This window comes from Bos taurus, chromosome 9 (assembly GCF_002263795.3).
Source record: "Bos taurus isolate L1 Dominette 01449 registration number 42190680 breed Hereford chromosome 9, ARS-UCD2.0, whole genome shotgun sequence".
In the NCBI taxonomy this organism is placed as follows: Eukaryota; Metazoa; Chordata; class Mammalia; order Artiodactyla; family Bovidae; genus Bos; species Bos taurus.
In genome coordinates, this window is record NC_037336.1 from 84503503 (window position 1) to 84791860 (window position 288358).

General features: G+C 40.2%; 2 protein-coding genes and 3 pseudogenes across 8 annotated transcripts; 4 read left to right on the top strand and 1 right to left on the bottom strand.

The window, feature by feature from the left end:
• Positions 1-2594: 2594 nt before the first annotated feature.
• Positions 2595-160521, top strand: STXBP5 (syntaxin binding protein 5). Of its 6 annotated transcripts, none has more exons than XM_024996769.2 (28): positions 2595-3568; positions 4810-4907; positions 24073-24154; positions 28391-28491; positions 52519-52653; positions 53002-53065; positions 59158-59241; positions 63474-63597; positions 75315-75393; positions 95380-95534; positions 96723-96795; positions 98493-98640; positions 98844-98911; positions 99186-99226; positions 100073-100293; positions 100783-100961; positions 107696-107821; positions 110149-110300; positions 116245-116307; positions 125187-125246; positions 125344-125391; positions 136114-136164; positions 140995-141234; positions 142342-142711; positions 143016-143181; positions 150790-150901; positions 154831-155051; positions 157108-160521. In XM_024996769.2, exons 1-28 carry the CDS (start codon positions 3416-3418, stop codon positions 157147-157149), a joined length of 3456 nt encoding a protein of 1151 aa, XP_024852537.1. In that variant the 5' UTR covers positions 2595-3415; the 3' UTR covers positions 157150-160521. The 6 variants fall into 6 exon arrangements, with proteins under 6 accessions (XP_024852537.1, XP_015328383.1, XP_005211084.1 ...); NM_001191540.1 differs by having other exon boundaries at positions 3416-3568; positions 116242-116307; positions 157108-157759; XM_015472897.3 differs by lacking the exon at positions 125344-125391 and having other exon boundaries at positions 116242-116307.
• A 44993-nt stretch (positions 160522-205514) lies between these two features.
• On the top strand, positions 205515-250157 carry LOC101906979 (tyrosine-protein kinase RYK-like; annotated as a pseudogene).
• LOC100850276 (UL16-binding protein 3) lies at positions 218146-230608 on the bottom strand. 2 transcript variants are annotated; one of them, XM_010808670.4, is made up of 5 exons: positions 230396-230608; positions 221824-222087; positions 221310-221585; positions 220571-220706; positions 218146-219392 (listed from the first exon to the last, which is right to left on the bottom strand). In XM_010808670.4, the coding sequence occupies exons 1-5, from the start codon at positions 230466-230468 to the stop codon at positions 219248-219250; spliced, it is 894 nt and encodes a 297-aa protein (XP_010806972.1). In that variant the 5' UTR covers positions 230469-230608; the 3' UTR covers positions 218146-219247. The 2 variants fall into 2 exon arrangements, with proteins under 2 accessions (XP_010806972.1, XP_005211086.1); XM_005211029.5 differs by having other exon boundaries at positions 221310-221594.
• Positions 250158-250671: 514 nt separating the features above from the next.
• LOC101907062 (UL16-binding protein 3-like) lies at positions 250672-254393 on the top strand (annotated as a pseudogene).
• LOC512881 (nuclear transcription factor Y beta pseudogene) lies at positions 282057-283232 on the top strand (annotated as a pseudogene).

Sequence of the window (288358 nt, forward strand, 5' to 3'; positions counted from 1 at the left end):
ATTTTTTAGTCATTTTTATTGTAAAATTTAAATTTCTAATTAATTTTAATTTTAAAATAAAGTCCTAATTTAAAACCAATTGACTAGTTGAAACTGATACAAAATGAGTTTGAGGATCTCATATTTTATCTTTGCCATCACAAAAGTAGATATTTGGGAGTGTTGTTGCTTTTTACCTAACAGAATTCTAGATATGTCTCTGAAACAGGAGAAGATGGATTGCAAGTGTACAAAGCTAACCTACAGTAGCAGATATGCTCAATATTCACCCTAAATTGTTTAAAGTTTACATGTCCTCTAGGAACCAAAGTTTTGAGAATGTCAGGATGAGCTCATAATCTGATGAGAGAGATGAAGTGTAAAAATCAACACAAAAGTTGATTTTTCCAAAAGTCCTCGCCCCTTAAATTGGTGGGGTACTGGCCTAACCTGGTGATTTGTTGAAGTCCCTTTCTCCCCAAGGACCCTGATAGTAGTTTTTCCATTTTACTGTGTGTACCTAATTAGTGCAAACTTTACATTTTTCTTCCCCAGTTTATCCTCCAAAACCCAAGGAAGAAGGTAGTATTAATCTCATTTTACACATGAGGAATCTGACCCTTAGGAAGAGTAAGGAATTTGTCCAGGGTTGCCCATATTACCAAGGTCCGGATTGAAATCTATGTCTGGCAGACAACGGAGTCTAGGATTTTTCCACTATACCACAAAGCCTCTCGGCAAGACATTGTCCCTTCTCCAAAGAGTTTCATAATCCAGTGATGACAAATCATCCAACAGATATAATTTTCAAACTAGGTGAAAAGGTGGATCATAAAATTCTGTGGGGAAGTGATCTCTCTGTTTTGCAATTTACTCCTATGGAGATATACCTATTTTTTAAAAGCTCTCCAGGTAATTCTGACCATCTCCCAGCTGGCTTCTAATGCTTTTCTCCCTCCTCTTCACCTAGCCAACTCCTTCTCACCTGGACTCAACTATGATGAGTTCCCCATCTTGGAGGCCTTCTGCTGCCTTCTCTTAACCCTCTTCAGTCCTTCTCTTGCATGATTCCCTCAATGAACTCATCACATTGTTTCACAATTATTTATTTACTTGAGGTTTGCTCCCATTTGACTGGGGAGCTCGTTGAAAGCTTTGAGTCTTCAATACCTAGCAAAGTGTTTGACACTCAAACAATGTGTTTCACAGAACTAAATCAGTAAACAAAATTTTCAGAGCCACTTAGAAATGGCCTGAAAAAAATCTTAAAACTTGTTTTTATCGCTGGTTACGCCTAGTGAATTAACTAGGTAATTCAATAAATATTCAATAAATATTAAATTCAATACATATTAAAACAAATTTATAGGTTTCCAGTGAGAGCGTTCTTGGATGCGGAAGCTCCAGAGTACTACATTTCCCGAAATTCCTGAGGCTCAGCCGCCACTGGTTTGTTGACTGTTCTTGACTGCCTGTCATTTCAACCAATACACTGATGAGAATTTCCCTGCACCGGGCGGGAGGCGACCAATCATAAGGAAGAGGGCGGGCACTTCTGATTTGGGCTCAGAAAACCCTCTGTAACTCAGAAGCGTCAGGGGCTGGGAGTTGCTAGCTTTGGAAGAGTGTGCTTCTTCCCACTCCCACCTCACGAATTAGAATTCGTCTTTATGGGTTTCCAACCTTTTCTTTACGTTTTTCCTAGTTTCCACTCCTTCCTAATCAGTACCTCTGCTTCCCATCCACCTTTCCGTGTTAAACTCACTCTCCGGAAAAGGTAACAGCAGCATGAATCTATCTTTTCAAACTTGAGCTAGACATCTGTCTGTGAGCATCCAAGTGAGATTGTGACCGTGAAGCAATGGAAAGATTCGAGCGAAAACTTCCTTCTTTCCCCTTTTCTCCTTGCAAGAGTGAAGAAGCTACTGGAGATTGCTTAGTGGACAACAGGATTACAGGACGGACCGAAGATTTCTGAAATGAGTGCCCGCGCTGTTTACTTCCCTCCCTCATCTCCACCACCTTAGCGTGCGGACTGAATCCAGGGCTGGTGTGTCACTGGTTGGGGCAGACACCCAGCCCTGGAGCCGGTTCCCTTTGGCAGCCTATCCCATTCTAGCAGCTACCTGCCAGGTCCACGCTTTCATCCTACCAATAGTAAGAGCTTCAGGAAAGAATTCAACTCCTTTCCTAGTACCTTTCTAAGTCTGTCATACTCTTGCCACAGAAATAACCGTTGTCTAGACGCTCTTTTTCCAAAATTCAAATCCAAATCAATCCAAAACAAAGACCATCAATAAAGCAGCAACAATCATTGTGCAGCCAGCAGCCGGGAGTGTGTGCCTCGTTAAAGGGTGAGAATATAAACCCTCGCTTTAATGACCAATTTTGAAATAAAGGTTTCCTGCTGCTTGGTACTCATCAACATTTTTACTACCCCAGCTGCAGGAGAAGCAGCTGCATCCACTGGCAGGGCGATTGAGATGGGAGAAATTTAGCCACGGTCTGGGATTTTCGCAGAGGATAATTTGAGCCCCAGCTCCACTCCGACGGCGGAGGGAGGGGGGCGGGTACGCGCGGTGCGCATGCTCAGCAGCCCGGCTCCGCCGAGGCCCAGCTGCCGCCACCGCCGCGGCCAGCGCTGTAACCGCGGCTGCCGCTGCTGCTTGGAGCGGGCGTTGGTGCCCTGTGCCGAGGCGCCCTGTCAGGCGGGAGGGAGCGGCCGGGCGGGACCGCGGACGGCGGCGACGGCGGTGCCTGAGGAGGGCGGCCGGGGCTTTGAAGGAGCGAGGGCGGGCCGAACCAGCCGCGGAGAAGCGAGGCAGAGGGCGCGGGGACCCACCCCGGCGTCCTGCGTGCGATGCCCGGCGGGCAGCGGCGCTGAGCGGCAAGGAGGCCGAGCGGCGAGCGCGGACGGAGAGCCGGCGACCCCCGGGAGAAAGAGGAGGAGGAGGAAGCTGATCCGGAGCGGGAGGAAGCGCTGAGGGACTGCGGGGGCTCGGGCGGGCGACGAGCGGCGGGGCCGCGGGCCATGGACGCGGCGGCGGCGGGGGCGAGCCGGGGCGGCGGCGCGGCGCAGAGTCAGCCCGCCGCCAGGTGAGGCTGGGCGGCGCGGGCTCGGGGCGCCGCCGCCACTGCTGTGCCGCCGGGCCGCGGAGCGAGGCGGCGGCGGCGGCGGCGGCTGAAGCGGCGGCCTCGGAGCGAGAGGGGTCGCCGGCGGGGCTTCTGGTCGCCGCTGCTCTCTCTCGTCGTCGCAGCATTTCCTGTTCGGATTATCTCTCGCTTCTCCCCAGCTGCCTCCTTCCCCTCACACTCCCACTCGCGCCAGCTCCTCTGCGTCCTCGGTCGAAGCTGCTCTCGGCCCGGGCCGGTTCCCCCCCGCCTGGGGACGCCCCTTACCTCGGCTCCCGGGGTGCGAGGGAGCCCCGCCGCGACCATGAGGAAATTCAACATCAGGAAGGTGCTGGACGGCCTGACCGCCGGCTCGTCCTCGGCCTCGCAGCAGCAGCAGCAGCAGCAGCACCCACCTGGGAACCGGGAGCCCGAGATCCAGGAAACGCTCCAGTCCGAGCACTTTCAGCTCTGCAAGGTGAACGGAGCGCGCAGCCCCGCGAAAATTGGGGTCGTTCTAGGGGCACCTCGGGCTTTAAGCCCGAGTGCCAGGGTTAGAACGCCAATAATACTCAGTACCGCGAATAAAGGGCTTGCTCCCACAGCACACATTTGCTTGGTGGGCTATTTTGGAGATTGACATCATCTTACTCCTCTTTTCGTTGATTTTCACATGCGGCAATCATTTCAGGATTGCTTCCAACATACTGACCTTTAATTCGTATTCTTAATCAACAACTTTTATATTCAAGCATTCTGATAGATCTTTCACCGACTTCCAAGTTTCCTTTGGGAACAGTGTCTAACGAATATTGTTTATGAAAAAGCTAGACGTGTTCAACTGGATGTTGGCTCATTTTCACCTTAAAATGTGGTAGGAGACTTCACATATGAAATCACAGGGTCTTGTTAGCCTTGTGTTTGGTGGAAAAGTTAGAAGTGGAATTTTTGCCTATTAATGGTACGGCAATTGCCATAGTGATGTGTAATTCAGAAAGAATGATGCAGCGAATTAATTCACCAGCTGCTCAGTGAGAAATACAAACTTGTGTCTGTATTAATACCTGGCTTCTTCATAAATACCAGGCGTTCGTAAGTCAGAGTTTAAGTGTGTATTATACTTTTTGCTTCAGTATCCTAAAATTAAGGATTTAATACCAAGATGCAAAAATAGATGCTGTATTTATTTTCATTCTGTTACGGTTGCAACATGATGAAATAGATTTTTGCTAATTCCTTTGCTGAATCCTTAATTAAGACAGCATTTTCGTAAACGTACTTGCATTTAACATAGAAATAAAGTAAGGATGAAGTTATCACACTTGAAATAAGCATGAATTGCATTTTTAAATGAATTTATAGAATTTTTTTTACCACTGCCAACTTTAATAATTTGTTCTCAGACATAATAGTAAAAAGAACGTTAAATTTTTTTCTAAAGAGTACCTCTGTGATGAGAAAGTAGAAATGTAACACTGGGATCGATTTTCTTTTTTTTTTTTTTGGTTTCAGTTTTTACTTGCATAAGTTTTTATGTGATGTAGAATTCATAGTTTTCATAGTGTTTTTTTTTTTTAAATAGCAGTGCATGTATGTGTGTTTTGTTTCAGTTATAATAGGTTCTTAATTGGTTCTAGGTTCTAATGTCTCTGTTGACTTTTCTGTTTTAAAACTTTGCTTCCTGCCCTGGTTGCTGTGATGTCACTTGCCTATGCCTAGACTGTTCGCCATGGATTTCCCTATCAACCCTCAGCCCTGGCCTTTGATCCTGTACAGAAGATCCTGGCAGTGGGAACACAGACTGGTGCTTTAAGGCTGTATCCTTTCATTTAAGTGAACTTTTCCCCAGTCATTCTCTATTGCTGATTAGTTGCTTTTCCTGTGTAATTCCAAAGAAATGGTATGATCAGGTATTAACGTGAAATCCTGTGGTTGTGTTTTTCCCCGGGATTATACACACGAAAGGTTGTGTGTTGCCTTGTTGTGTCTTGACTCTCAATTTATACATCGCTAAAAACATGTAAAAAGAGTTCTAAAGGTTTGCGATAATAATTACTGTCTTTGCGAGGAGGTAGAAGTTTCTAAAGGGAAATATATCTGCTTATGGTAGTGGTCTATTGAACAGACTGTTGAGGATGAAGCTGAAGGACAATTGTACAAGGCATATTTTATTTGCTTTTTAAAAATATTGTTCATAGTAGATGTTCCAGTTATGACCTATTTATTATTCTATTGAATTAGAAATTGAATTTGAATTTGTTTCTGACCTGATCATCTAGAAAAATTAGAAAACAACTGTAAATTTTATATAGTTACGAAGTGTTGCTGTTTTCTTAGTATAATGCAAATAGAGAAGTATACTATCTTGATATGTTTTCCTGTCATGATCTACATTTGTGATGTATATGTAAATACTGTGAGGTTAACTGTACTCTTAAGTATTATAGAGAAATTTTTCCTGGTTATGCATGAACTATAATTTTATCATAGCATGTTTTTCCAAATATCTATTCATTCTTCAAGATCATTTTTTCAGCCTGAACAATGGAGAATATTTAACAATTCCTCTCAAACTATTTAAACTTGAAGTAAAATTGTGTTTACACTTACTGTGGCATTCACCTACATTGCCCTTATTTTTAAACTTAAGATTTTAAAAAGAAAATGCTTTGTTATAGGAAGCAGGGTATCTGCTTCCTATATATTAGTGAAGTAATGTGTTGGTAATAAATAGCAAAAAAACACCAGATAATAAACAGAGACACAAGGAACTGTGCTCTCCACATTTTAGATTTATCTGCCTCCTGAGAAGAGGGAGGGGGTGGGAAGCTTGCCTTTGATTTAACATGTATCTTGCATTTCCTTACCTTTCAAAGTCTTCATTTCAAGGTAGGGCTATATATGGTATCAGGATATGCCTCGTTTCCTTTGTGATTAATGTGCTATGTTCCAAATGCTTATAAAAGTTTTCCTTGAATTGTGTTACTAAGTTAAGACTATCACTCATAGTAAATATCAATAGTACTCTCATACCTAGTAAAATGGTAATATCTGACCAGGCTAGATCTCAGTTTGTGAGTTTCTAAGACAGTATGTCTAAATGGTTCTTGCCCAAATATCTAGTTGATACTGAAGTATTTTTTACTTCATTTGTTTAGATATTCCTATATCCAGTGATCAATACCTTTCTAGTCTAGGATTCTTGTTTTAGTCTTGTGCAGATGGGACTTAAATTTTGGCAGTGTGGGTACTAGTTGTCCAGCACAGCTCTGTGTAGTGACAAAAGTAGTGTGTTGTTGGATCTAGATGGACTGTTTAGAATGAAAAGCAATTTTTTTTGTTCCCAAAAAGAGTATCACCTGGACTCAAAGGGGGAAAAATGTGGAACTACATTAGTTATTTTTAGATTATTTTGGTTTTCTTTTCAGTGGGTTTAATTTTTACTATTTTCCCAATTGAGACCCAATGTGTTCTCAATTTTTTTATGTACATAACTGTTTTAACAGCCAGTCTGCTCCTTTTATTACTTAATATAATAAGTACTGCAAGCAAGGCTGACTTTATAAAACCAAGTATTTTTCTTAAACAAGACTTTTTATCCCTAATGCATTTGAGTAATTAGCATATTAATACACAAAGGGAGAGGTTAAAGAGTCAGGCCTAATGTTAATTGCCAAATGACAGCAGGGATCAGGTGTACAAAATCATCACTTATATCAGTCTTTTGCTTTTGTACATGTTTAAATAGTTAAATACTATATGAAAAGTAAACCTATAATTTACATTTACACCTAATTTTTTAGAACTTTTCTTACTATATTTAGAATGAAATTAAGAAAGGAATTTATCAAATATATTTCTGCTTTCTCTTTTATGAGATTTACATGAACATTCCAGAGTGATAAATTGGTTTGCCTACCAGTAATAACACCTAGTCATTCCTCCTGTTAAGTTTAGGTAGAAGATAAACTCATGAGCTTTATTATGGCTTTGATTTGTAGAAAGTGACTAAGATCTTTTTATTCTTATATAATTTCTACCATATGTGGTTTAAAATTTGTTCATTTCTCCATTCTTTGTTTTGAAAACTGGGCAGCTATAGTTTATTTCCAAGCTCCATATTGATTTAATGTGCAGACTTATTCTAAGTCTGTTCTTTTGCTCTAGCTCTTTTATGTTTTTCACTATTTTATTCAGCTTCTTTTAGTCCTTTGTTTTCTTCTCATATTAGACTCTTATAGCCTATAATACATTTGTTCTAAAAGATGTCTTTAGGACAGAAATATACTTGTAAATCAAAGTCTTTTCTTTCATTTAACTGTGGAGCAGAGTAGGGGATTTTTAAAAGTGGGATTGGGCTATTAGAATTTGGATTGCGTATCTAATTTAACTAATAGAATATCTTCCTAAATGTTGAAGGACTATGTTAAGTTCTGTTTTGAGATTAGGAAAAAAATATGGAATTTATATCTGATATCGAATGTTTGTAGATAAGAACTGTAGAAATCTGAATCCTTAAATAATATCTAACCAATAATGATGCAAGATAAATTGAATGTATTTGCAGCATTAATGTATAGCAAATGACTGATCTAATTATATAAACATGCTTTATGTTCAGCCTTCTTGGCTTCTGGAGTGAATATGAGGTTGGAGTGAACTTACTGATAGGAAGCAGGAGAGCATAATTTTATATGCCAAGTCATATAGTAGTGATTTAATTATCTTAATTCTCTTGCCATGTAGAAATGGGTGCAGTTTGATTCTTCCAAGTAATCTAGGCATCAGAACTATTGGGATAAAATAATCATTTGTCCCCAAATGGAATACATAAAAGGGAGAAAAATGGTTCTAACTGAAGAATGAAGGCATTGCTAGGAATGCTGCTGTTGTCCTTATCTAGACTCAGGGTTTACTAGTATAATTTTGAATTGCATCATAGTCTGTTGTAACCATGGTCTACCCTGATCTTATTTTTAAGGTAATTTTTTCTAAACACAATGAGGTCATTTTACATATGAATATTTCAAGGACCGTGCCAAAAAATGGAATTTCAAATTTACTGAAGTTTTGTAAAAATTCATGAGTTTTTTAAGTATCAGAATTATCAAAGAACCTCATTTTTGTCTTTCTGACTTGTGGAAAACATGATCGGCAGTCTCTGCTTTGATAAGGTGTAGACCTGTCTTTCAAATTTCGGTGTAAGGTTATTGAATGCAGAGTTATAAAAGGCTTTCTGTACATTGGAGTTCATTTAACAAGCACTTATTAAATGTTAACATTTGATTATGAATTGTGCCCTTATCTCTTGTTCATGTCTTGCCACTAAAGAATTATGTGTCCTTGAGTTAGGTTTTTTCCTTACTTTTAAAATGAAGATGCTGTATTAGATGATTTCTTCAAGAAACAACTTTTTGATTCTAAGTAGCTATATATTGTCCTGAATGGGGAAAAGAAGTGAAAATGTTTCTTACTTTCAAGGGTTAAAACTACACATAGTTGAAGCTAGAATTATTTAGGGGTCTACTTCCCAGGTGGTGCTAGTGAAAGAACATCCTTGCCAATGTAGAAGACATAAGAGATGCAGGTTCGTCCCCTGGGTGGGGAATATCCCCTGGAGGAGGACATGGCAACCCACTCCAGTATCCTTACCTGGAGAATCCCATGGACGGAGGAGCCTGGTGGGCCATGTTCCATAGGGTTGCAAAGACACGACTGAAGCGTTTTAGCTGCAGCAGCAGCTACTGACATAACACAAAGTGAAACTACAGTTGAATTTATTGCATTTGCTGACATTTCTGCACATTAGTAGGTGAGGATCCAGAATGGTAGAAAAGAAGAAATTGGAAAATTATTCTAGGCTAACTGAGGTCAAAAGTAGAGAAAAGAGAGTTATGGTACTTTGGAGGGATACTAAAGAGACTGGTTGAAATTGTGATCCTAATTGAGTTGGGAGAAATAAGGAACCAGTTGGTGGAAAAACTTGAGTGTCAACCTGAGTTACCTGGGCGTTATTCAGTAAGGAATCATTGTAGCTATGTGAGAGATATGCTGTCCGGTAGACTGTGACCTTTCGGATTTTTAACAGGGCAGTGTGTCATGGATGAAAAGAATAGAACCAAGGCAACCTTTGTATGTAACTATTAATCCCTATGGGTAGTAAAGTGGATCTAAAGCAGGGGAAGTAGAATGGGAACTGGGGAAGGACTTGAGGACTTGTTTGTATCAGGTTTTAGAGGGAGTCACTGCAGATAAAATTCTCAAATACTGCCCTGAGGCAATTACAAGACAGAAATGGAAAACTTGGTAAAGAAGGTGGCAGAGTAGTATTGAGTTTGGAATTACGTCATCTTTTAGTTTACTCCTCTTGCCATTTTGAGAAGGTAGCCTAGACGTATTTTAGCTTAAGAAGTTGATACAGTTTTATATTTGATTGCCTTTGAGTTGCTCCCCAGTGATTTCTTGGATTTTGTTATTGAGCTAGTGTAAAGTCACTGTTAGCTGTTTGGCTTTGCCCGTTTATTCTTGGTCAGCATCTCTCAGTAATGCTAGCGTTTGGGGCCGGATAATTCTGTGGGTTTGTCCAGCATGTTGTAGTCTGTTTGGTATCCATGGTTCCTACTTACTAAATGCCAGGTTACCTCTGCTGTCAGTGTGCAACCCAGATGCCCTCGTACTTCCAGATGCCCTCGCACTTCCAGATGCTTCTGGTTGAGAACGACTACACTCTGTCTTAGGTCTTCTACCAGCTAAGTTGGAATAACCCTCCTAGCTCATGAAGTGAGAATCAGAATTTAATGCAATAATGTAAAAGTATAGTTTTTAAGAGCATGCCAGGACTGTTTCAGTGACTGTTCAATATAATATTATTATAAACACGAGTTTTTCCCGTGGTTTTAATTCTCACTTCTTTCATTTATTTCAGCAAAATGCTTACTGAGAGGCAACTCGGTGCCAGGCACTGTGTAGGAAGGCCTTAATTTCATTTACTTTTATAGCTGACACAGTCTTTGAAGAAAAGATCTTAAAGTACTATTTTTGTTTTTTTTTAAGTGGTTGTGTTTCTTTCAACCACAGGTTTGCAAAATTGTTACTTAGATGTGATAAGATAATATGTGAAGATTTGTTACACACAGTGGTTGATAAATGACTGCTTAAAGATTTTGTACTATAAGTTAGCATTGCAATGTTTGACTTGCTGCTTATTTATTTTACAGAACATAATCACAATGTTGGAAAAATTTGGAAATAGATTTTTGTTCAAGTAGTTAAAAGTGAAACAGTTTAGCTAGAAACTGTTTTTTAAAAACCACATTTTTATTACTCTTCTTCCCCACCATCCTTTTTGTTCATAGAGGAATTCTAGTCATTTGAAATTCTAGCTGTAGAGGAGAAACAAGGACTTTGAAACACTTTTATTCCTCAACTCTTAACTCATTAAAGAGGACTTTGTATAAAAGGAAGAATGAGTACTGTGTCAGCTATAGGTTGTGATTCTCAGCATGGATTATGGCAGCAGGAGAAAAAGACACATTGACTTTAGAAACTACCAGAAAAGCTGTCTGCCTGAAAGCAGTTATTTTACAATGAATTTCTTGTGGAGGGGAAAAAAGTATGATAGAATGTGAATGGAACTGAAAAGGGATATGTTAGTTACTGGTGAATCAAATTTGTGGTTGGTAAGCACTTTTGGCTTAAAGTAAGATAGGTGTTTTATTTTTCTGTTAGGTATTCTCTTTGTTTTCCTTTTTTTTTTTTTAGTATAATTTGCTTTTAAAATTATAACCTGACTTTGCCATTCTGGCAGAGAAAGGTAAAGGAATATTGGAGGAATTACCTTATTAAAAGTTTATGTTCTGGTCTTCAGACTAATTTTGGATAAACCAACTAAAATCTCTAGGCTTTTAGTTTCCTTTTTTGTAAAACTAGAAAATAGGGATCTGTGATTTCTAATAGTCCTTTCAGCTCTATGATTTTGAATTTCTGCTGAGGATTTGGGAATGCTGTGGACCACCTCTGTCTAGAGTATCTTCTGATTGGTTGTCCTGAGTACCTGTTACAGAGGGTGAAGTATTGGACTCACTTCCATTGTGGGTTCCTTTACTTTGTACCCATTGACTGCATTCATAACTCAGCAGATACAGAGTTGTAATCTTTTGTTTACAAAAGGGGGCAAGGAATAACATGTGAAGAACATTTTTTTGTTGTTGTTGAAACAACAGCTCACTTTGAGTAAGATGGTGAATTGTTGCTTTTCCTTGTATAATCAGTAAGTCCTCAATATGACATAGGAAAGTTGCTGCTGCTGCTAAGTCGCTTCAGTCATGTCTCACTCTGTGTGACCCCATAGACGGCAGCCCATGAGGCTCCCCCGTCGCTGGGATTCTCCAGGCAGGAACACTGGAGTGGGTTGCCATTTCCTTCTCCAATGCATGAAAGTGACAAGTAAAAGTCAAGTCTCTCAGTCGTGTCCGACTCTTAGCGACCCCATGGACTACAGCCCACCAGGCCCTCCGTCCATGGGATTTTCCAGGCAAGAGTACTGGAGTGGGGTGCCATTGCCTTCTCCGATAGGAAAGTTAGGGAATTTTTAATATTGTTAACAAAGTTTACTTTCCTTTCTTGAGTGTTAGTGGTCAGGTTGTAAAATTAAAATGAGATTACTTAAAAATAATGCTGGGTTCCTAATTATATGATTTAATTAAATTTTATATAAGAAATTTAAGAGAGACTAATTTCATTGACTTGCTAGCATGTAATTTGAGTAGCAAATCTGGTAATTGTATAGTACTTGGAATAGTAATAACTAGCAATGTACATGTAAATAAGTGAACTATAGGGGTGATTATCCTTAAAAAGATAAGCTTTGGTTGTCTTTCTTTGACTTTTAACTTCATGCACTGGAAGCAACACCTTATTTACAAGGAGGAAATTAATAATCAGAGTGTCAGCATTGATTTGTAATGTTAAATTGAGAATATCCTGTCCTGATTTGGTGCATTATCATCATTAGAAGGTATATTTGGTATTTTAAGATTGCAGATCAATGAAATGTCTTTGGTTTGAACTAAACAGATGTCTGTTTAAGGATATAGCAAAATGATACAGAGAAAAGGACCTTTGCCTATATGATATCTTTTAAATTTGGGGCTTCCCTGGTAACTCAGCTAGTAAAGAATCCACCTACAATGCCGGAAACCCTGGTTTGATTACTGAGTCAGGAAGGTCCCCTAGAGAAGGGATTGGCTACCCACTCCAGTATTCCCGGGCTTCCCTGTGGCTCAGACAGTAAAGAATCCACCTGCAGTGCGGGAGACCTGGGTTCTACCCCTGGGTTGGGAAGATCCTCTGGAGGAAGGCATGGCAACCCACTCCAGTCAGTATTCTTGGCCTGGAGAATCCCCATGGACAAAGGAGCCTGGGGGACAAAAGTTCATGGGGTCCCAAAGAGTGAGACACGACTGAGCAACTAAGCATACCTTTAATATTTGAATGCCTTTTGTTAGACATAGTATAGTACTATATAACTATGGAGGAAGTAGAACAGAGTAGCTGACTTGATTTCTATTAAATAAACAAAGAATACATAAAACTGTCATTGTCAAAGACTACCAAAAGGTACTTGATATATCTATCTCCCTTGCCTTAATCACTTGTGAGATAAATCACTCTAAGAAGAAAATAGTACCTTCAGATTTAAATACTCAAGACTTCTTACCATGAAGATGTTCAGGCTTCCATATAATGTCTTGTACTTTTAATTTGAACCCATTTCTGATTTTTATTTGTAACATCAAAGAAGAAAGATAAGTTAGTTATCTTCCATATATCATTATTACAACTTTTAACATTTTTGAAGAATTTAAAGACTAGTCATCTACTTCTGGATTTGGTGATCCCAGTTGCTGTAATCTCTCACTGTTTTGCATTCATTTTAAAGAAATATTGAATTCTGTTAATCGCTCCATTCAATGTGTTACTTTTGTTTTTTGGGTTTTTTTGGGCAGGAGAGTGCTTGAGTAGAAGGAGGGTTAGGGGAAAGAATCATTGACACAGTGACTCCTTACTACTTGTGCTCCACAGTGGGCCATGTGTTAATGATTCCTTAAGTCTAGAATCCTTTTTTTTTTTCCCCCATTAAATAATTCTTTAAAGCTGAATGCTTTTGTCTTTGTGATGTATTTTTCGTTTTAATTTCATCCCTATTTCCATTCATGGAGCCATCTTTTTCTTAATTCACTATTGAAAATCTAAATTTCTATATTATCATCCTTTTATATGTAATATGATATAGTCATTAAGTATCTAAAAATAGACCTTTAGGAATTTATTAACTGTCAGAAATGTTATGAGAAGATGCAGTAGAGTCCGAAGCAGTGCAAATTAGAATCAACCAGTATCCTCTGCCTTATATAAAGTTCAGAAATTTGGACAGAAGTCAGTATACAATTATAAAATCAAAACAGAAGGAACATGCAGATTCTTAAATGATTAGCTTAGTATGGTCTCTACTAAAGATCATATAAAAGATGAGTGTATGTGTGCATCAAATGAGGTAATGAAGACCTAAATCTTTAATTCAGGAGTCAGCAATTTTTTTTTTTTGGTAAAGTGCTAGGTAGTAAACATTTTGGCTTTATCATCTCTGACCCAGCAACTCAACTCTGCTAGTGTAGCACAAAAGCAGCATAGACTGTGTGTGCAGGAAAGAATGTAGATTCTCCAGTATATAACTTTATTTATAAAATCAGGCAGTGGGGTAGATTCAGCCCACAAGCTGAAGTTTGCCAATCCTTGCTCTAGTTTATTAGGCTTCCTTGCTCTTAAATTAGGGAGGAATGCTCAGGAAGGAATTATTGGGCTTCCCGAGTGGCTCAGACAGTAAAGAATCTGTCTGCAATGCAGGAGATCCAAGTTCAGTCCCTGGGTTGGGAAGATCCTCTGGAGAAGGAAATAAACCCACTCCAGTTTATTCAGCTTCCTTGCTTTTAAATTATGGAGGAATGTTCAGGAAGGAATGACTACAGAGATTTTTATAGTTTGATAAATTACACTTCCACACTCAATTTAAATTTAATCTTTTAGCCATAAATAGAAAAATATAGAAAAATACTGTAAAGAACCAATGATACATGGTACCATTATATACCAAGTTAATTTATTTTCATAAGTTTTTTTTGACCCTGTGAAAGATGAATTATTTTTCTGGTGAATTATAATTACTATGATAATGAATATGACTTATCAGGCATCCTTTGGGGACAGTTCAGTCATCAGTTGTATTATTGAAGTATTCAGCTTGTTTGAGACCTTTTCTTCCTAATTTTAATTTAAAATATATTGATTGATATTTGTATTTTTTTCTTAATATTTTCATTAATGTTATATTGAGATAAGTAGGAGCATTTAGATACTTCTAAATATAAAAATGAATGTAAACATTTTGTTAAAGTATTGTGATTTCTTAGATGTCTGCAAATTTTGATGAAAAATCATTTTCATTTGTGGAAAAAAACCTGCAAAAATGTATTAACAACAACAAAAACTGATAAAGCTCTTAGAAGTAAATTTATGTGCATGATAGGTGCATGATAGGTCAGATAGGTTGCTCACCCTTTCTTGGAATGAATATACATGGTACTTAAATTGAAAAATTATATCTACTTTGAAAAAAAATTTTTTTTAGGTTAATTTCCTTCATATGATAATAGGTATCTAAAATCTATATCATACATTATATTTAATGAAAAATAAAATTTAAAAAAATGAAAAATTTTTATCATTGTTCACTGTCTATATAACTTTTCACTAGCAGTAACTACAAACTTTATTCAGTAAATAAAGCTAATTTCCACTTAGTTTCACTTTTCCAACTGGTGTTAATCCTTCTAAAGGTTATTATATAAAGACAAATGAAATGATGACATACTGAACATATGTATTTTTGCTGGTGCTATGATTTAAAAATGAACATTGATCTAAAATAACATTCCCTTAATCTGGGCGTGAATACAAAGAAAAAAAAAATTAGCTAATGCTTTTGACTTTAGTACAGTCTTCATTGGGAAATTAGAATTTGCTAAGCACATGATGCTATTTGCAAAATAATGTAGACTTAGAAATTATACAGTAGTTACTATTGAATAATGTTTTATTTTTTTAATTAGGGATATTTTTATAACACCTTTTGGTTGTGTTTCCCTTTCAATAAGGGCTATCTAGAACTTTCGAAGCTTTTCCTGGTGAGGTTGTCTGTTGAAGAGTGATTAAACTTACCCTTTCTTGAAAGTACATAATCTTTTGTGGTAATAGCCGCTACCTCGGCTTTTTTACAGCAGTACTCTGCCAAACGTGACTAAATCTAGTGGTATCAACTATTGCAGTACTTTCTGCCAAATTGCTTTCCTTTTGTGTGTGTGTGTGTGTGTATAATATGTATATATTAATATATATATAATATGTATATATATTTTATCTTTTGAAAGGGACAAAAAATATTGAAACAGATTTTCCATATTTGTAGTCTCTGTACTATATTTTTTATAATGTGTTTTATTTTTCTTCTAAAATTCACTTGGCCATACATACTTAAGAACTTAGCCATTAAGCATCTGAGAATGGATGCTGGGATAAAAGATTGTTACTTGATACGTGAGAATGTATGTTCCTTCTTGTTTCTTTAACCCAGACCACGATTATTTATGACTGTATTTTACAGATGACTGAACAAGTGGTTCATTTGAAAGTATATTTATGTATCAAAAGCCATTCTAAAGAACTGCCTGTGATAGTAAATATAATTCATTTTGACCCCTTTAGAGATAGTCCTAACTCCAAAGCAGTAAATAATAAGTGAATATTTTTCAACCACTCTATTCAAAAACAATAAATTCTTACTCAAAACAATAGTGGACGATGTAGCTCGAGACCTATTTCAACCAGTTAATGCTATAATTGGGGCTGCCCAGGTGGCACTAGTGGAAAAGAATCCACCTGCCAATGTGGGAGATGCAAAACATAGGTTAAATCCCTGGGTCAGGAAGATCCCTTGAAGTAGGAAATGGTAACCCACTCCAGTATTCTTGTCTGGAAAACTCCATGGTTAGTGGAGCCTGGCGGACTGCAGTCCATGGGGTCGCAAAGAGTCTGATGTGACCAAGCACGAGCACTATGCTGTGATTATACTGTAGTCTAGACGCTGCAGTCAGTTTGAGTTGATGTGTCACTCACAAGAAAAGCAGCCAAACACATTGGACATTCACTGTAAATTACTAAAAATTGTGTTAAGAAAGTTTTAAATGTTGACCTGTGCATCTTAAGTGGTTAATTTTAGCATTTTGTTTTACTGTAGAAATAGTCCACAATATAGTTTTGCTTAGGTAGCAGACTAGCAGAATGTTAGGATTGTGAATAAGAAGTAAAAATTACGTCCACCTTTATGACAGTGTGGCTAGTTTCACTTCTTAACGTATAAATTTTTTTGGTAGACCTTACTCTTCAGAGCAGTTTTGGCTTCACAGCAAATTTGAACAGACAGTACAGAGATTTCCTATACATCCCTATTTCCACTTGGCACAGACTCCCCCATTATCAGCATTCCCCCCAGAGCGATACATTTGTTACAGTTGATGAACCTACACTGACACGCCATCACTTAAAGTCCATAGTTATGGAAGGGTTCCTTCTTGGTCTTATACATACAGTGGGTTTTGACAACTGGATATTGACACGTATCCACCTTTATAGTATCATACAGAATAGTTTCACTGCCCTAAACATTTTCTGTGCTTTACCTATTCATCTCTTCCCTTCCCCTACCTCTTGGTAACCAGTGATCTTTTTCCTGTTTCCATAATTTTGCCTTTTTTTCAGAATGTTATATAGTTGGAGTCATATAGTCAGCAGCCTTTTTAGATCGTCTTTCATTCAGTAATATACGTTTGAGTTTTCCTTATCTCTTAATAGTTGATAATTCATTTCTTTTTTGTGTTAAATATTATTCCATTGGCCGAATATACTGCGGTTTGTTTATCCATTCACCTACTGAAGGACATCTTTAGTTGCTTCCAAGTTTTGAAAAAGTAGAAATACACATCCATGCATGGTTTTATGTGTGGATATAAATTTTCACCTCCTTTGGGTAAATACCAAGGAATAGGACTACTAGATTGTATGAGTATGTTTAGTTTTATAAGAAACTGCCAAATTGTCTTCCACAGTGGCTGTACATTTTGTATTCCCACCCAGCAGTGAACAAGAGCTATTTGGCCACATGTCATCATCATCATTCGGTGTTGTCGGTTCTGAATTTTGGCTCTTCTAATACATTTGTAGTGATATCTCCTTGTACTAATTTGCATTCCTCCAGTGACCTATGTGGGGCATCTTTTCATACGCTTATATGCCGTCTGTATATCTTCTTTGGTGAAGTGTCTATTAAGGTCTTTGGCTCATTTTTAATTGGGTTGGTTGTTTGCTTATTGTTGAATTTTAGGAGTTCTTTATATATTTTGGATAATGGTCCTTTATCAGTTGTCTTTTGCAATTTTTTTCTTCAAGTCTGTGGTTTGTCTTGTTATTCTCTGATACTGTGTTTCACAGAGCAGAAGTTTTAAATTAAGTCCTGTTTATCTTTTTTTTTTCTCTTTCATGAATGGTGCCTTTGATGTATCTAAAGAGTCATTGCCAAATGACTAGGTTTTCTCCTATGTTATAAGAATTTGATAGTTTGGCATTTTACATTTAGGTCTGCCATCCATTTTGAGTTCATTTTTATGAAGGATGTAAGGTCTGTGTCTAGATTAATTTTGGGTGGTAAGGGGAGAGGAAGCATTCTGTAGGCCTGTGTGTAGGTCGTAGTCTTTTTTCGAGCCTGTGCTTCAGGACTGTGAACTTCTCAACTGTTCTCAATTCCCTGCTCCTCCCATCTTTGCCAAAGGAGTTAGGGTGGCTGGAGAGGGTTGAAGTTGATTTCCCTTCCTTCAGGCCAGTTAGGCTCTGATAAACCCCCAGCAGTTTAGGCTCTGTTTATTGCTCCCGAGGGTAGACCTTGTTATGAACAGAACACTCCAGTAAATTTAAAAATGGTTGCTTTTCCCTTTCCAAGAGGGCATTTTCCTCGGATAGAACATGGTAGAGAGCTCTTGGAGGTAAAACTCACAGAAGTGTGGGAAATCCCCCCTCTGGGGTTTCTTACAAACTTGTCTACATTAAGCCTCCAGCAGTTCATCATCAAGTGTAATCTAGGTTTTCATGCCCCAGCACTGATTGCTGCAAATGTGTCTGCTCGTTGGTTCATTTTGGTATGTTGTCATTCTCTGTATTGGCCTGTCTCTGCAGTTTTGGGAGCAGTCATTTGCCCTGTGAATTCTTTTAAATCTAAGATAAGTTGTTGATCTTTAGTTTGTTCAGCTTTTTATTTGTTGTTAGGATGAAATGACAACTTGCAAGTGTCTTATGTGCTGGACCAGAAATCAGAAGTCTGTATTAATTTTTATAGGTGAAAAATACATGATCTTTAATTTTTAAAAAGGTGTTTAAATTGATGTTTGTCAAGTCGATGAAACTATAAAGTTAGGGGTGCTATGCTAAGTCACTTCAGTTGTGTCCGACTCTGTGCGACCCCAGAGACGGCAGCCCACCAGGCTCCCCCGTCTCTGGGATTCTCCAGGCAAGAACATTGGAGTGGGTTGCCATTTCCTTCTCCAATGCATGAAAGTGAAACGTGAAAGTAAAGTCGCTCAGTCGTGTCCGACTCTTTGCGACCCCATGGACTGCAGCCCACCAGGCTCTTCCGTCCATGGGATTTTCCAGGCAAGAGTGCTGGAGTGGGGTGCCATTGCCTTCTCCAAAGTTAGGGGTATTATACTATAAAAGTGCAAATAATTGCTATTTGACAAAAATTTTAGTATTGTAAATACATTCAAAGTTCATAAAATATGGAATGTTCTTCACTATCTTAAACCTATCAAGTTGATTAGAACTAGTTCAGATGGAAGTAGCAAATTTTTAGAAGTATGAAAAGTAAGACCTAAGATGAGATTAAGGGGATTCATAATTTTTCAGATTTTTTTTCTTCAAATGAAACAGTTTAATTTGTTGTTCTTTAATCACTAAGTCGTGTCTCACTCTTTGTGACCCTGTGGACTGCAGCAGGTCAGGCTCCTCTGTCCTCCACTGTTTCCTGGGGTTTGCTCAGATTCATGTCTATTGAATTGGTGATGCTAACCATCTCATCCAGCATGAGGGTCTTTTCCAGTGAGTCAGCTCTTCACATCAGATGGCCAGAGTAATTATTCATATATAAATAAACACCTTGTGTCTGTGTGCGTGCGTTTCATAGAAGATAATGCTTAATTATGCTTTTGCCACAAGGTTTCCCAGTTTTTCTCAGCCATGGCTACACATTGGAATGATTTGTGGAACTAGGGGGAAAAAAATGAAATAAAGCAATGCCCAAACATGTGCTTAGATTTCCACTCTAGATAGAAAATTCTGATTTAGTGAGTCTGGCATGGAGTTTGACATTTGTAATTTCTTTTTTGTTGTAATTGTTCATGGCTGCTTCTGATGTAGAGCCAGAATTAAGAAAGACTAGTTAAATGTTTGGTAGACAGGGTAGTAGTGTTCTTAGTGAGGCAAACGATAGATCAGAAACACATTCAATATAGTATATGTAGAGAGGATGTCATTTTAAAGCAGTCATAACATCTTGAGATTTATGGTATAACCGTGAGGAAACAAGCTGACACTTTGTTCTGTCATTGCCTTTGGAGACATCGCTGTGAAACTGATGTACGAAGTATTTATAAAGATGAAAAGGAACTGAAATTCTGGGGGTGCCTTACTCATCTTCCTAGCAGTGTATTACTGGACATGAGAAACAGTAGTGAAAGGCCATGGAGTCTGATTAAGAGGTTGAAAAGTCTAGTCTTAGGTTTGCAGGTGATCCTTAAACCGATGAGGTAAGGGAGGCAGGGGCACAGTTCACAGGTGGGAATGCTGCAGCCCACATAGGTTGTCTTCGTTATCACAGTTCAGTTTGCGTATTTCCCATTTTTTTTCTGGTTATCTGCTACCTCTAGAACTTTCTTTGAGAACAGATTGTATGTATTGTTTGCCCTTTTATTTGTTGCCCCATTTATTCCTCATAACAGTACAGAATAACAGAATTGAAAGCTTTCACGTGCAATGTGATTTGTTTATGTTCACACAGAATAAATGGTAGACTAAAGCTCATTCTCTTTTCATTTTCAGAATCCTTTTGTCAATATTCTTTGACCACACTATGGCGGTATTTGGAATTTATCTTTGTTACTGAGAAATAATCACATTACAGTTTAAGACTTAGGCCATTGAAAGTAAAAATCATCCACCGACCTTTTATTCACAGAATAGTATGCTGGCTCAGAGTAGACACCTTGAAGTCTTACTGGAACACTTGAAGAGGTATGAATTACCCTGTTTGCTGAAAGTCTAAGGATGTACTAAAAGAAGTGGTAACAGAAGTTAGTGGAAATCTTCCGGCTTTCTGATGGATTCAAATGCTGTGCCTGGGCTTACTGTTTTTAACGATGTCAGGGAAGAACAGTTTACTCTTAAAAGTCTTTCTTGGTTTGTTGGCAGAATGTCTGCTCAAAGTTACATTCACAGAATGTGACATAATTAAACATGGGATAATTTATTAGTTACTAATTTATGAGTTCATGAAAAATATGGTTATCCACATCCTTGTTTTAAACTTTGCAGCATATAAATGTATTTTCAGATACTGCACAGGATATCAAAGTCCTCCAGTTGCTTTCCACTGTATTAATACTCCAGTCTTCTGTTTCTGGTTGCAAAATTGAATATGTCACTTCTGTTGCTGTTCGAACAATACTGATACTTTCTTTGACTTTTTCTTTGTTGACAGGAATTGATGAACAGATTCTCTAAGAAGATATATAATTTAAAAGATCTTAATAGTTTATTAAGTACAGTATGTAGCACTAATCATTACCACATTATTCATAAAAAGTAGAGGTTGTCCAAATATGTGTATAGTGCATAGTGGCAATGACAGCAGTGAAGTTTGCTGAGGAATTATTCTTTCAGAACGTGTGATTGGCTGAGGTCCCATTGCCTGCTTCTTTTACTGTTTTTTATTCTATTTTGCTGACAGTACAGTGGAAAAATCCCAGAAGAAAGAAGAAGCAATATGAGGAGCTGTTGCTATGATTGTAATACCGACCTAACAAATGAGTGGAAGGTCAAATGAATAGGCTGGAAATATAGATTTCCTGGAATTTTGAGAGCTATAATTGACCCTAAAGACAATTTAGTCTAGTCTCCTGATAGAAATAAGAACTTTGAACGTGTTTCTAGTATCCTGTACTTTTGGTTGACTTTCTGAAAAATGAGCTTAATTTTACCTAAGAAGATATGACAGGACATAAACAGGTTTCTTAGATTTTATAAAGTCATTCATTCATAGATATTTATTAAATGCCTGCTATGTGCCAAACACTATTGCAGGTTCTGGGAGTGAAGAGATAAGATCACCATATTCCTGTTACCTGAAACTCTTAAAAGTCTAGGTAGGCTGTAAGGAAGGCTTTCAAAATTTTATTGGTTTTATGGTATTTACTTGCAACTAAAAGTTACATTTGGTCTGGTTTTATTGTTTCAGACTAGTCTGACTTTGTAGTCTCAACTATAAGTGTTTCCTCTGTATTTTCAGTTTTAAAATGACTTGAAATAAGTCAGGTGATGTTTAGATGTGAAAATTGGTCCTTTCTTTTGGGGAAGTGAGGTTTGATGATGGTGTGTTCGTGTTTGTGTCTCTGTGATGTCCTGGAATTATTAATAGACTGCATGAGTTCAAACCCCAGCTTCCTTACTAACTAGCTATATGGCTTTGGGTAACTTATTTAACCTTGTGTATAAGTTTCCTCATTTGTAAAAATGTTGCTTATAATAGAGGGTGCTGTTTGTGAGGTGATACATGTATAGTACTTGACACATTGTTTTCAACAAATATTAGCTGCTATGATGATGATGATGATGATCCACTTACTTCTTTACTCCCTCCATTTCCAACCAAATATATATGTGTGTATGTGTGTGTGTGTATAAAACCATTTAGGCGACTGAATGAATGCTTATTTTGAATTTAAATTTGGTATGGTAGTATAAAAGATTCTACTAGATCTAGATCTAGTAGATCTTTGTTTCTGCTTATGTGTCCTCTGTCCTTACATATATCTTCCTGATTATTCTTCATTAATAGCTAGTTTTATTATATTACTTATTCCTGTAAATATTTCCCTCTCCCCCTCCTCCCCCCCTCCCCCCCACCCCCATTGCTTTCTTAGAGGATTTCCTGCAGGACATCTGGGCCTATCTAAAACATTCATAAGATATTTGGTCCATGCCAAAAGCTTCTTGAATTTGGTCCTGTCTAAAATGTCTATGAGCATACTTGATCTATGCAAAATGGCTTTGGACAGGACCCAATTTCAGGAACCTTATGGTGTGAACCCAATGTCTTAATGGTCATTTGAGACAGGATTCCATGTCTGTTCACCTTGAGGGTCATGTCTAAATTGGGAGATCATGTCTGTATTCAGAGACTCTGCTCCCAGTCAAACAGCCTTATCTTCTGCAGTTCCTCTTCAGGAGTCTTGCTGGTTGGTGCTTGTCTGGACAAGAACCATGAGTGTAGCTGTGCAGGAAGTGTCTGGTGTATGTCATGGGTCAGGTATATTGTTGGTTTACTCCAGAAACAAAGATGACTGGTAGGATTAGGTAGATATTAAAGCCTTTGATAGATAAGCTGTAGACAAATTGAGACTAAAGGTATCTAAGGTAGGAAGATTGCAACATTTTGAAAAGAATACATTGGAATTCAGAATTAGAAGGTAAGATAAATTGACACAAAGAAATATCAGTGTAGCATTATCTCAGCTATACTTCCTAGTTGTGTGACTTGAGAGAAGCCATTTTCTCTGTGCTTCAGTTTCCTTGTCTGCTTGTGTGTGTGCATGCTGTCGCTTCAGTTGTGTCTGACTGTGTGAGACACAACTGGACTCTCACCTATGGACTCTGGCCCGCCAGGCTCCTCTGTCCATGGGATTCTCCAGGCAAGAATACTGGATTAAGTTGCCATGCCCTCCTCCAGGGGATCTTCCAATCCAGGGATCAAACCCACATCTCATGTCTCTTGCATTGGCAGGCGGGTTCTTTACCACTAGCATCACCTGGGAAGCCCCCTTATATGTTTATATGTGGGATATTTTATATTCTTTATGGTTGTGAGGATTGAATGAATTAATATGTATACTAAGTTTAATATAATGCCCAACATACAGAAAATGCTGTCTGTTTCCTGTTATTATATGGAAATTAATATTTACATCTTAATCTGTATTCTAGTATATTGTAAGAGACTGATAACATTCATTGGTATTATAACTTGCCACAGTTACAAACATATATATGTGGTTCTTTGTTATATTTTTAGCCTATGGTATTTAAAAATGACACTACAGGAATAAATACTAGTGAAAAGATAGTTGTTTCTAAAAGCAGTATTGCAGAATGACATATGTCTACTTTTCAGACTTGTTTACTGACTTGGGAAAAATTGGGTGCTCTATAGATCAACTACCTTTTCTTTTACTTTAAATGAAAGAAAAAGACTAGGGCTGGAATGAAGTATATTCAATATATGTAGCTTGGTTCTGTATATTGCTGTTTTTAACTTTTTTTTCTAGAAGAGATAGCTGTCTTATTTCTTTTAGATATAAAATCTCTGAGATTTCTGACTATCAACAGAAAGTAGCTGATTAGATCGATGCATAATCTAATTCTAAATCTCAGCCTTAGTAAATAGCCTGTATTGAATATGAGGCCATGGAAATATTTGTCTGTTATATAACTTTATCAATTGCTATAAAAAGCCCACACATACCATAAACTCCTTAATGAAATTCATGACAGCTTTGGTCGTCCAGGAGTAGAATGTTACTGCCAACATGACAGTGGAGCTGCGGTAATTCAGCTTCAGTTCCTGATAAATGAGGTTAGTGAGTTGCTTTACTCTCTCTTTGCTTACCTATGAAATAGGGCCATATCCCATCTTTCAGAATTCTTGCATGCAATTATATTTCAATATTTGAGCAAAACCAAATTTCTTGTAGGCCAGCGCTAATAGTAATTCACTTTAAGGCATCATCATGGACAGTTACATAAATAATGTAAGATGTTTCTCAAAACAGTGTTGAAAATAGAATGACATAAGGTAAGATCTTTCTGGTACAATGTGCTGCATTTAAATTTTATTCCACGGATATTGAAAGTTATGTAACATATAAAAATCTGCATTAATTTTTTTCAAAGATTGATCTTACTATAAATAACAAAATGCACTTCTTGCCAATGAGTTGTTTTGAAATACAACCAGGAAACCAAAATCCATTAGACACTGGTTATTGTCCAGAGTTCTTGCTGTATCACTTATTGGGTGAAGTAATTGATACCTTTCTTTCCACTACAGTGTAAAGTTGGGAGGGAATTAGAGATACATCATTTTATTAGTAGAATAAACAATGTGTTTGCAGGTTTTAAACAAGTTTGAGCAGCTCTGACAATAGATGTTTTCAGATGTAGGGACAGGCAGGAAAAGTTGGTCATAGAACAAAAGCAAATTACTCCAGAAAAGATTCTGCTGTACTTGGATGTGAGGGTAGTTTATGGGCATTCTTTTTGCCCCTGGGTCCTTGGGTTCCATGGAATGAATTTTTAGATGTAAATAAGAGAAAGAAAATATTTTCTTCATATCAGAGGATTTAAGTGAGGCAGTAGAGATATACAGAGCTAAAGAGAGTAATATAAACATTTTAGTAAAACTGTGATCCAAATGATACACAGTTGTGTAGGTTTTTCAAGGTCAGAGGGAAAAACTTCAGTATTCAATTCAGTATTCTGTGTAAGATTGAGCAATAGGCCTTGTAAAATGTTAAGATACACATAAAAAATCACTATGTAGAAAGTTGTTGAATCCATATGTGAGGTTTTTTTCCTTTTTAAAAAAAATTATGAAATAATTAGAATGGCCACTAGCTTCAAGATAGAGACCCTATGTACCCTCTCCCCTTTCCCCCATAGTAATGTTTTACATAACAATAGTAAAATATTAAGCCAGGAGAAAGACATCAATGCTATTTACTAGACTACAAGCTGTATTTTGAGTTCACCACCAGTTTCTACACTCTATTGTGTGTATGTGTGTATAGTTTCATGCAATTTTATTGCATACATACGTTTCATGTAATGACCAACAGGAACAAGGTACAGGTCAGTACCAGCACGTAAAGGAATGCCCTCAGGCTACCTCTTTATACTTGCAGCCCTTTCTGCTCTCAGACCCTAATATGTGGCAACCGCTAACCTAGTCTCTGTCTTTATGTTTCTGTTAAGATCATTTTCTTAAAAGCAATGTAAATAACATTGCAAATTGATTAACTATGCACCTAAATTTGGTCTACCCTGGTAGCTCAGGTAAAGAATCCACCTGCAATGCAGGAGACCCCGGTTCAATTCCTGAATCAGGAAGATCCCCTGGAAAAGGGACAGGCTACCCACTCCCGTATTCTTGGGCTTCCCTTGTGACTCAGCTGGTAAAGAATCTGCCTGCAATGCAGGAGACCTGGGTTTGATCCCTGGATTAAGAAGATCCCCTGGAGGAGGGCATGGCAACCCACTCCAGTATTCTTGCCAGGGAAATTCCTGTGGACAGATGAGCCTGGTGGGCTACAGTCTGTGGGGTCGCAAACAGTCAGACACGAGTGAGCAACTAAACACAGCACACCTAAATTTTTGAAATCTTAACTAGTCGATTAAAAATCTTATAATCTTATTAGTTGATTGGTGGCTCAGACTGTAAAGTGTCTGCGTACAACATGGGAGACCCGGGTTCAGTTCCTGGGTCAGGAAGATCCTCTGGAGAAAGAAATGGCAACCCACTCCAATACTCTTACCTGGAAAATCCCATGGACAGAGGAGCCGGATAGTCGATAACCCATGGGGTCGCAAAGAGTCAGACACGACTGAGTGACTTCACTTTGACCTTTGACTCTCATGCATTGGAGAAGGAAATGGCAACCCACTCCAGTGTTCTTGCCTGGAGAATCCCAGGGACAGAGGAGCCTGGTGGGCTGCCGTCTCTGGGGTCACACAGAGTCGGACACGACTGATGCGACTTAGCAGCGGCAGCAGTCATTATTCATAATGCAGGATTGTTTTCTGTAGAATTTATCATAAAGTTCTTTGATATTTTACATGTTTAAATGTTACACTTTAAGTACTTCAAAATGACAGTTTTAAAACATGCTTAACAAAATATGACTGTTTAAATGGGAATGGCTATGGAAATGTGAAAATTGAGAGTAGCTATTTGCTTTCAGTTTTGGAAAAGCATTATGTAGGTAAATGAGCCACCATAGGCAGTCAGCTGTATTTTGGCTCTACATCTTCTCTTCTTCCTTGAGATACTAAGATGGGACAAACATCTTGAGAAAGAAGATGACCTGGTCTGAAACTATGGTGGAAGTAAGAAGGAAGAGTACAAATTTGGATACTCTGAATCCTTTGAGTTTTCTGCTTCAGAGTGATGAAGATGTCTTCTAGTGAAAAGGAGAGTATGTGGACTTTAAGTATTTCTGGTTTCCAATTAGTCATATTGGGGCAATAGGAGTAGAGTACTTTACCCAGTAGAGTACTGGGTACTCTACTTTACCCAGTAGAGTAGCCCTCATCGAATTTCAAAGGTGGAAAGGACTTGGTGAGATCATTGAATGTAAATCGTCTTCAGAGCTGTTTTAGTTCTCTTGGATAAATGATAAACTCTTCCTATTTTAAAAGAGAGATTTTAAGATTTCTCATCATAACCTGAAGGATTGGAATTGCAAATCTTTTTTGAAATTAAAATAAGTTCTTCATGTTGCATTTATTATCTTATTCTCTGTTAGATGAAGAGTATCTTCTTCCTCTTTTGAGGAAAAACATTGATATGTCTTAATAAATCAGCCTTAGTCTATAGATTTTTAATCCAATTCACACATCAAAATCACTCCTGGCAATTAAAAAAAATAAATCTGCAATGGTTCTTGATCTAAAAATTCTGATTTGTCATGTTGGAGGTGAGACTGAGTCCCCTACGTGATTGTCACACGGTGCCAAAGGTTTTCTTTTTCAGACCTGATAGTGTTTAATAGTTTTGGCTATTCTAACTTTCTAAATTAGTCAGATTCTTCAACGCTTTGGAATGTGAAATTGTAGAGAGCTGAATGCTATCTTTGTTTTCCATATCATTATAGTAGTAGAATTATGATCTAAGCAAAGTACGTTAATTTGTCTTAAGCCAAATCAAAGTTACTTCATACCATATATTTTAGTCAAGGGAGTATGTATGATAAGGACAAAGTAACTTATGGTCTGACTTCTAATTTTATATAACTAGTTGTTGATAGCTATATCCAACTAGATCCTAGTATCAGTTCTGAATTCAGTTGCTCAGTCATGTCTGATTCTTTGTTACCCCATGGACTTTAGCATGCCAGGCTTCCTTGTCCATCACCAACTTCCAGAACTTGCTCCAATTCATGTCCATCGAGTCAGTGATCCCATCCAACCATCTCATCCTCTGTCATCCCCTTCTCCTCCTGCTTTCAGTCTTTCCCAGTATCACGGTCTTTTCTAATGAGTCAGCCATTTGCATCAGTGGCCAAAGTATTGGAGCTTCAGCTTCAGCATCAGTCCATCCCAATGAGTATTCAGGACTGATTTCCTTTAGGATTGACTGATCCTTGATTGATCCTAGGATTGATCTCCTTGCAGTCCAGGGAACTCTCAAGGGTCTTCTCCAGCACCACAGTTCAAAAGCATCAATTCTTCGGGGCTCAGCCTTCTTCACAGTCCAACTCTCACATCCATCCATGACCACTGGAAAAACCATAGCTTTGACTAGACGGACCTTTGTCAGTAAAGATCCTAGTATACTTTTAGTTTATAAGATATTAAATTGTACTTTAATTAAATTGTTTAAGTTTAAACATAATTTTTATACATCCATATACACATAATACACTCTTCTATGTCTGCTGCTTAGAATTTGGGTGAGGCAAATGTTTCTCAGAACTAAAGCTAATATTGGCAAAAAGCTTTGAAATTTGAGAAGGAGATTTTTTGGCAGCCCTTTTAGTAGCATTAATGTTTGTAAATATATTCTATATAAAGTATATTACACTTTATTTTTAAGGGAGCTCTTGTGAGTGCCTTGGCTGATGACACCTTACATTTATGGAATTTACGTCAAAAGAGACCTGCCATACTACATTCACTTAAATTTTGCAGGGAAAGGTAAGAATTTCCTCAGTTATTTTATGTATATGCTATTTTATACTTCTTGAAATTTTTTGAATATTATTCTTTAATTTTTTGTGCATGTGATGGATTTTGTGTGCAATCTAAAAAATAATTCAAAAACTTAAGCTGCTATACAATAAAAAGCAAGTTTCCTTCCTTTTCATACCTGTCTTCCTCTGTAGAGGTACCCACAGAAATTTCTTTTGTGTCCCTCTAGAACTATGTAAATATATAAACAAAAATCTCTGTATATAGCTTTTTTATTTGCATAAAGGTAAGGCATTACATATTCTCTGTGAAACTTGTGTTCATTTAATAAAGCTGATCGATTTTTTTCATATTGCTATATTTAAATCTTCTTTAGTCATTTTTATAACTGCATAATACTTCACTGTATGGAATTGCCATAATTTATTCAGACTGTCTTCATGAATTAACTGGAAGTTTGATATATCTAAGACTGGGTTTAATATGAATGAACATTTCTGTCATTTTCAGTTTATTGTTCATTATTCTTTGTGATGTTACATATTTCTGTGCCCACTTAGGCAAGTATATCTATAATATAAATTTGTAGAAGTGAAATGACTTGGTTATAAAAATCTCACATGACTTGTGAATTTTGTGGGTGATTAGAAAGGGCTTTTTCACTCCAATTTTGTTAAACATTCTCCCATATTTTTTTAAAGTGCTCTGAAAGCTGCATTTTTGTGCTTAAACTTTGATTCATGTGGAACTTCTTTTGGCATGAACTATGCATAAGGAATACAGTCTCTCCTCCCCATTGTTACGAGGTGTATTTTTTTGGTGTGTATATGTGTATTTGCTATGCTCTGCTTAGTCACTCAGTTGTGTCATACTCTTTATGACCCATGGACTATAGCCCACCAGGCTCCTCTGTCCATGGGGATTCTCCAGGCAAGAATACTGGAGTGGGGTGCCATGCCCTACTCCGGGGACCTTCCCAACCCAGGGATCAAACCCAGGTCTCCCACATTGCAGGAGGATTCTTTACCATCTGAGCCACCAGGGAAGCCCAGGAATACGGGAGTGGGTAGCCTGCCCCTTCTCCAGGGGATCTTCCTGACCCAGGAATCGAATTGGGGTCTCCTACATTGCAGGAGGATTCTTTACCACTTGAGCTACCAGGGAAGCCCATATATGTGTGTGTATATATATATGTATATCTGTGTGTATGTATATATGTGCATGTGTGTTAAGGTTAAGAAATCTGAATCTAGCTAGCATCTGAATGCAGTGGAGTTAGTGTCAGGCCATGTCTGTAAGAAGGTAGGCATTAGACTGCCCAATCCGTGTCCAAGAATCAGGCCATGTCCCTGCCTTGATAAATATCAATCCATTCAGATTATATAAACTGATCAGTCTGTTTGTGAATTTGGGCTTCTGCCCACAGTGGCCTTCCAAAGTAGACAAGCTAAAGAGGCTGCTGGGAATATAGCATAGCCTTTCCTAGCCAACACCAGAGCATGTCTGCATTGTATGCCAGACCAGAGCTGGCAGGTGGTCAGTAGCATAGTTAGCTATTGGGCTACATCTTGTCTGGGAAGATAAATCCCTGAATGGGTTGGAATCATGGTTCTACTACTAGGAAAGGGGCAAACATGGTAGAGGAGTTTATGGAAGGAGGGAGCAACGAGATAAGGGAGAAAGGGCAAGGAAAAAGTCAAGGTTCAGTTCTTCTCCACCCAATGGGAGTAGAGCCAGCCTATCAACTTGCTGGGCAGAGTTTCTTAGTCTGTTTGCCAGTGGGATGTCAGAAGAGGCTCTCCATCAGCCTCAAATGCCATTGGACTGGTGAAAGTAGTGGTGAGCATCTTAGTACTCATCTTCTTGGTGTTGGTCTCCAAGCATCTACTGACAGTGGAAGTGTAGGTATAGCAGAGTTGTTGTCAACCTGGTGTATTTTTACCCTCCAGAAGGCATTTAACACTGTTTGGAGACATTTTTTGTGCACTTGAATTGGGTTGGGTGAGCAGTGGTACTGTTATCTAGTGGATAAAACCACAGTTCCTGTCAAACACATTAAAATGCATAAGACAGTCCCCCATAACAGAGAATTATCTGGTCCAAAGCATCAGTCGTGTCAAAGTTCACAAAAGCCTGCTAGTTTCACTAGCCTGCTAGTTCACTAGCACATCAGAGTGAAATCATTTGATCACTGTGGGGTGCTGTGCAAATTCTCTTAATCCACCACCCACTGAAGGGATTCTTCCAGGATGTAGAATTCTAGTAGAAGAATACCTCTGATAATTCATTTCCCAGTGGCATACCCATATTGCTCGCTGGGACACAGGAATGCGGCAGTATGTCATCCAAGTTCACATACATACACTGCAGGTTATCATGGCAATCTTCATGCAGGAGGGATCAGGCCTTAAGGAGTCCCACAGTGGTCAGAGTCCCATGATTGTCTGGTATGTAGTAAAGTCTCCTCTGTGGTACCCCTAAGGTTGGTTTCCAAAAAATTCTAATAAATGTGGATAAGGAACCATAAGCTAGTCAATAAGGTGCCTATAGGCACATATATTGGCAAACGGATGGCATCTTTGTGTGAAATATGAAAAAGTAGCCCTTTTTGGTGGATACAACTTCAGAGTCCACCATTCTCCTCCTTAGTGGGGCACCATTGTGCAGGGTGCAGCGGATACAATTGTATGAAGTGATCCTAAAAGTTACAAATCAAATCAACTGATGGAGTTCCCCATTTTCAGTTTTGTAATATACTCTACCCACCTCACCAGTAGAAACTAGTTGGTTCTGATCAAAGTTCAGCTTCCCTTCAGCCTTTATTGTGCTGTGCTTAGTCACTCAGTCATGTCTGACTCTTTGCAACCCCGTGGACTGTATCCGGCCAGGCTCCTCTGTCCATGGGGATTCTCCAGGCAAGAATACTGGAGTGGGTCGCCATGCCCTTCTCCAGGGGATCTTCCCGACCCAGGGCCTTTATTAGGACAACAAAGAGCAAGACACTGTAGCATGGGTAACTTGGTTCTTGAATATTCTCTTTGGATGAAATCCTCTAGGATGGCCACAGACTTCTATAGCAGCTGTTGTACCTCAGTGCTGAGAAATGGGCCCGATGCCTCATGGTAGAACTTAAGTTCAGATTTCCTCAAAAGGTAGGGAGGGGCCAGGTGCCGTTTGGGAGTCTACTATTATGCAGCATCTGGTTCCAGGTGGGGAGGGGAAGGCATACTACTATGCCTACTACAGCTCTAGGAACCTGCCCATGGTGGTAAGACTTATTCTGCCCCTCATCCTGAACTCTTGTCATTTATGACTTTTGACTTTTCATAATGTCCTGTAATCTCTGCTCTGGTGGAAGCCTTCTGTAGGAGCAGCTGACCCAGGCAGGAGGAGGGATGGAATCCTATCATTTCCTGCCCATCCTTCCGTCTCCCTCATTTGCAGGTATCTGTTTTTTTTCTTTATGCAACTGCTTTGCGTTCCGTTTTTATATCCATATCAGTCAGAATAGTCTGGTATTATAAAATACTCTAAAAAATCTTAGAGTTAAAGGAACAACAGTTTATTTTTACTTATGCTATATGTTCTTTGTGGATTTGCTGGAACACTCTTTATTATCATTATCATTTTTATTCCAGAATCTTGGCTGAGGAACAGCCAGTCTTTACAGCATTACCAGTCAGTGTAGTGAAGAGAAAAAGAGTATGGAGAAACACGCTTGGCTGTTAAAACTTCTGCCTGGACATGATATATATCTCTTCCATTCTCATTTCTTGGGCCAGAGCAAGGCACATGGCCATCCCTAGTTTTACTCAACTAGAAGAAAAAGAGCTGGAATATTTATGAATACTTACAACTACCATGCTGCTGATTTTTATTATTGACATTGAAGTACAATAAGCAGTAACCTAGTTAATTTTCCCCTCATTCCACGATGGATTTGGGCTAACTTAATAGTTAAGTTACTCTATTTCATCTTTATGCTATGTGTTTTTATTCTGAAACTAGGAAAGGCAGCAAAAGTATGAAAATTTTATAAATCTATCTTATTACATTCTGAACAATTGTTAAATGCATCAAAGTTTTTATTGTAATATAGTCTTATTTTTTATTATAATATAGTCTTATTTTCCAGAGAATGCAATGGCACCCCACTCCAGTACTCTTGCCTGGAAAATCCCATGGATGGAGGAGCCTGGTAGTCTGCAGTCCATGGGGTCACTAAGAGTCAGACATGACTGAGTGACTTCACTTTTCACTTTTCACTTTCATGCATTAGAGAAGGAAATGGCAACCCACTCCAGTATTCTTGCCTGGAAAATCCCAGGGACAGAGGAGCCTGGTAGGAGGCTGTCTATGGGGTCACACAGGGTTGGACACGACTGAAGCGACTTAGCAGCAGCAGCAGCAGTCTTATTTTCGGAGAAGGCAATGGCACCCCACTCCAGTACTCTTGCCTGGAAAATCCCATGGACGGAGGAGCCTGGTAGGCTGCAGTCCATGGGGTTGCTAAGAGTCGGACACAACTGAGTGATTTCACTTTAACTTTTCACTTTCATGCGTTGGAGAAGGAAATGACAACCCACTCCAGTGTTCTTGCCTGGAGAATCCCAGGGACAGGGGAGCCTGGTGGGCTGCTGTCTCTGAGGTCTCACAGAGTGGGACACAGCTGAAGTGACTTAGCAGCAGTCTTATTTTAATAAATAGTTAAAATTTCTTATTTTAGTAGAAATTTATATAGGAATTACAATGATTTAATTGTAATTTTTCATAATGTGGATTTTTTTCTGGTTTTAACTTTTTGAAATTATGCTATAATATGTTTGGCCACTAAGTTGTGTCTGGCTCTTTTGTGACCCCATGGACTGTGCTACAATATATATAACATAAAATTTACTATCTTAACCATTTCTAGATGCACAGTTCAGTTGTGTTAAGCAACCATACAATGTGGATATTTTGATAAGATTTCACTTCTATAATTAAGAAAAAAAATGTAGAAATTGAAGTCTCAAATTTTGGTTTAACTATATGAATTTAGATATTACATCAATGCTTTGTTGGTTTTGGTAGAAACTTTGAATTTGACAAGTAAAATTCTATCTGGCAGTTGCCTTATCAGAATATGTTCAATTTAGCTTCTGTATTTCTTTTTTTCCTTTAAAGAAAGTTTAATTGGGAGAAAGTTGTGGTTTTATAATTAACTACAACTGTCTGCTAATCTTTTTTCATCACCTTGAACTATCACGGGTAGGATTCTTTTTAAAAAAAGTTTTTATTAGAGTATAATTGATTTACAATGTTGTGTTAGTTTCTGCTGTACAACAAAGTAAATAGCCTGTATGTCTACACATATCCCTCCTTCTAAAACCTCCCTCCCATTTATCACTCCTCTAGGTCATCACAGAGCACCAAGTTGAGTTCCCTGTGCTATAGAGCAGGTTCCCACTGTCTGTTTTACACATAATAGTGTATATATGCGCATGACCAATATTCTTAACTACATTACATTTTTCCTAATGGTTTTGAAGTAACAGTATATGAAACATTTCAAGATTAAAGAATAAATTTATATATCTATGCTTTCTTATGTAGGATCTGTTATTCTTTTAATGAAATTTCAAAGGCTAGAATTTTTCTCCATAAATATATTAGACACCTCAATAGCCAAGTCTTTATATTGAAACTAAAATATTTGTCTTAAAGATATGTTTTCTTTTATTCTAACACTCTGATTTACAGTTTACTCTCTGATTTAAAGCTTTTCATTTGATGATATGTATATTTAGAGAATAAAATAAGCATGCATTCTAAACTAATGGTTAGGAAAATATATGGATTGATAATCCATTAATAATCAAAATTTCATCTTAGCAATCATCAATGGAGCATCAGTGACCAAAGTCCTCTAAAGAAAAAAAAAAGTAATCAATAATAAAGTAACCAATTCAGATACCAACATAGCAGTAGAGAGTTGATGCCTGTAATACTTTAGGAATTGACCGCTGCCATAGTGTCGGATTTTCTTAGTAGCATCAATAAAATAATGTAGGGACAAAAACTAATTTGTCTCATTATATTCTTATTATAGTATTACCTAAATACTATTCTTTGCATATTTATGAGGCTTAAAATTTGCTTAGTTTTCACAAGAACAAGGCATAGCTATAAAAGAAAATTTGGCTGGGTATCAGCCCTCAAAGTTTCTAGAGGTCTTGGAAATACTTTAATTCATTGCACATATTTAATGAGAAAAATATCATAATATTGGAACAGATTCTATACCTGGAATTACAGTTTTTGTGGTAATTGCAAAATATTTTTCTATGAAAGCAGCTTAATGAAAAGTATACATGCATTAGATTTGAGAGCAATTTGGTGAGAGGAAATTCAGAACTAGAACAAAGGAATGGAATGAAAGCCAGACCTGTTAGGAAGGCAGGCAGAGAGATCTTCCACTCTGGACCTAATTCTAGTCCACAGAGAGAATTGCTTGCTCATATGGAAATGATGAGTCACCTTGGGAATTCTCAGTGTAGAGAACCACACGCTGAGACAAAATTTAAAAAGGGAACAGACATTCTCAGTGTTCAGAGAAAAAACAGTTGTGGACTGGTGACCTTGAGACTATAAAAGTCAGGAAGGGTTGGATAACTTCCTAGAGTAAACTTATAACTAAGGAATTCTGACAAGGAAATTGAGGCAGCCGGAGAGACTGATATACTTGCACCAGGGGTTTATAATATACTCAAGTGACAGTGGTACTCAGTGCAGAAGACACAAGAGACTCAGGTTCAATCCTTGGGTCAGGAAGATCCCCTGGAGAAGGAAATATCGACCCTCTCTAGTATTCTTGCCTGGGAAATGCCATGGACAGAGATGCCTGGCGGATTGCAGTCCATGGGGTCACAAAAAAGTCAGACACGACTGAGCATGCTTGCACGCAGGTGCAAAAAAGATGTAGAAGGAGAGGATCCCTGTAACAAATACCTAAAAATGTAGAAATCACTTTGGAATCAAGCAGTAGGTAGAGGTTGGAAGAATTTGGGGAAATATGATAGAAAAGCCTAAACTGCTTTGACTGGCTGTTTGTAGGACTTTGGACTCAGAGACTGCTGCCAGAGAGAGCTCAGAAAGAAGAGAGGAACATGACTTTGGAAACTGAAGGAAGAAGTTCCTTGTGCTATAGCAGCAGAAAGCTTAACAGAAGTGTCTCTTTGTACCATGTTTAAATGTTAACTTGTATATTTAGCTGAAGAGATTTCCAAGGAAAGGCTTAGAGGTGTGATCTGACTTTTTCTTGCTGCTTTATAATAAAATGCAAGAGGAGAGGAATAAATTGAGAGAAAGAATTTTTAAATGAACTAGGACTTGATTTGGGAAATTCTTACCCCTGATCTATTTGGCACAAGACAGCTTCTGAAAGTGTGGCATAGGGAAAAACCTGAGGATGTGGCTGAACAACTTTTCAGTAAAAATCTTTGGCAGAACAAAAGGTCATAGTATTTAATTACATAAAGAACTCTTTTAAGAGATTGAAAGTATGCCTTGTAGACCTTCTCAACCAAACTAGACAACCTGTAGGAAGTTTGAATATCATTCTTGGGCCCTCTCAGCAGGAGCCTAGATAGAAAAGGTATTGCCTCCAAAAGATTTGTGGGTATGACTTTTTCTAATGCAGAAAACCCAGTGAAAGGTATTCAAGTCCACAACTCAGCTTGGACTTAAAGAGAGTACAGAATGAAAGGAGGCTACAGCAAAAGTACTTGGCTGTGAAAGTGAAGTTGCTCAGTTGTGTCCGACTCTTTGCGACCCCATGGACTGTAGCCCACCAGGCTCTTCCATCCATGGGATTCTCCAGGCAAGAATACTGGAGTGGGTTGCCATTCCCTTCTCCAGGGGATCTTCCCAACCCAGGGATCAAACCCAGGTCTCCTGCATTGTGGGCAGAGGCTTTAACCTCTGAGCCACCAGGGAAGCCCTTTCATGAGAAAGGATGGTTAAGAGGGCAGAACTGGGGTACATGGAGGCTTATTCCCAGGCCTTGAAGCCTTATTAAGAAAAATCCAACATTTGGCCAGTTGGACTTCAGAAATTTTATGGACTCATTTTCACCTTCCCTTTCCCCCCATTTTGGACAAGAATTCCCACAATTGTTATGCCATGCCTGTTCAGCCTGAATCCTTGAGGAGCTGGGAGCAGATAATCGGTCTCTTCAGTTTCAGATGTGGAATTGTGCCCAAGATCAAGACTGAATAGTTCTCAGGACCCTCATCTGCTACAAATTTAGATGGTGAGATTTGAATTTTTGAGCTGATGTTTGGATGAGATTTTGAAGTTGAATTAATGCAATAATTGGTTGAGACTTTGGGAATATTGAGATGGGTGAATGTATTGCATTTTGAAAGGATGAATCTTTGGAGGTTGAAGGACAGACGATTAGAGGCAGAATTCTAAGATGGCCTCCAAGATTTTCACTCTTTGGTAAACACACACCTTCTCCTAATTATTCAGTTCTAATCTAAGTATACTGCCATGAAGGAATTTTGCAAATGTAGTTGAGATCCCAAATCAGTTGCCCTTCATACAGGAAATTTATCTGATTGGCTTGGATTATCTGACTTAAAATGGCAATAAGTGAGTGGAATTACCCACATTGATTTGGCCTATCTCTGGAATTCAGTTTGGTTTAAGTGTCTCCCAGAGTATGTGGGTAACTTGAGGAAGATATGGGCACACTGATGAACCTCTGACTAGTGTTAGAAAGGAATGTACTGAAGAGTAGATGGTAGATAGGTAAACAACCGTGTCCACGATACTTTCCACTGTCTTCAAAATGAAGTTGAAACTTCTACTCAGCATGCCCTAAAAGGTCTTGTAAGATCTGCAACCCTTCTTTTTACTCACTGTAGTTTCTTTTCACTACATTTCTCCCTCTCTGTATGCATTATAATCCAGCCACCCTGGTTTTTCAGCTTTTTAATAAATTATCCTCTCTTATGCTTATTTGTATGAGCTGACCTCCCTGCTCAAAAATCACCTACGATTATCTTTCCATGGCTCACCAATGCCTTTTCATCTTTAAAGTCTTGTCATTTCCTTTACAGGTTTTTCTGTAAGTTCCCAAGTCTGGGTTTTGTATTACCACATAGTATGGTGCTCTTTCCCTAAAACAGCACAAACCATTGTTGTTGTCTAGTCATTCAGTCATGTTCAACTCTTTGTGACTCCATGGACAGTAGCCCACCAGTCTCCTCTGTCCATTCTTCAGGCAAGAATACTGGAGTATTTTGCCCTTTCCTTCTCCAGGGGTATTCCCGACCCAGGGGTTGAACCCACGTCTCCTGTGTCTCCTGCATGGGCAGGCTGATTCTTTATGGTGAGCCACCAGGGAACTCTAGACTTACTCTTATGGCCTTGGTTTCTTAATTGTCTTCTCAATTAGAAAATAAATTGTATGTATTTTCCTTATTTTTTTCTCAGCAGCAGTCTCAATGCCTGATATTCAGTAAATACTCTAAAAAAGTTTGATTCTTACCTGATTGCCTTTGCAGAAACAGAGGAATCTCTTTTCTCTTGAAGGCATGACCCTCCACACACTGTTACTGTGTGGGAAATAGGTTCCAACAGGCAGAGTCTTCAAATGAAAAAAACAGGAGTGTTTGCTCCAGGCTATTTTGATATAATCTTTATATACCTCCCACTAATCCAAAACTTGCTAGGTTGTTTGATTATCCTTCAAGTGCTCTTTGGTCCATAGGTCCATAGCAAAGCTTTTACATTTTTTCCTTTTTTTGTAAAAAGAGTGAAATGGGAGAATAGAGCTTTGAGCAGTGTATTTCTTTTTCCTAAACCAGCATGCCTGGGAGTTAAAGCACACTTCAATCTGTAATAATCTGGCAGTGATTTTCAAAATGAAGATGGTTTTATTTTTCATTTTTCTGCCTTATTAGCAAGAATTTTCAGGACAAGGTTCAATGATATTGTTGATAGCAAGTAGCTTTTTCTTTTTAATAATTATAATAGTACTGCTTCTAGAGTTTTATTGTTAGCATAATATAGGTTTTTGATTTAAGATAAGAGTTTTTCCCCTTAAGAATTGGTTGTCAATTATGGAAGTTAACGAATCCACCTGCAATGCAGGAGACATGGGTTTAATCCATGGATCGGGAAGATCCTCTGGAGAAGGGAATGGCAACCCACTCCAGTATTCTTGCCTGGAAAATCCCCTGGACAGAGAAGCCTGGTAGGCTACAGTCCATGGGATCACAAAGAGTTGGACACAACTGAGCAACTAACACTTTTATGGAAGTTGTATTTTATTTTAATGCCTTTATAACATATTTTTAGATGACCGTGTGATTTTTCACCTCCCTTCTCCCTGAGGATTTAATCTGTGACATTAATAGATTTCCTAACACTAAGTTTTGGAGTTTTATGGTTTAGAAGACAGGAGAAAACAGAACAATGGGAAGAGGAGTAGTGACCGGAGGTGTAAGTGAAGGAAATTTTGTGGAATTAGAGTATCTGTGTCAGGAGTTAGCCCTTTCAGCCTAACCAGTAGAATTAGAAATACCTTAGTGAGCTGTATTGTAACACTCTCAGCTCGGAAAGAACTCAGAAAATTTAATGCTTATCTGACACTAAGCCCCCACAAATACTCAATCTTTTAGACTTTGTTGGAAAGCTATGAAGTTAAATGTGTCTTAGATGTGGAGTTACTGCTAAAATAGAAAATATATAGTATTAAAACCATTAGAGAAGGAAATGAAGAAAATAAATAGGGGTTAGGAAAAGAGATAAAACATTAGAAAAACAGATGTTTAAGGAAAAAAAATTGGTTCAACTAAATCAGTAATCAGAATCATTTAGTATTCAACTAAATCAACTACTAAAATCAACTACTGAAATTTGGGGGTTTTGAGACTGGATTTAAAAACAATAAAATATAGCTGTTAAACTGTTTATAAAAGATATACCTAAAACATAATTACACAAAGTTAGAAAGTAAATGGAAGGAAAAAGGGAAGAAAAGCACAGATCATGCAACAAAGGTTACAGTGTTTATAGAAATACCACTAGCAAAAATAAAAACTTCATTTCAGGAATAAAAGAAAGGTTTAGCAAATGGAAAGTTTCACACTAAGGAATACTCAAGTTTTAAAATGTCACTCATCTCCATGTCTATAAATTCAGTACTGTTTGAATCAGAATTTTAGCAGCATTGCTCATTGAACTTAATAAGGTGATCTGCAGTACATTTGGAAAAAAGAAAGTCTCAGAGCAACCAAGACAGTTTTGAAAAAGAAATACGAGACAATAGGGCTTATTTATTAAATATCAAAAATCATAAAAGTATAGATTAAAAGGGTTCAGTAATTATAAGGGAAAGACAGATGAATCAAAACACAGTAAGTGGACTCTAGAAATTTGTATATGAAGAGAAAGAAAGATACACACACGCTTGATATATGACAAAGGTGTCATTGCAAAAAAAAAGGATGCTGCAGTAAACAAAAGATGCTGTGACGGCTTTTATCCAAATGGGGAAAAGTGGTCCCTACTCCGTGACTAAAATAAATTGCATGCCAGTTAAAAACCTAAATGCAAAATGAACAAAGAAAATGTAAAACTTGAAAGGAAATGACAGGGAGTATCTGTAAGACCTGAGCAAGGTGTGCTTAAATAGCATAAATAAAAAACACAAGCTAAAAATGAAAGGATTAAAAGTTCTGTACAGTACACTTACCATAAAGTTAAAAGGCAAACCTCATTCACCAGGTACTGATAGATAAGAACAGGAAATTCAGAACAATTTGTACAGTACTCTTTTTAAAACAATGACTCCCTCCGCACTCCAAATTCATGTTGTCTTATGTGTATGTTATGAACATGGAGCAAAAATATGGAAGAATATGCTGCTGCTGCTGCTGCTGCTGCTGCTGCTAAGTCGCTTCAGTCGTGTCCAACTCTGTGCGACCCCATAGAAGGCAGCCCACCAGGCTCCCCCGTCCCTGGGATTCTCCAGGCAAGAACACTGGAGTGGGTTGCAATGTCCTTCTCCAGGAAGAATATGCAGTTCCAGGCTATTACTATGACTTACAGGGAGAGTAAATTTTAGAGAAGATGAACATAATAAAAAACTATTAAATGATTTCAGTTCAGTTCAGTCACTCAGTCGTCTCCGACTCTTTGCGACCCTATGAATTGCAACATGCCAGGCCTCCCTGTCCATCACCAATTCCCGGAGTTCACTCAAACTCAGTCCATCGAGTCGGTGATGCCAACTAACCATCTCATCCTCTGTTGTCCCCTTCTCCTCCTGCCCCCAATCCCTCCCAGCATCAGAGTCTTTTCCAATGAGTCAAGTCTTTGCATGAGGTAGCCAAAGTACTGGAGTTTCAGCTTTAGCATCATTCCTTCCAGAGAACACCCAGGACTCATCTCCTTCAGAATGGACTGGTTGGATCTCCTTGCAGTCCAAAGGACTCTCAAGAGTCTTCTCCAACACCACAGTTCAAAAGCATCAATTCTTCGGCGTTCAGCTTTCTTCACAGTCGAACTCTCACATCCATACATGACACCTGGAAAAACCATAGCCTTGACTAGACGGACCTTTGTTGGCAAATGATTTAAGTCTGTATAAATGTACAAATAGAATAATATTAATGCATTTGTGTATGCATATATATATATATCTGTATAATATTTATGCACTTTCGTGTGTGTATATATATAGAGAGAGAGAAAGAAACTTCTTCAGTAGTCAAGCCATAGACTCAAGATATTTAGAGTATGCCCTTTACTCTTTAAGTAATCTAATATATAAATGGAAAAGTATAGTTAACAACTCAGTTGCACATGAGTTGTTCATTAACTAAATTGTGTCCGACTTTTTGCTACCCCAAGGACTGGAGCATGCCGTGCTTTCCTGTCCTTCACTATCTCCCAGAGTTTCCTAAAAGTCTTGGCCATTGAGTTGGTGATGTCATCCAGCCATCTCATCCTCTGTCACCTCGTTTTCCTCCTGCCCCCAATCTTTTCCCAGCATCAAGGTCTTTTCCAATGAGCCAGTTCTTCTCATGGGTACCAGATAGCTTTTGTTTATCGTACCATTTGTTATATAATAATACTTTGACACCTTTATTTGCAAAGGTGAGTAATACTATTAAAAACAGAACTGTAAGAAACCCAGAAATCCTCCATACAACAAGCAACAGTGTTTTTCCGATGTTGTTGGTTATTTCTGTAGTTGACATACACTGTTTTCATATATGATAGTCACTGTTTTACTTACTGATGCTCAGTTTTTTGACATCCATTGATGATGTTAAGGTCTCATTTCACAGGAAGGGTTATTAATAGCATGATTTATTCGGACATATTTCCAAGTTCTTAACTGTTTTGTAAAAATTGAGATGTAATTGATAATATAGTAAATCAATACAAATGTAAAATGACCTTCAAAGATCTCTGAGGCTTATTTTTTGAAACTTTTATTACATTTTACTTCTGTGTTATAGATATGATGAAGATTTTTCTAAAGTAGCTGTGACAGTTTATCAGAAAAGATATGTGGGACTACAAATAGAAAAGTCCTTTGGACAGATTTATAAATTGCTTTCAGCTGACTCTGCTGTTTTGAGAATATTTGAACATTTCCATGTCATTAATGCAAACTTAAGTTTTCATCTAATAACAGGACAGTATAAGGTACAATTGATTTAAGAAAAATACCAAATAACATTTTGCCGGGGACCAGCCCCGGCTGATCCAGGGTATTCGAAGGGGAGACGGCGTCGGCGACTATTTATATGCTAATTAGAGATATAGAGAACAATAGAATGAGGATAGCTCAGTAGGAAATTTCAGTGGAGAAAAGAAGCTGAGTAGCTTGGTTTACGCGGGAGACCAATAAAACTTCAAGACAAGAAGTTTGCACCACTTACGTAGGCCGCAGGCGCCCTCTCGAATAGCGGAAGGTGTCTCACCCTAGACACCTTCTCGAGTGGGTCTTAGAAGCCCAGGCATGATTAGTAAGCGTGGTGGGTTCCGCGCTCCAGATGGAGACTCAGCTGGAAGTTAAAAGAAAGAATGACATGGGGAGACCAAGCGTTGGTGAGCAAGGCCCGTAGCTTTATTTTTAACAGGGGCTTTTATACCCTAAGTTACACATAGAGGATAATAGGGGATGCAAAGTCAGCAGTCTTTGGTTCTTATCAAAAACCAAGGTTTCTTTCCTGCAAATGTATCGTATACAAATGGTTTAGGTGATTTACATCATCTTCTGGCCAGAAGGCCTACTAACATTTTATGACTCTTGACAAGGACTTATCAACAAAGACTTACTTTCTCTAAGAGTAATTATTTCAAGGTTTGGCACCATCTTCCAAAGATAAAATTGCATTCCTATAGGGCAGATGTGTAATGGGTTTACAACAAAGAAAGAATTTATTACCTTAAGGGTCTAAAGTTACTAACACCAAGGCCACTACTTATTTTTTCTACATACCCACTATTAATTGATACATATTCAAGGATACAATTCAGGGGATGTGAAAACTTGGCAACAAGCATTGACTCATCAATGAAATCCTTTACTAGTTTATTCTGACAGTTTTTAACTCTCTGAGAGGCTCTAAGCTATTTGAATATCTTAAGCTTCCCATGCCTCTCGAGGCTGGGAGACTGTAAACAATCGTATGCATAGCTGCAGGAGTCCGGGTAAACTTGTCAGGCGAGTTAGAGAGCCATCAGAGGGGTTTGGATTTAAACACTCCTAATTGCCCAGGAACTTTATTAATTGGAGCTGTAAGTTAACTCTTTGACACAGAGAGAGAGAGATGGTGGTAGGGGACAGCCCCCAGTAAAGTCAGAGGTGAGAGCACAAAGCAATAAAGTAGGCAGACTGGTTTTTTGGGGGAAAATGCTCGAGAATATCCGGGGGGACTCCTGAGGCTCGATCCCGCCTTTGCGTATGCCGAGCCTCCTTCCTCATGACCTTTGTCATGAGTGGAATGCCTCACCGGCTCCCCGCAACATTTGCTTTTTTATTTTCTTCTGCATTAATTCACTTGATAAACAATGATTAAGATCCTGACTCATGCAAATACTATAATAAATTCTGGAGAGACATGGAAGTTATAATTGTCTAAGGGAGATGGAATAGCTAATTACAGTGCAATGGAAAATGTGATATAAATGTAGTGAAATTTTCTTATGAAATTATAAAGATTAAAATTAACCAGAAAAAGGGTGTATCACCATGTTTGGGGAATTTTAGATAAAGCATTACAAAGGAGCCCATATGAACAGATTTGTAGGGTTAGTAGGAATTTTCTACAATGGCACAGGGGAAAGGGAATTTCCATAATTTTCAGATGTTCTGATTTATAAAGCAATCTCACATGTTTCAGGAACTATATTTTGTTAGACATTGTTAGCTGTATAATCCATAGAGGATAATTTTGGAAAGATGAACAGGGTCTACTCCTGAAAAGCTGTATGCAATTATAAGAAAGTTATTTTCAGCCTTTTTCCAACTTTTAAATCATTAAATGAATAATGTTGTCTGAACAAGACATGTTAGTAAGTAGGTGTTTTTTGATCACTTTATACTATCATATAGATAAGTAGCTGATGAGGTACATCTCTTTGCTGCGTTAGCCAGGGTTCAACATAGGAACAGAAAGCCCTGTAGATATTTTTAGCATAAAGGAATTTAATTTAAGGATACTACTGTTTATAATATGTTTGGAAGTGTGCCGGAACTGTTAAGTTTTAGACTTACTATTACTGCCGTACAACTGCCTCTTGCCATGTAAACCTCAGGAGCAGATCTTGGAATGCTGTGTTCGGTTTCCACTGCTCTTAGACCTCAGGTTTCCATGAACATTCTTGTCAGCAGAAACAGCATCAGAAAAAAGGTCTTCACCTCACTTCTGCCTACAAATCTTAAGCACATTCAGTTAGTAGAAACATAATAGCATCTAGAATTCCAGTTGTAGGAGGGTTTGGCAAATACAAGTTTTAGCTTTCTAGCATCTCAAAGACGAGAAGGCCTATAGGAGGATATGAAGAGAATACTGAGTAGCAGTTGACCAAATCCAGACTATAACCTCCTTTCTCAGACATTTATACCACAAAGTGTCAGTAAATATTGCCTAAGAAGCATCATGGTAGAAGATAGGAAGCCGTTAGAATCTTTCAAGCAAGATAATGGTGTCTGTGACCTCTCTTTGCTTTGAAAAGATAACTCTTGGGGCAGCTTGGAATTGATTTAACAATCAGTGGTAATGGTTTAAATTAGACCCAGGCCACAGGGCTAGAGAGAGATTAAGTCAAGAATATCTGATTGTTTTGTTAACTAACTTAATAAATTCTCACAACTTTTTATAGTTCATTTGTCCATTTAATGAATATTTGTTGAGTATTAGGTGCATGATAGTGTAATATTTGCAAAGACTGTAAAAGTGATGACGTATTTCTTGTCATGTTGGGCTGATCGAATGGTAGTCTAAGCATGTAGAGGAGTTTATTGGCTCATATTTCTTTCTATGGATTAAATTGTAAAGTTGTAATCATCTGTGTATTATGCCCTTCTTTATGGGTGGTTAATTTCAATATAGGAGGCTGTTTGTGTTCTCCTGTTAAAGAAAATTGGTAATAGTAAATCTTCCTTACAGTGCTTATTGACTACATAGTATTTGACAGATTGCTGCTAAGGATAGTGAATAGAATATTTGTATCACTCCCTAACAGTTAACATATTGCACATTTTTTTAAAGTTCTTCAAGCAAATATAAAAATTGTTGTGTTCCCAGTAATACTTTGTGTACATTAAATACATTTATGTGTAAGTTCAGTATAGGGAGTTAGAATACAGCTCCATTTAGTGTCACACTGAAGGAATTCAACTTTATTATCTGTGTATTTCTAATGTATTAGTTTCATTCACACTTTTTATTTTTTTGGCTCAACTTGTTCATTTTAAAGTTTCTTTTCAGCCTCAAGTTAATATTCCATTCTTATTTAACCTTATAGTGTTTACTGGGTTTTAATGTTTTCCATGTGGTCTCAACTATATGTAGTATTATAAATTATTTTTAGTATAACCTTTTCCCTTAATAATGTCAGCACATAAACTTAACTTGGTTTCCTGGTATTAGTAAAAATTGAAGTCACTGTCATTTATTATGATGTTTATCACCTGAAAATTAAAAAATCTTTATGATAAAAGTACATGAAAAAAATAGTTATGAATTTGATTTTAATCACAGGTAATGTTTTAGCTTCATGATAAATACACTTACATTCCTAAAAAGTTTTCCTGAGGCCTTTTTAACATAACTCTAGAGCTTTAAGAATTGGTTTGCCTATGTTTCATGACTTCATTTTCAACTAAAAATTTTAGTTGAATAGATTATATTATGTAATAGATCAATTATCTATTCCTGAATATCAAAACATCCCAAAATTTAAGAGGCTAAAATAATGATTATTTTGTTTGCTTACCATTCTCTGCATCAGCCACTTGAGTTGGGCTTCGCAGGAGTCGTTTTCTCCTGTAGTCAATGTACCACACTCATGTGGTTGCTCTACTGACTTGGGTGATCTAGGCTTGCCTTCTCATTTGTCTGATGGTTGATGCTTGCTATGGACTGGGCCATTGTCTCCAGAAGTTTCTTCTGGGTTTCATCACATGGCATCTGGGTCCCAAAAGTATAAGGAAGAGGGAAGCCATAACGTGCAAGTTCTTTTCAGTCTCCGCTTGTGGCACAACTAAAGTTCCGTTGCTCAGTAAAGTCACATTACCAATCCTAGCATTAGCGTTGGGGAGATGGTGCAGGAGAGAGCGTACGGTGGGTGGAGATGAGATCTTCTGGAGCTATCACTGTAGTATTTTCCATATGTGATATTTGGTTCATTGTAGAAACCTTATTTCCAGTATTTTTCACATCTTTTGATCTGAACTCTTTTTGAAATGATAGTTCAGTCCCCTTTGTTTCATGACTACTTTTACTGAAAAAAATTAGATTTCCATCATGGATTGCTTTCTTCAGTCCAGTCACTCAGTTGTGTCCAACTCTTTGCAACCCCATGGACTGCAGCATGCCATGCTTCCCTGTCTGTCACCAACTGCCAACAGTTGCTCAAACTCATGTCTATCGAGTTGGTGATGCCATCCAACGATCTCATCCTCTGTCATCCCCTTCTCCTCCCATCTTCGATCTTTCCCAGTCAGTTCTTCGTATCAGGTGGCCAAAATATAGGAGATTCAGCATCAGTCCTTCCAGTGAATATTCAGGACTGATTTCCTTTAGGATGGACTGGTTGGATCTCCTTGCAGTCCTGGGGACTCTTCAAGAGTCTTCTCCAACACCACAGTTAAAAAGCATCAGTTCTTCAGCACTCAACTTTCTTCATGGTCCAACACTCACATCCCTGTTTGACTACTGGAAAAGCCATAGCTTTGACTAGATGGACCTTTGTTGGCAAAGTAATGTCTCTGCTTTTGAATATGCTGTCTAGGTTGGTCATAGCTTTTCTTCCAAGGAGTGAGTGTCTTTTAATTTCATGGCTGCAGTCACCATCTGCAGTGATTTTGGAGCCCAGGAAAATAAAGTCTGTCACTGTTTCCATTGTTTCCCCATCTGTTTGCCATAAAGTGATGGGACCAGATGCCATGATCTTAGTTTTTGAATGTTGATTTTTGAGCTAGCTTTTTCACTCTCCTCTTTCACTTTCATCAAGAGGCTCTTCAGTTCCTCTTCACTTTCTGCCATAAGGGTGGTGTCATCTGTGTATCTCAGGTTATTGATATTTCTCCTGGCAATATTGATTCCAGCTTGTGCTTCATCCAGCCCAGAATTTTGCATGATGTACTCAGCATATAAGTTAAATAAGCAGGGTGACAATAAACAGCATTGATGTACTCCTTTCCCAGTTTGGAACCAGTCTGTTGTTCCATTTCCAGTTCTAACTGTTGCTTCTTGACCTGCATACAAATTTCTAGGAGGCAGGTAAGGTGGTCTGGTATTCCCATCTCTTGAAAAATTTTCTGCAGTTTGTTGTGACCTACCCAGTCAAAGGCTTTTGCATAATCAATAAAGCAAAAGTAGATGTTTTTCTGGAATTTTCTTGCTTTTCGATGATCCAGCAGGTGTTGGCAGTTTGATCTCTTGTTCCTCTGCCTTTTCTAAATCCAGCTTGAACATCTGAAAGTTCATGGTTCACAGACTGTTGAAGCCTGGCTTGGAAAATTTTGAGCTTTACTTTGCTAGTTTGTGAAATGAGTGCAATTGTGTGTTAGTTTGAACATTCTTTGGCATTGCCCTTCTTTGGGATTGGAATGAAAACTGACGTTTTTCATTGCTTTCTTAGATTCATTAAATAACAAAATGTGCATATAGTTTTTAGTATGCCAATACATGTTATTCTTTTTAAGTAACCAATTAATATAAATTTTCACCAATTTAATTATTTAATAAAAAGCTTCCTTAGTTATATATCTTAATTTCCAACAGAGAAGACTAAGATTCTTATTTTGTAACAAGGAAATAAGGTCATGTTTGTATAACAAATTTAAAGGACACTAACTCATTATAGTAAGTCAAGTCCAGTTTGTGTTAACCACCAGCTTCATATTTTGGTAACTGACTAATTAAATTGCCCCAAATTTTAGAATCTTGTATTTCTTTGTAAAGCATGTTGATTGACTTGCTTCATTTTAGTAGTGCATTTCGAGGAACCATATTTTCTTATTGGCCTTTCCCTAAGGCACTGGCATGGTATTGTTTTATTTGATTGCAACATGGAATTTTATTTTTCTCATTATATTCCTAATCCAATATGTTCATGAAAATTTGCTAGTTAAGAAATTATCAAGTTAATTGTGATAAAAAAAAAAAAAAAACATTTGACTTTCCCCCTCCTCAATTGACTTAAATAATCAAGGTAGTTTTGGAACTGAGTAAGTTTTAAATTTGGTGGGGCATTGTACAAATATACCCCTATGGTTCGTATTGTTTTTAAGTGTACAAGACTCATTCTAGGGATAATATTAAAGTCTTTGTGCCAGATCAGTAAGTAAACATTTTAAGTTCCTTCTTAAAATGTTAAACATTAAATAGGATAAAGATTAAAAGATAAAGATGCTTAAAATTTCCCAGCAATGTAAGTTGGTTTTATAGTTGACTGGAGGGAAAAAAAAACCTTACTATGGTAACTAATATTGAAAAGTGAGTCTAGGGAAAAACTCTAGATTTCTTTCTGAACAGTAAAGAATTTGTTCTGACTTCACTTTAAATATTTGAGAAACAGCTGTAGTGTGGTGTTGCTGTGCTAAGAACAGAAAATATTGTTAGATATATCCAAAATCTCTACCATTAAGGAGGTAAGTTTAAACTTTGTAAACATATGACTTAAATAATGTTAGTATTAAAATCAAAGGTGGATCATGTAATTGTATTAAGCCAGTAACTACTGCTTTTTTGAAGAATAATGGATAATTGCAAAAAAGCAGTACAGATCAGGAAGATGGATATTTCTGGGGGTTTTTTTGTTTTTTTTTTTTAGGTCCAACTCATGATTTTGGCTTATTTTGAAATTATTTTTGAATTTTCAGAATGTTTCAGCTATACTCATGTTTCACTTTAGGGCACATTTCAAATGAGATAGTTTATGATATTTATCGCATTGTTCATTTTGTACCTGGCATGCTATTAGTGTAATTTATTTTCTTCATGTTGTTAAAATTTGCCTATAACTTAATTGGTAGAGTAGCGTTTAGTTTTTTATAATAATTAGCTAACACTTATTGAGCACTTACATATGTCAAGGCCCCATTTTAAGCATCTACCATGCTTTGTCTATTTGATCCTTTCACTGAGGCTCTGCTGCTTAGACACTAAAGCTCTAAGAGATTGAGTGGGTTCCTGAGGGTCATGCTAGTGAGTGTTGGAGCTGGAAGTTACACCAAGGCAGTTGTATTAGAGTCACAATCTTTTTTTCATAATTCCTAAAACCACACAGCTCTGAAAAATTTATTTTAAAAAGCTTGATTTAGGTATAATGGACATACAGTAAACTGCACAAATTTAAAAGTGTGCAGTTTGATAAGTTTTGACACATACGTACACTCATGAAACTGTCACCATAATCAAAATAATGAACCTGCCCGTCATCCCAGAATGTTTCCTGTGGTAATCCCTCCTGTCTTCTGTTGCTGGTCCCTACCCCACAATTCCAGGCAAGCACTGACTTGTTTTCTGTTACAATAGATTAGTTTACATTTTTCTATTGCATATAAAGGGATTCCATGGTGGCTCAGAGGTTAAAGCATCTCCCTACAATGCGGGAGACCTGGGTTCTATCACTGGGTCGGGAAGATCCCCTGGAGAAGGAAATGGCAACCCACTCCAGTATTCTTGCCTGGAGAATCCCATAAACGGGGTCGCAAAGAGTCAGACACGACTGAGCGAATAGTCTAGTCTTATTGCATATAAATTGTACATGGAACCATGTAGTATATCTTTTTTGTCTGGTTTTCCCTCATCTTCAGTACTTTGAGATTAATTGGTATTGTTGCATGTATGGTTTATTTTTATTTACTACTGAATAATATTCTAAGTATATAACACTTAAAATAATATTCTAAATATATAAGTTTGTTCATTTACCTGTTGAAGGACCTTTGGTTTATTTCCACTTTAGGGCTCTTGCAAAGTTTCTATGAACATTTGTGTACAGGTCTTGTGTAGACCTGTACATACACTTTCCTTCTTCTGGTTAAATACCTAGGAATAGCATGGGTGGTTCATATGGTAGGTGTACATTTAGCTTTTTAAGAAACCACCAGTAATTATAGGTAATAACACAGTGTTACATATTTCAACTTTTCTGAGAGAGTAGGTATTAAACGTCCTCATCATAGAAAAAAAATTCTTACTATACCTGTATCTATGGAGGATAACTAGATTTATTGTGGTGATCATTGCATAATATATACATATGTCGAAGTGTTATGTTGTACACCCAAAACTACTGTTATATGATGATTATGTCTCAAGTAAACGCAATTGCCAGAAATTATTCCTCAAAAATAATCAGTGCATTCACCAGATGTTACCACGTAAAGAAGCCACCTGCCAGAGCAGGATATGTAAGAGACATGGGTTCAGTCCCTCGGTCAGGAAGATCCCCTGGAGAAGGGCATGGCAACCCACTCCAGTGTTCTTTTCTGGAGAATCCCGTGAACAGAGAAGCCTGGCAGGCTACAGTCTATGGGGTTGCAAAGGAACAGACACGACTAAATGACTTAGCACCCATGTACTTACATACTCAGGAAGATCCTCTGGAGAAGGAAATGGCAACCCACTCCAGTAATCTTGCCTGGAAAATCCCTTGGACAGAGGAGACTGGTGGGCTACACCCTATGGGGTCACAAAGAGTCGGATACAACTGAGCAACTAACACACCACTGTACTAGGTAATACACAAAATACTCATTTGTACCTTTCTAAAATGTGGAAAATTCTGAAACCTATATAGGCCTAAGTTTTTGTAAAAGTACTGTGGACTTACTGCCTTGTGGAGTAATGTGTGTTTGCTTAGTTGCTCAGTCATGTCCTACTCTTTGAAACACCATGGACTGGAATCCACCAGGGTCCTCTGTTCATGGTATTCTCCAGGTAAGAATACTGGAGTGGGTTGCTATACCCTCCTCCAGGGGATCTTTCCAACCCAGGGATCGAACCCAGGTCTCCCACATTGCAGGCAGATTGTTTACTGTCTGAGCCACCAAGGAAGCCCAAAAAGTAGTAAGATACTATAAGATGTTTTTTTGATTCAGTAATCATTTCTTTGCTTTGTTCAATTTACACATAAATCCTTTGGAAAGATGACATGCTGTCATATAAACCACTTAACAAAAAATATAGATGATGAACCTTAAGTAATTATCTATTTTATTACCTTTGGGAAATAGTGAGACCATGAGTTGCATGTATTTGAAGTGTTTTCATCTTGAAATTTCTCTGTGATGAAATTATGTTAATAGGAATAACAAATGTTCGGTATGTTGTATCTTGTCTAATGCTTAGTGTCATTTAAAGAGTTCAGCAGTGATTATCTTCATTGTATATTATTTGAAGGGCTATTCCATTAAAATCTTAAATAGTATATTTTGAAAGACACACACGTCTGAAAAAAATGAGTTTATATGGTTTCATAACATACAATGTTTTACTAAAAATGAGTTCTACGAAAAGGACAAGGTAGGTTCCATTCTTTACCTTGTAATCAATTGAGCTTATTTAGAAAATGTTTGAAATTGTTTGAATGATTATAAACTTTAATTCATGCCTGTAAATTTTTATAATGTGTCAACAAATATCTCTTACATCATTGGAAAGAGATCATTTGAGTATATTCCAATATCATTACCTAAGCCTGAGTACAGAGGATCTTTGCCCTCCAGAGGCGTAGAAGTTGGTGAGAAAGGTAGACTGTTTTATAAGGCAAGCCAGATAGAGATACAAAAGTATTGGGATATTGATTTGAATGAAGGTGGTATTTTAACTAGATCTTGAGCAAAAGAAAATTGTGAGCAGGAGGAGTATTTTGCATGGAAGGAATAGTCAGCACAGGTATTGAGATGGATTAGTGTGTTCAGTAACTTCTGAGAAATATGGTAGTGCCTAGGAGTGATGAGTGTTAGCTCAGTTTGTGGCTTTACAGATTCAGTTTGTGATGTGCCTGAAGTGACACAATGGATTTGAAATAGCCAGATATGAAACACATACTAATGTCAAAACTCGTCTTTTCTCTGTTTTGCTATTTATTTTTGTAATGACTTATATTTGACATTAAAGTAGAATTAGCATAATTGAATATTAACTGCAGTGAGGTAAATATGATGGTTGTATCTTTTTTGTTTCCTAAATTGTATATATCAGTATTACTCCTCTAATACTGTTAATAAAATTTGCCAAGTATTTTTCTAATTTCCTTTGGATATATTTTGTTTTGCAGGGTTACATTTTGCCATCTGCCTTTCCAGAGTAAGTGGCTCTATGTGGGCACTGAACGAGGTAACATACACATTGTCAATGTGGAGTCCTTCACACTCTCAGGCTACGTCATTATGTGGAATAAAGCCATTGAACTGTGAGTTTGAGCAAATGTTGCATATGTGTTTCTACTCTGTGGGCCTCAGTTTAGCTGAATGACTAAACTGTATGACTTCTTTTTCTCTGAGTAAATATTAGTAGAACTTTTTTTTTTTTTTAAGCATAATGCTACTTTTCTTATTTTTGATATGAGCTATAGAATTGAATGGCATACCCCAGTTGGAGGCTAGAATTCAGTAAAATAAAAATAGCAATCATTTACTGAAATGTTTTCAACCCTTGTAAATATATCTTTATTTTCCAGTTGTTATTTCTGTTGTAATAAATGTGTAGTTGTATTGCCATTTTTGGTTGAGAAAAAAAATCTTAACTTTTTTTCTTTCAGGTCATCTAAATCTCACCCAGGGCCTGTTGTCCATATAAGTGATAATCCAATGGATGAAGGAAAGGTAGATTGTTTCAAATAAATATATTTGTTATTTAAATGCATGAATTCCAGTATTTTTTACATATGCAAACTCTTCTGGAATCATGCTTACTCTGCAAATTTGAGATTGCTAACAAAGGTTGTATATCATATAAACAATTGCTTATTTATAGATTATAAGGAACAAGTGAAAGAATTAAAATCACTTACATTTTAAAGAAGAAAACTCTAAAACAAATAAAATTTAATAAATACAATTAAAGCTTATTAACTTGTTTTTTGCTTATTTGTAGTAATTCCCCCAATTCTCTGATAATCCTGACAAAACCCATTTTCTTCTAGTTTTGAATTCTTTTTTATACTTTTTGTAGTTATTCAATTTTTATTATACTTACCACATAACACCTCTCTCGCCTAAATTTTTCTTCATAAAAATCTCAGGTTAATCAGTTCAGTTCAGTCACTTAGTCGTGTCCGACTCTTTGCAACCCCATGGACTGTAGCACGCCAGACTTCTCTGTCCATCACCAACTCTTGGCGCTTGCTCAAACTCATGTCCATCGAGTCAGTGATAACATCCAACCATCTCATCTTCTGTCCTCCCCTTCTCCTCCTGCCTTCAATCTTTCCCAGCATCAGGGTCTTTTCCAATAAGTCAGTTCTTTGCATCAGATGGCCAAAAGCATTGGAGCTTCAGCTTCAGCATCAATCCTTCCAATGAATACTCAGGACTGATCTCCTTTAGGATAGACTGGTTGGATCTCCTTGCAGTCCAGGGACTCTCAAGAGTCTTCTCCAATACCACAGTTCAAAAGCATCAATTCTTCAGCACTCAACTTTCTCTATGGTCCAACTGTCATATCCATACATTACTACTGAAAAACCATAGCTTTGACTAGACGGACCTTTGTTGACAAAGTAATGTCTCTGCTTTTTAATATGCTGTCTAGGTTTGTCATAGCTTTTCTTCCAAGGAGCAAGCATCATTTAATTTCATGGTTGTAGTCACCATCTGTAGTGATTTTGGAGCCCCCCAAAATAGTCTCTCACTGTTTCCCCATCTGTTTGCCGTGAAGTGATGGGACCAGATGCCATGATCTTAGTCTTTTGAATGTTGAGGTTTTTTTTTTTTTTTGAATGTTGAGTTTTAAGCCAGCTTTTTCACTCTCCTCTTTCACTTTCATCAAGAGGCTCTTCAGTTCCTCTTTGCTTTCTGCTATAAGGGTGGTGTCATCTGTGTATCTGAGGTTATTGCTATTTCTCCCAGTAATCTTGATTCCAGCTTGTGCTTTATCCAGCCAGGCATTTTGCATGATATATTCTGCATATAAGTTAAATAAGCAGGGTGACAATATACAACCTTGATGTACTCCTTTCCTGATTTGAAACCAGTCTGTTGTTCCGTGTCCAGTTCTAATTGTTGCTTCTTGACCTGCATACAGATTTCTCAGGAGGCAGGTAAGGTCTGCTATTCTCTTTAAGAATTTTCCACAGTTTGTTGTGGTCCACACAGTCAAAGGCTTTGGCATTTTTATTTTATTAGCCAAAGTTAATATTAATCAAAGGCTCATGTTAATAGGTATTTTTGAAAATAATACTTTTTTTATACTCAAAACCAGTTCCATGCAGTCATTACCTAGCTGTTGTTAATTTAGGTTCCTTAATACCCTGAAAAGCAATAAAATTTAGTTTAGTTTCTTTAGTACACTAAAAAAAAGTAAAATTTTCTTTTCGTGAATCTGTTTCATAATTTAAACCAGTCTCAGTTCTTTTTAATTACGTTTTTTCTACTTATAAAGTTTCATGATAATTAGTCTGCATAAATACCAGGAAGTTAATCACTATCAGAAATCAGTGAAATGAACCTTCTGGATTTTGTGATGCAGTTTACTCAGGTTTTTCCTTTCTTTAATTACTGGGAGTAGTGATGCCTCTATGTTGTGTTAACACCGTTCTCTTATTTGACACAGAAAACAAAAGGATGGCTGTACTGTACTGTTGGGAGCTGACTTTATCATGCCATTGTATGTTTTGAGAGAAACTTTCCATGAAGCAAGTTATAGTAACCTGTATCTTCACTTATTTATTTTTGGTATAAGATAATTGTCTAAAAGCCAGCCTTTAGGTAGGGGACCTGGTAGAAGAGCTGAAAACTTCCCTTTCTTTTACGCTGAATCCGTCACTGAATCATTTCAGTCCTTCCACTGCAGTGTCACTTTGCTATTCAGTCTCCTTCCCCTACTGCAGTTCAAGGCATTCCAACCCATTCTTGAGTCGTCTCCAGATCAGTCTTCCTCAAGTGCCATTTTAATCTTCTTGTTCTCCTGTTCCAAAGCTTTCAGTGGTTCTGTATTATCAAACAAACAAAGCAGTGTTTCTGTACAACATAACCCTAGGTTTCATTATCTTTGAGAACATCCTTACCTGAACACTGTGCTGAAGCAAATAGTTACTGTTTCCCAAATGTGAGCTGCTCTTTACTATCTCCGTGACTTATTTATGTAAGACCTTTTGTTCAGAATTCCTTCTCACCGTTCTTTCTCTACTGAATTCCTACTCACATCTTAAGGCTCAGATTAAAATATTGTATCTTTCATGATACCTTTCTTGATAATCCTGACATAAAATGCTTTATCACTTCCAAATTTATTAGCACCTTAGTTGTGCAAGTTTTACAGTATTTACCACATATTGCCTTGAATTAGAAATGTGTTATCTCAACTCCCCTGAACTTGAAGGACTCCTTGAGCACAAAGATAGTATTTATGCAAGTTTATATTTTCTATAGCACTCAACATGCAGTAAAATAATAACTGTTCAATATGTTTGTGCTAAGTCACTTCAGTCATATATGATTCTTTACAACTCTCTGAACTGTAACCTGCCGGCTCCTCTGTCCATGGGATTCTCCAGGCAGGAAATCTGGAATGGGTTGCCATTTCCTTCTTTGGGGCATCTTCTCAACCCAGGGATCAGACCCATGTCTCTTATGTCTCTTGCGTTCACAGGCAGTTCTTTACCACTAGCATGACCTGGGAATCCTGGTTCAATATGTACTTAATTGAAAAAATTTGTATCATCCTCATTTTTTGAAACGTGGCATTTTATTATCCTCCTTAATTCCCAGATTTAATCTCTTTCAAACACGTTTACGTATTAGGGTACTAGAACAGATGATATTATCTAACTTTTGGTTTCTAATAGAAAATTTTACTTCATGCTACTGACTTCTATTTCTAAAGATCTCTTTGACATTGTGTCACTGAAAAAAGAGGTAAGGTGATAGGATATGTCCTTTCAAAGCTAACCTTATGGTGGATGACGCTGCCACATTAAGCACAGGTCCTGGCCAAAGAAAGTTAAGTGTTCGTGTCAAACCCCTTACTTAACAGTAATAACTACCATTTATTAACCCCTACTTTGTCGGGCACTGCTTTCCACTTTATGTGCACTAATTTTATTTGATCCTGCCAACAAATCTTAAGTGAGCTGTTTTCCCTGTTTTATAAATAATCAGGCAGAGACTTGATCCAGTTATGTATTCCAGAGGTACAAAGCTAGATATTGATGGAGCTGGGATTTTGAATAGTGATTTCTCTGATTTCAACCTCAGAGTACTCTCCATTATGCTACATGTCTTCTGTAAGATGTAGATCACGTATTAATGTGAAGAGCTGTATCAGTATACCTGATGAATGCTTTTTATGAGAGAAAAATTCAAAGAAAATTCATCAATAGTACTGTTAAAAAATTAACATTTCTATGAGTTATAGAAGATTCTAGTGGGAATAAGCTTTGAATTTTCTGTTTATAAGTACCACATCCTTCAGTTCTTCTATTTTTTACTGTTTAGGAGATTATAGGGGTTAAAGTCTAACTTGTTGGCACAGATTTCTGATACTTGTAGGAAGGTAAAGCTGGCTGGAGGGGTTAAAGTTTACTATAATCCTCTTATGTTGTTAATGTCTGGATGGGTAAAATATTTAAGTTGAATAGTTACTATTGGTAGATCTGGGCCTAGACTGTAAGTTACCTGTGTCCTGAACAATCCAGTATTGTTTTACACTGTACATAAAATATACACTATACATTGATTCTTAAATGTTATCTTTTTCCATCTCTTTTCTTACTCCTGAAGTTTCTCTCTTACTTCCCCCATCAGAAAATGCCATATACATGTCCAGGATGCTTAGAAGGACTAAAAAGGGTAAAGGAAACAAATACCAGTTTTTTTCCCAGAAGGAGTATGTATTACAGATGGTCAAGGAAAGAAGAGTTTATGTTAGGAAAATTAGCTCTACTTCGTACCAAGATGTAAATTTGTTTTATTAGTTTCAGTGACTGGGTCTTCTGAGTGCCCCTATACACTGAAAATACACTAAGTTACTATTTAGTGAAAATTACTGGGCCTGCCTCCAAATTTGTTCATATCTCCAGATTACGTGAATGATTATTGACTAGTTGCTGGTTATTCATGTACTTATTAAACAAATATTTATCGAATATCTACTATGTGTTAGTATATTAGATTCTAGAGACATCTATGGAGACTAGAGGTGAAAATGCATGTATTAATATGGAGAAGGAGCATCTTTGTCCAGAGGAACTGGTTAGACTTACCAAGGAAGCAACACGAAAAGTGAAGAAAAAGGGAGGAGCTTACAAGCAGACAAAACACAATTATTTATAAAATGCCAGTGTAAACAGTAGGCAGTTTCTGAGGCAAGAACATGGATTTCATTCTAGAACTTATTTATTCACAAAAAATGGATTAAGGACCTATATTAGACTGTATGTCTTATGTTAAAAGTATAGTAGTAAACAAGATAAAACCAAATCTTGCTTAAATAAACCAATTTTATAGTCTGCAAGAGAATTCAGATAAGGAAAAGGACATTATTAAATTGTATAGTGACCTTTCAGGCTAAAAAATGTACAAGTTGCTGTTGGAGCATATAAGAAGGCACTGACTTAATTTGGTAGGTCAAGGAAGGCTTCCAGGAGGAAGTGATAGCTAAAATGACCTGAAGGATTAGTAGGATTAGTCAGGCAAAAAGGATGACTTAGACGAAGTGGTCCAGTTAGGATGACAGCATGTGCAGAGGCGTAAAGGTAAGAGAGAACATGACCTGAAAGATATACTGAAATGTATTGGGTAATAGGAATGTGGAACAGCATGAAGCTGAGGGGTTAAGCAGAGGTCAGACCATGATATATCTTGTAGGTCAGATTATTCAGTTTGGACTTGATCCTAAAAATAAGCATAAAGCATTAAATTTTTTAAATAAAAGAATACATTACATGATCAGACTAGCTACGATATGGAGTGAAGTAAATAAGGAACAAGACTAGCGAGTCAGAGAGACCAGAAACTAGAAAAGAGATCTTTGTGTATTGAACCAGGAGAGATGTATTGAAAGTGGAAAAATAATAAATTATATATGAGTGTAATTTTTAAATTACTTGAGGATTTTACCTAGTGGGAGAGACATTAGGACTAAGGATGACGCCAAAGTTTTTACTTGAGCTTCTTAAAGAATATTTTTAAAAATAGTGAGAAAGCCTCTGTAACAGGAAATACCAGGAAAAGACAGTAGGGAAAAAAATAATGAATTCAGTTGTGGATACATTTGCTTTGAGGTTCTTGTGGAATAATATGTGAACATGTGACCATTAGAATTATAAGTCTGAATCTCACAAGAGAGGTCTAGGCTAGATATAATTTGGAACTAATCAGTAGATGAATAAATGATATTGCCTGATAGTGTGTTAAATTAGAGAAGTTTGTAAACTTTAAAGCACATGTAAATTTTTATTAGTAAGTTAATGAATGGAAATGTACATTCTGGACTTCAAAATGGTACTGTTTTCATTTTCAATGATCAGTTGTATGATGTATGTTGAAATCCTAATGATCAAAGGTGTATGAATATGCAATGCAGTATTCCCATATGTCATCCATGTGATTAGCGATTAGCAATGCAGATGTTTAATGATGCTATAATTTTGTAGCCAAAGCATATGAATGATAATAGTTATCTGTATTGTCAGCAAGTAAATGTTTCACATGACTAATGTCAATCCTAGGTAATGTGGCATTTTCTTTTATTACAGCTTTTGATTGGCTTTGAATCTGGAACAGTAGTGTTATGGGACCTCAAGTCAAAGAAAGCAGACTATAGATACACCTACGATGAGGTAATAACATTGCTTTTGTCATTTCTCCACTTCACAATGGCTTCTCTCAGAACTTCTTTAATTAATGACTTTAGGCAATCTTTGTGGTTACTGTAACACACAAATTTTTGCATATGTATCATATAATATATTTACATAGCTCAAAAGACACAAAAATGATCTCTCCAGCTCCTGGCATTTGACTATCCAATTCCCTTACCTCATCCCAATGTTACTTTCTCATGTATTCTTCCAGAGGTATTTTCTGCATTTACAAGCAAATTAATAAATGTGTGCTAGCTTTTTATTTTATACAAATGATAGTGTACTGGAAATATTTATAGCTTGCTTGCTTTAGAATCCAAATAAAGATTGTGATTAATAAAAAAAAAGACTTTTATTGCCTTCAGATTTCCTATAAATTGGATGGTTTATTGAGACGACCAAATTTAGGTTCATTTTTTTGTTTTGTTTTTAGCAGGACTATTTCTTAGATGATGCTGATGCTCTTCACCCAGATTGAACAGTAGTGTCTGTGATAATAGCTGTCAGTTATGTTCAAGGCCTAAATCCATTACCATGCAGTTGTTGCAAAGTAGAGAGGTTCTAATTTTATGATTCCTTCTCTATCGATTATCTGGGATACTTCTGTAAAGAGAAGCTTCTCACCTGCTCTTTTGATTATATAGTTGTACAATTTGGATAGGAAAGGCAGGATAAATGCTTGTTTCTTTTATTTCAGTAAAAGGGGCTGTTCTCTAACAACATTAATGATAAGCAATTTGATTTTGTTTCCCATTTCACTATGTACTAAAAGATTTAAACATTATTTCATATGCCTCAGTACACTACCGTTATTAGCCTTACCGATTTTCAAATTGTCCCGTCTTTCATCAGTGAATCTCTTCCATTTGTTTCCTGAGTCCTTTGATAATAGTCTTGGATAGCTTCCTTGCCATCTGTTAGAACAAAGCATACCTATTAAACTTGAATATTTCTGTCCCAAATTTAGAGTATCTTTTTCCATGAAACTGGGTTCTTTCGGTGAGAAATGGTGTTTGGTGACCATAATTTGGTTACCAGGAGTGTTCATAATTTCTAATTCAGAGAATAGATCTAGGAAATGTGTGGGGTTTTTTTGTTTATTTTTAAGAAATGTCATGTGTTCATATTGATGCTCTCAGTTAGTCAAACAGATTACATTGAGTAACTATAGCAAAACTAGGAATACTTTGTAAATGTCTGCATATTATCTTTATAAGCCTGACCGAAAGAGAATTTTGTTTTCATAACTGTATACTTTTTTTTTGTATTTTAAAGCCTTTTAGTTAATAAATATTCTGTTGTTTACCAGTCAAGATCTTGAGTTTATTTTAAAAGAGTATTTTTAATAAAGAGTTCTTGTCATTTCTCTGGAAGCTTTGGCCTGTAGAGCTGTTTGTTGTGTCAAAATGAAAGCATATTGTAAGCATATTTGACTTTTTTCTGTTTGCTTTTGTAATTTAAATAGTTATCTTGGCTTTAGCCACTATTGAATCACAGGGAATTTACCCTCTCAGTTTAAACAAACACACTGGGAAAATACATGTAAGAACAGTTTATAGAAATTAACAGATAGTATAGAACAGGGATTCCTTAGGGGATAAAGGTGAGCTTTTCAGTTGCATTAGCTTATGGTCTGGAGGTGCTTCCCTGCTGGCTCAGACAGTAAAGTGTCTGCCTGCAATGCGGGAGACCCAGGTTCGATCCCTGGGTTGGGAAGATCCTCTGGAGAAGGAAATGGCAATCCACTCCAATACTATTGCCTGGAAAATCCCATGGACAGAGGAGCTTAGTAGGCTACAGTCCATGGAATCACAAAGAGTTGGACACGACTGAGCGACTTCCAGGTCTCAATCCATGAAGGAAGGTGGGCAAGGGGGAACCTGCATTAAACCCAGCAGTCTCCCTAAATTGAGGAAACAGAGTTGGGAAATGGGGAAAGTTATCCATAATTTATAAAACAAGGTAACAGAATGTAGGGACCTGCCTTGTGAGAGAGTTTTAAAAATCCACAAGGAGCCCTTTACCTTGGTCTTAAGTTGAACTGAATAATGATTAGTGTGAGGTTTAGAATAGATTCATTGGAAAGGAGTAGGTAAAGCAATTCTCATAGCACACACAGGGCTAAGAATAGGTCACATTCCCAACAGAACAGAGAATGCTTGTAGTGGTCAGGGCATCAGAAGAATACTCACAAAGGTATTGCCTTGTCATTGGGATAGACTAGCCCTGCATTAAAAACTGGCTTAGCTAGCCTAACAGAGCTTAAGCAAGCCTGTTTCCAGGCTGTTTCCAAGTAGTATTTTCAACTACATACCAGAAGAAAAGGTGAAAAGTATTTAAAAGAGTATAATTGGGCTTCCCTTGTGGCTCAGTGGTAAAGAATCTGCCTGCCAATACAGGAGACACGGGTTTGGTCCCTGATCTGGGAAGATTCACACATGAGTGAAGCAATTAAGCCCTTGCCCCACAACTTCTGAGCTTGTGCTCTAGATCCTGGGAGCTGCAACCACTGAAAGCTGCACACCCTAGGAGCTCATGCTCTGCCATAAGAGAAGCCACTGCAATGAGAAGGCTGCGCACTGCAACTAGAGAAAAGCCTGCACAGCAACAAAGACCCAGCACAACCAAAAATAAATAATTTTTTTAAGCTAATGTCATGATTTATGAGACTGTTCTCCTATAATGAAACATTTGCTAAAAATTAAGAGTATAATTTATATATACCTACATATCTGCCATTCTGGTATTTTTCATTCTTTTGAGTAGATCCAGATTTCCATCTCATATCATTTACCTTCTGCATGAAGGACTGCTTGTAACATGTTTTATAGTGAAAATCTGCAAATTATCTATTCTTTGAGTTCTTTATGTGTGTAAATGTGTTTATTTTACCTTTGTTTTTGAGAAGATATTTGTGATGGATATAATCCTAGGTTGACAGTTTTTTCTTTCAGAACTGTTAAGGTATTACTCAACTGTGTTCTTGCGTTGTTTCTAAGGAAATATATGCTGTCATCTTTATCTCTGCTTTTCTATATTTAATGTGTTCCCCTCGTTTCCACCCTCTGGTTGCTTTTAAGGATTTCTTATCACTAAAGTTCCAGTTTTAAGCAATTGAAATATGTACTTTTATGTAGTTTTTTCCAAGTTTCTTTTGCTTTGAGTTCACTGCATTTCTAAGATATGTATGTATTCTAGAAGTTTATAGAGTTTAAAGTTTTCATCAGATTTAGGAAATTTTGGGTCATTATTTCTTCCAATATATTTTCTGTCCATAGGCTCCCTTCTGAGACTCCTATGACACACATATTAGTCTTCTTGAAGTTGTACCACAGTTTACTGATGTTCTGCTTATTCTTTGCCCATCTTCCACATTGAGCAGTTTCTGCTGCTGTGTGTCTTCAAGTTAATCAGGCTTTCTTTCTCCTGTATCAAATCTGTTGGCAAACCCATTTGGAAACAATTTTTCATCTTAGACATTTTCATCTCTAGAAATCCACTTGTGTTTTTGAAGGCCTGCATGTCTTCCCTCAACATTTTTATGTTTTCACTTACCTTTTAGAGCATGTGGAGTCTGTTCAAAATATTTGTTTTAATATCCTTGTCTGCTAATTCTCCCATCAGTATCATTTCTGAGTCTGTTTCTATTGACTACATTTTCTTCTCATTTTGCATCGTATTTCCTGGTTTATTTGCATGCCTTATAGATTTTTGTCACCTGTCTTGAAGTTCAATATGAGGTATTTTCAATCAATCTTAATTCTAAATCTGCATTCTTGTCTCCTAGAACTTTAGTTAATTTATAAAAATTTTTCTGAACAGTCAATGCAACTAGTTTTTCCAGTGGGATATTGATTATAATTACTTGGTAATTTATGTTTAGTTATTGTTTATTCTAAGAAACTACAAGAATGCATTTTGTTTTCTTGAACTTGTCAATAATACATAATCACTATTATATTATTATCATCCTCCCTTAAGGAGTAAATAAAATTTTGAAAGTTAAAAGAGTGTTAGAACCAAATTAAATCTCATTTTTTTGGCAGGACAATTAAGTTATGGGAATTTAATATTAACATATGGACTTCAGCTTGGGAAATAAGAAAAAGGTTAATATGAAAAATTACTTCCAGTTTCAATTATGAATAACTTGGTGTTTAAATAAGTTTTTGTTTTTAAAGGTGGAATTCTTTACCCCTCTTTTATAGGCTATCCACTCTGTTGCTTGGCATCATGAAGGAAAACAATTTATTTGCAGTCATTCGGATGGCACCTTGACTATATGGAATGTGAGATCCCCTGCGAAGCCTGTGCAGACCATAACTCCACATGGTAAGAATGGATCCCTTTTAAACACTACCTAAATTGTGACGGACAGAAAACTGTTTTGAGTTTGCATTTGGGTTTGTTTTTGATGACAAGGATGGGTTCTATTTTGAATTTTAAATTTTAATTTAATTTAAAATTTCTGTATTTACACATATAGAAATAATTTGTAGCAACTGAGTAAATGAAATCTCGAATAACTATATTTGCAGTTGAGATTGCAAATTTGAGCTTTCAGAAAATTAAAGTTACAAAATATTCTGAGTAATTTTTCTCCAATAGTCCAGAAAGTTGATAATTTTGTGAGTGATGTAGGACTTATTTTGAATTTTTGTCATCTTAATATTATCAACTGCAGGTTGCTAGTCTACATATAATATGTATTGAAACACTTGGCACCCTATAGAAGGTAATTGTATACCTTAAAATATTGTCTTCAGAAACCCCCAAATGACCCCAAGTTTGACTCACTAGGAACACTCATGTTGCTGCTGCTGCTAAGTCGCTTCAGTCGTGTGTGACTCTGTGCGACCCCAGAGACGGCAGACCACCAGGCTCCCCCATCCCTGGGATTCTCCAGGCAAGAACACTGGCGTGGGTTGCCATTTCCTTCTCCAATGCATGAAAGTGAAAAGTGAAAGGGAAGTCGCTCAGTCATGTCCGACTCCTAGCGACCCATGGACTGCAGCCTACCAGTCTCCTCCGTCCATGGGATTTTCCAGGCAAGAGTACTGGAGTGGGGTGCCATTGCCTTCTCCGAGGAACACTCATAGGACTCAGCAAAAGGATGCAAAGTGAAATCAGCAAAGGGAAAAGGCACAAGGGATGGAGTCTAGAGGAATCCAGGCTCAAGCTTCCAGCAGCCTTCTTCCAGTGGAGCCACACAGGATATGCTTGTTTCCTCTTGCAATGAGTTATTACCACATGTATGAAATGTCCTGTACTAGGACAGCTCACCTGAACCTGATGTCCAGGGTTTGTATTGATGTCAGTCTATATGCACCCTCTGCTTTAGTTAGCTGGAGAAGGCGATGGCACCCCACTCCAGTACTCTTGCCTGGAAAACCCCATGGACAGAGGAGCCTGGTAGGCTGCAGTCCATGGGGTCACAAAGAGTCAGACACGACTGAGCGACTTCACTTTCACTTTTCACTTTCATGCATTGGAGAAGGAAATGGCAACCCACTCCAGTGTTCTTGCCTGGAGAATCCCAGGGACGGCGGAGCCTGGTGGGCTGCTGTCTATGGGGTCGCACAGAGTCGGACACAACTGAAGCGACTTAGCAGCAGCAGCAGCAGCAGCTTTAGTTAGCATGTACCAAAATTTCAGCTGCTTAGAAGGAAAACAGAGATTGGTTGTAAACCGTATTTTTTGTACAAGTAGTACAGACATCGTGTGCCACCCTTTTCAGTCTAGGAGTGGTGGAAGCTGTCTTGAAAGTCAGGTTACCAGTTGTTAAGCAAGAGAGCTAATCCTGAAAGCTGCCATTTTTCTAGGGATGGTGATCTCAAGCTGGTGTGTTAACGCTTAGTCTACAAGTAATGTATATAAAACCTCCATGAAAGTTTTATTAGAGTGGCTTACTTGGTGGATCAGATGATAAAGAATCTGCCCTGCAATGTGGGAGACCCATGTTTGATTGATCCCTGCGTCTGGAAGATCCCCTGGAGAAGGGAATGGATATTCCAGTATTCTTGCCTGGAGAATCCCATGGACTGAGGAGCCTGGCGGGATACAGTTCATGGGTTTGCAAAGAGTGGGGTACAACTGAGTAACTAACAGTTTCACTTTTTATGAATAGATTATGAAGGACTTTGAATTCTGGATTAGCCCTGGAAATTTGCATTCCTTTATTAATCTGCATTCTCATGATTCTACGCTAAGTAATTCTTAACCAGCAAATTTAGGGAAATGAAAGGAACTGTTGTTTGCATTAGTAGCATACGAAAAGAGTATTTTTATAATTGTATTTCATTGTTCACTTTAAAATATGACTGCCCATTTTCTTTAAAAATTGGTACATTCTGAATTATTGCAATGTAAAAAATAAAGTCAAATTAAAAATTTACTTTGTCTGTCATAGTATGAGTTTTTAGACTTGCTTGTTTCCTGGTAAAAATAACAGTTCTTTTAGCCACATATTGTAATATATTTTACCACTGTTTTTTGGTTGCAGTCAGAGACTCTTCTGGAAAAGCACTTATTTTAAATTTGCTACAGTTCTGTTTATGTGTGCCTCCAGAAGATAACCCTTTTCATAATAGGTTCCAGTTTTCCCTAATATATTTTTGTTCTTCCTTCTCTTAGTGCCTACGTCCCTAATCTTTTTGGTATTCCTGAGTATTTCATACATTTTAGAATCTCCTATCCCCACTGGAATCTAGGAATTCAGAAAATCAAAAAAGTTGAAGATTAGTTTAGAAACCTTTAATTTCAAACCCAGAAGGAAGTATGAATAATATTGAAGTTAGTAGAAATATGTATATTGGTTTTAAAGTTTTAAGTTTATCTAAATTTTCATCTTTTTTTGTAAGTATAGTTCAAAGAGGTTTTTTTAACCAGTTGAGAGTAAGTTGTCAGCATATTGCTTAATCACCCCAAAATAGGTCAGTATTAGTCTCTTACAGAGACATTCTCCTATATCACCAGGTTTTGCCTTTTGTCGAAAGGGTCTATATGCAGATTAGGTTTAGTTACCATGTTTCCTCAGTCTCTTTCAAACTAGAACTCTTCTTGAGCCTTTACTTGACTTTCCTTACAGATAAATTTTGAATGTTGCAGGTCAGTTATTTTATAGAATGTGCTTCCATTTGGTTTTGTCTGATGTTGTTTTCATGATTAGATTCATGTTGCACATCTTCAGCAGGACCATCCCAAAAGGATTGCTGTCTTCTTTTAACAGCCTCAAGTGGAGCTTGTGTTTGATTTGTCATGGTGATGTCTCATACCCTGATTCCTTGATTAAGCTTCTGTCTACTAGGTCTCTCCATTATAGCGTTATTTTTTCCTTTTGAAGTTAATAATTTTTTTGATTTTTTATTGTAATCAATAAGTGTTTTGATTTGAAGGAAATAGTTGAGACTTTATAAACATACTGTTCCTCATCAAAATTTATACCCCCTGGTTGTAGCATCTGTTGATGTTTCTTTGAAGGATTACTTATTACCATAATGGTTGCCAAATGATGATTTTTCTATTTTAATCTTGATTCTCTTTTAATACTAAAAACGTAAATTCTTGAGAGCAGGCTTTTAGAAGTAGCAAAATTAGATTTCTTCAGAATTTGTAGTATCTTAGTAAAAAAGGCAACCATACACATATTTGTGGTATGTAGTTTTTAGTATACTAAATATCTACTTTGATGGATTAAAATTTAGGGATTTCTTTTCATTACTATCTGTGTTGTGGGCTCTTGCTCTTCCTTTCCTACAGGAAGGAAGGAAGGATTTATGGTAAATCGTGGATTTTTTTCATATCTAAATCCATGTAATGTAATGGTTAAGTATCCTATTCTTAAAAACATTTATAAGCATTACCTTGGTAATTGATTGGAACTGATTGTACTTTTATTCATTCAACAAATATTGGTTCTACCATGAGATAAGCACCATTCTATACATTGGATCAAGTAAGCAAAATTTAAGTAAAAGTACTTGAAAATTATGACATGCTATATACATATGTGATTATAATAAATGTAAATTTGGATATCTTATTTACTTGGTAGGATAGCACAAAATATACTTAGATAGGTTTTCCCCAAAATATATTTTATAATGCTAATGTTTCCTATGTTAGTGAGTTATTTGGTGAAAAAGCATGTTATGATCAAAGAAGTTCTAGAAATGCTGAAATAAAGTTGAACATTTTCTTCACTGAAAGACGTCTTAGTTTTCAATGTACACTGAATTTATAAAGCGAAAATATGTATAAACATACATACATATATACAATTGACTCTTGAAAGAGCAGAAGGTTAGGGGCACTCATTGCTGCATATTAGAAAATCTGCATATAACATCAAGTCAGCCCCCAGTATCTGTGGATACAAATCTGTGGATTCAACCAACCACAGACTGTGTAGTCATCTAGTATTTACTACTGAAAAAATTTTGCCCTTAAAGTGAACCCATGCAGCTCAAACTCCTGTTGTCCAGGGGTCAACAGGATATTAATTATTTGTGCCAGTTTATATATTTTATGTGGCTTTTCCTAAATTTACTTGACTTTAGCATCTTTTATTCACAGAACATCTTACAGTACTCTAGTGTTCCTCAAAATAGCACTTTGAGAAATGATGGCCTGGTGCTTGAACTATAATTGAATTATAGCTTCAATATTCAGTTTGCCCTCAAATGGAATCATTCATTGCCAAAGTTGTTAGATAGTAGATTCTTATGAGGGTCGTGACAGTTATCTAGACAATGATGATAAAATGGCCAGTAAAGGAAAATAATTTGAATTCACTTAAGATAATTTCCTGATATAATGTTGGATAATTTTATGTGTATCAAGAGGGTTGACAGTCATATTTTTTCAGAAATTTTCTATTTGAGTGTCTGAAATATATCAACTGGTGATTTTTTGACTAAAATAAAAAATGATACTTCCCTTTAATCTAGTTTTTATGATTATCAAAGAACACTTTCCCAGTAATCAGACAATCTGGTATGTAATTCTAGCACTGCTGTTTGTAAGTACTTTGTAGAAATAATTACTATTTTCTTGGACTTAGTTTCATCATATGTAAAATGGAAGGATTGAATGGGTGATTTTTAAGGTATAAGTTTTTTGATTATGTGGAAATTAAAGAACCAGGATTAGAGAACTTTTATTAAGGGTTGCTAAAAGGAAAAATAAATTCATACTTCACATAAATAAAAGTGAATTTATAGTATTTTAAGGATGTGACATATTAAAATTATATGAATCTACTTTTAAGATTTACCTGAAGCCTAAAACACTCAGTGAATCATAAATCCATACTGCAATTCTTTAATGTATTAATAGTTCATTACAAAAGTTTTTTCCCTAGTTCTTCTATTTGGAAGAACTTACCAGACTCCACAGAATATACTCAAATAAGGCTTTTGTTTAAAGGCAAAGGATACTAAGCAGCAAGAGAAAAAGAATGTGTGTAAGCATTCTAAGAGATAGCCCATATGAGTCTCCCACTCTGTACTTTTGCTCACAAGGACTGTACTGAGTCACCAGCTCCAGCCCCCAAACTCTGGCTTCTGAGAAACTCTCAAAGTGATCCTTTAAATGAATAAGCCGGTATTGCCAGTTAGGCCAGTTGCCGGCCATCCAAAACTACTACTCCAAGAGTCACCAAGGGGAGTTTGGGGAGTTTTGGATCTTGAAGAAACACATCATAAATCCCACTACTCTTGGCCATGATCCAAAAACCAGATATCCCATTGGTCATCAGTCCAGCTATAAATCAGCTCTGTCCACACTCATCAAGGAAAGAACACCTTCCCCATTTCAGACTAATGTTATTAACAATGTGATTCTCCAATTTAATTGTCTTATTTTCTAGAGCATCATTGTTCAATAGAAATACGAGATCTGCATGTGTAATCTTAAATTTACTAGTAACCATATTAATAACAGTAAAAAAAATTAAAATTAATTTTAGTAACAAATATGATTTACCCCAAATATGCAAAATATTACTACTTTAGCATGTAATCAGCATATAGAATCGAAGTATTTTGCATTCTTTCTCTGTACTCTTTGAAATCTAGTGTATATTACAGCACATCTGAACGTGGAGTAGCTACATTTCAAGGGCTCAATAGCCATGTGTGAGTGGTGGCTGTCGTACTACGTAGCCCACTCTTGAGTGAGTCCATGGCTGCTGTGTAGCAACAAATGTGTTCTCCATTCTAAGTGGCATTCTACTTCCCCAATTAGAAACTAGGGAAGCACTTGTTTTCTGACAGTGATCCTCATTTATTTGTTAATGCATCTCATTCATTCATTCATTTATTCTTTCAATAGACATTTATTGAGCACCTCCTCAGTACCGGAGATTAAATACTAGAAATATATTGCTCTTGGAGAACTCATAGTCCAGTGAGTGAAAATGATGTATAAACTAAACTACATACGATGAGTGCTGATAAAGGCCTGCATAGTATGATGTAGAAACAGAAGTAATGAGTATGTTTTAGGTGAAGGCTGTAGGAAGATTTCACAAATTTAGGCTGGATGAACTTGGTCTTAAAGGATCAGTGGGGAGTTATAAGAACAGACCAAGGTTATTTTAGTCAAAAGGTACAAAGACATAATCAAAAGCAGGGTATTTTTGGAAAACCGCTAGTTTAATATGAACAGTATTTAAAATTCCTTTGAGCGAGTAGCCAGAAACTAATAACTGCATACAGAGGCAAAAATATACATCATAGTATGCTAAAGAGTTTGGACTTCATGAAGGGAGACCTAGGAAATGATTTCACAGTGAGAAACATAAAATTTATATTTGGAAATACCCCTTTGATGATAGTGCGTCAGATGAGCCAGGAGTAGAAAAGAGAAGCCAATTAGGATGCTAATGTCAACAATAAATAAGGAGGACTTCAAATATGATTGTAAATGGAAGAAAGTGGACATGAATAAAATTCTGGAGTTAGAATCAACAGGGCTTTGTGTCTGAGTAGTTTTAGGGATGTGAGAAATAGGGAAGACATAAGAGACATGAAATCACATGTTACATGGAGGTTTGTATGATTTATTAAGTCAAGTTTTATATTTAACCAGATCTTTTCAGTGATTTTTCAAAGTAGTTCACAGGTAGTTGAAAGGGTAAGTACAAGTTTTTCTACTGAGGTGACTTAGCAGTTAAGAAGTCAGATGACAGTGGTGAAATCCAGTGATCCTCTAATTTAATCCTAAACTAAACTAATCCTTTAGTTATATGAGCTTTGTAAAATCTTAGCTAGTGCCTTATTACTTGATTTGACTTAGAAAATGGTTAGTCTAGGATTATCATTTCAGTCGTTCAGTCGTGTCCGACTCTTTGCGATCCTGTGGACTGCAGCACACCAGGCTTCCCTGTCCATCACCAGCTCCTGGAGCTTGCTCAAACTCATGTCCATCAAGTGGGTGATGCTATCCAACCATCTCATCCTCTGTTGTCCCCTTCTCCTCCTGCCTTCAGTCTTTCCCAGCATCAGGATTATAGATGAATAATCTAGAACATGAGCAACAATCAGTGACATAATTTTAAAAATCTGAGTTAAAAAAAGATCAGAGTATGCAAATCAAAAGGACTCACTAATTTCCAAGCAAGATTAATGAAGAAAGATCACTATAAAAACAGCAGCATTTTTACTTTACAAAGATAATGAAACTACTCTTAACATCCATGCAGGGGGTGGACAGAAAGTATATAAAGAATTAAAAATCAGACTGGCTTTACATTTTATTGTAAGTATAAATATTGGACACAATAAAGCAGTAACAAAAGACTATATTGAGCAAGACGAAAGTCAAGAATTTCGTACCTGGCTAGGTTTTATGCAAGATATATAAGCTCAAAATTAAGAAGGCTCACTAATTATTCCACCCAACACCTGCCCTTTTTCAAGATTGTTCCAGCCACCGAAAGATTGGTGGTGAATATTGAAATAGATTAAATTGAGTGATATCTGAATAATTGTTTTGCTTCATAAAATAAAATGCATACAAAGTAATTTTTTTAATGTAAAAATTTTACCTATAATCTCAAATTATATTTATCTGCCACTCCTATTAGAACTTTGAGTGGTAGAGGAAGGCTGAAGTTCTGATGGTAGTCTTCTTCAGAACAGACTTTTAAATTCTTCACTGAAAGGTCATATCTGAACAGATTGAAATCGAGGTTGAAATTCTTAGTTTGTTCCTTGTACAGCATGAGGGACTAGTTTTCAGATTTAAGACTCCTTTTTCCCACACCTTTTTTATTTCCTCATTCTCTCTCCCACCTCAAAAATCCAGTCTTCTTCCCTGGCAGTCCTTTCCAGCCTCTTGATCTGATGTTCTCTGCTTAACTCTCTCAGTAGTCACTCTCTGGTTCTAATAAATTAGGATGCAAGAGGCTCAAGGTTCCATTGCAACATTATTTTCTGCATAAAGAGGGGAAGAGATGTTTCCCTAGGATCTTAAGGCAGGAGCATATGCTCTAATACCAGTTGACCGGTGTATATTTATGAAAACTTAATGTAATAAAGGTGAATTTCACATTAGTGGGGAAAGCTCTGGTGGTTCAGTGAGAATGCTGGCAGTTGTTTTTGTTGTTTGGTTGCTAAGTTGTACCTGACTCTTCTGTAACCCCATAGACTGTAGTCCTCCGGGTTTCTCTGTCCATGCCATTTCCCAGGTAAGAATGCTGGAGTGGGTTGGGATGTGTCCATCTTCCCGACTCAGGGATTGAACCCACATCTCCTGCATTGCAGATGGTTTCTTTACCACTGAGCCACCTGGGACACCAGTGCTGGCAGACACATAACTATATCACAGCTCATCACATTATACACTTTAAACACTTGGTCTTTATTGTCTGGCAATTATAGGTCAATAGAACTACACAAATAGTGATGAAACTATTAGAGAAAAAAATCTTACCTATACCAAAGTATACCTCAGAAAATTAATGTAATAAATGAAACTATAAAGCATTTGCAAGAAAATGCTTCCCAAAGTTGTAATGGTATTTGTGTGGGAAGAACTTCCTAACCATGAAACCACAGAAGTAGTGACCAAAAAAAAAAGTTTTTTGTACACATATACATACATACATATGTCATTGTAGATAAAAAGGATCATATAATACCAGCCTCTTCTCCATAAACCTTCCTCTATATTAGCATCCCCTTCCCTTTTCCTGCCTCACCGGATAAGCTATGTCAAAAATCTTGCAGATGTTCTTCCAAAATACATGTATTTCTAAAATCATACATATTTATAGACACATATAAGAGCATATGAGATTTTTTGGTCGTTGTTTTACATAAAAATAGAATTATATTATTCTTTCTTGCATCTTTTCTTAATCCTCTGTACTTGAGGAAAATCCCTCCTTTCATCTGGCATAGCTCTTAATTCCTTTATTTTAATGCTTGTGTATCAACCAGTTGTTTGTCTCACAATTCTTCATAATTTATTCAGCCATGCCTAATTGATGGATCACTACAAATTATGCTGTAGTGATAAATTTGAAACTTTCAAATAAAAGTTTCAAATTTGAAACTGTATTTTCAGTTTCTGATCACTACAAATTATGCTGCCTTTACCTTTCTTGTACATATTCAATAGGAATTGATCCTTTTATTCCTATGGAATAAATGCTTAACAGAATTGCTGCTCCTCAAAATGGACTCGTTTTATATATTTCTATTTTTCATAAATGCTCTCAGCCTGCTTTTCAAAAAAACTGTACCCTTCGCATTTTTACTAGCCATTTTCTCTGTTCCATTGTTCTTGCCAGCGGTGGTATTATAACTCATTTACTTCCTCCACTGATAGTACAGTTCATTTTACTTTTCTTACTTTTTTTTTTAAAGAATTTTGAGTTTGCTCAGGGTCTCAGAGTTGGCCAGAGGTGAATGACAGGGACCTTGTCCTTTCCCAGGTCTTCCCTGGGCATGTACACTGCCTTAAGTACAGCCTGGAGTATGTCTACTTCTTAAGGACTTTTTTTTAATTCCTGCCCAGCCTCTTATTTGCCTCAACTAAAACCACAGCCTTAGGCAGGCACCATATTGCCAGCGGATTACTGTTATTTCTGTGATGTCTGGAGGTAGGGTTTTTGGTCTCCCTGAGCTGATGTCTGTTGTGTCAAATGAAATTGCCACAACATCTTGGGATTAGAGTTTTTCAGGAAGCTGCAGTTGGGGATAATATACTGATTGGGCTCTAGGGAAACTGGTTTTAATGGAACTGCAAATAAACTTGAGTCCTATCTCTTGGCTGATGCTATTGCCTTTTTAATGGCACCATGCCACAGAGCTGAGGCGCGTAGGGGATGGAAATAGCCCTTCATCAGAACATCCAGGCCCGCCCCCACCCAGGTTTTAACAAGCTTCGGTCATTTCCACTGAGTAGACTGTGTTGTGTTCATTTTGTGGCTTCAGTTAGTTGGCAGAGTTCTGAAGTGATTACCCTTAGTTATCTTGCTAGTATTTCAATTTTACTAAGTGAGTGAGTTCACAGAGGTCTCACTTAGTCACTCCGGAAATCATCTCCTTTTGAGTTTCTTTAGCAGTTCATAGGCATTGAACTTTAAGGCCATTTTGTCAAAATTCAAACTTTTGAATAAACTGTTTGGAATAAACAAAGCTGTTGGAATTCTAATTCCATTAAATTTATAACGTAGTTTTGGAAGAAGTGCCATTTTAGGATCTTAAGTTTTCTTAAATGGAAGCGTGATTAGGACTGATAGACTCAATTATTTAAATGCACACTTCTATGCAATTTTTTTAAAAGGTCTTAGAATTCACAAGTGACACTAGGAAAAGTGGTTGCAACATATGGACACAGTGTTAATGAATTTGGAATGTTAAATTTATTTTTAAATATAAAGAAGATAACGTATAACCATGGGTAAAAGATATAAGCTATTTTTAAAGAAGAAATACAGATGACTAGAAAGCCAAAGAATTTTCAGAGATTAAACAATACACTTAGCAAATCAGAAAAAAATAATAGCCTTGTTCAGGAAAGGTGGGACAAAGTACTCACATACTTTCTTCATCCTTTCTGGAATACAGTTCTACCTAAATATCTCTTTTCTTGGAATTAATCCTAAAGAAAAACATTAATTTATTCACTTATTAAATTGTTATTGAGTGTCCACCCTGTGCCAAACAATGTCACCATGGATACATAAACAAAAAACATATACACCCTTAAAAAGCTTTGCTTTCATGGAGTTTACATTCTTGTTGGTGAGGCAAACAGCAAACAAAAGAACATTAAAAATACGTTAGAACGAGCTAGTTCCTGGGAGGAAAAAGCTGGGAAAGAGGATAAGAAGTGTTGGGTTAGCAGTGTGTGCTTGGGGCCTTCACTAATAACATAATGGTGACACTGATTAATCTCTAAGAAACAGGAATTAGTATATCTTATTTTCTTTTAACTTTTTCTGAATTATTAATACAGTGAACGTGTAAAACTTGATAATAGAAATCAACCTTTTTAAAAATAATCAAAATTCTTTAACAGTATGAGTTTGACACATTTTACAGAGATTGGTTTATTTTAGCAGTTTCTTTGACATTACAATGGATGGATTTTACTTTAACAGAGTAAATATAATTGACTTTATTAGCAGAAGGATTAATTTTGCAGCCTGTCTCTTTGGGTGAAAATATGATTTAGACTTATTTTCCTCAAATAAGCTATATTACAACTTGAATTCATTTAGCAAATAGAAATCCTATTTTCCGTATCTTTAAAACACTGCAAAGAATGAATTTCTCATACTAGAATGTTGTCACAAATGTTGTTGACAAGTTATTCATTTTATTTACTTTTTAGCACTAAAAAGTAAACACTTCACTGGATTTCAAACACTAAATTGATCATTTAAAATATCTTATTTTGTATTAAATACTTTCAAAATTACTTTAAAATATTTCATGGTGGATTTCATTATATTTCATTTTATAAACTATCAATGTATAAGAATTTAGAGTAACTTAGAATTTTAGAATTTAATGCAGAAAACTATATTTTAGGAAAACAGTTAAAGGATGGGAAGAAGCCAGAACCATGCAAACCTATCCTCAAGGTGGAATTCAAAACGACTAGATCTGGGTAAGATTTTATTTCATTGACAATATTCACTGTATACAATGACTAAAATAGCACTGAAGACTGTCATTACTTTTAAAAACCTACTTTACAATGGTCCAGTGAGTTTTTAAATTTTACTCTTGCTTTATTTAACAAAATAACTAAAATTGGTAATTTCAGGATAAACTATTTCACGTATTCTCTGTCTTTAGTAGTTTTACAATATATCTTGGAAAGCTTGAATTACTTTTCTTGTCAAACTTCATATGTTCTCTTAGTCTTCAATAACTGTTTATTCACTAGTGAAAATTGTGGAATAAGCAATGAAGACAAAAACTGAAAATTTAACCTGTTAATATGTGTTATGTGTTAACATATATGCAATATGTGTTAATTATGAAAGTTATATGTATTCTTCACAAATTAAATCTTATTTTAAGAATATTTGGCAATTTCAATAACAAGTACAGCTGGATACTAAAGGAAGAGTGTCAGTTGTATTTGAATAGATTAATTGACACTGTGACTCGGGTAAGATTTATATGGTTTTTACAGTTTACATATCTTACAGATAGTTTTTTGTATATCTGTGTATGTGCATGCTCAGTCTGTCTGACTGTGACCCCATGGACTGTAGCCCTACAGACTCATCTGTCCATGGAATTTTCCAGGATACTGGAGTGAAATACTGCCACTTTTACAGGGTACTGCCAGGGAATTGTCCTCCAGGGATCTTCCCAACTCAGGGATCAAACCTGCCAAATGTTATATTTTAAAATATAATAATGAAAACAAATAAACATTTCTTTGAAAATTCTAACCTCTAAAGGAGACCCTTTATGTTCAAGTTTTCTAGGAAAAGTGTATGGTTTTATTTACTAGAACTGTGTAAGAGAGTGAATTTAGGCAGTGTATATAGTGCAGTGGTTCTCAAACTGTGACCCCTGGAGCAATAGGGAGCCGTAGTATTGGATGCTAAGTCACGTCAGTCGTGTCCGACTCTGTGTGACCCCATAGATGGCAGCCCACCAGGTTCCCCCGTCCCTGAGATTTTCCAGGCAAGAACGGTGGAGTGGGTTGCCATTGCCTTCTCCAGTCGTGGATGAGAACTCATTAGAAATGTACATTCTCGCAGTTCACCCCAGATCTCTGAATCACAAAGTCTGTGTTGTATGGGTGGAGCCCCGCAGTGCTGTGGGTGGAGCCCGGCAGTTGGTTCTCACTAGACCTGCAGGATACACACTTAAATTTAGAACCACTGGGACATTTTTTTCATATGCCAGTTTAGAACCACTGGTTATTATAACTGGCTTGCTTTTCTTTTTAATCTCTTCTTTTCTCAGTCTAATTCTAGTCAACCTTTTTTATCGAGAGTTCAGTTCAGTCACTCAGTCGTGTCCGACTCTTAGCGACCCCATGGACTGCAGCACGTGAGGCTTCCCCTGTCCATCACCAACGCCCAGAGTTTACTCAGACTCATATCCGTCTAGTCGTTGATGCCATCCAACCATCTCATCCTGTCACCCCCTTCTCCTCCTGCCCTCAATCTTTCCCAGCAACAAGGACGTTTCAAATGAGTCAGTTCTTTGCATCAGGTGGCCAGAGTATTGAAATTTCAGCTTCAACATCTGTCCTTCCAATGAATATTCAGGACTGATCTCCTTTAGGATGGACTGGTTGGATCTCCTTGCAGTCCAAGGGACTCTCAAGAGTCTTCTCCAACACCACAGTTCAAAAGCGTCAATTCTTCAGTGCTCAGTTTTCTTTATAGTACAACTCTAACATCCATACATGACTACTGGAAAAACCATAGCTTTGACTAGATGGACCTTTGTCGACAAAATGTCTCTGCTTTTTAATATGCTGTCTAGGTTGGTCATAGCTTTCCTTCCAAGGAGCAAGCGTCTTTTAATTTCATAGCTGCAGTCACCATCTGCGGTGATTTTGGAGCCCAAAAAAGTAAAGTCTGTCACTGTTTCCATTGTTTCCCCATCTATTTGCCATGAAGTGATGGGACTAGTTGCCATGATCTTAGTTTTCTGAACATTGAGTTTTAAGCCAGCTTTTTCACTCTCCTCTTTTGCTTTCATCGAGAGGCTCTTTAGTTCTTCTTTGCTTTCTGCCATAAGGGTGTTGTCATGTGCATATCTGAGGTTATTGATATTTCTCCCGGCAATCTTGATTCCATCTTGTGCTTCTTCCAGCCTAGCATTTCTCATGATGTACTCTGCATATAAGTTAAATAAGCAGGGCGACAATATACAGCCTTGACATACTCCTTTCCCAATTTGAAACAAGTTTGTTCTTCCATGTCCGGTTCTAACTGTGGCTTCTTGACCTGCATACAGATTTCTAGGAGGCAGGTCAGGTGATCTGGTATTCCCGTCTCTTGAAGAATGTTCCACAGTTGGTTGTGATCCACACAGTCAAAGGCTTTGGCGTAGTCAATAAAGCAGAAATAGATGCTTTTCTGGAACTCTTGCTTTTTTGATGATCCAACAGATGTTGGCAATTTGATCTCTGGTTCCTCTGCCTTTTCTAAATCCAGCTTGAACATCTGGAAGTTCACGGTTAACGTACTGTAGAAGCCTGGCTTAGAAAATTTTGAGTATTACTTTGCTAGTGTGTGAGATGAGTGCAATTGTGTGGTAGTTTGAGCATTCTTTGACATTGCCTCTCTTTGGGATTGGAATGAAAACTGACCTTTTCCAGTCCTGTGACCCCTGCTGAGTTTTCCAAATTTGCTGGCATATTGAGTGCAGCACTTTCACAGCATTATCTTTTAGAATTTGAAATAGCTCAACTGGAATTCCATCACCTCCACTAGCTTCATTCATAGTGATGCTTCCTCAGGCCCACTTGACTTCGCATTCTAGGATGCCTGGCTCTAGGTCAGTGATCACACCATCGTGGTTATCCCGGTCATGAAGATCTTTTTTGGATAGTTCTCCTATGTATTCTTGCCACCTCTTCTTAATATCTACTTCTTATGTTAGGTCCATACCATTCCTGTCCTTTATTGTGCCCATCTTTGCATGAAATGTTCCTTTGGTATCTCTCATTTTCTTGAACAGATCTCTAGTCTTTCCCATTCTATTGTTTTCCTCTTTTTCTTTGCATTTTCCAGAGTAGGATGAAGAATCTTAAGATTGCTGTTATTTCTCCTTGATCCTCTTCAGCCTTCCTCTGGGACCCAGAACATGTATTGTGCTCAGACAAAAGGTTGAGTGACCTCCAAGAGGAATAGCATCTGTTTCATTAACTCTGGCATCCCTTACTGTTTGACCTTTGGCACTGAGTTCTTTGACTTCTTTATGCTGGTTTCTTCATTTAAGACATAGGTGAGATAATAGGTAAAAAGTTTGTTGTAATGAATTGAGTGAGATGATCATGTTTTCAAAACAGTGCCTGGTACATTATAAACTTTCTATGAGGGGTTGCCCTTATATTTTTGGGAAACCTCCTACTACCAGCTGCCTTTTTTTTTTTTTTGCTGTGTTTGTCTTGTGGCAAAAGTACATGAGTAGATAACATGACAGCAAAGGAGGGTGGGGTGGGTGGGGAACCAGGAAAAAAAAAAACAACCCTGGGCTTGTAATACAACGTAAAATAAATTGTCTAAACATTTAAACTAACAGTGCTGCTTGTTCTCTGAATTATCTAATCATGTTAACAACTGTGGTTTGGCAACAGAGGCAGACATCCTGGGAAGATTTTTCTCTTTGTGTGTTCTACCTGTTCCCGTGTTCATTCCTATATATTGGGAATATTTGTAAGTTGCTGATTTCTTCAGGGTGGCAGGGATAATTCTCCTTTCTTCGGATCAGAAACGTAAAGCAGTCTGACTCTTTTATATGCATTCATGGTGGTGGTTTTGTCGCTAAGTCATGTCTAACTCTTTGCAACCCCATGGATTTTACCTCTTTAACCTCCTCTGTCCATGGGATTTCCCAGGCATGAATACAGGAGTGGTTGCCCTTTCCTTCTCCGAGGAATCTTCCCAACCCAGGGATCAAGCTCAGGTCTCAGGCATTACAGGTGCCACCAGTGTGCATTTGTAGGTGCTGTTAATACAAGATAAATGAATAGGCTAGCCATCTGGTAACAGTTCTCTCCAGCTTTCCAGTGTCTTTTTCCACCTGGGATAAAATTTTCCGTAAATTAAATGAACTCTTTCTTTAACTCCATGACTCGTTTCCTTGTGATAGCTCCCCAGAACTGCAGTATGTACCCAACATTGAGAACTGCTGCACCAAGAGAAGGCTCACCTCCTTTAAGCCAGCTGGGCAGCACTCAGCCTTTCCTGTTCCGGGCAAGTGTCTTGGGCAGGTGCCCACAGAATATGTTCTGTCAGTTTATGTTGGAAAATCACCAGATTTTGTTAGAAGGGCTGTCCTCCCCTGCTCAGGATCTACCACGTCATCTTCTCTTTACCTGGAAATAATTCGAGGCCAAAAGATTGCCTCATATCCTCTGTAAATCTGCATAGATGTCACTGCTTTTCAGGCTGTCTTGACCATGCGTACTGGATCGTGTCTGCTGGTAATTACTCTCAAAGCATGCTGTATTTTTTCCTTTCTAAAACTTATATCTGTCATTAGTAATGAAATTATTTACTTAACACATGCCTTTCCCGTTAAATATTCAGCCTGATGAAAACACAGGACATACCTGTCTCACTTTTAATTGTCCAGGCACAGCACTATTGAACATAAAGAAGATAGACAGGTGTATAGAAAAGTGCAGCCATGAAGAATTAGCATTACCTATTAACGATAAGAGCTAGCTGTTACTTTTAAAGATAAACTCTGACAAAAAGATGAGTCAAGATGTTGTGTGCCTTTTATTTTCTAGTAAAGCATAAATTATTCTAGGAGAGACAAGATTTTCCCCTTATGTAGAGAACAGTGACAATTTAATTAATACAACATTTTAATAGCACTTTTATTAAAGACATGCAGCTATTCTTTACACGTGCTGTGCTTTTAATTGCTCAGTTGTGTCCAACTCTTTGTGACCCCATGGACTGTAGCTTTCCAGGCTCCTCTGTCCATGGGAATTCTCCAGCAGAAATACTGGAGTGGGTTGCCATGCCCACCTCCAAGGGACCTTCCCAACCTAGGGATCAAACCTAGGTCTCCCACATTGGGATGGATTCTTTACCGTCTGAACCATGGCCCTTGACCAGTTCTTAATAAAATTTCACAAAGTAAATGTTAAGTCAATTCTGTTGAAGTTATTTCTTTGAAAATCTAATGTGACTCAGGTGTGAAGTCGTGCAGCCATTGGTGCTTGACCAGTGAGTGTGAGTGAGCAAGCTCTTGAGCCAGACCTCCTGGGTCTGAATCCAGCCTCGGCTCTCCACTGGTGTGCAGTCATCAGCTAGGCTTCCTGTGCTTGTTCTGTCTCTATAAGATGGGAATAATGGTAGTATGTACGTCAGAATTGTTGTGAAGGTTAGAGACTTCCCTGACAACAGAGTGGTTAGTACTTTGCCTGCCAAAGCAAGGCGTGTGGATTCAACCCCTGGTCAAGGAGCTAAGGTCACGCATGCGTTGTGGCCGAAAAAGCAAAACATAAAACAGAAGCAATATTGTGACAAATCAATAAGTAGTTTAAAAATAATTAAAATAAATTTTAAAAAATGTTATGAAGACTAAACAATATATATAAAGCACCATTCATAGTACCACCAGGTTGCAGGGAAGCTTCTCTTGTTAGGGAACCTAAAAGTGAATATTACCACAGTCAAATATGGCAGTTACATTTGGAGAAGCACATCTAAGAGATTCATTGAATCCCTTTTGTCATAACACATACTATGACCAGCTTTTGTGTACAGGGACAGAGAGTAAATACTTTAGGCTTTACAAATTGTTTGGGTCTCTTGCAGTTATTCAGCTCTGCCACCGTAGTCCCAAAGCAGCTGTGGACACTCATGAATGAATGAATGAAAAAGTCTTACAGTAAAACTTCACAGACTTGAAAATTTGAATTTTCACAAAATTGAAAATTTTCACATAATTTTCACAAAATATCATTATTATTTTGTGTGATTTTTTTTCAACTTTTTAAAAACATAAAAACCATTCTTAGTTTGCAGGCCATACAAAAACAGGCCGTGGGCCATGGTTTGATGACCCTTCATAAGCACACATGCATACACATGATATATTTGTTAACCTTTAAGGAAAAGTTGGGATTTTGTGTTTGATTATTCCCTTACTGTATTCCTCACTCCCATTCCTGGTGCCAGAACATGTTTTCAAGTAGTTTTGTAGATACGGTGATTTAATTTACTGAGTGTGCTAAAAGCTATAGGTAGATTATCTATAGAATATAAAAGACCAGATTACAATAAAAACTCAGGATATGCTGGTGATATTCTGGTTCTAAAAATATCTAAAGATATATTTCAGTAACTCCCACAAACTTGATACCACTGAGTCCTACTGCTAACAAGGCTGTGTTTCTGCTAAGAGAATCCTAACTTTGAGAAGTCCCAAACTCCTTGTACATGAAGTAATTTCTCCAGAACATGGGCTCACTTTTTGTGATTTTTAATCCTTCCAAACTTTTTTGGGGGGGCTGGAAATTGATTTTATTATTAATAAGTCACATGATACAAAAGGATAAGGATATTCAAGTGGAACTAAGGCACAGTGGAGGCAAAGACAACTGGAAAAAGAGGCTGCAGAATCAAAACAAGCAATTTGTCTACACACACACATACACCCCGCACACCCCTCACGCCCTCAGCCATCAGATAAGAATCCACCTAACACTAAAACAGTGAGTGGGACCAGATAATCTGAGGTCTGGGAGCCAGTGAGGACTCTAGGAGAGATTAGGTTGTTCTTAGATAACTACATCTATTAACACTCATACTGGGCTTACTATGTGTGTGCTGCCCAACACTGTTCTAAGTGCTTTACACATATGTATTTAATCTCAGCAACTACCCTGTGAGGTAGGTATTATCTTACAGATGAGGAAACTGAAGCAGAGAGGTTAAGTAACTCACCCAAAATCATAGCTGAAAGAACCCAGAATTAAGTCTGTACTCTTAACTGTACTCGACTGCTGCCTACTCTGCATTAATGGCCAACCCCTACAATCATGCTTTACAGATAGATTGAACACTGAGAACAATGTTTTGGGATCCAGGTTTCGTAATAGTCTTTCAGTTCAGTACAGTCGCTCAGTTGTGTCCGACTCTTTGCGACCCCATGAACCACAACACACCAGGCCACCATGTCCATCACCAACTCCCAGAGTTCACCCAAACCCATGTCCATTGAATCGATGATGCCATCTAACCATCTCATCTTCTGTCGTCCCCTTCTCCTCCTTCCCGCAATCTTTCCCAGCATCAGGGTCTTCTCAAATGAGTCAGCTCTTCACATCAGGTAACCAAAGTACTAGAGTGTCAGCTTCAACATCAGTCCTACAAATGAACAGCCAGGACTGATATCTCCTTTAGAATGTACTGGTTGGATCTCCTTGCAGTCCAAAGAACTCTCAAGAGTCTTCTCCAACACCACAGTTCAAAAGCGTCAATTCTTCAGTGCTCAGCTGTCTTTATAGTCCAACTCTCACATCCATACATGACCACTGGAAAAACCATAGCCTTGACTAGACGGACCTTTGTTGACAAAGTAATGTCTCTGCTTTTCAATATGCTGTCTAGGTTGGTCATAACTTTCCTTCCAAGGAGTAAGCGTCTTTTAATTTTCATGGCTGCAGTCACCATGTGCAGTGATTTGGGAACCCAGAAAAATAAAGTCAGCCACTGTTTCCACTGATTGCCCATCTATTTGCCACGACATGATGGGATTGGATGCCATGATCTTAGTTTTCTGAATGTTGAGCTTTAAACCAACTTCTTCACTCTCTTCTTTCACTTTCATCAAGAGGCTCTTTAGTTCTTCTTCACTTTCTGCCATAAGGGTGGTGTCATCTGCATATCTGAGGTTATTGATATTTCTCCCGGCAATCTTGATTCCAGCTTGTACTTCTTCCAGCCCAGCATTTCTCATGATGTACTCTGCATAGAAGTTAAATAAGCAGGGTGACAATATACAGCGTTGACGTACTCCTTTTCCTATTTGGAACCAGTCTGTTGTTCCACGTCCAGTTCTAACTGTTGTTTCCTGACCTGCATATAGTTTTCTCAAGAGGCAAGTCAGGTGGTCTGGTATTCCCATCTCTTTCAGAATTTTCCACAGTTTATTGTGATCCACACAGTCAAAGGCTTTAGTGAAGTCAGTGAAGCAGAAGTCTTAACAATTCTTATATGCTTACTTGAGATAAAAATAGCATCTTAGATCTTACTGTTTTCAATACCCTTACTTAGATGGCTTGGCTTTCAAGCACCAAGAAGAAAAGAATTAGTAGATACAGTGAACATTTCTTACTTGCTTACTATGTGTCAGATATTCTCCTGTGCAATTTGAATGTATTATCTTTCATAATTCTCCTAGCAGTACTATGACTTGTGTACTTTTATTGTCTGCATTTAGGATTATAGATAATGAGCCATGGAAAGCTTAACTGGCTTGACCCATGAAGTAATAGAGCCAATTTTGAGCCCAGGTTGACCCCAGAGCTGGAGCTCTTAATCAGTTTACTGGACATGCTCACAGATAGCCTGGGTTAGGATTGGATTATACTAATCACTCATAAGTCACTCAGTTCACCAAGAACTGCATTCTTTTTTATATTTGCTAGCTTATCAGATTGTCTTTTTAAATTTAGTATTAAATCATACTTGGTACACATAATCACACTAATGCGAGCTGAGGAATCTGTCTGTGCCTCTTAGCCTGGATAACTTAATGCAACTAACCCTAGCTACTCATGACCAGAGAGCTTTGTAGGTTGCTTTCAGGCTGCAGATTTAATTCTAACCTGATGATACCCACTGTTTTTTATAGTATCCATGCATGATCATAGCACTTGGTCATAGACCCATATTGTGGAAAATTCCACAAGCAGATTTATATTTAATTGTACCTAATGGGAAAAGACCTTTCTGAATCCACGGACTCTTAAAATTTCAAGTGTCTCATCAGATAACCTTCCCTATTTACTTGTTATTTTTACAAGTAAAGTTTCAATCAAGTCAGCAAGTTTTAGTCTCAGATTGGCTGATTTTCATCTTATCACTGTCTTCAGAGACATTCTTATGACCCACTGCAGATTTATCTATATTATTTTCATTCTCTCAAAAGTAAAACATTCTCTCCCAGTCTTACTCTTTAAACCTCATACCTAACTAGTATAAGTTATTATTCACTTTCTTGCTTATAACATAACTTTTGACTTGCAGTGCCTTAACCTTATCGTATAATCCTGTGTAGCTAGAACACTGAGACTGCTGGATTGATAGCTGTTTCTTCTGACATCAGAACACTTCATTTAGTAGCTATATAAGTATATGCTCAAGATTAGGTTTTGTCCATGGCATCTATCAATTTAAAGTACTAAGATTTTTCTATTTTTAAGCATCTTTATTAATATTTAATTTATTACAGCTAAATTAAATATTATATCCATATTTAATTAAGTCTACTGATATCCAAATCCATTTTCTGTCATTAGCAAATTTTACTTGTTAACTTTCTTGGAAAGTAGATGTGTTATCAAGCCTTCAAAGTATATTTAACCAGTGGCAGTTGCTAAAAAGGAGGTGATGTTGCTTCCGTCTGAAACAGAGCAGCATATACAGGATGCTTCCCTGACAGCTCAGAACCCTGTAGCACCAGCGCTCCCAGCACTGGTGTTTTACCTTGAAAGACGCTAAAATAAAATAGAAATGAAAACTAGCAGACTCCAAACAGGGGGAATGGAAATTTAAGATAATCATAATCTTGAAGTGTTTCTAGGAAAGAGTAAGCAAGCACTGTTTACTTCTGTAGAAAGATAACAGAAGAAAAGTTAGCAGATATATATTGTAGGAAAGATTAACTTGTAAAAAGGCACTTGAATAGTATCATTTCAAACATGAACCAGAATGTAGGGACGTTAAAGAAAAAGAAATGAATGGATTCATAATGGAAAACCCTCATGTAGAACATGTGTTTAGTGAATACACCAGTAGATATAAGTAGCAATTATGTGTCATCAAGAAGAGTAAGGTGCAGATTCTTTTTTTTTTTTTTTTTTTTTTTGAGAGTGGAAAGCAGTATTTATTTATTTTGGCCATAATGCATAACATGTGGGATGTTAGTGATCAAACCAGTGATCAAACCCTTGCTGCTTGCGTCAGGAGAGAGGATTCTTAACCACTGGTCCACCATGGAAGTCCCAAGATGCAGATTTTTATTTTCATTTTAAATTAGAGAAGACCTCCGTATGACTAATGGCAGAAAAGTAAGAGCCTTTGGAATAGGAGACACTGAAGATGAAATATGTTTAGAAGAAGGTTCTAGAGTGGATTTCTCATAATGATTACAAAGTACAGATGGAGAAGATAACCTTCTTTCTTAAATTTTGAAAGCATTTTTATATGATTATGTGATCTGCTGCTGCTGCTGCTGCTGCTAAGTCGCTTCAGTTGTGTCCAACTCTGCGCAACCCCATAGACAGCAGCCTACCAGGCTCCTCCGTCCATGGGATTCTCCAGGCAAGAATACTGGAGTGGGGTGCCATTTCCTTCTCCAGTGCATGAAAGTGAAAAGCGAAAGTGAGGTCGCTCAGTCGTGCCCGACTCTTAGCGACCCCATGGACCGCAGCCTACCAGGCTTCTACGTCCATGAGATTTTCCGGCAAGAGTACTGGAGTGGGGTGCCATCGCCTTCTCCAGATTATGTGATCTATTCTTTTAGAAAACATTTTTGGCATCGGACATGACTTAGCAACTAGACGACGAACAAAACCAAAAATCTTAGAATTATATAGATTTTAGATCTTGAAATGTAACACTGAAGTAGGTGAAGTAGATGATAAGAATAAACAGTGTGGCAGAGGGGAGTGCACAAGTTGAAGAATGGAATGAAACTAGGGAAATTAAAGGATGGAAAAGAAGAATTCTTAGCCCCTGCTACAGTGACTTCCACACATAAAGCACTTAGTAAAATGATAGTTGAATGAATGAAACATAATAATATCATGACTTAATTTGCTTTTTCTTGAGTGATCTAGAAAGCAGAAAAATTTTCAGCATAAGGTACATTTTAGCAGGATATAAGTATACTTTGTATACTTATATACAAAGTATAATAACAGATATAGAAATGACATTAAAAATTGGCAAGCTCTTCAGATATTTCACAGGAAAAATGCACTTTTAAAAAGTTTAATTAGTCACGAAAACTTAACTTCATTTAAACCACTGTTATTATCTTATTCTCTGAACTGTTTTTGGAAGTATCTAGATTTTTTTTTTAATTTGTGACATTAAATAAAATCCTAACAAGAGAAGCACAGGACCTGTAATTCCACTATTCTAAAACAATTTTTTTCATGTGTTCATTTTCCCTAAGTCTTTTTTCAAATGCATATCCATTTTCACTTAACTATTCTTTGAGGATATTGAGTCTGGTATATTTTTGTCCTCTTACTCTATCTAAAGTATCCTAGTTTTTAAAATTAGTTTCAAAGGCTGTATAGTTTACTCAGACATGCTTCCCTTTTTTCAAACATTTAGTTTTTCACATTATAGATAATAAAGTTATGATATTACTAATATAGTAGTGAACATATTCTCTCATGATACTATAGAGAATTCAACAGATTTTTGCTATTCTGTTTCTTTACAGTAAATTGCCAGTGATAAAATTTTGAAGATAAAATATTTTTAGGAGCCTTGACAAATAGACACATTTCTTTTTGAAATTATACTTTAAAGAAGTATAAAATATAATAATTTCATAGTCTTATCAATGCAGTATGACTTTGTTTTTTAATTTACTGCCTTAAAATCAGCATTTATGCTTTAGAATTATCTTTAATTCTCTAGCCATAATGGGAACTCCTAAACTAATGATGTTAATGGAAAGGCAGCATGCTGTCATAATTGGGGGTTGAAGTTAAATTTATTTCTATCTGCAGGCAAAGCAGCAATGATTCATAGAAACTTTCCAATTTAATTTTTTGTAAGCATTTGTCCAGCTAAGCTTTTATGTTTTGACAGGGACCAGAAATTATTCATAAACTTGTCTATAGTTTTGTATATGCATTATTTATTAAAATACAAAGTTTTATTTCAAACCTAATCATTTTCAAAATTGTTGCTTATTTGTTATGGCTATTAAGACATTCCCTTCTTATACTGCCTCTAGTTGATTTTATTCTACTTTGCCTACTACTGAAGTTCATTCTGAGCTTTCCTACAGTTTCTTTTAGAGCCATGCTTACTTTTCATGTAAGCTGGTTCTCTGGGTAGTCACTCAGTCGTGTCCAACTCTTTGCAATCCCAGGAGCCTAGCCTGCCAGGCTCCTCTGTCCATGGGGATTCTCTAGACAAGAATTCTGGAGTGAGTTGCCATTTCCTTCTTTAGGGGATCTTCCCAACCCAGGGATCGAACCCAGATCTCCCACATTGCAGATGGATTCTTTACCTTCTGAGCCACCAGGGAAGCCAAAAAAAAAAAACTGGTTCTCTAGTGCATTCTTAAAGCCTTATGTATTATTCAAGCTAATCTAAGGGTATATTTCCCATCTTTATTCATCATCCTAATCTACAATTTTTCCTGTACCTAAAATGACTTCACTGTGATCTGTACATAGATGCAGTGTCTTAGTGATAGTTCACTGGTTGTTGTTTTTGTTCAGTTGCTAAAGTCGCGTCCAACTCTTTGTGACCCCATGGCATGCAGCAGCATGCCAAGCTTCCCCATCCTTCACTATCTCCCTGAGTTAGCTCAGATTCATATCCATTGAGTCGGTAATGCTATCTAATCATCTCATCCTCTGCTGTCCTCTTTTCCTTTTGCCTTCAATCTTTCCCAGCATGAGGGTCTTTTCAAATGAGTTGACTCTACGCATAAGGTGGCCAAAATATTAGAGTTTCAGATTCAGTGTCAGTCCTTCCAGTGAATATTCAGGACTGATTTCCTTTAGGATGGACTGGTTTGATCTCCTTGCAGTCTGAGGGACTCTCAAGTCTTCTCTAGCACCACAATTCAGAAGCATCAATTATTCAACACTCAGCTTTCTTCATGGTCCAACTCTCACATCCATACATGACTACTGGACCTTTGACTATATGGACCTCTGTCAGCAAAGTCATGTCTCTGCTTTTTATTACTCTGTCTAGGTTTTTCATAGCTTTCCTTCCAAGGAGCAAGTGTCTTTTAATTTCATGGCTGCAGTCACCTTTCACAGTGATTTTGGAGCCCACTACTTGGATGTTTATAATATATATTGATACTAGCTTACATAGTTTAGGTTATATTTTCCTAGACGACAACAATAAAATCCATGTAAGACTGTTTGCAGTAAATGACTTTTTAAATGTTGTTCTATAAATAAGCTTTGAAATTATACTTGTGACACTGTGAACCACATATATGATTCATTTCATCATAATTTAATTCCATATGGCAAAGACTACATTAAAAAGTTTAGATTTCTTTTTGGGAAAAAAAGAAAGTCTTATTGTTACATAGTAAAATTTTTCTATGTATATTGATACAAGAAAAAACCAGAGTATTACACTGATAAGAATTACTGTTATGTCCTTATAAATCTTATGTATCCTAACGAATCTGTATGTAAAAACTGTAAAATCCACAGCATAAGTTTTGTGGAATTTGTATGGTTAGGATAGGTCTACTAAACTCCGTATCTTTATCTCATTGATTTACCATATGATGCCTACTGTTTTGCTTTCTGTTTAACTTCACACTACAACTGATGCTCTGTCCCAAAAAGCACAGGTGGAGAAATGTTATGTTGCCATTGCATGGCAACTTCATCATACTAGCTTTTATTATCATTATCAGCCTTTATGGGCTACTAGAGAGTTATTGTAATTCTTCTGAAGTTTTTATGATTCATGAAATTTTCAGTTCATAGTAGCACTTAAGGAAGTTTTTGCCTCCAATGTGGGAATGGTGTTCTGAGATCCTATTTCCCTTTCATAATTAAGCAAGGACTTTAGAATTCATGGATTTTTCTGCCTTTATCTTTAAATTTGTGGTTTGTGGGCAGTTATTTAAATGAGATTTTCAGATATTAGAGGACCAATGCTAAATAACTCTTAAAAATTCTTAAATGATTAAGGAAGACTTTAAAATTTGACTAGTATAAAGAGAAGTCGTTTTCCTCGGTTGCATTAGATCCCCTGGAGGAGGGCATGGCAAACCACTCCAGTATTCTTGCCAGGAAAATCCCCATGGACAGAGGGGCCTGGCATTCTATAGTCTGTGAACTATAGAAGATTGAACATCATCTTCATCATACTAGCAAATTATCTCATTATCATAATGATTTATTCTTATGGTACCCAGGTATTTCTCTGTTCAGTCAAATGATACCCTGATGAAAACTTCTTGTAACTAATCAGTAGTTCTCTTTTTATCAAAGAGTTGTTTTTGTGATCAGCCTCTCTATCCATCCAGGCCCAGCTAAAGAGTTCTGTGGTTTCTGATTGAAGTCTGCAGAGTGTAAGGGGTGTGCACTTACACTCTGCAGACTCTTATTAAGAATCTCTCTATAGTGAGATCCTTAATGACACTAAGTCAAGTAGTGCCAGTCATTAGGAGGCTCAACTATCTGTGCTCCACTACTCAGAGTGTGCCTGTATGAATGAGTCCACTCTGCTAACTGATCTGAGACAAAACAAGTATAGAAGTCAAGAGTAGACTGTAGAAACTTTCATCTCATTTGACATTGCCACAACAGCTACACACACTTTAGTTGTTGTTTTTCTTACAAAAAGTATAGATTTCCAGTGAATTTTAAAATTTTTAAATAGTTCTTGACCACAGATAGTTTGAGCAGCATTGTTTGAGACTGTAACATTATATGATTAGAAATTCATCTCCCAATGTTTTCTTCTTTTATTTTTATTTTGTATTATTTTTTTGCCCATGCCAACCACATGCCAGAATCTTAGTTCCCCCACCAGGGATCAAACCCACATCTTCTTCATTGGAAGCCCCTGGACTGCCAAAGAAGTCCCATTTCCCTGTATTTTCAATTTTATTTTCTTTTTTGCTTCCTGGCCCTTACATTGAAATATTCACATTTTTGAAACCTTTGTTTTTGCTTATTCCATTTTGATTTCTTGGCTCAAAAACTTTGTAGAAGGAATTCAATATTACTTATTGCATGTGCTTCACAATTTGTGTGGTAAGGATAAGGTATTTGTTACCTGGTAGCTTTCAAGAGCTAAGGTACAATTCTCCTCACCAAATGTAAAGTGTTAAACCACTCCAGTATTCTTGCCTGGAAAATCCCATGGACTGAGGATCCTGGCAGGCCCATGGGGTCACAGAGCAGACACAACTGAGCCACTAAGCACAACAGAGCACACACCTCTGAAATAGAATGGCATATCTTCATTCGGAAAAACTTGGGGAATTTGATAAGATTAGTAGTATAAATCAATGGCATATGAGATTACGTATTTAGAACTTAAACTCCAATCTTAAAAATATATAGGAGTAGTGAATAACATAGGTAAGAGTGCTGATTATGCAGGAGTATCAGAACAGCACAGCACTTGTATTTCAAGCTTCTTTAGACAGTGTTTCTCAATGTTGTTCTTGTTGTTTAGCTGTTGTTTAGTTTCTAAGTTGTGTCTGACTCTTTAAGACCTCATGGACTATAACCCACCAGGCTCCTCTGTCCATGGAATTTCCCAGGCAAGATTACTGGAGTAGGTTGCCATTTCCTTCTCCAATCTGACTGGGATGTGGGGCTTCTCCTACAGGAGTCAGTAAGTCAGTAGGTCTAGCACCAGTGAGCAGTAGGTTTAGTGATGTTTACAATGTACGTAACAAAAACATTTGGGGATACCTTGCCTAAGGCCTATGAGTACAGGGATTAAATACCATTCTGTGTCCTGAAGGAGCGCACAATACAAATGGAAAGTAGATAATGAAAATTCGGTGTGGAAATGCTGAAAAGAGGTATGGAGGGTGCTTAGGAACACAGGAAGGGCATCCAACTCAGGAAGAATGGGTCAGGAAAAATATGGAGAAATAGATATTAGCCCAATACAAAATGAGGGACAAGCATATCTCAGGCACTGAACAACCAAACGCTATTGTAAGAATATAAGTTGGAGGTTATTAGGGCCAGAACTCATGTTGATTAAGAAGTTGAAATAGAGAACGGTCAGGTTCTTGAGATCATTATGGTGTAAACAGGATGTGTTTGCAAGATTTGGGGTCATGTCATCTACCACATATTGCTTTACTCAATGTGTTGCAACCATGGTGGCCTTTTAGTTCCTCAGGTAGCCCAAGCTCATTCTAGACTTGAGGTCTTTGCGGTGGTTATTCCTGCAGTCTAAACTGTATATCCTTCTCTTCCAACCCCGAGATCTTTGATTGGCTGGCTCCTCTTCATTCTGATTCCAGTTCACCTGTCATTACTTTAGGGGCCTTTCCTGACTGCTCTGTTCTACAGTAGCCCCTCTAGTCCCTCCCTCACATTCAGCACTCTACCTTGTTCTGTTGTCTTCATACTTGTCACAGTGTGTTAACTGTCCATCTAGAACAAGCGTGAAAGCACCATTTTAATCTCAGGAGTACAGGTGTTCAAATGAATGGATAGTATTACGGACTGAGTTGAGCAAATTGGTTATACAAATGACTTCTTGAGTAGAAAAAATGAAGAATGCTTAACCTGGAAACACAAGTTCAGCCAAATCTATTGTCAAGGCCAGCCTCGGGAACTTAATCAGAGTCAGAAAGCATGTATACTTTCCTAAAGTGTCTAGCCTCTTAAAAATAACAATCAAAATTGTAAAAAGTTCCAACTAATACCTTCCTAACCTAGATACTTTCAAAAGGCAGACTCGTGGATAAAACTTATATTACTTCTAGACCTTATTATGATATCAAAAAAGATAATTTATTTTAAAAAAGATTATCCATATCCACAATTCACATGTTATCTAGAAATAATCTAGATTCCTAGAACTTTGAATGTAATTCCAAGTGTCAGCGAAACTTTTGAATTTTTATAGTTTTACATGCCAAATGTTAAAATATTTAACTCGATTTTATCATTGTATTTAAGACTGGTTTCTTCTGGTGAAATATTTATTTCCTTAATGTTTATGTCTCAAGATTTGGGACATTAAGTTTGTAAGTCAGGTGATTCCTGCCTGGCAAACTGAGGTGATTTTTTTTTAAATATCCCATAAGATAAGAAAAAATATGCATACACATGCATTTATTGCTGAATTATGGAAACTTTTATTATTATGAAAAAGAATATTACCTTGATACTCCTTGCAAACTATTTCTTATTCATGTACTTTTACCCATAATTTGTTGTTGTTGTTGTTTCTCCTAAATTTACAAAAGAAGTATAGGCATTTACAAGGCAAACATAGTTGCGTTTTGAGGACAAACTTAACATGGTTTAAATAACATCATGACATTTTGTTAAGAGTTTGTCTAATAAACTGATTACCTACCTGTCAGTACCTACTTGGTATCTCCATAGGAATTTTATTCTGTAATGTACCTTAGCATCTTCCTGTTCATAGTTCTTGTATTGATAATTCAAGTTTTATATATATAAAAACAAACTTGTCAGACTTTTTTTGAAATATTACATATTAAATATGTGGCCCATGCCTCTCATTCTATAAAAGTGTAAGTTGTTAGACTCTCCACCCTTTTTAGTATTTTATATTCAGTTGTATGTTGTATTTCAGAATACAAGAGTTAGTTATATTGTTTATTCACTGTATGTAATGAAAAGTAGAAGAAAATTAAATATACTTTCCTGACTACAGTCAATAATCACAGTAAGTCAAGAATTGAGAACAGTGAAAGTATGGATATAGGTCTGTTACCGAAATAGTTTAGTGCTGAAAAATCTAAATGTTAGTAAGCTAGACAATAGTTAACATAACATACATTTTTGTTAATGTACGTATTTAATACCAACAACACACTGTTCTGCATATCAGATCAGATCAGCAGTGAACAAAACAGATAAATACCCTTGCCCTCATGGAGGTCATGTTTTCATGAGGAAAACAATAAGCAAAATAATTAGTTCCATGAATGATAATTTAAAGATAATGATATAATAATAGGTAATTCTTTACACCAGGCACTGAACCCAGTGCTTTGCGTATATTAATTAATTCAGTAATTGAGAATAAATATGCTTGCTTCTTCAAAGAAAAGCTATGACCAACATAGACAGCATATTAAAAAGCAGAGACATTACTTTGCCAACAAAGGTCCATCTAGTCAATGCTATGGTTTTTCTAGTAGTCATACATGGATGTGAGAATTGGACCTAAAGAAAGCTGAGCACCGAAGAATTGATGCTTTTGAACTGTGGTGCTGGAGATGACTTTTGAGAGTCCTTGGACTGCAAGGAGATCCAACCAGTCAATCCTAAAGGAAATCAGTTCTGAATATTCATTGGAAGGACTGATGCTGAAGCTCCAATACTTTGGCCACCTGATGCGAAGAACTGACTCATTGGAAAAGACCCTGATGCTGGGAAAGAATAAAGGCAGTAGGAGAAGGGGATGACAGAGGATGAGATGGTTGGATGGCATCACCAACTCGATGTATATGAGTGTGAGCAAGCTTTGGGAGTTGGTGATGGACAAGGTAGCCTGGCATGCTGCAGTCCATGGGATTGCAAAGAGTCGGACACAACTGAGTGACTGAACTGAAATACTTACCACTCTAGCTGCATGTTATATAGATGCAGAAACTTGGCAAGAAGAGATTAAGCACCTTATGCAAGGTCATGGGGAAAGTAGAGCCAGAGCTGAGATTTAAACAGAGGCAGTGTTGTTCCAGAACTAGCTATGTTTAACATTACATATTATCACATACTACTTGTACTAGGTGTGAGAGGAGGGGGATAGATACACTGGACCTAGAGGAAGCACTATGAAAGTACCTCAAAAATTATAAATGAGGACATTTAAGAAGATCATATAGGAACATTTTAAGTCATCTGTGTGATTCACCATAAACAGCTCCCCACCAACAAATTGAATGATACATGTGGCAGATCAAGAGCTGATTTCCTTAGAATGCAAAGAACACTTAGAAAACCGTTAGAAAAGATACTAATCCAATAAAACATGGATGAAAAACATGTGCAGGGAAGTCAAGAAATACACATAGATCAAAGCATATGAAAGGATATTTAGGTATTTTTCTTTTTTCATATTTAAATATGTAGCTTTTAAAAGTAAATCATTACATTTACTAATGATGAATAAGGAGACAAAATTATAGGGCTTATTAGAAGTGTCAAAAGGGCAGTTGATCGATGTGCATGGGAGTTATATTTCTGAGGATACCAGCCAAGCTTCCAGAAGAGAATTAACCACTACAGAAAATGATTTGAGTGACCAGTTTTTCAGTTTTCTCAGGGGGATTTATGGCTAGTACATTCTTGATGCATCTTTGAGAAGCTAATTCATTGCGTACAATGGGTGCCTTAGGGTATTCACATTCTCTCTTAGAATGTCTGTTGAGAAGGTCTGGTTATTAGGATTGAAAATAATGACAGTACATTTAAGAGACTTAACAGGAGAAACCCAGAGAGAATTTTTTGAAAATTGTATAAAGAAGATAAAGGGAAAAAAATATAAGGACCAAAAGGAAATATGAGAGTAGAATGTGGTCAGTGTTCATAGGCACTGTAGATTATTTTTAAGAATTCACCTGGTTTTTACCTATTGCAGTTTAAAAATCTACATGTGAGTAATCAATTAGATGGTGCCTAAAAATGTTAAAACTTAATATTTTATTATTTCTCTAAAAAAGAATTTATGATACAGCAAGAAGATAGACTCCACTATGCTGTTTATAATCCTGTGTATTTTATTTCCAGGGAACCTTTTATTATTTTATCAGGAGGTTTGTCGTATGATACTGTAGGAAGAAGACCTTGCTTAACGGTAATGCACGGGAAAAGTACTGCAGTGCTAGAAATGGACTACTCAATTGTTGACTTTCTGACGCTGTGTGAAACACCATACCCAAATGGTAAGTGTTGTATCTTTAGAATTCAGTCTCTAGATATGTCTGTTACTCAGAGCAAGACCTCCTTGTTTTCCAAGTAGTTAACTTATCCTGTTGTGCTAATTCTTCTGGGTAAGGAATGCTGCCTTCATAACTTTATACATTTTATTTGAGAAATTTTGTTTAATAAACTGTGTCTGTTTCATTCTAAATTTTGGTAGTAAGTGCCTCTGAAGGATAGACAAAACTGTCCACATTAAGAGCAACTTAAAAATCCTCTAAAAATCTAGTGTGTCAGTTACCGTTTTCCAGAATAACAGAACCAATAGGAGATTTTAAAAGGTGAACGAGAGCAGAAATATGAATTTATTTTAAAGAAATCGTGAGAATGTACTACCAATTTGAAAATTCAGGAAAGAGTTTGATTTGCAGTCTTGAATCTGAATTTTTAAGGCAGGAAACTCAGGCAGATTTCCAAGTTGCCATCTTGAGGCAAATTGCTTTTTTCAGAACACCTCCTGTCTTTGTTCTTCAGGCCTTCAACTGATTGAATGAGACCCACCCAAATTATCTACAATTTTCTACTTTACTCAGAGTCTACTAACTTAAATGTTGCTCACATCTAAAAAATGCCTTCATAGCAACATCTGCACTGGTGTTTGACCAAACAAATGGGCACCATAGCAGAGACAAGCTAACACGTGAAATTAATCACTATCATTGACATGTTATTATTTCAGGGGAAATTTAGCTGGATCTTTTTTACTTTTATTTAAAGCTAATTGAGATATAAATATGTAATGCATTTTATAGTTGATATGCACATAGAAAATACCCAAGAAAGAGTTATAATATTATAATGGTAATCTAGTGGATTTCTTTGAGATCCAGTAATGAGAGTTGTTCTTAAGGGTATTCAGATTTAAACTTGAGATATATTATTCATGTACTGTCTTGGACTTTGCAATACCATGGAAGGTACTGAACTTGTCTAACTCATCTTTACAAAACAAATAATTATTTATGGGGTATTATATAGATTTCCCTCATCTAAAACATACTGCCCTTACAGTATATGAAGTACAGTATCAGAATGTTAAATACTTGAGTGAATGGAACAAAATAAAAACCACGCCAACATGTTTTGTTACCTGATTTGCAGCCCTCTTGCATATTTGTAACTATTGTTCATGCCTTGTTTTCCTGTTCCAGATTTTCAGGAACCATATGCTGTGGTTGTTCTACTAGAAAAGGATTTAGTACTAATAGACCTTGCACAAAATGGGTAAGCAATAAAATTTGGTGAACAGTTACTTTAGTATGTGGTGAAGAAAGTGTCTCTTTAGGATACACTACTTCATTTCTTTGAAAATGCTACATTTATATTCATAACCTGGACCCCCTTTTAGAACCACAGATATACATTTCTCATTACCAGCCAAATTTCTCCGTTATGGTACTCATATAGAAATCCAAGTTTAAATCAAAATTTGTTGAATTTCTGAAATTTTTTATGATTCAACCTAATACTTGAATACCCTGAAAGTGAAAATGAAAGTCGCTCAGTCATGTCCAACTCTTTGTGACCCCGTGGACTTGGACTATATGGTCCATGGAATTCTCCAGGCCAGAATACTGGGGAGTGGGTTAGCCTAACCCTTCTCCAGGGGATCTTCCCAACCCAAGGGTCGAACCCAGGGTGAATTCTTTACCAGCTGAACCACAAAGGGAGGCCCAAGAATACTAGAATGGGTAGCCTATCCCTGTTCCCAAGTTCAATTCCTGGGTTTGGAAGATCCACTGGAGAAAGGAGTAGGCTACCCACTCCAATATTCTTGGGCTTCACCTGTGGCTTAGCTGGTAAAGAATCCGCCCCAGGTTCGGTCCCTGGGTTGGGATTATCTCCTGGAGAAGGGAAAGTCTACCCACTCCAGTATTCTGATCTGGAGAATTCCATGGACTGTAAAGTCCATGGGGTCGCAAAGAGTCAGAGATACATGACTGAGCAACTTTTACTTCACTTCACTTCACCAAACTTGTTACTCTTTTCTTTAAATCCCTTTGGATCTCTGTTTTTTATGTAAAAACAGCTTCTCAGCCTGCTACTCTACATAGAAGGGATTCAGCGTACATTTCCAAGCTGGCACCTGTTCTCTAGGAAAACTGAACAGTGTGTTAAACAAGCATCACACTCCCGTGTCTTTCCTGATGTAGCTCCCAGCAGCTAAAATGTTCCACTTGCGTCACTGACATCAAAAATCCACATAACTTTCAAAGCGGCCTTCTTTTCCTCTGCAAGCTTTTCCTATTCTCTCTTAACCAGATATATCATAACTGACCTGTAGATTCTCACCATAGATCCTGTGCAACTTTTTGTGGTATTTCCAATATTCTGCTTGTTCTAGATTAGATGATAGCATGTTTACTTATAAATTTTTTGAATGGAAGAACATTGTATTATATTAGTTGTATTTCCTGAGAGATAATCGTTAAATATGGTTTTAAATGAGTTTACCCATTCAGTATTTCTGGATTGGGGGCAGTTTTGCCCCTCAAGAGACAATGTCTGTGTAGACATCTATGGTTAGGGAAGGGGTGCTGCTGGCATCTAGTGGTAGAGGACAGGGGTGCTGCTAAATGTCCACAGTGCACAGGACAGCCCCCATAATAAGCTGTCTCATCCAAAATGGAAATGGCACTGAGATAGGAAAACCCGAAAGTGTAAGTGCATGGTATTATTTACCTTACTTTAAGGCATTCCAAAATTCACATCAACTTAGTGTGTGCTAACTGCAGTAATGATTTTTTTTTCTTCTTGAAAACAACAAGACCATGTCAAACAAAGGAATTTAAAAACATTCTCTCTAAATGATAGCCCTAGAATAACCTATTATTAAATAAGTTTAAATATGTTTTTCATTGTTTTATTAATCATAGGTAATGATTCATTAACAAATATTTTTTCTTTTCCTCTTCTTAAAGATATCCTATATTTGAAAATCCCTACCCTTTGAGTATACATGAATCCCCTGTTACATGTTGCGAATATTTTGCTGATTGTCCTGTGGACCTTATTCCTGCACTTTATTCTGTTGGAGCTAGACAGAAACGTCAAGGCTACAGCAAAAAGGTATTGAACATTAATGTTACTCATTACTTTACATTTCAGTATTTTATACTTCTTACCTTGATGTGGTTGATAATGATACCCTTTCTAGAGAAATTAAAAATCCTTTTTGGAAATGAAATGTGTTGTTTACTATTGTCATAAATATATTATGAAAATACATGCTATGCTTGGAAATTGCTTTATACAATAATCTTTTCTTATAGGAATGGCCCATTAATGGAGGTAATTGGGGCTTGGGTGCTCAAAGCTACTCAGAAATAATTATTACAGGGTAAGTAAAAGTCTGTTTTCTCCTTAAAAAAATCATTAATAACTAAATATGGTTAGGACTACATGAATATTAATTAATTGGGCAGGTAGTGCTTTTCTTTATATAGTAACATCATAAGTAATAAGTTATTGTATAGAACCTATGAATTTATCCTAAATTTTACCTTTTTCCTTATTTTGGTAACTGTGTTTAAGTAACAATATATTTAACTTCAAAGAGAAAAATAGTGTAAATTTTTTCGTCAACACATTCTTAATTCATTTGCTTTTCACAGGCATGCTGATGGGTCGATTAAGTTCTGGGATGCTTCTGCGAGTAAGTATTCTGAATATTATTTGTTACATGCTATGCAATATTACTTTTGTGTAATCTGTTTTATAATAATTTCATAGCTAACATTTAATTTGAAATTCAGAGGCTGTAAAGTTAATGCTTGATTTATCAAGTATTTGAGTAGAATTTATAATAGATGAAGATATTTGAAGGATATTAATTAGTAAATCAAGAATAAGTCTCAGCAGAAATACTCAAATCCTTTCTTCAGTATTTTTTCAAACCTTCTCTTCCTAACTCAGAGATAAGAGAAGTGAGAGTATGTTTCAAATCAGCATAAATCTGTTCAATAATTTTAGTGTCTGATTCTAAACTTATATCATGAAAGTTTATGCTCTCTATGTGAATTATATACAGTGGTTACATTAGCAAAAAGGAAAGAATGCTTTGAGTGAGTAGTGTACAAACACTATTAATGAAAAAATTAGAATCCAGTTAACTCAGGGTATATTATGTTTGATCATGAAGAAGTGTGTTAGATAATAGTGGTACCTTTCAGAGAGAAAATAATTCTGTAGAGCAAAATATGTGCTTTATTATTTTTATTTACGCTTTTCTTTTTTTATAAAATCTTTTTGTTACTCATTTTTTCAGATAATCTAAATTCATCGTGATGGTGATTTTTTTTTTTTTTAAATGAATACGAGTATACCTTCTTTGGTCGATAAAGTATAGTGAATACATTATATAAAAATGTGAGAAATACAGACATAGGAATAAAAATATGATTCAAAAAACAGGCTGTTTTTCTGATGTGGTATGACTGATTAAATATTCCCTTTTATTCTTTTTGTACTAAGATATTTTATCCTTTTTTTTTCTTTTTAGTAACTCTACAAGTATTATATAAACTAAAGACATCTAAAGTATTTGAAAAGTCAAGAAATAAAGATGAGAAGCCAAACACAGACATTGTGGATGAGGATCCATATGCCATTCAGATCATCTCCTGGTGTCCCGAAAGTAGAATGCTGTGCATAGCTGGAGTTTCAGCTCATGTCATTATTTATAGATTCAGCAAACAGGAAGTGATTACAGAAGTCATTCCGGTAGTAGTCTCTTAATTATTTTCAATGTCAAATGTCTGACATTTAAGTTTTCAAATCACTTAGGAGACTATCTGTAGTCATTTTTAAAACACCTCAGTATTTACATTGCATTTACCTTTTGTGAAGAAAAGGCATATTTTTATGTATATCGTTTTACTGAACATTTATTTAAATCTTTAAATGCATTCTGTTTCATTTAAGGAAAGCTAATATAAGTATGAGCCTAATCTAATTTAGTACTAACAGGAGTGCCATAAATCCTAAAATCATAATGTGTATGTGTGAATGTACTTGCACACAAACACACAATCATTTTTAAAAAGCTGAGTCAGAAGCATTTTTTTCTTTGTGAAATCTTTACCTTATTAACCTCACCAAATTTTTCCTTTAAAAATGTTCTTCCCACTGTAGTGTACATGTGTGTATGTATAAACTGACAAAATGAATAGGAATTGTTAGGAGAGGGTAACCTGTCTTGTTTTACAACAGATGCTTGAAGTTCGATTGTTGTATGAGATAAGTGATGTGGAAACCCCAGAGGGTGAACAGGCACCACCTTTGCCAACACCGGTTGGGAGTGCCAATCCACAGCCCATCCCTCCTCAGTCTCATCCTTCTACCAGTAGCAGTTCATCTGATGGACTTCGGGACAATGTCCCTTGTTTGAAGTAAGTTAAAGAAAAATACAGATGGTTTGGAACTTACCTTTTAATTTAGATAAATTATAAGCATTAGTAAACTTAAGTAATGTTTTCCTGTGACAGAGTAAAATGACATAACCACTTCTCTTTCTGCATTTCACTGTGGTTAATCCAACTCATTTTTTTGTGGCACCAAGAGGAATATGATTGCATTCCATGATTTTATCCTTAAAGTAATAGGATTTGATCTCTAAACCCTACTGATGGACCAGCGTGGATTTTTCCTTTGTATCTAGCTCATTCTTCTCAATCCATCATCATTTTTTAGTCTGGGTTTATATGTGGATCAAACATACACGTTGACTGCTTCCTGGCACTCTGAAAATTCTGTTTTTTCAGCCTTTAGAGATATAGTTGTTTGGTAATCATTTTCTTTTTCTGAATCTTCTTTAATATCACAGCATTGTTATGTAAATGCATTTATTGTAGAAATCCAAATTTAATGCATTTTGCTTTTCTATAGGAGTAAATTGGACAAAATTTATTTTTACTTTTATATTATTGAATGGTTAAAATTTTTAAAGCATCAGTTCAGTTCAGTCGCTCAGTCATGTCCAACCCTTTGCAACCACATGGACTGTAGCATGCCAAGCTTTCCTGTCCATCACCAACTCCTGGAGCTTACTCAAAGTCATATCCATTGAGTTGGTGATGCCATCCAACCATCTCATCCTGAGTCATCCCCTTCTCCTCTTGCCTTCAATCTTTCCCAGCATCAGGATCTTTTCCAGTGAGTCAGTTCTTCACATCAGGTGGCAAAGTATTAAAGCTTCAGCTTCTGCATCAGTCCTTCAGTGAATATTCAGGACTGATTTCCTTTAGGATTGACTGGTTGGATCTCCTTGCAGTACAAGGGACTCTCAAGCGTATTCTCCAACACCACAGTTCAAAAACATCAATTCTTCAGTGTTCAGCTTTCTTTATAGTCCAACTCTCACATCCATACATGACTACTGGAAAAACCATAGCTTTGACTAGACGGATCTTTGTTGGCAAAGTAATGTCTCTGCTTTTTAATATGCTGTCTAGATTGGTCACTTGTAAAGCATATGAGCCTTAAAAATGGCATAGAAAGAAAACAAAGAGAGAGTTAAAATCACTGAATGATTTCATGAAGACTGAAGTGGGGTGCCATTGCCTTCTCTGATGATTAAAAGTATTATATTTACAGAGAAGTCAACTAGGGTATAAAGAGAAGTCAATTAGGGTCATCATGACTGAAAGTGTGTGGAAAATATCAGAGGTTGAATACAAAAGTTGGGGGCGAAAGGCAGACTGTAGTAGGTTCAAGATAGGGAGGGTAGTCAGAAAGACAGTTTCATTTGTTATATCATGTATGAAACAAGTTGCCAGTCCAGGTTTGATGCACGATACTGCATGCTTGGGGCTAGTGCACTGGGACGACCCAGAGGGATGATATGGGGAGGGAGGAGGGTTCAGGATGGGGAACACATGTATACCTGTGGTGGATTCATTTTGATATTTGGCAAAACTAATACAATTTGTAAAGTTTAAAAATAAAATTAAAAAAAAAAAAAAGAACCAGGCTTTATACTGTTTTGACTTTAGGTCTACTAGAACCATTATTGAATGGTTCAATAGTTGCTGAGGAGAGTGTCTGCATAATCAAAAATGCATTCAACCAGAGATAAAGCAGATTTTTTTATATCACGATCACTCATGATATAGATCTATAGAAAAGTACAGCTTTTTTAATCTTCTTTATATGCTTACATAAATTTGAGATTGTGTTCTATGCCAGTGGTTCTCAAACAGGGATGATTTTGCTCCTCAGAATGCTTGGCAATGTCTGGAGACAAAATTTGTCACAACAGGAAGGACTGCTACTGGCATCTAATGTGAAAAGTGAAAGTCGCTCAGTGTCTGACTCTTTACAACCCCATGGCCTGTACAGTCCATGGAATTCTCCAGGCCAGGATACTGGAGTGGGTAGCCTTTCCCTTCTCCAGGGGATCTTCCCAACCCAAGAATCGAACCGGGGTCTCCTGCATTGCAGGTGGATTCTTGACCAGCTGAGCTACCAGGGAAGCCCAGACCAGGGTTGATGCACAACATCCTGCAGGGCACAGGACAGTGCTGCACAACAGATTCAGCCAGCTCAGGATGTCAGTAGTGCCAAGGATGAAACCTGATCTGACCTCAGAATATAAGCATTGAGGTTAAGCAGCTACTTTCGTAGAAAGGTCCTAGGTTTCTTCCCTCTTTCTCTCCCCCTTCCCCTCACTCCCTCCCCGCCCTCCCTACCCCCCGCCTTTCCTTTCTATCCCATGTATATACTTCCTTTCTGCTACAGTCTGGCATGCTTAGATAGAATGAGACTTGGCAATAAAAGTATTCTACATCTTTCCCTTTTGTTACTTACTCTGTAGTACTTTAAACTTAAATTTGTAAAATTTACATTAATGTCACTTCTTCCGATTTTCATGTATATTTCTGTTTTTTGTTTAATGTTTATAAGCATGTAAAGTAGTTTGTCTTTGAGGTTTGTTTTGGTAACAAATTTGAGATTTTTGTCTAAAATCCACATATTCACTAGTGACTTTTAAATCACAGGCAATTTGAATTATATATATATATATATATATTTACACACACACACACATTGTTTTTTTTACCATTTTAATAGTTTTCAGGTAAATGCGGTTCATGTTAACTGCACATCGTTGTAGTCCACAATCTCAAAAACCAATTTTAAAAGTCAGAGATATAACTAAATTGATGTGAAAATAACTAATACTTACATTTTGTTTGTTTTTTGTACAAATTATTTTTGTACTTTGTTTTTTTTCCCCCATTGAAGTATAGTTGATTTAGAGTGTTATATTTCTGCTGTACAGCAAAATGATTCAGTTATACCTATATATATGTATTCTTTTTTAAATATTCTTTGCCAGTATTCTTTATCATAGGATATTGAACATCGTTCCCTGTGCTATATAGTAGGACCTTGTTGTTTATTCATTCTATATAACCCCAGCCTCCCACTCCATCCCTCCCTGTACATAATTGTCTTTTGAAGAAACTTTTTAAAAGTAACTGTTTGATTTTGTTTTTAAGTATTTTAATTGTGCTTTTTTCAAAGTATTAGTCACATCAGACAAACTGTTTTGTAACTGCCAGGCCTCTAAACATTATTTTTAAATTTAAAATACATTTGTACAAATTACGGAGCTTTTCATAAAAATAAGTTCTACCCTTTGTCTTTAAAAAGTAAACAAATGTATACCTGTGGCGGATTCATGTTGATATATGGCAAAACCAATACAATATTGTAAAGTTAAAAAATAAAATTAAAAAGTAAATTAATATATTAAAAACATTAAAATGATAACTTGCATATAACCATTATAAACATTAAATATAATGCCCACCCAGCCCTCATTTTGTATTTTTAAAATCTGACATATGTCATCATTTCTTGATTTGATTTCTAATTTTTTACCAGTTGAGGCTTTTTCAGCATGTTTGACTGTTTAAAGTTATTTTTGCCTAAGAATGTTTTTGTTTCATACTAAGTAAAATAAGAATTCCGTGACTTCTGTGTGTCTTCATCACTTACATCTAAAATGTGCCCATATATGCCTATCTGAAATTATCCCTGAATGCCTGTTCCTGCTCTTGAAAATCTGAGTGTGAGTATATAAGTGTGAAAGTCACTCAGTCCTGTGCAACTCTTTGCGACCCCATGGACTATATAAGTCCGTGGATATCTCCAGGTCAGAACTCTGGAGTGGGAAGCCATTCCCTTCTCCAGGGTATATTCCCAACCCAGGGATTGAACCCAGGTCTCCAGCATTGCAGGCAGACTTTTTACCAACTGAACCACGAGGGCAGCCCTGAGAATCTAAGGTGCACATAAATATGCCAGAGGGAGAGTGGATACTTCCTTGAAGCTTATTTAATTGGTACAGGGAGAAAATAGCACCCTCAGACTCTGCAGGCTATGCTTGTATCAACAGAGGCTGTCTCTCGTGGACATGAAATGCTACTCAGTGTTTATTTTTGTCTTTTGGGGTGGATGGCTGTAGCCGATCAGTGGGTGTTTCCCAGAGGAAAATTAGAACTTCTGCTTCAGCCAGTGTGTAGTTCTGAGTATATTAACTTGCAGACTGCACAGGCAGTTGTGACTGCAACTCAGTTCATTTTAAGAGTACTCTTGGTGATTCACATTTCAGAAACTTGGACAATATCATGACCCTTTTCTTACCTGAACTGAGTCTAGCAAATATGACAGCAAGAGGTCTGGTGTGGTATTCTTCATGGAAGTACCAGCTATAAATGATCCAAAGGGTTCTCTGAGTTTAGTGGCAGGAGGTTAAATATAGAAAAGACTTCCAGCTGTCCTTATTTGTACATTTACTTCAAGGCAGATGCCTCAAGAATCATTAGAATAACCAGGCTTTGTGTATGTTTTACAAGAACAATTACTGGAGAGTCTGTGCAATCAAAAATGTCCCCACCTTAAAGTAAAAGTAGATTTTTTTAATAGTAAAAGTAGTCACACAGATAGCTCATATTTTATACAAATTTTATCTTCCAAATTCACTTGAAGTTTACAAGTAATAAAGGTATTAGCTTAGTAACTTTATTCCTTAGAAAGTCTCACATTTATAGACAAACCCCTTCTTCGCTCCCTCTAACATGCTTATAACAAGTTTAACCAACATAAGTTTTGTGGGAACTCACTCAACGTAAGTGAGTATAACTGTTTTGCTGAATAGTTCACTTGAAGACCCCTACCATCCCCTCAAAGTTACCACATCTTCTAAGACTAGCTCTTCATCCTGACACCTTTTTTCTTTTTCAAAACTTAGAATCACTGTCTTCTTTTTCTCCCCTCCTCCGCCTCTAATCAGCCTGCAGCTCATTTTTTCATTCCATAAATACTGAATACCTCATCTGCTGGAGTATTAAAAGTAACCTTAATGGAGTTTATGAACCTTTTTGAGACTTAGTTCATGCATTTCAAATCTCTCATTATTTTACATCACACGAATCACAGGAAGTTCCTCATGAGTCGTCGTCTTCTACTTCATCTTGCGAAGTTCTACAGTTAATCTTCCCAAAATATTTCTCCTAAACCCTTCACTGTCTTTTAATTCTTTAATAATGAAAATGTATGCCTTTTGCATAATTTGGCCATTGAAAAAATTCTCTCATAGGCACTCACAGTATCCTTATACTGTGATTAAGTAAAATATTCCCACTTTCAAACAGGAAGACGTTAAGTGGCAGAACCAAGAGTCACACTGTAGCACTTCAGAGCCCTGAGTTCTTTCTACCAACATCAGACCTTTGCAGCCAGACCTCACAGACCCTCCAGTCTGGCCCTGGCCTATCTCGCTATAGTGACTTTTTTTTTTTTTAATTCTTACTACACATACCTTCTACTGTGACCAAACATATACACTTGTTAATCTTTGTCTATGGCTTTCCTACTTCTTTATCTTGTTAGCATACTTTTTTGCAAAAGCAATTTTTTGACAGTATCCAGCAGTTTTGGCAGAGAAGGCGATGGCGCCCCACTCCAGTACTCTTGCCTGGCCAATCCCATGGACGGAGGAGCCTGGTAGGCTGCAGTCCATGGGGTCGCAAAGAGTCGAACACGACTGGGCGACTTCAGTTTCACTTTTCACTTGCATGCGTTGGAGAAGGAAATGGCAACCCACTCGTATTCTTGCCTGGAGAATCCCAGGGACGGGGGAGCCTGGTGGGCTGCCGTCTATGGGGTCACACAGAGTCGGACACGACTGAAGTGACTTAGCAGCAGCAGCAGTTTTGGGGGGAAGAGTCTCTGCTGTCAAGGGGCTTCCCTGATAGCTCAGTTGATAAAGAATCCTCCTGCAATGTAGGAGACCCCGGTTTGATTCCTGGGTCGGGAAGATCTGCTGGAGAAGGGAAAGGCTACCCACCCCAGTATTCTTGGGCTTCCCTTGTGGCTCAGCTGGTAAAGAATTTGCCTGCAATGCGGGAGACCTGGGTTCAATCCCTGGGTTGGGAGGATCTCCTGGAGAAGGGAAAGGCTACCCACTCCAGTATTCTGGCCTGGAGAATTCCACAGACTGTATAGTCCGTGGGGTCTCAAAGAGACGGACACAACTGAGAGGCTTTCACTTCACTTGACTTCTATGCTATCAAAAATACTACCAACTCAAAGTCAAAATAGATTTTTTAGTAGTAAAAGTGGTTATGCAAACAAAAATTGCTCACATATTTTATACATTTTCCTTAATTCCTTATGTTTTAGGCCAGTTTTCATCTACCTACACTGTACCTTTTTCAAGTTTTAAGTCTACTCTTCTATCTTGGGTTTTTTCTGTAACTTGATTTTTTTTCCTCTTAAGACCTAGAATGCAGCTTCTCTTTGTTCTTCTCTCCATCCTTCCCTGGTCTTCTTTCATTCCTCTCTACCCACTTCCTCCTTCTCCCCTTTCACTTCTCCCCTCCCTCCCCAATTTATATGTGGAACTTACCTGTGATTTCTTGCTTATCTGTGTGTTTTATCTCCAACTAGATTAAATGATTCTAGAGGACAGGATTCTGATTTTTGCATTTTATATCATATATGTTCAAATATAAAGTTATTTTTGTATAGTTATTGATGGATGACTTTATAATTATATAGGCTAATAAGATAATTGAAGATGTGTTAAAAGACAACACGTTTTCCTTTCTTACAGAGTTAAAAGTTCTCCACTTAAACAGTCTCCAGGTTATCAGACAGAATTAGTTATACAGTTGGTGTGGGTGGGTGGAGAACCACCACAACAAATAACCAGTCTGGCAGTTAATTCTTCCTATGGATTGTAAGTATAATTTATGTATTTCTGTGTCTCTTCATTGTATTCCATGCATTTTTATATTTTTAAAAAGAGAATGGGTGATCCTTATTATATCATTTAAAATGTTGTATAAGCTTCAATGTCAGATCAAATTCAGTGTTGATTTGGAACATAATTCTGTTCTGAATAATTTACTCTGGATGTGCTTATTACTACTTCCTTATCTAAAGTTAAATATCTCATGGATCAATGAATCTGTCCTCACCTTGATGTACTCTGAGAAATAATTTCCTTGTTAATATTTGGTATAATAAAGATCTAACATCAACCGAAAAGACTATGTTCTAAATTGATTCTGTAAATGTTGAACCACAGCTGCATAATTTATTCTTTGTCCTCCCATAGTTAACTTGTAAAAACTGTAAAGACATAGTAATAGCTTAGTAAAGTATTCATCTGTACTTCAGGTGTGTTTTTATTTATCAGTTCATGCCTTCAAGTGTATAGTGTTCGTAGTACATACTTTTTAATATAATAGGATAGAATCATAAAGTATTTACTTTTGTTTTAAAAATCAACACTGTCAGGCTTCCTGGTGGCTCAGTGGTATAGAATCCACCTACCAATGCAGGAGACACAGGTTCAGTCCCTAGTCCGGGAAGATCCCACCTCCCCAGAGTAACTTATGCCCGTACACCACAACTACTGAGCCTGTGCTGTAGAACCCAGGAGCTTCAACCACTGAGCCACGGACCTCAACTACCGAAGCCTGCATGCCCTAGAGCCTATGATCTGCAACAAGGGAAGCCATTGCAATGAGAAGCCCACGCACTGTGACTAGACAGTAATCCCGCTCGCCTCAACTAGATAAAAGACCATGTAGCAACAAAGACCCATTAAGTCAACATTGTGATAAAAGAGGAACCACATGCCAACTGTTTGGTCCAGAGCTGTTTATCTTGTGTAGGTCACTGTCTCCTTCCTTGATTCTAGCCCTAGGAACTCATTCCTCTTCCTTCTTCCTTCTAACAGCTACTACCACCTACACCATCTCTTGCATTTGTACACATAACTAAGACTGGCTACAGTCTGAAATAGTCTTCTCTATTGTCTTTTATTTGCTCTCCCACAATGTGAAAGTACAGACGTTTCTTTTGTTTTTTTTTTTTAATATTTTGCTGTCCACAGCCATAAGAGAAACAAACCGGAAATAAGAAGCAGTAGAATGTTTCAAAGGAGGTTGCAGATCAGTTGCTCACAGTCCTGATTGGGTTCACAACTATATTTTGTTTAGGCTTTTTTGTGTATTTTTAAAATTTGAACTAGTTGCCAAGACTTTTTAATGTGAAAATCCATATTTAGAGCTTTAATTGAAAAGTTTGGTTATCTAGCCCATGTCTCCATTCCTGGTCGGCCATAGTTAGCAGGAGCTGAGGTGAAGCGTCCCCTGTTTAGATGAGTTGTTCACTCTTCAGGTCACCACAGTACTTAGTTGGCATGTTCTACTTAGCTATATAGCCCCTCTATGTATGTTAGTTCTCAACACCTGGCTTACGGGATCTTAAATGAATAAAGTTCCTTCATTCATAGTCGTTTTTATTCATAGTTTGTACTTCCTGACTCATGATTGAGAAAGTATTTGGAATACCCCAAAGGGAGGCCTCCGAGATTTATGCTTTCTATGTTTTACCCTTGACTGTGCTGCTGCTGCTGCTAAGTCGCTTCAGTCGTGTCCAACCCTGTGCGACCCCATAGACGGCAGCCCACCAGGCTCCCCTGTCCCTGGGATTCTCCAGGCAAGAACACTGGAGTGGGTTGCCATTTCCTTCTCCAATGCATGAAAGTGAAAAGTGAAAGTGAAGTCGTTCAGTCGTGTCCGACTCCTAGCAACCCCATGGACTGCAGCCTACCAGGCTCCCCCGTCCATGGGATTTTCCAGGCAAGAGTACTGGAGTGGGGTGCCATTGCCTTCTCCAACTCTTGACTGTAGGGATTACCAAAACTTTTCCAAATGTATAGTGCCCTATTCCCCCTTAGGAACGAATGTTTTCCCCTGAGGAATTCAAAATAGTCAGAAAAATAGATGTTCTATTGCTTAGTGTGGAGATTTATGTCTTTGGTTAAATTTCACCTCCTACATCAGATTTTTTTGTTGATTTGTACACATTGATACAGAAGATCTGCAGAGCTCCATCAGAAGGCATATGTAACCTGTATTTGCATGTCTGTAATAGTGTTTTGTTTCAAAAGGAGTTTTCTTAAAGACCCATCATGCTTTTTTAGCCCTATAGACTACATTTTCTTCCAACTATGTAATTGTGCTAAAATGTTTGTTCTTTTCCTATTCCTAGGGTAGTTTTTGGCAATTGTAATGGCATTGCGATGGTTGACTACCTCCAGAAAGCAGTACTCCTCAACCTGGGCACTATTGAATTGTATGGCTCCAATGATCCTTATCGGAGAGAACCCCGATCTCCTCGTAAATCTCGACAACCTTCAGGAGGTAAAAAGAAAGAAATCCTGAGCTTTAGGATTTCCATAAATGCCAAGTTACTTCTGTGAATATAAGTATTTCCATTAGGTAAATAGCTTATCTGATTGTATCTGTTTTGTATAAACTGTCAAAAAAAAATAGTAAAAGGTATCAACCTCCTTTTTAGTTTTGTATTTTTATTAGTTTATGCATTTGTTTTTAATATTCTAGAGTTTTATTTAACATTGGGAAGGGACCATAGTTTCAGACTTCTTTGGCTAAATTACTATGACAGGAAAATTTATCATTACAGAACAAAAGTTAATTTCATAGTTCTGTCCCTTTTACTGTTTAATAGTGTGAGACCAGCAGTTTATTGTTTTGAGTATCAAAGAAATAATTTCCCACATGGAAAAAAAATGTAGATGCAAAAGTCAATTTCAACTCTGTGAGATACAGCATTCTTGGACAGCTTGGATTAAGTGCAAGCCCAGATCCATTAAGAATTCTCTCTATAGCATTCTTTTGTGTTTGCTAGATAATTAATCTTATTTTAAATGTTTCAATACAATGCCTCATGGAACACATATATATTTTTAGCTGTTTATACCAGTATTACTCACCTTTTTTTTTTTCCAAACCTCATGGCAGACACAGAAAATGACACTGGATCTCTGGCATGTAGACAGATGTTAATGGGGCCTCCAGTGGTGGTAACTGGCCTCTGAGCTCCAGACTCCCCAGGACCTGCCCAAGGGGACCAGGGATTCAAGAGAACTCCATCTGTGGCAGATGTAACCTAACCTGTTTGCAGAATGCCACTGGGAAGCCCTTATCTGCATCTCCTAACTCAGGCTCTCTGAATTAAAATTCTTTCTGACATTCATTTCTCAGTTGCTTTCAGGACATTTTTTGCTGATACTAAATACCTCTCATAATTCGCAACAGAAGAAAAGAAAAAGGTGATGGGTTATAGACCTTACTGTCACTTTGGCAATAGTTGAATTTTTTTTTCTGTTTTTGTCTATGTGATCATTTTGTCATGTGTTATCTTCAGCAGAAATTGTTGTCCCAACCATACCATTCTAGTATCTGTCTCCTTTTTTTTCTTTTGCTTTTCGTTGCTTCACTGAGGCATGCTGATTGCGACTTCTTGCATGTGCGGCGTTTCTAGCTTATATTCTGAATCTGTGAAAAAACTCCGTTCTTCTTTTTTAAGTAAGTTATTCATTCCACGTCAGTAAAGTCATGACAGTGTATTTTGTCTGTAAAACTATTTTTTTCTCATTTATTTTTAAAAGAGCCTATCAAAGCATTCTATATCTAAAATAATATACTCATTACTTAAATTCATCTCATAATATATAAATGAAAACAGCTACTGAAATATTTGTGTTCCAATCCAGTTTCTTTATAAAGCAAAGAAATTAATATATAGTGTCAGAAAGTTAAACATTGTCTTGATAGAGAAGGAGTGGTAAAAGTTTTATTACTCACAAAATTAATTTCTTTTCTTGTTAGTACCTCATCATAGCTTACATAAAATTACTAGAAATTAAATACCTAAATTCATCCAAGGTTAGAGACCAATTCTGCCATGTGATTTTAATTTTTTTCTTGCATTCCATTGCATCCTATTTTATTCTTTAATAAGCATTATTATATTATTCATATTATTATTTGCTTCAGTTTGTATTGAAGAGTTACACATTTAGGTATAAATGTGTAAGCAGGAAAACTACTTAAGTTTTTATCAGTTTAAGATGTTATTGTTGTTATGCTCACTTGAACAATATTAAGGAGAAAGAAAAAGTTAAAAATTAAGAGAAAATTATTTTAAAACATACTTTAACATTTTAAGAATATTTGTGTCTTGCCTCTAATATATATTATTTATATTTTAAATTAAATCAAATATAGAATAATTGTTACTAAAATTCTTTGATTGCATTGATGCAAAAAAGAATTTTTTGCTAAAGTGTATATTTTAGCATATATTCTTGAAGTGAAGCCCAAATACCATGAAATTGTTCTTCTGTCTTTCATAATAGATCAGTATGAATGGAGAAACTTTTTTTTGCTGCTACTTGGTGCTAGTAGGTTTTCATAAAGAATATGATGGCACTCATGAAATTATTTTGTGAGATAAAACATTGTCATTGAAGTGTTTTGTAGCTGTCTTAAAATACAGTTGAACTATTGACTAAAATATCTACAGTATTTTCATAATAAAAATTATGAAACTCACAGGGTACAAGTAGGGGTGGTGAAGTATTCTGGCTACATATATGTATCTGCTGATTATCGTAATTCTGTTGGGTTGTTGACCAGAAAGTTCAATTGGGTTTTTCTATACCATCTTACCAGGTAGTACAGTGATAAAGAATCCACCTGCCAGTGCAGGAGGCAAAAAGACATGGGTTCCATTCCTGGGTCGGGAAGATCCCTTGGAGTAGGAAATGGCAACCTACTCCAATGTCTTTGCCTGGAAAATTACATGGACAGAGAAGCCTGGCGGGGTACAGTCCATTCATGTCTCAAAGAGTCAGACACCCCCCGACACACACACATACCATCTTATGGAAAAGCCCAAACCAACTTTTCAGCCAGCACAGTGTTAAAACAGACCAAATTCTCTACCCTCATGTAGCTCACATTATACTGGAAAAGACAGAGTTTGAAAAGGTAAGTGGTATATAGTAAGTTACATAGAGGTGCCAAAGGAAAAAATAGCCAAATGAGGGGGATTTGAAATAGTGACAAGGGTGTTACATTCTAAATAGAGCATCTTGAACAAAGGTTTAAAGGAGACAGCTGTTCTCCTTGAGGATGTCTGTAGAGAGAACATTTCAGGTAGAGAATAGCAAGTATAGTGGCTCAGAAGCAGTGTAACTAGTGAGTTCAAGGTTACAGTGAAGGGTCAGTGTGGATGAAAGAGTCAGGGAGATGGTGAAGTAGGTAGGAGAGGAAATAAAGTCAGAGAGGTAATGGGATACCCATAGTCACGTAATAAATACCACAGTCATGTACCATAGGATCATACACATCAACCAGTCTTCTTGGACTTGACTAGCTTTTACCCTGAGTCAGATGGAAAGCAAGCAAGGGATTTTTAGCTTATTCCAGAATTTAATAACTAAATTATTCCTATCACATTTAATTTAGCTTCCTAAATGATTCCTCCTAGGCTATTTTAAGAAGGAAAATTAACATCTCTCACTACATTTTTATAGAGTTTAGTTGTCGTTCAGTCGCTAAGTTGTGTCCAACTCTTTGTGACCCCATGCACACACGAGGCTCTTCTGTCTTCCACTGTCTCCCAGAGTTTGCTCAAACAGTTGACAAAATACCAAAGACTTAAAATTTCAAAATTGATTATTTTTATTCAGTACCAGGCTCATTGTAATCCTGGAATATATTATCACTATTGATTTACTTAGTTGAGGAATATGAGATCACATGGTATTTGTCTTTCTCTGCCTCACTCACTCCACTTAGCATAATGTCCTCAAGGTCCATCCGAGTTGTCACAAATGGCAAAATTTCATCATTTTTATGGCTGAATAATATTCCATTGTATATTTATAACTCTTTTTCATCTAGACACTTTTTCATCAATGGACACTTGAATTATTTCCATATATCTCTACTGTTTAAAAACCTGTTATCTTAAGGCTTTATCAAGAAAAAGTTTATTTATATATATAGATATTATGTCAGAGATTAATACATGCATACCTATAATTAATCTATCATCTTAGAATTATAAAGAACTAGTTTTGCTTTTTTTCTAGAATCATTAGTTTGATGAAAGTTAAAAAGAAAAAAAAAACTGTCATTCAAAAGCTCCCTATTCAATGAAGACAGTAATACACAGTTCAAAATAGAAGACACTCCTTATAAACTCAATTCGGTACTCGTGTGTGCTCAGTTGCTTCAGTCATGTCTGATTCTTTGTGACCCTATGGACTGTAGCCCACCAGGCTCCTCTGTCCGTGGAATTCTCCAGGCAAGAGTACTGGAGTGGGTTCCCATCCCCTCCTCCAGGGGAGCTTCCCGAGCTAGGGATCGAACTTGTGTCCCTTATGTCTCCTGCGTTGTCAGGCAGGTTCCTTACCACTAGCGCCACCTGGGAAGCCCAGTTCAGTGCTTAGTGAAAGTGAAAGTGAAGTCGCTCATTCGTGTCCGACCCTCAGCGACCCCATGGGTTGCAGCCTACCAGGCTCCTCTGTCCATGGGATTTTCCAGGCAGGAGTACTGGAGTGGGATGCCATTGCCTTCTCCGAATTTAGTACTTAGCATTCTCTAAATGTTACTGTAAGAGCTCTCTTAGGGACTGTAAAGATTGTGACGTTATGTCTTTTACCAGAGGAATAGAAAGGTAGATACTGTTAATAACGTGCACATACATTGATTTCATACCTGATAACTTCTGAGGCCTAGACATGCAGCTTTTGTCCAGCTATCCCAAGCTCCCTGGCTATGAGTGTCCTAGATGGCATCTTCCAATAGAAGGCTGTTTCATCTACACTGGAAATCTGTTGACTGGTCTAGCCACCTCCATTAATTATCTTACTAGACTTCCTGGATAACTTGCTGCTTCACTTTGTACTTTTATGTTGTGGAGATGGCTTCTGTTCCTAATCCTTATGAACCAGCCTCTTCCAGCTTCAGAGTTTTGTGCAGCTTCCATGCCTCTCTCAGTCTTCATAAAATTAAAGAGAGTTAGGGCCTTGCTCTGGATTGGGTTTTGGGTTAAAGGGATGTTGTGACTGATGGAATCTTCTATCCAGACCACTGAAGCTTTCTGTCTGTCAAAGAGTAAGGCCATTTCACTTGATCATTCATGTGTTCATTGGAGTAGCACTTTGAACTTCCTTCAAGAACTTTTCCTTTGCTGTCACAACTTGGATAACTGTTTGCCTTAAGAGGTCTAGATTCTAGCCTTTCTGAGTTTTTGACATGCCTTCCTCACCAAGCTTAATTATTTCTGGTTTTGGATTTAAAGAGAACGGAGAGTGACTGACTGACTCTTCCTTTCACCTGAACCTTAGAGGCCATTGTAGGGTTATTAACTGATGTACTTTTAGTTTTGTGTCTCAAGGAATAGGGAAAACTGAGGGGAGAGAGAGAAAGAGAAAGATGGGAAGGGCAGGTCAATGGAGCAGTCAGAACACAGATGTTTCTTAGCTAAGTTTGCTATCTTATGTGAGTGTGGTGTGTGGTGCCCCAAAACAATTAAAAATAGTAACATTAAAGATTGTGATCACAGATCATCATAGAAAATGTAATATTTCAAACTCTTTTGTTATTATTATGAGAATTAACGAAGATACGACATACAAACATGAAGTGACAAATACTGTTGAAAAAAAGGTCTCTGTAGGCCATCTCCATGCAGGGTACCCATAACCTTCAATTTGTTTTTCAAAAAAAGCAATTTCATCAAAATGCAATAAAACAAGGTATGATTGTATTTTAAATGTTGCAAATTTGATGGTATAAAATATTTTCTTAATTATTTGTCAGTAATATTTAAGGGAGTGTATTTGAAATATACTTAGCAGAAACAACTTTGAGATATGAGTTGAGAGTCCCTATAATGTAAAAAAAATCACCAAAAAAGTAACCAAATATTTTCCCTCAAGAGAAATTTAATAAGCAGTGTATCATATGCCCTCAAATCACTGACTTTGAACAAAATCCTGTGTTATGTCTAATGTCCTTGAAGAACAGCAGATTGAAAATTGTTACTTATTTAACTGATGACTTCTGTATTAGTTTTAATATCAGAATGCTCCTATATTCCTGTCTCAAAGCTATTAAACATAATATCAATGCCAGCGTAGTCTGATAACCTGCTGAGTTTTTAAAAATGGACTGTCATTAGATATGTACTGTAAATAGCAGGTACAACTGCAGTTACATAAACTTGTGTGTGGTATGACTTGGTCTGGCTTTTGTTTTTCAGCAGGTCTTTGCGATATTAGTGAAGGGGCAGTAGTCCCAGAAGATCGCTGCAAATCTCCAACTTCCGGTAATTTGCTTTTTATTTTATTAATAGTTGTAGTGCTACAAAAAATATAATGTGCAAAATTTTTATAGATAAACATTTAAAATACACCTACATGGAGCTTTTGTGTTACCTATTTATTCTTAAAATTATAACTATATTCTTTGCATTCTAATTAAGTTAAAAGAAATGCATTAGATAAAAATCTACAGGTATTACCTGTTGAGAGTAATGCAAGTGTTTTCTTAGCTTTCTAATATTTACACTTTTGGGGGGGAAATAGATCTTATTTCTCATCGTTGGATCAGAAGTTTAGTTATCTGCAGTCTTATCTTTGCTCCTGGTAGTCCTGGAGTCAGCTGGTAAAATAGTGCTCTAATCCTTGAATAATGTCTATTTAAATGTTATGAGAGATTTTGTTATGAGAGATTTTTAACACTTATTGTCTAATGGTGACTGTGGACAGTTAGAATAATTGTAGACTAGTTATATTTGGTTTGGATTTGATCAAAGTAATATATAATTTTGTAGCTATATTAAAGCATTTGTCCTTTGTTATCCATATATTGGCCTTATGTAACCTATGTATATGTTACTGTTTCAGAAGAACATTACTTTTAATTCTCCTTAATTAAAACTAGGAGGATCCTGAATTTATTGTTTTTTTTTTTTTAGTGGATTGAAAATTTGCTAAAATTTAATAAGTTTAACTTCGTAATTTTAACAGACATGTTTGAAGGCTGGATCTTTTCATCAGCTTTCTCCTGGAAAGACTGTTCTTAGCTTAAAGTAACACTGTTCATGGACAGATTTTGATCTTCCATAGGTAGTTCTGCGATATCATAAATAGTTAAAAAATAGGAAAAACTAAAGTGCATTTTACTTCCTCGTATTTCAGTTGACCATTTTATTAGCTATAGGACCATAAAAGCTTTTTTGAGGTTTTCTTTTTAAAATTGCATTTTCCTGATACTGCTCAAGCTAATCATTTCTTCTCTTAAAATATATACACCTTCTGGTTTTCTTATTATTTAAGTTTCACATTTAACTTCAGTCATTACACTAATAAAACACATACAACTATAATATATATACTATTATATACTATATTAGGGCTAAACATTGGTAGCATAACACTGAACAAATAATGTGGAGCAGTATGTACTTCCTGTCTCACAGGATGAAAACTATTTCTGAATATAATTTTGAATTATAATCTCTCTTAATTATTGCTATTTTTCCTCCAACTATATACAGTACTATTCTGATCTTCTCACCTTAGCTCAAGGCCATATAATAGCAGTTATCAGTATGTTAAGTCTGTAAACCAAACTGGAAAACATGGACATGTGATATATTGTCTTTTAATATATTAAATAACCATCAAATGTGTTTTAACAAGATTTATCCAAAGTATATTAATACTCCTTTTAATCCTAAGGCATACTTTCAGTAGGTGTGTATAAATAACAATTTGAAATAACCCAACAAGAGGTAATTGTAGATAAATATGATCAGTTCAGTCAGTTCAGTCGCTCAGTCGTGTCCGACTCTTTGCGACCCCATGAATCGCAGCACACCATGCCTCCCTGTCCATCACCAACTCCCGGAGATTACCCAGACTCAGGTCCATCGAATCAGTAGTGCCATCCAGCCATCTCATCCTCTGTTGTCCCCTTCTCCTCCTGCTCCCAATCCGTCCCAGCGTCAGAGTCTTTTCCAGTGAGTCAACTCTTCACATGAGGTGGCCAAAGTATTGGAGTTTCAGCTTTAGCATCAGTCCTTCCAATGAACACCCAGGACTGATCTCCTTTAGGATGGACTCGTTGAATCTCCTTGCAGTCCAAGTGACTCTCAAGAGTCTTCTCCAACACTGCAGTTCAAAAGCATCAATTCTTCAACGCTTAGCTTTCTTCACAGTCCAACTCTTACATCCATACATGACCACAGGAAGAACCATGGCCTTGACCAGACGGACCTTTGTTGGCAAACTAATGTCTCTGCTTTTCAATATGTATCTAGGTTGGTCATAACTTTCCTTCCAAGGAGTAAGCATCTTTTAATTTCATGGCTGCAGTCACCATCTGCAGTGATTTTGGAGCCCAAAAAAATAAAGTCTGACACTGTTTCCACTGTTTCCCCATCTATTTCCCATGAAGTAATGGGACCAGATGCCATGATCTTAGTTTAGTTTGAGCTTTCTTTGGCATTGTCTTTCTTTGAGATTGGAATGAAAACTGACCTTTTCCAGTCCTGTGGCCACTGCTGAGTTTTCCAAATTTGCTGGCATATTGAGTGCAGCACTTTCACAGCATCATCTTTCAGGATTTGAAAGAGCTCAACTGGAATTCCATCACCTCCACTAGCTTTGTTTGTAGTGATGCTTTCTAAGACCCACTTGACTTCACATTCCAGGATGTCTGGCTCTAGGTGAGTGATCATACCATCGTGATTATCTTGGTCGTGAAGATCTTTTTTGTACAGTTCTTCTGTGTATTCTTGCCACCTTTTCTTAATATCTTTTGCTTCTGTTAGGTCCATACCATTTCTGTCCTTTATTGAGCCCATCTTTGCATGAAATGTTCCCTTGGTATCTCTAATTTTCTTGAAGAGATCTGTAGTCCTTCCCGTTCTGTTTTTTTCTTCTATTTCTTTGCATTGATTGCTGAAGAAGGCTTTCTTATCTCTCCTTGCTATTCTTTGGAACTCTGCATTCAGATGCTTATATCTTTCCTTTTCTCCTTTGCTTTTCACTTCTCATCTTTTCACAGCTATTTGTAAGGCCCCCTCAGACAGCCATTTTGCTCTTTTGCATTTCTTTTCCAGGGGGATGGTCTTGATCCTTGTGTCCTGTACAATGTCACGAACCTCCGTCTATAGTTCATCAGGTACTCTTGTCTATCAGATCTAGTCCCTTAAATCTATTTCTCTGTAATCTATTTCTTAAATCTATTCCACTGTATAAAGGGATTTGATTTAGGTCATACCTGAATGGTCTAGTGGTTTTTCCTACTTTCTTCAATTTCAGTCTGAATTTGGCAATAAGGAGTTCGTGATCTGAGCCACAGTCAGCTCCCAGTCTTGTTTTTGCTGACTGTATAGAGCTTCTCCATCTTTGGCTGCAAAGAATATAATCAATCTGATTTTGGTGTTGACCATCTGGTGATGTCCATGTATAGAGTATTCTCTTGTGTTGTTGGAAGAGATAAATATGTAAGTATACTGAAATATAAGTAAATAAATATAAAAAGTTTGTTGTGGTAAAAATCCAGATTCTCTCTTTTGTACCAGAGCAACTCAAACATCATTCAGCATTTTCAAATATTCTGTGCTCTTTGGTTCAGAGGAAAAGATGATATAGTTGTAACATGCAGAAATTTATATGACACCAGGCATTTTTCAGGTGTTTGAAATGCAAAGTAAAAATTGTGACCACAGAAATTATTGATAAATCACAGACTCTCATCTTTAGACACAAACTCTTATTTAGTTTAGTCTTTGATTATGCTCTGAAGAGTTTTTGAAGACTTGTATCCATTCACGCATACCAGGAAAGACCGCTTTTACAAAAGCAAACCAAACTAGTAGGCAATAATGGTACGTAAAACATGTTTTATATACCAGGAGATAGATGTTAGTCATGCATGAATACTAAGAACTATCATAGAAATCAGAATAAACCTCTGGAAATAGTTACTAGAAAACAATGTTTATGTTTATGAAAGAAGAAGCATAAATACTGAGTTGGAAGTTCAACTGAATCATAAATACTAAGAAGAGTACCTCTATTATAGAAAATGAAAGGTAGTCATGTGCCCTTTATCACAACTAATGTGTTCATTTGAAATAATACATATAAGTGAGGAGGAACTTTTTGAAAAGCATTTAAACCCCATAACCAAAATTTGTGATCTGAATAATTTAGCCAATGAATATCAAATCTCTATTCAAAAATCATCCTGAGAAAATCCAAATTACAAGTATAGTTTTCCCTTTCTGTTTATTTTTAAATAAACCAACAATAACTCTGAAATAGAAAATTTTTGCCATCCTGAATTAACATAGAAAATTATTTCTGCCATCTCTGTTTGATCTTTATTTCAGAGAACTCATATTGCTTCACTGAGCACTTTAGTAACGTTGGGATATTTTTAGTACTGTATCCAAAATTTATGTGTATTTGTGTATATGTACGTATGTATTTGTATATATACATTTCAAATTGAAGAAAACACAGGGCCACATATCATGAGATGGTGACCTCAGGAGTTTCTATGTACCCTAGAGAAAAAAAATTTTTAAGCTATCTGTATTTTCTGTGCTTGTTTAATCATAGTCATTTGTAAAATATATTCAAGTAGGAAATGCTAAAAACATTTTTGGAACTTTTTCATAAGCTATCATGGAAGTTATGACAACTAGTAGTAGGCATTTTCAGTTAGGGGGAAAAAGATTTTCTTTACTTATGTTTGTGGCTTATGTTGCCTGTTTTTATGTTGGAGTTACTGAACATTTTTATAATTTTATATTCATGTTTAGATATGCTATCTTGCTATTACTTTTATATAAAATATATAGAATAAAATAAGTATTAATCAATTTTTGTACATTCAAGTGGTTATATAGTGTCAGAGATGAATAGTATTTTAAATTATATATAACATCTTCTCATAACTATTATCTTCTTTAAATCTGAATTATATTTATATGAGAAAGGAGGGTACTTATTTGTATTCCTGAAAATGTTGCTGAGCTCAGTGTTTCCCGTGTGATATTTTTGGATATAACATTTATAAGGCTCTATAAATGCTATTTAGCAAAAATAAGGTAGTTTTAGAAGAGTAATTTTTATGAGACTATTTTAGAAGTTATTGGCTCCTGCCAATGCTGACAGGTTTTACTTGTTCTGAGAAGAGACTTCAAGGATATTTTCCACCTGTCCAAAGAAAGAAAGTGATTTTGTGGGGAAAGGTCAAATTTTGACCTTCTTTATTAAGGCTCAGTACTTTCACTGGGAGAAAAAAGAAATCAGCACAGAAAAACCGCTTTATTTACTTCCAGTTATATTCTAGACATTCACTTCTAGCAGAAAAGCTTTATTCGTTCAGCAAATGTTTACTTAGAGATTCCTACACGCAGAGAACTCCACTGAGTCCTGAAGGGATGAAACGATCAGATAGGGGTCCCGGCTTTTCACTTCAGTTCAGTGGGAAAGGTCAAGTGTATTGAAACTCAGAATATAAGGTGTTAAGTGATTAACATCATAAGAAAAATAACAGGTAAACTTTTACAAGAATTCAAAGGAGGGGAAGTGATTTATAAGCTGGAGAGATTTTGAACATTTTAATGGCTATCATTTGAAATGTGTTATAAAGAATAGATAGTTTGACTCTCATAGTCAACTAGAATACTGCTTAGAATTTCCTTAATAAAAAAAGATATGTGTTAGAAGTTAAAGAAATACAATGAAAATTTAGAAACATCTTTTTAAGAAAAAAGGACAAATAAAATCTCAATTATAAAAGTATTAGATATGCTTATTGAAAGTCAGAGTCGAAATAAAATATTTCATACCTCATTAAAGTAAATATTTGAACATACCTAAAATTGTAAGTATTATCCTCAGTATTTTAAAGACCTGTATGGTAATAGTACAGTATGGTAATAGTACAGTTTATATAAAATTTTAAAGTTTGTATCTTGAAAGCTAACTCTATAAATTAACCTTATCAGGATAGTACTTGTACAGGATTCTGTGTGCCACTCTGTTCAGTTCAGTCGCTCAGTCGTATCCGACTTTTTGCGACCCCATGAATCGCAGCACACCATGCCTCCCTGTCCATCACCAACTCCCAGAGTTCACCCAGACTCACGTCCATCAAGTCAGTGATGCCATCCAGCCATCTCATCCTCTGTCGTCCCCTTCTCCTCCTGCCCCTAATCCCTCCCAGCATCAGAGTCTTTTCCAATGAGTCAACTCTTCGCATGAGGTGGCCAAAGTACTGGAGTTTCAGCTTTAGCATCATTCCTTCCAAAGAAATGCCAGGGCTGATCTCCTTCAGAATGGACTGGTTGGATCTCCTTGCAGTCCAAGGGACTCTCAAGAGTCTTCTCCAACACCACAGTTCAAAAGCATCAATTCTTCAGCGCTCAGCCTTCTTCACAGTCCAACTCTAACATCCATGCATGACCACAGGAAAAACCATAGCCTTGCTAGATGGACCTTTGTTGGCAAAGTAATGTCTCTGCTTTTCAATATGCTATCTAGGTTGGTCATAACTTTCCTTCCAAGGCGTAAGCGTCTTTTAATTTCATGGCTGCAGTCACCATCTGCAGTGATTTTGGAGCCCAAAAAAATAAATTCTGACACTGTTTCCCCATCTATTTCCCATGAAGTGATGGGACCAGATGCCATGATCTTCGTTTTCTGAATGTTGAGCTTTAAGCCAACTTTTTCACTCTCCACTTTCACTTTCATCAAGAGGCTTTTTAGTTCCTCTTCACTTTCTGCCATAAGGGTGGTGTCATCTGCATATCTGAGGTTATTGATAGTTCTCCTGGCACTCTTGATTCCAGCTTGTGTTTCTTCCAGTCCAGCATTTCTCATGATGTACTCTGCATATAAGTTAAATAAGCAGGGTGACAATATACAGCCTTGACGTACTCCTTTTGCTATTTGGAACCAGTCTGTTGTTCCATGTCCAGTTCTAACTGTTGCTTCCTGACCTGCATATAGGTTTCTCAAGAGGCAGGTCAGGTGCTCTGGTATTCCCATCTCTTTCAGAATTTTCCACAGTTGATTGTGATCCACACAGTCAAAGGCCTTGGCATAGTCAATAAAGCAGAAATAGATGTTTTTCTGGAACTCTTCTTGCTTTTTCCATGATCCAACGGATGTTGGCAATTTGATCTCTGGTTCCCTTGCCTTTTCTAAAACCAACTTGAACATCAGGAAGTTCACGGTTCACATATTGCTGAAGCCTGGCTTGGAGAATTTTGAGCATTACTATACTAGCGTGTGAGATGAGATGAGTGCAATTGTGCGGTAGTTTGAGCATTCTTTGGCATTGCCTTTCTTTGGGATTGGAATGAAAACTGACCTTTTCCAGTCCTGTGGCCACTGCTGAGTTTTCCAAATTGACTGGCATATTGAGTGCAGCACTTTCACAGCATCATCTTTCAGGATTTGAAATAACTCAACTGGAAATTGAAAATTTGAAAACTCAACTGGAATTCCATCACCTCCACTAGCTTTGTTTGTAGTGATGCTAAGGCCCACTTGACTTCACATTCCAGGATGTCTGGCTCTAGGTGAGTTATCACACCATCATGATTATCTGGGTCGTGAAGATCTTTTTTGTACAGTTCTTCTGTGTATTCTTGCCACCTCTTCTTAATATCTTCTGCTTCTGTTAGGTCCATACCATTTCTGTCCTTTATCGAGCCCATCTTTGCATGAAATATTCCCTTGGTATCTCTAATTTTCTTGAAGAGATCTCTAGTCTTTCCCATTCAGTTGTTTTCTTCTATTTCTTTGCATTGATAGCTGTAGGCTTTCTTATCTCTTCTTGCTATTCTTTGGAATTCTGCATTCAGATGCTTATATCTTTCCTTTTCTCCTTTGCTTTTCACTTCTCATCTTTTCACAGCTATTTGTAAGGCCTCCCCAGACAGCCATTTTGCTTTTTTGCATTTCTTTTCCATGGGGATGGTCTTGATCCCTGTCTCCTGTACAATGTCACGAACCTTATTCCATAGTTCATCAGGCACTCTGTCTATCAGATCTAGGCCCTTAAATCTATTTCTCACTTCCACTGTATAATCATAAGGGATTTGATTTAGGTCATACCTGAATGGTCTAGTGGTTTTCCCTACTTTCTTCAATTTAAGTCTGAATTTGGCAATAAGGAGTTCATGATCTGAGCCACAGTCAGCTCCTGGTCTTGTTTTTGCTGACTGTATGGAGCTTCTCCATCTTTGGCTGCAAAGAATATAATCAATCTGATTTCGGTGTTGACCATCTGGTGATGTCCATGTATAGAGTCTTCTCTTGTGTTGTTGTAGAGGGTGTTTGTTATGACCAGTGCGTTTTCTTGGCAAAACTCTATTAGTCTTTGCCCTGCTTCATTCTGTATTCCAAGGCCAAATTTGCCTGTTATTCCAGGTGTTTCTTGACTTCCTACTTTTGCATTCCAGTCCCCTATAATGAAAAGGACATCTTTTTTGAGTGTTAGTTCTAAAAGGTCTTGTAGGTCTTCATAGAACTGTTCAACTCCAGCTTCTTCAGTGTTACTCATTGGGGCATAGACTTGGATTACTGTGATATTGAATGGTTTGCCTTGAAAATGAACAGAGATCATTCTGTTGTTTTTGAGATTGCATCCAAGTACTGCATTTCAGACTCTTTTGTTGACCATGATGGCTACTCCATTTCTTCTGAGGGATTCCTGCCCACAGTAGTAGATATAATGGTCATCTGAGTTAAATTCACCCATTCTATGTGCCACTAGGTAAACCTTATTCAGTTAACTAATATCAAGAATTTTTACATTTTCTTTCACAAACAGTTAGCTTCTTATGTTTTATTTATCTATTCTCTAAGTTAACAATATATATGAAGACTTTGCCAAATACTTGTATCTTATGGAAAAATTATTATAGGTTAGAGTTAATACATATACTAGAGAGTGGTCTGCCACGAAAGATAATGTATTACTGATTGCTGTTGCTACTTAATATTATATGAATTTTTATTAACTATATACACGATATTTTCTTGTGGCCAGTAGTGTGGGAACTTATCCTAGGGGTTACCAGATTACTTTGTTTGTACTTTTCCCTGTTACAACTCAGTGTTTGTGACTGATCTATGCCTGTTCCTTCCATTGTCTTCATTTGTGTAGGTTCTCCATCACCCCACAATTCAGATGATGAACAAAAAATGAATAATTTTATAGAAAAGGGTATAGTATCTTTAAAGTATTTTCTTTTAATTACATTTAATTCATTTAGTTTACCTTGAATAGATTTTGACATTTTATATCAAAATATTATTTTCAGTGAAGATCAAAAGCAGAAAGTTTTCCAAGATGGTAGCCAGTGATATAGGTAGGAAATAGACATTTCTATTTTGTTTCTAATCCTTGCTATATGCAATGCTAACGCAGCATCAGAAAATTATCTAATGCATTGCATTTTGTATATATTAATTTTTTATTCCTATGCTAAATGATAATCTCTTGGGCTGTGTTTCTTCTAAACTCATTGGGACAGTAATTATTAAAAATCAGTTAAATTGGGGTTGCAGTTCTTCCTCTGACTTAACCGTGTGAATTGCTCTATTAATTTTTATTTTTGCTTATTTTAAAATAAAGCAGGGTTCAATTTATGACAAAAGTAGTACAATTTTTTACTCCAAGGTTGTGAATTTTTTTAATGTATTTTTCCTGCCTTTAGTCTAACCTCACATTATTAAGACTCCAGATTTCAAGGAAATGGTTCTTTGAAAGATTGACTTTTAGGCTATAATCTGTACTACCCTTGAGTTAAACAGGAATTTTCTAGGACTCTTGCCCCCCAAGTAAAAATGAGTGGTACTTTGAAATTAATTACTCAGGCCAAGATTTTCAAAATTTCATGTTGGGGGATAAAAGTCATAGTTAAATTTAGGGATATAACCCAAATAGGATTTTTTAGTCATAAAAGTTTGAATTTTGTCTGAAGATTTTTAAAAGCCAGAGAAACACCATTTTACTAAAAGAGAATACATTTAATCTTTGATTTAAGTCCAAATTTTTTATTTTATTATTATTTATTTCCCCTCAAACTCCCTCCATATATTCATTGAATTGTATTAAATTAGATGAATTTCTAGGTAGCTGGGATAGATTTACTTTTTTTCAACTCAAAGCTTAATATGTAGTAAAATTAAATTTCAAGAACTCTTAGAAATAGCACCATGTTGTCTGTCTGTTGTAAATTGAACCCTGTTGAGTCATATTAACATTGGCTGACTTTTAGCACCTCTGGTCATTTTTTGAATAAGGCGATTTATTCTTGGGCAAAGGGCTCTTCATTTATGGAGAATCAATTGTTCACTTCTTTGTATTTGTGGTACCTTAGTGAATCATCTGGTAATATTTCAATCACTTTCGTTAGCTACGAGCACTGTTGCATAATTCTTTTTCAACAAATTTCCTTTTTAGTATATACTATCTTAATAGTACTTTAGAGGTTCTTTTACTTTCATATAATTTGAAAAATTTGAAGGGACTTTGTATGTACAATTTATCAAAGAACTTGCAGAGTTTAATTACTTAAGAATTTTGCCTTGTGTGAAAGTTACTTTGTATATAATTAAAATTTTTGAATAATTTATCTGTTTGATTTTTGATCCTAGGGTTATATTGCTTTGTTAAATATATTGACTTAATTTTCATTTTTTTTCTGTGTAATGAATATATAACATTGAATATCTATCTGAATGTGATTATTTGAAAGACTTCAATTAATTTCTTAGAATTGAGAATATTATTGGAAGGATAGTTCTTTGGTAGCATAAAAAAAAAAAGCAAGAATGTTATCAACAAGTTTTTTTGTCATGCTGGTTTCTATAGCTATATTTTTGGGGAGACATGTTAACTTTCTTCAACTTTTCAAACTTATGTTAGTTTTTCACTTCCAGAAACCACAGTTGCAGCTGTGGTTTATATATGTCTGTATTTGTTTTCAGTTGGAATCTTTTAGTATTTTCTATTGACATATAATTGACTTAAACTATTAGATTAGTTTTATATATACAATGTTGAATACAAGATTCAACATTTTTATAATTACCCACCATACAGAGTTATTACAGTATTTGTGACTATGTTCCCTGTGCTATACCGTACATTCCTGTGACTTACTTTGTAACTGATATTTTTATATTTCCAACATATATCCCAGGTGATACAGAAGGAAAAACGTACTTCTCCATTTCTTCTTCATTTTCTTATTTAATCCACTCAGTAACTTCAGTTAGCTACTCATTGTTATTTCCCTGTTTTCAGTATGACAGCACTGTCAAAGGGTATACACAATATCTGTTGGTTACACAGCTAGCACACGTCAGAGCCACGATTTATACTGAGCTTGTCCAGCTCCACTCTTTGTCCTCTTCCACACTGTACTGTATTACCTCTTAAGAAAATTTACTGAAGCCTGTAAGGATTCAAAGACAAATCTGTCATATGACTTACAACTAGATCATCTGGTTATGACTCTGTTCTATCTACATGGTAACCTGGAAAAGTAAAAACATGGCTCATATCAAACCCTGTCTAAGCTCCAGCTCATGGGTGCCATCATGGTACCCATCACCCAACTATAATATACAATGCCTGGAAGTCTACCTTTCTCAAAGAGCAGACTCAAGTGAAAGTAACAGGAGTCAACAGTAGAGTTCCCTGACCTGTCCATCTGAAGCCTGGCTTCACTGTTTCCTAACTGACAGTTAGCTCAGGTAAATGACACTGACAGTGAGGTCATTGTTCATGCATAAGAATAACAGCCTAAAAAGACATAACTGTAGTATTGTGAATTAACAGTAAAAATACAGCAGAGTGTACTGTATAATGCAACTGTAGCATCCCTGTGCATATAGGGATTTGTTTGGCCTGTTCATACTTTATGATTAATTTTTGTTACTAAAAATCTTAATGGCCAGAATTTTAAAAATCAATAATTTTCCCATAGTTAGCAATTTCTGTAAATCATTTTGAAAATAAGATTGGTTATCAATTTTTTATTCATTATTTATATTTTATAAAATTTCAGAAATATATAAAGCTTTTTGTTATTCTAAGTTTATATAAAAATAGTCCTAAAATATGTATGTTTGTTAAAGTATTAAACAAATTTTTCATGATGTACTTGTGAATAAAATATGGTCCAGATGTTAGCATTCTTTGGTAGATTTTGATTAAACTTCTCTAAAGATTATTCTCTCTCATTATGGGTACTTTATTCAGAAAGTAGATACCTAGCTCTATTCTGTAGTCTCTTATCCTGCCAATGTCCCATGTTATTACTAATATCCATACAGAAGGAATGAAAGTGTAAGGAGGAAGTAATATTGGAGATTAAAGAATAAAGAGTCAGGAAATAAGGTCACTTAATTAGTGCTGTGCCAAAACAAGCAGGAGTAATAGCTCTATGTAATGAGCACCCCTAAGTTCTACATATTACACTAGGCGTTTGTCATATGGTATTTGTTAATTATAAGAAAGATAATACCTGCAGAGCCCTTTTTAATTTCTCAAATTTCTGAATTAGCTGTTACTTTGGGAATGATTGGTTTTCTTGCCTAGCAAAAACTGAAGTAAGTTTTGAAGTCAATTCAAATGAAAATAATGCCCAGGTGCTGTTTTCATGAGTTCTCCTATACACGTGTACATGCTGAGTTGCTCAGTCATGTCACTCCTTGCAACCCCATGGACTGTAGCCCCCAGGCTCCTCCGCTATGCATGGGATTCTCCAGGCAAGAACACTGGAGTGGGTGGCCATTTCCACCTCCAGGGGATCTTCCCAACCCAGGATCGAACCCACGTCTCTTGCATCCCCTGCACTGGCAGATGGATTCTTTACCACTCTGCCACCACATGGGTCCCAGTTACTCCTTTTTTATATTTAAGTGTTCTAACAGACTTAAATCTGTTCTGAATCATATTTTAAATCACTGACTCATTAAATCCTACATTTTAAAGCAACTCAGCCCTTTTAGTTTTCAAGAAAAGAACTTGAGCCTCAAAGAAGTCAAATGCATATCCAAAGTGATAGCACATGGTAATGACTTAGTCAAGGTCAGAATCCCAGTTTCTTGATCCTATACTACAGCATGTCTCTGCTTTCATAATGTGTGGCCTCTTTTTGTGCTCTCTTCCAAATTCATTTATGTTTACAATTTGAAAAACAATTTCTCAGAGGTTTGTTTGGAATTTTCTATATGAATTTGAAAAGATATGTATGTAATTAAGGTTTGTTTTTTGTTTACAATTTTAATTTTTTTATTTTGTTCTAAGAATTTTAAGTTTTAAAATTATTCTAATTTATTATAAAACAAAGTAGTACTGATATTTCTAGTTTATATCCCCCAATATTCATCCCAAAATGCGGCTGCTACATCTATAGAAGTTCATCTTTATATTTAATCCTCAATATGGCCATTGAAAGAACAGAAGCTTGTCTTGAAAGAGAAGATGAGTCAAGTATTCAATAAAACCCCTTTTACAGGTAACTTGAATATTTTCTACTTGGAAAAAAGATTATTATGTAATATTAATACTACCCTTACTTGGCCAAGAACTAAATTTCACAGACAGGTACTTTAAAACCACTGTATAAATCAGAGTTCCTCTAAATGAATTTCTTTTTCTTTTTCAGGATGACTAAAGTCTGAGGATTTGGGCATATCATATGTTCAAACTCTAATTCTGTTTCTGACTGTATTTTCTGTCAAATTGCATAATAAAATCTGCTCAGCAAAGTCTGTGTCTTATATACCAGTACTTACTGTATATGCGTCTCTATAGAATCATCTTTTTTTAACATTCAAAGGCTATACAGTGATCTTTCTAGAAATAACTTGCTGTTTGCTTCCTAACATAAAGAAAATTAGTCCAAACTAAAGTTACATTATTGAAGTATTTTTGTCAACTATTGTTTGACCAGAACTATTAATATTAATGTGGCCATCTAGTTTATGTCACTACTTATTATATTTATTTTGTAGAGTTGCCATAGGAAAATACCACAAACTGAGTGGCTTAAACAACAGAAATTTACTTTCTCTAGAATGGTTCTGGAGGCTAGAATTCCAAGATCAAGGGAGTGACAGGTTTTTGGTTTTTGTGTGTTTTTGTTTTCTCCTCTGTCCTTGACTGCTTTCTTGCTGTGTTTTCACATAGTCTGTCTTCTAGGCACATGCACCCCTGGTGTGTCTGTGTGTCCGGATTTCTTCTTATATGTGCCAATCAGATTGGACTGATCTACCCACTTAGTGGCCTCATTTCAACTTAATCACCTCTTTAAAGGTCCTGTCTCCACATAGGTCACATTCTGAAGCCCTAAGTGATGCTTAAGGCTTCGGCATACCAATTTGGGGGAACAGTTCAGCCTGTGGCACTTAACTATGTTAAGTTTGTTTAATGCCTTCTCTAGGAAATGCTATGAGATGTCTTTTATGATGATATCCTAGATGTTATATTTTATGAATTTGTGAAACTTACATAGAGATGGGGAAAATATTGAAGACAAAAGCTCTAGGAGTTCAAGAATTAAGAGAGCTTGTAATAGCCAGGTCTTTACCAGGCAGGTATTAGTATCTCTTTAAAATTTCTCCTTCATTTTAGGTAATGGATAGGTGTCTTGTATTTCCAAAAGTTGTCTTTTTGATTAACAAGCTTATATTTAATTTGTCCTCTTTTTCTCTTTATTTGATTTCACTTGTGAAGAAATTCAGCTTCTTTCTAAAAATTCCAATGACAGCTTTTGTTTATTTATATTTTCTTTCATTATGTTTAATGAACATGCATACTAAGAGTTAGACACATATACATGGATGCAGTATTTTGCAAAATAAATTGCTCCCAAATTAACAGAATTTATATTCTAGCATGGGAGGTAGAAATTGATATTATTAGTTCCAATAGCTATTAAAATAACGTGTGATAGGAGTTTCTACTTCTTGGTCCCACTTTCCCCCTGGGATCATTTGCCCTAACCTATAAGCTGATTTTTAGTCTTTTTCTTTTTTAAGTTCTTATTGCTCTTATTTTATATGCATACATTTTAACATTATCCTTGAAAAGAGTTGCATTGGATCTCTGCCAGTGAGAAAAGTTATCTTGCCACTGTATTCTGACTATTGAACCTTTCTCGATAATAAAGATCCATTTGCTTTTTTGGCATCTTCTTCATAGTGTGATAAGAAAAAGTCATTTTACCTTGTATTGTGGGTACATTGTTTAATATAAAAGCCACATTCTAAAAAGCAGAAGTTGCAGTTCTGTTTTCCTTTAAGGAATCGTCCTTAGAAAAATAAGATGTGAAACACAGTGGGTAGAGAAGCTAAAGGAAAATTACAAAGCATCTGTTTAAATTCAGAGAAACAGTAGGAATCTCTGTAACAGAGAAACTTTTCTTGCAAAGAACTAAAAAGCATCAACCATGACAGAGCTGTCATCTCTAGTATAATGGTTTAGCCAGTCCCCTTTCCTCAAGATTTGCTTTTCTTAAACATCACACATCTTTCATTGGTATTGAAACCACTATTGCAGACTTGATTATTGTGATCAAGTATAACTTCATTATTCTTTCCAAGCAAATGCAGCTCTTTACTGCTTATTCAGCCAGCCAGTTTGATATTCTCATTCAGATTTATAAAAAGAGCAGAGACTCGGGTTAGCAGCCTGCTGAGATATATCTCTGACTGCAGTTTTCTCCAAATTTAATAAACTTCTTTACTGTCATTTCGTTGTTTCTACTGTGGACAAAGGCATAGAAAATGAGAGCTATTTTATAGCTTTGAGTGACAAAGAATTTCAAAACAAGAAAGGTATGGGGTTACAGGGGCAAGAGTTGAAGAATACACAAATGAAGAAGAGAAAAACAGATGGTTTGCCTTCCAGGAACTCAATTCAGATGATGTTTTCAGTTTGAAGACCTCATTGGAAGCTGGATAACTTCAAAGCATGGACAGAAGTTTCTTTTCCAGAGTGATGAAATCAACTGACAAGATAACTGTGTTGGCAAGTGCTTCTGAGACTCCTGAGAAGTAAAAATATAATCTTCAGGAAGTGCTGGATAAATTCTGCAGTTGCTTTATGCCCCACCTCTCTCTGACTGGAGAGTACTTTGCTGTTGCACTGCAGAGTGATTTGAACTCAAGTGGAATTGTAGCCTCATTAAGCTAAGGAGGAAGAAATGGAAGTTCTGGGCTGCTAAAGTGACTTGAACTTGTGAGGGTGGGCACCGGAGAGAAAGGAACTGCTAAGGGGCATTCCTAGAAGTCTTGTGTGTAGGTTCAGTGTAGGTCCCTGCCTTCGGCCTGGGTCACATATGAGCTGGTCAAGACTCCACCACCAGACCTCAGGCGCCTGCTCTGAGGCTGAGAGCTGCCCAGTGACATGAGAAGTCATGTGGTGCTAGGAGTAGATGTAGTGAAACCTTGCTGAGCACCTCAGTCATTCTATTGAAATCCCAGAAAGGCCACTTATTAAGAGTAAGGATCACTTCTTAGCGTGAAAGCCATACCCTAAAACAAAGTTCTAGCTGATATAGACCCACCCTAATAAAGAATAAAACCAAGAGTGATCAGAAGGATCCACCAGGAATTTAACTGCATGACAGACTAAAACTCAACACCTGTTAAGGTTGATGATATAATCCATACTCAACTTCAACATATTGTCCACTATTCAGTCAAAACTTATGTCCACATTCAATCAAAAGGTCCTAGGCATGTGAAATAAAGATTCAAAATCACAAGAAATATTGGGTTGGCCAAAAAGTTCAGGTTTCTGTAGGTGCTTATGAGAAAATCCAAACGAACTTTTTGGCCAACCCAATATGACCCATAATCAAGAATTTTAAAAATCATTCAGTAGAAACAGACCACAAGATGGCCTAGATGTTGAAATTAGCAATCAAGAGTTTTAAAGCAGCTGCTGTAATATGTTCAAGTACTAAAGTGGGAAAATGGCCATAGTGAGTGAACAGATGGAGAATATCAGCAGATAAAATTAAAACTTTATAAAAAATTGAAATACTACTGTGGAAAAATTCAGTATCTGAAATATGATCAGTTCATCAGATGAGTTTAGATGGAGACTACAAAAGAAAAGGCTATGGATCCTGAAGACATGAATGCAAATTATACAAGAAGAAATGCTGAGGAATTAAATCTTTCCCCCCTCCACCACTTCCCCTCTCCCCTTCCTCATAAAAATATCTTACAGGTTACTCAGATTGTTTCTCTTTCTACAATTAGATATATATTGAATTTACTTTTTGAAATGAACTTAAAAAAGGTTGAGCTTATAGTTGTATATGCCATTCTGTATGTCCTAAAAATTGTTTTCCATTTTGTTTTTTTAGTTAATTGGGGTAGAATTGGGGTTGAATTACTGTAGAATTAAATATTTGCCTGTTTACAAGTATATTAATAGCTCATCTGTATAACATTTTACAGCTTATGAAAATTATTTCAATTGTTTAGTATTAATAGTAACTAATGTTTATCAGCTCTGTACTGTGTCAAATATTGCGCTTAATGTTTTGCTTATGTCTTCTTATATAATCTTCAAAACTATGAAATTGGCATTATTATCCATCTCTGTTTTCCAGGTGAAATTTGAGGTTTAGAGAGGCAAAGTGGTTGGCCTAACGTCACACACCTAGTAATTCATTGAATTAGATACACGGTAATATCTGTTCTGATTCCAAATCCAATCCTCACCACCATACTTGACATTTCATGTTTTACAAACAAGATTTTGAAGCTTATTCAAGAATTGTTTGCTGTGGACTTACTGTATCTACGTATGGATTTGATGAATTAGTCTTGTTTCCTAATCTTTAAGTTACTTGTAGTCTAGGAACCTTGATGCTCCACAGACCAGGAGCATCAGCATCTCATGGGAGCCTGTTAGAAGTGCAAGAATCTGATTTAACAAGTTCCCCAGATGATGAATATGCACATTCAATATTTATAAGCACTGGTCCTAAAGATATAGAATAACTTAATCGAATCAGAGTAGTTAGGTCTAAAGAGGCATACACATCTGATTGTGAAAGGATATCTTTAGACTGTACCAGGCTAGTTTTTCTCCTTCAGTTACTATATAATATTATTTATCAGTCTGTGTACATTGTAGTTATGATATGTAATAAAAGATTAACTTCTTTCAAAAGTTAAATGTTGCATTTTAGAAAATGTTTTGAGTTGGGTAGACTTCAGTTTAGTTGCTCATTCATGTCCGACTCTTTACAACCGCGTGGACTGCAGCACACCAGGCCTCCCTGTCCATCACCAGCTCCTGGAGTTTACTCAAACTCATGTCCATTGAATCGGTGATGCCATCAAACCATCTCATCCTCTGTCATCCCCTTCTCCTCCCTCCATCAATCTTTCCCAGCATCAGGGTCTTTTCAATGAGTCAATTCTTTGCATCAGGTGGCCAAAGTATTGGAGTTTCAGCTTCGGCATCAGTCCTTCCAATGAATATTCAGGGTTGATTTCCTTTAGGATGTACTGGTCGGATCTCCTTGCAGTCCAAGGGACTCTCAAGAGTTCTCCAACACCACAGTTCAAAAGCATAAATTCTTTGGTGCTCAGCTTTCTTTATAGTCCAACTCTTACATCCATACATGACCAGTGGAAAAACCATAGCTTTGACTAGGTGGACCTTTGTTGGCAAAGTAATGTCTCTACTTTTTAATATGCTATCTAGGTTGGTCATAGCTTTTCTTCCAAGGAACAAGCGTCTTTTAATTTCATGGCTGCAGTCACCATCTGCAGTGATTTTGGAGCCCAAAAAACTGAAGTCTGTCACTGTTTCCACTGTTTCCCCATATATTTGCCATGCAGTGATGGGACCAGATGCCATTTATATGAGATCAACCATGATAGATTTCATTTGGCTTTTCAGTTTTCTATTACTTTTTATGCTTTAACCGAGGTTAAGTCTGTCAAAATGGGATAAGACTGATTCGTATATTTGACACTTTGTTATGGTTTTTTTGAAAGGATGCTAATTAGATTAATGAATCTTAGAAATGAAAACCTGATTTCCCCCTATCCCTTCCCACTTAGCCTAATGCCTCTTCCCTAACAATGAATTTGTCATTTTTTTAGATGTGGAAGTTATGTGCTATGACTGGATTTCTCTTTGTTTACATGGCGCCCTTATGGACTAGCAGGGTCTGTTTTTTAAATATCTCCTAACCATCCAAAATTTAACCCCATATACACATTCATGTATTAACACGCAAATGTGTATTCAAAATTTCACTTAGGAAGCACTGTTCTGTTACGCATGCACTGCCACTAACGTAATAGATGTAGTAAAACACCTCCTAACTTTGAAGCACTTCATAGATTTAGGCAATAACTGAGGATGGAAAGTGAATTCCAGTAAGGTTTTTACATAGACTTTTTAAATATCGTAATCCAAAATAGAAATATCTGTAGTTTACATTTTTGTAAATACACTAGACTGAGCATGGTTTTGTTTTTTTTGTTTTGTTTTGTACTAAAATGTAAATAGAGATGTTAACATACATGAAGAAATGGATGAGCCAGATATTTTTGTGATGTAATCAAATACTTCAGCTTGACGTAGGTTCATCCTATATTCAAGATACTAACTTTAAAAAGAATGATCCCAATAGCTGTGAAGATGAGGAGCTGGAAAGTTTGTATTGTATCACATACGCAGACTAAGTCTTATGCCTCTGTTGCCCCTATCTGCAACATCTTTCTGAGAAATGACTGCTTCTCTTAAAGAAGCCTAACCCTTTCCTACGAGCCTAAGAAATAATTAACAGAATTTAAAAGGCTTCCTTGAAGTGAGAGCTTCAAGCACTCAAAGATATTATATCAAGTAAGTACAAACTTTTTAAAAAGCTGAAAATAAGATTTACTTTCCAACCATAACATTATTAATCGTATTTTAATTAGTCTCTAGATTTAGTAATAAAAACATTCACTCCTATCTTGAAGAACAATTGATAGAAATAAGAATGAATCAGATATTCTTCAGAACTTTAAAAGTGCATTTTATTTTTCAGCAAAAATGTCAAGGAAGTTAAGCTTGCCTACTGATCTAAAGCCTGACTTAGGTAAGTAAAATAAATGAAAATATGCAGTAGTTAAAATCTCTTTAATGGGAAGACAAAAAGTCAGGAAATTTAAAATGACCATAGAATAGCTTTTCACTGAAAATTAAGTTTAAAATGACTGTTTAAGGAATAATAGCCTTTGGATGCCATCTGTATATTATAAGATAATTATAATATAAATTTAAGCAAACCAAAATAATCTATTTACTCAATCCTCTCATACTTTATATCTAAACAAAATTCAGTGTAAGATTAAAATTTATGTGATTTTTAGATTAATTTCTATTAGCTATCTGAAAACTCATCTTGAGCACTATGATTTATTAACTTATTTTTATGAGAATAATATTTTCAAAATATATGACTGGTTTTCTGTATTACAGTGAATCTCATGTCAAGAATCAATATTACTTTTTGATGATAATAAGTTGGGGAATATTTGTTTCTCTGTAGTACTTTATATACAACCTATCCATTAGGAAAGCAGAGTGAATATATCTAGCATATTCCTTTTGCTTTATATCCAGCTCCAAAACAGCTTCCTGATACTCCAGAATAGGGAAAATTGATGTTTCATTGAAGATTTAAAGAAGATTTCACATAGTGCATATAAAGCAGATTTCTTTTAGAAATGTCTACTGCTTTTATTTGAGTAGCTGCATATGGATGATTTCACCTATGTTTGTCTTAGAAACTAGACTTGCTCCTGTGTATTTGCTCACCCACCTCGTCTTCTCACTTGTAATTCTCTAGATTCCTTGACTATCTTTTTATGTATAATAGAGACTTAGATGTTGGTCCATTTCACCTTACTGATTTTAGGTCTTATCTCAGTTGTAATAGAAAATGTGTTATTACGAGTAGGCATAATATCATCCACTGTCATCAGAAAGAATTTCCATTCCTGAACATAGGAAAGATAGCATGGTTGACCCCTGTAGTAACGCTGGTGTTAAGGGACCCAGAAAAAGTTCTAGAATGTAGTATAATATGTTTTGAGAAGAGGGTAGTTCCCTTCACTATAAAAATGAAATATGCAGTTTGAACACAAGTGTATCTGAAGCTAACCTTATGCATTTTTCTTCCCAACAAGAGTATCCAGAGTTGTCTTCAGTCTGTGAGAGTCCCAGAATTTCAGTAACATTAAATACTATTAGTTTAAGTTTTGTGACACTGATTTTGTGTCACTTAGTATCTACAAATCTGAGAAAACACATGTAGGAGTACTTTTTAAAAATCAATAAAATATGATATCAATTTAATTTTAAAAGAATATTCACACTTAGGTACTATTTAAGTATTTTAATCAAAGTGTGTGCTCCTTCCTTTTATTGATTTATCTTTCTTTATTCAGCTTATCTTTTACTGTGTGCCCATGTATTTCAATGCCCTAAGCTAATTGCAACTTCATTTAATACATGCATTGAAACAATACCTATATTGCCTAAATAATTTCCCTTTAAGGTCATCATGCTACTGAACTATTTTTTGGTAGAGATTCTTAACTGGTAATTATTTTACACTGGCCAGAGGCTTCCCTTGTGGCTCAGCTGGTAAAGAGTCCACCCACAATGCAGGAGACATGGGTTTGATCTCCGGGTTGGGTAGATCCCCTGGAGAAGGGAAAGGCTACCCACTCCAGTATTCTGGCCTAGAGAATTTCATGGACTATAGTCCATGGGGTCGCAAAGAGCCTGATGACTGAGCGACTTTCACTTTCTGAGAGCCACTGGGGAAAAACAAGTGTCATCAGTAGGTGCAAACGGCCCAGTGTTGCCGTGTGGTGGTGGTTACAGTTCCTGAACTGCTAAGATTCTAACTTGTTTTCAAACAGTTCCACACGTAAGATAAGCGACTTAGTTCTGTAAGTTCAAAGTTGATTCTGATTCAGTTCATTTTCCCATATTGATCTAGCTATAGGAGTTTCTTTGATAACCTAATTTTTATAGAGAAGTCATATAATAAAAATGCAGTTGTAGTTTATAAACTTTATATCATTAAATTAGTCTATTAAATGAAAATGTTTTGTTGGCCTATGAATTAACATTTGAATTATAGATTGTTGTGAATCACCTATTGTAATTCTTAATAGATAACAGTAAAAAGCTTTTATGCAGCTTAATTTTTATTGAAATTTACAATATCAGGTTTTCTTATATCACTGATTTACATTTATATCACTAAGTCCCAACTGATAATATAGGTCAGTATGTGTGTTCACCTTGTATGTGTCTGTTTTATTAAAATAACAAATATTTTAATCAAAAGAAAATAAATTTTGAATTTCTATTAATTTACTGTAATAACTGTGGAAATCTGAAGAGTTAAGATTTGGCATCACTACCATATTACACTTATCCAATAGTGAGCTGTCGCTTTTGAAGGTTGTTTTATTTATATTAACTAGTTCTTTTCTCCTGTGTCATAATCTGTAACAGGATGCACAATCTCAGGCAAAAGAAGAGCATTTTTAGAAACTATAGTTAAAAATAATCCATGCTGCTGTCATAACTAGTGGCTTTATTGTTTTCAAGGCTAACTATAATCAAAATTATGTTGTATATAATTATTTGGGGGGAGAATTTTTTTTTTAACTTATGAATCTAAATTTGACCATAAGAAGCTTTTGTGGAGGTGTACATAGGATTCAGTAATACCTTTTTTAATTCATGAAATACAGTTTACAAGAATTGAACATGTTTTTCATTTTTCACAATATTATGAAGTCATTTCTTTCACAGTAGCATTGAAAACATACAATTTGAGGAATGACTTACTAGATGTGAACAGTAGAAGCTACTGGAAAGTTTAATGTCTCCCAGTGGTGTGGCAGAAACACCTTGCTCTAGAAACTTTGAACTGTGGGTCTGTCTTCAGCAAGTATCAGTTTACTGCTTTCATATGCAAGGCACTTCGCTAAATTCTGCAGGGAGTCGAAAGCCCTTGTTCTCAGGAAATTTTCAGTCACGTTAGAACAAGGCCCAAGACAAGTCAGAAATAAGTACAGAACAAATGTGCTATTAGTGCCATGGGGGAGATAAAAAGCTCTCAAGATTCAAAAGAGAAAAACTATAGATGGTTTTAGCAATCGGGATAAACTTCATGAGGATGACAGTACCTGAGATGGAGAATAAACACCATCTGGGTAGGTAGAGAAAAGGCAAGGAAGGAAGGAAGTCAGAAGGAAGAGCATGGGCAAGTGCCAAGTATGTATGGAAAACACTGAATAGCTTGGTTTACTTCCCACAGTGAACTGAAGCAAGGCAGCACTGGCAGAAGGGGCCAGGATGGTAGGCTGAAGATGTTTTGTGGACAATTTTATAAACCTGAGTAAAACTATAAAAGGAATCACTGTGGATTTTTAAGGTAGAGGTGATAGAATTAAAAGTGTACTTTGTAAAATTTGAGTTGTGATCGAACAATGACAGAGTGAAGGTGGGGCGGTCTCTTGGGAATTATAGATGAATGGTGATAAAGGCCTGAACATAGGGCCGTGGAACTTGATCGGTAATGGAAAGAAGAAGATAGAAATATTAGAATAATGCAGGACTTGTCATCCCATCAGAGACATACAGTTAAAGTGAAAGGGAAAAACCAAAAATGCGACTCATGTCAAATGTTATTCCCGAGGAGAATGGGGTTGTTGTCAATATAAATAGTACCATTAGAAGAATTTAGAGACTTGGGGAAATGGTGTGTTTTGATTTTGCATAGTGAGCCATAACGGGAAAAAATTTCATGAAGCATTTGGAAATGCATTCCAAGAGAAAAGAGGCCAGAGCTTGAAACAAACTTAAGATTGGTCACAGAGAAGAAGGTAACTGTAGACAAGAGAGGGTTTATTAGTAGAATTTATAAGTATCCCTGAATATACCTGGGATCAAGTTAAGAATGAGCCAGGTGCTAATTGTCCAGGTTAATGAAAAATGCCTGAGTTGAATGTAGATTCCAGTTAAAATAGCATTTAAGAAAAATAAAAGCTAAATTTTTATGGATTAAGGCTTTCATATGGACAGATTTGAAGAAAAAAGTCCATCATACAGTAAATTTGAAGGTAGAATCAGAGTACTTATAAATGCATTTTTTTAATCTAGGAAATTGAAAATACCCACTTTGCTAGTACTGCCTAATCGTGAACTATATTATACCAAAGGAAGAGGCAGCACATGAGAAAAGGTGGTGGTGGTGGTGGTTTAGTCGCTAAGTCGTATCCAACTCTTGCGACCCCAAGGACTGTAGCCTGCCAGGCTCCTCTGTCCATGGGATTCTCCAGGCAGGAATACTGGAGTGGTTGCCATTTCCTTCTCCAGGTTGCCATTTCCTTCTCCATGAGAAAAGGTAGTAATGACTAAAGTTGGAAAAGCAGCCAAGATATCAGCAGAGAGCTACACCGAAGCTGCAGAGATCATGCATCCAAAAACCCCCTGGCTGCCCCCAGCTCAGTTCTCACAAGTGTGGATTTTTCCCTTTGTTTTATGTATGAGCAATGGGCAAAATTGTTAACATAAAAGTACATTGTTTTTCTTTTCAGTGAAAATTAAATATGCTTTAGATTTTTCTCTTTTTGCAGATTAACTATTTGATAAAATTTAAAACAAACTAAATGGACTTCCTGGTGGTTCAGATGGTAAAGAATCCACCTGCAATGCGGGAGACTTGGGTTCAATCCCTGGGTTGGAACGTATTCTGACCCGGAGAATTCCATGTACCATATGGTCAATGGGGTCGCAAAGAGTCAGACACAACTGAGTGACTTTCACTCTCTTACCAAACTAAAAACATGATTATTTTATAACTTGAGTAATCTCACAACATTTGAAATCATTTCAGACATAAAAGATAATTCCTTCAGCCGATCACGGAGCTCAAGTGTAACCAGCATTGATAAAGAATCCCGGGAAGCAATCTCTGCTCTTCATTTCTGTGAAACTTTTACTCGAAAGACAGATTCAGCCCCTTCCCCGTGTTTGTGGGTTGGTACTACACTGGGAACAGTGCTTGTCATAGCACTGAACCTTCCCCCAGGAGGAGAGCAAAGACTTCTTCAGCCAGTGATTGTGTCTCCGAGTGGTATGTATGCTCTGCTGCTGGACTACCCTTGAAAGTTTGCTTTACTATAATTTAATAGAAGCCTTTGCTTTTCATCTTTGAATCAGTCTAAGAATTCTGAATGGAGATAGTTACAGTCTTTTGCTTTTAATTGAAGGAATACATGGATTAAGATTCCAGAATATCATTTACTTATACAGCCATTCAAGTTTTGCATTTTTTTAAACGTTAGGATCATGTCTAAAATGATAACTACATAGAAAATAAAACAAAATACTATTGTCTGTCTCATTCTAGGATACCTTGAAATAGTATGTTCTGTAAGCAAAAGGATGGTACATATGTAGGGAAAAAACTGAAAAGTTTTTAAAATCTTGTACACTTAGCTATTTTTAATCTCTTAAGTGTGAAGTCTTAAGATCGTATTTCTTCTCTGAAGAATTAGAAAAGGTAATTTAGCAAAAAATTTTAAGAAGAAAAAATTTATACTCTTCCTGTATTAAAAATGAGAGGAAGAAAAGCATGATTTTGCTTTCTAGTATATTCTTTGTTTATATATTGTACATGTAGTATTTTAAATTTTCTAATAGCCATATTAAAATGTAAAAGAAAAAAGTGAAATTAATTTTAGTATAACAAATTTCATTTAGCCCAGTCTATGCAAAGTGCTAAATCATTGTAGCATTAATCAGTATTTTAATTTTATTGAGTTATTTTATTATAATTTCACTGTGCTAAGCCTTCAGATCCAGCCTGTGTTTCACTCTTACAGCGGGCCACAGTGTGGTCGAGCCGCAGTTCACGTGGCTAGGCACTGGGTGGCCACATTGGACCTTGCAGCCCTAGGTGCCCTCTGCTTACACTCAACGACAGTACACTCGGCAGGTGTGGGTGTGAGACCTAGTTCTAGACATCCCAGCATTTATCAGTTTGGTAACACTTATTGAGATCTTTTTCCAGATTGAGATACCATGCTTGAGGTTTGAATCCTGTCAGCGAGCCAGTATACAATTTTGGTTCAGTATATATTCTGCGTATTTTTGAGTGTCTAGTGTGTGTCAGAGTTGGAATAAACGTATTTACTGTCTGGACTAAAATACTTTTTGTTTACTGAAATTACAATTTTAGGTACTATATTGCGGTTAAAAGGGGCGATCCTGAGAATGGCGTTCCTGGATTCCACAGGCTGCTTAGTGCCACCTGCACACGAACCCTGGAAAGAACACAATGTCCCTGAAGAAAAGGATGAAAAAGAGAAATTGAAGAAAAGAAGGCCTGTCTCTGTATCGCCCTCGTCTTCTCAGGAAATCAGTGAAAACCAGTATGCAGTAATATGTTCTGAAAAGCAAGCAAAAGTGATCTCATTGCCAAGCCAGAATTGTGCTTACAAGCAGAACATCACAGAGACCTCATTTGTGCTTCGTGGAGACATCGTATCGTTAAGTAACAGCATCTGCCTTGCCTGCTTCTGTGCCAATGGACACATCATGACTTTTAGGTAAGAGGCTTTTGTTTGTTTGTGTTTTAAACACAAATATAGCATTTCCTCCCGTCAGGACATAATATTGCAGAATTGTATTTGGAGAAGTGCTTTTAATTTGCTTACAGTCATATACACAGAGAATTTATTTTCATTCAGTTACTAGTAAACAAGTACATGAGGAAAAGAAATCAGTTTTATCTCCCGCTCAGGTACACTTAATCATGAGGTTTAGAAGGTCCCTGCCATTTTTACTTCCTGTAGTATTTGTTCAAGACTAAAGCCTTCCTGTCTGTTAATAAGTCTCCATTGTATTCTCAAGTTTGCCGAGCTTAAGGCCTCTGCTGGATGTGTATTACTTGCCCCTTACCAACATGCGGATAGCCAGAACGTTCTGCTTCACCAACAACGGACAAGCCTTGTATCTTGTCTCACCTACAGAAATCCAGAGACTCACTTACAGTCAAGAAACCTGTGAGAATCTTCAGGTAAGTAACAAAACTATCACTAGCATTTCTTCAGAGGTAAAATATTTTCTAAGGTCGCTTACATTGTCCATCCCTTCTACTCCATGAGAAAATTCAAAGCTTTTCTTGAGAACTTGAGAGCATATGCTTTGATACTGGTAATAAAGTGTCTTCATCAGATTCCTGTTATAAAAGGGATTCCATCTCATCAATTCATATTTTTTCTCCCCAGTGATGTCAAAGAAATACAAAATACTACATCCGTTTTATGCCACTCTCCACACAGAATAAATATCTATTATATAGAAACAAAAGAAAAATCCTTTTTAAAGGCAAAAGTTGATGTGAAAATAATTATATCTATTTTAGGACAAATTGTGTCATTCCTTCTCATATACTCTGTATTCAAAGGATATATACACATTATCAGAAAAAATAAGATTTGATAATTTTCCTCTAAATATTTTTGTTGATCTATTTGTGAGAGATTACAAAATCTTTATAAAACTGTGTCTTTTAAAAGTATTGAGTGCTTTATGTGCTTGTATATTTATTAGAAATGATCAGTTTAGCTTGAACTTTTTAAATAAAAGTGCTCTTTAAATATTAGAGCTAAAATATTCATTGATATTTAGAGAAACCATTATCTAAGGGAACTTTATTGTGAAAGTTTTTAGTTAATTAGCCATATTTTACTGGTTTATATATTTAAATTTGTGACTTATTTTTAGAATATGAGCTTTGGAGTCAAGAAGAATGAATTTAAGTCCTAGCTTTGCTAGTAACACAATTATGTGACCTTAGACAAGTTAGTATGTCTGAACTTCATTATATTTAAAATGAGGATAAAAATAATATCTAATGTCATAGGATCTGTTATAAATTAAAGGAGACAGTACACATAAAGTTCTTACTAGCACAGTGCTCAGTAGAAAGTACGTGCTCTCACATTTTAGTAGTAGTATTTCTATACTAGAAACATACTCCTGATATTATAAACCTTGAGAGTGAAACAAAATTACAGTTATAACTGTATTACAGTTAGAACTGTATTCTGGTAGCTCAACTGATAAAGAATCCACCTGCAATGCAGGAGACCCCAGTTCGATTTCTGGGTCGGAGAGAGCCCCTGGAGAAGGAATATGCTGTCTACTCCAGTATTCTTGGGCTTCCTTGGTGGCTCAGGAATCCACCTGCAATGCAGGAGACCTGGGTTCAATCCCTGGATTGGAAAGATCCCCTGGAGGAGGGCATGGCAACCCATTCCAGTATTCTTGCCTGGAGAATCCCCAGGGACAGAGGAGCCTGGTAGGCTCTAGTCCATGGGGTTACAAAGAGTTGGACACAACTGAGCGCCTAAGCATGTATACTTAAAAGTTAAGTAGGAACATAGAAGATATAAAGACCAAAATTGAACTTCTAGAGATGAAAATCTGCAGTGTTAGAGATGAAAAATATACTGGATGGAATTAACATCAGATTAGACATTAGAAAAGAAAAGATTAACTTGAAAGCATAGCAATAGAGAAAAACAATTGAGTGTTTATACTTGAAAAATTTATAGCACTAAAACATCTGTATTCGAAAAGACATGACATGTATGCTCTGTCATGTCTGACTCTTCGAAAAGAAGTTGTCATCAAATCAGTGACTTCAGCTTCCACCTTAAGAAACTGAAAAAGAAGAGCAAGTTAAACCCAAAGTAAACAGAAGAAAGTGAAAGTGAAGTCGCTCAGTCATGTCTGACTCTTTGCAACCCCATGGACTGTAGCCTACCAAGCTCCTCTGTCCATGGGATTTTCCAGGCAATAGTACTGGAGTAGATTGCCATTTCCTTCTCCAGGGGATCTTCCCAACCCAGAGATCGAATCCAGTCTCCCTCATTGTAGACAGACGTCCCAAGGAAGTCCCAAGAAAATAGTAAATATCCAAGTGGAAATCAATGAGACAGAAAACATCAGTTCAGTCGCTCAGTCATGTCCGACTCTGCGACCCCATGAATCGCAGCACGCCAGGTCTCCCTGTCCATCACCAACTCCCAGAGTTCACTCAAACTCACGTCCATCAAGTCGGTGATACCATCCAGCCATCTCATCCTCTGTCGTCCCTTTCTCCTCCTGCCCCCAATCCCTCCCAGCATCAGAGTCTTTTCCAATGAGTCGACTCTTCACATGAGGTGGCCAAAGTACTAGAGTTTCAGCTTTAGCATCATTCCTTCCAAAGAACACCCAGGACTGATCTCCTTTAGAATGGACTGGTTGGATCTCCTTGCAGTCCAAGGGACTCTCAAGAGTCTTCTCCAACACCGAAGTTCAAAAGCATCATTTTGATATTTAGCAAAACTAATACAATATTGTAAAGTTTAAAAATAAAATAAAATTAAAAAAAATTTTTTTTTTATTAAAAAAAAAAAAGCATCAATTCTTCGGTGCTCAGCCTTCTTCACAGTCCAACTCTTACATCCATACATGACCACTGGAAAAACCATAGCCTTGACTAGACAGACCTTTGTTGGCAAAGTAATGTCTGTGCTTTTGAATATGCTATCTAGGTTGGTCATAACTTTCCTTCCAAGGAGTAAGTGTCTTTTAATTTCATGGCTGCAATCACCATCTGCAGTGAATTTGGAGCCCCCCAAAATAAAGTCTGACACTGTTTCCACTGTTTCCCCATCTATTTGCCATGAAGTGATGGGACCAGATGCCATGATCTTCGTTTTCTGAATGTTGAGCTTTAAGCCAACTTTTTCACTCTCCTCTTTCACTTTCATCAAGAGGCTTTGTAGTTCCTCTTCACTTTCTGCCATAAGGGTGGTGTCATCTGCATATCTGAGGTTATTGATATTTCTCCCGGCAATCTTGATTCCAGCCTGTGCTTCTTCCAGCCCAGCGTTTCTCATGATGTACTCTGCATAGAAGTTAAATAAGCAGGGTGACAGTATACAGCCTTGACGTACTCCTTTTCCTATTTGGAACCAGTCTGTTGTTCCATTTCCAGTTCTAACTGTTGCTTCCTGACCTGCATATAGGTTTCTCAAGAGGCTGGTCAGGTGGTCTGGTATTCCCATCTCTTTCAGAATTTTCCACAGTTGATTGTGATCCACACAGTCAAAGGCTTTGGCATAGTCAATAAAGCAGAAATAGATGCTTTTCTGGGACTCTCCTGCTTTTTCCATGATCCAGCGGATGTTGGCAATTTGATCTCTGGTTCCCTTGCCTTTTCTAAAACCAGCTTGAACATCAGGAAGTTCACGATTCACATATTGCTGAAGCCTGGCTTGGAGAATTTTGAGCATTACTTTACTAGCGTGTGAGATGAGTAAAAACTTGATCTCTGAAACCAATAAAATTGATCTCAAGCCAGACTGATTGTGAAGAGAGAAGTATATCAAGAATGAGAGAAGTGACTTCTGTAGATTCTACAAATGCTACTTAAAATGGATAATAAGGAAATACCATGAACAGCTTTAGGCCAGTAAATTAAAAAACTTAGGAAATGGGCACATGTGGTGTGAGACACATATTACCAAAGTTCACTCAAGAAAAAAAATAGATAACCCAGAGAATTCTATAGGGAAATTGAAGTTAGAAACCGTGGACAAAGACAATTGAGGCCTCAGTGGCTTCATTTGTGAATTCTATCAACATTTCAGGAAGAAATGGTACCAGTTCTATTTAAATCTCTCAAAAGTTAAAGAGGGGAAATGTTTCCTAACTTGTTAATGGTATGTTCATAGAACATGTTACCAAAACCAATGATTTTAGAGTAAAGAAAATTACATATAAATCAATATTCTTTACAAATATAGATGTTAAAATTCTAAGCAAAATTTTAGCAAGTTGAACCTAACAGTATATCAGATGGATAATTCTGGTCATGATAATTCATCATAACCAAATAGGATTTATCCCAGGAATGTAGAGTTGACTTCACATTTATAAATCAATCTATGGAATTCACATTAGTAAATTTAAAAAACAAAAGCAGTTGACAAAATTCAACATCCATTCCTGATTAAAGAAAAGTCACACAAGGTATAAATGGGAACTTAAAAGGCATCTAGGAAAATCTGCACCTGACGTAATACTTAGTGTTGAGACAGTGCCATGAATATTGGTGTTTTCATTTTCTTCAGCTGTATACCCCGGAGTGGAATTGCTGGATCATAAGGTAGTTCTAGTTTTTTGGAGAACTTCCATGCAGTTTTCCATAGTGCTGCACCAGTTCACATTCCTACCAGCTGTGTGCTAAATTCCCATCAGCAGTTTCCCTCCCTCCACATCCTTACCAGCATTTGTTATTTGTGGACTTTTTGATGATAGCCATTCTTAGAGTAGCCAAGATATGGAAGAACCTAAGTGTCCCATCAGCAGATGAATGGATAAAGAAAATGTGATAGATAGATAGATATACGCACACATATACATACATATGATGGAATACTACTTAGCCAAAATGAGAATGAAATTTTGCCAGTTACCTATATACCATAATATCTTAGTGAAATAAGTCAGAGAAAGGCATACAGTATATTATCACTTATATGTGAAATCTAAAAAATAAATATCTATAATAAAACAGTAACAGACTCACACATGTAGAAAACTAGGGGTTACCAGCGGGTAGAGGGCAGGAAAGAAGAGCAATATAAGGATAACGGATTACATCTATGTATAAAATAAATAAACTATAAGGATATATTGTACAGCATGGGGACTACAGCCAATATTTTATCATTATTTTTTTAACTTTTATTCATTTGTTTGGCTGCTTCAGGTCTTAGTTCTGTCTTCGTTGTAGTATGCAGGCTCTTTAACTGCAGCATGTGGGATCTAGTTCCCTGACCAGGAATCAAACCCAGGCCCCCAGCACTGGGAGTACAGTCTTAGCTACTGGGCCACCAGGAAAGGCCCAGTTTCATGATAACTTTAAATGGAGTGTGATCTGTACAAATATTGAATCACTATGTTGTATATCTGAAGGTAATAAAATAAGTCAGCTAATATTACAGTTCAGTTTAAGAAAAAAGTGATAAAGCGTATGCATTGACTCATTCATGAAATTAGATTCCTGTATTTTATCACTTATTAACACAAATGAGATACAGTTGTCTAACATCAGACAAGTATATTTGTTTCTGTACCTTCATATTTTAGAGTAGTTTAAAAGTTCCAGACATTGTTTCAGATGTATTACTATTACTAGATGTAGAGAAATATCACAGATAATAAAAATCTATTTAGATTTCACCATTGTTTATTAGTCATTAAAGTTAATTATCCTAAAGAATATGTTTATCATAATTAAAATTTTTATTTAAATACAAATGAAAAGTATTTAAGATACTATTCAATGGTATTGAAATACATAACTTTTTTAACATCAGTATTCCTCTCCAAATCCTAATACTAATCACAGACTGTGCAGATTCTTTAAGAAATGCCTAATTTTAAACTTCCTTTAAAGGTATATGTTCACAATGGTAATCTAAAGATAAATGACTTCATATTTTCTAATTTATTTCATCTCCATGTGAAAGGAGGTTTTTCTATTTAATGTATACATCACTCAGTATCTAATCTTGGCATTTTGTGTTATCCTTAACTCATTAAAGATATTCTTCATTATCTTTAATCCTGGTAACATTCCTGAGAGGTAAGTATTAATATTACTTCTTTATAAAGTTACGGAAACCAGTTCTCTGAGAGACTGACTTGCCTAAGATCCCTCTGCATGTAAAAGGCAGAGGTGAGAATCAAACCCAGGTCCATGTGGTTCCAATTTATACTCATCCCAGTACACTATAGTGACTCTTAATTTATAACTATAATCTCTGCATTTTAAATATCCTACTTTATACTTACAAAATTACATGATCATTAAATACTAAGTAAGAAGAGTAAACCACTGTTCTAAAGTGAGGTAAATTTGAAAGAGTGTATTTTTATGCTGTGACTCTATATCTGTCGTATTACTCTATGCTGTGACTCTGTGCTGCTGCTGCTGCTGCTAAGTCGCTTTAGTCGTGTCCGACTCTGTGTGACCCCATAGACGGCAGCCCACCAGGCTCCCCCGTCCCTGGGATTCTCCAGGCAAGAATACTGGAGTGGGTTGCTCTATATATGTCTATATATCTCTTATTATTGATTTAGCATAAAAGACACTCAAATGGTAGCTGTTTGCAGTTTGTTGTATCGACTTAATAAATGCAGTTTAAATTATAATCTGTAGAGTATTGTATAAAAAAGATTGGAAATATGTCTAAAATCACCTTTGTTATACAGGCAAATGTAAATTTGAATTAAATAATAGGTATTAGTATATTCTATGGTGGATTTTAACAGGTTTGATTGATTGACTTTAGGGAGTTTTTCATTCTAGTTTTACTCCACTTTATAGAAATCAAGAGGAAAGAAAATTTAAATGTAAAGCCTTCAATCCACTTCAGCCTTATAAATGAAACTCTGTGTTGTATATTGTTAACATTATCTCCTTTCATTTATAATCTGGTTGGGGAGACAACATTAATACGGGTGTACCTGTGAATTCCCTGGCAGTCAGTGGTTAAGACTCCATGCTCTCATTATAGCTGAGGGCCTGGCCTCAATCTCTGGTCAGGGAATTAAAATCCCACAAAACAAAAGGTGCAACCAAAAAATGAAAAAAAGAAATATGGATATGTCTAAAAGTAAAATCTTGGGACATCCTTTATTAACTTGCTTAGCCCAGCCCTAAGAAAGAAACTCTAAAAAGTACATATTTTTAGCTCCAACTATAATGTAATATCAGACAGAACTACCTGGAACCAATCGTGTACTTGTCATTTCCATCATAGCTACTTCTCTTTACTGGGCAGAAATGCAGTCCCAAGCCTCACTATACTTTTATTTTGCTTTTAAAGGTTCCCAGAGTTGCCTTGTAAATAATATTGCTACCATCCTTCTTTTATAGAAACTTCTCTTCTCTCTTTATGTCTCATCTACAAAGTCAGTAAAATGGCAGCAGTTTTTCTTGTCTGCTGACTTACCTTTACCGTTTCTGTGCTCTGAAGAATATTGACAAAAATTTCAGGAAAATCTGACAGTATAGAAAGAAGCCTTTCCACCTCTCAGCCAGATTTCTGGAATTCCAGGTGTATGTTGGCATAATTCTGTTCCCAGCATATGTTTATGAAAAAAGATGTGTCTTTCTAAACTACTGATTTTCTGACTCAGCTATCATTACACTAGACTTCCATTTGCTAATATATTTTCTTATTTCTAATGTAAGAAGACCTAGTTATTAATACAGTTACCAATTCTTGATAATAAGTTATAGTTATATGAATATTTTATCATAAATATTGGAATCTCCTTACAGTTTAAGCTTAAATCATCTTTGTTTAAAATGTGAAGAAAGTAATCTAGCCAAAGTAGCAAACAACAAGTTACTCTTAATCAAATTAATCTTAATTTACTGTTTGACCAAATCAGACTGTTCTAGATCTGATCATTTGAAATGTGCTCATTAATTGTGAACCTCAACAGCTGATGTTATAAGTTTTAGTTAAAGAGTTTACAGGGCTGGTTTTGTGATTATAGTTTAGTGTCCCTGAAACTTTAACAATTACAATCTGTTTTGATTTTAAAGGAAATGTTGGGTGAACTCTTCACTCCTGTAGAAACACCTGAAGCACCAAACAGGGGATTCTTTAAAGGCTTGTTTGGAGGTGGTGCACAATCTCTTGATAGAGAAGAACTATGTAAGTTGATTTATTTAATTTGGATAATATATCTATAAAACAAACATTCAAGCCATGTAAATTTTTATTACGTGTATAAATTTATGTTCACCTTTTTCCTCTCTGTCACGACAATTGATGGATCCATCTTTTAGCAAAATGCATAAAATTGTTTTCTGCCATATTCTAACTCAAATCAGGGGAATAGTTTACTCAGCAAATCAAAATCAGCATGGCTTCAGGCTAAAAAGGAATAAACTTTAAGTGAGTAATTTGAAAATATTTTCTAACTTTCGTTAAATATGATCTTTATTATTATTTTAATTCTGTAATAGACTTTAGTTGATAACCTTAACTTCGAAAAAGTTTTTACATAAACATTTATTTTATCTTACAAAACCTCCGGAACTACTCTCATTGCACTTAGAAGCTTATTTAAAATGTAAAGTCTAGTTCATGTACTATCTTCCATAGAATTGGCACAAATTGGAAACTGGTCCTTGAATGAACTAGTAAATTGATGAATGTTTCACCTTTCTTTCAAATAGGAGCTATTAGCTATTCTTGAATTTTTATTTTCTTTTATTCTTTGTTTTTTACTAGAATATTCTAAAATTTTCCTTTTCTGTTTAGTTTACTAGAAAAACTGTAAGACTAAATATTAGCAAGTAAGAGTGTAGTACAGTTTCATTTTAAAAATTTATCCTAATGATTGGTCAGTCATCTGGGTAATGAGGATTGGTCAGTTGTAATTCATTTAAAAAATGACTGCTCTTCAAGTCATGGGGGACTGATTATTTAGAATAACATTCTTACCAAAATTAATTGATAAAGCTGTACAAAATTCAATTTTTATAAACATCAATGAGCTAACGACATAATGAAGAAAATACACATGGGGAAAGGTGGTAAGTATTGCAGCCTGAGGCCACTTTTGCCCTGGAGTACTTCGCTAATCTAAAGCAGCAAGCTGCAGTTCTGAACTGTGTTAAGACCAGCCAGGTAGGCTCCCAGAATTGGCTAAGGTGGCAACCCTGATAAATAACGCTTCCTCTTTGAAAGGACCCCAAGGACCAAGCTTAAGGACTTAAGCCATAGCTTAAGAGTAAAACTGATGTGAGCATATACACAAATAAACATTTAATGAAGCCCTTATCAACTCGCTGCCCCAAACTTTGTAACTTACTCTAAATTTTATTTGGGAATTCAAAAGTTCTCTCCTTTTCTGTTTAACACTGTACTAGAGTCTTTAACCAGGGCAATTAGGCAAAAAGACTATAGCTGGCATGCAGTTGGAATGGAAGGAATGAAACTGTCTCTCTTTGCAGATGACAGCCCTGCCTGTAGAAAATCTTCAGGAAACCACACACACAGTGGTTCACTACTGGTGGTTAGGACTCAGCGCTTCCACTGCTGTGGCCCGGGGCTCAATCCCTGCTTGGGGAATAAGATCCTGCAAGCTGCACTGTGCAGCCAAAATAAAATTTTAATTAAAAAATAAAACACATTCTAGGCAATAAACATGTTCAACAAGATTTTAGGATACAAGGTCCATATAAAGAGTCAATTGCATTTCTATACACTAGCAATGGACAAAACAAAAATTAAGAAAGGAGTTTCCTTTATCAAAAAGATGAAATACTAGAACATACACTAAAAAATATGCTAAAAAATTCAAACATCATTTAAAGAAATTAAGACATAAATGGATTAATATCTGCGTTCATGGATTGGAAAATTTAATGTTGCTGAGATGGCAGTACTCCCCATATTGATCTATATATTCAACACAATCCCTGTCAAAGTCCAAGCCGGTTTTTTGAAGAAAGAAATAAGCTGCTTCTAAGATTCATATGGAAATGGAAAGGATTCAAAATAGCCACACACACACACTTTTTTTTGTAAAGAAAAAAGATCTGAGTCACATTTTGATTTCCAGTGTTGTTACACATCGGGGATCGATCAAGATAGTGTGGTACAGGCATTAGAATGGATACATAGACCAATGGAAAAGAATTGAATGTCCAGAAACAAGCCCATACATGTGTGGTCAGGTGATTTTCTACATGGACGCCAAGAAACTCCAATGGTGAAAGAGTGGTCTTTTAACAGATGGTGTTGGGACAGTGGATATCCACATGCAAGAGAATCCAACTCATACCATACACAAAGATTAATAACTCAAAATGGATCAAAGACCTCAATGTAAGAGCTAAAACTATAAAACTCTTAGAAGAAAACCTAAGTATAAATCTTTGCAACCTTAGATTACACAATGGTTTCTCAGATATGACACCTAAATCAAAACCAACCAAAGAAAACAATAAATTGAGTTCTAAAATTAGAAGTAAGAAAACATAATGATATCTATTGAGTCTAATAGCCAGAGTGTTAAAAAAAATTCTTAAAATTTTTTTATTCTTACTCAACAATAAAAAGCCAAATAGTCCAATTTTAAATGGGCAAAGGGTTTGAATAGACTTTTCTCCAAAGAAAACATACAAATTGCCAATAAACACATGCAAAGATGCTCAATATCTTTTGTCGTTAGAGAAATGCAAATGAAAACCACCATGAAATACCACTTCACATTTACTAGGATGGCTGTATTCAAAAAGATGATCTTCTCAAGAATATGGAGAAATTGGAACCCTTACAAGTTGCTGGTGGAAATATAAAATAGTGTAACCTCTTTGGAAAACTCCAGCAATTTCTCAAGAAGTTAAACATGAAGTTACGTGACCCAACAATTCCATGACTAAGTGTACACCCAAGAGAATTGAAAACATGTGTTCACACAAAAACGTACAGATATTCATAGCAGCATTATTCATAACAGCCAAAAATTGGCAACAACTCAAATGCCCATCAACTGATGAATAGATAAACAAAATGTTATATATCCATATCCATACAATAGAATATTACTCGATTATTAAAAAGGATGAAGTACTGCCACATGCTACCATATGATTGAATCTTGACATTAAGTGAAAGAAGTGTGTGAATCATTTGTATGAAATGTTCAGAATAGGAAAATTTATGGAGACAGAGGGGATTATTGATTGCCAAGGACTGAGACGAGGAGGAAATGGAAAATCACTGCTAATAATCATGTAATTGTTTGGGTGTTTTGTTTTTGAGTGATAAAAATGCTTGAGAATTAGTAGTTGTACAGCCTTCTGAATAAACTTCAAGTTACTGAATTGTTTAGGAGTAAATTTTATGGTATGAATTACATTTCTAAAGAAGGAAATGTATACTAAAGTAAGAGGGAATCTGACATCAGTTTTTAACAGAATTTTGAAGACTTGCAGGCATTAGGTTGTTAGGTCATGAGGGTCTAGGTTGCAAAGAAAAAGGAAGCAATAAATTCCTGAGATCTGTTGAAGACAAACGTGATCTATTTGGTAAGCAACAAGATAAATGGATAGAAAGAAAGGAATGTGGTTACATACAACTTTTGGAGACTGAAAAGAAATACTGAATAAATTCTACATTTTTCTTCTAAGCCGAAGCATAGTATTTCAAGTGTGAGGAAAGTACAGAGTGAATAAAACAAATACGTATATTTAAATCTGTGTCTTTGAATTTAAATATCTTTAATTTTTGGACACTTAAGAGTGATTTTTTTACTGTTATTAAAGTGGTATCAGTGTACCCATCATCCATTCCAACAAATAATTGTCACTTTTTTGCTCAAGTTCTACTATATGAACTAGAATGAAATATTTATTAATATATGTTGTATTTCTATATACTTGAAAAGTATCTAAAAGTTAATTGCTAAAACAATCATAATAAAATACATAATAGTTACAAAGTAATATATAAAAATACTTCAATTATATTGTCAGTCAAGTGTGTTTTAATGCTATCAGAAGATAGAATTTTACATTAATTAAAGTTTTCATTTTCTGGGTTACTCTTTCATGTGTCAAATCATTCAGTTGGAGAATCGTCCTCAGGAAAGGCTTCAAGGAGCCTTGCTCAGCACATCCCTGGCCCTGGTGGCATTGAAGGCGTGAAAGGAGCGGCATCTGGCGTTGTTGGTGAACTCGCACGAGCCCGGCTGGCACTGGACGAGAGAGGGCAGAAACTTAGCGACCTGGAAGAAAGGACTGCAGCTATGTTATCCAGTGCAGACTCATTCTCTAAACATGCTCACGAGGTATGTCTGTCAAACAGATACCTAAGGCAAAAAGCCTAGATAAAGCAAGTATGAAAATTATTGTATTTTTATATCTGTTGTATTTTGACACACAAATTTTCTTCTCATATCCTCAGTATGGTTGCAGATTCCTAAATTTTGCCACTAGAGGGAACCATTACAAGACTCTAAGTAGCCTTTGATCTCTTAACTGAAGTTTATTAATTTTGAAGGAACCTGCTCCCCCTTCAGGCTTTTTTTTTTAAACAAAATCAATAAAAACAAAGTTAATTTTCCTAAATTCCTCAGATTGTACTACTAACTTCTGCTAGAAAAGAAAATAATTTATCTCTTGATTCTTTAGGTAGATTTAATCCAGCGAAATGATACTAAATGTGTCTGTAGACCAATTCATGCAGAGGAGTAATGTGCATTTTTGCAGTGAATTCATGATGAACGAGGAAGCTGTGGTGGAGGTTAGAAACAGAGACTATGAAGTAAGGGAGCCCTAATTGGCCCTCCTACAAATACACTTTGTTAGCCAGAGTAACACCCTTGAAAAACTGAAGTCTGTTAGGTGGAATGGCAGAGAAGGCAATGGCAACCCACTCCAGTACTCTTGCCTGGAAAATCTCACGGGCAGAGGAGCCTGATAGGCTGCAGTCCATGGGGTCGCTAAGAGTCCGGCACGACTGAGCGACTTCACTTTCACTTTCATGCATTGGAGAAGGAACTGGCAACCCACTCCAATACTCTTGCCTGGAGAATCCTAGGGACAGGGGAGCCTGGGGGGCTGCAGTCTCTGGGGTCGCACAGAGTAGGACACGACTGAGGTGACTTAGCAACAGCAGCAGGTGGAATGGAGTACATGTTTCTCATTTTGACAGGTCTGCCACTCCCTGATACTTCATACTGGGCTACTTCTCACATTTAGTTCCTAGCCTAGCCCTCAAAGACATTTTGCTTTTATTACCTGAAGACACTGTATTAAGGTTGTTTTTACATTTGAGTACCCAGTCTGTCAGTAATAGCTCTTCTTTAAACTTTAGGTCAAAAGCCATCTCTAGCTTGCTCAATAATGTTGACAGCTAGCATGTATGAAAGAGGTAACTTGAGCTAAGAGATTTTTCCAGGTTTTCAAAGAGATTTTTGTGAGTCCTTGTATGAGGGCCACACATCTCAGAAAAAGGCTGCTGCTGCTGCTAAGTCACTTCAGTCGTGTCCGACTCTGTGCGACCCCATAGACGGCAGCCCACCATGCCTTCAAATCTAAGTCAAGACTTATGTTCACATAACAATGAACCTGACTATGATCTCTAAGGCATGTAACATTTCAGTCAGCCTCAGAATGTATCTACAGTCTAAATATTTAGCCAAGAGCTCAATCCCTAGCTGTTAGCTTTTCCCTTCTACCAAATGTTCCTCAGCCATATTTGAGAGTATAAAAAAGACAGTACATTGAGTTGATTAAATCATGGGTTTTTAGATTAGACTACATGAGTTCAAATCCCAGTTTCACCACTGTGTTATCTTGGCTAACCTCTTTAAGCCTCAGTTTCTTCATTTGTAAAACAGGGAGACTAACGATGCCCAGCACATAGAGTTGTTGTGAGGATCAAGTGAATCCATGCAGGGAACATGCATGGCTCAGAGACAGCGGCTCAGCAAACTGTAGACGGCAGCAGTACTAGTCTCGGCCTTGCCTTCTCCAGGTTCTTTAAGCTTTATTTTTAATTCAGTTAAGAGAACTGAAAGTTACTTATTTTTTAAGTTATTAGCTTATGTCACCAAAGAATGCACTGAGCTAAAACTTACTTATATCATGTCTTTTAAGAAATGTGAGGACCTTCTATGCTCGTTCTTCATAGTTACAGTCTTTTTTTCCTTGAAACAGAACAGTTCTTATTTCTTGCATTCAGTATGAATACTGAATATTAAAAACTGTAGAATGCTTCAGAATAATTTTAATGTTTTAGAAAACTATAGAAACCAGTTTATAAATGTTGTTATTCTGTTATTCTGTTGTTATTCTTAAACATTTTTTAAACATGTTTTTTTCTTATTTTCTCCCCTTTAGATGATGTTGAAATACAAAGATAAGAAGTGGTACCAGTTCTGATAACCAGAAACCCAGCTAAAGTTCAACATCAGCCAGAAGGAAAAAGAATTTTCCTTTTTTATGTTATTGATTTCACTTTAGAAAGTTAACAAGAAAGGGATGTTTGTCACTGGATACTGCTCTTTCCTAGCACAATCACGCCCTGTCTTACCTCAGTCGTGTGGCTTTAACTGAGGCGTGCTCACACACACTCAAGGAGGAGTAGATGGTGCGGGCCAGCTATGAGCTGACAGTCTGGGAATTAGCATGGTGGTCACTTGTTACAAATGAAGAAACAGAGAGATTCGAGGAGACGTGGCAGGGACTATTCCTGGATCATTCCTGTATTAAACTTTCATATGCCAACAGATTCCGTGCTGTCCTGTTTCCATCAGTGTTTGACCTCTTTGAGGGAGAAGCAGTAAGTCAGAAGTCTCAAAGCTGAAACAGTTATGTTTGTATCATTGACTGAAGTATAAACTGCTGTCTTGGACTTTCCCTCCCTTCAGCTGACTGGTCATCAGTATCATTAGTGAAAAAAAAAAACAACAAACTGTTTGTTACCATATCTTTAGACAGATAAGCTGAATGGTGGGCTTTAAATAATAAAAACATACACATAGTTGACTTGTGTATGGGCTACCCTTGGATTCTTGTTATTGTATACTTGTGTTTAGTCCATATTTTGTCAAAAGCAAAACAAGGCGATACATCACTTTTCATTGAAAAGAAAAGTGTAGAGCATGACTGAACTGCTCATCATTCTGGGAGTTTCCATGTAGTGACTGTGCAGTGTGGAAAGTGAGGAAAACCTCCATTGTGCTGAGGAGAATACTTCAATGTCTCTTGTCATTGTGCTCATTAATTCAGCTAAAGGTGGATTTGACCAAAATACTTACTGGTTAAATTTGTGGAGATGTTGAAATCAGCTAAGTTTTTAATTTTGCTTGAATTTTTATAAAATGTTTAACCCAATGTACCTTTGCATTGTTTGATTAAAATTGCTTTAAAAAATGTTTCATTATTTCAGTAAAATGTTCAGCTCCCTTTAAAAATAAAAAAAAGCGCCCTTCATTTGCTAACAGTTCCAGTACACTCAGGTGATGAGGCAATTAACTCTTAGTGCACATGCCGTCGCATGGAAAAACTCAAAAGCATCCATTGTCAATAATTATCTAAGAGTCTAGTCTGACCTACAAAGTATTTTCTGTAGAAATATACTATAAATCTGTACGTGTCCTTTCAAGGTTTTGAAAAACCGAAAAGGAAAATACGTGCATTTTGGTCACTAAATTATTTCTGTACTGGAGTATAAAGCAAATGAGACCATCAGTGGACAGTAAGTGACTGGTAGTAAAACAGCACACACAGACAGAAGAGAGATAATGGGATAGACCCGGAAGTAGGTGAGCTCATTCTGCAGGCTCATCCGAGATTATTACCGATCGTTCTGAAAGCGACAAAGGATGAATAATCTATAAGCATTATACTTAATGAAATTTAAAATATTTTCTTCTACAAAAAAATAGTTTAAAACCATTTTCTTTTGTCATTAAGAAATAATCAGAGCACAAATTGATAGCAAACATGATGGTTGTTTTTCTATTCCATACAATCATTAAAGGTTTATATAGAACATGTTAATTTCACAAGTCTGTTTTGTGTTTTTCCTCTTTACTGTTTTCATTGATAAAGCTCTTATGTTTACATTTTATGACGTGCACTACGGGATATGAAAGTTTACATTAAAATTTACTTTGTCATTAGGGAGAGATTGAATATATGTGATAGAGATGATTGATCAAGCCAAAAGAAATATTTTTAAAATACAGTCATTTTCAAAAGTTTTTGAATTTGTAGGAAGACCTATGAGTAACATTTCTGTTTAGTTAATGCCAGCTTTATAATGAACATGTAGCAGTTTACAAATTGCTTAATTTGTATCATATATTATCTAATAAACCCACTGTTCCATGATATGTCACAGGAAGTTTTCAAAGGCCATTTTTTAAAGGTACAGTTTCGTGTCATCAGTAAAATCAGTAGTTAATGGATTTGAAGTTGAGAAGCACTAAGTAAAGTAATATACATGAATGGTTGGTTCCCCATTCATGTGTAAGGGCATATTAGCTCCAATTATTTGATTTGCTATGTTGTTTTGTGTTAATTGTATATCAACTTAATTTTTATATCAACTGTCATTTTTCCTGTTGTATATAAAATGAACCAATCTTGTAATTATTTTCAAATAGAGAAGTAAATACATTTACCTGAGGTGGATTTTATAAGAAAACCTTGAATCAATATTTCGAGTTATTTTATTTCATTTTTAAATTAATCTACAAATTATGCACAGCAAACTAGAAACTCACGTAGGATTAGAAAGCTTGAAGTATTTTTGAAAATAGGAAATAAGCTTCTCAGAGTTATACTTGATTCAGTCTGTAGATAAGAGACAGTCTGCAGTAATAACTAACCCAGGGAATTTATTGTAATTTGAGAGGTAACATCTCTATTTTTTTTCTAACACAAAAAGTTATAGTCACCAGCAAGCCAAGATTTCAGGAAAACAAACCAAAAAAAAAAAGTCAAAATAGAAAATATTAGAAAAATGAAAGATTTTTATGTGCTTCCTCCATATCTTCAAACATTATTTTTTGTTGCCTTTGTCCTTGACTCTAAAATCATTGAAGTATTCATTGACTAGCAGTCTGTCAATAGGAAGTGGTTTCCATATATGTACCACATATCTGGTTCATTTCACTTTTCAAACCAAAATCCATATGTATTTGCTTTAGAAGATTATTTGAAACTTTCTGATAACTTCTGTATATTACATCATTTGAAGTTTTGCATCATCTTAATTCCCTTGGTTTGCATTTCAATTGTACTGTTTCCAAAAATGGTTATAGATATAACTGAGCTATTGCTAACTTCTTATGGTTAGCTATTGCTAACTTCTTATTTGATTTTCTTATGGATGTGAAAAAATGCTGCTAATGGTCTGTTATTATGTGTAGTAGATGACAATTTAAGTACAGAACTTTAAAGAAAGACATATCTCTTTTCCTTAGAACTTTTTAATTGTAGGTTTCTCTGAAGTTATTTTGTGTAGATATCTGTTTTAAACAAGTCTGAAAGTGTTACATAGTTTTTGATTACAGGAGTGGTGGGAAAACAACTGAGGAAAGGAAAAATAGGCGAAAGACACCATGGACTTCAAAGTTTCACCCTGAGTTCTGTATTCCATATATGTTTTGCTTAAGGCATTTTCTCACGTGACATTAGAAAAGCTATATCCAAAGGTAAATTTTGTGTGGCAGAGATTTATTTTACATTTTAACTTTTGGGATTTTGTTTGTTTTTGCAAAATAAAGAGCACTGAACTTTAAACTTGAATTTTTTCTGCACTTTTTTAGGTAAAGAAGACTTTTTATTGTCATTGAATTCACATTTCTCCATTCAAATCAAGTGACACATATGTATAAAACATACCAAAATCATGAATATGCTGCTAGTTTAAACAATTAAACTGATCATAGTTTTAAAACCTTCAATAGGGTTTTATATAGTTTTCAAGGATAAAAAATAGTAAAATCATATGCTGTTTGTTTCAGTGTTCTAGGTCTTAAATTATTGCAACACTTTCAGATTTGTTTTAAGATCATACAGTAACATGTTATATTTATACATACTGCTAGAGAATATACTTTTAGTTTTAAAATGGAATTTTTATAAATGTATTCTTTAATTTTAAAAATGGTGAACTTGTTAAGTTTAAGTCGAAGTACTTAAAAAGTATGTATATTATCCATACAAAAAGTTATGTTTTACGCTTATAATAAGAAATACTGGTATCTCATATCGAGATACAATTAATTTTAAAGAAGCATACATCATTCAAAAGTCTTCACACATGACAGGAAAGATACCATTCCTATGGTTAAAAGAAACCCTCTATTGAGCATTTTCAAATATTAATTTTATTTTGGGGAAAATGCCCACAACAATAATTACAAGGTCTTTCTCAATACCTGCAGCTTGCTGTTGGATGCCTACCTTAACTATTGTTTTAAAATATATATATATATATATATATATGTTTAGTTTTCCAGATATTTTCTTCTACCTTTTTTAAAAATAAATTTCCAAAAATGAAAACAGAGTTTATGTATTTTTGTCAATGAAGGTTTTTATTTTGTAGTTTATAGAATTTGTTCCTTATCAGTTTGATACTTGATCAATATTCCTAGACTTTTTAATCTGTATTTACTTTGAAAAAGAGCATTTCTCTATCTTTAAGTGTCTTCTTTTTGTTCTTTTCCCTTTCAGGGTGTTTGTTTTCTTGAGTTGAAATTTATGCCCATAAGTTATTTTTTTTCATTTGAAAATGAATGTGAAGATACTGTTCACAGTTTTTTTTAATTATACTTTTCATCACTGATCAATTTCTTGTAAAGTGCTATGGGAATTATTTTTCCTGTGAATATTAATGATCTTACTATACCACAGAAGTTTTAAAGGTTCTGTGGACAGAAAATAGTGGTAACAACAACAAAATTAAAGGGAAAACTTTTGCTTACCTTTCTCAGCTGAATTAAATGGTTTTAATAACTTCCCAGTTGTCAAGCTTATAACATTGCTTTCTTCAGTTTCGAATACAGTCTTAAATTACTAGACACACTCATTTACAAATGGAGTGCAGTAGTCCAGGACTATGTGAAATTGCGCTTTTTATTGCACTCTTTACATCAGAAAAATCATGAATGTCAGTTTTGCCAGTATTTCACAATGAGGCTTATAGGTTACATTAAAAATTTATAGTGTATGTGATGTAAATAAATCAGTATTAATTTATTGTAGGTTGTTTGGCTTGGGCATTTAAAATGGATATAGGCTAATGACAATGGAATCCTATTTATTTGGGAGTTTTGGGGTTTTTTTTATGCAGTGTGTTTTGTGTTGTTTAAATTTTGCTTCCACTGAAGACAATGTAAGGAATTGGAAACAGATTCAACATACCAATAGACAGTAATGCAAAAAGGGTAAATCATGTTTTAAATTTTTAATTTTTTTTGTAAATAAATGGTACTGTGATCCTTAGGTGTGACCTCTGCTTAACATGATAGAACTGGAAAAACATCTTGCTTCCTACTTATACTATTGGTTCATTGTAAATGCAACACCAAAAACAATGTTAAAAAGAGCAAGATTCAGTTTTGCTAACACTGTCCACTCAGGGGCGAGCATGCTTGATACAGAGCTCGAGCTAGTGTCCACCTTGAAATGTACATGCAGATAGTTTTCAGTTGCTGCACTTACTTTTTTTTTTTTAAATCTTGCTCAGTCCAGTAACTATCTCAAAGGTGATTGCTGGAATATGCATTTTCAATATGATTAAAAAACGCATCTCTGTGTACTGTTTCATTAAAAAAAAAAAAAAGCACTATTGCAAACACAGAAAAATGTGTTAAACTTTGTAGTTATTTTGCATTCCTGTACTTTACAAACTGTCATCACAGCAAAAGGTTTAAAAGTAGGTAATGAAATATTTTTGTAAATAAATACCGTTAAGCTGGTATTTTAAAAAATGTATTATAAATTAATGTTTCTGGGAAATGTTCATATGTATGTATATGAATGTCTCTTTATGCTGAAGGGCTCTGATTGGGCAAAATAAAATACTCTAATCTCTCTGAAAACTAAATAAGCCCTTTTTTTCTGAAAAATTCGTTTTAATGTTTTCTCTAAATTGTGGAATTAATCCAGTAGTTTAACCTCAGCAAATAATGAAGTAGATTTCTACATCTGCAAAGGAAAAGTCAAGTTAATCAGATAATTCAAGTAAAACAAGCAATACTTTTCTTAACTGTCTGAACTTTTTGGTGAAGGTTACCCGCCCCTTCGTTGGGTGGGAAGTACAGGTAAGGGCGAGGGTCCAGCTGCAGATGAAAGCATTTGACCTTGAGCATGTAGGACAGTCCTCAGCATCTTGTCAAAATTCAGATTTGGATTCCAAGTTTCTAAGGTGGGGCGTGACTTTGCATCTCCGACAAGCTTCCAAGTAATAACATGCTGTGGGCCTGTGGAACACACGAGGTAGTGAGACTAGATAATTTCTGTAATGGCATTTTGCTAGTTAATTTTGTCAGTGTCCCACCTACTTGTACCAAAAATGAACATCACATTGATGGATATAGAACGTGGAGCTCACAGAGGACTGACTATTCTTATCATTGTTTTCATTGCATTTTCAGAATAAAGAATATGGTCATTCTCTTATTAAATTGAAGGTTTATTTGATTTTGAAATCTGTATCATCTTACTGCCCACATGGTGGCAGTCATGTCTTATCGTATTATCTGAGCCTTTAAGAAGAGTTTTCAGTATGGTGTAACAATGGAAAGGTGCAGACTTTGCAAAGGTTAATTTTTACGATTGATACTTTTCATCCAGAAAATTATTAGATATGGCACAGACGAAATATCTAAGTTATTATAAAGTGATGTAGATCATTTGGTAGTGATCCTCTATGTAATCCAAAGAAATAGTATTTTTTCCAGAAAATACAGGCATAAAGTGATAAAATTTTGAAAAGTAAAGAGACTGTCTTAATATCTCTGTTCATGGCTATTTAAAGAACTTTAATTTAGGGTGTGCCCTGCTTAAATGGTACAGTGCTTTTCACTGTTTTAGATAGAAATATTCTTGTCATTGTCAGTCTTCATAGGCCTACATAAGACGATTCTGATTTTCTTCCATTATTTTAAACGATAATGTGACTGCTGGTGTAATAATACTTTTTTTTAGTTTTTGTACAAATGTTATCCTTTAAAGAAGAAAAAACCTCTCAAAGTTGTCATACTTTTTCAAATTTTAATTAACATCGATATATATTCACTCAAAACTTACAAAAATATTCTGACCTTTAATTTTGGTCACATTGTCTCATTGTATACTGTTTTAAAAACGAAACGTCATAGTTTTTTATCACTGTTAAAAACCACATAAAAGTAAGGTCCACAATTCATAAGAGCATTTTCAGGGAATACAGACTATGTTGTTACAGTATAGAAGTCTGAGAGCTTCATTTAAACATCAAACTCAAGTATTTAACTTGTCTGTTGCATATTTGTCATCCATGGAAGACCAAGTACAGCTCTCAACAGGTATCCTAAGGGACAGTTAACCAGCAGTGTTACTATCCCACAGTGAGCATGGGAGCACATGCGCGTGTGTGTGTGTGAGTGAGTGTGTGTCTGCTCCCAAATAGAAGACCTTTGTGCATCTCCCTGGTTGAATTTATCTCTGAATATTTCTCTCCCCCTTCCTTCCTCCCTCCCTTTTTCTCTGTTTCTCTTCCCTATCTCTCTCTCTCCAGTGCCTCTCACCCCAAATCTCTTTACTCTTTATTAATGTTTATTTTAACCAAGCACATTTCTTTGCCAATTTGGGTCCAAAATACTGTTGGGTTGGCCAAAAATTCCATAAGATAGTATGGAAAAACCCAAAGGAACTTTTTGGCCAATGCAATACAATTCCTTATATTTCTCAAGGTCCCCCACACTCAATATTGGGTGAATTGTAAATAATTTTCATAAGCGATAATGCCATCCCTACTCCTTATGGTTATCGCCAGACATGCAAAATCTCAACAGATAAAAACAGTTTAGCTCACAGAAGACCTGTGCTGAGGCAGAAATTTTTGAAGCATAAGCGCTAGAGAGGTGTGAGGTGACAGAAGGTGACAGAGGACCTTGCTTACAGCCCTCAGGTCCAGCCCCGCCCTCTTCGCTAGAATGATTGACCAAGAAAGCATTGGCTTTGCATAGGTGTAAAAGCCAGAAGACTGCAGTTAGAAAAGGTAGTAACCTCTGTCGGAGAAGGCAATGGCACCCCACTCCAGTACTCTTGCCTGGAAAATCCCATGGACGGAGGAGCCTTGTGGGCTGCAGTCCATGGGGTCGATAGGAGTCTGACACGACTGAGCAACTTCACTTTCACTTTTCACTTTCATGCATTGGAGAAGGAAATGGCAACCCACTCCAGTGTTCTAGCCAGGAGAATCCCAGGGATGGGGAAGTCTGGTGGGCTGCTGTCTATGGGGTCGCACAGAGTCGGACACGACTGAAGCGACTTAGCAGCAGCAGCAGCAGCAGCAGCAGTAACCTCTGTGTTCCTTTAACAATAATGTGACTGCAGGTACCATTAGTCCAAGCAGCTGTGCTCAAACTTGAGCATCAGTATCTCCTGGAAACCTTGATAAAACACAGACTGCTGGGCCACATCCCCAGAATTTCTTGTTCAGTAAGTCTGGAGTAATAAGAATTTCTATTTTCAACAAGTTCCCAGGTGATACTGATACTGCTGACTCACTCACCACACTTGGAGACGCCTAATCTAGAGCATGCCCTAGAACCAGTTTCCCATTTACATCACAGATATTTCGGATGTTTCCTTTACTATACTCTCTAATGAATTCATAGATAGTTGTTATCGTTCAGTCACTAAGTTGTGTCTGACTCTGTGACCCATGGATTGCAGCACGCCAGGCCTCCCTGTCCCTCCCTACCTCCTGGAGCTTGCCCAAGTTCATGTCCATTGAGTCAGTGATGCCACTCAACCAAGCTCATGTCCATTGAGTCAGTGATGCCATTCAGCCATCTCGTCCTCTGCCAGCCTTTTCTCCTTTTGCTCTCAATCTTTATTCGCATCAGAGTCTTTTCCAATGCGTCGACTGTAGATGATATACTTGCCTATATATGTAAATTTTTTTAATTGACATAATACAACATTACAGTAAGTCAACTGTACTCCAATAAATCTTTTTAATTGATAAAATAGCCTAATACACTACAGAGGTATGAAATAAATTTTATAATTTAAAAGTTGTTTTCCAATATGTAAATCTTACGGTTATACGCTACCAGAACAGCAACAACAAAAGGCCCCACAAATTTCCAAAACACTCCCAATAGGGTAGTCCCTCTTTCTGGCCCTCTTCTCCTTCTAACTAGCACTCACTCCCACACTCACAAGAACCACTGGCCCAGAGAATAAGACCAGTAGTTGGACACATTCCGAGGGGCTGTCAAAAATGTGTTCATAATGGCTCTGCCATGGTGTATATAAAGAAAGGGTAGAGAAGAAGTCCAGGCTATTTAAATGCTGCTGCTGCTGCTAAGTCGCTTCAGTCATGTCCAACTCTGTGCAACCCCATAGATGGCAGCCCACCAGGCTTCCCCGTCCCTGGGATTCTCCAGGCAAGAACACTGGAGTGGGTTGCCATTTCCTTCTCCAATGCATGAAAGTAAAAAGTGAAAGTGAAGTCGCTCAGTCGTGTCCGACTCTTAGTGACCCCATGGACTGCAGCCTACCAGGCTCTTCCATCCATGGATTTTCCAGGCAAAAGTACTGGAGTGGGGTGCCATTGCCTTCTCCAATTTAAATGCTAGTTTAGATCTTAGTGTATTTGCATTAATTTCTCTTGTAAGTTCACTTCCTGTTTTACATTTAATCTGTGCTTTTAAACTAGTCAGAGTGGGTGAGCAAGCCAGGTAAATTTGTGGCTGAAGCTCACAAATCTTAATACCTGATATGGTTCTCTGAACAAAAACTCCCCTTGGTAAGATGAGCAGTGAATCCATGTATAAGGTTCTATTACATAACTTTTCTAACAGTTCATGGAGTGAGAATCTGTCAAGTCCTACTCTTTGAGACCCCATGGACTGTAGCCCGCCAGGCTCCTCTCCTCTGTCCATGGAATTCTCCAGGCAAGGATACTGAAGTGGGTAGCTGTTTCCTTTTCCAGGGGATCTTCCCAACCCAGGGATCGAACCCAAGTCTCTTGCATCACAAGAGGATTATTTACCATCTGAACCACCAGGGAAGCCCAAGAATACTGGAATGGGTAGCCTGTCCCTTCTCCAGGGGATCTTCCCAACCCAGGAATTGAACTGGGGTCTCTTGCATTGAAGGTGGATTCTTTACTGGCTGAGCTACCAGGGACACCCTTCTAATGGTTAGCCTACTGGAAAATTTTATCCCTCCTGATCAATCATGAAAACTCAAGGATTGATTATTGGTTAAATATTAGGCAAGTAGATTTACCTTGCATTTAATGCCAAGTTTATTAAAAACGGGCCTTATATGTAGCTCCTTTCAGAAGTGCAGGTTGACGTGAGTATGAAAGCCAGTCTTCCGTTCCTAAGTTTAGTACTATGCCAGTGACCTTTCCAAGTCACTTGACCTCTATTTGCCTGTTTCCTTATGTGTAAAACTAGGATGCAAATACTAGCCTTACCTACCTCACAGAGTACTTGTAGAAATATAATAAAATAATCCCTGAAAATGGTTAGAAAACAAAATTACCACACAAACACAAGGCTTTGTGACCTTAAAAATATTAGTCCCTTAGAAGATCTGTGATTCAGAAATACATGTGAATAGGACAGAGCAAGTAGCAGCCTGGTACCAGGATCAGCAAGTCAGGTAATATTAAAACTGCTACAATCAGGATGAAAGCAAAGTGACACATCGTCTTTAACACAGTACCTAATGGAGAATCAATGAATTTAATCATGTTTGAATTTAATAAGCCCCTTTAGTTCCAACCAAATTTCGTGTTTGCAGTGTGAGACTCCAGAAAGCCAAACCAGGATGTGTTTATGGCCAACTATCATTCAGATATAGGATCGGATTAAAATTCAGATGTAGTTTCCTTTAAAATAAAACAGCCAGTATCCCAGTGCCTGGCACTTTTTTGTAACAAATACAAATTTACAAACGTTATTTTGTTTCTCCCTGGTATAGAGAATAAATTCTTTGGAGGGTTCAGTCATAGCAGATTTAACATATATTTTCACAGAGCATTTATAAAATATCTCTATAAATAAAAATCGTCTGAATTTAGGATGTTGCTTTCCTGTCCCTTTATTGTGCAGATTACCTTTCAAAGCCTTTGTTTGCATTTAGCTGGTAAAAGAGAGACCGGATCAGGTCAAGGCCCAAGTCCTTTTTTGCTGCTTACCAACAATATGACCTCACGTTACTTAACCTTTTTTAAACACTTTCCTCAGATATTAAATAGGAAAGAAACAGCACCAATTTATGATTGTGTTAATGACTCCATGTGATAATGTGTAAGGTAACAGCAGAGAAACCTAGCTGTTGGGGCACCCTCTGTAGCTGTAGAGACATAGTGTACAGATAAGCATGCGCTCTGAAGAAAGCTGTTTTAAATCCCTTCTGCATGATACACATGGCTTTTAGCAAGTTATGAAACTTACCCATGCCTGTTTCCTTGTCCGTATGATGGTAGTGATTACTAATACAAGTGCTCAGGACAGTATCTGATGCACATTGTATTGCATTAAACTAAGATGCCACTGAAAATTAGGCACCAGTATTTGTACCACTAACAACAATGCTAATAATTACATTTGCATAACCTATCCTGATTTCCAAGATGTGAGCTATATGAAAAAGGATCTAAGAGTTGATGAAATATGGTAATAAGCTTTCAAAAGTCTACCATTTTCCAGAGAACTAGGAAATGAGACTCCTTCCACTTATATGCAATTCTAGACTATCACCTGGAGGTGCAGGAAAGAACTTCTAATAATTTCTCTCTTCAGTGTGTTCCTATGCATAGATCTTGTTCTCATGAACCTACTGAAGCAAGAACTCCCAAGGTTTTGTCTCAGGCGAGGTGGTGTCCCAGAAAGCACGACATGACAGATAAAAAATAATTTTAGAAGAATCCAACACTTAATTCAACTTTCTCAGAAGATGCTAAGCTAAGCTAAGTCACTTCAGTCGTGTCCGACTCTGTGTGACCCCATTGATGGCAGCTCACCAGGCTCCCCCGTCCCTGGTATTCTCCAGGCAAGAACACTGGAGTGGCTTGCCATTTCCTTCTCCAATGCATGAAAGTGAAGAGTGAAAGTGAAGTCGCTCAGTCATGTCCGACTCTTCGCTACCCCATGGACTGCAGCCTACCAGGCTCCTCCATCCAAGGGATTTTCCATGCAAGAGTATGGAGTGGGATACCATTGTCTTCTCCCAGAAGATGCTAAGAGGAACCCAACTCATAACACCAAAACTCTCCACAAAGCCTTTTGCCTTTAGAATTTTTCATAGCTGCTTGCTCTCCGAAGACTTTCAGATGCTAAAACCTTCTTATGTTTCCTCCCTCTCTCCCATTAGACGCTGGCTCCTAGACGTGCCTGAAGAATGATCTCAGCTCGCCTCTCTCCTCCTGAGCCTCAGGTAAGATGCTGTCCTATGTCACTCTGGTTGCTGGACCCCAGGGGGAGCTCTCCCAGTCTCTCTGCCTGGGGGTGCCATCCCAGAATCTCAGCTGTCAGGCCAGCATGGTGTGGAGCACTCCTCTGAGTTCCAAAGGGAAATGGGGTCTCAGTTCTCCTTCCTCTTAGACCCTCAAACTTTTCAGCCAGTTGCATCTTTCCTCTGTCCTCCTTGGACCTAATCCCTGAAGGGTGTCAGGCTCAGAGCTCTGCCTTCTCTCCCCATCCCAGCATCTAATATTCTCATCTAATCTGGACAGACAGGAGAAAATCATAGTCTGCTTCCTGCTTAAGCCAGGGCCTCAGCTCTTGACATGGAAATCCAAGTAACCATTTACTCAAAGCCCCTCCTCCCACTTTTTTTTTTTTTTGCCTAAAAGTTGTTGTCTATACCATGAGCTCCAAAATTCCATTTTGACATTCAAAATATTGGCTTTCTTTTTAATTCAACAAATATTTATTGGACACCAGGATGTGTTAGATTCTGCTCTACATATTAGATATGGAAAAGTGAGCAAGATAGAACCCTTCCCTGGAGTTACATCCAGAGACACTGCCATTAATCTTTCTGTTTCTTCAGTAATAACAGTAAGTTAAGGACACAGATGGTAACATGCCTTTGCCACCTGAGTGAGAGGCAACAGGAATTTTGTATGTGGGGTGAGGGAATGCATCGTTTAAAACATCACCACACTATCACACCAGAAATATTTATTAAGCACCTACTCTTCTCCCTACCTCAACATCTAATCCGTCACCAGTGCTTCCTTTTTAACCTCACAAATGATTTCCAAATTTGCACTCTTTCTTTCCTGCTCAGTGACTGCCTGTACTTCAACATCTTACTGATTCTATTCCTATCTACTCTTCCTTTTTCAGCCTCCTCTTCCTCTGGTATATTCTGTCCGCGCATAAAGCTGTTCTCTTTTTAAATTTCTCAGACTCCTGCGGTGACCGACCATGAAGTCCAAAGCTTTCATTGTCAGCTTGGCTCCTTAACAGTCTACCTTCTGTGTTCCATGGTTCTGGTACCATATACCATTCCAAACCCATTTCCTGCCATTTCCTCCTGCCCTTACAACCCAGGCTGTTAATTTTCCATGCTCTTGTTCATGCTTGGAATACCCTTCATTTCTTTCTTATCTTGGAAAAATCCCACCAATCCTTTATGGCTAAACCACAATGTCATTTTCCACTGGAAGCTTTCCATGCCCGGGAACGATGAATTGCTCTCTCCTCTCTGCTACAATAACCATTCCTCATACTTCTAGTTGGGTTCTTATCACAATGTGGGCCAGCTATTTGTTCACGCATCCATCTCCTCTCTAGATTATGGGATCCTTGAGAAAAGACTGTTTTATCCATTTCTGTAACTCCTCTAATACCTGGCATAATACCTGTCAAGTACAAGGTGCTAATTAATATTTGTTGCTAAACTCCAAAACTCAAGAGCTGTGTCACATACAACATATTTACACATATGCATAAGCTTTCAGATATACCCACATGCACATATATTTTTATATATTTTGTATTTCATCTAATTTTTAATATCTCTGTACTTCTGTTGTGAATGTTCAGTAGCTGCTATTTCTGTGGAAATTTCTCATTAAATATAAAACATAAAATTGTCCTTTATTTTAAATGGACTAATATTCCACTTGAAGGCTTTTATAGTTCTGACAGTTCTGAAAACTTGACTGGCTCCTGGAAGCTTATTATTAATTCCATAACACTTTATGTTCTGCACTATGCATTATATTTAGTACTCTGTTTAATTTCAATAAGATTGCCTACATGGTCAATAAGTTACAAGTGAAATGTATAAGTCAGCGGCAGCAATCTAGCAATGCCAAATCAAGTGATATGATGGTCTAAATTAAGTAATCAAATTCTTAAGTCTATATCATGATCACTATATAACTATTCAGAGAGGAACAATTAACTTTAGCTTTTTAGCTGAGAAACTGGAATGCTGTAATATCCAGGAGATTATTCTAGTCTTATTTCTCTTTTTTTTTTTTTGCAGTAGTCTGTGAAATAGTTTCCCATGGAAAGACTTGAGATCCTCATTTGAAAGTTATAGTCTAAAGAAAGGTAGAAACTACAATGGAGTAAACTAATAAGAAGTGGTTTCATGTGCTGGGTTAAAAACCTGATTTATCCCTCCCCATCACCGCATTTCCTCTCTGATAACTGTAAGTTTGTTCTCAATGTCTGTAAGCCTGTTTCTGAACAGTCATTTTTTTTGAAGTGTGGAAATTCAAGCAAGTGTCGGCTTTGGATATCATTGGAAGAATGATAAGGACTTGTGAACAGCCTAAGGAGAGGACGACTGTGGCCAATGAGACAAAATGGTGTGTAAAAACACTAACGGAAAGGAGGCCCAGAGGCAAGAAATGGACCCTTGTGGTTAAAACAGGAGGTCTCCATGAGGGGTGTGGAATGCGGACCATGAGAAGTCGCCAGTGGCCAGGGAGTCACTGCGTTGGTGAAGAGGTCAGGGCATTTGTACAACACCATCCTAAATTCTCTTCTCCCCACCCATGACTGTCCTGCTTATCTTCCTGCTTTCATTTCATTGCCTGGAATCCCTGTACCCCTCCCAACAGTCAGAATGGCCATCATCAAAATGTCAACAAATAATAAATGCTAGACAGGGTGTGCAGGAAAGGGAACCCTCTTACACTGCTTGTAGGAGTGTAAATTGGTACAACCATTATGGAGAACAGTACGTAAGCCCCTTTAAAAACCAAAAATAGAACTACCATATGATCCAGCAGTCTCACTTCTGGAGTAAGAGTCTAGCATGGCAGACTGTATTCAATATCGTGTAATATCCTATAATGTAATAACCTATGTAATAGATACATGACTGAATCACTTTGCTGTACACCTGAAACTAACAGGACACTGCAGATCAACTATACTTCAATTAAAATTTTTTTAATAAAATAATAATAAAACAAATTCAAATCAAAAAACAACACAACGATTGGCTGTGCAATGGACTTTGGGGGCATCTCCCTGCCTGTTCCCCAGACTGAAGAGAGTCAGGGTGTCACTGGCTCCTGAAACACCCCTTTGGGACCTTGTAAGAAATATTTCCACATTCCACATCATTTTTGACAATTTAACAGTGAAGTGTGTGGGCAGATTGAAATGGAGACCCCAAACTGGTGAATTTCCAAAGAAAATTGCCATCAACTGGAAACCTGAATGTAGCCATTCATCCTCTAGTCTTAGGATATGAATGGGTCATTAATTAGAGCCAGGAAAAAAATGGTGTGGTCTTGGACAGGATAGCCCAAAGGAAAGACTCTTCCTGAGCAGTGTGAGCTCCTTGCAGGTGGGGCCCACAGCCAAGACACGGATCCCTGGTGCCCAGCCCAGCTCCAGGCACATGGTAGATGGTACACAAATGAATATAAAGTTGATGGCAAAGGATTCAGGTTTGATCTCCTGTTTGTTGTTGCCACGGTGCACAATCCAGAAGGAATTCTTTCCAATTCCAGATTTCCATCTCTGGAAGGCAGAGATGAAAAACAACATACTTCTCTTAAAATTGTAGTGAGAATTATATAAGCTAATTCTGACCACATTTTTTACAAGCCACCAAGAGACCATGTCTAAGAAAAAGAGGAAGAAGAGTTAGACTGTGTCTAACTCAGTCATATCCAACTGAGTCACTCAGTCATATCCAACTCTTTGCAACCCCATGGACTGTAGCCCACCAGGCTGTATCCATGGAATTATCCAGGTGAGAATACTGGACTGGGTTGCCATTTCCATCTCCAGGGGAAGTTCCCGACCCAGGAGTCATCCTGGGTTGATGCAGGTTGCATCCTGCACTGCCAGGCAGAGTCTTTGTTGCTGAGCCACCAAGAAAACCCAACATTTCTTTAGAACATGTTATTTGCTAAACAGACGGCCAAAGATTTTTCATGCATATGACCTCCTGTGATAGAATACAACGTGGTTACTGTTAGGTCTTCATTAGTGAATATGCTTTGATTGACTTGTTTTCTAAGTGGATTTGGTTGCCATCATCACTTTGCTGGTGAAGTGGGCTGCCCTGGACTGGTGTCACTCAGAACCTGCCCGTGGTTCCCACTGCATGACACAAACAGGATCTCCAAGACAAGCAGCATCCCTAGGACCAGGAGCTCAGAGAGGATCCTCAGAGCTGTGGCTTCTTATGGCTTCCTCCTCACCTAATGGCTTCCGTCTCACCCTCTCCTTGCCCACTCCCACAGTCCCCTTCTAAAAGAGGATAAGAGGATATGCCAACAAGCAGGAATCCTAAACTTATTCAAGAAAGGACAAATTCAGTACTGCTGTGAGAACTAAACTAGGCGATATATTTAAATGGAAATAATAACTCCCATCCATCCATCACTCTGTGCCAAGTTCTGTGCTAGGTGCCTTATCTGGACTGCTTTGAATCTCTGTGAAATGAGTATAATTATCCCCATTTTACAGATAAGGAAACTGAGGTCCAAAGAAAATATATAATTTGTCCAAAGACACAAAGGTTTATTTAATAGTAGCTGTAGGTTTAAAATAAAATCTGACTCCCAAATCTATTCTCAACCAATATATCACTTCTGTAGCCTCCCATTACCTCCTGTGCTCACAGCCACCCAGTGAATGTCGTGTCTGCTCCCTGCCTCTAGAAACATCAGCATCATAGAGCTTAAACAACATTTCATGAAAACTTGCCAATCAATTAAAGCATGTATGTGAACATGTATGTGTATATGTGTGTGCATTGATATATGTGTGTGATCACTTATTGATTTATTTAACCACTGATCTACTTCTAAGCCTATTTCCCAAGAAGGCTTAAACGATAAGATTTGGCTGTCACTCAGATTCCCATCCCGTTTTTGGGTACAGAGGAATAAGCAACAGGTATCTGACACACCCAATTCTAATCCTCATTCCACTTCTTCCTGGCTGCATCAGTTGGCTTATCAACTGCAAACAACAGAAACCATATTTAGCCAAAAGAGTGTGTTGAAAGAAAGTCTCTCAAGACAGAGGGCAGAGATGGAGATCCAGGCTTGCAAACTGCAGGGACTCAGCCAGGCAAGGCCAGCCAGGATCACCCTAGGAGCCCTCTGCTTAGAAAGCCACTTAGGAGGCCCACTGGGCCTCACACAGCTGCTGTGAGTAATCCCTGACTCTCCCTGCATGTGGCCAACCATCCAAGCCAGAACCTCAGGCAGAAGCTTCCAGGCAGCAGGCTCAGGCCACAGGCCAGGGAGCTGTTGGAGAGACTGCCCTTATCGGTCCATTCCTCTCACTGTGATGCCCAAGGAAGTACGTGCTCGTGTCCCATAACGTGAACTCCTTGCTCCCCCCTCCTCTTCTGGCCCCACCATGGCTGATGGCCCAGGCTCACCGTCCCAGCCGCTGGCCAACCTCTGAGAAGCACCAATTGGTTGACACATCTTGACATGTCACCCACTCTTTTCTAGAATGAGTTTTTTTTTTTTTTCCTGTGGCCAAAAAAGTAAGATTTTCATAGTCTCTGAATGGTTCTAAACTACCAGGTCACAAAAGATGTTAATACTCTGTTGGAAGTTTAATAATGGAAGTGCAGCAAACCAGTGCAGGCTATATTCTGAGACTCTCCTTCAGAAGTAACCAGGCATGCAGAGAGAGCTTCACCCTGGACTTTAAGTGATTTGGGTTCAAATCCAAGGTCCTTTACTAACCCATGTGTCTTCGGGCCCACCAGTTCATCTTTCCATGTCTATGTCCTCACCTAAGAAATGGTGCGAACGATGTTTCCTGGCCAACCTGCAACACCAGCACCACCTGGGACCATGGAGAGAGCTGCCCAAACAGGAGTCTAGCTTTCTGAGGGAGAGATGGCTGTGGGAGGAAAGATGGAAAGGAGAAAGGCTTTGAAGCTTCCACCTCACTCTCCTAGGCCCCGTTCAAAGGCAGATCTGGTACAAATTCCCTCGGCTATGCGCTCTCCCTACAAAAGGTGGTGCTGGAGCAGAATCTTGCCTCCTTCAACTAGATTCACTCTCTCCATGGAAGTCTCAATGGCTTGTTCTGATGACTAAACTCTAAAAAAGTGTATGCTTTTGGTATTTTTTTTTTCCTTTTGCTCTGGATATATCATCCAGGTTCTCATTGTGGATAGTTAACACAGCTAACACATCATAAGAGAAATTTCACTTAGTCCCAGATGACCACCTATACATTCTCATCCATTTGCACACAAACAGAGGGGTCACCCTGTAAGAAGAGTGCATTTATGCTCCCCTCTCCTGCCTGGAATGAAGTAAAAATGTTCACTTTTTTTTTTAAAAAGGCACAAAAGTAAACTTAAAAACTCACAATATCAAGGTTTGTTTCTTTCTGAAGATGGAAAGTAGTTTGATAAAAATGAATGGCAGCTCAAATTTGACAAGGAGAAACAACATAGTTATTTCTAAACACATACTGTAGTGGTATAAAATATTTCCTCCCTTCTTGAGATAGTCTAGTCCATTTTTCTTCCTCAGAAGCCTTCACTTTGAAATTTAAAAAAATAGTAATTAAGATACTCCTCCGTATTTCTTAATTCCAAGATGCAGTGTTCGTGCTTACATTTCCTCTTGTATTTTCCACTGGAAATCAAAGAAATGGCCATTTGCATATCAGAAAGGAAACACAAAGAAAACAGAAAATTACAAGTGTTACTGAACAGCCACTGCCATTCAAGTGACTTTTTAAAAACAATTTTGAACAGTATAAATCTTTTCAAACCCCAGACTTTAAAAATCAACAATGACTTATTGATGTATGGCAGAGACCAACACAATATTGTAAAGCAATAATCCCCCAATTAAAATAAATAAAATTTTTAAAAAATGACCTATTTCTGATGACAATATAGAGATGAAAAAAATCACTCACTGAACGATAAATCATCTTCAGAGAAGCTTTACTATAAAACTTAGCTTTATACGTGGGATCAAACTTCAGAGCATGAAGAAGCCTTGCTCCATCCCCTTATTTCATATCCAGATGAGCAAACTTGACTTCTAAAGGTCTAGTGACGTGTCCAAGGTCCCCCAGCAATAGTGACCAAGACAGAAAAGGAACCAACACACCTCTGCTGACACTGGGGCTCTTCCACTGCCCCACCTGAATAGAGCAGGAATTAATCTGTTACCACACAACTGGCTACATGGAAGGCGAAGTACATAAGAGGTACTATATCAGGACAAACGAAGCTTACCTAATATAAAGAACATCAGAAAACATTCAGCAGGAAGAGAGCCACTTCAGGTGGTGACAGGTTTTCATCTAACTTGTTTTGGAGCTAGAAATTTGCAGTGATTTATCCTTCCTCTCAACCCGTTAAGTCACCACCTTTTCATCATCAGACATACTCATTTATTGAATATTCTTGCCAATCTTAATTTTTGTTTATAAATATCTCATCAAGATTTAAAATTTTTATTTGAATCCAGTACAGTATACTAGCACATATATATGGAATTTAGAAAGATGGTAACAATGACCCTATATGCAAGACAGCAAAAGAGACACAGGTGTATAGACAGTCTTTTGGACTCTGTGGGAGAAGGCGAGGGTAGGATGATTTGAGAGAATAGCATTGAAACATGTATATTATTATATGTGAAACAGATTGCCAGTCCAGGTCCGATGCATGAGACAGGGTGCTCAGGGCTGGTGCACTGGGATGACTCAGAGGGATGGGATGGGGAGGGAGGTGGGAGAGGGGTTCAGGATGGGGAACACATGTCCACCCATGGCTGATTCGTGTCAATGTATGACAAAAATCACTACAATATTGTAAAGTAATTAGCCTCCAGTTAAAATAAAAATTTTTAAATAAATTAAAACATAAAATTTTTATTTGAATCCAAAATCATTCTTATTATAACCTCCACTTACAAACAGGTTCCATTCCAAGGTCCATTTGCACGTCATTTTAGAGCCTAGAACTTGTTTTCTATCAGAGACAATTCTACCAATGGGAATTCAGTCCCAGCTAGTTCTCATCAGGGGTCTAATCCAGGATGCCCATAAAGTAGCTCAACAAGCACACAGGACCCTGGGATAGGAGGCCCTTTCTTCCCTGTTCCTCCCTCACTCCTACAGAGAGCAAACTATTCCATTCCTTTCCCTCTCCCAATGCCCACTAAAATAATAATAATAATGATAATAAATCTGAACTTTAAACTGTGCAAGCAAATCAAGAGTTGGCTCTGCAATGTTTTTCACTTAAATTTCTTGTGCTGCTGCTACATGAGAAAAACCCAAGACCCTCCTCTGCTCAGACCTAAGGAAAATTTTACTTCATAAATCTAGCTGACATTGAGAGTTCCTGAAAATTCTGCCAGTTTCCTCCTAATTCAAAAATTCTTAGTTAAGCAGTTTAATGCATGCCTCAGAGTGTTCTTGTTTAGTCACTAGTTGTGTGTGATTCTTTGCAGCCCCATGGACTATTGCCCACAGGCTCCTCTGTCCACGGGATTTCCCAGGCAAGAATACTGGAGTAGGTAGCCATTCCCTTCTCCAGGGGATCTTCAAGACCCAAGGATCAAACCTGAGTTTCCTGCACTGCAGGCAGATTCTTTACCGCTGAGCGCTCAGGGAAGCCCCTTGCCTCAGTATACACAGGTATTAATATATATGCATTTACACATGCTTTTGGAGTCTGATCAAGCACCAGCTTAAATCCCTGCCCTACCACTTCCTAGAGGGCCGCCTATGGAAGATATTTCACCTTTGGAAACTTTTAGATCTGCTTTTCGGTGTTCTCCAAGGTTGGGGTTCCAGGTGCTAGTGGTAAAGAACCCGCCTCCCAGTGCAGGAGACGTATGTTGGAAAGATCCCCTGGAGGAGGGCGTGGCAACCCACTCCAGTATTCTTGCCTGGAGAATCCCATGGACAGAGGAGCCTGGAGGGCTACAGTCCACAGGGTCGCAAAGAGTCAGACATGCCTGAAGCAACAGAGCACGCATGCACGCACGTATGGCACTGATATCCTTTTCCAACTTCACCATCCATCACTTTCCTGGTGCAGCTGTTACAAGCTCTTCCCCAGACCCTTTGTGCCACCCGGTTTCGTGTCTTCACTCCCACCAGAACCCCTGCCCCATCACATCTCTTACCCTCCAATTTCCACTCCAGGTCTCCCTCCCCTATGCAGCATTTCTGCCCTTCCGATGTGATTCCAACAAGGTTCTGACTGCACTCTAGTTGTTGATGTTATCCGTGTTATTTATTTACGAAAAATAAGCTCCATGAAGACAGAGCCTGTGGTTCGTACATCCTGTACTTTCTGCCGCGGCTCCCATACAGCATCTTCAATGCCAAGGATGTTCACTAAATGTTTGTTGAATGAGTCGTGATTCCTAACTTAGACCAGCTGTTAAGTGCCCATAAATTCATCCCAATCAGAAAGTAGAGGAAGGTAAAGTAAGAAATACTAACCAAAGGAAGAGCAGTCTTTCTCATATTTCTTCGAAATCCCAACTATTTACTGGGGCAGAGAGAAGGGGGTGGCGGCTGGGGCTCTTCTATCCCAGGGACTCCCTGTCCACCAAGCCTCATTCTCATTAGGAGATTGGTTTTCCAAGTGTGTTGAAAGGAAGGATCGCAAATACTTTTCTCACCCCTAGCCTGCCTAGGCTTCATTCTGCCATCAAAACTACTTGTAAACATCAGGGATTTTCCGTGTGCTAGTGAGGAGGGTCATAAATTTAATAACATATGTTTGTTTTACAAAATTATCCATTCACTTCTTCCCTGGTAAACCCTCCTGATTTGTCAAGACCCACCTCAGTGCCACCACCTCTGTAAAGCCTTCCATGACTGTTCATTCATTCAACAAGCATACATTAAGCACCTATGTTGTGCTCACCACTGTGTTGAGTGCTGGAAATACGTTGCTGAGTGAGACAGACACAGTCCCTACCCATGGAGTCCATGTCTAGTACAAAGGTGATGTAGAGGCTTGTAACGGAGATTCAACCATGCTGGGGGAAATCAGAGCAGGCTTCTCTAAGGAAGCTATGTTTACCACCATTTCCCTCCCCCCATGTTTCCCTTTCTTGTTACATCTGTAATCACAGAGATCTGGGATTAGGGGCCCCACTTAACTGTATGTGTTAAAGATCGTGACGTATGTCAATAATATCCTGACCACAGAGCCTGGCACATAGCAAAAGCCAGTAAGTAAGATGAATGAACCAGTCTGTGATCCCATTCTGCTTTGGGGAGTGGACAGTGGTCACTTAGGAAGGACAAACATCAACACACCATATTCCAACCAAATCAAAGAGATGCCATGAGCAAGCTCTTCAGGGACTACTTGGAAATGGCTTTGTATGACCTTCTAGAAGACTGAGGTGACCTTGCATCCCAGTCCCATAGCTGTCAGATCATAAGCCTTTTGTCCTGACAGAGGTGCGGTCATGACACAGGTGATAAATTACACCTTCTAGTAGAATGGTCCAAGTCTGAGGTCAGAAGGAGCCCATAGCTCACAAGCATTCAAGTGACTGTCTTCCCCAGCACCTCCCCTCCCGATCGCTGCTATCAGGTAAGGTCTCAGAGACACAGCTGTGCTCTTCTCTCCCCAGGTGACTGCAGAGGGTGAGAGTGAGGGCTGATGTTACTGCCCCAGTGGACCCTGAGAACCAAGCTCTGTGTATAAGGGTGCTAATCAGCCTTCTAAAGGAGGTGCACTTCCAGTCACAGTTACTTCATCCCCCACGAGGAGAGAACTCTTGAGGGCCATCAATATCTTCTCTGAGACCAGAATGACCTGCAGAATATTTGCCATCTCTCTACGACAAAACTAGACAGTGTGTTAAAAAGCAAAGGCATCACTTCGCTGACAAAGGTTCATCTAATCAAAGCTATGGTCTTTCCAGTAGTCATGTACAGAGGTGAGAGCTGGACAATAAAGAAGGCTGAGCACTGAAGATCATCAGCCTCTTGTCCTGACAGAGGGGCAGTCATGACACAGGTGATAAATAACACCTTCTAGTAGAATGGTCCAAATTTGAGGTCAGAAGAAGCCCATCGCTCCTTGATGTTTTTGAACTGTAGTGCTGGAGGAGACTCTTGAGAGTCCTTTGGACAGCAAGGAGATCAAACCAGTCCATCCTAAAGGAAATCAGTCCTGAATATTCATTGGAAGGACTGATGCTGAAGCTGAAGCTTCAATACTTTGGCCACCTGATGCAAAAACTGACTCATTGGAAAAGACCCTGGGAAAGATGCTGGGAAAGATTGAAGGCAGAAGAAGAAGAGGGTGACAGAGGATGAGATGGTTGGATGGCATCACTGATTCAGTGGACATGAACTTGGGCAGACTCCATGAGGTGGTGAAGCACAGGGAAGCCTGGCATGCTGCAGTCCATGGGGTCATGAAGAATCAGACACTGGCAACTGAACAACAATAAAAAAAAGCCCAGAGAATTAATTAGTATGAAATGAGTTGTGGGAAGGCTGAAAACAATTGCCAACAGACCAGCTGTTTTAACTGACCTGTTCCTACACAAGTTGTATGTTTCTTCACAAGACCCTGCTCCATCATGGAGCTATAAGGCTCAGCTACAACCTCAAAAGGGTTGGTTGGGCTAGAGCCAGAATGGTCTAAACAAGTTTCTATATATTGTCTCAGTGATATTTGAACTCTTACCAGCTGGGATGGGGCCAAGGCTGTTCATATTAATAGCTGTGAAGAGGGAGACTGGGTAAGAAGTTCCAGGGACTCATAAGCCAGAGTGGACTTCTCATCTGGGGACCTGGTATCTTAAAACGTTATTTATTCATTCATGCGCCCGTTCCCTCATGTACTTGCGGAGCCCGCACGTCACACGCGCGCAGCTCCTGATCTCTCAATCCATCTCTGGAGGCGGAGGCAAACACTGGGGTGGAAAGTGAGAAACCACTTCACAGGAGCATTCGGGAGGGGACCCCAAACTGGGGGGCCCTGGGGGAGGCGACAGGGAGCTGGGAGGTAAGGAGGGGGCAGGAAGAGTTCACCAGCCAAGAGTCAGGGGAGGCATGGCAGACAGAACACATAAATAAAACACTTAACTTCTGTGCCTTCAGCGTCTGTATCTATAAAATGAGAGACGGCGCAGCCCAATCTAAAAACGCCTAATGGCGTTTTTGAGAGGATTAGGTAGCAAGGCTGAGCCCAGGGCTTGACAACACCCCACACCCAGCAGATCCGGGTTCCCAGCAGTTGTGGGGAGGGAAGGTGTTGGTGGAGGTTCCTTCTTGCTCTGACTCCTACTAGGGGCCTGGGTATGAATTTCTAGTTTCCACGGACCAGGATTAGGAAAAAGTCCATAACCAAGGAACAAAACAAACAAAACTTGGCATTGGGGCAACCTGATGAGTCACGAACCACAGAACCTGCAGACAAAACAGCAGTCAAGAACACAAGCCTGAAATTAGAACTGCTCATGAGAAGCCCACTTTCAACCCTTATTGAAGTAGCTTCAAGGGGTGGACTCTAGTCTTTGGGTTCTATCTCTCTCTTTTTTAATTGAGTAAAATATACATAAAATTTACCATCTTAATTTGTAAGAGCACAGTTCAGTGGTACTAAATACATTCATATTGTTGTACCATCCATCCACATTAATATTTATCTTGTAAAACTGAAATTCTGTACTTATTAATCAATAACTCCCCCATTCTCTGCTCCTCCAGCTCCTGGAAACCACCATTATACTTTCTCAGTGGATCTATTTTAATTTACTTTCTGTTTTCGCTGTACTAGGTGTTCGTTGCTGTTTGCGGGCTTTCTCCAGTTGCGGCAACCGAGAGCAGCTCTCTGGTTTCGGTGCTCGGGGTTCTCACTGAGGTGGCTCCGCTTGTTGCGGAGCACAGGCTCAGTAGCTGTGGTGCGCAGGCTCAGCTGTTCCACAGCATGTGAGATCTTGCTAGACCAGGGATCGAAACTGTGTCTCCCTGCACTGGCAGGCAGATTCTTAACCACCAGACCACCAGGGAAGTCCCATCATTACACTTGCTGTCTTTATAATTTTGACTACTCCAAGTTTCCTCACTTAAGTGGAATCAATACTTTGGCCACCTGCTGCTAAGAGCTGACTCATTGGAAAAGACCACGTTGCTGGGAAAGATTGAAGGCAGGATGAGAAGGGGATGAGAGAGGATGAGATGGTTGGATGGCATCACTGACTCAGTGGACATGAGTTTGAGAAAGCTCTAGGAGATGGTGAAGGACAGGGAAGCCTGTTGTGCTGCAGTCCATGGGGTCACAAAGAGTAGGACATGACTGAGCCTCTGAACAACAACAAAGTGGGATCATACGGTACTGTGAGTGTGTGTGGGTATGCTTGTGACTGTCTTATTTCATTTAGCGTAATGTCCTCAAGGTTCATGCATTTTATAGCACGTTGCAAAGTTTACCTTTTTAAAGGGCTGAATGTACACAACTTATTTGCTTATCCTTTCATCTTTTGATAGACACAGGTTGCTTCCATGTTTTCGCTATTGTGGAATAACACTGCTATGAACACGATGTACAAATAACTCTTCAAGACCCTGCTTTCATTTCTTTGGGTTACATACCCAGAAGTGGAGTTGCTGAATCATATATAACTCTTTTTTTTTTTTGTGAGGAACTACCATGCTGTTTTCCACAGTGGCTCTACCATTTTATATTCCCACCAACACTTGGAGTCATTCTAATGAGTGAGGTGGTAACTCACTGTGCTTTTGATTTGCATTTCCCTCAATGATTAGTGATGTTGAGCATCTTTTCCTGGGCTTATTGGCCATTTGTATATCTTCTTTGGAGAATAATCTATTCAAGTCTTTTGCCCATTTTTGAATCAAGTTGTTTGTCTTTTTGTTGTTGAGTTGTAGGAGTTCTTTATATATTCTGGATACTAATCCCTTATCAGATATATGATGTGCAATATTTCCTCCCATCTTGTGGGTTGCCTTTTTACTCTGGATACTGTCTTTTGACATACTATTTTTTTTAATTCTTCATGAAGTCCAAGTTGTCTATTTTTTTCTTTTCATAACTTTGCCTCCTATGTCATAGCCAAAAAAATTATTTCAAGTCCAAAGTCATGATTTTCATTTCCCTCAGTGATTAGTGATGAAGCATTTATCCTGTTTTACTCTAAGAGTTTTATCATTTCAGGTCTACATTTAGGTCTTTGATTCACTTTTGAGTTAATTTTTGTATATGGTGTGGAGTCCAGCTTTATTCTTTTGCATATGGATATCCAGTTTTCTCAGCACCATTTGTCAAAAAGTGGATTCTATCTCTTTTTACAGCATTTCAAACTTCACATATGCTGCCTGATTTGATCTGTCCAACAGCCACACAAGGCAAGTACAATGGATTTTTTATTTCTTTATTTTAAAATGCATTTCTTCTTTGCCGAGGGACTGGGATACTGAATTCCCTTGTTCAAGTTACACAGGCAGAACAAGGACTAAGTTTATGGACAGCCCTGTGTTCTTCAGTATTACTAAATCATGCTTTCCCTGAATTTTCTACTTGGGTTTGGGAATGGAAAGCAATATTTGAGGTTAAAGAAGGAAGGTATATAAAGCTCAAATCACACTCATAGATGACAAGTTTTCTCTTTGTGTTTTGGTTTTCTTGGATGTCAAATGAAATTGCTAAACAAGAATTGCAGATGTTTCCCCTAAAATACCATTTGTGGTGGAACAGGAGCAAGCAGTTGCTTCCTTATCTAAAGACCAAGAAGCCCAGCCCAAAGGAGCCTTCTGCAAGAGAAAAAATTCTCTGAAGTTCCATGTTTTCACTGAAAAAAACATCAATACAGTTCTGCATTTTACTTCATAATATACTAGATGGCATCGCCAACTCAGTGGACATGAATTTGGGCAAACTCCTGGAGACAGTGAAGGACAGGGAAGCCTGGCACACTGCAATTCATGGGATTGCGAAGAGTCGGACACAACTTAGTGCCTGAAAACAACAATACTTGGATTTGTTTTAATATAAACATAAATTAGGGACTTCCCTGGTGATTCAGTGGTTAACAATCGATCTTCCAATGCAGGGGACATAGGTTCAGTCCCTGATAGAGGAACTAAGATCCACATGTCATGGGATAACTAAGCCCATGTGCCACAACTAGAGAGAAACCCAAGCACTGCAACGAAAGATCCTGCATGCCACAGCTAAGACCCAACGCAGTCAAATACATAAACCTTTCTTTTAAAAAAGCATAAATTAGTATGCTTATACCATACAATTTTGACCACATGGATTCTCTAAGGTGATGCACAAACTTATCCTCTGATTTTTAACTGTTGTCATTCAGCATTGTACTAACCGTTTCATGTACCCCAGTGTGAGATACAGAAAATTATCTCTTAAGTTTCCATCTCCCACTTTGAAGTCCTATTGTTGTTGTTGTTTAGTCGATAACTTGTGTCTGACTCTTTTACAACCCCATGGACTATAGACCACCGAGCTCCTCTGTCCATGGGATTTCCCAGGCAAGAAGGTTGAGTGGGTTGCCATTTCCTTTTCCAGGGAATCTTTCTGACGCAAGGATGGAACCCAAGTCTCCTGCATTAGCAGGTGGATCCTTTACTACTGAGACAAAAGGGAAGCCCTTAAAGTTCTATACCTGGATTTCAAATAAGGTGTGAAGTCACACTCAGGTTTGATATGAGTACTGACAAGTAAATTTAAAAATAATGCTTTTTTACATTTATACCAGCTCCAAAAGAGGACAGACCCTCAACTTGCACCCACTCCAGCCTGGCCCAGAACGCAAGTGTTCCCTGAAGGAGGATTGCTCCAGGCTGAACCAATGAGCATATCTCAGGTTGCACAGAGTAACACTCAAGAGCTAGAAATCAGCTCAAATGCTACACACCACCCCATCATTTATTAATCACTAGGGAATGGCTACCCACTCCAGTATTCTGGACTGGAGAATTCCATGGACTGTATAGTCCATGGGGTCGCAAAGAGTTGGACAGGATTGAGCAACTTTCACTTTCAAGCAAATCTACTGTCAAGGTCTAATGGAAAGCATCCATGCTTCTTTTGATAGTTCCTGGTTACCAAAAATATTTTTTTAATTGAATTTAAGCCCTTCCTTTCATGGAAGTAGCTAGTGTACTGTATAGGTATCTGTTTTTTGAATTTCCATAGGTCAGAGCTACACTTACAGCTAATGAGACTTCCCAAGTTTCTAATCATGTAGTGCCTTGATAAAGACGGAAGGCAGCAATTAATGGCAATCTTTTGTTTTCTATGAGAGGTTTCATTTGCCCAGCTTTTCATTATTTCTGAACCATAGGGCAGTTTATTGTATTATAAAAGGACATTTGCATAAAGATCTTTTTTTATTGTTGCCTTGAACTGATGTTAACTGGGGGGAGGGGGGGAATAAAGACTATAGGACAGAATATAAACCCTTGTCACATTAACAGACATAATAAGATTATCTATGAGCTCTGTGAACTGAACATTCATGAAGTCATAATCTGAACTTGCTTGTATTTCTAATTTTTAAAAAGCATCATTTCTGTGAGAGTTAGAAATGGTTCATTTAGGTAGTATAATTTCAATGGATTATATTTCAGTTATTACGCATCCATCTGTATCCATCACTAAGGTTTATTATAGTCTAATATGCTTTCCTTTGAACCTGTGTTTTCTTGGGGACTGAAGGCACCGTGCATATACTGCCACCAGGGTAGTTTACTCCTGGGTTCCTCTCCCTGAGTCATGGGAAGGTCTGGAGTGCTGACAAACACTGTAAACAAGTACATTTGCTGGTTCACCAAGTACCAGACATCTAGAGACACCGGCATGGCATAAGAATCCCCAGCAAAAGATGAAGACTTTGTCTTTGCTGTTTGTTCTTATTAATGGGACCCTTTAAGCTTTGTATCAACAATCCAGATGAGGGCAACAAAACTACACAACCATCCTCCCATGTCACACACGTCCAGGAAGCTGAAAATGAAATTAAATAACATTTTTCACATGATTTTCATGAAAGACTAAACTCCTACTACTTTCACCATCAGGCCTCTTGCTCTCACTTTCTTTTCACCTCCTAAAAAGACTGCCAATGTTTACCTGAACTTTGTTCCACCTGAGATATGCAGATGACACCATCCTTATGGCAGAAGGTGAAGAACTAAAGAACCTCTTGATGAAAGTGAAAGACAAGAGAGAAAAAGTTGGTTTAGAACTCAACATTCAGAAAACTAAGATCATGGCATCTGGTCCCATCACTTCATGGGAAATAGAGGGGGAAGCAGTGGAAACAGTAACGGACTTTATTTTGCGGGGGCTCCAAAATCACTGCAGATGGTGACTACAGCCATGAAATTAAAGGACGCTTGCTCCTTGGAAGAAAAATTATGACCAACCTAGATAGCATATTCAAAAGCACAGACATTACTTTGCCAACAAAGGGCCGTCTAGTCAAGGCTATGGTTTTTTCAGTGGTCATGTATGGATGTGAGAGTTGGACTATAAAGAAAGCTGAGCGCCAAAGAACTGATGCCTTTGAACTGTGGTGTTGGAGAAGACTTTTGAGAGCCCCTTGGATGGCAAGGAGATCCAACCAGTCTGTCCTGAAGGAAATCAGTCCTGAATATTCACTGGAAGGACTGAAACTCCAATAGTTTGGCCACCTGATGCAAAGAGCTGACTCATTTGAAAAGACCCTGATGCTGGGAAAGATTGAAGGCAGGAGGAGAAGGAGACGACAGAGGATGAGATGGTTGGATGGCATCACTGATTCAATGGACATGAGTCTGAGTAAACTCCAGGAGTTGGTGATGGACAGGGAAGCCTGGTGTGCTGCATTCCATGGGTCTCATAGAGTCAGACACGACTGAGCGACTGAACTGAATTGTTTCACCTCACTCTTTAACTCAAGTGCCCTCTGGTGTTTTTCTTCATTTTAGCAATTGAAGTCATGGAGTCCTGTTTAAACATGCTTCCCGGTATTAGTTTCATCATCATATTTCTCTTAATTAGCATCTAGCACTAAAATTATAAGACTTTGTGTGGAAAAAAAGAAATTAAAAAATAGAATGTCTAGATGCCAGACTCTCCAACCTAATTCCTTAGTAGGCTAATAGCTTTTTTCAGTGCTTCGCTTTCTCTGGTCATGGATCTAGAGATTTTTAGCTCAGAAACTCACCTTACAGAGCATGTAAGACAAGACCCTCATCTGAAAAACAAAGAAATCAGGACTCAGAATTTAAGAGACTTGCCAAGGCAATATAATGAGGGTTAGCAACTAGATCTTTTGTCATCCCTATGATGAACAGTTAAAATTTTCTAAGTACTTATTGTGAGGTCTATTAAAGGCCTTATTTTATTTGAGCCCCACAGCAATTTTTTAAGCTCTATTTTCATGCAGACCATTTTTAAAGTCCTTATTGAATTTGTTACAATATTGTTTCTGTTTTATATTTTGAATTTTTGGCCACAAGGCACATGGGATCTTAGCTTTCCAACCAGGGACTGAACTTGCACCTCCTGCATTGGAAGGTAAAGTCTCAACCTCTGGACCACCAGAGAAGTCCCTCCACAACATTGTTTTAAAGTAAAAAAAAAAAGTAGGTACTATCAGTATACCTATTTTACAGACAGAGAACTAGAAGTTTGAGAGAGCATGGGGAAATACTCCAGGTCACAAAAATACAGGTTTTAAACCAGGCAGTGTGATTCCAGAAACCAAGCTTGAAGTCACAACTGATCTCTCTGCCTTTATAGAAATTGTCTACATAGATGGGGGCTTCCCTGGTGGCTCAGATGGTAAAGTGCAGGAGACCTGGGCTTGATCCCTGGGTTGGAAAGATCCTCTGGAGAAGGGAATGGCAACCCACTATCACTTTCACTTTCAATCCAACCTGACCTAATCGGAGCACAAAAGTCAAGTTTCTGCTGCTCCTGCTGGCAAGCCCAGTTGTGAAGACATTTGGTGCTTCTGCAGGAGTAGTAGCAGAGCTGCTGGGCTCTGGTTACTGGCCTTGCCGTGTTGAGAGCAGGGCTTGTGGCACATGGCATGCATTCATGCCAACCATCGCCTGCATGCCTGCAGTGTGGTTCTGGAGTTTCCTGAGTAGTTTTACAGTCCTAATCTTGGCGGCTTTCAAATTGCAACAGTATTGATATAATAATGGCATCACAGTTTTTTAATCCTAGAAGCAACATTTCTGTCTTGGTGGCTTATGCAGCCTTTGGACAACTTCATGGGGTAGAGCAAACACATACTGAAGTCCAGGGCCTGCCAAAGGTAGGGACCCTGGTAAGTTTCCTGCTCTTTGGGTAGAGATGCCAAAGGATTGCACCCTAGGAGTGAAGGTCAACTGCAGGCAAACCAGTCCTCAAACAGACTGCAATCCAGCTTCAAAGGTTCTGCATGGCCAAAAATATCTAACTCCTTGATTTACAGCAACCAAGTGCCTCATGCTTTGTAGATAAGACAACAGAAGCAGAAGACACACAGAAGGTCTAGATCAGTGCTGTGATAGAACTAGACTGCAAACCACAAACGTGAATCATGCATGTAATTTCAAACTTTCTAGTAACCACATTAAAAAGCAAAATGAAACAATTGAAATCATTTTTTAAAATTTTAACTCAGTATATTTTTACGCAAGTTTTTATTTAACCCAAATTGCTATTTCAAACTATTTCAGCATGTAATCAATATCAATATAAAATCAATATAAAATTCATAATGTACCGGGGTCCAGCCCCAGCAGAATTCAGGGGTTTCGAAGGGGAGACGGCTTTGGCGATCAGGATACGATAGAATTAAAGATATAAAGAGTGGTTAAATAAGGATAGCTCAGTGAGAAAATTCAGTGGAGACAAGAGGCTGAATAACTTGGTTTACGTGGAAAGCTAATAAAATTCCAAGACAAGGAATTTGCAACACCTACATAGGCTGCAGGCGTCCTCCCGTTCTCCCGAAGGAGAGAAGACACTAAGGCCTCCCCGGTCAGATCTTAGAAGCCCAGGCAAAATTAGTAGGCTTGACGAGCCTCCATGCTCCAGATGAGAATTCAGCCAGAAGGTGAGAGAAAGAATGACATGGGGAGACTAAGCTTCGGTGAACAAGGCCTGCACTTTATTTTCCAAAGTAGTTTTTATACCTTAAGTTGTGCATAGAGGATAATGGGGGAAGGGGTAGAGTCAGCAGTAAGCCAGGCTTTCTTCCTGCAGACTTATCATATGCAAAAGTTTCGGTGATTTACATCATCTTCTGGCCCAGAGGCCTGTTAACATTTTATGATCCTTTCTTCAGAAAACTTATTTTTCTCTAAAGGTGATTATTCTAAAGTCAGGTGCCACCCTCTGAAAGCATTAGATAAAGTTGCATTCCTATAGGGCAAAGGTGTGGTGGGCTATAACAAGAAAAGAATTAACTCAAGGGTCCAAGGTTACAAACATTAAAGCTACTATTTACATTCCTATACACCAATTATATTAATCAATACACTCCCAGGGACACAGTAGGTAACGGATATGGAAACTTAGCAGCAAGCATTGGGCCAACAAGTGAAAAACCCTTCACCAATACAATTTCTAATCAATCTTTTAACTGCTCAAAGGAATCTGTATTTAGACAATTTAGAACATCTCATGCCTCTCTCAGTTGGGAGGCTCTGAACAATCACATGTAGCCAGAAGAACCTATTCAGGCAGGCTAGAGGACTTCCAAAAGAGTTTGTAGGTTGAAACACTCTTGTCACGCCCAGGAACTTTATTAACTGGAGCTGTAAGTTAACTCTTTTTCAGAGAGAGGTGGTGGGGGACAGCCCCCCATAAAGTCAGAGGTGTAGGTGAGAGCACAAAGCAGTAAAGTAGGCAGACTCTGGTTTTGGGGGTAGATGCTCGAGAATTTCCAGGGGGCCTCCTGAGGCTCGATCCCATCTTTGCATATGCCGAGCTTCCTTCCTCATGACCTTTGCCACAGGCAGAGTTCCTCACGCTGGCTCCCGGCATCAATGGGATACTGGACAATTTTTTGTACCAAGTCTTCAAAATCTAGCATGCACTTTACAGTTACAGTATCCCAAATCAGACTTGCTGTATTTCAAGTGCTCAGGAGCTAAATGTAGCTAGTAACTACCATTTTAGATCTTACCGTTTTAGATTTTAGAACTATCAGGCAGGAATTAAAAATAGCTATACTTAGCATGTTTAAGGAGAAGGCAATGGCACCCCACTCCAGTACTCTTGCCTGGAAAAACCCATGGATGGAGGGGACTGGTGGGCTGCAGTCCATGGGGTCAATAGGAGTCGGACATGACTGAGCGACTTCACTTTCACTTTTCACTTTCATGCATTGGAGAAGGAAATGGCAACCCACTGCAATGTTCTTGCCTGGAGAATCCAAGGGACGGGGGAGCCTGGTGGGCTACCGTCTATGGGGTCGCACGGAGTTGGACACGAATGAAGCGACTTAGCAGCAGCAGCAGCAGTAGCATGTTTAAGGAGCTAAAAAAGATGGAAATTCAATGTAGGACTAGAAATTATATACACTTGATATATGGAATAACCTATGACTGTAAAACTGAGTAACTAAAATTAAGAATTCAATACATGTGTCTAATAGCAGGTTACACATGGCTGAAGAGAGAATTAGTAAACTGGAAGGTAAATAAAAAGAAATTATCTGGAATGAGGTACAAAAAGTCCAAAGGGTGAAAAAATACAGAAGAAAGAGTAAGAGACAAGGCAGACACAATGAAGATTACCCCACATTTCACTGGAATCCCAAAAGGAAGAGGTAAAAGAAAACAAGGAAGAAGTCATATCTGAAGAGATGATGGCTCAGAATTGTTTAAAACTAATTAGAAGTCTGGTGTCAATTTGATTCTTTTTCCATTACAGATAGCCTATATTTTATCAATCAGATCAGATCAGATCAGTCGCTCAGTCCTGTCCAACTCTTTGCGACCCCATGAATCGCAGCATGCCAGACCTGGCGTCCATCACCAACTCCCTGTCCATCACCAACTCCCAGAGTTCACTGAGACTCACGTCCATCGAGTCAGTGATGCCATCCAGCCATCTCATCCTCTGTCGTCCCCTTCTCCTCTTGCCCCCAATCCCTCCCAGCATCTGAGTCTTTTCCAATGAGTCAACTCTGCGCATGCGGTGGCCAAAGTACTGGAGTTTCAGCTTTAGCATCATTCCTTCCAAAGAAATGCCAGGGTTGATCTCCTTCAGAATGGACTGGTTGGATCTCCTTGCAGTCCAAGGGACTCTCAAGAGTCTTCAACACACAGTTCAAAAGCATCAATTCTTCGGTGCTCAGCTTTCTTCACAGTCCAACTCTCACATCCATACATGACCACAGGAAAAACCATAGCCTTGACTAGACGGACCTTTGTTGGCAAAGTAATGTCTCTGCTTTTGAATATGCTATCTAGGTTGGTCATAACTTTCCTTCCAACAAGTAAGTGTCTTTTAATTTCATGGCTACAGTCACCATCTGTAGTGATTTTGGAGCCCAGAAAAATAAAGTCTGACACTGTTTCCACTGTTTCCCCATCTAGTTCCCATGAAGTGATGGGACCAGATGCCATGATTTTCATTTTCTGAATGTTGAGCTTTAAGCCAACTTTTTCACTCTCCACTTTCATTTCCATCAAGAGGCTTTTTAGTTCCTCTTCACTTTCTGCCATAAGGGTGGTGTCATCTGCATATCTGAGGTTATTGATATTGCTCCTGGCAATCTTGATTCCAGCTTGTGCTTCTTCCAGTCCAGCATTTCTCATGATGTACTCTGCATATAAGTTAAATAAACAGGGTGACAATATACAGCTGTGATGAACTCCTTTTCCTATTTGGAACCAGTCTGTTGTTCCATGTCCAGTTCTAACTGTTGCTTCCTGACCTGCATACAAATTTCTCAAGGGGCAGATCAGGTGGTCTGGTATTCCCATCTCTTTCAGAATTTTCCACAGTTGATTGTGATCCACACAGTCAAAGGCTTTGGCATAGTCAATAAAGCAGAAATAGATGCTTTTCTGGAACTCTCTTGCTTTTTCCATGATCCAGCGGATGTTGGCAATTGGATCTCTGGTTCCTCTGCCTTTTCTAAAACCAGTTGAACATCTGGAAGTTCACGGTTCATATATTGCTGAAGCCTGGCTTGGAGAATTTTGAGCATTACCTTACTAGCATGTGAGATGAGTGCAGTTGTGCAGTAGTTTGAGCATTCTTTGGCATTGCCTTTCTTTGAGATTGGAATGAAAACTGACCTTTTCCAGTCCTGTGGCCACTGCTGAGTTTTCCAAATTGGCTGGCATATTGAGTGCAGCACTTTCACAGCATTATCTTTCAGGATTTGAAAGAGCTCAACTGGAATTCCATCACCTCCACTAGCTTTGTTCGTAGTGATGCTTTCTAAGGCCCACTTGACTTCACATTCCAGGATGTCTGGCTCTATGTCACTGATCACACCATCGTGATTATCTGGGTCATGAAGATCTTTTTTGAACAGTTCTTCTGTGTATTCTTGCCATCTCTTCTTAATATCTTCTGCTTCTCTTAGGTCCATACCATTTCTGTCCTTTATCGAGCCCATCTTTGCATGAAATGTTCCTTTGGTATCTCTGATTTTCTTGAAGAGATTCCTAGTCTTTCCCATTCTGTTGTTTTCCTCTATTTCTTTGCATTGATCACTGAGGAAGGCTTTCTTATCTCTCTTTGCTATTCTTTGGAACTCTGCATTCAGATGTTTATATCTTTCCTTTTCTCCTTTGCTTTTTGCTTTTCTTCTTTTCACAGCTATTTGTAAGGCCTCCCCAGACAGCCATTTTGCTTTTTTGCATTTCTTTTCCATGGGGATGGTCTTGATCCCTGTCTCCTGTACAATGTCACGAACCTCATTTCATAGTTCATCAGGCACTCTATCTATCAGATCTAGGCCCTTAAATCTATTTCTCACTTCCACTGTATAATCATAAGGGATTTGATTTAGGTCATACCTGAATGGACTAGTGGTTTTCCCTACTTTCTTCAATTCAAATCTGAATTTGGCAATAAGGAGTTCATGATCTGAGCCACAGTCAGCTCCCAGTCTTGTTTTTGCTGACTGTATAGAGCTTCTCCATCTTTGGCTACAAAGAGTATAATCAATCTGATTTTGGTGTTGACCATCTGGTGATGTCCATGTATAGAGTCTTCTCTTGTGAGGTTGGAAGAGGGTATTTGTTATGACCAGTGCATTTTCTTGGCAAAACTCTTAGTCTTTGCCCTGCTTCATTCCATATTCCAAGGCCAAATTTGCCTGTTACTCCAGGTGTTTCTTGACTTCCTACTTTTGCATTCCAGTCCCCTTTAATGAAAAGGACATCTTTTTTGGGTATTAGTTCTAAAAGGTTTTGTAGGTCTTCATAGAACCGTTCAACTTCAGCTTCTTCAGCGTTACTGGTTGGGGCATAGACTTGGATTACTGTGATATTGAATAGTCACTTTTAATTTTTTCTCCTTTTTCTCTTTTAAGATCTTGAAGATATTTTGCAATTTCACTACAATACATCTAGTAATTAATTTATTTTTGTGTATCTTTCTTTGGGTTTGTTGTTTCCAGAAATTGAGAATTAATGTCTTTCATAAAAATCTAGGAAATTCCTAGCTCTTTGAAAATTTCCTCTCTCTCATTTGTTTCCTTTCTGCTCTTGAAAGTCCTGTTAGATGTAGTTTGGGCCCTCTTATTTTATAGCTTTCTCTTATACCTCTCTCAGTTTCAGAATGAAACTCTCTGCTGAATTTGGATTAATTTCTTCAGATCAATCATCTAGTTCACAGATTCTCTATGCTGCTTTGTCTAAAATGCTGGTTCACCAATGCAGTGAGTTTTAAATTCAGCAAACATTTCCACTGCTAGAAGTCTATTTTGACAATGTCTCATTATTTGCAATTATTTTTGTTCTTTCCTATATGCCTTTATGATTTACATATATATATATATATATATATATATATATATATATATAATGCAAAAGTTGGAAGTCAAGAAACACCTGGAGTAACAGGCAAATTTGGCCTTGGAATATGGAATGAAGAAGGGCAAAGACTAACAGAGTTTTGCCAAGAAAATGCACTGGTCATAGCACACACCCTCTTCCAACAACACAAGAGAAGACTCTACACATGGACATCACCAGATGGTCAACACCGAAATCAGACTGATTATATTCTTTGCAGCCAAAGATGGAGAAGCTCTATACAGTCAACAAAAACAAGACCAGGAGCTGACTATGGCTCAGATCATGAACTCCTTATTGCCAAATTCAGACTTAAATATTTCTATATATTTCAAAATGATCACCGTAAGTCAGTAAGTCGAGCTACCTTCTGCCACCATGCAAAGATGTTAAACTCTACTATGTTCCCCACATTGTACTTTTCATGCCCTTGACTCATTTATTTTGTAACTGCGGGTCTGTTCCTCTTAATCTCCATCCCCTACTTCTTTCACCCTCCACCCACTCTGACAACCACTTGTTTGTTCTTTGTATCTATGACTCTGTTCGTTTGTTTTGTTTTTTAGATTCCACATGCAAAGGCATACAATATTTGTCTTTCTCTGTCTGACTTATTCCACTTAGCTTCCCTGATAGCTCAGTTGGTAAAGAATCCGTGTGCAATGCAGGAGACCCCAGTTTGAGTCCTGGGTCGGGAAGATTCACTGGAGAAGGGTTAGGCTACCCACTCCAGTATTCTTGGACTATCCTGATGGCTGAGCTCGTAAAGAATCCACCTGCAATGCGGGAGACCTGGGTTCAATCCCTGGGTTGGGAAGATCCCCCGGAGAAGGGAAAGGCTACACACTCCAGTATTCTGGCCTGGAGAATTCCATGGACTGTATGGTTCATGGGGTTGCAAAGAGTCAGACACGACTGAGCGACTTTCACTTTCACTTTCTAGGTCCACCCACGTTGTCACCAATCGCTGTGGCTCCTTTTTAGGGGGTGGGGGCCCACACCATGCAGCAGGTAGGACTTCCCTTTCCAGGGACTGGACCCATGCCCCTGCAGTGGAAGCACAGGGTCTTAACCCCGGACCACCAAGGAAGTCCATATCTTTTAAAGTCTATAATCAACATAAGTGTTTCCAGTGACTAAAAGTGAGTGGGCAGTTCGTTAAAATACCTATCATACTTGTAATAAGTATAGTATTATATGGACTAATTTTATGAAGCTCATAAACTATAAACATCATAGTAAGTGGAAGTGACTTCTAGTTCTGGCATTCACTTTGTCTAAAAGATCAAGGGCTTCACTGAGAAAAATCATTCGTTTTTTCAGTTCTGCAAACTTGAAAATAGTACTGCTTGGAAATATGATTCTCCACAGAATTTACAGGTTGGTATGATGATTCATGGCTGAAGTAATATCGTTCATCTGCTCTTACTTCCATAGCCTGGGAACATGTCTTATGATTTTGCCAAATGCCTACATGTTTCTAATATACTCCCAACAATAAAGGACTTTAAGCTGCTTTATTCAAAAGGAAGGCACTCTATAAACTATAACTCAATAACTTTCTATAAATTATATCTCAATTATAACTGTCTGTAAATTAGGTCTCAGTAACTGATGTACATTAAAGACAGAAAGAGAGAAGACTAATAATAGTGGGACAAAAGAAAAACAGTGAACTTGTCCCACCTATGAGCACATCTATTGATCTGTTGTTTGGAAACGGTTTTTAAACCTTCCCCCCCTCCACTAGGACTAAATGACTGCCTGTGTGTGCACACATGCGAAGTTGCTTCAGTTGTGTCCGACTCTTTGCGACCCCACAGACCATAGCCCGCCAGGCTCCTCTGTCCATGGAATTCTCAAGGCAAGAATACTGGAGTGGGCTGCCATTTCTTTCTCCAGAGGATCTTCCCAAGCCAGGAATGGAACCAGGTCTCCTGCATTGGCAGGCGGATTGTTTTTACCACTGAGCCACCTGGGAAGCCCCTAGGAGCTCTGTTGCCAAAGTCTTACAGGAAAAGAGTTTTGGGGCCTACAGTTTTATATCGACAGTTTCATTTTAATGGGATGGGTGTGTGTATTAGTTCTCTATTTCTGTCATAACACACGACAGATTCAGCTGCTCAAATCAAACCCACTATTTTCCCACACTTCTTGCCTGCAGGACAGAAGTCCGAGGTGACTTTCTGAGTTTCACTGCTCTGGTTCTCCCCAGCCTGAAATCAAAGTGTGGACCAGCTGGGCCCCTGGCCTGGGGCCCTGAGAGGAATCAGCTTCGCACCCCACGTCCCCACCTCACTAGATCACTAACAGAAGCCATTTCCTTAGAGTTTCTGGACTGGGAAGCCATTAAGACCCAGGACTAGGAGGGGGTGCCCCAGAAGTTTCTTGCTGGTGGTTCCTCACCCCTGACTCATTTCCCCCTGCAGGTTCTTCCTCCTTGTAAATTCTCCTGGGGCTTGTTGACATCCTCCAGTCAAAGCAAGGCCAGATACAATTTAAAAAACTGGCAAAAAAAAAAAAAGTACAGTATAGGGGAGAGGTAGCACACAGAGAAGAGGCCGTGGCAGGAAATGCTGCTGGCCGCAGGCCACCCCATCCCTTCAGAAAGCGGGAGCCCCTGAGTTGGGCAGGGCAGGATAAGCAGTTCCTCCCTGTGGTTCCCTGGAGAACCGTGAGAAGACCTGAAATGCTCTGAAAAGCAAGTGAGCAAGTGAATGCACGCACGCGCACAGACACACACACAAACACACCCCTCCCCCTCAGCTGGTAAATTCATGACACCTCTGCTTTTACCCTTGAACTTGCCAGAGGAAAACCACAAAGCGAGTTAGCGCTCACTTACCCCAAACACTGTCACCCTTTTGCCTGAGGACAAACCCCAGTGAAGCCCTCAGTTCCTGAAGTAGGAGGAACGGAAGTACAGTTTCCCAAAGTGGGGCTTGGGCCGTGAGGGTGAGGATGGGCACCCCACTTCTACCCTCTGGTCCCAGATCCGTATAGTCACCTGCTGGGGACACAAACGTCACAGTGGTAGTTGACTGAGGCGGGACTCTGCAAGCTTTTCCTTGAAGGCCGTTTGGAATCAGTCTCTGTCTCAGGGACCCACCCCCACCTTTGTAGAGCAAAAGCAGCTGAAGACAACAGGCAAATCAATGAGGGGGACAGGAGTGCCACTGTCCTAGCTTACCACCCTCAGATTTAGGGTACATGGGGCCCCAGAAATGGGTGCCTCACCCCTAGTGAACCTGCTGAAGGGCTCCTCAGCCTGTCTTTGAAGAGCCCTGGCTGTGGTTTCGGGACAGTGGATGTGCTAGGAGTGTGGGTGTGCTATGGAGTGCCCTCCTGGTCTAAGGGGCCACGAGAGATGATTTGTGAAGCTGAAGATGTGAGGAGAGGGTGTATCTGATGACCACTGAGCCCACCTGACCTAATGAGTACTGGGTTGAGGAGTGCAGATCACGACGGGCACTCCTGGGTTGCCAGGTCCCTTGATATCCTATGGTATCCAGCTTTGGATTCTGTGCTCCTCGCCCCCTCTGTGTTCCCGCTTCCTCAGGAGCGGCCTCCACACGCTTTCCATCTCCCTGCAACTTCCTCTTCTGCCTCAAGCCAGCAAAGGGCACCCTTTTGACTGGTGATGGGGAGGGCTGGGCAGGGACAGTCCTTGCTCTGCCAAGCGCAGCCCTACAGAGGGACACACTTGCTGTCACAGGGATCAGGAAGGGATGCCTGTGGGTCCTTTCCTCCCAACCCCAACCATCACCTGCATTTCTCTGTCACAGACTCTCACTCTCTTTGCCATGACTTCACCACCAATCTTGAGCCCAGACTAGGACAACCACAGGGTGTGGTCTAGGCCAGGTCAGTGAGACTTTCATTTACTATCCTTGTTTAGTGAGAAGGTTAAATTCTTTGGTTCTCTGGGACATGAAGGTGAAAGGCCAGGGAAGACAGACAGAGACTCCAAAAAACCTGGGGAAGAACTAAAAACAAAGCCAGCTTGACATGAAGCTGGAAACTGTCACAACCAATGGGAAGTAGGAAGGCCCAGGGCAGAGGCAGAAGAATCACTGTAGGGTTACAGAACTATGTGTTGCATACAGACTGGAAGTTGGTCCCACCTAAGAGGCCCAGCAGCCAGGGCAGGGACAGAAAGGATAGAGCAGGACCAGGAGACTGGAAGAAAACCAGAGGAGTGATGGGGCATTGAGACAGGCTGTCTAGACCAGACACAGACCTCCCCTGCTGGGGGTAGGACTTCCCACCCTGTAGGGAGGGTGATGTGTCAGGGCAAAGCAATGGATGCTCCAGCAGATTCTGGCAGTTTGGCTTCCAAGGACGGAAAGAAGACTTTTTGACTCAGAGAACAGAAACTGAACAGTGGTTCATCTTGGAGGCAGACATTGGACAATCAGAGAGCTGCGACTGAGTTCCTCATGAAAATCCCAAATGGAGACTGTAAGGGCTGGCTTGAGCAAGTTTTTGTGCACTGGGATAAATTGCCAAAGACAATAGGTAATTGAGATGCTCAGGATAGAGTGGTAGTTCTCTCGAAATGAGATAGACCTATCCCACTCTGTGTGTGTGTGTGTGTTCAGGAAAACGGTCCATGTGCCATGACTTGGTCCTGGGAGGACAAATGCCCTGGGGATGCTCTGTCATCCTCCCTTTCTCTTCCCACCTCCTGACATCTCTTCCTCACATCACAGGCCTTTGGACTATTCACTAATTGAAAAGATTCAACTATGGAATCATTTTGATCCCAGAGATTTACTTCTTATTCCCTCTTTCCAGAATCTTCTTTTTCGTCTCACTTGTTCTATTTCTGGAATACCTTCATACCACCTGACATGCCAGCTTCTGGAAACACTCTCTACGACCTTCCTCATGAGTCACCTCATTTTCCGTCACAGCAGGAGTGACTGGATATACAACCTATGCTTCCCATATTAGGTGTTTGAGCTGCGTGGGCCCAATCCTAAGACCTGAGCCCTTTCCTCACCAAACAATAGGAGTCACAGCCCTCCTACACTACACATTCATCAACTGATGGCAAGGCATCTATTGACAATAAATTCTACTGTGCTGCAGCTGTGGGGAGGCAGAAGAACCTGGACCAGGACACAGGATCTGTCTCTGCCCTGGGGCAGGGCCATGGGACAGCAGGTTTTGTAAATTACCAATTATAAAGAAAAGGCATTACTCTTCCAGTATTCTTGGGCTTCCCCTGTGGCTCAGCTAGTAAAGAATCCGCCTGCAATGTAGGAGACCTGGGTTCAATCCCTGGATTGGGAACATCACCTGGAGAAGGGAAAGGCTACCCACTCCAGTATTCTGGCCTGGAGAATTCCATGGACTGTATAATCCATGGGGTCACAAAGAGTCGGACACGACTGAGCGACTTTCACTTTCACATCACTGATTCACTCGAGTCTCTATTCAGGAGGGGGCCTGGATGGTTTGGGGACAAGAGACACAGGGGGGCTGGGAGAAGGACAGGACGCAGGCTTGGGTGAGGCACCAGCTTGGTGGGTTCAGGTGATCAATGTGTCAGGGGAAGACTCATGCATAGGCCTCGGGGACAAGGGCCTGGGTTTAATCCCTGGAAAGAGGCAACATGGGGGACCTGGTAGCCTCAATGGAGGAGGCTGGTGAAGAGGCAAGTGACTGGGAGAGCACGAGAAAGACAGAAGGACAGCATTAGAGTCCTGGTCAGGACAGCCAGGTGGGGGAAGATGAGCCTCTCCTGACACTTGGACAGCCCTGGCCAACCCTACCCCGTGCATGCTCCTGGCACCCAGACACATTGCAGACCCCAGATGGGAGTGAAATCAACTGGGAGGTGATTTTAATGGGTGTCCACAACAGAGCATACTTCCAAGAACCAAGAACAATGGTTCTTGCTACTTCCTTAAAATTCTGCTTGCATCTATAAATAGGAAACCCAGCCTCATTCAGTGACAAGACATGAAATGGGGCACTGCCCATGCTGAGGACTCCGCATGCCCCTCCTAGTTCGGGGCTCAGTCACCCCTGAAGCCAGCAAAGGCCAGGACCCCCATGATAACAGAGATGGAGCCCTCTGTCACAGATGTTAATGTCACTGGCAGTCTCCTGGAGTGAAAAATAATGTCCAAAGACAAGGACCCACTTTCTAAGGATTAAGAGGGCTTGTCAGTCCCAACAGGAGATGAGCTCACTCTTCATCACCAGATAGATAGCCCCAAGATGTGAATTCAGAGATGTTGAAATCTTGGTTGGAAGCAGCACAAAAGACTGAATGAATGAGACAAACGTGAGGGGGGAAAATCCTCCACAAAGGTTCTGTTACGGGAACCACTGACCAAAACCACGGGCCCTGGCTAGGCCTGATACTGACCACTTGCATGAATTATCTTACAACCGGAAGTCCTGGTGAGGAATGCAGAACTTACAAGATACCATCAACCAGAAGAACTGGGGGAAGGTCCAAAGGGGAGAGGATACGACAGTCCATATGTCCTACCAGCTTGCCGGAATCCTCCCTGGAATCCATCTCTTGGCTGAGAGATGCCTGCACCTCCAGAAAGGATCCTAAGACCAAATATGGATCAAACAAGATGACCAGGCAGAGACAATTTCCAGAGGCCTGGAAATTAACCCCATCACCATAAAATCTGATACCATGAGCCACGTGGCAGAGCAGTTCTCCTGGGTTCCCTTATGCTGTTTCTCTCCACCTGGGCGCCCCTTCCCAATGAAGTCTGTTGCTTTGTCAGTGCCTGGGTCTCCTCGGACCATTCATTTCCAAATGATAGGCAAGAGCCCACTCTTGATCCTGGTAAGGGCTCCCCCTTCCTGCAACAAAGGGCAACTCTGGTGGAATTTCTTCAATACAATTGACCACTCAGGTACTCAGGAACCAGCTCGTCTGCTGACCAACCAGACCCAGTGGTAGAAACAGGGACTCTTTTGTCCCTGTTCTCTTCCTGATGCAGACAACTGGCTAGTGCCCCAACTGGGTAAGAAACAAGAGACTTTATTGACCTTTTCCCCTTTCTTCTTTTCAGTCCCTCCTTTTGTACTTTTTTCTTCTGTCCTGGTCCTGAATGCAGGAGTCTAGTTGAAGGGCCTCAGCCTGAACTGAGGGTCGGAGCCTGATGACCTCCAGTGAGCAGAGAACTCGAATTCTGGTCTGCTATCTGGTTTCTGGAGGGCTGAGTTCCAGTCCTCCCTGCCTGGAAGCCCAGGGAAAAGGCCTGCAAGGCCTGGTGGCAGGTGATGTCCACAAGGCCCCCTTTAGTCCCTCCTCCTCCCCCTCTTCTTTCAACCTGGCCTCCTTTCCTCCCTTTGCAACATTTCAAGACCCGAGCTATTTCAGTTTACTCTGTTAGTACTTGGAGCTGAGTTCTGGGTCTCTGTAGGAGGTTTTCTGAGAGACTGCAGCCTTTCATTTACAGGGGCAACCAATTAGGGCGGCTGGGCCTAAGTGTATAGTTTGTGTTCTGTGTTATATGTAATGGCCATTCTGCCTTCTGAAATCAGAAATTCTGGTTCTGTTGCACCGTGGAGGTATCTTGAGTGAATGCTGCTAAGCTAAGTCACTTCAGTCGTGTCCGGCTCTGAGCGACCCCATAGACAGCAGCCCACCAGGCTCTGCCATCCCTGGGATTCTCCAGGCAAGAACACTGGAGTTGGTTGCCATTTCCTTCTCCAATGCATGAAAGTGAAAAGTGAAAGTGAAGTTGCTTAGTCGTGTCTGACTCTTCGTGACCCCACGGACTGCAGCCTACCAGGTTCCTCTGTCCAAGGGATTTTCCAGGCAAGAGTACTGGAGTGGGGTGCCATTGCCTTCTCCATGAGTGAATGCTCAGTTCAGTTCAGTTCAGTCGCTCAGTCGTGTCTGACTCTTTGTGACCCCATGAATGGCAGCACGCCAGGCCTCCCTGTCCATCACCAACTCCCGGAGTTCACTCAAACTCACGTCCATGGAGTCTGTCATGCCATCCCACCATCTCATCCTCTGTCGTCTCTTTCTCCTCCTGCCCCCAATCCCTCCCAGCATCAGAGTCTTTTCCAATGAGTCAACTCTTTGCATGAGGTGGCCAAAGTACTGGAATTTCAGCTTTAGCGTCATTCCTTCCAAAGAACATCCAGTACTGATCTCCTTTAGAATGGACTGGTTGGATCTCCTCCCAGTCCAAGGGACTCTCAAGAGTCTTCTCCAACACCACAGTTCAAAAGCATCAATTCTTTGGCGCTCAGCTTTCCTCACAGTCCAACTCTCACATCCATACATGACTACAGGAAAAACCATAGCCTTGACTAGACAGACCTTTGTTGGCAAAGTAATGTCTTTGCTTTTCAATATGTTATCTAGGTTGGTCATAACTTTCCTTCCAAGGAGAAAGCATCTTTTAATTTCATGGCTGCAATCACCATCTGCAGTGATTTTGAAGCCCCCAAAAATAAAGTCTGACACTGTTTCCACTGTTTCCCCATCTATTTGCCATGAAGTGATGGGACCAGATGCCATAATCTTAGTTTTCTGAATGTTGAGCTTTAAGCCAACTTTTTCATGCTCCTCTTTCACTTTCATCAAGATACTTTGTAGTTCCTCTTCACTTTCTGCCATAAGGGTGGTGTCATCTGCATATCTGAGGTTATTGATATTTCTCCCGGCAATCTTGATTCCAGCTTGTACTTCTTCCAGACCAGCGTCTCATGATGTAGTCTGCAGATATGTTAAATAAGCAGGGTGACAATATACAGCCTTGATGGACTCCTTTTCCTATTTGGAACCAGTCTGTTGTTCCATGTCCAGTTCTAACTGTTGCTTCCTGACCTGCATACAGGTTTCTCAAGAGGCAGATCAGGTGGTCTGGTATTCCCATCTCTTTCAGAATTTTCCACAGTTGATTGTGATCCACACAGTCAAAGGCTTTGGCATAGTCAATAAAGCAGAAACAGATGTTTTTCTGGAACTCTCTTGCTTTTTCCATGATCCAGCGGATATTGGCAATCTGATCTCTGGTTCCTCTGCCTTTTCTAAAACCAGCTTGAACATCTGAAAGTTCACAGTTCACATATTGCTGAAGCCTAGCTTGGAGAATTTTGAGCATTACTTTACTAGAGTGTAAGATGAGTGCAATTGTGCGGTAGTTTGAGCATTCTTTGGCATTGCCTTTCTTTGTTTTGTTTTGTTTTTTTTTTTTTAGTTTAATTTTATTTTATTTTTAAACTTTACAATTTTGTATTAGTTTTGCCAAACATTGAAATGAATCCGCCACAGGTATACATTCTTTGGGACTGGAATGAAAACTGACCTTTTCCAGTCCTGTGGCCACTGCTGAGTTTTCCAAATTGGCTGGCATATTGAGTGCAGCACTTTCACAGCATCATCTTTAAGGATTTGAAATAGCTCAACTGGAATTCCATCACCTCCACTAGCTTTGTTCGTAGTGATGCTTTCTAAGGCCCACTTGACTTCACATTCCAGGATGTCTGGCTCTAGGTCAGTGATCACACCATCATGATTATCTGAGTTGTGAAGATCTTTTTGTATAGTTCTTCTGTGTATTCTTGCCATCTCTTCTTAATATCTTCTGCTTCTGTTAGGTCCATACCATTTCTGTCCTTTATCGAGCCCATCTTTGCATGAAATGTTCCCTTGGTATCTCTAATTTTCTTGAAGAGATCTCTAGTCTTTCCCATTCTGTTGTTTTCCTCTATTTCTTTATATTGATCGCTGAGGAAGCCTTTCTTATCTCTTCTTGCTATTCTTTGGAACTCTGCATTCAGATGCTTATATCTTTCCTTTTCTCCTTTGCTTTTCGATTCTCTTCTTTTCACAGCTATTTGTAAGGCCTCCCCATGCTGCTACTGCTAAGTCACTGCAGTCGTGTCCGACTCTGTGCGACCCCACACACGGAAGCCCACCAGGGTCCCCCCTTCCCTGGGATTCTCCAGGCAAGAACACTGGAGTGGGTTGCCATTTCCTTCTCCAATGAGTGAAAGTGAAAAGTGAAAGTGAAGTTGCTCAGTCGTGTCCAGCTCTTAGCGACCCCATGGACTGCAGCCCACCAGGCTCCTCCATCCATGAGATTTTCCAGACAAGAGTACTGGCGTGGGGTACCATTGCCCATGCTATCTGACTGCAAAGATTCTAGCTATGAGCCCATGATTCTAGAGGGAAGGGATGGGACACAGCAACTGGCAATCAGGAGCCAGCTGGTCTTTCAGGACAAGCCTGGCCAAGCTGGTTCGGCCCAGCCCAGCGGGCGAAACCCAGACGGATACGGCTGGAAAGTAGCGGGTAGAAAGAAACCAGCCAGAGCCATCTAGGTCTCAGATAATCCCCACTTCCGACCGGCAATCTCTCATTCCTGAGGAACTGGGATAGGGTCACAATGGCCTGGATGGGGGATTCCAAGCCCAGTCTTTGCTTTCTGCTTCTACTTCTGTTTTACCCGTTCAGGGCGACGCCAGGCGGTGAGTTCAGGGATGAACCTTCTCGGTTGTGGGTGGAGGGGGTGGAGGGAATGACTTAACCCGGGAAGGGGATGGGGGTATACGAGGGGGTTAGGGAAACTTTGTGCTGACCCCCGCCCTCCTCTGTCCCTTCCCCTGGCCCCTTTGCTCCTGGGGTTGGGGGCTTCCCCGGGTTGGTTACCCACACTCTGGGCCAGAAAAGAGGTGACTTTGGTGAAATAGTGGTGCCAGGAGTTTCGGAGGTGAAGTTGGTAGAAAAGGTGGCGAGAAAGCAGCAGGAAATGCTGCCCTCAAGACCCCGGCCTGCCCTTGCGAAGTGGGAGCCCTGGAGCCAGGGGGTTTGGGACAGGTGGCCGTCCCCGGGAGAAGAGACCCAGGTAACTCCTCGAAAAGCACGCCCTCTCCCGACCCCATCTGCTCACACAAACCCTTCACATCGGTACCGCTCTGTCCTTGAAAGACCAGCGCTCTTTACAGGTGATAAATTTCACCTGCAGAACAGACGCACGGGGTGCAGAGAAGGCAGGGCCGAGCTTGAGAGCGCGGAAGTGGCGGCCGCGGCTGGCTGCCACGTGCTAGGACGAGATGAGCTGGGCGGCGGCCGAAGCTCAGATCTGTGAAGGGCTCCGGGCGGCGCTGGGCGGCGGAGGCGCAGTCCCGAGCGGGACGGATCTGCGCGGCCTTCTCCCGGGGCCGCGCATCCTGCGGGCTGCCGCTGCTGCCGGTGCTGCTCCTGGTGGCTCTGCTGCGCTCGCGCCAGCCCCGCGACGCCCCGCACCCCGCCCCCGCCCCCGCCCCTCCAGCTCCCCGCGCCCTACCACCAGCAGCCGGGGTCGGGGGAGGTGGTGGGGGGAAGGGGCAGGGGGAGGGAGGTCAGCGCGACCCTCTACCTGAGCGAGAACCGAGTGTGTTGGCTCTTCGGTCTTGATGCATAACTTCATTATGTGAGAAATGACCTTATTTCAGTTAAGAATCTGCCTGCGATGCAGGAGGCCCAGGTTTGATCCCTGAGTTGGGAGGATCCCCTGGAGAAGGGAATGGCAACCGACTCCAGTCTTCTTGCCTGGAGAATCCCAGACAGAGGAGCCTGGCGAGCTACAGTCCATGGGGTCGCAGAGTCAGACAGGACTGAGCAACTAACACTAATCCTTTAACCTGTTAATACCTAGCGAGAGAAATTCCCTGCCCTTCACTTGGCTTGCAAAGTCAGAGTTTGAACATAAAGCAGGTTTCCAAGTAAACAATTTCGTGGGAAGTCCCTCTTCAAGGTTTCTACTTGGGGCAGTGGCCATGCATTGTATCAGTGCTTCGGACTGAGTTTTCCTGTTCTGGCAAAGTAGATTCTGAGGTTACAAGAATCTTCTGATCTTCCAATGCAGCTCTACTTGACAGTAGTCTTCAAAAAGCTTTACTTTCTTAAAGTTGAAACGACGAAAAATTTGCCACAAAATATTTGAAGAAGTAAAAACTTCAGTTTTGTACAGAATCACTAGCAGAACTATTTATGGTCCTGTTCATGCAGCTCCAACCCCTTCTACATGTGTTTTATATCAGCACAGGCGTTTACTCTGCAGCAAAATTTTGTAATAATAATAGCAGCTGTTACTTTCACAATATGAAAATGATTGAACTGGATGGCAGTATCAGTGCCCAGAAGTTCCCAACAGTAGACATGTTGCAGATGAATCAGCATCCAGAGGTGATACACCCAACAGTGCAGCTCCCATCTCCAGTTACTTTACCCTTGGGATAGAGTGGGAGTTGAAAAGTGTCACTTTTTGGAGACAAAAGCTAAGGTGAAGGATATTGAGATATCCAGGGAGATCAGTTTTTATCAGTTTAGTCGCTCAGTCATGTCCGACTCTTTGTGACCCCATGAACTGTAGCACGCCAGGCCTCCCTGTCCATCAGCAACTCCCAGAGTCCACACAAACCCATATCCATTGAGTCAATGAGATGCCATCCAACCATCTCATCCTCTGTTGTTCCCTTCTCCTCCCGCCTTCAATCTTTACCAGCATCAGGGTCTTTTCAAATGAGTCAGCTCTTTGCATCAGGTGGCCAAAGTATTGGAGTTTCAGCTTAAACAGTCTTCCCAATGAACACTCAGGACTGGTCTCCTTTAAGATGGACTGGTTGGATCTCCTTGCAGTTCAAGGGATTCTCAAGAGTCTTCTCCAACACCACAGTTCAAAAGCATCAATTCTTTGGCACTCAGCTTTCTTTCTCGTCCAACTCTCACATCCATACATGACTAAGGGAAAAACCATAGCCTTGACTAGATGGACCTTTGTTGACAAAGTCTCTGCTTTTTAATATGCTGTCTAGGTTGTTCATAACTTTCCTTCCAAGGAGTAAGAATCTTTTAATTTCATGGCTGCAATCACCATCTGCAGTGATTTTGGAGCCCCCAAAAATAAAGTCAGCCACTGTTTCCACTGTTTCCCCATCTATTTCCCATGAAGTGATGGGACCAGATGCCATGATCTTAGTTTTCTGAATGCTGAGCTTTCAGCCAACTTTTTCACTCTCCTCTTTCACTTTCATCAAGAGGCTTTTTAGTTCCTCTTCACTTTCTGCCATAAGGGTGGTGTCATCTGCATATCTGAGGTGATTGATATTTCTCCCAGCAATCTTGATTCCAGCTTGTGCTTCCTCCAGCCCAGCGTTTCTCATGATGTACTCTGCATATAAGTTAAATAAGCAGGGTGACAATATACAGCCTTGACGGACTCCTTTTCCTACTTGGAACCAGTCTGTTGTTCCATGTCCAGTTCTAACTGTTGCTTCCTGACCTGCATACAAATTTCTCAAGAGGCAGATCAGGTGGTCTGGTATTCCCATCTCTTTCAGAATTTTCCACAGTTGATTGTGATCCACACAGTCAAAGGCTTTGGCATAGTCAATGAAGCAGAAATAGACGCTTTTCTGGAACTCTCTTGCTTTTTCCATGATCCAGCGGATGTTGGCAATTGGATCTCTGGTTCCTCTGCCTTTTCTAAAACCAGCTTGAACATCTGGAAGTTCACGGTTCACATATTGCTGAAGCCTGGCTTGGAGAATTTTGAGCATTACTTTACTAGCGTGTGAGATGAGTGCAATTGTGCAGTAGTTTGAGCATTCTTTGGCATTGCCTTTCTTTGGGATTGGAATGAAAACTGACCTTTTCCAGTCCTGTGGCCACTGCTGAGTTTTCCAAATTGGCTGGCATATTGAGTGCAGCACTTTCACAGCATCATCTTTCAGGATTTGAAATAGCTCAGCTGGAATTCTATCACTTCCACTAGCTTTGTTTGTAGTGATGCTTTCTAAGGCCCACTTGACTTCACATTCCAGGATGTCTGGCTCTAGGTCAGTGATCACACCATCGTGATTATCTGGGTCGTAAAGATCTTTTTTGAACAGTTCTTCTGTGTATTCTTGCCACCTCTTTTTAATATCTTCTGCTTCTGTTAGGTCCATACCATTTCTGTCCTTTATCGAGCCCATCTTTGCATGAAATGTTCCTTTGGTTTCTCTGATTTTCTTGAAGAAATCCCTAGTCTTTCCCATTCTGTTTTCCTCTATTTCTTTGCATTGATCACTGAAGAAGGCTTTCTTATCTCTCGTTGCTATTCTTTGGAACTCTGCATTCAGATGCTTATGTCTTTCCTTTTCTCCTTTGCTTTTCCCTTCTCTTCTTTTCACAGCTATTTGTAAGGCCTCCCCAGACAGCCATTTTGCTTTTTTGCATTTCTTTTCCATGGGGATGGTCTTGATCCCTGTCTCCTGTACAATGTCATCAACCTCATTCCATAGCTCATCAGGCACTCTATCTATCAGATCTAGGCCCTTAAATCTATTTCTCACTTCCACTGTATAATCATAAGGGATTTGATTTAGGTCATACCTGAATGGTCTAGTATGCTAGTGCTATTTAAATAAAAAACTCAGTACTCCAGAAAACTTGAAGTATTTAAGATTTTTGTTTTCTAGCCCACAAGAGAGGTCATGACGTTTCACCCTTTGTCCATCTTGTGGGATTCGATGTACTTGGCGATTCTGAGGACACATGGTCTGAGAGGACACGTGCACCCTGTGTTCATGGCAGCGCTGCGCACAGTAGCCGGGACCTGGAAGCCACCTACACGTCCACCCACAGATGAATGGGCAAAGAAGATGTGGGACATATACACAGGGCAGTATTACTCATCCTCAAAAAGAATGAAATAATGCCCTATGTAGCAACATGGATGGGCCTAGAGATTGTCATATTGAACAACATAAGTCAGACAGAGAAGCAGAAACACCTTCTGAGGTCCTTCATACTCAGAATCAAAAAAGTCGTGATACAAGTGCTCTTACTTACAAACCAGGAAGAGACTCACAGACTTAGAGAATGAATTTATGGTTGCCAGGGGGAAAGGATGAGGGGAAAGGGATAGTTAGGGAGTCTGAGATCAACATATACACACTGATTTATTTAAAATGGATAACCAGCAAGGACCTACTGTATAGCACATAGAACTCTGCTCAATGTTATGTGGCAGTCTGGGTGAGTATGGGAGGGGAGTTGGGGAAGAATAGATGCATGTTTGGAAGTGAAAGTGAAAGAAGGTTAGTTACACATTCATGTCGGACTCTTTGGGGTCCCATGGACTGTAAGCTGCCAGCTCATCTGTTCATGGAAATCTTCAGGCAAGGGAGTACTGGAATGGGTTGCCATTTTCTTCTCCAGGCGATCTTCACGACCCAGGGATCGAACCCGGGTCTCTTGCCTTGCAGGCAAATTTTTTTACCAACTGAGCCACCAGGGAAGATAGAGACATATAAGTAAGTAAGTAAGTAAGTGTTAGTCACTCAGTCGTGCCCAACTCTTTGCAACCCCATGGACTGCAGCCCACCAGACTCCTCTGTCCATGAGATTTTCCAGGCAAGGATACTGGAGTGGGTTGCCATTTCCTTCTCCAGGGGATCTTCCCAACCCAGGGATCGAACCTGGGTCTCCTGCACTGCAGGCAGATTCTTTACTGACTGAGCTACAAGGGAAGCCCTGTATGTGTATGTTAAATCCCTAGCCTAGCTTCTTTGTGCTGCTCATTCAGGACTCCTGCACTCCTCTCTGGGTGTACATTTCCACCTTGCTTCCGTCTTAAATAAACGAACTATTTCTGTATGTCTCCAGTAATAACTTTGGTACCTGTTTTTACAGTTTTTGCCTCCTTGATACATTCTTGCTTTCAAAGATGGTAAGAGCCAAGGGAAATTTGCATCTTGCCCCTGGTGTTTAGTGTCTAGAATTCCTCATTTTACACCAAGCTACCCAGGTTCAATTCCTGGGCAGGAAACTAAGATCCCTCCTTACCACTGCTCACTGCTGTCTCTCTGAGATCAATATTAAGGAAATATACACCTCATATTACTACACCTTATATTAAGGTGTAACTATGCACCTTAAATATACAGGTAGAGGGGCTTCACAATTTTGTCATGGGAGATTTCGCCTCTGCCAAGAGTTTAAAAAAAAGAGAAAATCCTTCCAAAGTTAACCCGGTTCATTCCCTTTCTAGGCCCTTTAATGGCTATTGTTGTTCTTTCCTTTCTAGTCCTTGTTTATTTAACCTTTTGATTGACTTTGTGCCTGTAGGATCTACCAGTTTGAAATAACACTCATGGTGGCTCAAGGAATATAGCCCATGGAAGGTGGCCCAGATCCATGTAGGTCCTTGTGAGGGACTTCTGCACCTTGAGGGGAGGCTCAGTTCAGTGGTCCCGGTCCAGCAGGGAGAAGTTTTGATAGAAGAAAGCGTCAACCCCTTAGCCCTTAAGAATAAGGGTGTAGAACCCCTCAGTGGGTAAGGAGTCAGGCTGGGACAGTTTGCTGCAGTGAGTGTACTTGGACAAAAGTTACATCAAACATCAAAATACAAAGAAATTATAAGGGGCTAAAAATAATTGCATGCATGTGTAGTTGGGGCAAATAATCAACAACAAGATACAAAAAAAAAAAAAAAACAACAAAAACCCAAGGCGATTTCAGAGCAGCCAGGCGCAAAAGCAGGGTACTAGTCATGATCCCTGAAATAATTGCATGCATGTGTAGTTGGGGCAAATAATCAACAACAAGATACAAAAAAAAAAAAAAAAACCCAAGGGGATTTCAGAGCAGCCAGGCGCAAAAGCAGGGTACTGGTCATGATCCCTGCACACAGCACCACCAAGGAGGAACAAACCACCCAGGTCACCCCTCTGGCCTGAACCCAGGACCTGCCCCCACCCTCAACTCATATGTGGGACCAGCTCCCCCACCCTCTGGAGTCAGCAAGGGAACATGTTACTTGTTTTTGCTCCCTCATGAGTCCCAATAAAGCTTTTTTCCCCTGAACTTGTGTCTGGCCATTTACCAAATTCTATTGATCGAGTCCAAGAACCCTGGTCAGTAACACAGGAGGACTTTTGCTGAAGGTCAGGATGCTGCTCAGAGATGGTGTCTCCAGTGGGCTTCCAGCAGAAACAGGGGTTGAACATATGCAGATCCCAGGTGGGGGTGCACCGTGTCAGGAACAAAGCACACACAATGGTTGATATGAGTAGAGAGACGGGACGGCTGCCAGGTCCTGACTGCAGAGTATGACGCTGGTTCCCAGCACAGGGCGATCCTAGAGGCAAACACCCTGGATGGGCGGCCAACCTAGACACAAACTGCACGACTGAAAGGGATGAGACCAGGGAAGGCCCTGGGGCTCCACTGGTGAGGACTCTGGGCTTTCGCTGCCAGGCGCCCGGGTTGATCACTGGTCAGGGAACTAAGATCCCCAAAGCCAGGCAGCCGACCGAAAAACAAAAAAACCCAGAAACAAAAAGAAAATAGAACACAAGCTGGATGATCAGGACGCTGAAAACAGCCATCACAACAGCTTGTCTGGATACTTTGCCCATTTTCTAGAACTGAGCCAGTTATTAGAACTGAGAATCCATTACTAGAGAGAGATGCCAGTTTCCAGCAGGAGGGCCCTCTTATCACCATGGCAAGTGCAGTGCAGCAGTCCTCTGGCCTTCCCCATCCTTGGAGGCCACACGGCCATTGACTCAGGTAAGTGCACACTGGGAAGCAGAAGCCACCCCACATTCCTATGGACCCAGTGTGTGACTCACATCATGTCCAGGGATCTGAAGCATCATCACGGCCTCGCTGTTATCAATGTGATGCATGAGATGCAGGGTACTGAATATATAACCGTCCTGTATCCTGCTTACAGGGGTATCACAGTGTGTGAAGACCCACACAGTGGTTATTTCACATTCTCCAGATTCGAACCAGTGATGGAAAAATCTCCGTAGTTAGAAATGGGGTGAAGGCTGCCATAGTTGAGAAGTATGAGTACATTCTCATATTGCCTTTCCTTTGCTACAAACAGAATGTGCAAGACCACCCTTTTCTGGGTAAAATGACAGATTAGTGACAATCATGGCCTGAAAGCATGCAGGGCTGTGATCCCTTCACATCTGCTTTTTATATCTGCCTGGTGTAAAGCATTTCTATCAATGGCCGGACACTAAATATTTCAGGATTTGCAGACCAGAGGCTTCTGCAACTGCTCAACTCAGCTGTGGAAGGTGTTCATGGAAAGGACATGAAGGAATGAGTGTGGCGAGAACTGCCAGTGGGACCCTAGGACCCTGCAGCACCCATGACACAGAAGTCCACCAGTGGGGGAAATCGTGCCAGGGGTAACCTGCCTGCCTGCTAAGTCACTTCAGTCATGTCTGACTCTTTGCAACCCTATGGACTGTAGCCCACCGGGTCCCTCTGTCCATGGGATTCTCCAGGCAAGAATACCAGTGTGGGTTGCCATGCCCTCCCCCAGGGAGAGCTTATGACATCCTAATCAGAGCATCACAACCCAGCCCCACAGGGTCAGAGGCATGGCCACGCCACTTGTAGTGGGAAAAGCCTATCATTTAAACACGGCTACTGTTATGGTCCTGAGTCTGGCAGAGAAGGGACCTCCAGTCTTGATGAACTGGGCTCATCCACTCGGTAATCGTTACTGAGAGGCCAGCTGTTATAGGATAGAAGTGATCGTGTGCTTTGGCATAAGCAGGGCCACAGGGAACAGATAAGATGACCAGCAGGGGACCAAGACCTGACACCAGAACTGTGGTACCTCCCTGTCCTCTGCTCACCTCTGTGGTTACACCGTGTCCCCATGGCCCTTGGACCGAGGAAGCCACTCTACAGCAGAGGAGGGGGGCCTTAGCCTGTAACTGCAGGACCCACCCTCCTATCACATTCCTACCACCAGAGGCTACAAGGCAGGACTGGGCAGGGTTGTGATTCATAAACAGGCAGCCGAGGCAGCCACTGGATAATTCCCCAGGTGATGAGTCACCCAGTGCTGGGGTTCGCTAACCAGGGCAGTGGTCAGAGGGATTCCTTTATTTTTTTCACATTGTCTTTGCCTGTTGTTGCACCACAAACCTGGAGGTGCACAGAGACAGATGCCAAAAGGCCTGAAGAGACGGACAGATTTATTGTCTTCTGTAGATTTCCCCAACTCCTGTCTTAATCAATAAACTTTATAGGCTGCCATCTCCATGGACTGTGGATGATATGAATGTGGGACCAAAGGGTAGAAGTGGGGGTGCCCCTCCTCACCCTCAGGCCCCATGTCACACTTTGGGGGACCAGGCTCCTGACCCTCCTGGGGACCAGGCTGGGAGGCTTTTGCTGGGGTAAGTCCTCAGGCAAGGGGATAAGATGCCAGTGGTGGAGAATGTGATTCGGGTCCCTTCACAGGTGGGAAGGTATTGGACGCCCTGGGCTTCTCGGGATGCAAAGATGTGGAATGAACTTAGTGAGCTGCAGGGCAGGAGTGTGGCCCCTAAGGGGATGTGTCTGGGGAAGGGAGAGCCCAGGTGGCACGGGTGGTTTATAGCTGGTAAAGTGGCCTAGGAGTCAAGGGCAGGGAGTCATGTCGAGGAGAAGGGTTTGTGTGAACAGATGAGATCAGTGGTGTGTGCTTTTCAGGGGGTGTCTAGGTTCCTCCCCACAGGAAGGTCGCCTGTCCCAGGCCTGCCACGGGGGCTCCCACTCCTGGAGGCATGGCTGAGGGGCTGGGAGCTTAGGGATGGCAGTGTTTCCTGCCATGCTCTCCTTGTCCTCTCGCCTCCCCACCTCCCATTGTGTGAGCATTGCTATTTCAACAAGTTTGTCCATTTGCTGGTCTGAAAGTGGCCAACCAGCCCAGCAGGTGCCAACAAGGGAAGGAGCTCACCTAAGGATTGAGGAGGAGGAGGCGGAGGCAACACCATGGCCGTGGGCTTTCTAACCAAGGCCAGCTCGTGTCCCGCTCTCTGCTTATAATGCATCAACCCCACCCTCTCCCAGCAGGTTCACTGGGAACTCACCACCCTGCTCTTTGTGGACACAGTTGGGCAGCAGAAGCAGGACCAGGATGGCAAGACTGAAGTTGGTGCCAGCAGCCCATGCCACCTGGAGCCCCGGGGTGACCCACCCTTGGGGAGGAGCCTGCTTGGCCAGTGGAGAAGGGAATGAGTCCCCAGAGTCCTCCCACAGGAGTCTCCTCTGGGGGCTCCCGCAGGCTCCCCACACCCTCTGTGGGACTGATGTTCCTCAAAATTTCAGTGATCTGTCCCTCACCTTTCTTCTATCCATCCCCTTCTCTGGATCCCCGTGGTCCTTGTGTGTTTTTAGCGGCACTAACACCTGATAAGGGGCTTCCCAGGTGGCTCAGCGGTAAAGAATCCGCCTGTCAATGTGGGAGATGTCTGTTCCATCCCTGGATGCAGAAGATCCCATGCAGGAGGAAATGGCAACACACTCCAATATTCTTGCCTGAGGAAATCCCATGGACAGAGGAGGCTGGCGGGCTACAGTCCACAGGATCACAGAGATACGACTTAGTGACTAAACAACAACTCCTGAGACGGGGGTTGGCGAGTCCTCAGCATGTACAAATTCAGGGTTACCTGCATGATCTCCTCAGGTCCTAAATGAATGTTTAGCCTCTATTCTTTCCTGTAGGTAGCATTTCCCATTTACAAATGTGTAAACTGAGGCATGTCAAGATGAAGAAACTAGCAGAGTCAGAATTTTGTCCAGATTCCTGTTTCTGGAGGTATCTATAGTCCACATCCATGAAACTGCCTCAGGTCCTAATTCCAACCTCCCCAGCCCTCCACCTCTGACCTCACGCCTGGGGATCTGGGGTGAGGCCGGGGTCAGGGGCATGCCTGGGGTGAGTCTGGGTGCCCAGGTCCCTGGGGCCCACGCTTCTCACTCGGGGCTGACCCGGCCCATCTCTGACGGCAGCCTCTATTTCCTCCTGTTCTCCCAGTCCTTCCTCCCTGTGGTCTGAGTCTACCAGGGGCTTCCGGGTTGCCTCCTCTGGGGGATTCAACCCAGGCTCCTGCCCCCAGCCCTTCATAAGGGAGTGTCTCCCCATGCAGCTCACCTGGCCCCACCAAGCTCTTGCCCCACCCAACCCTGAGTCCTGCCCACCCTTGTGGGTCTCTTGTCCTCCAACCAGCCTCCCAGCACAGGCCCGTCCCACACAGAGACTCTAGTGAGTCAGTTCAGAACCTTCTTTTCTCCTTTGCACCTGTTGATTCACAGAGTTTGCTCCTCTCTGTGGGTGGCAGTTGGGTGACCCAAGGTAGACCCCAATGCTGCTGGACTGGGTGTGAGTCAGGGCTTCTACCAGATAAGCCTGTGTGTGGCAATGCAGTCACACAACTCATCAGGATCCCAGAGACCTGCAGTGATTGTCTTAGCCTGGGCTGCTGTCACATGGAGGTGGGGCAGAGCTGAAAAATTGGCTACAGCCAAACTTTGGCTTCTCCCTGTGTGTCTGTGTGTGTTGGTGGGGGGATGGGTTGCAGGGAGTCTCCTGTCTGGAGCTCTGTTGGTTGTGAGCCGCAGCCAATGCTAGGCATGGTCTCCAAATGCTGGCCAGAGCACCAGACACTTTGCAACCTCCTTAGGCAGAATGCTCCAGTTTGTGATGACCCCTCCGTTTGAGAGTACCTGGCCAAAGGGCCCTGACTAGATCCCTTCTTTTCTGCTCCTGCCTTTCTCAGTGTGGTTCTTTCTCTATGCTGATTGTAGAGGGGATGTTCTGCTGGTTTCAGGTCGGTCATTTTCTCGGAAAGAGAACTGTTTTGTATGTGGTTGTAGTTTTGGTGTGTTCATGGGAGAGTGGTGCTCAGGGCATCCTACTTGGCCATCTTGATTGTGCTTTTGTGTGATCAATGATCTTTCATGTTAGTATTGTAATTGTTTTGGGGTGACAGGATTCATGGGCACATTGCCATCCGATATGTGTCTGTGTCCTGACTTCTCTGTTAACCCACCCATCTCTCTCCTGAGAGTCCTGAATCCCTGAGACACAGCAATATCAAAATTAAGCCAATTAATAACATTACCTCTACATGTCCCATTGACAGGAAGAATCATGCCTCTCTCACTTTAAATCCAAGGATAGAAATGGTTAAGCTTTTGAAAAAGACATGTCAAAGCCAAGATGGGCCAGAAACTAGGCCTCTTCCCGCTAATAGTCAAGTTGTGAAGCAAAGGAAATGTTCTTAAAGGAAATCAAAAGTGCTCCTCCAGTGAATACACAAAGGAGAAGATAGCAAAACAGCCTTACTGGTGATATGCAGAATCTTTCAGTGGACTGGAGGAAAGATCACAACACTGCCTTAGGCCAAAGCCTAACTAATCCAGAGCAAGGCCCTAGCTCTCTTCAAGTCTATGAAGGCTGAAGGAGGTGAGAAAGCTGCAGAAAAAAGAGTTGAAAGCCGGTAGAGGTTGGTTCATGAGCTTTAAGAAAAGATGCCATCTTCCTAACATAAAGCGCAGAGTGGAAGAGAGAGGGTTGATGCTGAAGCTGCAGCAAGTCATCCAGAAGATCAAATAAAATAATCTCTGAAGATGGCTATCCTAAATTAGAGCTTTCCAGTGTAGAGAAAAGAGTGTTCTATTGGAAGAAGATGCCCCCAAGGACTTGCATAGCTAGCAAGGAGAAGTCAGTGCCTGGCTTCAAAGATTCAAAGGATAGGCTGACTCTCTTGTTAGGGCCTAATGCAGCTGTTGACTTGAAGTTGAAGCCAAGCCTCACTTACCTTCTGAAAATCCTAGTGACTTTCAGAATTATGCTAAACCTGCTCTGCCTGTGCTCTGCAAGTGGAACAACAAAGTCGAGATGACAGCATATCTGTTTACAACACTGATTACCAAAAATATTAAATCCACTGTTGAGACCTACTGCTCCCCCAAAAAATTCCTTTCAAAATATCACTACTCATTGAGAAAACACTCAAGGGCCCTGATGGAGAAGTACAATGAGATTCACGTTGTTTTCACACCTGCTAACACAGCATCCGTTCTGCAGCTCACAGATCAAGGAGTAGTCATGATGTTCAAGTTGGGGTATTTAGGAAATAGTTTCTGTAAGGCTATAGCTGCCACAAATAGTGTTTCCTCTGATGGATCTGGGCAAAGTCAATTGAAAACTTTCTAGAGCAAATTCATGATTATAAGTTCCACCCAAAACATTTGTGATTCATGAATAGAGGTTGAAATATCAACATTAATAGAAATTTAGAAGAAGTTGATTTTAACTTTCTTAGATGACTTTGAGGAGTTCAAGAGTTCACTTTTGAAGAAGTAACTACAGATATGGTGAAAATAGCAAGAGAGCTAGAATTAGAAGTGGAGCCTAATGTGAAGATGGGACTGATTGTTGCAATCTAATGATAAAATTGGAATAAATGATAGTAGACTCTAATGGATGAGCAAACAAAGTGGTTTATTGATATAAAACCTCCTCCTGGTGAAGATTCTGTGAAGATTGTTGAAATGACAACAAAGGACTTAGACTATTTTAAGTTTAGAATAAATGTAGTTGAAAAGGCAGGAGGAGGATTTGAGAGGATTACCTCCAATTTTGAAAGAAGTTCTACTACGGGTAAAACGCTGTCAAAGAGCATTGCATGCTAGGAGAATTCTGTGAAAGGAAGAGTCAAATGATGTGGCAAATGTCATTGTTGTCTTATTTTCAGAAATTATGCTACCCACCAAAACCCTCAGCAACCACCACCCTGAGTAGTCAGCAGCCACAGACACTGAGACAGGACCCTCCACCAGCAAAAACATGGTGACTCCCTGGAGGCTCAGATGATGCTCAACATATTTCATTTTAGAAACAAAGTGTTGTGTGTTAAGGTCTGTACATTGTTTATTTATACATAAAGGTATTGCACACTTAACAGACTTCCATGTCAACACAGTATTATGTGCAGTGGAAATGAAAAAATTCATGTGATTCCCTTTATTGTGAAATTTATTTTATTGCCCTGGTCTGGAACCCAGCCCAGAGTATCTCTGAGGTTGGCCTCTATCTACATGGCTTTTAGTCTATGTTTTCCAGCCTGGAACTAACACTCAGATGGCTGCATAGTAGGATGAATACATGACCTACTGTTGGGATATGGTGAAATATACATTTAAAAATCCAGAGAATTTAAGGATCACTTCACAGCTGGACTGCATGTTACTTTAGGAATGATCCTTAAATTCTGTTTCCACAAGAAATAAAGCATTATCACTGGTTTTATTTAATCCCATAATGTGGAGGAATGGAGACATACCATGACTTTTCTCCTGGATTAGAAAACAGGCATGAAGTACTTAACTTTTCTGCAATATAGAGATGTTGATTTAAGAATCACTATAAAGGCTTCCCAGGTGGTGCTTGTGGTAAAGAATCAGCCTGCCAACAAATGAGGTACAGGAGACACAGGCGACATGAGTTTGATCCCTGGATCAGGAAGATCCCCTGGAGAAGGAAATAGCAACCCACTCCAGTATTCTTGCCTGGGAAATCCCATGGACAGAGGAGCCTGGTGGCCTACAGTCCATGGGGTCGCAAAGAGTCGAACACGACTCAGCACCAATTATGAAGGGAACCAGTCAATGTAAAATTTTATTCCTTTGAAAATATAATGAAGTTGTTTCTCTGGATATAGAAAAAAACCCTGAGTCCTGTAATAGCAGATATATTTTTCCAGTAATACCATCATTTTTAAGAATAAGGTCACGATGCAGGGAAAAGTCTAATTTTCCAAAAACTAGAAGATTGAAAGTGTTATGTTTGTGGTGATCTCTTGTGCAAGTAGTTGAAAGTATCAGTGCAGAGACTGCATCACTCAACACCAAGAGGAAGTGGGAAAGGAGATTTGAAAAAAATAAAGATGTTGAGGAGGATGCTCATTAGATGTGACAAGAGACTCGAGATGGTGCAGCCACTGTGTCATCATAACTGGTAGACAGACTTGGGATTCCTAAGGTCTGATCTCTTGGCTCTAAAGTAAACAGCAGGAGAACAAAAGCAGCCAAGCAAAGACTGAGTCCTGAGGCCAACAGAGCACCTGTCAGGGGCTTCCTGGGAACACAGTTTCCTGCAGAAAAGAAACAGGTATTGGTCCAGGAAGCTGAGGAACTCCTGTCACTTTCTTGGGGCTGCACCTCTCCAGCCCCGCCCTCACTGAGGGGCTCCTATGTCTTCCACCCCCACCCCCACCCCAGGCCCAGCAGCTTCTTGTCACCTCCTCCTTCCTTCCTGCATCACAGAGTCACCCAGGCCCTGACACCCCCTGCTCAGGCTCAGGACTAGAGCCAGTGAGGAATCAATCTGCTCCCTTTACTCAGGTCTGGATCCTCCCCGAGGGGGGCCTAAAGGACCAGGGAGCAGGTCCGGGGAGGAGGGGCCTTGCTTCCTGGCAGCCTTGGGGGACTGCAGGCAAACCTCCTTCCTTCGCTCCACTCCAGCCTCTGAACAGCACACACAGCTCTCAGGACCAGGGTCCCTGCCCCCCATCTCTTCCTGGTCCCACCTAGCTGGGCACCTCCACCCCAGTTCAGGCCCACCATCCAGATCCAGGCACCTCTGCGCAAGGCAGGGCCACTCAGTGATGGAGGCTCTGGGTCTCCAGGAGGCTGGTGACCTGCAGACCACAGGCTGAGTCCAAACTGCTGCTGCTCCAGGAGCACAGGCCTGGCCTCAGCCCTTCCCACAGTCTCTGCTGTGGGGCTCCTGCCTTGCCTGCTTGACCCAGACCACTTCCTGTGAGAACGGGCCTTTGGAGTTGGGTCTGCAAAGGCCTTCCCACCCCTTCCTCCTGGGATGAGGGCCTGGCCCCTCTCATCTTGGCCCCTGGGTGGGTGCCCTCCCCGCTGACACATCATGTGGAGCCCCCATGCTGCTCTCAGCCCCTGTGAGTCCTGCCCTCGCCCTGAGTACCTGCTGTTCTCACACCACCTACCGGGGGCCCTGCCAGCCAGCAGTCTGTGCTCACTCAGGGGACTTAGCTGAACCCTTTAAGCATCAATAGGCCCTCAGCCTTCCCGTGCCCCAGCCACCCCTCACTTCCCACTGTCATCTGACAGTGAGGACCTTTCAGAACTGAGGCCTGATCTTGTCCTAATTCTGCTCTCAGGTGATATGGGGTCTTATTCACCAGCTCATTTCCAAGATGAGGAGGTTCAGTGAGGGGCAGGGGTTGGCTGGGATTCACCTTCCCTGGCCTCACACCAGGCCCTGTGCCCCTGTCTTCCCTCTGAATTCTGCCCTCAGTACCTCTTCTTGTAACGGATACAGGCTATTATGATGATCGTCATGACAAAACCGGCGAGAACCCCGGTGGCGATCCAGGCGATGTAACTGCTGTCTGGGGCCATGGGCTGCATTGTAGAGGGTCCCGTGGTCGGTGATGCTGCAAGGAGAGTAAGAGTGAAGCCCTGGTCCAGACCCCAAATTCAGCAGATGCCTGCTCACCCCCCTGACTCAGGTACCCCTACTGTGCAGAGAGTTTACACACATCACATGGAGGCCCCTGAGATAGATCCTCAGGCGAGATGGGGGGAAGGGAGGAGCCCAGTCCTCACGGGGCTCTGACAGCTAATGGGGGAGCAAGGTTTCCAACACAGGCACTCAGTCCTGCTGTGACATCAGAGACGGTGACCTGAGGATGGAGTCCTCAGGAGCTGACAGCAGGGGTGGTATTGACAGTTTTCCAGAAGTAGGATTGGTGACATCTAAAAGAAGATTCTGGAAAGAGGGAACAGTAAGAAGGAGACTGGGATCACAGAGATGCTCTCATGTTTAGGATCTGTGGGAATCCATGTTCACTCGTCCAAAGGCCTGTGCTGTGAGGAGAGAAGTCAGGAGGTGGAAGAGGAAGGAGGATGACAGAGCATCCCCAGGCCATTGTTCTCCCAGGACAGCTCACCTCTGACGGATCATTTTCACACACACAGAGGGGTGGGTCCATGTCACCATGAGAGAACTACCACTTTCTCCTACTCTTCTCACTTACCCGTGGTCTTCAACATTTTCTCCCAGCGCAGCAAGAAATCCTGAAACCAGCGCTGACAGTCTCCCATGGAGACCTTCTTGAAGAACTCCGTCACAGCTCTGTCATTCTCCCACTTCTCTTTCATCCGCCTCCCTTTAGAATGAACCATTGTCCAGTGTCCATTCTCCAAATCAAAGAGGAGGCACGTTTGTCCATTGAAGCCAAACTGCCAGGATGCACTGGTGTGTCCGTTGTCTTCTCGCCAGCATGCCATCCTGGCCTGCAGGGTCAGAAGGCCTGACCCCACTGAGGAAAAGAAAGAGCTCAGCCTCTGAGCTTGACAGATTATTTGCCCCACCTGGGTCCACATTCCCTGGGCCCAGCTAATCTGGCCCTGGTCTCTCCTGCAACAGCTGTTCTTTCCACTGGACTACTAGGCAAGGACAATATCCTTTGTTTTTTTTTTTAACCCCAAAACAGTGGATGCAGCTAAGCCCCCAGTCTACTCCTCCTGCATTTGGACTTTCTAACTCACCCTCGTCTATGTGTTTCTCCGGTGTAACGTCAGGCATCTGCTCCTTGAGCAAGTCTCCAATGTCTCTGAGTGTGTCAGTCTGTGTTTCCCAAGCATTCATACTTTTCACTTTCTCTCCCAATGGACTCATGTACATGATCTTAGCTCTACCACAGTCATAGGAGAGAAAGACCTTTTGATCAACTTCTCCTTGAACCTCACACCATGGCTGACCATCTCTGGGCCGAGGATCGATGGTGACATTATAGGAAAGAGAATGAGCGTCTGTGAAGGCAAAACACAGTGAGGGTGAGGTTGGGGAAAAAGACCCTGAGGCCCCTTCCCCCATTTATGTGAGAGCAGAGTAAAGTGCAGGGCTGGGCTGACAGAGCAATGACACCCCACAACACACACCATACAGCCAGTGCCCCTCCTCTCCTTGTGGAGAAGGAGGAGTCCCCTGCCTGGCAAATTTCACACATCCTGGGTGTGTCCCCTTGTCCACCAGGTCAGTTCTCAGCATAATAACCTTTGCAGAGACGTGCCAGGCTGCTATGCAGGAAAAGCCTAGATGACAGAGGACTGTCAGAATCTAACCCCGTGTCCTGTGAGAGATGGGGAGCCTGTGGGGATGCTCCTGAGGAAGCAGGATCACAGGGAGAGGGGCAAAGAGGTGACGGGTGAGCACAGAACCCCAAGTTGGTGAAGGGAGAGTTCACAATTAGGGGTCACAGGACTTAGCAAGGCCGGGGAGACACTGCTGATCTCCCATTAGGATGGGTCTTGGAAGCCTGGAGAAAGGCCTGGCCCACATGGCATGAAAGAGAAAATCCAGAACTTCTGAGGCAGGTGGTAGAGGAGGGGATCAAAGGCTCAGGGAAGTGACTCTGCCAGGGGGACACGGTATGAAAGGGCAGGAAAGTGTCCAGGCCACCAGGCACCATGGGAAAGCCTGATGGACCCCATGGAGCCTGAGAGGAAAGTGTGGATGAGAAGCATCTCCAATAGTTCAAGGATGACTATTGGAAATCAGGGATAGTGGTAGGAGACCATGTTCCTGTGGGCTTCCGGCAGGAACAGGGATGGAAAATGGGGAAAGATCAGATTCCAGGTGGAGTGTTGTAAGTCAGGAGCACAGTTGGTACAACGGTCAAAGTGATTAGTGAAAGTCACTCAGTCATGTCTGACTCTTGTGACCCCCATGGACTATACAGTCCATGGAATTCTCCAGGCCAGAATACTGCGGTGGGTAGCCTTTCCCTTCTCCAGAGGATCTTCCAGACCCAGGAATCAAACCCAGGTCTCCCACATTGCAGGCAGATTCGTTACCAGCTGAGCCACAAGGGGAAGCCCAAGAATACTGGAGTGGCTAGCCTATCCCTTCTCCAGCAGATCTTCCCGACCCAGGAATCGAACTGGGGTCTCCTGTGTTGCAGGTGGATTCTTTACCAATTGAGCTATCAGGGAAGCTGAAAGTGATTAGAGAGTCCCAATGCCAGCCAGGACCTGACTGCAGAGAGTACAATGCTGGCTCATAGCACAGGGTGATCCTAGAGGCAGAGAGATGGTCAGTGAACCTGGATGCAAACTGCTTGATTGAGAGACAGAAAACAAGGAGAGACAAACACAAGACTGGATGATCAGTAGGCTGAAAGCAGCCATCCCTACCAAACATCCCTACCAAAATTTCCAGAACTGAGCTACTTCTCAGAAGGCATCACCAGAGAAAGAAGCCACGTCCCAGTGAGGACGGCCCTTTCATCACCACGGGAAGTGCAGAAGTCCTTCCATACTCTCCCGATGAGCCACACGGTTATTTACTGGGGCAACTAACTCCAACACTTTGGCCACCTGATGTGAAGAACTGACTCATTGGAAAAGACCCTGATGCTGGGAAAGACTGAAGGCCAGAGGAAAGGGGACAACAGAGGATGGGACAGTTGGATGCCTTCACTAATGTGATATACATGAGTTAGAGTAAGCTCTGGGAGTTGGTGATGGACAGGGAAGCCTGGCGTGCTGCAGTCCATGGGGTGGCAAAGAGTCAGACATGACTGAGTGACTGAACTGAACTGGAAGTGCAGAAGGAGAAATTACTCCCACATTCATATGGGACCCAGTATGTTACTAACGCCATGCACAGGAACGGTAGCATGGTCATGGCCCCCATGCTGTGAAGCGATGCTCCGAGGACCAGGCAATTAATAGACACCTGTCCCTGGTCCTGCTGACAGTGGTTATCTTGGGTCCACAGATCCACTCAGTGTCCATTGCACACGTCCTGGGCTTCTGACACGAATGGACAGTCTGTGTTGTTAGTAAACTGCCATGGGTGAGGGCACAAGCCTCAAGTTGTTTCTACAGGAAGCAGACCCCCAGCACATAAAAACTGCTGGCTGCAAGCACGCAGACCCCCAGACTGGTTGAAACCATAAGCTTGGTGGTGCTCAACTTGTCCTTTTCCACCCCTTGTTAACTTCACCAGTGGTAGGATCTGGGTCATAACCAGCTTCAATTAGTAACAGCCTGAGCTGTCTGGGAGGAGCTTTGACTCCAGGGAGGCGCTGATTAGTGGCAAGGCATTGAGCCCCTTTCTCTCGATGCATATGTAATTTTTTTTAATAAATTGAATTCTTTAATTTTTTCAAGTGTTTTTTAAAAATCCGTTTTATACTTAAGCCAGCCTTGAAGATAAGCACAAAATCTGTTTGCTTTTTTTTTTTTTTTTTTACGCAACACAACTCAGGCACCCATTCTGTGCATAGCACTGTTCTAGGTGCAGTGAAAGGGATTCTTAGCCTTAAACCATGAGTGTACCTTCTGGAATTGTGTTATCCTCCTTTTCCAGAAAGTAAAAATAAATAAAATCACCATTGTTTACTATTGACCTGCCCCAAATCCACTTCTGGCTCTGAGTACTGCTGCTGCTGCTGCTAAGTCACTTCAGTCGTGTCCGACTCTGTGTGACGCCATAGATGGCAGCCCACCAGGCTCCCCCGTCCCTGGGATTCTCCAGGCAAGAATACTGGAGTGGGTTGCCATGTCCTTCTCCAATGCATGAAAGTGAAAAGTGAAAGTGAAGTCTCCCAGTTGTGTCCAACTCTTAGCGACCCCATGGACTGCAGCCTACCAGGCTCCTCCGTCCATGGGATTTTCCAGGCAAGAGTACTGGAGTAGGGTGCCATATGCTAGGATCTGCCAAATTTAAGATGTTTCAGTGAATTCCGCTCCTACTTTCCCCAAAGTAAGAAGGCAGATTATTTTTATTAAATAATATTTTAATATTTATTAAAAAAATTAAAAAGGCAATTTTTCATGAACGAGTAGCTTCTGTTTCTATTGTATTTTTCTTTTTTTTTCCTTCTAGCTTTTAAGTTTGCTTCCTCCAACACTGCCTTTTCCTGTACAAGGCAACAGCATTTTTTCATTTTTCTTTTCCTAAGACAAAGTATTTTATCTTATAGACAAATAATTCCCAAGACTAATGATAAATATTAAAAAAGAAGAAGAAGAAGAAAGAAACTTAAGGGTTTCCCTGATGGCTCAGCAGGTAATGAATCCACCTGCAATGCAGGAGACCCCAGTTCAATTCCTGGGTCAGAAAGATCCCCTGGAAAAGGGAGAGGCTACCCACTCCAGTATTCTTGAGCTTCCCTGGTGCCTTAGATGGTAAAGAATCCACCTGCAATGTGGAAGACCTGGGTTCGATCCCTGGGTTGGAAAGATCCCCTAGAGAAGGGAAAGGCTTCCCATTCCAGTATTCAACCCTGGAGAATTCCACAGACTGTATAGTCCATGGGGTCGCAAAGAGTCGGACACGACTGAGCAACTAAGCCCAGCACATTCAAGGGTGAATCAACTACATTACTTTGATGAAGTAAAAACTAAAAAGCACTTGGCACTAAGCTAGTCCAAGTATTTGTGCTGAAACAATTTTAAAAACTATTTATTTTATAACACTGTTTAAAATTTTCTTGGTCAAAAAATTTATACAAATATTTTCAGTTCAACCTAAAGAAAGTGATATCTAGAAAATATTCCACATCATTAAGTCTGTCTTAGAAAGTTCAGATGCTATGGCTTTCCTAAGGCACGGTGTTCTGGAAGACAATGTGCTTCTGCGGTGCTGGGTGATGTATGTGACTGGCCGGCTCCACGTGGGCCTCAGCAGGCACCGTCTCCCTGACGCTGGGGGACTGTGAGAGGATAGTCAGACACAGGCCCCCAGGGCTGCATGGAACCCTGTGAGACACTGGGCCAGCTGCTGTAACTGGGCTTCTCCTCCGAATCTAAGGCCCAGCACAAGCCATCACAGCAAATGGTCATCAGGACAGTTGATAGGCTGGGGCTATTTGATGACCGTCTTTCATATCTCTAAAGAGTCGACATCCGTGTAGGGTATTTGATCCAGAACCATGAGCTCCTACACTATCACTCTGAAGGCCCACACATCACTAACACTGGAGAACTAAAAAAAATTATTTTTTTAATATCTATATCTATATATATCTATATCTATATATTTTTTTGGCTGTATTGGGTCTTAGTTGTGGCACTTGGGATCTTTTTGCAGCATGAAGACTCTTAGTTGCAACATGCTGACTTCTTAGTTACAGCATGCGGGATCCAGTTCCCCAACCAAGGATCGAACCGGGCCCCTTCATTGGGAGTGTGGAGTCTTAGTGACTGGATCACCAGGGAAGTCCGGAGACCTCATTCTTAACCAGACGTTCATGAGCTATCCATCGATCCCACTTTTTCATTGTCCCCCACACAGTGAGAGTCCATGGAGAGCAAGATTCTGGAGAGGGGCTATCTGTACTCTTAACTTGAGGTTGTCATCAATGGCAGAACTCCTAGCAGCCAGGTCTTTGTGGAGGACTTCTCTTCTGACCAGGTAATCCATTCCATAGGCAATCTGACCTTGTGGACCAGGTCTTGTTGAGAAATTGCCTGCGGATTATTGGCCTCTACTAATTTGTGCTGCAGGCTTCCCTGGTGGCTCAGACAGTAAAGAATCTGCCTGCCATTCAGAAGACCCGAGTTTGATCCCTGGGCTGGAAAGATCACCTGGAGAAGGGAATGGCCACCCACTCCATTATTCTTGCCTGAAGAATTCCTTGGACAGAAGAGCTTGGCGGGCTACAGTAGATGGGGTGGCAAGAGACGGGACAGGACTGACTGACTAATATACACACAGACACACAATTTGCAACGCTGTGAAAACTATTTACGATTCTCCCAATTCATGTAAGGCAATATCACGAGGGGTTTTCTCTGTCTTCTATACACACAAGGGAAATAGGAGGAAGATTTCTGTGATGAAGATCTCATAGCTTGCAACGTTCAGTGAGTATCACTGTCACCTGAATTTCAGAAGTTTAATCTCTGTTTTTGCAAATGATTGCTGTTCTTTATTTGGATTTTTTCATCTACATAAATCCCATGGAAAATACGCCCTAAACTACCTTCTTGGAGTACATCCTCTCGGTGGACAGGGTTATCCTCTCCTTGGATATTTCGATATCCTTCACCTTAGCTCTGGCCTCCAAAAGATGGCACTTCTCAAGACACTCCTCTACCCATTCACAAGGTAGGATAACGGGATGGAAGTACCATTGTTGGGTGTGTCTCCTCTCAGATACTGAGTCATCTGGGACATGGCTGAGACAACCCTTGGGAACTACTGGACACTGATGCTGTCTTCCAGTTCAATTCTTGTCATACTATGAAGGTGCAAAACAGCTAATATTATTACTACAAGAAATATAACTGCACAGCAAACCCCTGCGCTGATATAAAACACACGGGTAGAAGCTGGAGCTGCATGAACAGGATCATAAATAGTTCTGCTTTCTTGTAGCACATTTTCCTTCCTTTCAAATTTTTGAAGAAGGTAAGTTTTTGAAGAATTTACTGTCAAGTTGAGCTGCATTTAGTCTCATAACCTCATCATCTACTTTGCAGAAAAGGAAAGCTAGAACCGATATAGTGCGTGGAAATCCCCCCACCCTGTGCCCCTCGCACGCCCCACCCCCCATCAAGCAGAAATGCTGACCTGGGGCAGGTCCACGAAATTGTCTACTTGGAAACGTGCTTATATTCAACTTGGACTCTGCAGGCCAAGTGAAAGGCAGGACATCTGTTTCGCTGGGTTAAAGAATAGACGTAGTGCCCAACAAAGCCACTTCTCTAATAAAAAAAATTCTGCATCTAGACCAATAAGCCGAGGCACCTGGTCCCTGCTGGCACCGGGAAGAGGCTCGCACGGGCCCCTGGGGTCTCGGGTGAGGCCCAGGGGCTGGGGGTGGAGCCTTGCCGCGGAGCCCGGGGGCCGGGGGTGGAGCCCGGGGGCCGGGGGTGGAGCCCGGGGCCGGGGGTGGAGCCCGGGGACCGAGGGTGGAGCCCTGGTGCCGGGGGTGGAGCCGTGCTGCGGAGCCAGGTGGCCGAGGGTGGAACCCGGGGGCCGAAGGGGGGGCCCGGGGGGGCGGGGATGGAGCCCGGGGGGCGGGGGTGGAGCCCAAGGCCTGGGGTGGAGCCGTGCCACGGAGCCCGGTGGCCCAGGGTGGAGCCCGGGGGCCGGGGGTGGAGCCCGGGGCCGGGGGTGGAGCCCGGGGACCGAGGGTGGAGCCCTGGTGCCGGGGGTGGAGCCGTGCTGCGGAGCCAGGTGGCCGAGGGTGGAGCCCGAGGAGGGCGGGGGTGGAGCCCTGGGGCCAGGGGTGGAGCTGTGACGCGGAGCCCGGGCGCCGAGGGTGGAGCCCGAGGAGGGCGGGGGTGGAGACCGGGGGCCGGGGGTGGAGCCCGGGGGCCGAGGGTGGAGCCCGAGGGACGGGGGTGGAGCCCTGGGGCCTGGGGTGCAGCCGTGACGCGGAGCCCGGGGGCCGGGGGTGGAGCCCGGGGGCCGGGGGTGGAGCCCTGACGCGAAGCCCGGGCGCCGAGGGTGGAGCCCGAGGAGGGCGGGGGTGGAGACCGGGGGCCGGGGGTGGAGCCCGGGGGCCGAGGGTGGAGCCCGAGGGACGGGGGTGGAGCCCTGGGGCCTGGGGTGCAGCCGTGACGCGGAGCCCGGGGGCCGGGGGTGGAGCCCGAGGGACGGGGGTGGAGCCCTGGGGCCTGGGGTGCAGCCGTGACGCGGAGCCCGGGGGGGCGGGGATGGAGCCCGGGGGTGGAGCCCAAGGCCTGGGGTGGAGCCGTGCCACAGAGCCCGGTGGCCCAGGGTGGAGCCCGGGGCCGGAGGTGGAGCCCGGGGGCCGGGGGTGGAGCCCGAGGGACGGGGGTGGAGCCCTGGGGCCTGGGGTGCAGCCGTGACGCGGAGCCCGGGAGCCGGGGGTGGAGCCCGAGGGGGGCGGGGGTGGAGATCGGGGGCCGGGGGTGGAGCCCGGGGGCCGGAGGTGGAGCCCGGGCGCCGAGGGTGGAGCCCGAGGAGGGCGGGGGTGGAGACCGGGGGCCGGGGGTGGAGCCCGGGGGCCGAGGGTGGAGCCCGAGGGACGGGGGTGGAGCCCTGGGGCCTGGGGTGCAGCCGTGACGCGGAGCCCGGGGGCCGGGGGTGGAGCCCGGGGGGGGCGGGGGTGGAGACCGGGGGCCGGGGGTGGAGCCCGGGACCGGGGGTGGAGCCGTGCCGCGGAGCCAGGTGGCCGAGGGCGGAGCCCGGGGGCCGGAGGTGGAGCCCGGGGGGGCGGGGATGGAGCCCGGGGCCGGGGGTGGAGCCGTGCAAAGGAGCCCGGTGGCCGAGGGTGGAGCCCGGGGGACGGGGGTGGAGCCCTGGGGCCGGGGGTGGAGCCCGAGGGACGGGGGTGGAGCCCTGGGGCCTGGGGTGCAGCCGTGACGCGGAGCCCGGGAGCCGGGGGTGGAGCCCGGGGGCCGGGGATGGAGCCTTGGCGCTGAGCCCGGTGGCCGAGGATGGATCCCAGGGGCCGGGGGTGGATCCCGGGGGCCGGGGATGGAGCCGTGCCGCGGAGCCCGGGGCCGAGGATGGAGCCCGGGGGCCGGGGCTGGAGCCAGCAGCGACGACTCGGACAAGAGCACTCAAGCACGTTTCAGCCGGGAGTGCGCCGCCGCCGCCTCCTGGGCACCAGGGTCCGCTCTGCGTTTATAACTTACGGCCGGGAAAGAACGCTGGTCCTTCAAGGGCCGGGAGATATAGGGACCAGAAGGGTCTCTGTTGCACAGGTTGGGGCGGGAGGGTGTGCTTTTCGGGACCGGTCTGGGTCTCTTCTCCGCGGGATGCCCGACTGGTGGGGCTCCAGGGCTCCCACTTCCCAGGAGCGGTCTGGACCCTTGGGGGGGTTTCAACCCTATTTGCGGCCGCGTCCCGGCCCCCTCGTCTCCCAGGGTCACGTCCCAAATTTCCGGCATCACTACTCCACTCAAGTCATCCCTGTTGTGGCCCGGAGAGCCGGCAAGAAGCCGGGAGGAGCCTCCGAGGACCAAATGGGCCAGGGAAGGGAAAGAGGTCGGGGCGGCGGTGCCACCCTGTAAAAGGTTTCGCGAAACCCCGCGGACACCACCCCCATCCCCTTTCCGGCTCATAGCCCATCCAATCTCGCGTTCCCCACCGCCCACCACCACGCCCCGCGCAGGTCATCCCCGAACTCACCGCTGGACGTCCGGCTGAACAAGACAATCGGAAGCAAAACGAGGAAACCAAGACTGGTCTTGGAGCCACCCATTTCTCCCTTTGCCACCTGGATCCCAATTTTGCAGGAGTGCGAGGCTGCCAAGCCAGAACTATCTTTTCCCGCTAGCCCACAGCTGCAGTCTGGCCTCCGCTCCTGCGCGGACTGCCTGGCCCGCCCCTCCGCCGACAGGCCCCGCCCCGGGTTTCCTAGCAGTAGCCATTAGGAAACCCCGCGCCGGGGGCTGGGCGGGGCTCTCTTAACAGCTCACTCCCCCACTAGCCCGGCCTCCCTGAGTACTCGCCGGCGCACTTGCTTTCGCGTTGCCCAACTTGCAATGGTAATAGGAGACCGCCTAGTTCTTGTTGCTGAAGCTGAAACGCCTATACTTTGGCCACCTGATGCAAAGAACTGACTCACTGGAAAAGACCTTGATGCTGGGAAGGATTGAAGGCGGTAGGAGAAGGGGACAACAGAGGATGAGATGGTTGGAAGGCATCACCGACTCGATGGACATGAGTTTGAGCAAAATCCGGGAGTTGGTAATGGGCTTGCAGTCAGTCCATGGGGTCGCAAAGAGTCGGGCACGACTGAGCCACTGAACTTAAGGCTCTTGTTCCTCACCTTGTTCCTTATCAGTCTTAAGCCTCTTGTTCCTTGTCAGATCGGGGGCACTCAGGCCAGTCATCTGAGTTGGGAGGAGACAAGGAACAAAAGAAAATTCTTGTTCGGGCCCCTGGGTCGGGTCAGTCAGCGGACAAGCTTGTCCCTAAGTACCTGAATGGTAAGGGCATCAGTCTCAGTGAGGAAATCCCACCAGAGTCGCCATCTGTTACAGAAGGGAGGACTCCGTGCAGGGTGTGAGAGTGAGCTTTTGTCTAACATTGGGAAATGAATTGTTCCAGGAGACATACATGCTGACAAAGGAAGAGGCTTTTTTGGGGAAGGGGCTACAGGGCGGAGAGCAGCAGGGTAAGGGAACCCAGGAGAACTGCTTTGCCACATGGCTTGTAGTCTCAGGTTCTTTGGTGATGGAGTTAGTTTCTGGGTCATCTCTGCCCAATCATTCTGAACCAGGGTTGTCCCTGGTGTCAGAAATGTGTCCTGGCGAGCTTTATTGATATTTCTGAGAGTTTATTTATATAGTACTTACTTTCCCTTAACCCAATTAAATCCAGCTCAGTTACAAATTCATTTTCATGTAAAGACAGAACCAGAGATCTCTTTGTTTTACTGCTTCAGTTTTAAAAATGCTATTTTTTTCCCCTCACTCTGGGGGACCACAGATGGATCAGATGGTTCCTGAGAACCCAGGCGAAAGACTTACATTTTGGAAGGGAGAAATGGAAGCTCCCTTTTTTGTTTGTTTTGTTTTTAAAGTCTTCCAAAATGATTGTGAACAGTGACTGCAGCCATGAAATTAAAAGATGCTTGCTCCTTGGAAGAAAAGCTATGATAAGCCTGCTGCTGCTGCTGCTAAATCGCTTCAGTCGTGTCCGACTCTGTGCAACCCCATAGACGGCAGCCCACCAGGCTCCACCGTCCCTGGGATTCTCCAGACAAGAACACTGGAGTGGGTTGCCATTTCCTTCTCCAATGCATGAAAGTGAAAAGTGAAAGTGAAGTCGCTCAGTCGTGTCCGACTCTTAGCAACCCCATGGACTGCAGCCCACCAGGCTCCTCTGTCCATGGGATTTTCTAGGCAAGAGTACTGGAGTGAGGTGCCATTGCCTTCTCCAATGATAAGCCTAGACAGCATATTAAAAAACAGAGACATCACTTTCCCAACAAAGGTCGCTATAGTCAAAGCTACGGTTTTTTCAGTAATCATGTATGGACGTGAGAGTTGGACCATAAGAAGGCTGAGCACTGAAGAATTGATGCTTTTGAGCTGTGGTGTTGGGGAAGACTCTTGAGAGTCCCTTGGACAGCAAGGAAATCAAACCAGTCAATCCTAAAGGAAATCAGTCCTGAATAGTCATTGGAAGGACTGATGCTGAAGTTGAAGCTCCAATACTTTGGCCACCTGATGTGAAGAGCCGACTCACTGGAAAAGACCTGGGAAAGATGCTGGAAAGATTGAAGGCAGGAGGAGAAGGGGATGACAGGGGATGAGATGGTTGGATGGCATCACTGACTCAATCGACATGAGTGTGAGCAAGCTCCAGTAGATGGTGAAGGACAAGGAAGCCTGGTTCTTGCAGTCCATGGGGTCGCAAAGAGTCAGACATGACTGAGTGACTGAACAACAAGTAACCCATGCCCACAATTGTAGCAGAGATTTGCAGGAGCAATTGGACCGAGAAAAGTACATAAAATAAAGATGCTTTTAAATTCACTGACTGAGAGAACCTACCAATGACAGAAAATTAACAAACAAGAAACAAAGAGAGGGTCTTACTGGGAAGTGGCCTCTGGGGCACTTTGTCCAGCCCAGCCCAGCTCTTCTCTCAAGGGGGCCAGTGGGAACCTCAAGCCTGAAGTGGGGACACAAAACAAATAAGTGGTGGTGAAAAAGGTGACCCAACAGGGAGTCTCTTGGATGTAAAAGGACAGGAGTGTACATATGAGGACTAAGGGAGAGCAAAAGGGAGGAGGGACAGAAAAGACTGAAAAACGGAAAGGGAGTCATTGCCTTTTCAACCCCTGCACCTGCGGGTGTCTATTTATTCAGGCACCAACCTGCAGGCTTCCAGAAAGGGCCAGTGAGGGAGGGAGCACCCTGTCCACTGCCCACTGGGGTGATCAAGCCCAGAAACCAGCCCCTTGTACATCGGCTGTGGGCCTGCAGCCCAGAGGTGGGATTCTCACCCATGCATAAACCAGCATATAGAAATCTGCCACTTCACTGAGTTCCCAACGGGACTTCTCTTGGTGGCAGGGAAATAGAAGTGAGAACATTGGTATGATCAGACATCCAGCCACTACCTAATAAGAGGTCTGAACCTCTATCATTCTCACAAATCTCCTATGAGGCAGAACCTGCTGGACCAAGACCTGCAGGGTATGAGGTGAGTCTCTCCCACCACCTTGTCCCCATCAAAGTGAGCCATTGACAGCCAGAGGGAGCTTTGTCTCCTAAGTTGAGAGGAGTGAGGCTGTCCTTGCCAAGGTCCACTCTGTCAGAAGGATAAGACAGAGAGAGAAGAAGACAGAGAGAGGAGAAGTGGAGATAATAGATGAGGGAAAGGGACAAAGGGTGAGGGGGAGCACAATGCCTGAATGAAGGCCCTGAGGCCCCCAGGGGCCAGGAAGGCAGACCAACCAAACTGGTGACTCTGAGCCAAGGTTCAGGCGGCCACTTGTCACCACAGAGCAGTTGCACCCCGAGGTCACAGAGATGCCCAGATGCTCTGGCAGAAAGGGGACAGTAGCTCTTCATGGTACATTGCCACAGAGTATGTTAGCGACCAGGCTTCTTGGCCTCCTTAATCAATCAGTTCATTCAATTCAGTTCATTCAGTCTCTCAGTCGTGTCCGACTCTTCGTGACCCCACAGACCGCAGCACGCCAGGCCTCCCTGTCCATCACCAACTCCCAGTGTTTACTCAAACTCATGCCCATTGAGTCAGTGATGCCACAGGGGCAGGGGCTCTGGGTTCAGCGGACTTGGGTATGCTTGGTGCCGCAGACATGGGTATTGCATAAGTCCTCTTGGTGGAGGTTGCCATTAACGCCACCAAAGAGCCACCAGAACGTACACAGGACTGGGGAAATAGACTCTTGGAGGGCCTGAACAGAACCCTAATGGATAGAAGTGGATAAGAGGCCAGATAAGAAATTTAGGCGAGGCTTCACTGGGACACATGCTGCAGTGTGAGGGCGCAGGCACAAGCAACAGGTTTCTTTGCTCATTCCCTTGGGCGGGAGGGCGGTGGGGGAGGCAGGCTGGTCCCTTATATGGGTGAGGGTAGGGGCAGGTCAAGGCTTAGGACCTGAGGGACGGCTTAGGTGGTCTGCCCACCGTCGTGGCAGTGTCCTGTGCAGGGATCATACCCCGCACCCTGCTTTTCCAGTTGGGTGTTTTATCTTTTCGTTCATAATTAAGCCCAACTTGGCATGCATGCAGTTATTTTCAGTCCCTCATAATTGCTTTGTATTTTGTTGCTGGAGGAGATCACTGTCCAGGTGCAAGCACTAGAGCGAAGGTCTACAGATCTAGGTTTCAAGTCCCAGCAGATCTCACTTGCGCTGCTGGACATGCTTCTCATCCACGCCTTCCTCTCAGGCTCCATGGAGTCCATCGGGCTTTCCCATGGAGCGGGTGGACTGCACACTCTCCTGCCCTTTCACACCGTGTCCGCCCTGGCAGATTCACTTCTCTGAGCCTTGGATCCCCTCCTCTACCACCTGCCTTGGATGTTCTGCACTTTCTCTTTCATGCCAGGTGGGCCAGGCCTTTCTCCAGGCTTCCAAGACCCATCCTAGTGGGAGATCAGCAGCATCTCCCTGGCCTTGCTAAGTCCTGTGACCCCTAATTGTGAGCTCTCCCTTCTCCAGCTTTGGGTTCTGTTCTCATTCTGCCCCACTGTGATCCTGCTTCCTCAGGAGCAGCCCCCAAAGGCTCCCCATCTCTCCTCAGGACACTCGGAGACATTCTCACAGTCCTCTGTGTTTAGGCCTCTCCTTCTGAGCTGGCCTGGCCCACCTCTGGAAAAAATTGTGTCAGTTCATGCTAGGTGTGGAGCTTTTGAACAGAGTGGAGATAGGCATATCCAGGGCTGTGTGGTTTTTTTTGCCTGATCAAGGCTTCCTCCTCTTCCTCAGCCAGTACCTGGGGTGTGTTTGGGGTGGTGGGGCAGGTGGGGCCATCCTGCTGTGTCAGCCCAGCCCTGCAGCCTTACTCCGCTCTCACATAACTGGGGGAGGAGCCTATGGGTCTTTTTCTCCCAACCTCACCCTCACTGTGTTTTGCCTTCACACATGCTCACTCTCTTTCCTATAATTTCACCATCAATCCTCAGCCCAGACCTGGACAGCCATGGTGTGAGGTTCAAGGCCAGGTGGACAGAGAGGTTTTTCTCTCCTATGACTGTGGTCTTGCTAACATCACACTCACGAGTCCCCTGGGAGAATTCTGGAGCTGAGGTCCCTGCTGGGGACCAGCCCCGGCTGATCCAGGGTATTCGAAGGAGAGACGGCGTAGGCGAAGATCAGGAAACAATTGCTTAATTAAATGTTAATTAAGGATATAAAGAGTAATAGAATGAGGATAGCTCAGTAAAATTCAGTGAAGAAAAGAGGCTGAAATAAGGATAGCTCAGTGAGGAAATTCAGTGGAGAAAAGAGGCTGAATAATTCAGCCAGAAGGTAAGAGAAAGAACGACATGGTGAGACCAAGTTTCGGTGAACAAGGCCCGCACTTTATTTTTCAAAGTAGTTTTTATACCTTAAGTTATGCACAGAGGATAATGGGGGAAGGGGTAGAGTCTTGCAGCAAACCAGGCTTTCTTCCTGCAAACTTATCATATGCAAAAGCTTAGGTGATTTGCATCATCTTCTGGCCCGGAGGCCTGTTAACATTTTAAGACCTTTTCTTCAGAAAACTTATTTTTCTCTAAAGGTGATTGGTCAGGAGCCACCCTCCAAAAGCATTAGATAAAGTTGCATTCCTACAGAGCAAAGGTGTGGTGGGCTACAACAAGAAAAAATTAACTCAAGGGTCCCAGGTTACAAACATTAAAGCTACTATTTACACCAATTATATTAACCAATACACTGCCAGGGACACAGCAGGTAAGGGATATGGAGACTTAGCAGCAAACATTGGCCCAACAAGTGAAAATCCCTTCACCAATACAATTTCTAATCAATCTTTTAACTACTCAAAAGAATCTGTGTTTAGACAGTTTAGAACATCTCCTGCCTCTCACAGTTGGGAGGCTCTGAACAATCACATGAGGCCGGAAAAACCTATTCAGGCAGGCTAGAGGATTTCCAAAGGAGTTTGTAAGTTAAACACTGTCACACCCAGGAATTATTAACTGGAGCTGTAAGCTAACTTTTTTCAGAGAGGTATGGGGGACAGCCCCCCGTAAAGTCAGAGGTGTAGGTGAAAGCACAAAGCAGAAAGTAGGCAGACTCTGGTTTTGGGGGTAGATTGCGCGAGAATTTCCAGGGAGACTCCTGAGGCTTGATCCCGCCTTTGCGTATGCCAAGCCTCCTTCCTCATGACCTTTGCCAGAGGCGGAGCTCGCTCCCCGCAGGTCCCTATCATTTTCTGAAAATTAGAGGGGAGCCTGGTTGATAACATATTCAAAAGCAGAGATTACTTTGCCAACAAAGGTCCATCTAGTCAAGGCTATGGTTTTTCCTGTGGTCATGTATGAATGTGAGAGTTGGACTGTGAGGAAGGCTGAGCACTGAAGAATCGATGCTTTTGAACTGTGGTGTTGGAGAAGACTCTTGAGAGTCCCTTGGACTGCAAGGAGATCCAACCAGTCCATTCTGAAGGAGATCAGCCCTGGGATTTCTTTGGAAGGAATGATGCTAAAGCTGAAACTGCAGTACTTTAACCACCTCATGTGAAGAGTTGACTCATTGGAAAAGACTCTGATGCTGGGAGGGATTGGGGGCAGGAGGAGAAGGGGACGACAGAGGATGAGATGGCTGGATGGCATCACTGACTCGATGGACGTGAGTCTGAGTGAAGTCTGGGAGTTGATGATGGACAGGGAGGCCTGGCACGCTGCGATTCATGGGGTCACAAAGAGTCGGACACAACTGAGTGACTGAACTGAGCTGAACTGAACTGGTTGATATATCCCCTAAAAATGTATTGGAGATGATCATTCTGAACAGGACTAACACTAACAACAACAACCAAAAGGGATGGTAATGAAAGGCTGTCTTGATTCCTGATGCCTATTTTTACCTTATGTTCTTTCTTCATTTCCATCCATGGACCAGAGCTCTTCAGTTTGTACTGTTTATGCAGTTGGGGAGGCTCCCTTTAGTGATCATTTATCTCTTACTGAGATTAAAGGTAAAAATAAAATATGTTTATAATATCCATATTATAAGTATATATTTATATATAAATATATATGTATATATATTAAAATGGTGGATCGGGGCCTTCCCTGGGGCCCAGTGGTAAAGACTCCATGCTTAGACTGCCAGGGGTAGGGGTTTGATCCCTGGTTAAGGAACAAGATCCTACATGCCTCATGGCATAGCCAAAAAATAAAAATGATGCATCTTAATTTCTATCCTGGGAAACTAAATTTTAAACCTTAAACTTTAAGTATTAAAACTAAAAAATTAATACAGTCCATTAAAGAAAATGCAGCAGTATTCATTAAATTAGAAGTTCAAGGTGACATGAGGAAACAGAGTACAGATTCAAAGGCAGAAAAGACCATTAGTTCCTCAACTACATGATGAAGTGTTTGAGGCAAATGTTGTATTGTCTTCAAGTTTGAAATGCATCAAAAAATAAGATCAGATCAGATCAGTCGCTCAGCTGTGTCTGACTCTTTGCGACCCCATGAATCGCAGCACGCCAGGCCTCTCTGTCACCAACTCCCGGAGTTCACTGAGACTCACGTCCATCGAGTCAATGATGCCATCCAGCCATCTCATCCTCTGTTGTCCCCTTCTCCTCCTGCCCCCAATCCCTCCCAGCATCAGAGTCTTTTCCAATGAGTCAACTCTTCACATGAGGTGGCCAAAGTACTGGAGTTTCAGCTTCAGCATCATTCCTTCCAAAGAAATCCCAGGGCTGATCTCCTTCAGAATGGACTGGTTGGATCTCCTTGCAGTCCAAGGGACTCTCAAGAGTCTTCTCCAACACCACAGTTCAAAAGCATCAATTCTTCGGCACTCAGCCTTCCTCACAGTCCAATTCTCACATCCATACATGACCACAGGAAAAACCATAGCCTTGACTAGACGGACCTTTGTTGGCAAAGTAATGTCTCTGCTTTTGAATATGATATCAACCAGGGTCCCCTCTAATTGACCACAGGAAAAACCATAGCCTTGACTAGATGAACCCTTGTTGGCAAAGTAATGTCTCTGCTTTTGAATATGCTATCTAGGTTGGTCATAACTTTGCTTCCAAGGAGTAAGCGTCTTTTAATTTCATGGCTGCAGTCACCATCTGTAGTGATTGATCTTATAAAGATACAAACCCTCCAGCACCATGATCTTGGACTGCCTCCCTACAGAACTGTAGAAAAACCTGTGTTTGTTGGGTAAGCCATCCAGTCTGTGGTCCTTTGTATGGCAGGACCAGCTGACTAGTATAGGCTCCTGTGCTGTGCTGGGCCTAGTTGCTCAGTCCTGTCTGACTCTTTGTGACTCCATGTACTATAGCCCTCCAGGCTCCTCTGCCCACAGGGATTCTCAAGGCAAGAATACTGGAGTGAGTTGCCAGGCCCTCCTCCAAGGGATCTTCCCAAACCAAGGGTTGAACCTGGGTCTCTCACATTGCAGGTGGATTCTTTTACCATCTGATCCACAAGGGAAGCCCAAGAATACTGGAGTGGGTAGTCTATCCCTTCTTCCAGGTCTCTTCCCAACCCAGGAATCGAACCAGGGTCTCCCGCCTTGCAGGTGGATTCTTTACCAGCTGAGCTACTTGGGAGCCAAATATAGGCTCCTACCCTCCGACAGAGACTGGGAGATGCCAGCACTATCTCCTTTAATACTTCAGATTCAAAGAGCTGGCTCCCAAGGCCCACACTCTAGAGCCTGCAGGCCATAACTGCCAAACCCAATACCGTAACTACTGAACCCCACATGCCTAAGGCCAGTGCTCCACAACAGGAGGAGCCACCTCAATGAGAAGCCCAAGCACTGCTACTAAAGAGGAGCCCCTGCTAGCTGCAGCTGGAGGAAGCCTGCCCGCAGAAACATAGACCCAGGGCAACCAAAAAAAAAAAAAAACATCTGTAAACAGATGCCACTCCAGTATTATTCCCTGGGAAATCCCTTGGACATAGGAGCCTGGCTGGCTACAGTCCATGAAGTCTCAAAGAGTTGGACATGACTTAGGGACTAAACAGCAGCAACAGCAGCAAAGGAAGTTATACCTTATTAGATAATACACAGTAGAAAAGCTCATGTCACATAGACTGGCAAATTAGTATCCTTCACTGATTCCTTTTCCACTAGGTGTATAGCTTGTCTTAGTTTCTCATTCTTCCTTTCATCTGGGTGGGCTTGGTCATAGAGTATGCTAGCACATTTAAGTAATAAATGGCCTTAATAAGTCACCTTAGAGAAAGAAAGAAAGAGATGGCTCCCTGGGCTTTGAGAAAACAGTCCTGAGTTGTAAAACTGGTAAGAGACAAAATGACAAGATTTTGAAGTAAAATGTTCTAAGAAAAGGGAAGTTAGAGGCCTAGAGCCTGGAATGAGCTCAAGCTTCATCTCAAGTTTCAGTTCAGTTCAATCACTGAGTCGTGTCTGACTCTTTGCGACCCCATGAATCGCAGCACGCCAGGCCTCCCTGTCCATCACCAACTCCCGGAGTTCACTCAGACTCACTTCCATCGAGTCAGTGATGTCATCCAGCCATCTCATCCTCTGTCGTCCGCTTCTCCTCCTGCCCCCAATCCCTCCCAGCATCAGAGTCTTTTCCAATGAGTCAACTCTTCACATGAGGTGGCCAAAGTACTGCAGTTTCAGCTTTAGCATCATTTCTTCAGAATGGACTGGTTGGATCTCCTTGCAGTCCAAGGGACTCTCAAGAGTCTTCTCCAACACCACAGTTCAAAAGCATCAATTCTTCGGCACTCAGCCTTCTTCACAGTCCAACTCTCACATCCATACATGACCACAGGAAGAACCACAGCCTTGACTAGACGGACCTTTGTTGGCAAAGTAATGTCTCTGCTTTTGAATATGCTGTCTCAGTTGGTCATAACTTTCCTTCCAAGGAGTAAGCGTCTTTTAATTTCATGGCTGCAGTCACCATCTGTAGTGATTTTGGAGCCCAAAAAAATAAAGTCTGACACTGTTTCCACTGTTTCCCCATCTATTTCCCATGAAGTGATGGGACCAGATGCCATGATCTTCGTTTTCTGAATGTTGAGCTTTAAGCCAACTTTTTCACTCTCCTCTTTCACTTTCATCAAGAGGCTTTTGAGTTCCTCTTCACTTTCTGCCATAAGGGTGGTGTCATCTGCATATCTGAGGTGATTGATATTTCTCCCGGCAATCTTGATTCCAGCTTGTGTTTCTTCCAGTCCAGCGTTTCTCATGATGTACTCTGCATATAAGTTAAATAAACAGGATGATAATATACAGCTTTGACATACTCCTTTTCCTATTGGAACCAGACTGTTGTTCCATGTCCTGTTCTAACTGTTGCTTCCTGACCTGCATACAGATTTCTCAAGAGGCAGGTCAGGTGGTCTGGTAGTTTAGTCCAGCTAAAAGAAATATTAAGGTTACCCTGGTCACACTTGTCAAAGTAAAGCCAGTGGAAACCACACAGCAACTCACATAAGGAAGAAAAAGTCCTCAATAATCAGGATAAAGGAGGTCAAACCAAAGTCTCCAGAATGTCAATAAGATACAGACTAGCAAGTGATCACAATGATGATAATGATAAAAATAAAAGGTGAGTTTGATTCTGATATTTGCACAGACAAAAAAATATGGGTTGAGGCTTCACTTCTGTGCTAGAATAGAGGGATATTCCTCTATTATAAAACAACAATAATAATAGGAATATTGTAATATTCCTCTATTAATAAAACAGGAATATCCTGTTCCCTGACAATATTTCAGCCCATAATTTTACCATCTATTGATGATCCTGGACTGATAACATATTCATTAACACTAGAAAACAAGCAGTAACTGAACATGTATTCATTCAATAAATATTTATTGGGCTCTTGCTGAGAAATGGGAACTTGGCAGGCACGGAGGCAGCAGCTGCCCCTGTTGACCATCTCCTCACACAGTGTGGCCAGGATCTCTCTCTGTGTCAACCACACTCTTCATCTGAACCACAGAGCACAGTAATTGAGTTCAGTGACTGTTTCCTCAATTCATCCCACAAGGATGGCATGTAGCCAGAAGCAGTTTTAGATGTCTGGATGAGAAGAATTCACTACACACTGTGAAATTAACTCCATACAGCAGTTCTTCCAATTAACTAGATTGATGAAATCAGATGGAAGGGGGTTCAGTTATTTTGAGAAATCATTTTCTAGGTGTTGAGTATAGACCATGGGAAAGTTTATGACCGGGGGGTCCAAGCCAGAATTCTCTCTTCTCCTCCTGCTTCTGTCACACCTGAGACAGGCTGGGACCTGGACAAAGTTCTCATGAAGCATAAAAATGCAAAGACACTATAAAGGGAGAAAAAGTGCTGCATGTATGCACAGTTGGGACAAATTATGAGCAACAAGATACAAAAAGATCAAACCCCAGCTGCCACTACTGAGGTGTTGGGAGCAAAAGCAAGGTAGTGCACATAAGCCGACACACAGCACCACCAAGGGGGTGGGCAGACCACCTAAGCCACCCCTCCTGCCTGACCCACGGATCCACCCCCACCCTCACCCCACATAAGGGACCAGCTTGTCCCCCTCAGGATCGAGCGAGAGAACTTGTTTGCCTTCCCTCAAACTGTAGCAAGAATTCTGATGAAACAGAGCGGGACCCTATGGTCCTTGCCCCACCATGTCCTCAGCCTGCCTTTTGTCTGTGGAAAAGCTTTAGCCACACACTAAGCTTAATCAGAGAAGTGAGAAAATGCAGAAACTAAGGAAAATAGTCAAAGGAGACCAAATAAGAATAATGTAGTCATTAAGTGTAGTCAAGGACTTTGAGGTCCTTCTCAAGGGCTATTGATAATATTCTGAGCTCTATCCTGTGAGCTGTCTTATAGATACATAAATTCCCACCAGTTGGAAGAAATTAGCTACATGATGACCAGACTGTAGCCATGATATAAGCTTCCACAATTCCGAGAATTGTCCTCAAGGGATGAGAACAAGCCAACCATGGAACCAAAGATTAATTCTACTTAAAACAATCAAGATGACTCTGGTCAGACCATCCATGACCAATTTGGAGATGACTGTCAGAGCTGACTGTGCTGTTTCTGCATGCAGCCCCATCCCTCTGTCTATAAAAGTTCTTGCCCACTTATTGTCAGTTGGGGGAGTCAGCCTTTGGACAGATGTCCATCCTTCCCACACCCTGCTCACCTCCATTTGTTGTTTAGTCACTAAGTGTGTGACTCTGTGTGACCCCATGGACTGTAGCTTGCCAGACTCCTGTGTCCATAGGATTTTCCAGGCAAGAATACTGGGGTGGGTTGCTATTTCCCTCTGCAAGGAATCTTTCTGAGGCAGGGATTGAACCCACACCTCCTGCATTGACGGGTGGATTCTGGGCAGATTCTTTACTACTGAGCCACCATGGAGGTCCCCTACCCCCTTCCCCTCCACCATTGCTGGCATCCAAAATAAGGCAAACTTTCCTTTCCATCAACATGACCTCTCTAATGGCTTTTGAGCAGGAAGCAGCCAGACCCTAGTTTCAGGAACACCAATAACACCTAGCCTGAATTTCTCATCTGGCCTCTTATCAATTTCTATTGATTAAATAACTGAGAGGAGGTACCCCACGTCCAAGGTAAGGAGCAGTGGCTGTGTTTTGCTGGAGCAGCCATGAAGAATTACCCCACATTCAAGGTAAGAGAAATCCAAGTGAGACCATAGGCACTGAGAGAGGGCATCAGAGGGCAGACAGACAGAAACCACAATCACAGACAACTAGCCAATCTGATCACACGGACCACAGCCTTGTCTAACTCAGTGAAACCAAGCCATGCCATGTGGGGCCACCCAAGACGGGCACTGACGGTGGATTCTGGGCAGATTCTTTACCACTGAGCCATCATGGAAGTCCCCTACCCTCTTCCCCTCCACCATTGCTGGCATCCAAAATCAGGCAAACTTTCCTTTCCATCAACATGACCTCTTTAATGGCTTTTGAGTGGGAAGCAGCCAGACCCTAGTTTGGTCATGGTGGAGAGGTCTGACAGAATGCGGTCCACTGGAGAAGGGAATGGCAAGCCACTTCAGTATTCTTGCCTTGAGAACCCCATGAACAATATGAAAAGGCAAAAAGACAGGACACTGAAAGGTAAACTCCCCAGGTTGGTAGGTGCCCAACATGCTACTGGAGATCAGTGGAGAAATAACTCCAGAAAGAATGAAGGGATGGAGCCAAAGCAAAAACAACACCCAGTTGTGGGTGGGACTGGTGATAGGAGCAAGGTCAGATGCTGTAAAGAGCAAGATTGCATAGGAACCTGGAATGTCAGGTCCATGAACCAAGGCAAATGGAAGTGGTCGAACAGGAGGTGACAAGAGTGAACATCAACATTCTTGGAATCAGCAAACTAAGATGGACTGGAATGGTGAGTTTAACTCAGATGACCATTATATCTACTACTGTGGGCAGGACTCCCTTAGAAGAAATGGAGTAGCCAGCATGGTCAACAAAAGAGTCTGAAATGCAGTACTTGGATGCAATCTCAAAAATGACAGAATGATCTCTATTTGTTTCCAAGGCAAACCATTCAATATCACGGTAATCCAAGTCTATGCCCTGACCAGAAACGCTGAAGAAACTGAACAGTTCTATGAAGACCTACAAGACCTTTTAGAACTAACACCCAAAAAAGATGTCCTTTTCATTATAGGGGACTGGAATGCAAAAGTAGAAAGTCAAGAAACACCTGGAGTAACAGGCAAATTGGGCCTTGGAGTACAGAATGAAGCAGGGCAAAGGCTAATAGAGTTCTACCAAGAGAATGCACTGGTCATAGCAAACACCCTCTTCCAACAACACAAGAGAAGACTCTACACATGGACATCATCAGATGGTCGACACTGAAATCAGATTGATTATATTCCTTGCAGCCAAAGATGGAGAAGCTCTACACAGTCAGCAAAAACAAGACCAGGAACTGACTGTGGCTCAGATCATGAACTCCTTATTGCCAAATTCAGACTGAAATTGAGAAAGTGGAGAAAACCACTAGAACATTCAGGTATGACCTATATCAAATCCCTTATGACTATACAGTGGAAGTGAGAATTAGATTTAAGGGACTAGATCTGATAGATATAGTGCCTGATGAACTATGGATGGAGGTTCATGACATTGTACAGGAGACAAGAATCAAGACCATTCCCAAGAAAAAGAAATGTGAAAAAGCAAAATGGCTGTCTGAGGAGGCCTTATAAATAGCTGTGAAAAGAAGAGAAGCAAAAAGCAAAGGAGAAAAGGAAAGATATACCCATTTGAATGCAGAGTTCTGAAGAATAGCAAGGAGAGATAAGAAAGCCTTCCTCAGCAATCAATGCAAAGAAATAGAGGAAAACAATAGAATGGGAAAAACTAGAGATCTCTTCAAGAAAATTAGAGATACCAAGGGAACATTTCATGCAAAGATGGGCCTGATAAAGGACAGAAATGGTATGGACCTAACAGAGGCAGAAGATATTAAAAAGAGGTGGCAAGAATACACAGAAGAACTGTACAAAAAAGATCTTTATGACCAAGATAATTATGATGGTGTGATCACTGACCTAGAGCCAGACATCCTGGAATGTGAAGTCAAGTGGGCCTTAGGAAGCATCACTACAAACAAAGCTAGTGGAGGTGATGGAATTCCAGTTGAGCTATTTCAAATCCTGCAAGATGATGCTGTGAAAATGCTGCACTCAATATGCCAGCCAATTTGGAAAACTCAGCAATGGCCACAGGACTGGAAAAGGTCAGTTTTCATTCCAATCCCAAAGAAAGGCAATGCCAAAGAATGCTCAAACTACCACACAATTGCACTCATCTCACATGCTAGTAAAGTGATGCTCAAAATTCTCCAAGCTAGGCTTCAGCAATATGTGAACCATGAACTTCCAGATGTTCAAGCTGGTTTTAGAAAAGGCAGAGGAACCAGAGATCAAATTGCCATCATCCGCTGGATCATGGAAAAAGCAAGAGAGTTCCAGAAAAGCATCTATTTCTGCTTTATTGACTATTCCAAAGCCTTTGACTGTGTGGATCACAATCAACTGTGGAAAATTCTGAAAGAGATGGAAATACCAGACCACCTGACTTGCCTCTTGAGAAACCTATATGCAGGTCAGGAAGCAACAGTTAGAACTGGACATGGAACAACAGACTAGTTTCAAATAGAAAAAGGAGTCCGTCAAGGCTGTAAATTGTCACCCTGCTTATTTAACTTATATGCACAGTACATCATGAGAAACGCTGGGCTGGAAGAAGCACAAGGTGGAATCAAGATTGCCAGGAGAAATATCAATCACCTCAGATATGCAGATGACACCACCCTTACAGCAGAAAAAAAAAGAAGAAATAAAGAGCCTCTTCAATGTAAAAAAGGAGAGTGAAAAAGTTGGCTTAAAGCTCAACATTCAGAAAACTAAGACCATGGCATCTGCTCCCATCACTTCATGGCAAATAGATGGGGAAACAATGGAAACAGTGGCTGACTTTATTTTTCTGGGCTCCAAAATCACTGCAGATGGTGATTGCAGCCATGAAATTAAAAGACACTTACTCCTTGGAAGGAAAGTTATGACCAACTGAGACAACATATTAAAAAGCAGAGACATTACTTTGTTAACAAAGGTCCATCTAGTCAAGGCCTTGGTTTTGCCAGTGGTCATGTATGGATGTGAGATTTGGACTATAAAGAAAGCTGAGCACTGAAGAATTGATGCTTTTGAACTGTGGTGTTGGAGAAGACTCTTCAAGCGTCCCTTGACCTGCAAGGAGATTCAACCAGTGCATCCTGAAGGAAATCAGTCCTGGGTGTTCATTGGAAGGACTGATGGTGAAGCTGAAATGCCAATCCTTTGGCCACCTGATGTGAAGAGCTGACTCATTGGAAAAGATCCTGATTGGGGAATGATTGAGGGCAGGATGAGAAGGGGACGACAGAGGATGAGATGGTTGGATGGCATCATTGATTCAATAGACATGGGTTTGGGTGGACTCCGGGAGTTGGTGATGGACAGGGAGGCCTGGCATGCTGCGGTTCATGGGGTCGCAAGGAGTTGGACATGACTAAGAGAATGAACTGAACTGAAATATTCCCAGTGATTTTGGAGGGAGAGCAGTGAGTTGTCCTGAAGAGAGACCTTTCTTCCCTGGACAGAGATTGAATCTTGGTAGCCTGGATGAAAAACCTGGAACCCTAGCCACAAGACCACCAGGGACTAGAGGCTAGAAGCAAAGTGGCCCTGGTTCTTTCCCCCATTTGAAATCAAGAATGTTTCAAGGAAGCAAAAACTGTAAAATAGGTACAAAGCTTATTATTAGAGACACAGCACAATGTTTGAGAGAGAACATAGAAAAACTGGCTGTTTATTTCAGACAGAAGCAAGGCAGAAATAAATATCCAGAGAGAAAGGGCATGGACATTGTCTTTAATGAGGATGAGTGCAGTATGTCACAAGCTCTACAGAACACACACCGGAGAGGAGTGCAGGCATCCTGAGGGAGGAGGAGCTCAGTATGAAGGTGATGTAAATTACTTATGTAGGACAGTCCTTCGGGTCTTTGTTTACCTTTGGCCAATTATCTTGTTTCTTTCTTCACACCTGCCTGGTCCATGGAACCTCCCCAAGATGCATGTGCTGTAAGGCAAGCGTGGAGAAAAAGAGAATGAACCGGGAATTCAGGCAGAGAAAGATTTATTATAAGAAGAAAAAAAGAAAGCAACTGGATTTAGAGAGAAACCGGTGCTGTCTTTTTACAGCCAACCCTTCTTATACCCTATCAATGGGAAATTGTTCCCCAGAGGGAGGGGGCCACAACTGATCTTTAGCCCACAGCTGGGGTATTGTGGTCACTTAGTCAAAGGGTTCTCATGGTCGGGTGGTCAAGGAGACTTGAGAAACTGGCACCAGCAGGGAAAAACAGGATATCACCTTAAGGAAGAAACAGGATGCCCATCAGGGCAATGTGGCCACTGTGACTTCATCCCTTGTTTGTCAGGTCACCACAATGGCCCATATTTTAACTATACAATAAGAGCCCCTTGTGAACCCTAACTTCCAGCCTTTTTGATATAGGATAAGTGAAGAAGAACTGAAGAGCCTCTTGATGAAAGTGAAAGAGGAGAGTGAAAACGTTGCCTTCAAGCTCAACATTCAGAAAACTAAGATCATGGCATTTGGTCCCATGACTTCATGGCAAATAGATGGGGAAACAATGGAAACAGTGGCTGACTTTACTTTTCTGGGCTCCAAACTCACTGCAGATGGTGATTGCAGCCATGAAATTAAAAGACACTTACTCCTTGGAAGGAAAGTTATGACCAACTGAGACAGCATATTAAAAAGCAGAGACATTATTTTGCCAACAAAGGTCCATCTAGTCAGGCCCTTGGTTTTTCCAGTAGTCATGTATGGATGTGAGAGTTGGACTATAAAGAAAGCTGAGCGCTGAAGAATTGATGCTTTTGAACTGTGGTGTTGGAGAAGACTCTTGAGAGTCCCTTGGACTGCAAGGACATCCAACCAGTCCATCCTAAAGGAGATCAGTCCTGGGTATTCATTGGAAGGACTGATGTTGAAGCTGAAACTCCAATATTTTGGCCACCTGATGTGAAGAGCTGAATCACTTGACAAGACTCTTATGCTGAGAAAGATTGAGAGCAGGAAAAGAAGGGGACAACAGAGGATGAGATGGTTAGATGGCATCACCGACACAATGGACATGGGTTTGGGTGGACTCTGGGAGTTGGTGACGGACAGGGAGCCCTGGCGTGCTGCGGTTCATGGGGTTGCAAAGATTCAGACACAACTGAGTGACTGAACTGAATTGATGATCTGTGCACAGAGCTCCTTCTGGTCCCTTCATAGTATTGATGAACTGAAGTAGGTCCCTTCCCTACTGCTCTCTGCCCTTGAAGGAAAACCAGGTCCCTTCCCTACTGCCTCTGGTCCCTTCTTACTCCTGCTGAAGGGAATTAGGTCCCATCCCTACTGCTCTCGGCCCTTGAAGGACTAGCGCTCTTTAAGACAGATCAGTTAATACTGGCAGGGTGGCTGGGGTAGGAGCTGTTCATCTTTCAAGGGCTCAGGTCAGGTGGGCAGCAGCAAGTGGCCTAGCTTCCTTCTCCTGGGCGGTGGAGGTGGGCGCTCACAGCAGGATGGATGTGCAGGGCGATCTCCCTGGGATGGGGATCCAGCAGGCTGCCGCTGGTACTGCTCAGGTCCGCTAGGCTGCCTGCAGCCTGGGCCCCCCTGCCCCCGGAACTCCCACGCACTGTATCAGTGTTTGGGCTCGAGCTGTTCTGTCCTGGCACAAAGTAGATTCTGAAGTTACGACACTAAATGCACCTCAACTTGACAGTAACTTCAAAAGCTTCACATCTTAGAGCTGAAACAAAGGAAAAGTTGCCATCCAGAAATTGAGGAAGGAAAACTTCAGCCTTCAACAACACCACTAGCAGAAGAACCCATTTATGATCCTGTACATGCAGTTCCAGCCATGTCTACACGTGTGTTTTATATCAGCCTAGGGGTTTGCTGTCCAGTTATATTTCTTGTAGTACTAGTATTAGCTGTTTTGCATCTTCATAGTGTGAAAAGGATTGAACTGGGAGATAGCGTCAGCGCCAGCAGTAGTTCCCAAGGGCTGTCTCAGTCCCAGTCGTTCCCAGATGTCTCAGTATGTGAGAGGCAACACACCCAACAATACAACTCCCATCTCATTATCCGACCTTGTGGCTAGAGGAGTACGACTTGAGAAGTGTTGCTTTTTTGGAGGCCAGAGCTTAGGTGAATGATATCAAAATATCTATCCAGGGAGAGGAACTCAAAAGATATATTCTAAGAAGGTACCTTTTGGTGTACTTCCCATGGGGTTTATGTAGATGAAAAAGATCCAGAAAAAGAGCAACAAGCATTTGTAAAAACAGTTAGAGATCGAGCTTCTGAAATTCAGGTGACTACAATGCTCCCTGAAAGTTGTGAGCTACGAGATCTTCATCACAGAAATCTTCCTATTAGCCACGTGTGAGCAGAAAAAGGGGAAAAGCCCATGGTGGATTGCCTTACATGTACTGGGGGTATCTTAAATTGTTTTATGACAGTGGAAATATGTAGAGGCCAATAGTCCACAGGAAACTTCTCAACAAAAGCTAGTTCACATGGCTGCTCAGATTGCCTGTGGAATGAGCTACCTGGTCAGAAGAGAAGTCTTCCACAAAGACCTGGCTCCTAGGATCTCTGTCATTGATGACAACTTCAAGTTAAGAGCAAAGCCAATCCCTCTCCAGAGTCTTGTTCCCCATGGACTCTCACTGTCTGGGGAACAACAAAAACATGGGATTGATGGATGGCTTTTGAAAGTCTGGTTAATAATGAGTTCTCCATCCTTCCCTGGTGATCCAGTGGCTAAGACTCCACACTCCCAATGCAGGGACCTGGGCTCGATCTGTGGTGGGGGAACTAGATCATGCATGCCACAACTAAGAAGTCAGCATGCTGCTACTAAAAGAGCCCATGTGTTTATGACTCTGGCCAAATGCCCTAAGTGGACATCTACCCATTTGATGTGGCCCAGTACCTGAAAGATGCTTACCAAATACCCCAGATTATCAACTGTCCTGATTTGCTGTGATGGCTTGTCCTGGGCCTTGGATCCAGAGGAGAGGTGGAGTTCTAGAAGCTGGCCCAGTGTCTCACAGAGGTCCATGCAGCCCTGGGGGCCTGTGTCTGACTCTCATCTCACAGTCCCCCAGCATCAGGAGGAAGGTGCCTGTCAAGGCCCACTTGGAGCCAGCCAGTCACATACATCACCCAGAATCACAGAAGCAGATTTGTGTTCCAGAACAACGTGCCTTAGGAATGCTTTAGCATCTGAACTTTCTAAGACAGACTTACGGATGCGGAATACTTTCTCAATATCACTTTTATGAGGTTTAACTGATAATGTTTGTGTAAATTTTTTACACATAGTTGCCTTTGAGGTATAGGTATATTCTTACAAAATAGTCTTTAAAATTGTTTAAGCATACATATTAATCTTACTACCAACTGCTTTTTATTTTCTTAACTTCTGCAAGATAATGCACATGATTCACCTTTAAAGTTTTGCTTTCTTTCTTTCTTTTGGGAGTGATTTGTCTTCAACATACAGTACTTTTTCTTAGGAAAATAAAAACTGTCCAGCAGTTATGGGCTAATGCCCCCCTCTCCTTTGCTGCAGAGTAGCTACCTTGGTCCAAAGTGCCATGGAGGAAACCACAGATGTGAGCAGAGGATAGTGGCCATATAACAAGTCTAGTGTCACATCTAGGCCAGCTTCTGGTGGGTCTTGCTTGTTCCCTGTGGCCCTGCTTATGCCAAAACACATAATTGCTTCTATCCTGTGATGGCTGGTCTAGCTGAACTAATGATTAGGGGTTGATGAACCCTCATCACGATGGTCAACTCTGACATTCCATGACCAGAGGCCTCATCTCTGCCAGGCCCTAGGAACATACCAGGAGCCACATTTGAATGGTGTGACTTTCTCCAGTGCAACACTCAGGGTCTGTGTTGTGAGCTTTCAAGTAGAAAATGGCACATAGTACCTTTCTGGCCACAGATACCTCTGACATCACCGGTTCTGCTGGGTCATCTGCCCAAGAAGCAGCTCCAGCCGTGCTCATCATTCACCAATTGTGACTGCTTTTGTGCTAGGACAGCAGGTTACAGCAGGGACCTGGGGTCTGCGAAGCCTAAACTATTTCTTCTGTACCATTTACAGGAAACCTAAGGCCACAGTGGTATTAAATGGAGATAGGATAGGGACCACACCCCTGCAGCCCTTGAGAGGTTGTCAGTTGGTACTTGTCTCTGTATTTCGTCCAGGATGTTGTGTACATGTACTATTGGTGGATGGGGAGGTAGGGTCTGAAGTTTGAATCTGGAATTCACTAATATGGTAGCCTTCATCCCACAATAATTTACTAGCTATTCAGGTCTCAATGAATGTCACAAGTCCAGGGCATGTGAAATGACCACTGTGTGGTCTGTGGACCCAGTGACAACCACTGTAAGCAGAACCTGGGACTGCTGTCCATTGATGGCCTGGTACTCCAAGCATCGCTTCAACAACTGGGGGACTATGATGATGCTACGCTTCCTGTGCCTGATATTAGGACCACACTAGGTGCAACGTGAACGTGACAGTAGTTTCTGCTTCTGCAGGTTCACTTACCCCAGTGAATAACCATGTGGCTCTTTGGGAAAGAATGGAAGGACTTTTGCACTAGATGTGGTGATGAAAGGGCCCTCCTCTTTAGAACGTGGCTTCTTTCTCCAGTAATGCCTTCTGAGAAGTGGCTCAGATTCAGAAAATGGGCCTGGATCAGGTGTTTGGTAGGGACGACTGCCTTTGGCTTCCTGATCATATAGCCTTGTGTTCTGTCTCTCTTTATTTCTTTCAATGGTATAGTTTGTATCTAGGTTCCTGCCCATCTGCTTGCCTTTAGGATCGCCCTGTGCTATGAGCCAGCATCATATTCTCTGCAGTCAGGCCCTGGCTGGCATTGAGACTCTCTAATCACTTTGACCACTGCACCTACTTTTCTGCTGACCTAGAGCACCCCCACCTGAATCTGATTTTTCCACAACTTCCATCCCTGTTCCTGATAGAAGCCCACAGGAACACCATGTCCTATCACCATCCCTGACCTTCTGCAAAAGTCATCTTTGAGCTATTGGAGATGCTTCTCATCCACGCTTTCCTCTCGGACTCCATGGAGTCCATCAGGCTTTCCTATGGAGCGGGTGGATTGCACACTCTCCTGCCCTTTCACACCGAGTCCACCCTGGCAGATTCACTTCTCTGAGCCTTAGATCCCCTCCTCTACCACCTGCCTCAGAAGTTCTAGATTTTCTCTTTCATGCCATGTGAGCCAGGCCTTTTTCTAGGTTTACAAGACCCATCCTAGTGGGAGATCACCACGTCTCCCCGACCTTGCTAAGCCCAGTGACCCGTGATTAAAAACTCTCCCTTATCTAGGTTTGGGTTCTGAGCTCATCCTCCCCACCCTCAGCCCCACTGGCTGTGATCCGCTTCCTCAGGAACAGCCCCCTCACCCTCTGCATCTCCCACAGGACACTCAGAGAGAAGCTGACAGTCCTCTGGGTTTAGGCCTTTCCTTCTGAACCAGCCTGGCCCATCCCTGGGAAACGTATGTGTCAGTTAGTGCCACGTGTGGAGCTTGTGAGCAGAGTGGAAATGGAGCATATCCAGGGTTGTGGTGTTTCTTGCCTGACTGAGGCTTCATCATCTTCCTCAGTCGTAACTGGTGAGGGGGTGCGGGGCAGGCAGGGCCATGCCACTCTGTCAGCCCAGCCCTGCAGCCTACTCTGCTCTCACAGAACTGGGAGAAGAGGCCTATGTGTCTTCTTCTCCCAACCTCACCCTCACTGCAGTTTGCCTTCACAGATGCTCACTCTCTTTCCTTTAACCTCACCGTCGATCCTCAGCCCAGACCTGGACAGCCGTGCTGTGAGGTTCAAGGCCAGGTGGACGGAGAGGTTTTACTCTCCTATGATTGTTGTCATGCTAAGATCATATTCACAAGTCCATTGGGAGAAGAAGTGAAACCATAAAGGCCTGGGAAGCACAGATCGAAATACTCAGAGACATCAGGGACCAACTGCGTGACTTTACACTGGAGAAACACACAATCACAGGTACGTTAGAAAGTCCAAGTACAGGAGGAGCAAACTGGAGGCTTTAAAATACAGTTGGATGTTGGTCCTTCCCTAGTTGTCCAGTGGAAAGACCAGCTGTTGCACGAGAGACCAGGGCCAGATTAGCTGGATCCAGGTGACATGGACCCAGGGGAGGTGGACCCAGGTGGGGCAAAGAATCTGTCAAGCCCAAAGGCTGAGCTCTTTCTTTCCCATGGTGGGAGCAGACCCTCTCACCCTGCAGGCTAGGATGACATGTCGCTGTGAGGATGACAGACATGTCAGTAGATCCTGGCTATTTGGCTTGAATGGACAAATGAGACTCCACTTTGATTCGGAGAATGGACACTGGAGAGTGGATCACCCTGGAGGCAGATGGATGAAAGAAAAGTGGGAGAATGACAGAGCTGTGACTGACTTCTTGAAGAAGGTCTCCATGGGAGACTGTCGGGCTTGGCTTCAGGATTTCATGGCGTGCTGGGAGAAAATGTTGAAGACCACGGGTAAGTGAGAAGGGAGGAGAAAGTGATAGTCTTCTCAGAGTGACATGGACCCACCCCTGTGTGTGTGTGTGTGGGTGTATGTGTGTGTGTGTGTGTATGTGTGTGTTTGAGAATGTGATCCATCGGAGGTGAGTTGTCCTGGGAGAGCAATGACCCGGGGATGTTCTGTCATCCTCCTTCCTTTTCTACCCCCTGACATCTCTCCTCACAGCACAGGCCTTTGGACGATTGAACATGGATTTTTGCTGATCCCAAACCTATAGACATCTTTTTAATTTCATGGATTTATTTCTCACTCTACCCTCTTTCCAGAATCATTTTTCAAATGTCACCAATCCTACTTCTGGAAATCTGTCAATACCACTTCTGCTGTCAGCTCCTGAGGACTCCATTTTCATGTCACCATCTCCATGTCACAGCAGGACTGAATGGCTGTGTTGGAAACCTTGCTCCCCCATTAGCTGTCAGAGCCCCCTGAGGACTGGACTACTCCCTTCCCCCCATCTCACCTGAGGATCTATCTCAGGGGCCTCCATGTGATGTATGTAAACTGTCTGCAAAGTAGGGGTACCTGAGTCATGGGGGCGAAGAGGCATCAGCTTAGTTTGGGGTCTGGACAAGGGCTTCACTCTTATTCTCCTTGCAGCATCACCAACCATGGGCCCCTCTACCTTGCAGCCCATAGCCACAGCCATCAAGTCCAAAGCCTGGATCCTCCTGTGCTCCTCACCAGTTTCATCATAACTGTCTTCCTGGGCTGAGTCCTTTCCAGGAATAGGTACTGAGGGCAGAATTCAGAGGGAAAGCAGGGGCACAGGGCCTGGTGTGAGGCCAGGGAAGGTGAATCCCAGCAAACCCCTGGCCCTCACTGAACCTCCTCATCCTGGAAATGAGCCAGTGAAGAAGACCCCATATCACCTGAGAGCAGAACTCGACAAGCTCAGCGCTGAGTTCTGAAAAGTCCCCACTGTCAGGTGACATTGTGAAAAGGGAGGGGCCCTCACTAGGCTGAGGGCCTATTGATGCTTAAAGGGTTTAGCCAAGTCCCCTGACTGAGCACAGACTGCTGGCTGGCAGGGCCCCTGGTAGGTGGTGTGAGAACAGCAGGCACTCAGGGCAAGGGCAGGACTCACGGGGGCTGAGAGCAGCATGGGGGCTCCACATGATGTGTCAGTGGGGAGGGGACCCACCCAGGGGGCTAAGATGAGAGGGGCCAAGCTCTCATCCCAGGAGGAAGAAATGGGAAGGCCTTTGCAGACCCAACTCCAAAGGCCTGTTCTCACAGGAAGTGGCTTGGGTCAAGCAGGCAAGGCAGGAGCCCCACAGCAGAGACTGTGGGAAGGGCTGAGGCCAGGCCTGTGCTCCTGGAGAAGCAGGAGTTCTGACTCAGTGTTGCCTGCAGGTCACCAGCCTCCTGGGGACCCAGAGCCTCCATCACTGAGTAGCCCTGCCTTGAGCAGAGGTGCCTGGGAATGGTGGGCCTGAGCTGGGGTGGAGGCGCCTAGCTGGGCAGGACCAGGAAGAGATGGGGGACAGGGACCCTGGTCCTGAGAGCTGTGTGTGCTGCTGGCTCAGAGGCTGGAGGGGAGCAAAGGAAGGAAGTTTGCCTGCAGCCCCTCTAGGCTGTCAGGAAGCAAGACCCCTCCTCCGGGGACCTGCTCCTTGGTCCTTTAGGCCCCCCTCGGGGAGGATCCAGACCTGAGTAAAGGGAGCAGATTGATTCCTCACTGGCTCCAGTCCTGAGCCTGAGCAGGGGGTGTCAGGGCCTGGGGTGACTCTGTGATGCAGGAAGGAAGGAGGAGGTGACAAGAAGCTGCTGGGCCTGGGGTGGGGGTGGGGGTGGAGGACATAAAAGCCCCTCGGTGATGGCGGGGCTGGAGGGTGGGTTGGGGAGCGGCAGCCCCAGGAAACTGAAAGGAGTTCCTCAGCCTCCTGGACCAAGGCCTCTTTCTTTTCTGCAGGTGATGCTGCTCCCAGGAAACCCCAACAGGTGCTCTGTCAGCCTCAGGATTCAGTCTTTGCTTGACTGACTTTGTTCTCCTACTGTTCACTTTAGAGCCTGGAGAGCAGACCCAGGAATTCTGGAATTGAGCTGCAGGAGTTGCTTGTATATTTTTGAGATTAATTCTTTGTCAGTTGCTTCGTTTGCTATTATTTTCTCCCATTCTGAAGGCTGTCTTTTCACTTTGCTTATAGTTTTCTTTGTTGTGCAAAAGCTTTTAATTTTAATTAGGTCCCATTAGTTTATTTTTGCTTTTATTTCCAATATTCTGGGAGGTGGGTCAAGGAGGATCCTGCTATGATTTATGTCAGAGAGTGTTTTGCCTATGTTCTCCTCTAGGAGTTTTATAGTTTCTGGCCTTATGTTTAGATCCTTACTCCATTTTGAGTTTATTTTTGTGTATGATGTCAGAAAGTGTTCTAGTTTCATTTTTTTACAAGTCTTTGACCAGTTTTCCCAGCACTTCTTAAAGAGATTGTCTTTTCTTTATTGTATATTCTTGCCTCCTTTGTCGAAGATAAGGTGACCATAGGTGCGTGGATTTATCTCTGGGCTTTCTATTTTGTTCCATTGATCTATATTTCTGTCTTTGTGCCAGTACCATGCTCTCTTGATGACTGTGGCTTTGTAGTGGAGCCTGAAGTCAGGCAGGTTGATTCCTCCAGTTCCATTCTTCTTTCTCAAGATTGCTTTGGCTATTTTAGTTTTTTTTTGTATTTCCATACAAATTGTGAAATTATTTAATCTAGTTCTGTGAAAAATACTATTGGTAGCTTGATAGGGAGATTGCTTTGGGTAGTATACTCATTTTCACTATATTGATTCTTCTGATCCATGAACACAGCATATTTCTCCAATTATTTGTGTCCTCTTTGATTTCTTTCACCAGTGTTTTATAGTTTTCTATATATAGGTCTTTTGTTTCTTTAGGTAGATATATTCCTAAGTGTTTTATTCTTTTCGTTGCAATGGTGAATGGAATTTTTTCCTTAATGTCTCTTTCTGTTTTCTCATTTTTAGTGTATAGGAATGCAAGGGATTTCTGTGTGTTAATTTTATATCCTGCAACTTTACTATATTCATTGATTAGCTCTAGTAATTTTCTGGTGGAGTCTTTAGGGTTTTCTATGTAAAAGATCATGTCATCTGCAAACAGTGAGAGTTTTACTTCTTTTCAAGTCTGGATTCCTTTTATTTCTTTTTCTGCTCTGATTGCTGTGGCCAAAACTTCCAAAACTATGTTGAATAGTAGTGGTGAGAGTGGGCACCCTTGTCTTGTTCCTGACTTTAGGGGAAATGTTTTCAATTTTTACTATTGAGGATAATGTTTGCTGTGGGTTTGTCATATATAGCTTTTATTATGTTGAGGTATGTTCCTTCTATTCCTGCTTTCTGGAGTGTTTTTATCATAAATGGATGTTGAATTTTGTCAAAGGCTTTCTCTGCATCTACTGAGATAATCATATAGTTTTTATTTTTCAATTTATTAATGTGGTGTATTACATTGATTGATTTGTGGATATTGAAGAATCCTTGTATCCCTGGGATAAAGCCCACTTGGTCATGATGTATGATCTTTTTAATATGTTGTTGGATTCTGTTTGCCAGAATGTTGTTAAGGATTTTTGCATCTATGTTCATCAGTGATATTGGCCTGTAATTTTCTTTTTTTGTGGCATCTTTGTCAGGTTTTGGTATTAGGGTGATGGTGGCCTCATAGAATGAGTTTACCTTCCTCTGAAATTTTCTGGAAGAGTTTGAGTAGGATTGGTGTTAGCTCTTCTCTAAATTTTTGCTAGAATTCAGCTGTGAAGCCGTCTGGACCTGGGCTTTTGCTTGCTGGAAGATTTCTGATTATAGTTTCATCATTGTTTGTGATGGGTCTAAGATTTTCCATTTCTTCCTGGTTCAGTTTTGGAAAGTTGTACTTTTCTAAGAATTTGTCCATTTCTTCCAAGTTGTCCATTTTATTGGCATATAATTGCTGATAGTAGTCTCTTAATGATCCTTTGTATTTCTGTGTTGTCTGTTGTGATCTCTCCATTTTCATTTCTTATTTTGTGGACTTGATTTTTCTCCCTTTGTTTCTTGATAAGTCTGGCTAATGGTTTGTCAATTTTATTTAACTTCTCAAAGAACCAGCTTTTGGCTTTGTTGATTTTTGCTATGGTCTCTTTTGTTTCTTTTGCATTTATTTCTGCCCTAATTTTAAAGATTTCTTTCCTTCTACTAACCCTGGGGCTCTTCATTTCTTCTTTTTCTAGTTGCTTTAGGTGTAGAGTTAGGTTATTTGTTTGACTTTTTTCTTGTTTCTTGAGGCAAGCCTGTATTGCTATGAACCTTCCCCTTAGCACTGCTTTTACAGTGTGCCATAGGTTTTGGGTTGTTGTATTTTCATTTTCATTTGTTTCTATGCATATTTTGATTTATTTTTTGATTTCTTCTGTGATTTGTTGGTTATTCAGGAGCGTGTTGTTCAGCCTCCATATGTTGGAATCTTTAACAGTTTTTCTCCTGTAATTGACATCTAATCTTACTGCATTGTGGTCAGAAAAGATGCTTGGAATGATTTCAATTTATTTGAATTGACCAAGGCTAGATTTATGGCCCAGGATGTGATCTATCCTGAAGAAGGTTCCATGTGCACTTGAGAAAAAGGTGAAATTCATTGTTTTGGGATGAAATGTCCTATAGATATCAATTAGGTCTAACTGGTCTATTGTATCATTTAAAGTTTGTGTTTCCTTGTTAATTTTCTATTTAGTTGATCTATCCATAGGTGTGAGTTGGGTATTAAAGTCTCCCACTATGCTATGCTATGCTATGCTAAGTCACTTCAGTCGTGTCCAACTCTGTGTGACCCCATAGACGGCAGCCCACCAGGCTCCCCCGTCCCTGGGATTCTCCAGGCAAGAACACTGGAGTGGGTTGCCATTTCCTTCTCCAGTGCATGAAAGTGAAAAGTGAAAGTGAAGTCGCTCAGTCGTGTCCGACTCTTAGCGACTGCATGAACTGCAGCCTACCAGGCTCCTCCATCCATGGGATTTTCCAGGCAAGAGTACTGGAGTGGGGTGCCATTGCCTTCTCCAAAAATCTCCCACTATTACAGTGTTATTATTAATTTCCCCTTTCATACTTCTTAGCATTTGTCTTACATATTGTGTGGTCCTATGTTGGGTGCATATATATTTATAATTGTTATATCTTCTTCTTGAATTGATCCTTTGATCATTATGTAGTGCCCTTCTTTGTCTCTTTTGACAGCCTTTGTTTTAAAGTCTATTTTATCTGATATGAGTATTGCTCCTCCTGCCTTCTTTTGGTCTCTATTTGCATGGAATATATTTTTCCAGCCCTTCACTTTCAGTCTGTATGTGTCCCTTGTTTTGAGGTGGGTTTCTTGTAGACAACATATATAGAGGTCTTGTTTTTGTATCCATTCAGCCAGGCTTTGTCTTTTGGTTGGGGCATTCAACCATTTACATTTAAGGTAATTATTGATAAGTATGACCCCATTGCCATTTACTTTATTGTTTTGGGTTCAAGTTTATACACCCTTTCTGTGTTTCCTGTCTAGAGAAGATCCTTGAGCATTTGTTGGAGAGCTGGTTTGGTGGTGTTGAATTCTCTCAGCTTTTGCTTTTGATTTCTCCTTCATATTTGGATGAGATCCTTGCTGGGTACAGTAATCTGGGCTATAGGTTTATTTTCTTTCATCACTTTAAGTATATCTTGCCATTCCCTTCTGGCCTGAAGAGTTTCTATTGAAAGATCAGCTGTTATCCTTATGGGAATTCCCTTGTGTGTTATTTGTTGTTTTTCCCTTGCTGCTTAAATATTTGTTCTTTGTGTTTGATCTTTGTTAATTTAAATAATATGTGTCTTGTGGTGTTTTGCCTTGGGTTTATCCTGTTTGGGACTCTCTGGGTTTCTTTCACTTGGGTGACCGTTTTCTTCCCCATTTTGTGGAAGTTTTCAACTATTATCTCCTCAAGTATTTTCTCCTGGCCTTTCTTTTTGTCTTCTTCTTCTGGGACTACTATGATTCGAATGTTGGGGTGTTTAACATTGTCCCAGAGGTCTCTGAGGTTGTCTTCATTTCTTTTCGTTCTTTTTTTCTTTTTTCCTCTCTGTTTCATTTATTTCTACCATTCTATCTTCTACCTCACTAATCCTATCTTCTGCCTCCATTATTCTACTGTTGGTTCCCTCTAGAGTGTTTTTGAGCTCATTTATTGCATTATTCATTATATATTGACTCTTTTTTATTACTTCTAGGTCCTTGTTAAACATTTCTTGCATCTTCTTAATCCTTGTCTCCAGGCTATTTATCTGTAACTCCATTTTGTTTTCAAGATTTTGGATCATTTTCACTGTCATTATCTGAAATTCTTTATGAGGTATATTCCCTATCTCTTCCTCTTTGGTTTGGTGGGCATTTATCCTGTTCCTTTACCTGCTGAGTATTTCTCTGCCTTTTCATCTTGTTTATATTGCTGTGTTTGGGGTGGCTTTTCCATATTCTGGCAGTTTGTGGTTCCTCTTTATTGTGGATGTTTCTCGCTGTGGGTGGGGTTGGACGTGTGGCTTGTCAAGGTTTCCTGGTTAGGGAAGCTTGTGTCGGTGTTCTGGTGGGTTGAGCTGGATTTCTTCTCTCTGGAGTGTGCTGAAGTGTCCGGTAATGATTTTTGAGATGTCAGTGGGTTTGGTGTGACTTTGGGCAGCCTGTATATTGAAGCTCAGGGCTACGTTCCTGTGTTGCTGGACAATTTGGGTAGTATGTCTTTCTCTGGAATTTGTTGGCCCTTGGGTGGTGCTTGGTTTCAGTGTAGGTATGGAAGCGTTTGATGAGCTCCTATTGATTAATGTTCCCTGGAGTCAGGAGTTCTCTGATGTTCTCAGGATTTGGACTTAAGCCTCCTGCCTCTGGTTTTCAGTCATATTCTTACAGTAGCCTCAAGACTTACTTCTCCATCTATAGAGCACTGATGATAAAACATCTAGGTTAATGGTGAAAAGTTTCTCCACAGTGAGGGACACACGGAGAAGTACACAGAGTTACATGGAGAAGAGGGAGATAGAGGTGACCAGGAGAAGAGAGGGAATCAAAAGGGGAGAGAGCAAGCTAGCCACTAATCACTTCCCTATGTGCAACAGTTGGAACTGGACATGGAACAACAGACTGGTATACTGTCACCCTGCTTATTTAACTTATATGCAGAGTACATCATGAGAAACGCTGGACTGGAAGAAGCACAAGCTGGAATCAAGATTGCCAGGAGAAATATCAATCACCTCAGATATGCAGATGACACCACCCTTTTGGCAGAAAGTGAAGAGGAACTAAAAAGCCTCTTGATGAAAGTGAAAGAGGAGAGTGAAAAAGTTGGCTTAAAGCTCAACATTCAGAAAACGAAGATCATGGCATCTGGTCCCATCACTTCATGGCAAATGGATGGGGAAACAGTGGAAACAGTTTCAGACTTTATTTTTTGGGGTTCCAAAATCTCTGCAGATGGTGATTGCAGCCATGAAATTAAAAAACGCTTACTCCTTGGAAGGAAAGTTATGACCAACCCAGATAGCATATTCAAAAGCAGAGATATTACTTTGCCAACAAAGGTCCGTCTAGTCAAGGCAATGGTTTTTCCAGTGGTCATGTACGGATGTGAGAGTTGGACTGTGAAGAAAGCTGAGTGCTGAAGAATTGATGCTTTTGAACTGTGGTGTTGGAGAAGACTCTTGAGAGTCCCTTGGACTGCAAGGACATCCAACCAGTCCATTCTAAAGGAGATCAGCCCTGGGATTTCTTTGGAAGGAATGATTCTAAAGCTGAAACTGCAGTACTTTGGCCACCTCATGCGAAGAGTTGACTCATTGGAAAAGACTCTGATGCTGGGAGGGACTGGGGGCAGGAGGAGAAGGGGACAACAGAGGATGAGATGGCTGGATGACATCACTGACTCGATGGAAGTGAGTCTGAGTGAAGTCTGGGAGTTGGTGATGGACAGGGAGGCCTGGCATGCTGCGATTCATGGGGTCGCAAAGAGTCAGACATGACTGAGCGACTGAACTGAACTGAACTGATGTGCTCTCCACAGTCTGAATCCCTCAGAGATGTTCACAGAGTTACACAGAGAAGAGAAGAGGGAGGAAGGAGACAGAGGTGGCCAGGAGGATAAAAGGGGGAATCAAAAGGAGAGAGACAGATCCAGCCAGTAATCAGTTTCCTAAGTGTTCTGAACAGCCCAGAACACGCAAAGAGATTCACAGGGTTGGATAGAGAAGAGAAGGGGGAGGGAGGAGATACAGGCGACCTGGTGGAGAAAAAGAAGAATCCAAAGTGGGGAGAGTAATCCAGCCAGTAGTCTCACTCCCAAGTAAAAACAGGTACTGAAGATTGGGTTCTTAAAGGTACAAAATTGATAACAAATACCAAAAAGTAAAGACTAAAAATCTAGAGTAGAGGTTAGATTCTCAAAAATACAATATTAAAGAAAAGAACAAAATCACAAAAATTATAAAATATATATATATATATGAAGTTTGCTTTAAAACTTTAAAAACTTTAAAAACTATAGGGTCTTTTTTTTTTTTTTTTGCAAAGTAATAGTAGGTTATAAAAATGAAAATGAAAGGAGTAATAGAGTCAGACACGACTGAGCAACTTCCCTTTCACTGTTCACTTTCATGCATTGGAGAAGGAAATGGCAACCCACTCCAGTGTTCTTGCCTGGAGAATCCCAGGGACAGGGGAGCCTGGTGGGCTGCCGTCTATGGGGTCACACAGAGTCAGACACAACTGAAGTGACTTAGCAGCAGCAGCAGAGGAGTTAAATTTAAAAAAAAATGATAAAAGTAAAAATATATCTAGGACTTTCTCTGGTGTTGTTGTGGACAGTGTGGGGCCAGTTCATTTGCAGATACTTCCTTGATCCGGCTTACACTTCTCAAGATCTATAGGCCCATTCCTATGTAGTCGGTGCTAACTGCAGAGTTATCTATTGCAACTGTCACTTCCAATGATGTTCCCTCTGTTTATTTTAGCTTCTGTTTGCTGGCCTCTACAGTGTCTAATTTCCATCCTGACACAAGGGGGCGGTGGTGGTCACTTTTTTTTAGGCTCACTTGTTCAGTCGTGCTGTGGGGAGGGAGGAACACCGCAAACAAATATCACTGGCATCTGTGGGGAGTGCTCCCAGTGTCTCGGCCACACTGGGTTTGCCCCCGCTCATGGCGTGTGAGCTTTCCAAGTCTACACTGCTCAGGCTCTAGGTTGCTCTGCCAGGAACTGTCTGAGGCCAGTCCTGGGTTGAGTGGACTTCCCAGGTCAAAGCCACTCAGGTTCAGTTTCTCGGGTACTCCACAAAGGCGCAGACTTGATTGGGCTTGCATTTTGTGCCCTTCCCCAGTCCAAGTAGCTTGGTGACCAGGTGCTTGGCAGGCTGCTACTTATCGCCTCCCCCATCCCAGAGGCTTGGTTTTCTGGGTGTACAACAGGCGTGCCTTCTCAGATGTGCCTGTGTCTCCTCTGGGGAACTAATCACTGGCTGCAACCCTCCCGGCGGATGTCGGCCGTCCAGAATCCCAAGGAGTCGTGGTTAGCAATGAAGCCTGCTTGCAGTTTGGTAGATGATGCCTCTCTGGGGCCGCGATTGCCCTCTTCCAGCTCTGGCTGCCCTCGCTGGTCTATCTCCAGTGGGGGATGGGCCAGTCCACAGCCAGCTAGCTCTGCTCAGTCCTTTGTTCTGTGAGCGGGCCTGGCAGTGTTTTAGGTTAGGGCTTTTTGTGGGATAGCTATCCCACAGTCTGATTTGCTACCTCAAGTTAGTTCCCTCAGATTGCCCTCGGGGCGTTCAGGCCTGGTTCTTACTCTAAGCGATGCAGCCCTCGCCTCTCTGCCCAGCCCCCGCTTGCTAGTGGTGGATGCAAGGGACTGCGCAGCTTCTCCGCTGGGAGTTGCCTTAGGCACATAATCTGTGGCTTTTAATTATTTATTTATTTTTCCTCCCGGTTATGTTGCCCTCTGAGGTTCCAAGGCTCGCCACAGATTCGCCAGTGAGAGTGTTTCCTGGTGTTTGGAAACGTCTTACTTTTTTAAGACTCCCTTCCTGGAATGGATCTCCATCCCTCCCTCTTTTGTCTCTCTCTTTATCTTTCATAGTTTTTTCCCTACCTCCTTTCGAAGACAATGGGCTGCCTTTCTGGGTGCCTGGTGTCCTCTCCCAGCATTCAGAAGTTGTTTTGTGGAATTTGCTCAGCGTTCAAATGTTCTTTTGATGAATTTGTGGGGGAGAAAGTGGTCTCCCCATCCTATTCCTCCGCCATCTTAGAGAATATCTCCGTTTAGGATTTTAAATTGCTCAGCTGGAATTCCGTCACCTCCACTAGCTATGTTCTTAGCAATTCTTCCTAAGGCCCACTTGACTTCACACTCCAAGAGACCTGCTCTAAATGAGTGACCACACCATCGTGGATATCCAGGTCATTAAGACCTTTTTTGTACACTTCTTCTGTCCGTTTTTGTTACCCCCTTTTCATCTCTTCTGCTTCTGTTAGGTCCTTTCAATTTGTCCTTTATCGTGCCCATTATTGCATGAAATGTTCCCTTGGTATCTCAAATTTTCTTGAAGAGCTCTCTAGGCTTTCCCTTTCTGTTTTTTTTTTCCCTCTATTTGCATTGATCATCTAGGAAGCCTTTCTTACCTCTCCTTGCTACTGTTGGGAATTCTGCATTCAGATGGATAGATCTTTCCTTCTCTTCTTTGCCTTTCATGTCTCTTCTTTTCTCAGCTATTTGTAAGGCCTCCTCAGAAATCATATTATCTTCTTGCATTTCTTTTTCTTGGGGATGGTTTTGGCCAGCACCTGCTGTAAAATGTCATGAACCTCCATCCATAGTTCTTCAGGAACTCTGTGTACCACATATAATCCCTTAAATCTATCTGTCACTTCCACTGGATAATATAAGAGATTTGATTTAAGTCATAGTTGAATGGCCTAGTGGTTTTTCCTACTTTCTTCAATTTAAGTCTGAATTTTTCAATAAAGAGCTCATGATCTAAGCCACAGTCAGCTCCAGGTCTTTTGCTGACTGTATAGAGGTTCTCCACCTTTGGCTACAAGGAACATAATCTGTCTGATTTCAGTATTGACCATCTGGTAATGTCCATGTGTAGAGTCTTCTCTTGTTTTGTTGGAAGAGTGTTTTTCTATGACTAGTGTGTACTCTTGACAAAACTCAAAGTAGCCCTTTCCTGCCTTCATTTTGTACTCCAAGGCCAAACTTGCCTGTTACTTCAGGAATCTCTTGACTTCCTACTTTTTCATTCCAATCCCCTATGATGAAAAGGACATCTCTTTTGGTGTTAGTTCTAGAAAGTCATGTAGGTCTTCATAGAACTGTAAACCTGTGAAAAGATTGAACATATCTTGAATAATCAACCTGACAAAAAACTGCTGGGATATCCTCATATATTCATATAACTGACAGCTTTTAAAATAAATCTGAATCAAGTGGTACAGGAAATGCAATAACAGGAGTTTTTGTACATTGTTTGTAGGAGTAAAACTGAATCCTGTCTTGAGATGTGTATTTCAGTGTATCTCAACAGTAGATCGTTTGTCCATCTTACTACACAACCAACCCAGTGTTAGTTCCAGATGCAAAATGTAGACCAAAAGCCATGTAGATACAACAAAACCTCAGAGATCCAGGCTGTGTTCCAGACCAGGGCAATAAATTGAATATCATAATAAAGTGAATCACACAAATTTTTCATTTCTCACTTTGTATGTAGTTAATTGACACTGTCTGACATCTGTTAAGTGTGCAATAGCTTTACAACTAAATAAATAATATACAGAATTTCATTAACAACACTTTGTTTCTAAAATAAAGTAGTTTGAGCATCATCTCTGTCTTCACAAGTCAAAATCTTTTTGCTGGTGGAGGGTCTTGTCTCAGTGTCCATGTCTGCTGACTGATCAGGATGGTGGTTGCTGAAGGTTGGGGTGGGTAGGGAAATTTCTGAAAAGAAGACAACAATGAAGTTTGCCACATCCTTTGACTCTTCCTTTCCTAGATTTCTCTGGAGCATGCAGTGCCCTTTAACAGTGTTTTTACCCACAGTAGAAGTTCTTTGAAAATTGGAGTTAATCCTCTGCAGTCTGCTGCTGCTTTTTTCAACTAAGTTTATGTTCTATTCTAAATCCTTTGTTGTCATTTCCATAAACTTCATAGCTTCTTCACCAAGAGCAGTTTCTGTCTCAAGAAACCACTTTCTTTGCTCACGCATAAGAATGAACCTTCATTCATTTCAGCTTTATGATGCAATTGCAGCAATTCAGCCACATCTTCAGGCTCCACTTCTAACTCTAGCTTCCTCTTTATTTCCACTACATCTGCACTTACTTTCTCCAGTAAATTCTTGAACCCCTCAAAGTCATCTGTGATGGTAGAAATCTACTTCTCCCATATTCACATTAATGTTGACATTTCAAACTATTCCCATGATTCACTGTTTTCAGTGGAATCTATAATCATGAATCCAATGTAAAGGGACTTCCGTGGTGGTCCAGTGGTGAAGAATCTACCTTCCAATGCAAGGAATGATGGCTTGATACTTGTTCAGAAAACTACCTGTTCAGAGACCCAAGATCTCACATGTCGCCAAACAACTAAGCCCACGTGTCACAACTACTGAGCCCAGGCGACAGCACTAGAGAGTCTGTGTGCTGCAATGAAGGTTCCTGCATGACCCAACAAAGATCCTGCATGCCTCAATTAAAACCAATAGATGTCTATCAGCAGATGAATGAATAAGAAAGCTGTGGTATATATACACAATGGAGTTTTACTCAGCCATTAAAAAGAATACATTTGAATCAGTTCTAATGAGGTGGATGAAACTGGAGCCTATTATACAGAGTGAAGGAAGCCAGAAAGAAAAACACCAATATAGTATACTAACACATATATATGGAATTTAGAAAGATGGTAACAATAAACCTGTATACGAGACAGCAAAAGAGACACTGATGTATAGAACAGTCTTTTGGACTCTGTGGGAGAGGGAGAGGGTGGGATGATTTGGGAGAATGGCATTGAAATATGTATAATATCATATATAAAATGAGTCGCCAGTCCAGATTTGATGCACGATACTGGATGCTTGGGGCTGGTGCACTGGGACGACCCAGAGGGATGGTATGGGGAGGGAGGAGGGAGGAGGGTTCAGGATGGGGAACACATGTATACCTGTGGCAGATTCATTTTGATATATGGCAAAACCAATACAATATTGTAAAGTTAAATAAAATAAAATTTAAAAAAATAAAGACAAGAAAAAAATAATAAATAAAACCAATGCAACCAAAATAAATAAATTAGTAAATGTTTTTTTAAAAGACTATAAGTTTTTTCCAAAAATGAATTCAGTGCAGAAATTTTTCAGTTGACTTTGCCCAGTTCCAACAGAGGAATAACTATCTATGCAGCTATAGCCAATAATGTACTTCCTAAATACTATGAGTTGAACATCATAATTACTCCATGATCCATGTGCTTCGGAATGGATGTTGTGTTGGCAGCCATGAAAATAACATGTATCTCATTGTACTTCTCCATCAGATTCTTAGATGCTTTGTCAATCAGCAGTAATATTTTGAAAGGAATCTTTCTTTCTGAGCAGTTGGTCTCAACACTGGACCTAAAACACTTGGCACCAATGTCGTAAACAGGTATGCTGTCATCCAAGTTTCATTGTTTCATTTACGGAGCACAGGCAGAACAGATTCGGCCTAACTCTAAAGGGCTTTAGAATTTTTCAAGTGGTAAATGACCATCGACTTCCAATAATCTGCTGCATTAGTCCTTATCAAGAGAATCAGCCTGTTCTTGGAATCTTTAAAGCCAGGCATTGACCACTCCTCTCTAGGTATGAAAGTCCTGGCAGGCATCTTCTTCCAATAGATGGATATTTTGTCTACACTGGAAATCTCTGATTCAGTGGAGCCACCTTCATAGATTCTTTTAGCTAAATCTTTTGGAAAACTTGCAGCAGCTTCTATATCAGGTCTAGTTACTGCACTCTGCACTTTATGGAGATGCCTTCTTTCCTTAAACTTCATGAAGCACCCCCTGCTATCTTCAAATTTTCCTCTGCAGCTTTTTCACCTCTTTCAGCCTTCATAGAAATGACGAGAGTTAGGGCTTTGATATCGATTAGGCTTTTGCTTCAGAAAATGTTGTGGTTGGTTGGATCTTCTATCCAAACCCATAAAACTTTCTTCATATCAGCAATTAAGAACGTTTTGCATTCTCAGATAGAGACTCACAGACTTACTTAGAGAACAAACTTATAGCTGCTGGGGGTAGGATGGGGAAAAGAGATCGTTAGGGATCATGTACACCTTGCTCCATTTAAAATGGATTGCTGTCAAGGACCTAAGTGTGGCACATGGTGTGTCTGTGAGTGTGCTCTCTTTCTGTATGTGTCTAACTCTTTCTGTCCTCATGGACTGTAGCCTGCCAGCTCCTCTGTCCATGGGACTTTCCAACCAAGAATACTGGAGTGGGTTGCTCTTTCCTTATCCAGGGAATCTTCCCAGCCCAAAGAACGAACCCACAATTCCGCTCAATGTTATGTGACTGCCCTGTCAGGATGGGAGTGTAGGGAGAATGGATACATGTATGTGTACAGGTGAGTCCCTTAGCTGTTCACCTGAAACTATCCCAACACGGTTTGTAAATCAGCTATACCCATAAAAAATAAAAAGGTTTTTAAAAATAGACTGTTTTTTAGTTGGAGTAGTTGAAGCTATTCTGGGAGAAAGATACAAAGAGATGAAAAGCCTAACTGCCACTTTTCAAGAGCCCAGAGCAAAAGCAGGATGCCTCACATGCCCCCAGCACACAACACTTGAGGGTTCAGCCAGTCCCCTAAGCCACCCCTCTGACTGACCCCTGGGAACACCCCTCCCCTCACCCCATAGAAGGAACCAGCTCGCCCCACCACCTCAGGGAGTGAGCACGCAAGGACACTGTCATTTGTTGTTGCTCCCCTCTGCTTCAGTAGGGGCCCCAATAAAGCCTGGCCTCAATTTCTTTTGATTAAGAAATTTGTTTTATTTCTATTGTCTGGCCTCAGATTGATTTCTATTGATGAAGGAGGCCAAGAGCCTGGTGTGTAACTATTTGGGGACAAGAGACACATGGGGGCTGGGAGGAGGACAGGACTCAGGCTTGGGTGGGGCAGCAACGTGGTGGGTTCAGGTGACTGATGTGTCAGGGGAAGACCCTCATGCATAGGCCCGGTGGACAGGGGCCTGGGTGTAATCTCTGGCAAGAGGCAACATGGGGACCACGTAGCCCAGTGGAGGAGGCTGGTGAAGAGGCAAAGGACTAGGAGAGCAGGAGAAAGGCAGAAGGACAGCGTTACAGTCCTGATCAGAACAGCCAGGTGGGGGAAGACGGGGCTCTATGGACAGCCCTGGCCACCCCCACACGTGCATGCTCCTGGCAGCTGGACACAGAGTAGACCCCAGATGGGAGTGGAATCAACTGGGAGGTAATTTTAATGAGTGTCGACAATGAGCATACTTCCAAGAACATGAAACTCCACCTGATTGCTCTTGATACTTCCTTACAATTCTGCTTGCATCCATTTCCAAATCTATAAATAGGGAACCCAGCATCACTCAGTGACAAGACATGAACTGGAGCACTGCCCGTGCTGAGGTGTAAGCGCGACCCTCCGAGGTCAGGGCGCACTCACCCCTGAAGCTAGCAAAGGCCAAGAGCCCCATGATAACAGAGAGATGGAGCCCTCTGTCACAGATGTTGACCTCTCAATGTCATTGGTAGACCCATTTCCTAAGAACTACAAGATCTTGTCAGTCCCAACGAGTGATGGATGATCTCACTCTTCATCAGTGGATAGCCCTGAGATGTGAGCGTGAGATGCTCAATGCTGCTTGGATACTGCATAAAAGTAAATTATGATGGGGGAAGTAAATGGATCACACAGGCTACCAGTATAGATCCCCTGGACGAGAGCATTGCAGTCCACTCCTGTATTCTTGCCTAGAGAATCCCCATGGACAGAGGAGCCTGGTGGGCTAAAGTCCATGGGTTCCCAAGGAGTCAAGACGCGACTGAAGCGACTTAGCATGCACAAACGCACCAGAGTGAACAAGCAGCCGGAAGAGACCGCCAGCGGGCGCCCGGTGGCAGCGCTGGATCCCGGTCTCCACGGGGAACCTGCAAATTCAGGTTCTGGTCTCAGTCTTCAAAGTTTTTCTAATTAGCAGTTACTTAATTCTCCAAGCCAGGCTTCAGCAATATGTGAACCGTGAACTTCCTGATGGTCAAGCTGGTTTTAGAAAAGGCAGAGGAACCAGAAATCAAATTGCCAACATCCGCTGGATCATGGAAAAAGCAAGAGAGTTCCAGAAAAACATCTATTTCTGCTTTCTTGACTATGCCAAAGCCTTTGACTGTGTGGATCACAATAAACTGTGGAAAATTCTGAAAGAGATGGGAATACCAGACCACCTGATCCGCCTCTTGAGAAATCTGTATGCAGGTCAGGAAGCAACAGTTAGAACTGGACATGGAACAACAGACTGGTTCCAAATAGGAAAAGGAGTTCGTCAAGGCTGTATATTGTCACCCTGTTTATTTAACTTATATGCAGAGTACATCATGAGAAACGCGGGACTGGAAGAAGCACAAGCTGGAATCAAGATTGCTGGGAGAAATATCAATCACCTCAGATATGCAGATGACATCACCCTTATGGCAGAAAGTGAAGAGGAACTCAAAAGCCTCTTGATGAAAGTGAAAGTGGAGAGTGAAAAAGTGGGCTTAAAGCTCAACATTCAGAAAACGAAGATCATGTCATCCGGTCCCATCACTTCATGGGAAATAGATGGGGAAACAGTGGAAACAGTGTCAGACTTTATTTTTCTGGGCTCCAAAATCACTGCAGACGGTGACTGCAGCCATGAAATTAAAAGACGCTTACTCCTTGGAAGCAAAGTTATGACCAACCCAGATAGCATATTGAAAAGCAGAGACATTACTTTGCCAACAAAGGTCCGTCTAGTCAAGGCTATGGTTTTTCCTGTGGTCATGTATGGATGTGAGAGTTGGACTGTGAAGAAGGCTGAGCGCCGAAGAATTGATGCTTTTGAACTGTGGTGTTGGAGAAGACTCTTGAGAGTCCCTTGGACTGCAAGGACATCCAACCAGTCCATTCTGAAGGAGATCAGCCCTGGGATTTCTTTGGAGGGAATGATGCTAAAGCTGAAACTCCAGTACTTTGGCCACCTCATGTGAAGAGTTGACTCATGGAAAAGACTCTGATGCTGGGAGGGATTGGGGGCAGCAGGAGAAGGGGACGCCAGAGGATGAGATGGCTGGATGGCATCACTGACTCGATGGACGTGAGTCTGAGTGAAGTCCTGGAGTTGGTGATAGACAGGGAGGCTTGGCGTGCTGTGATTCATGGGGTTGCAAAGAGTCGGACAAGACTGAATGACTGATCTGATCTGATCTGATCTTGGCCCACCAAAGGTCTAGGACTACTCTGGGGCAGAAACTACTAGAAAACATATTGCTAATGACACTGCAGTTAAGGGCTGTCTTCAGGCCCTTTCAAGAGATCCACAGAGTTCTCCTGTGTGGGTGGTTATGGGGTAGTGGGTGGCGTGGAAATCTTGGCTTCCCTCGTAGCTCAGTCGGTAAAGACTCTACCTTCAGTGCAGGAGATCCAGCTTCGATCCCGGGGTCAGGAGGATCCCAAGGAGGAAGAAATGGCGACCCACTGAAGTACTCTTGCCTGGAGAATCCCCATGGAAAGAGGAGCCCGGCGGGCTACAGTCCACGGGGTCACAAGAGTTGGACATAGGAATATCTGTATTTACTTTGAAAAAGAGCACTTCTCTATCTTTAAGTGTCCTCTTTTTGTTCTTTTCCCTTTCAGGGTGTTTGTTTTCTTGAATTGAAATTTATGCCCATAAATTATTTTTTTTCATTTGAAAATGAATGTGAAGATACTGTTTACAGTTTTTGTTAATTATACTTTTTATCACTGATCAATTTCTTGTAAAGTGCTATGGGAATTATTTTTCCTGTGAATATTAATGATCTTACTATACCACAGAAGTTTTAAAGGTTCTGTGGACAGAAAATAGTGGTAACAACAACAAAATTAAAGGGAAAACGTTCGCTTACCTTTCTCAGCTGAATTAAATGGTTTTAATAACTTCCCAGTTATCAAGGTTATAACATTGCTCTCTTCAGTTTCGAATACAGTCTTAAATTACTAGACACACTCATTTACAAATGGAGTGCAGTAGTCCAGGACTGTGTGTAATTGCTCTTTTTATTGCACTCTTTACATCAGAAAAATCATGAATGTCAGTTTTGCCAGTATTTCACAATGAGGCTTATAGGTTAAATTAAAATTTTATAGTGTATGTGATGTAAATAAATCAGTATTAATTTATTGTAGGTTGTTTGGCTTGGGCATTTAAAATGGATATAGGCTAATGACAATGGAATCCTATTTATTTGGGAGTTTTGGGGTTTTTTTTATGCAGTGTGTTTTGTGTTGTTTAAATTTTGCTTCCACTGAAGACAATGTAAGGAATTGGAAACAGATTCAACATACCAATAGACAGTAATGCAAAAAGGGTAAATCATGTTTTAAATTTTTAATTTTTTTTGTAAATAAATGGTACTGTGATCCTTAGGTGTGACCTCTGCTTAACATGATAGAACTGGAAAAACATCTTGCTTCCTACTTATACTATTGGTTCATTGTAAATGCAACACCAAAAACAATGTTAAAAAGAGCAAGATTCAGTTTTGCTAACACTGTCCACTCAGGGGCGAGCATGCTTGATACAGAGCTCGAGCTAGTGTCCACCTTGAAATGTACATGCAGATAGTTTTCAGTTGCTGCACTTACTTTTTTTTTTTTAAATCTTGCTCAGTCCAGTAACTATCTCAAAGGTGATTGCTGGAATATGCATTTTCAATATGATTAAAAAACCCATCTCTGTGTACTGTTTCATTAAAAAAAAAAAAAAGCACTATTGCAAACACAGAAAAATGTGTTAAACTTTGTAGTTATTTTGCATTCCTGTACTTTACAAACTGTCATCACAGCAAAAGGTTTAAAAGTAGGTAATGAAATATTTTTGTAAATAAATACCGTTAAGCTGGTATTTTTAAAAATGTATTATAAATTAATGTCTCTGGGAAATGTTCATATGTATGTATATGAATGTCTCTTTATGCTGAAGGGCTCTGATTGGGCAAAATAAAATACTCTAATCTCTCTGAAAACTAAATAAGCCCTTTTTTTCTGAAAAATTCGTTTTAATGTTTTCTCTAAATTGTGGAATTAATCCAGTAGTTTAACCTCAGCAAATAATGAAGTAGATTTCTACATCTGCAAAGGAAAAGTCAAGTTAATCAGATAATTCAAGTAAAACAAGCAATACTTTTCTTAACTATCTGAACTTTTTGGTGAAGGTTACCCGCCCCTTCGTTGGGTGGGAAGTACAGGTAAGGGCGAGGGTCCAGCTGCAGATGAAAGCATTTGACCTTGAGCATGTAGGACAGTCCTCAGCATCTTGTCAAAATTCAGATTTGGATTCCAAGTTTCTAAGGTGGGGCGTGACTTTGCATCTCCGACAAGCTTCCAAGTAATAACATGCTGTGGGCCTGTGGAACACACGAGGTAGTGAGACTAGATAATTTCTGTAATGGCATTTTGCTAGTTAATTTTGTCAGTGTCCCACCTACTTGTACCAAAAATGAACATCACATTGATGGATATAGAACGTGGAGCTCACAGAGGACTGACTATTCTTATCATTGTTTTCATTGCATTTTCAGAATAAAGAATATGGTCATTCTCTTATTAAATTGAAGGTTTATTTGATTTTGAAATCTGTATCATCTTACTGCCCACATGGTGGCAGTCATGTCTTATCGTATTATCTGAGCCTTTAAGAAGAGTTTTCAGTATGGTGTAACAATGGAAAGGTGCAGACTTTGCAAAGGTTAATTTTTACGATTGATACTTTTCATCCAGAAAATTATTAGATATGGCACAGACGAAATATCTAAGTTATTATAAAGTGATGTAGATCATTTGGTAGTGACCCTCTATGTAATCCAAAGAAATAGTATTTTTTCCAGAAAATACAGGCATAAAGTGATAAAATTTTGAAAAGTAAAGAGACTGTCTTAATATCTCTGTTCATGGCTATTTAAAGAACTTTAATTTAGGGTGTGCCCTGCTTAAATGGTACAGTGCTTTTCACTGTTTTAGATAGAAATATTCTTGTCATTGTCAGTCTTCATAGGCCTACATAAGACGATTCTGATTTTCTTCCATTATTTTAAACGATAATGTGACTGCTGGTGTAATAATACTTTTTTTTAGTTTTTGTACAAATGTTATCCTTTAAAGAAGAAAAAACCTCTCAAAGTTGTCATACTTTTTCAAATTTTAATTAACATCGATATATATTCACTCAAAACTTACAAAAATATTCTGACCTTTAATTTTGGTCATATTGTCTCATTGTATACTGTTTTAAAAACGAAACGTCATAGTTTTTTATCACTGTTAAAAACCACATAAAAGTAAGGTCCACAATTCATAAGAGCATTTTCAGGGAATACAGACTATGTTGTTACAGTATAGAAGTCTGAGAGCTTCATTTAAACATCAAACTCAAGTATTTAACTTGTCTGTTGCATATTTGTCATCCATGGAAGACCAAGTACAGCTCTCAACAGGTATCCTAAGGGACAGTTAACCAGCAGTGTTACTATCCCACAGTGAGCATGGGAGCACATGCGCGTGTGTGTGTGTGAGTGAGTGTGTGTCTGCTCCCAAATAGAAGACCTTTGTGCATCTCCCTGGTTGAATTTATCTCTGAATATTTCTCTCCCCCTTCCTTCCTCCCTCCCTTTTTCTCTGTTTCTCTTCCCTATCTCTCTCTCTCCAGTGCCTCTCACCCCAAATCTCTTTACTCTTTATTAATGTTTATTTTAACCAAGCACATTTCTTTGCCAATTTGGGTCCAAAATACTGTTGGGTTGGCCAAAAATTCCATAAGATAGTATGGAAAAACCCAAAGGAACTTTTTGGCCAATGCAATACAATTCCTTATATTTCTCAAGGTCCCCCACACTCAATATTGTGTGAATTGTAAATAATTTTCATAAGCGATAATGCCATCCCTACTCCTTATGGTTATCGCCAGACATGCAAAATCTCAACAGATAAAAACAGTTTAGCTCACAGAAGACCTGTGCTGAGGCAGAAATTTTTGAAGCATAAGCGCTAGAGAGGTGTGAGGTGACAGAAGGTGACAGAGGACCTTGCTTACAGCCCTCAGGTCCAGCCCCGCCCTCTTCGCTAGAATGATTGACCAAGAAAGCATTGGCTTTGCATAGGTGTAAAAGCCAGAAGACTGCAGTTAGAAAAGGTAGTAACCTCTGTCGGAGAAGGCAATGGCACCCCACTCCAGTACTCTTGCCTGGAAAATCCCATGGACGGAGGAGCCTTGTGGGCTGCAGTCCATGGGGTCGATAGGAGTCTGACACGACTGAGCAACTTCACTTTCACTTTTCACTTTCATGCATTGGAGAAGGAAATGGCAACCCACTCCAGTGTTCTAGCCAGGAGAATCCCAGGGATGGGGAAGTCTGGTGGGCTGCTGTCTATGGGGTCGCACAGAGTCGGACACGACTGAAGCGACTTAGCAGCAGCAGCAGCAGCAGCAGCAGTAACCTCTGTGTTCCTTTAACAATAATGTGACTGCAGGTACCATTAGTCCAAGCAGCTGTGCTCAAACTTGAGCATCAGTATCTCCTGGAAACCTTGATAAAACACAGACTGCTGGGCCACATCCCCAGAATTTCTTGTTCAGTAAGTCTGGAGTAATAAGAATTTCTATTTTCAACAAGTTCCCAGGTAATACTGATACTGCTGACTCACTCACCACACTTGGAGACGCCTAATCTAGAGCATGCCCTAGAACCAGTTTCCCATTTACATCACAGATATTTCGGATGTTTCCTTTACTATACTCTCTAATGAATTCATAGATAGTTGTTATCGTTCAGTCACTAAGTTGTGTCTGACTCTGTGACCCATGGATTGCAGCACGCCAGGCCTCCCTGTCCCTCCCTACCTCCTGGAGCTTGCCCAAGTTCATGTCCATTGAGTCAGTGATGCCACTCAACCAAGCTCATGTCCATTGAGTCAGTGATGCCATTCAGCCATCTCGTCCTCTGCCAGCCTTTTCTCCTTTTGCTCTCAATCTTTATTCGCATCAGAGTCTTTTCCAATGCGTCGACTGTAGATGATATACTTGCCTATATATGTAAATTTTTTTTAATTGACATAATACAACATTACAGTAAGTCAACTGTACTCCAATAAATCTTTTTAATTGATAAAATAGCCTAATACACTACAGAGGTATGAAATAAATTTTATAATTTAAAAGTTGTTTTCCAATATGTAAATCTTACGGTTATACGCTACCAGAACAGCAACAACAAAAGGCCCCACAAATTTCCAAAACACTCCCAATAGGGTAGTCCCTCTTTCTGGCCCTCTTCTCCTTCTAACTAGCACTCACTCCCACACTCAAAAGAACCACTGGCCCAGAGAATAAGACCAGTAGTTGGACACATTCCGAGGGGCTGTCAAAAATGTGTTCATAATGGCTCTGCCATGGTGTATATAAAGAAAGGGTAGAGAAGAAGTCCAGGCTATTTAAATGCTGCTGCTGCTGCTAAGTCGCTTCAGTCATGTCCAACTCTGTGCAACCCCATAGATGGCAGCCCACCAGGCTTCCCCGTCCCTGGGATTCTCCAGGCAAGAACACTGGAGTGGGTTGCCATTTCCTTCTCCAATGCATGAAAGTAAAAAGTGAAAGTGAAGTCGCTCAGTCGTGTCCGACTCTTAGTGACCCCATGGACTGCAGCCTACCAGGCTCTTCCGTCCATGGATTTTCCAGGCAAAAGTACTGGAGTGGGGTGCCATTGCCTTCTCCAATTTAAATGCTAGTTTAGATCTTAGTGTATTTGCATTAATTTCTCTTGTAAGTTCACTTCCTGTTTTACATTTAATCTGTGCTTTTAAACTAGTCAGAGTGGGTGAGCAAGCCAGGTAAATTTGTGGCTGAAGCTCACAAATCTTAATACCTGATATGGTTCTCTGAACAAAAACTCCCCTTGGTAAGATGAGCAGTGAATCCATGTATAAGGTTCTATTACATAACTTTTCTAACAGTTCATGGAGTGAGAATCTGTCAAGTCCTACTCTTTGAGACCCCATGGACTGTAGCCCGCCAGGCTCCTCTCCTCTGTCCATGGAATTCTCCAGGCAAGGATACTGAAGTGGGTAGCTGTTTCCTTTTCCAGGGGATCTTCCCAACCCAGGGATCGAACCCAAGTCTCTTGCATCACAAGAGGATTATTTACCATCTGAACCACCAGGGAAGCCCAAGAATACTGGAATGGGTAGCCTGTCCCTTCTCCAGGGGATCTTCCCAACCCAGGAATTGAACTGGGGTCTCTTGCATTGAAGGTGGATTCTTTACTGGCTGAGCTACCAGGGACACCCTTCTAATGGTTAGCCTACTGGAAAATTTTATCCCTCCTGATCAATCATGAAAACTCAAGGATTGATTATTGGTTAAATATTAGGCAAGTAGATTTACCTTGCATTTAATGCCAAGTTTATTAAAAACGGGCCTTATATGTAGCTCCTTTCAGAAGTGCAGGTTGACGTGAGTATGAAAGCCAGTCTTCCGTTCCTAAGTTTAGTACTATGCCAGTGACCTTTCCAAGTCACTTGACCTCTATTTGCCTGTTTCCTTATGTGTAAAACTAGGATGCAAATACTAGCCTTACCTACCTCACAGAGTACTTGTAGAAATATAATAAAATAATCCCTGAAAATGGTTAGAAAACAAAATTACCACACAAACACAAGGCTTTGTGACCTTAAAAATATTAGTCCCTTAGAAGATCTGTGATTCAGAAATACATGTGAATAGGACAGAGCAAGTAGCAGCCTGGTACCAGGATCAGCAAGTCAGGTAATATTAAAACTGCTACAATCAGGATGAAAGCAAAGTGACACATCGTCTTTAACACAGTACCTAATGGAGAATCAATGAATTTAATCATGTTTGAATTTAATAAGCCCCTTTAGTTCCAACCAAATTTCGTGTTTGCAGTGTGAGACTCCAGAAAGCCAAACCAGGATGTGTTTATGGCCAACTATCATTCAGATATAGGATCGGATTAAAATTCAGATGTAGTTTCCTTTAAAATAAAACAGCCAGTATCCCAGTGCCTGGCACTTTTTTGTAACAAATACAAATTTACAAACGTTATTTTGTTTCTCCCTGGTATAGAGAATAAATTCTTTGGAGGGTTCAGTCATAGCAGATTTAACATATATTTTCACAGAGCATTTATAAAATATCTCTATAAATAAAAATTGTCTGAATTTAGGATGTTGCTTTCCTGTCCCTTTATTGTGCAGATTACCTTTCAAAGCCTTTGTTTGCATTTAGCTGGTAAAAGAGAGACCGGATCAGGTCAAGGCCCAAGTCCTTTTTTGCTGCTTACCAACAATATGACCTCACGTTACTTAACCTTTTTTAAACACTTTCCTCAGATATTAAATAGGAAAGAAACAGCACCAATTTATGATTGTGTTAATGACTCCATGTGATAATGTGTAAGGTAACAGCAGAGAAACCTAGCTGTTGGGGCACCCTCTGTAGCTGTAGAGACATAGTGTACAGATAAGCATGGGCTCTGAAGAAAGCTGTTTTAAATCCCTTCTGCATGATACACATGGCTTTTAGCAAGTTATGAAACTTACCCATGCCTGTTTCCTTGTCCGTATGATGGTAGTGATTACTAATACAAGTGCTCAGGACAGTATCTGATGCACATTGTATTGCATTAAACTAAGATGCCACTGAAAATTAGGCACCAGTATTTGTACCACTAACAACAATGCTAATAATTACATTTGCATAACCTATCCTGATTTCCAAGATGTGAACTATGTGAAAAAGGATCTAAGAATTGATGAAATACAGTAATAAGCTTTCAAAAGTTTACCATTTTTTTAGAGAACTAGGAAATGAGACTCCTTCCACTTATATACAATTCTAGACTATCACCTGGGGGTGCCACAAAGAACTTCTAATAATTTCTCTCTTCAGTGTGTTCCTATGCATAGATCTTGTTCTCATGAACCTACTGAAGCAAGAACTTCCAAGGTTTGTCTCAGGCGAGGTGGTGTTCCAGAAAGCACTACATGACAGATAAAAAATAATTTTAGAAGAATCCAACACTTAATTCAACTTTCTCAGAAGATGCTAAGGAACCCAACTCATAACAACAAAACTCTTTTCAAAGCCTTTTGCCTTTAGAATTTTTCATAGCTGCTTGCTCTCCGAAGACTTTCAGATGCTAAAACCTTCTTATGTTTCCTCCCTCTCTCCCATTAGACGCTGGCTCCTAGACGTGCCTGAAGAAGAATGATCTCAGCTCGCCTCTCTCCTCCTGAGCCTCAGGCAAGATGCTGTCCTATATCACTCTGGTTGCTGGACCCCAGGGGGAGCTCTCCCAGTCTCTCTGCCTGGGGGTGCCATCCCAGAATCTCAGCTGTCAGGCCAGCATGGTGTGGAGCACTCCTCTGAGTTCCAAAGGGAAATGGGGTCTCAGTTCTCCTTCCTCTTAGACCCTCAAACTTTTCAGCCAGTTGCATCTTTCCTCGGTCCTCCTTGGACCTAATCCCTGAAGGGTGTCAGGCTCAGAGCTCTGCCTTCTCTCCCCATCCCAGCATCTAATATTCTCATCTAATCTGGACACACAGGAGAAAACCATAGTCTGCTTCCTGCTTAAGCCAGGGCCTCAGCTCTTGACATGGAAATCCAAGTAACCATTTACTCAAAGCCCCTCCTCCCACTTTTTTTTTTTTTTTTTTTTGCCTAAAAGCTGTTGTCTATACCATGAGCTCCAAAATTCCATTTTGACATTCAAAATATTGGCTTTCTTTTTAATTCAACAAATATTTATTGGACACCAGGATGTGTTAGATTCTGTTCTACATATTAGATATGGAAAAGTGAACAAGATAGAACCCTTCCCTGGAGTTACATACAGAGACACCGCCATTAATCTTTCTGTTTCTTCAGTAATAACAGTAAGTTAAGGACACAGATGGTAACATGCCTTTGCCACCTGAGTGAGAGGCAACAGGAATTTTGTATGCGGGGTGAGGGAATGCATCGTTTAAAACATCACCACACTATCACACCAGAAATATTTATTAAGCACCTACTCTTCTCCCTACCTCCACATCTAATCCGTCACCAGTGCTTCCTTTTTAACCTCACAAATGATTTCCAAATTTATCCTCTTTCTTTCCTGCTCAGTGATTGCCTCTACTTCAGCATTTTACTGATTCTATTCCTATCTACTCTTCCTTTTTCAACCTCCTCTTCCTCTGGTATATTCTATCCGCGCATAAAGCTGTTCTCTTTTTAAATTTCTCAGACTCCTGCGGTGACCGACCATGAAGTCCAAAGCTTTCATTGTCAGCTTGGCTCCTTAACAGTCTACTTTCTGTGTTCCATGGTTCTGGTACCATATACCATTCCAAACCCATTTCCTGCCATTTCCTCCTGCCCTTACAACCCAGGCTGTTAACTTTCCATGCTCTTGTTCATGCTTGGAATACCCTTCATTTCTTTCTTATCTTGGAAAAATCCCACCAATCCCTTATGGCTAAACCACAATGTCATTTTCCACTGGAAGCTTTCCATGCCCGGGAACGATGAATTGCTCTCTCCTCTCTGCTACAATAACCATTCCTCATACTTCTAGTTGGGTTCTTATCACAATGTGGGCCAGCTATTTGTTCACGCATCCATCTCCTCTCTAGATTATGGGATCCTTGAGAAAAGACTGTTTTATCCATTTCTGTAACTCCTCTAATATCTGGCATAATACCTGTCAAGTACAAGGTGCTAATTAATATTTGTTGCTAAACTCCAAAACTCAAGAGCTGTGTCACATACAACATATTTACACATATGCATAAGCTTTCAGATATACCCACATGCACATATATTTTTATATATATTGTATTTCATCTAATTTTTAATATCTCTGTACTTCTGTTGTGAATGTTCAGTAGCTGCTATTTCTGTGGAAATTTCTCATTAAATATAAAACATAAAATTGTCCTTTATTTTAAATGGACTAATATTCCATTCGAAGGCTTTTATAGTTCTGACAGTTCTGAAAACTTGACTGGCTCCTGGAAGCTTATTATTAATTCCATAACACTTTATGTTCTGCACTATGCATTATATTTAGTACTCTGTTTAATTTCAATAAGATTGCCTACATGGTCAATAAGTTACAAGTGAAATGTATAAGTCAGCGGCAGCAATCTAGCAATGCCAAATCAAGTGATATGATGGTCTGAATTAAGTAATCAAATTCTTAAGTCTATTTCATGATCACTATATAACTACTCAGAGAGGAACAATTAACTTTAGCTTTTTAGCTGAGAAACTGGAATGCTGTAATATCCAGGAGATTATTCTAGTCTTATTTCTCTTTTTTTTTTTTTTGCAGTAGTCTGTGAAATAGTTTCCCATGGAAAGGCTTGAGATCCTCATTTGAAAGTTATAGTCTAAAGAAAGGTAGAAACTACAATGGAGTAAACTAATAAGAAGTGGTTTCATGTGCTGGGTTAAAAACCTGATTTATCCCTCCCCATCACTGCATTTTCTCTCCGATAACTGTAAGTTTGTTCTCAATGTCTGTAAGCCTGTTTCTGAACAGTCATTTTTTTGAAGTGTGGAAATTCAAGCAAGTGTCGGCTTTGGATATCATTGGGAGAATGATAAGGACTTGTGAACAGCCTAAGGAGAGGACGACTGTGGCCAATGAGACAAAATGGTGTGTAAAAACACTAACGGAAAGGAGGCCCAGAGGCAAGAAATGGACCCTTGTGGTTAAAACAGGAGGTCTCCATGAGGGGTGGGAATGTGGACCATGAGAGGCCCCCAGTGGCCAGGGAGTCATTTCGTTGGTGAAGAGATCAGGGCATTTGTACAACAACATCCTAAACTCTTTTCTCCCCACCCATGACTGTCCTGCTTATCTTCCTGTTTTCATTTCATTGCCTGGAATCCCTTTTCTCTTACCATTTCAAGTAGTCCAAATTGAGTTTGGGTCTTACTCCCCATTTAACTATATTTTTACTATGTGAAGACTCATAGACTGAGCAACTTTCAAAGACAACTGAGTGACTTTCAAAGACCCATAGAGAGCCATTTTCTGTCCAACCAAACAGCCGATTGGAGACGGGAGCCAACCAGGGCTGCATTGGAGGGTGAAATTGGGCAGAGATTAGACACCTTTTTTAGGCAGGTGTTCTTGAGTACCACTGACAACACGGTTCTCGCGTATTTCATGACAATGGATGGTGACAGTTCTACCACAGATGCTTCTCAACTAGGGATTTCTGCAGACTATATTGGAGGGAGTCATTATGTTATACAGCCTCATGATGATACTGAGGACAGCATGAATGATCATGAAGACACAAACGGTTCAAAAGAAAGTTTTAGAGAACAAGATATATACCTTCCAATTGCAAATGTTGCAAGGATAATGAAAAACGCCATACCTCAAACGGGAAAGATTGCAAAAGATGCCAAAGAATGTGTTCAAGAATGTGTAAGCGAGTTCATCAGCTTTATAACATCTGAAGCAAGTGAAAGATGCCATCAAGAGAAACGGAAGACAATCAATGGAGAAGATATTCTTTTTGCCATGTCCACCTTAGGCTTCGACAGTTATGTAGAACCTCTGAAATTATACCTTCAAAAGTTCAGAGAGGCTATGAAAGGAGAGAAAGGAATTGGTGGAGCAGTCACAGCTACAGACGGACTAAGCGAAGAGCTTACAGATGAGGCATTTACTAACCAGTTACCAGCTGGCTTAATAACTGCAGATGGTCAGCAACAAAATGTTATGGTTTACACAACATCATATCAACAGATTTCTGGTGTTCAGCAAATTCATGATCTGAAGAAATGATGGAACGGAGAGTATGGAAAAACAAGTCTGTATACAGATTCTGGAACAGAGACATTAGAAGGAACTGACTGGTGAAAAGATGTCTCTTTGTATATTAAATAGCTGTAATGTAGCTTCCCAATGCTTGACTAATTGAGGTGTTAATTCTGACTTGAGAATCTTTTTCATGAATGATTTTAAAGAAAAATTTGGATTTTAAAGGTATTAAAATATTTTTGTTTTGTACGAGAGTTTGTTGCTCTGTATGACTCCTGTATGCATTGTATATTGCAATTTATTACTGTCAGAGATTTGTAGACAGTTTCTTATTTTCATATTGAATCATGTTACTTTTGTAATTCAAGTAAGCAGCTGGGTTAATTCATGATGTTTGCCCTTTTAATAAAATATAAGGGTAGAGTTCAAAAAAAAAAAAAAAAGACCCATAGAAAATTCAGTCTAGTATCTGAAGGTGTCTGAAGGAAAAGTGTTAGTCGCTCAGTTGTGTCTGACTCTTTGTGACCCCATGGACTGTAGCCCACCGGGCTCCTCAGTCCCTGAAATTCTCCAGGCAAGAATACTGGAGTGGGTAGCCATTCCCTTCTCCAGGGGACTTCCCGACCCAGGGATTGAACCTGTGTCTCCTGCATCACAGGCAGATTCTTTACCATCTGAGCCACCAGGGGATGTTGTGCTACATAAATCTGAAGATAAAGAAAATGTCTACTTTATTATAAAATATGCACAACACAGTGCATTTCCAAGAGAGCTGACTTTAAACTAAGTCCTCACACTGAATATTTCATATATATTCTGCAGCTTACATTGATTAAAGTATGTACTTACTTACTTATTCATTCAACAAATACTTGAGCATATAATATATACCAAGCAATACATTTAACCATCCACCTATGAAGATGGTTAATTAGACAGAGCTCCTGATCTCAGAGACTTGGAATCAGCCACTAAAATGCTCCAGCAAACATCAAGAAACCTCCTTTAAGAGGGTTCTTTTTTTTAAATAGCAAAAAAAAATTTAAGATATAAAAAACAAAAACTGACAAAGGACTAAAAGATATAATAGAAAACTCATGGAACAGAATTGTAAGGCAAAGGTAAAAATCAGAAGTTGAACACAGGTCAAGAGAAATAATCCAATGTGAACAGAGAGAAAAATGATTGCTAGAAAGGATCAGAGCCTTGGTGATATCAGAAGGATATCAAAACAAGTTTTAGATGGGGACTTCTCTGTCAGTCCAGTGGTTAAGACTCTTCGCTTCCAATGCAGGGAGTACAAGTTCGATCCCTGGTCAGGGAACTAAAATCTCACAAGCTACTGCTGCTGCTGCTACTAAGTCACTTCAGTCGTGTCTGATTCTGTGTGACCCCACGGACGGCAGCCCACCAGGCTCCCCTGTCCCTGGGATTCTCCAGGCAAGAACACTGGAGTGGGTTGCCATTTCCTTCTCCAATGCATGAAAGTGAAGTCGCTTAGTCATGTCCAACTCTTAGTGACCTCATGGACTGCAGCCTACCAGGTTTCTCCATCCCTGGGATTTTCCAGGCAAGAGTACTGGAGTGGGGTGCTATTGGCTTCACAAGCTACTAGGCCAAACCAAACAAATCACCACTACCAACAACAACAATAACAACAAAAGATAGGTCTTAGATCTGAATCAGGAGAATCACAGAATTGTGGTCACAAAGGATCTTTTCCTCTCCAGGTGCAGCCCTGAGGTGGAGGTTCCTGCATGTTCTTCGGGCCTGGAAGAAGGTCAGTTTTTGAATTAGAAATTCATCAGCTTGCCCACCCCCACCCTTGCCTTCTCCTCTCTGCATACATTTCTCTTCTTCCACTGAAATCTGGCTCATTTCCTTCCTGTTATCCACCTGCCCCAGAATCTCATGATCAGACGTTTGGCACAATGTTTGCACTTCATGTTAAAGGTATCCCTGCATGACTGCTAAGTCACTTCAGTTTTATCTGATTCTTCTGTGACCCTATGGACCATAGTCTGCCAGAATCCTCTGTCCATTGGATTCTCCAGGCCAGAATACTGGAATGGGTTGCCATGCCCTCCTCCAAGGGATCTTCCCAACCAAGGAATCAAACCCAAGTCTCTTATGTCTCCTGCACTGGCAGGCAGGTCTTTATCACTAGTGCCGCCAGGGAAGCCTGAAGGTATTCCTAAAGAGGTACAAAAGTCCTGATTTTTTTCCATGAAGTCTGAAATCCAGAATGGAGCTGGGAGTATCCTGGCAGCCTCCCACTGTGCAGGAGGTGGGTTAGTGATCTTTCCTCTGAAGTCCTTTTATGAAATGCATGTGATTCCACCACACATCTTCCCAGCAAGACTCCCCACTGGAGATCCCCATAGAGACCCCTGAGTTTCTCCAGGGACTGAAGCCAGCTCCCTTGGTAGATCACATCCATAGTTCTAGAAATTCTTCCCCAATAGCTGATGGTAAACTGTCTTCTCTCCTGGTGGCTCCTGTGTTGTGCATCTCTGGGGTACATGCATGTGGCAAGCTTTAGAGGTTTGCTCTACTTTAAGCTTTACAATGGCCATATGGAGCAAAGCCCCCACAAGGTTTGAACTCACTTGTGATCTCCCAGACTATGACAGCAACAGTGAAACCATCTAACCATCTTGTAGTGACCAGGAACAATCCAGAGCCATAGTGATCAGGGTTTATCTGTCATTTTTAAAAGACAAACTAGAAATTATGCTCTGATCCTAATCTTAAAGAAAATCAGCACTAAACATTTATTGGAAGGACTGATGTTGAAGCTGAAGCTCCAATACTTGGACCAACCTGATATGAAGAGCTGACTTACTGGAAAAGACCCTGATGCTGGGAAAGATTGAGGGCAAAAGGAGAAGAGGGCAGCAGAGGATGAGATGGTTGGATGGCATCACTGACTCAATGGACATGAATTTGAGCAAACTCTGGGAGATAGTAGAGGGGAGAGGAGCCTGGCGTGCTGTAGTCCACGGGGTCACAAAGAGTCAGACACAGCTTAGTGACTGAACAACAACCTAAAACTTGGATTGTGCTTCCCAGATAGCGCTTAGTGGTAAAGAACCTGCCTGCCAACACAGCAGACACAGGACACGTGGGTTCAGTCCCTGGATTTGGAAGATCCCCTGGAGGAGGAAATGGCAACCCGCTGTAGTGTTCTTGCCTGGAGAATTCCATGGACAGAGGAGCCTGGCGAACTACAGTCCATAGGGTGGGAAGGAGTCAGACAGGACTGAAGAGACTTAGCATGAACATAATACTCACATCAGTTACTAACACGTTTACTTAGGCTTAAACACCATTCAAAACATCCAAATCATTACAGCAATTCACAGGAACCCACCTTAAGCTGCCCGGCCTTCTCACTAACACATCTGGGAATCTGATTCTCAGCCTCCCTCCTAGTCCTCCCCCAACCTTGTAGGGGTCAGTCTGACTTTGAACTCAAGAATGTATCCTCCCCTTCTCGCCTCCTTCACTCCAGCCTTAATATCTTGTATGGGCCCTCCTTCAATTGCATGTTCCCAAATGAATTGCCATGGTGTGGAATATATGTGTGCACTTAGCTTCCTCTGCGCAATTACCTCTCAGCGCTTCTTCCTTCATGCTTTCCTGGGCCTATTACTCAATCCTCCTACCTCTGTCCTGCCAGCCGCCCTGAGAGCTCTACTTTCCCCCTTTTCAGGTCATTTCAGAACATTCCAACCGCTTTTTCCTGTAAGTCATTCCTTCTGTATGATCTGTTCTTTATTTCTTTCATGTTTTTGCAAACGACTCTTAGACTTCTACATTCAGAATAGAGAGGAAAAGCCAACCCGCCTTCATAATGTGCCAGCTGCCTTCCAATGTCCTCAGGTAATGCTCTCAACTCTTTTACAAGAGAGAAATGACTGAATGCATGAGGAGGCCTGAGGCCCAAGGAAGGAGATTCCGTAATTGTCCTGGGTTGCACGGCTGGTAAAGGACAGAACTTAGATTTAAACACAGAATCTGTATGATTCCAAAACTCCAGTGGTCTTTCCATCCTACAGCACTGCCTCAGTGACTTTTTTTTTTTTAGTATTATCACATGTGAATTTTTAAAATTTTATTTATTATTGGCTGTATGTGGGATCTTTGCTGGGGCTCGGGCTTAGTTATCCTGAGCACGTGTGATCCCTGACCAGGATCGAACACATATCCCCTGCCTGTGGGTAATGCAGATTCTTAACCAGGGGACCACCAGGGAAGTCCCAACACAATTGAATTTTAAGTAAAAGTATCCAAAGATACATTGAAATCCTATCAATAGCCCTCTGAAAGACTCAGCGTGGTACTGTTTCAAACTACACGTAGGTGATCCCTTAGTAAACAATCTCTTAGAATCAAGAATTCTGGAAATGGGAAGGACCTGAGAAAGGACTCTTTACATTTGAGGCGCCCAGAAACACACACAAATTTATTATACATTAAAAGACACAGTAAAACAAAGTCAAATCTAAAAAAAATAGAGAAAATAATTTGCAACATACATGACAAGATAAAGTGACATTTCCATTGTACAAGGAGCTCCTATTAAGAAAATAATGACTCCAAACAAGCAAATAAATGAATAGGCATTTCATAGAAGAGTTAATTCAAGTGGCCAATAACCATATAAGGTGACGTTCATCTTCCTCTATACTTGTGAACGGAGAAGGCAGTGGCACCCCACCCCAGTACTCTTGCCTGGAAAATCCCATGGACAGAGGAGCCTGGAGGGCTGCAGTCCATGGGGTCGCTGAGGGTCCGACACAACTGAGCGACTTCACTTTCATTTTTCACTTTCACGCATTGGAGAAGGAAATGGCAACCCACTCCAGTGTTCTTGCCTGGAGAATCCCAGGGACAGGGGAGTCTGGTGGGCTGCCGTCTATGGGGTCACACAGAGTCGGACACGACTGAAGTGACTTAGCAGTAGCAGCAGCATACTTGTGAAAATACAAAAGAAATGATGAACAGCCAGTTATCTGTCAAATTGACACAACTTTTAAAGAACAAGTCCAGGCTGGGAAAGACATAGGAATAAGTACTCTGTTCACTTGGGTTTCCCTGATAGCTCAGTTGGTAAAGAATCTGCCTGTAGTGCAGGAGACCCCAGTTCGATTCCTGGGTTGGGAAGATCTGCTGGAGAAGGGATAGGGTACCCAGTTCGGTATTCTGGCCTGGAGAGATCCATGTACCATAGAGTCCATGGGGTCACAAAGAGTCAGACACAACTGAGCAACTTTCACTCTGTTCAATGGCTATGAGATTTGTAGCTGATCTGTTCCTTCTCTGCTTGAATCTGGGCTGGCCTTCAGTGACTTGTTTGACAAATAGAATACAGAAGAAGTGACTAAAAGAACTTGCAAACGATAGGTTGTAAAAAGACCTACAACTCTCACCTGAGCCCTGAGACTGCCATATTGGCAACACCTCTATTTTGGAGATGACATTTTGGAGAAGAGGCTCTGAGAATACGTGGAGAGTCAGAGATGTCTGGCAAGCCACCAACTGTGCAT

What these genes read in the sequence shown, in the direction of transcription:
- STXBP5 (NM_001191540.1), top strand. Translation starts at nt 3,416, where the DNA reads ATGAGGAAATTCAACATCAGGAAGGTGCTGGACGGCCTGACCGCCGGC. An exon ending in AGTGATTGTGTCTCCGAGTG is followed by an intron (nt 141,235 to 142,341) that starts GTATGTATGCTC and finishes TTACAATTTTAG; the next exon opens with GTACTATATTGCGGTTAAAA. An exon ending in GGACACATCATGACTTTTAG is followed by an intron (nt 142,712 to 143,015) that starts GTAAGAGGCTTT and finishes TGTATTCTCAAG; the next exon opens with TTTGCCGAGCTTAAGGCCTC.
- LOC100850276 (XM_005211029.5), bottom strand. Translation starts at nt 230,468, where the DNA reads ATGGGTGGCTCCAAGACCAGTCTTGGTTTCCTCGTTTTGCTTCCGATT. An exon ending in GTTCAGCCGGACGTCCAGCG is followed by an intron (nt 222,088 to 230,395) that starts GTGAGTTCGGGG and finishes TTGCCTTCACAG; the next exon opens with ACGCTCATTCTCTTTCCTAT. An exon ending in GGAGAAACACATAGACGAGG is followed by an intron (nt 221,595 to 221,823) that starts GTGAGTTAGAAA and finishes TCTTTTCCTCAG; the next exon opens with TGGGGTCAGGCCTTCTGACC.